A 227,146-nucleotide genomic window follows, 5' to 3' on the forward strand; every position below is an offset into this window, starting at 1 on the left:
TTTCCCAACTATTGCAGTAGCTTCCTAATTAATTCCTCTGCCCTTGGGCCTTCAGGCTCTTAGCCTCCTCAGAGCTGCACAGATCTAGATGCAAATTTGAACAGATCTTTCTTGGGTCACTATCACCAATTGGGTAAATTGAAACTTCTTAACCTAGAGCACCGACTTGATGACTTGACTTTGACAGCAGTGGGTTTTGGTTTTGGTAACCTAGAGCACACCTAGCTGGATTTGGCTACTGTCTTACCTCCTGCTATCCCCTTAAGGCCCCCTCCTCCCTCACCTCACACACTACCCTTTGCCCAGCATTCTAGGCTACTCGCAGTTCCCAAAATATCCCTATGCTTTTTTACGCTGCTGAACTTTTTGCTTTTGTTGTTCCCTCTGCTAGAACACCAGGATTCTGGGTGGCGCAAATGGTTTGCACTCAAATACTAATCTGAAGGTTGGTGGTTCAAACTCACGCTGCAGCACCACAGAAGAAAGGCCTAGCCATCTGCTTCTGTAAAGGTTACAGCCAAGTAAATCTCATGGAGCAGTTCTATTCTGTCACATATGGTGTCACCATGAGTCAGAATTGTTTGTTTTTCTGCTTGGAACACCCCCTGGTTAACCAAAAACCAAACCAAACCCACTGCCATTGAGTCAATTCCAACTCATAGCAACCCTATAGGACAGGGTAGAACTGCCCCATAGGGTTTCCAAGGAGTAGCTAGTGGATTTGAACTGCTGACCTTTTGGTTAGCAGCCATAGCTCTTAACCACTGCGCCACCAGGGCTCCTGGTTAACCTTACTCATCCTCAAAACACAACTCAGGGTTTACTTCTTCTAAGAAGCCCTCCCAGATCCCGTCGCCCACCCCTAGGCCAGTACTTCTCATTAATGTGCATACAAATCACTAGGGATCCTGTTAAAAATTAAAACTCAGATTCTCATTCAGTCAGTCAGGGGTGAGGCCCAAGAGTCTGCTTTTGAAACACACTCCCAGGAGATGCTGCAGCTTCTGCTGGAACCACATTAGCAGTCGTAAAGCCCTGGGCTCCATTAGAAGCTCCTCCTCTGAGTTCCCTGGGCTAACCTCTGTCATAGCACATCCTCCCATGCCTTAAGTACTGTTTGGCTTTACGTCTCCCCACATTAAACTGTGAGCTCTTTGAGATAAGAACCATCTCTGCCTTGTATCCTAAGTGCCAAGCGCACATTAGGCACTCAGTAAATGTTTACCAGGTGAAACTGAACTGAGCTCTCACTGACGCTTTTTACTTACCCCACTCCCCCATCATTTTTTCCTCAATTTACCTTGGCGAAGGAATGATTTTGTAACCTACGGTCTTCAGTTCTTGGCACGACTAGAAGGAGGTAAATATAGAGTCACTGATCATGTGGCTGTGGGCCCACACACATACTTCCTTCCTCATCAGGAAGAAAACTACCAGACAAGACACTTCAAACCCCAGAAGAAACCTGGCCTCTGCACAAATGCATGGAGAGCCAGAATAAACACGTCTCTTCTTTCTTTCCTCTTAAAGAGACATGTGCCATACTCCCAGAAAACTAAAACCAAGCTAGTTGTCATGGAGTTGATCCCAACTCATAAGGCCCCCACGCGTTTCAGAGTAGAACTGTGCTCCCAGGGTTTTTGATAGCTATGATCTTTCAGAAGTAGATCACCAGGCCTTTTTTTTTATGGCACTGCTGGGTGGATTTGAACTGCCTACCTTTCCATTAATAGCCAAGTGCAAACTGTTTGCTTCATTCAGGGACCTTTCATATCCCAGAAAAACCCATTTCTGTCAATTCTGACTCATAGCGACTCTGTAGGACAGAGTAGAACTGCCCCATACAGTTTCCAAGGAGCTACTGGTGGATTTGAACAGCTGACCTTTTGGTTAGCAGCCAAGCTGTTAACCAATGTACCACCAGGGCTCCTCCTACCCCTCACCAGATATACCCCAAAATACCTGAAAGTCTTTCAAGCTTTCTCTTAATTCATTTATTTAGCAAATATTTATTGACCAGCAACTATGAGCCAGGCACTGTTTTCTCACTTCATTGTTATCTCTCTGTCACCACACAGCAATCTAGCCAGGCTACCTAACATAATTTCTACTTTGTTAGGCTCGGATTTCCACCCAAAGGGGACAATGCATTATACAGGTTCTAATACCATTTCGACGGCACTGGGTAATACCATTTCATCTATATTTTGTGACAGGGGAGATTAGTAAATGCCAGACCATCGACATCTATTGGAAAAGAAAAGAGAAAGAGGCTTTTTACGTGCAAAGATAAAAAGGATGTGACGGCTGAGACCAGAGAAGACTGCAGAGAGAAGGAGGAAATGAGGGGTTACAACTAGGACCTGATCCTGAGGGAGTTGTCAGAGAAGCTGCCACCATCCCACTCCCTGGGACCTAAGAAGAGCTAAGTAAGCGGACTCCCCGAGGACCCAGGAACCTTTGTTCCTCATCTCCTAACTCTTCGCCTACAGATCTTCTGTTCCAACAACACAGGAACCATCTGCTGTTTCCAAACAAGGCTTCTATTTCCACATTTCCGTGCCTCGGCACTTGTTGTTCTCTCTGCTTCTATTGTGTCTCCTTTGCCTCTATCATTCTTCAAGGCTCAATGTAAATGTCACCTCTTTTTGAACCTCCCCATAAACTCCTATTCAGAATCCTCTTCCCTCTGTGTAATTTTATTTAGCAGTTATTATAGGTAGATGCTTAGTTTGGTCAGTTAGTTGGCTAGGTAGGTAAGTAGGTAGGCCTTGCTCCTCGTGCATACTCTTTGGGCCTGGGAACCCTTCTGTGTTTACCTTTATATGGCCTGTGGATAAAGCATTGTCACTGTATGTAAAGGGAGAAGAGCATTAGCCAGAATCACCCCTGAAAAAGAAGACTGAGACTGAAATTGGGTGCCCATACTTCATCTGCACAAACCTACAACATCCTTTAATTGTATTGGACAGTAAGTGGATAGTGAGGTTGAAAATGGGAGTCCTGATTTCACAATGCTTTTTTAATTTGCTTCCAAATAATCTTCCTCCCATATTTTTTAGGGTATTGATAAACAGAGAGGGAAATCAAGAATTAAAAAATTGCTATCTTATAGCAAAGCAGCCACACTTAACATTAAAGTAATTCCTACAAGGGAGAGTTGGTTACAAGGCCGCAACAATAGAAAACTGCTAAAACAACTGGTGAGACAGCAGTGAATGAATGTGTGGTGCGAAGGATGACTTTTGTGTGGCCTCTCTAGCCATTGTCTTGTAACTCCCACCCATATGATTGGGCAGGACTGTGTGATACGGTAATTGTGGCCCACCAAAGAGATCGATCAGTTTAGTCATCCCACTGTGCTTGAAATGAGCCCCCCCAGAGGTGGGAAACAGAAGATCTGACCACCACCAAGGAAGAACACCCAGGAGCCAGCACGTCCTTTGGACCTGGGATCTCTGAGCTGAGAAGCTCCTAGAACCAGGAGACAGAGAGAGAGAAGTGGCGACAGAGACCTGGCAGCAAGAGACAGTGTGGTGGGCTTCCCAGCCCACGGAAAGAGACAGCTGAATGCCTTTGGGCAGAGGCCCAGAGCCAGGGAGAGGTAGACCTGCAAGCACAGCTGAAAAGAGGCTGTCCTAATGGAAGAACTGTATTCTGAGTGTTCCTGAGCCTGAATTGTAACCTGTTACTTCCCTAATAAACCCCATAATCCTGAGTATGGTCTGTGCGTTCTGAGTGGCCATTGCAATGAATTTTCAAACCCAGGAGAGAAGCAGAGAGTGCTGTGAGAGGGCCGGTTGGTGTCAGAATTGGTAAAGATGGCAGAGAGAGGAGGCATGTCTCACCCCTACCTCATAGGAACCAGCCTTGGGCTGTTTTGATTCTCATTCTCCCTTGTGAAGTTAAAGGAGGTAGGACACCACCCGCATGCCATTATTACAACATGGGAAGAAGTCTCTCCCTGATTTTAGTACAGAGCTTCAAAAAGATACAGATATCTCCAAAATCAGAAAGGAAGAGCAATTACAATAACAACATTTACTAAGCCGTCTATGTTAGTAAATGTTCCAAAACACTTTACATTTATTAATTCATTTTAATCTTCCCAAGAATTCTATGATGTAGGTACTATTATCATCCACATTTTACTGATGAGGAAGCTGAGACCCAGAGAGGTAAATTTACTTGCCCAAGGTCACACAGTCAACAAAGGGTAGAGCCAAGATTTCGAAGCCCTAGCGTTCATCTCTGTCATTTTGAACAACCTACTTTGTCCTACTTGGCAGCTATTGTGTGCCAAGAATTTCAATAAACACTTTACATGCCTTATTTCTAATTTTTGCAACAAGGAAGTTATACCCTTTTCCAAATGAGAAAAACTGAAGAGAAATTAAGTTATTTGCCCAAGGCCACACAACCAGTAATTCCTGGCTTCACTTTCATGATAAATATATAGTCATGCTCAGGTCTGTTGGTGTATGGAGCCAACCGTGTAGATCCAACATCATTAACATCCTCAGGTTAAAAAAAAGGACTTTGCTAATGTATAGACCATCTTGCATAATGGTGCATAATATGGTCAAAAAGAACTGCGTCCTAATAGAAGTGATCAGGTATGGTTTAGAGATTCCCACTTCATCCTGTACTCCAGGCCATCCTCAAATTAGAAAAACTACACTAGTTTCATATGCATTTCCTTTCCAAGAAAGTAAGGTACGATTCCAAACCCAAGAATGCTTTCAAAATGTAGTATGTCCAGGACATGTTTTATGAACTAGGATGTTGTATGATTTGGACCTTGTGCAAACACTGTATTAGAGTTCACCTCGGCATTTGGCTGGTGGGCTCGATCTTTGGTCCAGGTGGGTAGGGAGCACATCCTGCACACTGAGCGTGTGTCTCAGACTGTTCTCTGTGGAAGTTGGTTGAACCCCAAAGGCGAGGCCAAGATCTTGATATTTGGGTGTCCTTAATATGAAGCCCTGGTTGTGCGGTGGTTAAGAGATCAGCTGCTACCCAAAAGGTTCTGCAGTTCAAATCCAGCAGCCACTCCTTGGAAACACTATAGGGCAGTTCTATTCTGTCCTATAGGGTCACTATGAGTTGGAATTAACTCAGAGGCGGTGGGTTTAGTATTACCAGAAAGACCTATCCAAGGTTATCATGAACTTGGCTGAATATCACCACCAAAGCCAACCACAAAGTTCAGAGAAGGACTCTGCCCCAGAGGCCGGCACCTTGCAGGCTCTAGATGCTGCAAAGGTGTGGGTTACCAAGCTTTGAAGGTAGTGCGTGCCCTCTGGTACGAGGAGCCATGAGGAGGTTAAAGTGGAAGCCCTGTCTTGCACCCTGTTCTTATACGTCCTCCTTCTACCTCCGGGGTTGAGAATGATGGGATGGTTTTTTTTTCTTATCTTGTGTTAAATGTTTACAAACAAGAATTTAAAGAATTCTCATAAATAATCGAATTTTTAAAAAATACCACCAAGGACATATATGCAGTTGGAAGTTACCAAAGGGAGGTTTATACAGCACTTAACTGTAGTTATCTTTATTCCTTGGATACATATTACATAAAGCATACATTTCTGGAAAATAAACTTTATTCCATTACAGGAGCTCAATAAAACTCTGAATTATTGCCATTCACTTTCTTATTAATATAGTAGTCTCGTTTTTAAGTGCCGTGAGTAGGTTCCTACTCATAGCAACCCTGTGTACAACAGAAAGAAACACTGCCCGGTCCTGAGCCATCCTCACAATCATTGTTACGCTCGAGCCCATTGTTGCAGCCACTGTGTCAATCTATCTCATTGAGGGTCTTCCTTTTTTTCACTGACTCTCTACTTTACCAAGCATGATGTCCTTCTCTAGGAACTGACCTCTCCTGATAATATGTCCGGAGTATGTGAGACAAAGTCTTTCCATCCTTGCTTCTAAGGAGGATTCTTGCTGTACTTCTTCCAAGACAGATTTTTTTCATTCTTTTGGCAGTCCATGGTATAGTCAATATTCGTCCCCGACACCATATTTCAAAAGTGTCACTTCTTCTTCGATCTTCTTTATTCATTGCCCAGCTTTCACTTGCATGTGAGGCAACTGAAAACAACATGGCTCAGGTCAGGCACATCTTAGTCTTCAAGGTGACATCTTTACTTTTTAACACTTTAAAGAGGTCTTTTTGCAGCAGATTTGCCCAATGGAATGCATCTTTTGATTTCTTGGCTGCTTCTTCCATGGGTGTTAATTCTGGATCAAGTAAAATGAAATCCTTGACAACTTGACTCTCTTCTCCATTTATCATGATGTTGCTTAGTGGTCTAGTTGTGAGGATTTTTGGTTTCTTTATGTTAAGGTGTAACCCATACTGAAGGCTGTGGTCTTTGATCTTCATCAGTAAGTGCTTCAGCCCTCTTCACTTTCAGCAAGCAAGGTTGTGTCATCTGCATAACGCAGGTTATTAATGAGTCTTCCTCCAATCCTGATGCTCCGTTCTTCTTCAGATAGCCCAGCTTCTGGGATTATTTGCTCAGCATACAGATTAAATAAGTTTGGTGAAAGGATACACCCCTAACACATACATTTCCTGACTTGAAACCATGCAGTATCCTCTAGTTCTGTTTGAATGACTACCTCTTGATCTATGTACAGGTTCCTCATGAACACAATTAAGTGTTCTAGAATTCTCATTCTTTGCAATGTTCCCCGTAATTTGTTATGACCCACACAGTCGATTGCCTTCACAAAGTCAATAAAACCCAAGTAAACATCTTTCTGGTATTCTCTGCTTTCAGCTAGGATCCATCTGACTTCAGCAATATCCCTCACTCCAAGTCCTCTTCTGAATCCAGCTTGAATTTCTGATGGTTCCCTGTTGGTGTATTGCTGCAGCTGATTTTGAATGATCTTCAGCAAAATTTTACTTGTGTGTGATATTAATGATATTGCTTGACAATTTCTGCGTTTGATGGAATCAGCTTTATTTGGAATAGGCATAAATATAGATCTCTTTCAGTCGGTTGGCCAGGTAGCTGTCTTCCAAATTTCTTGGCATAGATAAGTGAGCACTTCCAGTGCTGCATCCATTTGTTGAAACATCTCAGTTGGTATTCCGTCAGTTCCTGGAGTCTTGTTTTTTACCAATGCCTTCAGCGCAGCTTGGACCTCTTCCTGTATGGTATAGTCTATCATAAATTTTAATTTACTAAGTACTCTGTTGAGAGCAAGCTGGCAGCAGCATCTGTGAACCCCACTGAGTGCCAGAATTGATTTGGCGGAACGCCTTGCTTGGAAGGTGTCTCCTCTCTTCCTGCCTCTGCCACATGTGTCTCTCCCACAGTCACAGGCTTCATTGGAGAAAATGATGATTATCTTAGATAGAGGAGGGCAAGGGCCTACAAGGAGTTAAATTCTCCTGCTGAAACATCTAATGCTTGTTAAGTAGGTTACCCCACCAGGCTGGGCCTCTCCATTGGATAATGAGTCACTTGGGGGTAGAGATTTCATTTTTATGTCTCCAACCTACTAGCACCATACCTGGAAAATGGTTGCCGTTGTAAGTTGCCATCAAGTTTGCTTGGACTCGTGGTGACCACATGTATAACAGAACAAAACATTGTCCGGTGCTGCACCATCTTCATGATCGTTGGTATGTCTGAGTTCATTGTTGCGGCTGTTGAGTCAATTCATCTCATTGAGGGCTTCCCTCATTTTTGTTGGCCCTCTCCTTTGCCAACCATGATGTCCTTTGTAGTGATTGGTACTCTTTAAAATGTTTGTTAAATGAATACAAAGGAAGTAGACCCACATCTAGCTTCTGTATTTATATAGCTTCAACACTATAAGGTAATACCTAGAAATAAACAAAAAGACAAAAACTTCAAACATACATGTATGCAGTCTCAGTCCCCTTCTTTACAGTTCTCACCCACCAGTTTACAAATAGAAAAAAAAAGAAAAGCACAGTCCTAGAAGAGGCAGTAGAGGGCACCACACGCCAAACATAGTCAAGATTCCGCTTCTGAAATACAGCACGTGTTCTATCTAGTTCCTGCTGGTTTGAAGAGTTCTGAGTGGACGCTGGGCAGAGACTACTCCTGTCGGCCTGTGTTTGCAGATACGTGTATTTCTATTTCTGTTCAATCGTAGATATAAATTTTTCTGTTTGCCTCATGTCCTAGAAAGTATAAAATCACTAGATTTCATGTTTAGAGATGACTTTAAAAATATGAAACAATGGGAAATGGTTATTATAATGGTAAATTTGAAAAGCAAGACACACATTTTTATATGCAGTTTGATAACAGGTGTGTTAATAAATTTTAAAAATGCATAGAAATTAAATGGACAGAAAAATTGCAAAATATGAAAGGTGATTCTTTTTGTGATGAATTTTTATATACACATAAAAACCAAACCAAACCCACTGCCATTGAGTCGATTCTGACTCATAACAACCCTATAGGACAGAGTAGAACTGCCCCATAGGGTTTCCAAGGAGCACCTGGTGGATTTGAACTGCCAACCTTTTAGTTAGCAGCCATAGCTCTTTGCTATGCCCACCAGAATTTCCTATATGCACATACACACATGTATTTAGTCTTCTATAGTCACCAAATTTCTTGAGCACTTTCATAAAGTAAAATATATATTTGATGCAAAATGAGATGTAAATATTTACTAATTATTAATTGCTTATAAAAAGTTCTCCTGAGCCAAGTATATTTCATTCTCTTTGGAGATACAATTATTCATGGGGAGAAAAGAGAGCCTCTACTGGAGTCCCCAGGTGGAGCAAAAGGTTAAGCGCTCCACTATTAACTGAAAGGTTCATGGTTCAAACCCACTTATGGGTGCCTCAGAAGAAAGGGCTGGTGATCTGCTTCTGAGAGGTCACAGCCTTGAAAACCCTATGGAGCAGTTCTACTCTAACACATATGGGTCACCATGAGTTAGTATTGACTCAACGACAACTGGTTTGGTTTTATTTGCTTGTTTTATTGACTGTTGAAGTCAGCGATTCTCAATTCTTGCTCTAGTCTAGAATCACCCAGGGCACGTTTAATAACGATGATGTCACCAATATTTAATTATTTTCAAGACCATTAAAAGAGATAATATTGGAATAAGCTCTCTTCTGCTTCAGCAGCTTGAACTCCTTGGGAAGATGTCAGGTCTAGAAAACGGACTTTAGATATCGAATAACCACACATTAACTGATCGATCCGTGTATGGAAAATGGTGAAGCAACTAGGCTCTGATTCAGGGCTGGTACGGATACACATCTTACAGCTCTAAGAGCTGGCTCAGCTCCAGTATTCCCTCTAACTACCCTGCAGCCTATGGGAGGTAATTAGCTAATGACAGTAAAGAGCTTTTAAACTTGAAACATGTTGCATAAATGCTAAACACAGGAAACACACAGAGGATTTCCACTGACTGCCAGCAAGTACTTTTCAACCAGACACTTGATGCATCTTTCAGCCAATTTCTCTTTTACAGCTGAAATCTTCCTAATCTTTAATCCAAGAAAAACAAAATGAATTGTTTATTTTTAAATGCCTTTCCTACAAGTCAAAGACCCAAGAAGATTGTCCTCTTATTCTCTATCTCAGAAGTGAGATTCCTGCCCCAACAAAACACCACATTGTAATACGGTTTGTGTGACCGAATTTAGGCTGTTGGCTGGTTTGCTTGGATAATTGTAAGCCGATGCTATACAAAAGTGGGGTCATATGAGGTAGTCCAGTATGAGTCCTGTTACTGCCCTACCCATCATCTTGTGTTTTAAAGCAAATAATTCATGCACATGGTAATCAAATAGTTCAAAGAACTTCAGGTGAAAAGCTGCAGCCTTTCCTTACTTGCCTGCTCAGCTCCCGTCCCCTCTAGAGAGGTAAACTCTTGTTTCTTCTGGTTTGCGATCATTTGGTGTTCACTTCCACTGCACTTTTAACTTCTCTTCTTGATTAATCAACTTTAGTCAATATCAGTTGATTCCCCGGAATAAAAATGAACATGTATCTCATACTACCCTCTTCCTCTCAGCGTTTGGTATCAATGATATTTTATTTCTTCTACTGGAACTAAATTTTCTATCTTTTAATAAGTACTCAGCTTTCTATTTCTTTTTAGTAGAGTATCTCTGGACTTTCCGTACTATAAAATGAGGGTGTTAACGCCCCTCCTCATTCTTCCACTTTTCTCTTCCTTCCATTTTTGTCAGCTACACTTTATCAGTAACAAAATTGTTAATATTTGCAACCACAAAAAATTCCTCCCTACTTTGTCCATTGGTTAACTTCAGAAGTTAAAAACCGATATACTTCCTTCCAAAGAGTACAGTATGGAAAGGGGGGCACTGTACAGTAGAGAAACCAGACAAACCCTACTGCAACCAGGTATCCAATGTCACCTGATATATACCCCAAATATGTATCCTTGATTTGATGTGATAAAAATGGCAGTTTACCTCTGTGGTCTTCCTCCCAAAAATCTATAACTCTGGTCTCATCATGAGAAAAAAAAACAGACAAATCCCACTTGAGGGGCATTCCACAAAATACCTGACCAGAACTCCTCAAAACTATCAAGATCATCAAAAACAAGGAAAGCCTGAGAAACCGTCACAGCCAGGAGGAGCCTAAGGAGACATGACTGCTAACTATAATGTGGTATCCTGGATAGGATCCTGGAAGAGAAAAGGGGCATTAGGTTAAAACTAAAGAAATTTGAATAAAGTATGGACTTTAGTTAATTAGTATCAGTACAGGTTCATTAATCGCAACAAATATACCATACTAATGTAAGATAGTAATAGTATGGGAAACTAGGAACTCTTTGTACTATTTTTGTACATTTTCTATAAATCTTAAACCTGTTCTAAAAAATAAAGTTTATTAAAAATTTAAAATGAAAGCAAACCAATACACTGCATCTATTTTACTGTGATCAGTATAAACATTGTTCAATGCTAATATGCGAGGATGACATTTTCTTTCCCGTGGCCCTAATGTTATAACCCCTGGGTCTCTCAGATGAGGCTATCTATAACATCAAGCTCAACGGATTCCCTTAAACTCCATTAACTGCTTACATTCTTGACTAGTTTGTTTCATGTATGGTCTGTGACTTTATTGTTCAGAATTTTTTCTTGAGTTTTTAATTATCTTTGCATCTTGTATTTTCTAGGCCGTGGCATTTTCTGCCCATTTCAACCATGAATTCTCCCTCTTTGCTTTCTATCTCTTAGAAATATGTCAAAATATCCAGCTCATTGGTTTCGCCACTATATACTTTTTTTACTTTTGTTTCAGTGGAGTCACAGGAGGGAAGCAGGTATACACAGGCTCAATCTCCTGTCTTGAAAGCGAAGCTTACCTCACTTTTTCCTGCAGAGTTTCATCATCATTTCTTAGAGCATACTAGCTGAGCGCATACTAACTCAAAGAATGAAAAGCATATGGGGTTTTATTCTTGGGTATATCTAGTCCTTACAGAGAAATAAATAGTGCATTTGATCAATCAGTAGCTGTCTTAGTCATCTCATGCTGCCATACATAACAAAAAACATCACAAGGGGTTGGCTTTAAAGAACACATTTATTTTCTCACAATTCAGGAGGCTAGAAGTCTGAATTCAGGGCATGGCTCCAGGGGAAGGTCCTTTTTTGTCTATTTCATTTTCTTGTAGCAGGTAATCCTTGGAGCTCCTGGACGTGTAGATGCATCTGTTGTGCATGTCTGTCTTCATATAGCATCTTCCCCTGAGTATGTCTCCGTGTCTATTCTGCTTTTTTTTTTTCATATAACTCAAAAGTGATTAGATTTAGTACCTACCCTACTCTGGTATGGCCTCATTGGCATAACAACAGAAAACCCTTGTTTCCAAACAGGATCACATTCATTGGTAGAGTGACATACATATTCAATATCTATTTTGAAGGGACACAATCCAGTCCGTAACACTTGCTTTCCTATCACCAGATAGTTTTAGAAGTAGGTTATTCTGATCAATCCAAGCCTCTTATATGTTTTTAAAGAAGCACATGATTGTAGGAAAGTGAGTTGTTCTAAAAGAAACATTCCTGAATGTTTAACAGCCCCTTACAAAAAGCACGTGTTGTTTTATATAGTCTGATGGCTTTCAGCATTGTCTTGGATGAGGCAAGCAGTATGAAACGAATCACAGAAGAGACAGTTAAATCTGAAACAGTATTGAGAGACCACGTAGCTATAATCCAAAGCCCTGATTTTTCAGATGAGAATGTAAGGGCTTGTGAAATGAAGGTGCTTACCCAAAGTCACTCAGGTAATTAGTGGAAGCATTAAGAATAGAAAGCAAGTAAGGAGCTTTCTGACACACACCCCACCACTGAGTTTTAAAAAGTAATTCTCTTTATAAAGAAAATATTCTACGTCCTACTTTGGTGAGTAATGTCTGGGGTCTTAAATTTTGTGAGCAGCTGTCTAAGATACTCATCTGGTCCCACTTGTCTGGAGCAAGGGAGAATGAAGAAAACCAAAGACACGAGGGAAAGATTAGTCCAAAGGACTAATGAACCGCAGCTATCACAGCCTCCACCAGACTGAGTCCAGCACAGCTAGATGGTACCCAGGTACCACCACCAACTACTCTGACAGGGATCACAATACAGGGTCCGGGACAGAGCTGGAGAAAAATGTAGAACAAAATTCTAACTCACAAAAAAAGACCAGACTTACTGGTCTGACAGAGACTGGAGAAACCCTGAGAGTAGCCCCTGGACACCATTTTAACTCAGTAATGAAGTCACTCCTGAGGTGCACCCTTCAGCCAAAGATTAGACAGACCCATTAAAAAAAAAAAAAAAAAGACTAAATGGGCACACCGGCTCAGGGGCAAGGACGAGAAGTCAGGAGGGGACAGGAAAGCTGGTAATGGGGAACCCAAGGTCAAGAAAGGGAGAATGTTGACAAGTCCTGGGCTTGGCAACCAGTGTCACAAAATAACATGTTACTCTACGCACATGGCATTTCCCCCAGGGCAACTGTTAGAGCAGTCTCTGGAGGATGCAACTGGACAGCCCAATACAAAGCCATATTTTAACGGCAGAAATCATGACACTCAGGTTCTAGAGCTGTCCCTCTGAATCCTGTGTTGAAAAATTTCTGGGAGCCAGCTCTGTGATGCACTGGGAGCTCCCCTCTGAGTGCTTCCACTGATTCTCATTAACCTATCTGAAAATGAAGGATAGCTGTGACTCAGCAAAATTTCCTATTTATGAGGGACTGCCCTCGTCTCCCTTAACAACTTCTCTCCATTCTCCCAGATTCTTGCCTCTTGAGCTGTACTTTCCCAGAGAGTTAGAAGGTTCAATACTAGGATCTTCTCATTTTTTACTTGAAAATTTTGGCGAATGTGAGCTTAGAAATAAAGTCTCCACAGTGAGAAAATTCTTCTTGAAGCTGAAATGAAGTGTTCAAAAATCTCAAAATGGTTTACCCTCAAAACCAATGAAGACTTAAATAAGAATGAAAAGGCATTCACATAAAAACTCCTTAAAGGTATGTAGGTGGGGTAAGTCAAAAAGTGTTGCTACAAAATCATAGACACTTTTATTAAACAAAAATATCAAAATGTAAAGTTATTGTTTCTCCACATATTCTCCATCTAGACCTATACACTTCTGAAGGCGCTGTTTCCATCTCTCTAACTGTTCCCTGAAAATTTCTGCACGCTTCGATTTACACCACATCAAAACAGCAGTTTTGGCATCCTCGAGGGACTCAAACTGTGTTCCTTTTAAATGTTCTTTGAGATTTGGAAACAAAAAAGAAGTCTGAGGGGGCAAGATCAGGGCTGTAGGGTGGATGGTGTAAGGTTTCCCATCAAAATTCTCGTAGGACAGCCTGGGCTACCGTCGAAGAAGGAGCAGATATATTGTTGTGATGGAAAAAAATTCCTTGGCACATATTTCCTGGCCTTTTTCTCACCAATACAGTTTTCAGTTTTCTTAAAAATTCTTCATAATAAACCTCCATGATCATCCTGTATCCTTCAAAAAAATCTGTCAAGATTACCCCTTCAGAATCCCAAAAAACAGTTGCCATAACCTTCTGAGCCGTCTTCCCTCTCTTGGCTCATCTTTGAGGTCTTCCTGACTTTCCTTAAAATGCTTGATCCAACTAAAAAAAACTGTTGTTTTATGTGGGGCAACATTCCCATAAACTTGTTGCAAAGCTTCTATGATTCGGGAAGATGTCCTCTTGAGTTTTGATAAAAATTTGATATTAGCCCTGACCTCAAAGTCGTTTTTTCCATGGCACAAAAATATCCTTTTTTTAAAAAAAATTTTTAAGACAAGTGTATTACTAAGACAACTTGTCTGTAGCCATCCGCTGATCGCGGAGACAGGTTTAAACACGTTTTGTTTGGAATAAGCCTGAGCATCTATGAACTGGAACCCTAGTAGCAACACTTTGTGACTTACCCTTGTATAAAAAAAAAAACAAACTTGTATAGTTGAGATGAAATCACTGCATATTATAGACTTATTAATAGCATGGAATTTTGGTGCTAAAAATATTTGGGAACAACTTGGGAAATCTGAATATGGATTGGGTATAAGGTGATCTTAAAAGATCTTAGTGTGTAACAATTTAGCTATGCCCATTTCTAGCTTCCTTGTATCATTGATATATAATACATCTCTCTTACTGAACCAAAGGAGTCCTTGGGTAGTACAAACAGTTAATGTACCTGGCTGGTAACTGAAATGTTGGAGCTTCAAGTTCACCAAACATGCCTTGGAAGAAAGGCCTGGCAATCTACTTCTGAAAAACCAACGCTTGAAAACCCTATGGAGCACAGTTCTACTCTGACACACATGGGTTCACCATGAGTTGGAATCAGCTGGATGACAACCGGTTTAATGCATCGAAGTAAACCCACAGAACAGATGGAGTGTGGATGGTGGTTAAAGCACGGAGGTACATGTACGGCTGGGGTTTGGACCCTAGCTCTGCCACAAACTGAGTGAACTTGGACAAGTTTCACTCTAAGACAGTTTCTTGGTCTGTAAAGTGGGGATAACCACAGTTATCCACTTCATATGGTCATCGTTGTGAGGATTAAATGAAATAATCCATTTAGTACAGTGTCTGACACGTAGTAAGCACTCAATAAATATTGTCGTCATCATTCTTATAACCCTCGACAAACGTCTTGCCCCCTCCCCAGGAGTCTCAACATCAGTATTACGTGGAGTATTGCACATGACTGATGTGCACGTGTGCACGGGTGAGCACACATGGGTATGCTCTTTCTGAAAGAACTGTTCTTACTCTTGGCAGACTTTTGTAGATTACTCATTTAGAGGAAAAAAATATTTGGATATAAACGATCAGTAGATTTCTGATAGATTGTTTTTCCTCTAAATTTCCCAATTAAATCACTTTTTTTTTAAAAAAAAGAAAGTTTAGGACAATGTTTAAATTTAAGAGTCACTGCATAAGGACACATAAATACAGCAAATGCTGTTTACTAAGGCAATAAAAAGAGGCATATTGATTAATCCAATCCTTTAATTAATACACAGTTAATAATTATCAAAGAATTGAAAGGTCATATGCACTGAACACTAAAACTAAACTGAACACTATTTAATTTTTTTAATATTTCAAAAATAATTTATGGACTTCATTAAAACGAAAAGCTTTTGCTCTTTGAAAAACACCATTAAGAAAATAAAAAGTCAAGCCATCTATTGGGAGAAAATATTTGCAATATATATATCTGACAAAGAACTTGTGTACTACAACACAGTAGTAAGAAAACAACCAATTTTTTAAAATGGGCATAAGATTTGAACCGAAGCATCATAAAATAAGATTTACAAATGGCCAAAAGCTCACAAAAAGATGTTCAACATCACTAAATACATCACATAAAATGCATATAAAGCCAAAATGATACACTACTACATACTCATCACAGTGGCTAAATATTTAAAAAGACTAACAATGTCAAGTATTGGAAAGAACATAGAGAACTGGAAGTCTAATACGCTGTTGGTAGAAATGTAAAATGGTAGAAGCACTTTGGAAAACAATTTGACGGTTTCCTATAAAGTTCATACCCAAGAGAAGTGGAAACACATGTCTACACAAAGACTTCAGCACTTTGTTCATAATAGCTGAAAACTGGGAACAAGTCACATGTCCATCAACAAGTGAATGGGTAAACAAGTTGTGGTGTGTCTCTACCGTGGAATAAAAAGAAATGGACTACTGATACAGGCAGGTACATGGATGAAGCTCAATAACATTATGCAAAGTGAAAGAAACCAGACTCAAAAAAGTACATACTATATGATTAAATTTATATGAAACTCTAGAGAATATAAACTAATCTATAGTAACAGATTCGACAGCACTGGGTGTACTGGGTATAGTAACAGAAAGCAGAGCAATAGTTGCCTGGTGCCAGAGGTAGGGATGGATGTTGATTGCATGAGGATTGAGGTGAGAGGAATGTTCTATAGTTTGATTTGCACTAGCTGTTATATGGGTGGATACATTGGTCAAAACTCATTGAACTGTATACTTTTAATGGGTACAGTTTATTGTATATAAATTATATTTCAAAAAAGTTAATTAAAAAAGAATACTAGAGGTTTTAAAAAAAAAGATCTGCTAAAATGTCATTACAGAAAATATTTTAACATCAAAGAATAGGAATCAACCTAAATATTCACTAATAGATGCTTCGATAAATCAATTATGATGAAACTATACCATAGCATACTGTACAACCATTTAAAAGATAGCTCTGTATGTTTGATAGGAGTCCCTGGGTGGTGCAAATAGTTAAGTGTTTGACTACTTGCCAAAAGATTGGTGGTTCAAACTCATCCTGAGGTAATGCGGAAGATAGACCTTGTGATCTGTTTCCGAAAGGTCACAGCCTTGAAAATCCTATGAAGCAGATTTCTATTCTGCAACACATGGGGTCGCCATGAGTTGGAATCAACTCAACAGCAACTAACAACAACAACATATGTTTTGATATGGATGTTTAGGATATAGAAAGTGAAAAAGCAGGTTACTCAACAGTATGATCTCGTTTGCATGAATATATATAGATATGCATATTTACGTGCATGGAAGGATCTACACTAGTCTATTGAGTGGATAACCAGGGGTTGGGAGGATTACCTATAGAGTGAGACATTTACAAAGAAATATTTCACTTTCCACATTTTCCGATCTCAAAGTTTTTACAATACATTAGTTTTATATGTACAATACGTACAGTCCTCCATGTGTCTGTCAGTTTGTCATGCTGTGGGGGCTTGTGTGTTGCAGTGATGCTGAAAGCTACGCTACCAGTACTCAAATATCAGCAGGGTCGCCCATGGCAAACAGGTTTCAGCCGAGCTTCCAGGCTAAGAGAAACTAGAAAGAAGGACCCGGCAGTCTGCTTCTGAAAAGAATTAGCCGGTGAAAACCTTATGAAGAGCAGCAGAACATTGCCTGATATAGTGACGGAAGATGACCCCCTCAGGCTGGGAAGGCACTCAAAATATGACTGGGGAAGAGCTGCCTCCTCAAAGTAGAGTTGACCTTAAAGACATGATTGGAGTCAAACTTTCGGGACCTTCATTTGCTGATGTGGCAAGACTCAAAATGAGAAGAAACAGCTGCAAATATCCATTAATAATCAGAACCTGGAATGTACAAAGTATGGATCTAGGAAAATTGGAAATCATCAAAAATGAAATGGAATGCATAAACATCGATATCCTAGGCATTAGTGAGCTGAAATGGACTGGTATTGGCCATTTTGAATTGGACAATCTTGTGGCCTACTATGCTGGGAATGACAACTTGAAGAGGAATGGCGCTGCATTCTTCGTCAAAAAGAGCATTTTAAGATCTATCCTGAAGTACAATACTGTCAGTGATAGGATAATATCCATATACCTACAAGGAAGACCAGTTAATATGAAATGACTATTATTCAAATTTACACACCAATCACTAAGGCCAAAAATGAAGAAATTGAAGATTTTTACCAACTTCTGCAGTCTGAAATTGATCGAACACGCAATCAGGATGCACGGATAATTACTGGTGATTGGAATGCGAAAGTTGGAAACAAAGAAGAAGGGTCAATACTTGGAAAATATAGCCTTGGTGATAGAAATGATGCCAAAGATTGCCTGATTAAATTTTGCAAGACCAACGACTTCTTTATTACAAATACCTTTTTTCACCATCATAAATGGCAATTATACACATGGACCTCATCAGATGGAATACACAGAAATCAAATCTACTACCTCTGTGGAAAGAGACAATGGAAAAGCTCAATATCATCATTCAGAACAAGGCCAGGGGCTGACTGCCGATCAGACCATCAATTACTCATATTCGAGTTCAAGCAGAAACTGAAGAAAATTAGAACAAGTCCACAAGAACCAAAGTACAACCTTGAGTATATCCCACCTGAATTTAGAGACCATCTCAAGAATAGATTTGATGCTTTGAACACTAAAGACCAGATGAGTTGATGAGTTGCGGAATGACATCAAGGACGTCATACATGAAGAAAACAAAAGGCCATTAGAAAGAGAGGAGAGAAAGAGAAGACCTAAATGGATGTCAGAAGAGACTCTGTAACTTGTTCTTGAAGGTCGATCAAGTAGCTAAAGCAAAAGGAAAAAAATGATGAAGTAAAAGAGCTGAACAGAAGATTTCAAAGGGCAGCTTGAGAAGACAAAGTATTATAATGACATGTGCAAAGAGCTGGAGATAGAAAACCAAAAGGGAAGAACAAGCTCAGTGTTTCTCAAGCTGAAAGAACGGTTGAAAAAATTCAAGCCTTGAGTTGCAATAGTGAAGGATTCTATGGGGAAAATATTAAATGATGCAGGAAGCACCAAAAGAAGATGGAAGGAATACACAGTCATTATACCAAAAAGAATCGGTGGAAGAAAGAAGTCCAAGTTGCACTGAACGCATTGGCAAAAAACAAGACTCCAGGAATCGACGGAATACCAATTGAGATGTTTCAACAAACCAATGCAGTGCTGGAAGTGCTCACTTATCATGCCAAGAAATTTGGAAGAGAGCTACCTGGCCAAATAACTAGAAGAGATCCATATTCACACCTATTCCCAAGAAAGGTGATCCAACAGAATGTGGAAATTATCAAACAATATCATTAATATCACACGCAAGCAAAATTTTGCTGAAGATCATTCAAAAGCAGCTGCAGCAGTTTATCGACAGGGAACTGCCAGAAATTCAGGCCAGATTCAGAAGAGGATGTGGAACCAGAGATATCGCTGATGTCAGATGGACTGTGGCTGAAAGCAGAGAATACCGGAAAGATGTTTACCTGTGTTTCATTGACTATGCAAAGGTATTAGACTGTGTGGACCGTAACAAATTATGGATAACATTGCAGAGAATGGAAATTCCGGAACACTTAATTGTGCTCATGAGAAATCTATACATGGATCAAGAAGCAGTTGTTTGAACAGAACAAGGGCATACTGCATGGTTTAAAGTCAGGACAGGTGTGCATCTGGGTTGTATCCTTTCACCATACCTGTTCAATTTGTATGCTGAGCAAATAATCAGAGAAGCTGGACTATATGAAGAAAAACAGGGCATCAGGATTGAAGGAAGACTCATTAACAACCTGTGTTATGCAGATGACACAGCCTTACTTGCTGAAAGTGAAAAGGACTTGAAACACTTACTCATGAAGATCAAAGACCACAGCCTTCAGTGTGGATTACACCTCAAAATAAAGAAACCAAAAATCCTCACAACTGGACCATAAGCAACATCATGATAAATGGAGAAAAGATTGAGGTTGTCAAGGATTTCATTTTACTCAGATCCACGGCTAACACTCATGGAAGCAGCAATCAAGAAATCAAAAGATCCATTGCCTTGGGCAAATCTGCTGCAAAAGACCTCTTTAAAGTGTTGAAAAGAAAAGATTCACCTTGAGGACTAAGGAGAGCCTGACCCAAGCCATGGTGTTTTCAATCGCCTCATATGCATTCAGAAACTGGACAATGAATAAGGAAGACGGAAGAAGAATTGATGCCTTTGAATATACCATGGACTGCCCAAAGAACGAACAAATCTGCCTTTGAAGAAGTACAGCAAGAATGCTCCTTAGAAGCAAGGATGGCGAGACTTCATCTCACATACTTTGAACGTCTTAGTAGGAGGGATCAGTCCCTGGACAGGTAAAGTGGCAAAGTGGAGGGTCAGTGAAAAAGAGGAAGACCCTCAAAGAGATGGATTGACACAGTGGCTGCTACAATGGACTCAAGCATAGCAACAGTTGTGAGGATGGCGCAGGACCAGGCAGTGTTTCATTCTGTTGTGCATGGGTGGCTATGAGGTGGAACTGACTACGGCACCTAAGAACAACAACAACAACATAGGTGCAATCAGCAGAAACAACAGCAATACTTCCATTTGGTGAAAGTAAGGGACAATTGGGGATGGCCTGACATCTTCCAGGCATCATTATGAACACCAATCTGTATGTCCTCTCCAAGTGGGAAAACGATGATAAATGTGGATTTCTGGTTAACTGGTTACCAATAAGCAAGGGTTTACTGTATGTTGGAAAGGAAAAAGCTATGTCATTGAATTGTGGAGTGGAAAATAACCCTCCAACCCCCAAACTTGGCAAGGTAGGAAAGCTTTTCCTCCTTCTCCAAAAGAATCAGTAAATATCTTGTAACCTGGGCAAGCAACTCTGAGAGCATCTGGCCCTGCCTCCTTTTATAATGCACATTCTGAGTGTAAAACTGATAAAGATCCGACCACTACAGCACAGCTTTCTCTGCAGATCCCTGAAATCTTGTTGAGGGCATGAGAATTTTGACAACTCTAAATGATCAGATGAAACACCCAAGATTTCCCTTACATAACAGCCAATGTCAGGGCAATCCCAAGGAACACAGCTCAGTATAAGCATTGTTCTCAAGAGAGCCTTTTAAAATCCTGTCATCTTTGTACGTCTTCTCAGCTCTGCAATTAAATATTCCCTCATGCCTCCTGTAGTTCCCCTCATCTAGAACAAAAAAACCCCAAAAAACAAAAAACGCTGAACCTGTTGCTGTTGAGCTGATAGCGACCGTAGAGGACAGAGTAGAACTTCCCCGACAGAGTTTCCAAGGCTGGAATCCTTATGGAAACAGACTACCACATCTTTCTCTTGCTGAGCAGCTGGTAGATTTGACCCTACAATGTTTGTGTTAGCAGCCTAGCACTTAACCGCTGCTCTACCAGGGCTCCTCCTGCCTCATCTACACATTCTAATTATCATGACAGTTTCTCCAATGTCCTAATTAACAGAGAAAGATAAGCCCTGAAAAAGAAAGCCAAGACCCCAGGGCTTGGACTCAACAGTTATATCTGGTAATACCAATGAGGAAATTAACCAAATATAGAGGAGAATGATTCATCTACTAAGCATTTCCCTATCTCGCCTTACTTGCCCTTCCTTTATTCTTCTCTAAGGGACATATCAAACGTTTGCTTCTAGTTTTCCTGCTCCCCTATTTAATCTTCCTATCCCACATGGCTGTGCATGGGCCCAACTCAGTCATCAGAATTCAGTAGATGTTGTGTAGAAATTCTGTGCTGAGCTAAGAAAAAAAATTGCAGTCAGTTGATTCCAACACATAGTGACCCTATACGACAGAGTAGAACTGCCCCATAGGGTTTCCAAGGCTGTAATCATTACAGAAGCTGACTGCCACATCTTTCTCCTGAGGAGTTGCTGCTGGGTTTGAACCGCCAACCTTTCAGTTAGCAGCTGAGTACTATTACCACTGTGCCACCAGGGCTCCTTTGTGTGTGCTTTGAAAACTTTGTTTTGCCTATAAGTTATGAATTTCTGTAGTATGTTTCAGTATAATTTTACATGACACCCTAAAAGTGAGCAGCCTGAGTCCACTCAAATAGGGTCTAGGTTTCAGACTGGGGGCAGAAGTCCTGTTAAGGAAGTGTCTACCCACCCACTCTTCCCCCTCCTCCCCTTTGTACTGTAATGAGGGACCTGGTAACCTTAAGAGCAAAGCACTGTAAGAGCAAAGCCCAGTGCCCCACCCCATTTAGCTAGCTAAGCAGTGAGTTAGGGGGTTCCAAAGGTACCCAGATGCAGTTCTGCCTGAAGTCCAGGCCGCCTTTCACACAAAGGGCTTGATACTTATTGGCAGCTGTAGAATGGTTAGTTATGGGCCGAAATTCCCCAGCAGTTCAGTTATGTGGGCTGCCCAGCCCTTCTGGGAACTCACACCCAATATCTTACTTCTGCCTATTCACTGGCATCTCTCTCTTTTCAACTCTCATGTTCTTACTTCCTGTTTTTCTCTTTGTCTTTAAAGAACTTTGGAGGGGGTCAGTAAAGGGGAGGAGAGGCTCTGAACAGAGAGAGGAAGAAGGTCTCTCCACTCTTCTGTCACACACACACACACACACCCACAGAGGCCGAGGCTCCTGGTGCCTTGTGAGACCCTGAGAAGCAGGAGTCCTGGCTAGATACCCCTGGACACCACTTAACTTAGGATAACAGGAGACTCCTCCTCCCCATGCACTCCCCACCCCTTACTCATTTCCTCTTGATGTTTCCTTTCTTTTTTTAAATTTTGTTTTATTGTTCTTTAGGTGAAAGTTTACAGCTCAAGTTAATTTCTCATACAAAAATTTATACACATATTGTTATGTGACACTAGTTGCAATCCCCAAAATGTGACACCACACCCCCCTTTCTCACCCCAGGTTTCCCAGCTCCTGTCCCTTCCTACCTTCTCATCCTGCCTCCCGACAGGAGCCACCCATTTGGTCTCACGTATCTCTTTGAACTAAGAAGCACACTCTTCACGAGTATTATCTTATGTTTTATAGTCCAGTCTAATCTTTGTCTGAAGAGTGGGCTTCAAGAATGGTTTTAGTTTTGGGTTAACAGAACATCAGGACCCATGGCTTTAAGCATTCCTCCATGCTCAGTCAGACCATTAAGTCTGGTCTTTTTATGTGAGTTTGAGTTCTGCTCCACACTTTTCTCCTGCTTAGTCAGGACTCTTTGGTGTGTTCCCGGTCAGGGCGATCATTGGTGGTAGCCAGGTGCCATCTAGCTCTTCTGGTCTCAGGCTGATGGTGTCTCTGGTTTATGTGGCCATTTTGTCTCATGGGCTAATATTTTCCTTGTGTCTTTGGTGTTCTTCATTTTCCTTTGCTCCAGGTGGGTTGGGACCAATTGATACATCTTAGATGGCTGCTGGAAGACTAAGACTCCAGACACCACTCACCAAAGTGGAATGCAGAGCATTTTCTTAATAAATTGTTATGCCAATTGACCTAGCTGTCCCCTGAAACCATGGTCCCCACACCCTAGCCCCTGCTACTCTGTCCCTTGAAGTGTTTGATTGTATTCAGGAAACTTCTTAGCTTTTGGTTTAGTACAGTTGTGCTGACTTTCCCTGTATTGTGTGTTATCCTTCCCTTCACCTAAGATGATGCTTGTCTACTATCTAGTTAGTGATTTCCCCTCTCCCTCCCTCCCACCCTTGTAACCATCAAAGAATGTTTTCTTCTGTGTTTAAACCTTTTCTTGAGTTCTTATAATAATGGTCTTATACAATATTTGTCCTTTTGTGGCTGAATTTCACTTAGCATAACGCATTCCAGATTAATCTATGCTGTGAGATGTTTCGCCAAGATGTTTTGCCAATTGATCATTGTTCTTTATCATTGCATAGTATTCCATTGTGTATATGCACCATAATTTAACCATTCATCTCTTTATGGGCAGCTAGGTTGTTTCCATCTTTTTGCTGTTGTGAACAGTGCTGCAATGAACATGGGTGTGTATTATCTATTCGTGTGACAGCTCTTATTTCTCTAGGATATATGCCAAGGAGTAGGATTGCTGGATCCTATGGTACTTCTATTTCTAGCTTTCTAAAAAAGGAAGCGCCAAATTGATTTCCAAAACGATTATACCATTTTACATTCCCACCAGCAGTGCATAAGTGTTCCAGTCTCTCCACAACTCTCCAACATTTATTATTTTTTTGGATTAGTTCTAGCCTTGTTGGGGTAAGATGGTATCTCACTGTAGTTTTGGTTTGCATTTTTCTAATGGCTAACGATTGTGAGCATTTCCTTACATATCTGTTAGCTGCCCTAATGTCTTCTTTAGTGAAGTGTCTGTTAAAATCCTTTGCCCACTTTTTAATTGGGTTATTTGTCTTTTTGTTGTTGAGATGTTGCAGTATCTTATAGATTTTAGAGGTTAGACCATTATCCCCAGTCTGTAGGTTGTCTTTTTAACCTTTTGGTGAAGTCTTTTGATGAGCCTAAGTGTTTGATTTTTAGGAGCTCCCAGTTATATAGTTTCTCTTCTGGGATGTTTCCTTTCCTGATGAATGGCTACCCTTTCTCAGCAGCCAAATGAGTCAAAATGCTTTAAGAGGTCCAGATGAACTAGATGGTGCCCAGCTACTACTACCAACCATTCTAATCAGGGCTACAATGGATGGACTTTGATAGAATGGGAGAAAAACATGGAACTGAACTCAAATTCTTAAAAAGTACAGACTTACTGGACCAGTTGAGACTAGAGGACTCCCTGAGACTATTGCCCTGAGATACTCTTTAAACCTTGAATTGAAACTATCCCCTGAGGTCACCTTTTAGCAAAATAACAGATTGGCACACAAAACAAAGGATATTATCCTTGAGTACAGTGCCACTCACTTACAAAAAGAATCACCTCTATGGGACCAAAACGTCAACAATTACTCTAAAGCAAAGATAAGAGGGCAGGGAAACTAGAGTACTGGAAATGGAACAACTTGAAAGCAGTTAAAGAGAAGGTCAACACATTGTGAAGGCTATAACTAATGTCACTGAACAATTTGTGTTCCATTACCCATTGCCGTTGAGTCGATTCCAACTAATAACGACTCTATAGGACAGGGTAGAACTGCCCCATATGGTTTCCAAGAAGCACCTGGTGGATTTGAACTGCTGACCTTTTGGTTACCAGCCCTAGCTCTTAACTACTACACCACCAGGATTTCCTAACAATTTGTGTAGAAATTGTCAAATGGGAACCTAATTTGCTGTGTGAACTTTCATCGAAAACACAATATTATTTTTAAAAAGTCTTAAGAGGTTATCTTTTTCTGATAATATCATTAGTATAATATTTAACAGTTTACAAAGCCCTTTCACTATACATTTTCCTATTTAAAACTCACACTACCCTATGAAATAAGTTTTATTATTGTCCCCTGTTTACAGATAGGAGCCCTGGTGGGACACTCATTAAAAGCTACAGCTGCTAACCAAAAGGTCAGTAGTTCAAATCCACCAGCTGCTCCTTGGAAACCCTGTGGGGCAGTTCTACTCCATCCTATAGATAGGGTCGCCATAAGTCTGCACCAACTCAAGGGCACCTAACAACAACAGCAACATTTATAGTTAAGGAAACTTGAGTGCTGACAGGGCCAGCACGTTAAACAGGTGATAGTATCAGGACTCAGCCTAGATGTAAGATCCAGGAATTGTCGAATCCAAAAGTTGTTTCTAGTAGAAACTACCCCACCCATAGCCCCCTGGACCAGGGAAGTCTCATAAGGTCGGTGTCTGTGTCAGTGGCCAATCAGTGGACCAGAGGTAGGCACCTAGCCTGAAGGCATCCTGTCTATCAGGAAGTTGCCTTGGACAAAGACCTCCACTCAAAGGGGCAATGCCAACGAGCAAGGTCATGGGACTAGCTCTCTCTGGCATCTGGACTGAGGAATTGGCCTGTTGGTAAAGCGAGGACAATAGAACAGACACATAGGGGAGAAAAAGAAAAGAAATCACAAGAGGGAGAGGGGCTGACCATAAGAGAGACGAAAGGGGGACGGGGTTCTCTAGGAGGCCCTGGGAGTCCCTGGGTGGTGCAAACAGTTAAATGCTTGACTCCTAAGCAAAAGTTTGGTGGTTTGAACCCACCTAGAGGTGCCTCAAAAGATAGGCCTGGCAATTGGTTTCTGGAAGGTCACAGCTTTGAAATCCCTATGCAGCAGTTCTACTCTGCACACAGGAGGTTGCCATGAGTCGGAATCAACTCAACAGCAACTGGTTTGGTAGTTTCGGTTTAAGAGTCCCTGGGTGGTGCAGTTAATGCACTCAGCTGCTAACCAAAAGATTGGAGGTTTGAGTCTATCCAGAGGCACCTCAGAAGAAAGGCCAGGTGACCTACTTCCAAAAAATCAGCCAATGAAAACTCTACGGAGCACAGTTCTACTCTGATACATATGGGGTCACCATGAGTTGGAACTGATTGGATGGCAACTAGTAGAGCTGCCTCATCCACCAACAGCTTTCTGGTTGCAATTTGTACATCTATGATAAACCCTCTCTTTTCTAGATGGCCTCAGTGTTTCTCTGCTCCTTTTTTTTGAAACCAAGAGAGTCTGTCTTTCCACTTTCTACCGGGCATTAGTCTTTGCTGACTTATCCCAAAACAGTCACCCCTGTCAGGTACCCAGGAAGAAGATACATGGGGCAAGCAAAAAAAAAAAAAAACCTGTTGTCATCGAGTTGATTCCAACTCATATCGATCCTATACAGCAGAGTAGAACTGCCCCAAAGAGTTTCCAAAGAGCAGCTGGTGGATTCAAACTGCTGACCTTTTGGTTAGCAGCTGAGCTCTTAACCACTGTGCCACCAGGGATCCTAGGGGAAAGAGGATCTCTCAGATCTCACTGTGGGTGGTGGTTGGTCCTATTCCTAGATTTTCTGCTGTGCTGCTTTGCCCATTACCCACGAAGAGAGCATCTGGCCAGCCAATACACTCAGTTCTCCCCAGCTCAACTGGTGAGGCAGACAACACGCAGAACACAGGTGGCTGCTGTGGCTCTTTGAGGATCAGTTTAAATACATCATATTTCTGAATCAGAGAAAGTAATCTATGATAAGATAAACATGAAGTTTTGATTTATAGACTCCAAGATTGTGTGCCAAGGAGAAAATTTCTTACAAATGAAAGGGCAGGTTTTTCGTTTTAAGTAGGAAAAAACAAAAAGAAAAAAAACCGTTACCGTCAAGTTGATTCCAACCCACAGCGACCCTATAAACACCTCTGAAATTACACTGAAGGGCAATGCGCTTCCCTTACAAAATTTGGGTAGTAAGTAAGTGTTCAGCAATATGTGTTTATGACTAAAAGATAAAATATTTGGGAGATGGGAGACATCTGGAAGAATTTTCTCTCTCAGGAAGGATATCTTTTCCCACGCTTCTAGATCTTACAGAAGGAAGTATAATCTGACAGATCCCCTAAAACTGCTTTTGTGCTTTTGTCTTTTTTTTTCCACTTCACTTTTTTCTTTTCCATTTTTCCTTCAGCTATGTGTATGTATATATATATATTTTTTTTTCTTAAATTAACCTGCATCATTTTTATGTTCAGACTTTGGAGAGGAGCCACTTCCCTGAACACTTTTTACCTATTTTAAGAAGAAACGTTGGAACACAAGAGCCCCAGGTGTTTAAATCAGGACACTTCAAGAGGCAGCTGGCTTTGCCGCCCCAAGTAGAACAATCCAAACAGTATGATTCAGCTTGAGTTGGTGGTAATGCCTAGAGCTTTCCAGCCAGGAATATCCTGACATAAAACAGAATATAGAAAGTATCTGCAACCTTTCAAAACTAAGATATAATAATTCACGCCCCTGTTTTCTGTTGCCAGGGTGGTAGTAGGGTAATGAATGAATCAGTTAGGGATGTGTTTAGTTGCAAATAAAAACAGTACAAAAACAAAGAAAACAAAACACTGAAGCGTGGCTCAATCTCCAAAAGGAAATCAGTGACTCAGGTGAAAGACGAGAAATAAACAATTTTGACTCAAAAGATGTTAATGGAAAGAGCAGAGTAATGATTGGCTTAGGAGTAATGATAACTAACATTTATTTGACATCTACTATGTGCTGAGGGAGCCGTGGTGACACCATGGAAAAGTGTTTGCCTGCTAATCGAAAGGATGGTGGTTTGAACCCTCCAGCGGCTCTGTGGGAGAAAAGACCTGCTGCTCTCCTCCCATGAAGATTACAGGCTAGGAAACCCTATGGGGCAACTCTACTCTGTCTTATAGGGTCACTATGAGTTGGCACACAACACTATGTGCTGTGCTAAGAATAAGGACATCAGCCCATTTATTTATTCCTCATATTGACTCTATCAGGCGGATATGTTATTAGCATCCTCATTTGTGGTGGAGGAAGCTGAGGCACAGAATGGTTAGATGAGAGAAAGCATTCGAGCCCAAGTCTGTCTGAGGTCAGAGCCCACGCTTCTAGACTGGGGGCAGTTTTCATGGTGAGGACCCGGGGAACATGAGAGTAGGAGTGTCAAAGGAGGTAGAAGGGCAACAAAAACAAACTTCTGCTCTGCAACTTTTCTGGAAAAAATTCCATGTGTCAATTAGGACATGTGTACCAGAAGCTGCCAGCACAAAGAATACAGATGCCATATGCCCTGTGCTCTACCTTCTTCCCAGCTCGCCTCAGGAGTCTAGTTTCACAGGTGCAAATCTTATCTCTGCAGGAAGAGCTCAGCTCAGCCCTGGGCCTTCCCCATATGGGGAAGCCTGTGGAAACAGATCCTATTCTTCAGCCACTCAATGAGCCAGGCTTTCTCTAGGACAGCAATTCTCGACCCCATCAGACTCAATGTCCCTTTCTTACAATACACATTTGCCATTATTAAATTAAACTCTCAGATACTATAACCTACCTATACATACTTTCAGGACTGGGGGAGGGGGAGGAAACTAGGGTGACCAACCGTCTGTATTTGCCTGGGACTGAGGGATTTCTGGAGTCCCTGGGTGGTGCTGACGGTTAATGTGCTGTTTAACATGCTCGGCTGCTAACGTTTGGAGGTTTAGGTGATGCAAATGGTTAGTGTGTTGGCTAACACACTCAGCTGCTAACCTTTGGAGGTTTGAGTCCACCCAGAAGTGCCTTGGAAGAAAGGCCTGATGATCTATATCCAAAAAATTAGCCCTTGAAAACCCTTTGGAGCATAGTTCTACTCCGACACACATAAGGTCACCACGAGTCAGAAGTGACTTGATGGCAACTGGTTTTTTGGAAGGGGCTCCAAGGTCATGGGACTTGCAGTGCTAAACCTTAAGTAAAACATAAAGAAGAAATAAAAGGAGAGTAATGCAAAATAAATTAATATGTGTGGGAAGCATTTGCTTGGGCCTGGTTACATCAGAAGACACACTGAAGTAGTCAGTTGCTTATACTTACTTACAATGAATGAGTTAGGATATAAGAGAAGTAAGAGTACCAAAAGCCAATCTATACAAAAACAAAAAAAACTGAAGCACGAGGGTGTAGGTTACATTAGAATAAAATCTAATGTTTAGTGAAGTAATAATAGACTAGATCTATTTATGGACAATAAAGAAAGAAGTAAATAAACTTAGCTGGAATAAGGATAATATGCAAAATGAATTACATACTGTCAAAGTTGAGAACACGAGGAATCTGATATTCTTGAAGATGGGCTGTGTCTTGTCATAAACACACGGTCCCTATATGATTATGTGTATGCTAGGACAAGATAGTGTCTCTTTTCTTGCAACCCCCCTGCACTTTGAGGCACATATTTAGGCTCCAGTTCTTAAAGAGACTTTAGGGACCATGTACATCAATAGACACAGAGATAGAAGATGGCCTGGGAAAAGAACCAGTAACAGAGGAGTTATAGAGAAGTCTTGTAGTGGAGCTCTGGAGAGCATCCGAATAACCCCCAAATAAATAAAAATCTTTTCATTTTATAATTTTCACATTATATGTTTCTTATCAAAGTGATACCTTAAAAAATGCAGGATACTAATAATGTGTTTTTAAAACAATTTAACTTTTATTCATAAAATTCAATATGATCTCTGAAGGGAAGGACAACACACGATACAGGGAAGTCAGCACAACTGGACCAAAACAAAAGCTAAGAAGTTTCCTAGACACATCCAAACACTTTGAGGGACAGAGTAGCTGGGGCTGGGGTCTGGGGACCATAGTTTCAGAGGACATCTAGGGTAATGTCCTACATCTCACTTTGGTGAGTGGTGGCTGGGGTCTTAAAGGCTTCCAACTGGCCATCTAAGATACATCAATTTGTCTCATCCCACTTGGAACAAAGGAGAATGAAGAACACCAAAGACACAAGGAAAATATTAGCCCAAAGGACTAAGGGACCACATGAATCACAGACTTCACCAGCCTGAAACCAGAAGAACTAGATGGTGCCTGGCTACCACCAATGACCGCCTTGACAGGGAACACAACAGAGTCCCAGACAGAGCAGGAAAAAAATGTAGAGCTTAACTCAAATTCACGTAAAAAGGCCAGCTTTAGTGGTCTGACAGAGGCTGAAACTATGGCCCCCTGGTCGCACTATTAACCCAGAACTGAAACCATTCCTGAAGCCTACTCTTCAGACAAAGATTAGACAGGAGTGTAAAACAAAAATAATACACGTGAGAAATGTGCTTCTTAGTTTAATCAAATATAAGAGACCAAATGGGCAGCTTCTGTCCAAAAGCGGAATGAGAAGGCAGGAAAAGACAGGAACTGGTGAATGGACACAGGGAAACTGGGGTGGAAAGGGGGAGTGTGCAGTTACATTGTGGAGGTTGTAGCTAATGTCACAAAACAATATGTGTATGACTTTTTGTATGAGAAATTAACTTCAGCTGTGAACTTCTCACCTAAAGCACACACACACACAAAAAAAATTCAATGTGATCTCTGTATTTCCTACATCTCTGCCAAATTAGTAATGCTGGGTGAAAGGAGTGTTGAATTTCCTGTGTTTCATATTTGCACATGACAGCTACAAATGCAGGCTAACACAGGTGTGCTATTCTCATGACTCAAATACCACAAGCAGCACTGCAGTAGGCGATGTGATTTTCTGAAATGGTGAACATTTCTTGATAATGTTCCAACCAATGGAGAGTGCCATCTTCCCTCAGTTTAGCTGGTGGTTACATTCCTAAATACTTCATATTTGTATATAAAATGGAATTAGGTCCCAGGTTTGGAAACTATAAACAAGTTTTTCACCAACATGAACCTCCATCTGGAGGCATATTCATGCATGACAGGGGAGAGTTCTTTGTTGTGCAGATCATCCCACTTATCACAATGTGTCTCTCCTCCCTGGCTCCTCCCTGGTCCCTGCCCACTAAACACTAGTAGGGTCCCCTTACAAATTTCCAAATGGCCCCAGTTGAGTTCTACTTCTTTAGGGTGCCATGACAGAGTTTAGGGAACCCCGAGTACTAACAGAACTGAAGGCTTACTTTAGGTTTGATTCCTAGCCAGTGCACCTCGGCACAGCAACCCCTTGTCAGTGGAGGCTTGCATGTTGCTATGATGTTGAACAGGTTTCAGAGCTTCCACATTAAGACAGGCTAGGAAGAAAGTTTTGACCATCTACTTCTAAAAATCAACCAGTGAAAACTCTGTGAGTCACAACAGCCCAATCCCATTGTGCATGGGGTTGCCCTGAGTTGGGGGCCAACTCCATGGCAGCTAACAACGACAACAATCTTGTTGTTATTTATTGTGAGAATCAAAGTAAGACAAAATATGTAAGCACATAGAACAATGTCTGGCTCATAGTAACCACTTAACGAATGGTAATCATCTCAACTTTTTTCCACTGGTTGAATATCCCAAGCTTACTCCAGTCTGAGAGTCTTAGAACTCTCTACACCCTCTGCTTGAAATGCCCTTGCCCCTGTCTGGCTTGTTATCACTTAAGTCTTAGTGCAGATGGCCCCTCCTCAGAAAAGCCTTCCAGGACCACCTACCTAAAGTAACAATTGTACCCCTCCTGACCCTCTAGCACATGACATTGCTTATTTTCTTCACAGCACTTTTCACAATCGGAAATTATCATGTTTATTTGTTTACTTGTTTATTTAAGTCTCTTTCTGCCCGATGGAATGCAAATTTGGTTAGAGCAGGGACCTTGCCTGCCTTGCTCACTGCTCTGTCACCAGCATCTCTGAAGTGTCAGGCACACAGGCCCTCAGTAAATATTGGTTAAGTGATTAGTGTTGCTGTCAAACCAACATAGACCTAGCTTCACCTTGAAATAGATCTAGTTTAAACTGGAAGGCCTCTTATGAGATCTTCTGGTCTAGCCCTGGGATCTCCTCCTATTACAGAAAAGGTAAGAGAAGGAGAACCCTTCCTAACACCATAACATGGACAATTACAGACCTGACCTCATCAATTCGACCACTGGGCATCTGGGCACATGAGGCGGGGTGAATAACTATTCACATAGCCCTAAATACCCAGGAACTTTACACCATCTCATTCCTAGAGCAACCCGAGCAATTAATTTACACAGAAGTGAAACAAGGAGCGCAGCTGGAGCCAAGAGCTAAGAAGCTGGTACCTAGACAGTGTAGTGCAAAGTAGAGTTAATTGGCTACCAGGATATGCAGAGCCCAGAAACGCCCACCTGGGAGGGTCTGTCAGACACCTGTGGCTGCCTTGGAGCCGGGAGCTGTGCAGGCCTTGTTTGTCTGCTGCAGGCTCTGCCAAGCCCGTGCAGAACTGGAATCTCTGAACAAACACATATTGGGCACTTTCTATAGGTAAAACAAAGGGTGGAAATTAAACAGCCATTTGCAGCTCTGACTCCTGGGTGTAGCCTGAGGAACTTGGAAGGTCCTGTCTCTTCATGATTATTGGACTTCTGGGTCTCTGAAGAATCAGGGCTGCCAAAAGGCCAGTTCTTGTAACAACAACAACAGAAAAGCCCAACAACCAGGCTGCAGGGCTCCTTAAAAACAAACCAGTTGCTCTCAGGTTGATTCCTACTCGTTGTGATCCCATTGATGTCAGAGTAGAACTGTGTTCCATAGGTTTTTCATGGCTGATATTTTGGACGCAGATCACCAGGTCTTTCTTCCGAGGCACCTCTGGATGAACACGAACCTCCAGCTTTTCGTTTAGCTGCTGAGTGCTTTAAGCATTTGCACTACCCAAGGTCTCCACAGCGTTCCTTAATCCTCTCCAACTCTTTTTTTTTGTTTTGTTTTTGTCTGTTTTGTATTGTTCCTCCTTGAATGATGAAGACACAGTTAATATCACGGTGGGAAGAGGCAATGGGAAAAGCAAGGAGTTTGGAGTCAGGTGGGCATAGGTTTGAACTCCAATTACCAACAATTATATTATTATTATTGTGCTTTAAGTGAAAGTTTACAGTTCAAGTTAGTTTCTCATACAAAAATTTATACACACACTGTTTTGTGGCCCTAGTTGCTCTCCCTATAATGTGACAGCACACTCCTCCTTTCCACCCCAGGTTTCCTGTGTCCATTCAACCAGCTCCTCTCCCTTCTGCCTTCTCATCTCACCTCTGGACAGGAGCTGCCCATTTAGTCTCATGTATCTACTTGAGCTAGGAAGCACTCTCTTCACAAGTATCATTTTATGTCTTCTAGTCCAGTCTAATCTTTGTCTGAGGAGACCAACAATTATTAAGACCTTAGATGAGTTACATAACCTGCCTGTGCTCGGTTCCCTACTTTTAAAAATAGGACTAATAATGCTTTCGGTACAGGGTTCATGTAAGGACTAAGTAAGATTGTAATGTATATAAAATGCTTAGCACCCTTTTCAGGGGACTGCATGCCAAGTATTTATTTCCTCACCATTAAGTAGGAGGGTGACAATTACCTTTAAGTGGAGGAACATGGTAAGAAAAAGCCTCCCACACCTCAGGTTCTTAGAGAAAATAGAAAACGGAGAGACAAGGAGAGGGGTAGAAAAGTGAATATTCTCAGAAGAGGTCACAGCTGAGTTATCAGGCAGATGAAATTACCTTGGATCATAATCAGTAATAGGAGCCTTGGTGCAGCAGAGTGAGTCTTCTGGGGTTTCATTGTTGGAAAGCCTAGCATCCCATCCCAGTTCTGCTGCTTGCAAGTGAGCTGGAGCCAGCCACCTCACTTCTCAGGTTCCTTCTAGGTAAAATGGGTTTAATAATACCTGTCTTCCAGGGTTGTTGTCTGAGAGTGAACTGAGTTGTGGTTTGGAAGGCGTCTGGCTCCCAGCAAGCCTCTTATCATGAACCAGTTGTTACTGAGTCAACTCATGATGACACCATGTGTGTGTTAGACTAGAACTGTGCTCCTTAAGGTTTTCAGTGACTGATTTTTCAGAAGTAGACTGCCAGGCCTTTCTTCTGAGGTGCCTGTGGGTGGATTTGAACCACCAACCTTTCAGTTAGTAGCCAAGTATGTTAACTATTTGTGCCACCCAGGAACTCTAAGTCTCTTATATAGTAGCTTTTCCTAACCAGCTGAAAGCTACTGGGTCAGCATCTGAAGAGGCAAGGCTGATGAACATGAACGTCAGGTATTTCTTAGTATTTTAGCCAGGAGAGGTTAGGTTATGCTGTGGTTAAAAGTAACCTCAAAATTTGAGTGACTTAATTTTTTTTTTTACTTGGTGAAAATATACATAACAAAACATACACCATCTCAACAATATCTACACATACAATTCAGCAACATTGATTACATTCTTCAAATTAGGCAACCATTCTTACTATGTTTTTCCAAATCTTTCCACTACAATTAACATAAACTCAATGTCCCCTAAGCAAAAACTCCCACCTACCCCTCTCTCCCACACCTGGTAACTACCGATAATCTTTGGCTTCTATGTATTTTCTTATTTCATGTAAGTGAGGTCATACAGTATTTATCCTTTTATGACTGACTGATTTCCCTCAGCATGATGTTTTCAAGGTTCGTCCATGTTCTGGCATGGATCAGGATTTCATTTCTCTTTATTGCTGAGTATTCCATTATGTCTATATACCACATTTTATTTACCCATATATCTGTTGATGGACATTTTGTCTTATTTACACCCTTTGACTATTGTGAAAAGTGCTTCAATGAACACTGGTGTACAGGTTTCTGTTTGTGTTCCAGCCTTTGCTTATTCTGGGTATATACCTAGGACTGGGATTGCTGGGTCACATGGCACTTCTATGTTCAACTTTTTGAGGAGCCACCAAACTGTCTTCCACAGTGGCTGTACCATTTCCACCAGCAAGGGATGAGGGTTCCATTTGCTCCACAACCTTGTTTTCCTTTTTTTTTTTTTTTAATCACTGCCGTTCTAATGGGGATGGGGTGGTATCTCACTGTAATTATGATGTGCATCTCTCTAATGGCTAATGACATGGAGCATATTTGCATGTACTTGTCGGCCATGTGAGTGTCCTCTTTAGTGAAAAGTCCTTCTCCTATTTTTTGATTGGGTTGTTTGTCTTTTTGTTAAGTTGTAGAAATTTGATATATTTTTTGGATATTAGACCCTTATCAGACATAAGGTTTCTGAAAATTTTCTCCTTTTCATTTTGTTGATAAAGTCCTTTGATGAACAAAATTATTTAATTTTTATGAGGTCCCATGTATTTATTTTGTCTTTGCTCCTTGTGCTTTTGTTGTCATACCTGACAATCCATCATTAAAACTGGGTCCTGCAGCCATATCCCTGTATTTTCTTCCAAGATTTTTATGGGTTTAGTTTTCACAATTAGGTCCTAGATCCACTTTGAACTGGTTTTTGTGTATGGTGTGAGACATGGATCCTGATTCATTCTTCTGCATATGGCTTATGCACCATTTATTGAAGAAATTCTTTCTTCCCCACTGAGTGGACTTAGCACCATTGTCGAAAATCAACTGACCGTGGATATGCGTATGAATTTATTTCTAGACTTTCAATTCTATTCCATTGGTTTATATGTCTGTTATTAGACCAGTACCCAGATTAAAAAAACCAAACTCACTGCTGTCAAGTCGATTCCGACTTATAGCAACCTTACGTGATAGAGTAGTACTAACTTCCCCATAGGGTTTCCAAAGAGCAGATGGTGGATTCAAACTGCCAACCTTTTGGTTAGCAGCTGAGCTCTTAACCACTGTGCCACCTGGACATACCAGTACCGGGCTGTTTTAATTACTGTGGATTTATAGTATGTTTTGAAATCAGGAAGTGTGATTCCTCTTACTTTATTCTCCTTCTTCAAGATTGCTTTAGCTATTTGAGGTCCCTTGATCATTTATACAAATTTGAGGACTGGCTTTTCTATTTCTGTAAAGAAAGCTGTTGGGATTTTGGTAGGCATTGCATTGAATCTATAGACTGCTTTGGGGAGTATTGACATTTCAACTATTAACCCTTCTAATCCACGAACACAGAATGTTCTTCCATTTATTTAGGTTTTCTTTAATTTCTTTTAGCAATGTTTTGTATTTTTCTGTGTACTAGTCTTTCAGCTTCCTGGTTAAATTTATTCCTAGGTACTTTATTCTTTTAGGTGCTATTGTAAATGATAATGTTTCATTAATTTCCTTTTCCCTTGCTCTTTGCTGATGTATAGAAACCCAACTGATTTTCGTGTGTTGACCTCATACCCTGTGTCCATGCTGAAGTCATTTATTAGTTCTAATAGCTTTCTTGTGGATCCTTTGGGGTTTTCTATGTATGGTAGCACGTCTTTGGTGAAAGGAATAATTTTACTTCCACCTTCCTGATTTGGATATGTTTTATTTATTTTTTTTCTAGCCTAATTGCTCTGCCTCAGTGACTTAAATTTAATGATTTATTTCTTATTCACACTACTGTCTATTCATGGTCAGCTGGGGCTCTATTCCAGACCATCATCATCCTCACTAAGGCCCCAGACTGACAGAACAGCTGCCTTCAGGAACAAAGCTGGTTGCCATGACAGGAAAAAGATAAGATGGTAAAGCATCCTGACCTTTAAAGCTTTCAGTCACATTTCATTGGCGAAAGCAAGTCACATGGCCGTTCCTTTGAGTCTGTGAGGAAGTACACTCCACCATATGTCAGGAAGGAAAGAGAACAAGAATATTTGTGAACAGCCCTAATGACTACCATAGTTAGGGAGCAAAGACTTCAAAAGGTTTAATTATCTCTTTTCCCAGAGAAAAATTTGCCACGAATTAGCTTGCTGAGAACTGGCATGTTACCAAGGATATGTTTTTCTTTTCCTGATGAAAATAATTTATTAGCAGATAGTCTTGCTGCGTTGTTTCACTTTTTGCAACCTTTTCTGTTGCCATGCCCACAGCTGAGTTTAACCACCCTGAGTTAATTTGTGTAGCCCTCTTTATTATAGCCCTTTCTTTACCTGTGGATCCCTTCCTTTCTCTCATGCAATAAAGGTGCCCCCCTTTATGCTTTTCTTACCCAGGTTTTGAACCCCCACATTTCTGTCAGCATGGCAAACATGGAAAACTATATCAGAAACTATGGTTTGGAATGGCAAATGTTGTATGTACGTTCCCCACTAAGAGTTGGTTCTCTTTTCTTGTATCCCTGAAGTGCAGGAAAATGCTGCTTCCTGTCTTAGTTGCCTAGTGCTGCCATAAAAGAAATACCACAGATCGGCTTTCGAGAACAGAAATTTATTTTCTCACAGTTCTAGAAGCTAAAAGTCAAATCATGGCTTTGGCTGTGTCAGTTCCTTCTATGGGCCTCTTTCCTTGTTACTGGTGACTGCCAGAAATCCTTGGGATTCCTTGGTGTTTCTAGGTGTCTGTCTTCCCCCTCTGTGTGTCTCTGTGTCTATTCTGCTCTTTTTATAACTCAGAAGTGACTAGGTTTAGACCCCTCCTAAAGTTTTAAAAAGCAAAGATGTCACTTTGAAGACTAAGAAGCATGTGACCCAAGCCATGGTATTTTCAATTGCCTCATAAATGCGTCCGAAAGGGATAATGAAAATGGAAGACTGAAGAAGAATTGATACATTCTAACTGCGGTGTAGGTGAAGATTATTGAATATACCAGAGACTGCCGGAAGAACAAACAAGTCTGTCTTGGAGGAAGTAAAACCAAAATGTTCCTTAGATGTGAGGATGCCAAGACTTCATCTCACTTACTTTAAACATGTCATCAGGAGGGACGAATTGCCAGAGAAAAACATCAAGGCGGAGGATCAGTGAAAGAGAGGAAAACCCTCAAGGAGATGGATTGACGCAGTGGCTGCTGCACCAATGGACTCAAACATAGCAATGATTGTGAGAACAGTGCAGGAGCGAGCAATGTTTCATCCTGCTTTACGTAAGGTCTCTATGAGTCAAAGCATCTAACGACACTCAGGTGTGACCTAATTAACATAACAAAGAAAGCCATACTTCCAATCAGGGTCACATCCACAGGTACAGGGGCTGGGGCTTCAATATATATTTTTGGAGAATATAATTCAATCTATAATATGTCCTTTCCAATTTTAAATATACAGGTACTTCCCAGAATTTTCTACTGAAGGGAGCCCTCCTAAGACTGAGGGAATTTATCCATTATCTACTGCTGCAGAGCAAATTGTCCTAAAACTTAGTGATGTAAAAAGAATAATACACATGATTATTTCGCACAGTTCCTGTGGATAAGGTATTCTGGAGGAGCTTATCTGGTGGTTTTGGCTAGGGCTCTAATGAGGTTGCAGTCAAGATGTTAGCCAGTGCTGCAGTCATCTGAAAGCTTGACAGAAGCTGGAAGGTTACTTCCAAGTTGACTCACTCACATGGCTGGAAAGCTGGTGCTGGCTTTTGGCAGCAGGCCTCCATTCCTTCCACCTAAGTCCTCTTCACAGGGTTGTTTGAGGGTCCCCTTCCCTGAGTAAGTGATCCTACAGAGGTCAAGGCATAAGCTGCAATGTTTTTATGACCCAAACTCAAAATTGTAGTTGCTTCCACAGTATTCTATTGCTCATACAAGCCAGACATGATTTAGCTTCAGAAGGCATCATATGGAGGTGGGAATACCAGGAGGCAAAGATCACTGGAGGCCATTGTGGAGGCTGGTTGCCATAGGAAGGAAGACAAGAATTCTCCCTCTCAATTCTAATTGAAGTCTACCCCAAATATAAAAATAAGAGCAAGAAGTTAAGTTCTATGAAGGCAAGGATTTTTTTTTTTTTTCCTGTTTGTTCACTGATCAGTACTTAGGACATTAGGTAGCACAGAATAACTTCTCGATAAATGTATGTGTAATAAACAGACAAGAATAAATACCAGAAAAACTTAAAAAATAATTAGTCTGTCAGTAAAATAGATACTATACTTTATTCACCTTTAAATAAGGCAGACAAATGCATTGGGTATGTAACACATAGTCCCTCACCACATTGTAGATACCCAACAAACATTGAGAAAACAGCCTACGAAGTCTCCTGCAAGTTATCTCAACCTCATTAGTTTTCAGAAGCACAATTTTACCAGGAAAGCAGTGTAGCACAGTGAATGGACTCTGGGTTAAATTCAGGAAAACAGAGATCTTGTCTCCGTTAGACAACCAATTTGGACCTCACTCTCCTCACTTATAAAGCTAGAAGTTTGGATTACAGAATATCAAAGGCACTTCTAGTGTTAATATCAAATATTTTGATATTAAATATATTTGACCTCAACTTGAATTTCACCATATACTTAACACAAGGCCTATGAGAAACTATTTCTGATCAACTTTATCTATTAGGTAATTCTTCCATATGCATCAGATTTGAGGCTGAAATGCATGCACAGGTCTGGTTTGTGAAAGGTCTGTGGGATAAATCTCTAGTGTCTATTTGTATGAAGATTCCAGAAGCCTTCTGGAAAAGAATTTACTGTAGTAGGAGTGAGAATTTGGTTCAAAAACAATACCTCAAGTATTGGGAGGGAAAGGCAATTTTAATATAGTCCCACGTCCACTCATCAGATTATTCAATTTCCTACCCCCATTTGCTCATGTCTGAGTACCCAAGAGATGTGGCCACTAAATAAAATGGGTGCATTAAAATCTGTGGCAGTTTGACACAGAGAGTTTTTCATGTGTCACCTGGAGCTGAACCCAGTCCTCCAAGAGTCCTCTGACTGTAGAGAAAGAAAATGCAAACACTCTCTCATTTGGGACACTAAGAAGTTAGAATTGTCCTGCCGGGTGGGGATAGAGGAGAGTTGCATCATGTCAAGTCTTGCTTCATAACGAGTTGACACTAATTGGAATTTCACATAGTGTTGTAGTAACTACATCTACACCTGGACTTGTAATCAAACATCATTTAGTTAGGGTCATTCCATTGTTCTTCTCAATCCAGGCCCCTTCAGATCCTGCTTCATGTCACTTATGCAATATTGTTGCTGTTGTTAGCTGCCTTAGAATTGGTTCCGATTCATAGTGACCCCATGTACAACAGAACGAAACACTGCTCAGTCCTGCACCATCCTCATAATTGTTGCTAAGTTTGAGCCCATTGTTGCAGCCACTGTGTCGATCCATTTCGTTGAGGGTCTTCCACTTTATCACTGATCCTCTACTTTACCAAACATCATGACCTCCGGGACTGGTCCCTCCTGATGACATGTCCAAAGTGAGTGAGATGAAGTCTCACCATCCTCACTTCTAAGGAGCATTCTGGTTGTACTTCTTCCAAGACAGAATTGTTCATTCTTCTGGCAACCCATGAAACATTCAATATTCTTCACCAACACTGTAATTCAAAGGCATCAATTCTTCTTTGGTCTTCCTTATTTATTGTCTAGCTTTCCCACGCATATGTGGTGTTGAAATCAGTGTCCCAACAGGAAACTGACAAGGTTATAGGAACCCACAAGGAATGGTACAGAGCTAGTAACTTCAGAGAAGCCTGAACAAAAGAGCAGTGATAAAGGCAAAGCAGCCTTCTGGTCTCCCTTGATGAGGGAGTCAACTGCTGTCCTGCAGGGAGGGGGCCAATAGTGCTCCCCTTTGGCCAAACCCAACTATAAATAAGCCACAGGAGCCCATTGGAGTAGTTCATACGAGTCAGCCTCCCTACAGAGAGCAGGGTGGAGGATGGAGAGTGGACCTGGAGGAATAAGTGGAAGATTATTTTTTTTTTTATTCAGCACATGTGGTCTTCTTTGAGTCGTTAGTTAAAATGTAGAACATCCAGAACCGTGAATGGAAACCTTTTGACACAGGCATTAGAAACTCTTTGTTTGACATTGATCCATTAATCAGAAACTTGCAGTCCATATGAGATACCTTAACCAGGGAAATTTCTCTGTATTCTCTTCCTTCAATTTTGTTTTTTAAAAACAGCTTTGTTGAGATGTCATTCACACACCATACAATTCATCCACGAAAAGTGTACAAATCAATGGCTTTTATGATATTCGCAGGGTCATGCAACCATCACCACAATCAATTTTAGAACATTTTTATCACCTGAAAAGGAGCTTCTCATTACCCTCAAAACTCCCAGCCCCTGGCAACCATTAATCTACTTTCTGTCTCTGTAGATTTACCTATTCTGGATATTTCATATAAATTTGTACTTTTGACAATATTGCTGTTTAGGCTTCCACTTCATTTTTTTTTTTTAAGTAAGTGAGATCAGAATTATCCAGCAGGAGCCCACAAGCTTTTTCCCCCACACTTTAACCCTTTCTCGTTGCATCCAATTGCCTATCAAACGACTTCATAAACGTTGCCCAGGTATTTCACCGAGCATAATATTTTTAAAGTTCATCCATGTTGTAGCATGTATCAGTGCTTCATTTCTTTGTATTGCTGAATAACATTCCATTGAATGGATATACCACATTTTCTTTATACAGTCATCCGTCGAAGGACATTTGGGTTGTTTCCACTTTTGGCTATTAAGTGTAAGATTGCTACAAACATCTGTATACAAGTTTTCGTGTGAACACGTTTTCATTTCTTTTGGGTATATTCTTAGGTGTGAAATTGCTAGGTCATATGGTAACTCTATATTTAACATTCTGAGGAATCACCAAACTGCTTTCCAAAGTGGCTGCACCATTTTCATTCTCCTCAGAAATACAGGAGGGTTTCAATTTCTCCACATTCTATCAATACTTGTTATTACCTGTCTTTTTTTATTTTAGCCATCCTGGTGGGTATGAAGTAGTATCTCATTTTGATTTGCTATCTCTAATGACTAATGATGTTGTTAAGCATCTTTTCATGTGTTTATTGGGCATTTATATATCTTCTTTGGAGAAATGTCTGTTAAAATCTTTGCCCATATTTAAATTGGGTTATTTGTCTTATTATCATTGAGTTGTAAAAGCTCTTTATGTGTTTTAGATACAAGTCCCTTCCAAGACATAAGATTTGCAAAAATTTTCCCCCATTTTGTGGTTGTCTTCTGACTTTCTTCGTTGTGTCCTCTGAAGCACAAATTTTTTTATTCTGATGATGTCCAATTTCTCTGTTTTTTTTTTTTTTCTTTTGTACTTGTGTTTTGTCTTGTCTTGGAAATTATTGAACAATATCATTAATATCACATGCAAATAAAAGTTTGCTGAAGCTAATTCAAAAACAGTTGCAGTAGTACCTCGACAGGGAACTGCCAGAAATTCAAGCTCGATTCAGAAGAGGACATGCAACAAGGGATATCATTGCTGATATCAGATGGATCATGGCTGAAAGCAGAGAATACCAGAAAGATGTTTACCTGTGTTTTAATGATGACTGTGCAAAAAAAATTTTTTCTTTTTTTTTATGCAAAGGCATTCGACTGTGTGGATCATAACAAATTATGGATAACATCGCAAAGAATGGGAATTCCGGAACACTCAGTTGTGCTCATATAGAATGTGTACACAGAACAAGAGGCAGTCATTTGAACAGAACAAGGGAATATTGTGTGTTTTAAAATCAGGAAAGGTGTGCATCAGGGTTATATCCTTTCACCATACTTATTCAATCTGTATGCTGAGCAAATAATCTGAGAAGCTGAACTCTATGAAGAGTGCACCCTCAGGATTGGAGGAAGACTCATTAACAACCTGTGATATGCAGATGACACAACCTTGCTTGCTGAAAGGGAAGAGGACTTGAAACACTTGCTGATGAAGATCAAAGAATACAGCCTTCAATATGGATTACACCTCAATATAAAAGAAACAGAAATCCTCACAATTTGACCAAAAACAACATCATGATAAATGGAGACAGTATTGAAGTTGTGAAGGATTTCATTTTACTTGGGTCCTCAATCAACATTCATGGAAGCAGCAGTCAGGAAACAAAGTGACACATTGCATTGAGCAAACCTGTTGCAAAAGACCTCTTGAAAGTGTTAAAAAGCAAAGATGTCACTTTAAAGACTAAGGTGCACCTGACACAACTGATGGTTATTTTCAATCGCCTTATATACATGTGGAAGCTGGACAATGTATAAGGGAGAATAAAGATGAATTGATGCCTTGGAATTACAGTGTTGGTGAAGAATATTGAATATACCATGGACTACCAGAAGAATGAACAAAACTGTCTTGGAACAAGTACAGCCAGAATGCTTCTTAAAAGCAAGCATGATAAGACTTTGTCTTACATACTTCAGACTTGTTATCAGGAGGATCAGTCCCTGGAGAAGGACATCATGCTTAGTAGAGAGTCAGCAACAAAATGGATTGACGCAGTGGCTACAATGATGGGCTCAAGCATAACAACGACTGTGAGAATGGCACAGGACCAGGCAGTGTTTCCTTCTGCTGTACAAAGGGTCGCCATGAGTCAGAACTGACCTAAGGCTCGACAGCACCTAACAGCAACAACAATTTGTGCTTTTGACATCATATTCTAGTGCGGCTTCAAAAGTTATGTTTCCCTAACTTCCTGAAGAGGATAAAAAATAATTCTGGTTTCCCTTTCCTGCCCCAAATTATTTAGAACAGTAAAAGCTAATATTTACTGAGGACTCACTATGTGCCAGACTCTCACTAAGAGTTCAGAGAGCTTCAGTAAATTGCTTAGGATCTCAGGGCTGGTAGAGATTAACCCAGCCAATCCTATTCAGAATCCCATACTCCCAACCAGTTCACTGTTCCACTACAGCCAGCTGAATGTATCTTCCTCATGTTGACATTTGTTCCATTTTTGCAAGAGAAAATGGTGTATCTGCTGTTGGTGTTGGAAAAATTACTCTGTCCATGTTCTTTGTTCCCTTGCCTTCCCTGAGGTGAGCTCTCCTGCTCCACCCTTTCTAGGACTGCCAGAATCTACAAACTCTCCAAGACTCCAACACATACACAGACTGGTCCAAAAAGGCAAAACAATGCTCTCGTTCATGACACAGACCACTGGAAACCCTGATGCCATGACTGCGGTCTCCTCCTGCTCCTTGCTCCATTCCAACTAGAGTTTGACATCCTGGGACAGCTTTGCCACGCCCTGGAGGTAACTCTCACTCTGCAGCCTGCCTTGGTTCTCAAGTTAAATTCCTAGATTTAAAATAGCTCAGCTGTTGATTCAGTGAAGTAAAATTAGGTGGAGCAGTATAGGAGCAAAGAAAAACTACAGCAGCTTCTCAGTTCTACATTTCAGTTTGACAATATTGATGTTCAGACTTCCACTTCATTATTTTTTTTTAATAAATGGGGATAATTTTTTAATAAATTATTCAATTCCTCCCACACTACACCCCCTTTCCCAATGCATCCATTTGCCTATCAAAAATCTGTTTGAATCTATTTCAGAAAAGTCTCTCGGACTCAGCCTCTCCCTTCTATTTCATCCTTCCTACTGCTGCATTTGTTCAGATCCTTGTCATTTCTTAGGTGGAAGAATTCGTCTCATTTCTCAGTCTTCTCTTCAATCTAATTGAATTGAACTGAGTTATCTCTTCATGGTTGTCTTCCCCAGTAGATTATGAGATCCATAAGGTCAGAGACCAAAAATAATTCATTTCTCCAGGACCTAGCTCAGAATTCCCCATCTTAAGGCAGTTAATGAACGTGTGTGAAAGGGACTTTTAGGGTAAGCACTTGGCTGCTAACCGAAAGGTCAGCACTTCAAACTCACCAGTGGCTCCATGGGAGAAAAGACCTGGAAACCCGCTCCCATAAAGACTACAGCCTTGGAAGCCCTATGGGGCAGTTCTATTCTGTCCCACAGGGTTGCTGTGAGTTGGAATCAACTCAACAGCACACAACAACCAAGTGTCCTGTGCCTACAAATTCTTAATGAAAGACCTTGTAATAAACATATCGAATGTCATGTTACCCATACACGTAAAGGTCCCCTTTTCTGTCCTGCTAGGAGGGATGGGCTTTGGTAGCTCCTGAGAGAGGAACAATGCAAAGCAGGCATCTGGTCTCCCATGATTAAGGAATCATCTCCTGGCCTGTAAACCTCTCTTTGTCTTAGTTATGGAGGAGAGCCTGGCCTGTTTCCCTCTCAGACCTATCTCCACCAGGGCCTGCCCTGTGATCAGGAAGTGGACTCATTATCTTTCTCCAACACAACCACATCCATTTTCCTGAGTCCAAACACCCACAGAACACTGACGAAGAAGAAACCAATTTTTTTTTTTTCCAAAAAAATTAGGTAAGCATTGCAAAATTGTTCAGAATAGGAGGACCAGCAGTGATGACCCTATTTGAGTAAACTGGCCCCTACTCCCATATGGGGAACTGTGGAGCAGAGCAGACAGGACAAGGGCTTACGATTTAGGCCTTCAGAAGATATCTCAAATGGATGCCACCTGCTCTCTAATTCTATCTCCTCCAGGCCTCTGCTGTCCTCCTCTTTGTTCCTCCTTAAAAGGTCCCTATCTATTATTCCCATCCCTTTCCTGCAAAGATTAATGCCTTAGGCTTCAGCTGGATGTTTATGGAAGATTTCCTCTGCCCAGCCTTCAGCTAGCTCTGAAGTGGGAAGGAGTGTGCTCTGGTCCTGTGGTGGAAGGAACACAACCAAACCAGTTGCCGTCAACTCCAACTCATGATGACCCCATGTGTGTCAGGGTAGAATTGTGATCGATTAGGTTTTCAGTGGTTGACTTTTCAGAGATAGATTGCCAAGCTTTTTTTCTGAAATGCCTCTGGGCGGACTTGAACCTATAACCTTTCTGTTGGCAACCGAGTGTGCTACACTTTGCACTACCCAGGGACTCCAGAGAGAACACAGTGTGCACTTAAAATGCGTTTCACTCTCCATCAGTGAAGGCTGTTGGCTGGGGCAAGTTTCCTCCTGAATTACCTAAGGACAAACATCTCCTATGGTCAGTATTACTTTTATTCCAAAGATAACACAGGCCAGTAGCACAAGAGCAAAGTATTTTTTAGCCTATTTTAACGTGTTCTGCACCTGACCCTATTATGAAAACTCTTGCAAAGGGGTTTTTGCTTCCTTCCTGGGCCTATTGCATTACAAAGGTCCGCAGTTGAGAATGTTTGTTTACTTCCTCAAATAGAGTAATTTGGTCACCAATGTCTCCCCTGATAGAGGGAGGATGGGGGATCTCCTCTATCCTCCCACAGCAGTAAATAGAAGTTTGCATGTAGAACTAGCAAGATAACTGCAAAGGAATAGTTTATGAATTCAGGGCCTTGATTTATAGAGTCCTTAAGAAACTCATGTCTTCACTTTCAAAGGAAAGAGTGAGATTCCTAATTAATATGTGTCCTTTTACCCAGGAGCTAAAGAGTCTCAACTCCTCTACCTCTTCTTCCAGCTTACTATCTGCAAGATGAAAGGAACTAATCTAAGATTTCTAGAAGATTCTTGGAATTCAATGCAATTAATCTAACATCTACTGAGTGTCTGCTATGAGCAGTGCTAGGTGGTGAAAGTGCAATTTTGTATCATTCAGGGAGAAATTCCCATAGTTTCCACAAACTTGTTTTGAGAAACGACATACTAGAACAAAGGTTAATACAAAGAGTATTATTTCTTTTGCCCTGTCAACCTAACAGAGACAGAAGAAAACATTTTTTCCAAAATGATTCCTAAAAACCCTACTGTGGAGTCTCCTGGGATAGGTCATCGGGGTTCAGAAGTTTACAGAAAAGCATCCCAAATTCTTTCTTCTCTCTTTCAGTAGTGACTTCACTTAACCTCGACAGTGACAAAGAAACTTCTTCAAGAAAAAACAAATTTGAAAGGAAAAAAAGGAAACTGAACACTAATTCAATCCTGAAATAACCATCCTTTCAACGGGAAATGTGAATGTTAATGGTGCTACAAAAACGCTTTAGAAGCACAGCTGAAAAAAAAATGTAAGTTTTTTCTTAAAACCTTTCAAATGACAGAAATCTTTCACGGAAATGCAAAACTGAAAAATCTCCGAGAAACACCATTTTTCTGCTACTGGGTCTGCAGAAATACCCTAATTTTCCATCCAACCCTATTCTAAGAAATCTAATTCCATTAGAAAATCCAGACTTAGATAAAAGAGTCATTTAACAGGCATTATAACGTAGAACATCATTTGCCAGAGAACTTTGATCACTTATCAGGGTAGCCTTTTTTTTTTTTTTTTATGACACATTATTACCAAATGTATTCTGAATTCTCAGATGTATTTGCCCCTCTTCCTTCATTCTAATGCCAGATTCTAAATGAAATTTGCAACAGCACATACAAAACAAATGCTTTAGAAGTTACTTGAGTCATTCTTGATGAATGATGTTCCCTTTTCCACTTATGAAAAATACAAGGGTTTTTGTTCAGTTTTGGCTTTACATTTCAAGAAATGGTCTCACCTTTCAAATTGTTGATTGAAACATAAATCTAGTTGACATATTGAGTTCTCTTTCCCACCTCCCCTATATCTAATCCATCCATTTGTCCTGTTGGCTTTGCTAACTAACACCAAAACCAAACCCTTTGCCATCCAGTCAGTGCCAACTCATAGTGACCCTATCGGACAGAACAGAACTGCCCCACAGGGTTTCCAAGGAGAGGTTAGTGAATTCAAGCTGCTGGCCTTTTGGTTAGCAGTCAAGCTCTTAACCACTACACCACCAGGGCTCCTTGGCTCTGCTACTAAATCATGATTCAAGTCTTTCGCTTCTTTCTATCCCATTACTACTACTGTCCTGGTCCAAGCCACCAGCATCTTGCACAGTCTACTACCGGAGTTTCCTAAATTCTATTCTCCTTCTACTTTTGCTTCCCTAAAGTGCATTCATTCTTCCCATAGCTGCCAGGTTGATCACGAAGAGCTTAAATTCAATCATGTTACTTCTATCCCTTTAAAATCTTCCACTATCTTCCAACACACTAAAATAAAATTCAGCTTCATGTAATTTGGCCTACTTCTTTGACCATATTCCTCATCCCCCCCTCACCACTGCCAACATCTCTACAATTCTGTTTCTCTAACCCAAGAATCAAGTTTTTTCCCACCTCAGCACGTATACAATTGCGTTTCCTCTTGCTGGAAACCTCTTCTCTAGATTCTTCTCATCATCCTTTTTACTCAACATGAGGTCCATGGACTGGCAGCATCAGCATCACCTGGGAACTCTCCAGGCTGACTCCTGACATACCGAATCATAATCTGCATTTTAGCAAGATCCTCAGGTGGCTACTATGCAAGTTGTAGCTTTAGAAAATCTGGCTTATGTCTCAACTCAGTTGTTACCGCCTTAGAAAGGCTTAGCAGACCCCCAATCTTAATTAACTTCCTAACCATTTCTTTGGTTTTTCTCATGGCAATTAATTTAAATGAAAATGCCTTATTTGTTGACTAACATGTTTATTGTTTTTCCCCACTAGAATGTAAGCTCCGTGAAAGCAGAGGTTTTCCTCTATTATTTCATCATGCAGCTGTCTCATCAATAAACACTTGGTGGGTAAATGAATATTCAAATACATATTTAATTTTAATGATCAAAGAGATGGTGGAATAAAACAAGTTTGTGATTCCTCTTTACATGGCTCTACCCAACCTAATTATCAGTCAGGAAAATTATTAGTCAAATCAGCTGTTTCGGCATAAATCTCTTGCACTACCCTAACTGAATTCAAGGAAGGAAGGAAAAAAGGCTGGCCTTGGAAGACAAGATGGTGATAAAAGGGTGACATTGCAACTGCCAAGGTCAAGACCGCAGAGGCAAGTAAAATAAGATCAAACCAACTCCCCGATAGGATATAAATTATGCTAATTTCTCACTGTCCAGAGTTGGTAAACACTGATGATTGAAGATTTGCATCTCTGATTGTACTGCACGGAAAACATTGTCAATTATTAGCCATTATGAAGGGAAAAGTATGCTAACAGTATTCAACTAAGAAAGTTAATTATGTGACAACTTAATGTAGTACAGGATCCTTGATTGGATCCTGAACCAGAAAAATGAAGAACATTTTGGGGTCATTTGGGGGACGTATGAATACGAATCGTGTATTCAGTGGTGGTTCACTGGTAGAATTCTTGCCTTCCAAGCAGGAGACCCAGGTTTGATTTTCAGCTGATGTAAGTCATGGACAGCCACCGCTCCTTTGCCAGTGGAGGCTTGTATGTTGCTACGATGCTAAACAGGTTTCAGTGGAGTTTGCAGACTAAGATGGATTAGGAAGAAATGCCTGGTGATCTACTTTCCAAAACCAGGCAATGAAAACTCTATAGGTTGCAACGGTCCAATCTGCAACCAATCATGGGAGTGGTGCAGAACTGGGCAGTATGTTATTCCATTGAGCATGGGGCTGTCATGAGCCACAGGGCTGACTATACAGCAGCTAACAACAACAGTATTAACTATCTATCGTTTTGCAGCAAATAATTCCAAACCGTGGTGGCTGTCTTAGTTATCTGGTGCACCTATAACAGAGACAACACAAGTGGATGGCGTTAGCAAAGAGAAATTTATTCTCTAACAGTCTAGGAGGCTAGAAGTCCGAATTCAGGGTGCCGGCTCCAGGGGAAGGCTTGCTCTCTCTGTCGGCTCTGGGGAAAAGCCCTTGTCATCAACCTTCCCCTGGTCTAGGAGTTTCTCAGTGCAAGGATCCCAGGTCCAAAGGACACACTATGCTCCTGGCTCTTGTTTCTTGGTGATATGAGGTCCCCATGTCTCTCTGCTCGCTTCTCTCTTTTATATCTCAAAAGAGATTGACTCAAGATACAACCTAATTTTGTAGATTGAGTCCTGCCTCATTAACATAAAAAACATTAACATAACTGCCTCTAAATCAGCCTTATTAACATCATAGAGGTACAATTTATAACACAAAGGAAAATCACATCAGATGACAAAATGGTGCTTAATCACACAATACTGGGAAACATGGCCTAGCCAAGTTGACCCACATTTTTGGGGAACACAAATCAATCCATAACAGTGGCTTAAAACAGTAATAATCATTTATTATCTCTTTTCATTTCTTTGGTCAGGAATTTGGGAGTGGCTAGATTGAGCAGTTCTGGCTCAAGGTCTCTTATGAGTTTGCACTCAGATCTTGGCTGTGGCTACAGGATTCACTTCCAAGGTGATTTACTTAAAAGTCGTAAGTTAATGCTTGCAGGTTGGCGCCTCTCCATGTGGCAGTTTGAGTACCCTCAGAACGTGGCAGCTGGCTTCCCCCAGAATGAGCAATCCGAGACCAAGGTGGAAGCTGCAATGCCCCCTATAACCTACACTCAGAACAGGGGAGGATTAACCAGTAAACAAGGTACACACAGGCTTACTTGTGTTTACTTACTAATCTGTAACGAACAATTTCACATGGGTTTTACCATATCTTCAATCTTGTAGGCTGGCTGGTGCACATTTTATATTAGATATCATATTATATTAATACTAAATTTCCTGTACGTGATCATTGTACTATGGATATATAGGAAAATGTTCTTAACAGAAACGTACCAAGGATTTTAGGGTGAAATAGCACAATGTCTGCAATTCACTCTCAAATGGTTGAGCAAACAATAACCATAAACAAAAACCTGAAAACACTAAAAAAACAAACAAACAAACAAAAAACACTACCAAGCCAAAAAACAAACTTGCTGCTGTCAGGTCAATTCTGGCCTATACCCACCCTATAAAAAAAAAAAAATTTTTTTTTTTTTTTAGTAAAACTGCCCCATAGGGTTTCCAAAGGTGTAATTTTTACAGAAGCAAACTGTTACATTTTGGCTGGTGGGTTCTAACTGCTGACCTTTTGGTTAGCAGCTGAGAGCTTAACAACTGTGCCACCCACACACAAATATATTTTCTAATTCTAAAAAACCAAACCAGTTGCCATCGAGTTGATTTTGACTCATGGTGACCCCATATGTTTCAAAGTAGAACTGTGCTCCATAGGGTTTTCAATGGCTGATTTTTCAGAAGTAGATCTCCAAGCCTTTCTTTCAAGGAGCTTCTGGGTGGATTCAAATCACCAACATGCTGGTTAGTAGCCAATCGTTTAACCATTTGCAGCACCCAGGGATTCCTTTTATAATTATGCAGACATATTTTCTATATATATATATATATACACATACGTATACATAACTACTATACAGGCATGCATCACATAACATCCATTTGGCAATGTCTGACCCCCATATATTTATGGTCCCATAAGGTTATAATGGAGTCCAGAAATCCAGCTGGAGAACAGGATATAACAGACTTAACTCAACATACAGATTACATATTTGCCTATGTATACAGTAGTGTATATTTACAATAGACCTATCAGTGGGCAGCTTACCAGGTCTTTCCCCCTGAGAGAGTGGCTGGGTGGGTCCAAACTACCCACCCTTTGGTTGAGCTGAGCACCTAACAATTAGCCACAAGGGTTTACATATATATATAGAGAGAGAAAGAAAGCCAATGAGGCAAAAATGTTAACAACCTGGCAACCTCGGTGAAGAATATATGCAACTTTTCTATAGATTTGAAATTTTTCAAATAAAAAGTTGGGGAAAATAAAATGTAGTCAGTGAACATGGGTAGAAGTATATTACAAATGAAAAAATATTGGCTATGAGTTGATAAATGTTGTTGGGTGAAGTGATCATGGTGGTTTATTATAATATCCTTTCTGCTGTTGTTGTCGTTGTTAGGTGCTATTGACTCTATTCCAACTTCTAGTGAACCCATATGTATGGGGTAGAGACTGCCCCATAGAGTTCTCTTGGTTGTAATCTTTACAAAAGCAGAATGCTAAGCCTTTCTCCTATAGAGCTGCTGGGTGGGTTTGAACTGGTAACCTTTTGGTTAGTAGCCAAGTGCTTAAATGTTTGCACCATCAAGTCTCCTACTTTGCTGTATTTTTGAGATTTCCCATTTTAAAAGTTAACACAAAAATAAATTTATAAAGAAAGCTAATCAAACAGAAACACATTGTTGAAATATGACAAATGCTAAGGACAAAAATTTTTATAGAAATTTATCAAGTATGCTCAAGCCAAGCTATACCTGGCATACCTTGGAGATCAGACACCTTCAAAGGACAAGTATTTACAAGATAATCAGAGCTTTCACTAACCGTATTAGACACCAAACCAAAAACCAAACCCATTGCCATCAAGTTGATTCTGACTTTTAGCGACCTTATTTTATAGGACAGAGTAGAACTGCCCCATAGGGTTTCCAAGGCTGTAGATCTATAGGGAAGCAGAGTACCACATCTTTCTCCTGAGGAGCGGCTGGTGGGCTTGAACCACTGACCTTGACCTTTCGGTTAGCAGCCATGCACTTAACCACTGCACCGCCATGGCTGCTTATACTAGGGATAAGGTTGCCTTTATTTTTATGAGGTCTGAGCTGGTAAAACTTCAGGTTTTATTGAGAATCAGGTTGGATCATTAAACATCAGGGAATTTATGCTTTGCACACAGTAGGCAGTCAATACCTATGTATTGAATGAATTAAGAAAAGAATTTTCCTTTTCCTGATCTCTCTCAAGATAGGTAATTTCACAATCATTAACACTCTCTTGCAAAAAAATTTCTTTTTTTTGCCCAAAATAGAGACCGTGTGATGAGCAAACGATGGAGTGCACCATGGGCAGGGTGTGTATTACAGCTGTGGAAGCCAACTGTCCTTCCCTTTGGAGTAGAGAGCAAGGAGAAGGCCAAGTTTATGGATGTGCACCCTCATAGCACTTGGTTTAATACTTTGCTGCTGTCGTTGTCTTAAAATTCTTCATAATTTTATCTTTGAACTTAGATATTGTAAATCAGGCTGATGGGACAATGCAGCACGTGTGTGAGCAGAGGAGATAGGTGTGATATGTGTGTCCTCCCTTCTATGTGGCCACATTTGCATAAGACATTTGTTATATCCCATGAGCATGGGAGTTCATTGAGACTCAAAGCAAATACATGGTAAGTGTGTTCCATCTACCACTCAGGGGGGCACTGACAGTCCTGAGAGGCCACACTTCCTGTTCTAAACAGAACTTGATTTAAAGGCAGAAAGAAAGCAATGGCATTCAAAGAAATACCAGTGACCAAAAAACCCAATCATATGTTTCTTACTCAGCTTACTTTGCTGAATTAGCCAAACCACTTACGCTGAAAATGATGACGGAGAAGGAAAGGGAAGACGGGGCAAACCATAGTTCCTTTTCCTTCAAGTCCTTCCTTACTCATCAAAAGTCAAAGGCAGAAGGCATTGGTAAAACATACATATATTAAGAGGTGAAATAAAAACAGTTAAGTTAGTTATAAGAAGGCTTGGTGGCGTAGTGGTTAAGCTCTCGGCTGCTAACTGAAAGGTGGGAGGTTCAAACCCACCAGCTACCCTGGGGGAGAAAAATGTGGCAGTCTGCTTCCAGAAAGATTTACAGCCTTGGAAACCATATGGGACAGTTCTACTCTGTCCTATGGGGTGGCTATGATTGGGTTTAATGGGTAAGTTAGTTTTGTGCAGCTTTTCAAATGTTTGAAATACAAATCACAAGTTGTACAATTTCAGTGATCCTGCATATGGGTTAAATGTTCTTATATTTCATTTAAAATGGGTATTTAACAGTAAAGTTTATGCTTACAGTTTTTCTTCACTTAAAATGACACTAAATAAAAAAAGCAAGTAAAAAACACCATGACAAGGATAAAGCTTTATATTTTAGTGTCCTTACCAGTCCTTTTTCCCTCCTTTTTGAACAGCAGGTGCCACATTTTCATTCAGTACTACTGTTGCTGTCAGGTGCCGTCGAGTCGATTCTGACTCATGGCGACCCCATAGGGTTTCCTAGGCTGTAATCTTTACAGAAGCAGATTGCCACTCGTTTAGTACTGGGACCTGCAACTACGCAGCCAGCCCCGGCAAAGAAGATCACAATTTTTGTGAAGAGGTATTTCTTTTTAATTTCACAATGCTAGAGTACCCTGGACAGGCTGGCAATAGGTCAACAAGAATGGGTTCCTCTTTATGCTCACAATTGCAAAGTGTCTCCTAGATCTCTCTTTTGGTGCTTTGAATGTGACCTAAAGACCAAAGAACCACCTGGAGCCACAGGGGCAGACTTTAGAGTCCTGCCTATGTTTTCTCCCAACTCTGACTTTTGGGTCTTCTTCCCCCTCCCAACTCTGAAGCTCAGCTCTCTAGGCCTTGAAGTTCAGTCCCTAATTCTTTTTTGATAAATAGCTAAATAGCGGAGAAAATGAGTTCTTTATCCTCTAACCTGCTTCTAGCTATGTCTGTAAGCTGTCGCTCAAGGGGCTTTTTTTTTTTATGGGCTGAGGCTTCCTTACCACTCCCTAAAACATCGAAACACGTTTTGAATGTACAGAGCTGTGTACTTTCTCACATCTGGTATCATTTCCTTCTATTTTCTCCTTAATCAAACCTTCATGGAGTAGAACAGCAGCTCAGAGCTTGAGAGGAGATTGTCCTCTACTCCCTACAGGCTCAGATCAAGGCTTCTCCAACCCAGAGCAACCTGGCAACCACAGGTTATACACACACTGCTTTAAAGTTTAACTTTACACAAACAGCGCAGTGCAGTCCAAGGGCAAGGTCCGGAAGAAACAGTCTTGACACCCTTAACTTTTACTGTCTTGGATGACTGTGGGTCATGAAGACCGTTACGTTTTGGCCTTTGTAGGGAGATATCAGAGGAATAAATGCTTCTCTTCTTGGCCCCATGGCACGCAGCCAGTTGGCTAATCAAAACTACTCTACAGAGCTTCCCAAGCACAAAGCCCTGGGAAGGGAAACATTATGATGGAGGGCACATTTCATCAGGGAGGATGCATGATGCCTGGTAGAAAGCCTGGGACTGAAGTCAGAAGCTCTCTTTTTAACCGCTGTGTGACCTTGGGCATGTCACTCAGCCTGTCTACGACTCAGTGTCTTCATCTATAAAGTGGGAGTAATGTGAGACTTCAGCTTACTTACTTACTTTGGACACATCATCAGGAAAGACTAGTCATTAGAAAAGCACACCACATTTGGTAGAAGGTCATCGAAAATGAGGGAAACCCTCAATGAGATAGACTGACACAACGGCCACACAATACACTGAAACATACCAATGATAGGGGAGATGGTGGGGGCCCGAGCAACATTTCATTCTGTTATACATAATGTCACCGTGAGTAGGAGCCTACTCGCCAGCAACTAACAACAACAGCAAATGGTACTTGTCCTGCCAGCCTAGTGAGTTTGTTGTGAAAAATAAAATGAGATAATTTTACGTGAAAGTGTTTTTTGCCAGTAAAAGCACGCCCAAAGTTATAATATTATTTAAGATGAAGGCTTCTGGAGAACATTTTCAGATTAATGTATTCAGTCATTTAACAAAGATTTATTTATTAAGCACCAACTGTATGCCAAGTTCCATTCCAGGTGGTAGAGATAAATCAGTGAACAAAAACAGATAAATAGCTCTATCCCCATAGGGTCACTATGAATTGGAATTGACTTGACAGCAATGGGTTTTTTAATGTCATACAGTTTATAGTTTATTAGCCAAGAATAATAACTATGAAAACAAGTAACAGTGAGGTTGCAATTTTAAATAGGAGGGTGTGGCAGATTGTTACAATCGTGGCTCCCAATGAAATCAGACCTCCCTGTGTCCACACCCCCTTACGATGGGCTTTGTTATTCCTGACTTGCCAATAGAACGTGGCAAAACTGAAGCTGTGTGAACTCTGGGGCCTAGGCCCTGAGAGGCTTGAAGCTTCTACTCTCACCCTTTTGGAACATTACTGCCATTGTGTAAGGAAGCCCATATTGGACTATAAAAAATGAGATACCACATGGAGAGGCCATGCCCACAGAAGCCCCAGCCACGTGAGTGAGGCCACCTTATCCCCTTAAGCCCCAGTTGAGCTGCCAGATGACTGCAGCTTCATGGACGAACCCAGTGAGCCCAACTGATGCACAGAATTGTGATAAATAACAAATTGTTGCTGTCTTTAAAAAGTGGCTAGCAAAGGCTTTTCTGAGGTTGTATTTCTTTCTAAATTTTCTTTATTTTGTTTGAGGTTATATTTAAACAATGACTTGAAGAGGGTGAAGGAAGGAGCCATGCAGATATCTGGGGGAGAGCATTCCAGGGAGCAGGAACAGCTGGTGTAAAGGCCTGAAGTGCAGTTAAGCTGGAATGTTGTGATACTGGAGTAGAGTGAACTAAGGGAATAATTGTAGTAGGTCAGAGGGGTACGGGGTGTGTGCAAATCAGTAGGTCATTTAAGGACTTCGCCTTTTAGTCTGTTGAAAGAAAGTTAGTGCAACACAATACAGGAGAGGTCAGCGCAACTGGACTAAACCAAAAGCAAAGAAGTTTCCTGAATAAACCGAACACTTCGAAGCCCAGAGTAGCAGGGGCAGGGGCTTGGGGACCATGGTTTCAGGGTACATCTAGGTCAATTGGCATAATAAAATCTATTAAGAAAACATTTGGCATCCCACTTTGGTGAGTGGCATCTGGGGTCTTAAACACTAGCCAGCGCTCATCTAACATGCATCAATTGGTCTCAACCCACCTGGAGCAAAGGAGAATGAAGAGCACTAAAGACACAAGGTAATTATGAGCCCAAGAGACAGGGCCACATATTTCAGAGACTACATCAGCCTGAACCAGAAGAACTAGACGGTGCCTGGCTACAACCGATGACTGCCCTGACAGGGAACACAACAGAGAACCCCTGAGGGAGCAGGAGAGCACTGGGATGCAGACCCCGAATTATCATAAAAAGACCAGACTTAATTGTCTGACTGAGACTAGAAGGACCCCAGAGGTCCTGGTCCCCAGACCTACTGATAGCCCAAGACTAGAGCCATTCCCAAAGCCAACTCTTCAGACAGGGATTGGAATGGACTGTAAGATAGAAAATGATACTGGTGAGGAGCGAGCTTCTTGGCTCAAGTAGACACATGAGACTATGTGGGCAGCTCCTGTCTGGAGGCAAGATGAGAAGGCAGGGGGGGACAGAAGCTGGCTGAATTGTCATGGGAATACGGGGTGAGAGAGAAGGAGTATGCTGTCTCATTAGGAGGAGAGCAACTAAGAGTATATAGCACAGTGTATATAATTTTTGTATGAGAGACTGACTTGATTTGTAAACTTTCACTTAAAGCACAATAAAAATTTTCAAAAATGTCAGTGCAGAGTTTTGAGGGGTAGAGTGGCATGGTTTCAAAGGGCATGCATTTCTGTAATATTTGACTTGTGTAATGATGAATATGTGTTCCTTTTGCAATCAGAAAAAAGACAATCAGAACACTCAGAAAGCTACATAAGAATAAGCAAACACGTATAAGCCATGCCCTTTAATGCCAACACGTGGGTATAGAAGAGCGGGGGGACAGGGAGAAAGAAATAGGAAAAGAGGGATGGGGGAGGAAGAAAAGGGTACAGGGGAGAAATTGCAGCTGATTAGAAGTGCAAGTCTCAGCTAGCACCACCACTGGATTCTCTGTGAATTTGGAGAGCTACTCGTCATTTACTTTGTACTGTTCTCCCACTCTTAATTGCGTCTCTGTAGAAATAGTGCCTGGCAAGAGATTGAGGGCAGTGAGCAGAGGGTGGGGCAAGAACAGAAAACAAAGCATGAATTGAATCCTTCCTTGCTGGGAGTCAAAGCACTAGTGGTGCAGTGGTTAAGAGCTACAGCAGCTAACCAAAAGGTCGCAGTTCAAACGTACCTGCCACTCCTTGGAAACCTTATGGCGCAGTGCTACCCTGTCCTATAGGGTCACTATGAATCAGCAGCAGCTCAATGGCAATGGGTGGTTTTGGTTGCTAGGAATCATGTAGAATTTATTAACCCCAGGACGTAGCATGTTTGCCTGGCTTATATGAGGTAGGTGCTTAATTAATATTTCTTGAAGAAATGAATGAATTGGTCTGACCAGTCTCTCTAAATTACTCTGCCCTCGACTTTCTTTGTTGGTATAACTAAATTCTAAAGGTGGAGGGCTGATATTTGGTATAATAAAACAGTAAAAGTCTACTCTATTTGAGCCCTGCTTACATCCTGGTCTGTTTGTAGTATTAAAAATGTAACACATTGAGCTCCACATTCAAGCCTAATTGAGATCTCACAGGTTCTAAGATCACCCTTTACATCTCGTAATCATTTAAATCTAAGTGTTATTGACATTGTCAGATTTAAAAGCACAATGAAAAGGTTGTATGAGTTGTTGTCTTATAAAAGTGCTATTCACTTAGTTTTTCTTCTTTGGTAGGCAAAGGGTTGGAGAAATAGACAAAGGCACTCAAACAAGTGTGGATAGAGAGTACCCTTTTTAATGAATGTTCTGTCTTAAGTGCAAGTGTGCTTTGCTGTAACCAACAGACACATTTCCAAGAAATATTGTATAAACCCCTTATTTCTGAGTTCCTGAGGAGCTCACCATAATGAATAGAACAAAAGATTCTTTTTTTCTTTTGCAAAAACCATCCATTTAGTCATTCGTTCTGTAAATTTGGTTCTTTTACAGGTCGAGTGTTTTTAAAAATAGGGTACACATATATATTTGAAACGAATTCTTCAGAGGAAGCAAAAGACCACCAATCTATGGTCATGGAGGTGATTTTTCATCTTTTGAATACATTAGAAAAGATTGAACACTTTCCACCCTCATGACCATCTTAGTACAAGTTTCCAGTTAACCAAAAAGAAATACAAAATACTGACCAGCACAGCCACCAATTCCTTATCCCCTGTACAACTAAAACCGTCAACATTCCTTATTGAGGACCTGAAAAATTAGCCCAAAAGAGAGTTCCTTCCCGATAACCTTTGGAAATCTGCCTGCAGGCCTTTGGCCAGATGGGTCATTGGGTCTGACTCAAGTTCAGAGAACTACTTAGAAACAGTCAAAACCAGTCAAAGGGGGTTCTTAGCAATACAATGTCTGGTTATTCCAATTTGCTAAATAAGATAAACTAATAAAAGTAGGAAAAGCTTCTTGCGAGATTTATGTCACTAATGATTTGTCTTTGCTGTCTTTTGAAAGGAGAGAGAGGACGTATAGTTAGTTCTTACTTGGGCCATGTCAATTTCCTTACCTCTAGTATTTTTTTTGAGTATGGTTTTTTTTTTATAGTCTCAGAGCCCAGGTGGTGTGTGATAAAGTGCTTGGCTGTTAACTGAAACATTGGTGGTTCGAACCCACTAGCAGCATTGTGAGAGAAAGATGTGGCAGTTTACTTCTGTAAAGATTTACAGTCTTGGAAACTCTGTGGTCACTGTGAGTTGGAATTGGCTTGACAGCAATATTTTGTTTTGTTTTAGTATAGTCTTGGTGGCACAAATGATTTGAACTTGTCTACTAACTGAGTTTTACTAACTGAAAGGAAACTGTTTCAGTGGTTAAGTGCTACAGCTGCTAACCAAAAGGTCAGCAGTTTGAATTCACCAGGCACTCCTTGGAAACACTACAGGGCAATTCTACTCTGTCCTATAGGTCGCTATGAGTCGGAATCTCTTGTTGGCAATGGTTTTTTGTTTTTTTTTTTACTAAGTGAAAGCTTGGAAGTTTGAACCTACCCAGTGCTGTTGTAGAAGAAAGCGCTAGTGATCTGCTTCCATAAATGTCAAAGCCAATAAAACTCTATAGAGCTTAGTTCTATTCTGTCATACATGGGGTTACCATGAGTTGAAATTGACTCGATGGCAATGGACTTGGTTTTTTTTTATTTGTTTAGTATAATCTTTCATCGTTACTATCTAGTCAATTTTGACTTTTAGCAACCCTGTAGGACAGAGTAGATGCACTGCAGTGAAGTACTTAATATGGCCCTTCTAGCCGTGCACGGAGCCCTGGTGGCACAGTGGTTAAAAGCTCAGCTGCTAAACCAAAAGGTCGACACTTTGAATCCACCAGTCAGTCACTCCTTGGAAACCATATGGGGCAGTTCTACTCTATCATATATGGTCACTATGAGTTGGAATGGATGTGATGGCAACTGGTTTGGTTTTTTGTTCTTCGTTTTTTTTTACGGAGCCATACATGGTCTTGTGTCTCCCACAAAATGATTGGGTTGTTTTTGTCAGGTGCTGTTGAGTTGGTTTCAATTCATAGCGACCGTATGCACAACAGAATGAAACACTGCACCAGCCTTACGATTGTTGTTTTGCTTGAGCCCATTGTTGCAGCCATTATATTAATCCATCTCGTTAAGGGTCTCCCTCTTTTTCACTTATGCTCTATTTTACCATGCATTATGAACTTCTCTAAGGACTGATCCCTCCTGATAACATGTCCAAAGTAAGTGAGATGAAATCTCTCCATCCTTGCTTCCAAGGAGCACTTTGGCTGTCCTTTCAAGAGAGATTTGTTCATTCTTCTGGCAGTCGAACATCATAATTCAAAGGCATCTTCTTCCGTCTTCCTTATTCATTGTCCAGCATTCACACACACATGAGGCAATTGAAAACACCATGGCTTGGATCAGGCACCTTAGTCCTCAAAAGTGACATCTTTGCTTTTTAACACTTTTAAGAGGTCTTTTGCAACAGACTTGCCTAACGCTATGCGTTGTTTGTTTGATTTCTTGACTGCTGCTTCCATGTGTGTTGATTGGGGATTCAAATAAAATGAAATCCTTGACAACTTCAATCTTTGCTCCATTTATCATAATGTTTATTGGTCCAGTTGTGAGGATTTTGTTTTCTTTATGTTGAGGTGTAATCCACAGTTAAGGCTGTGGTCTTTGATCATCAGTAAGTGCCTCAAGTCCTCTTCATTTTCAGCAAGCAAGGTTGTGTCATCTGCATAATGCAAGTTAATTAGTCTTCGTCCAATCCTGATGCCCTGTTCTTCTTCATATAGCCCAGCTTCTGGGATTATTTGCTCAGCATACAGATTGAATAAGTATGGTGAAAGGATACAACTCTGATGCACACCTTTCTTAATTTTAAACCATGCAGTAACACTTGTTCTATTCAAATGACTGCTTTTTGGTCTTCATGAGCACAATTAAGTGTTCTAGAATTCCCATTCTTCACAATGTTATCCATAATTTGCTATGATCCACACAGTCAAATTCCTTTGCATAATCAATAAAGCCAGGTAAACATCTTTCTGGTATTCTTTGCTTTCAGCCATGATCCATCTGACATCAGCAATGATATCCCTCGTTCCAAGTCCTCTTCTGAATCCAGCTTGAATTTCTGGCAGTTTCGTGTTGATGTACTGCTTTTGAATGACCTTCATCAAAATTTTACTTTTGTGTGATATTAATGATATTGTTCCATAATTTCCATGTTCTATTGGATCACTTTTCTTTGGAATGGGTACAAATATGGATCTCTTCCAGTCAGTTGGCCAGGGAGCTGTCTTCCAAATTTCTTGGCACAGGCGAGCAATCACTTCCAGTGCTGTATCCCTTTGTTGAAACATCTCAATTGGTATTCCGTCGATTCCTGGAGCCTTGTTTTTTGCCAATGTCTTCAGTGCAGCGTGGACTTCTTCCTTTAGTAACATTGGCTCTTGATCATATACTACCTCCTGAAGTGGTTGAATGTCAACCAATTCCTTTTGGTACAGTGACTGTGTGTATTCCTTCCATCTTCTTTTGATGCTTCCTGTGTCATTTAATGTTTTCCCCATAGAATTTTTCAATATTGCAACTTGAGTCTTGAATTTTTTCTTCATTTCTTTCAGTTTGAGAAATGCTGAGTGCGTTTTTTTATCTCCAGGTCTTTGAACATGTCATTATAATACTTCTCGAGCTGTCTTTTGAAATCTTCTGTTCAGCTTTTTTTGGGGCAGGGGGGCTATCAAATGATCTTTTATTGAAATATCTCCTTTTGTAGTTGTTAGCTACCTGGGCATTCCACAGCACCACTGTTGATGTCATCTATGATGTCATGAAGGTGGTGGCCATCAACATTGCAGCCCACAGACTGAACAGTCCCCAGGATCTCTTTAATAGTTCCAGAGAGCTCTCTGGCTAAAGATCGGTGTCGCATCTGATGGGCAATGCTGACAATCTCATCAAAAGGGATATTTCCACTGTGCTTAACATTTTTCTGCTTCTTTCTGTCTCTGGGTGGTTCCTTGAGGGCTTTGATGATCAGGGCAGAGGCAAAAGGCACCACTTCAATCTGGGCCTGTCTGCTCTGAATGGTCAGTTTCACTGTAATCCTTAGTCCCTTCCTTGGCAATGTCATCACCAATCTTTTTTGGAGACAGACCCAGGGGGCCAATCCTGGGGGCTAGAGCAGACATGGCACCGACTTCGCCACCAGTGCACCTCAGGTACACGACTTTGATCTCGTTGGGGTCAAACTTTGGCAGCATGGCAGAGGCAGCTGGTGTCAGATGAACCCAGATGTGGGACGACCAAAGAAAGTTGCACCTAGGCCTCCTCTGAGCTGAAAGCCGAGAGCTTCTGGTCAGCTCTTTTACTTCATCATTTCTTCCATTTGCTTTAGCTCCTTGATATTCAAGAGCATCTCTCAGAGTCTCTTCTGACATCCATTTTGGTCTTTTCTTCCCTGCCTTTTTAATGACCTCTTGCTTTCTTCATGTATGATGTTCTTGATGTCATTGCACAACTTGTCTGGTCTTTAGTCATTAGCGTCAAATCTATGGGGTGGGGCTATGCAGATAAGGTGCTTGTGGCCCACCAAGGGGATTGAATAGCTTGCTAACAATGCAAATAAGCTGTGTGGAGCTCTAACAAGGACATCGGTCAGTTCTGTCATCCTGCCAGGCTTATAATGAATCGTCCCTGAGGGAGGAAAGAGGGACCTCACTACCATTAAGAAAGAAGAGCCAGGAGTAGACTGTGTCTTTTGGACTCAGAGTCCCTGAGCTGAGAACCTCCTAGATCCAGGAAATAGAGCAGTAACACTGGAGACGGCAAGAAGTGACTGTAAGCACAGCAGAGTCTAGTAGCAGAGAAACGGTTGTAGCAGGACCAGTAGACTGACAAAAGATGGCTATGGTGAGCTTCCTGGCCCACCCAGTGAGGCAGTGACAGAGGGCATGTCAGCCCACAGAGTGAGAGAGCCAAGTGTCTTCAGGCAGGAGGCTTGCTGGTGGAGTGCAGTGCCTCTGGGCACTTATTGGCAGAGCTAAAAGAGCTTTGTAACACTTACCCAAGCACGGCAGAGGCCAGGCAGAGGGCTGATGGCTAACAGAGGAGGTCTGTCCTCAGGGGACTGAGAGGAGTCCTGCACGGCCAAGAGGAGCTGAGAGAGCTGTCCTGCCCTTAAGAAGGGAAACTTTCCCTGCATGCTTCCTAATCCCAGTCCTGAGTTGTAACCTGCTACTTCCCTAATTAATCCCATAATCATGAGTATTGTCTGTGAGTTCTGTGTGGCCATTGCAACAAATTAACAAACCCACCAGAGAAGTAAAGAGTGCTGTGGGAGGGATGGTGTCAGAATTGTTAAAAAGTTTGGAATTGTTAAAAATTTTCTGACTTCGACCTCATAGGAATCAGACTTGGGCTGATGCTGATCTTGATCCTCTCTCCTCCCCCTTGTGAAGTTAGAAGAGATCAGATGCCACCACCCCATTTTTACAGTACAAGGGCCCCACAGGGTTTCCAGGGTTGTAAATCTTTATGGAAACAGACCACCACATCTTCCTCCTGTGGAGCAGCTGGTGTGTTCAAACTACTGTCCTTGCAGTTAGGAGCTGAGTTCTTAACCACAACTGGACTAATAAGCAACATGGTGATAAACAGAGAAAATACTGAAGTTGTCAAGGATTTCATTTTACTTGATGTGATCGTTAAGGTTATGTGTCAGATTGGCTAGGCCATGATTCTCATGGTTTGGCAGTTATGTAATGATATAATTTGTCAGACATTGGACGGATTGCTCTTCCATAATGTAATCACCTCCAGAGATCTGATATAATGTGATCACCTCCATGATGAGATCTGCTATGAGCAGCCAATCAGTTATAAGTGTAGTTTCCCTAGGAGTGTGGCCTGCATCCAATATATACGGACATTCTGGCAAAGCTTGATGGCTTTTGCTCAATCTGGATCCTGCATCTGGCTCATCATTATCTGACCTCCTGTTCTTGGGACTTGAGCCAGCAGCCTGCCATATTGTTTGCCGATCTTGGGATTCATCTGCATCTGCAGCCCGTGAGCCAGCAGCCTATTGTCTTACCTGCTGATTTTAGATTTGTCAGCCCCTGCAGTTATATGAGTCAGAAAAAGCCTCCACCCTGATGCCTGACCCACAGACTTGGGACTTGCCAGCCTCTACGTGGACCATTTCCTCGGGATAAAGTTCTCTCTCTATGTATGTGTATATATATATATATATATATACACACACACACACACACACACACACACGCTTCACTGGTTTTGCTTCTCTAGAGAACCCAGGCTAAGACACTTGGGTCCATAATCAACGCCCATGGAAGCAACAGTCAAGAAATCAAACAACATACTGCATCGGGCTTCAGTATGGATTGCACCTCAACATGAAAAAAAACAAAAACCCTCACAACTGGACAATAAGCAACATCATGATAAATGAGGAAAAGATTGAAGTTGTCAAGGACCTCATTTTACTTGGATCCACAATCAACAGTCATGGAAGTAGCAGTCAAGAAATCAAACAACACATCACGTTGGGTAAATCTGCTGCAAAGGACCTCTTTAAAGTGTTGAAAAGCAACAATGTCACCTTGAAGACTAAGGTGCGCCTGACCCAAACCATGGTATTTTCAATCACATCATATGCATGTGAAAGCTAGACAATGAATAAGGAAGACCGAAGAATTGATGCCTTTGAATTGTGGTGTTGGCAAAGAATATTGAATATACCATGGACTGCCAAAAGAACAAATAAATCTGTCTTGGAAGAACTGCAACCAGAATGCTCCTTAGAGGCAAGAATGGCGTGACTGTGTCCTACATACTTTGGACATGTTGTGAGGAGGGATCAGTCCCTGGAGAAGGACATCATGCTTGGCGAAGTACAGGGTCAGCAGAAAAGAGGAAGAGCCTCAATGAGGTGGATTGACACAGTGGCTGCAACGATAAGCTCAAGCATAATAACAATTGTGAGGCTGGCACAGGACCAGGCGGTGTTTCGTTCTGTTGTGTGTGGGGTCGCTATGAGTCGGAACCAACTCGAGGGCACCTAACAACAACAACTAAGTTGCTACCTCTTGTAGTCTTCTCTGAAGCAACTGCAATACGTACAAACGGATTGAGATTGAACCCACGTTATTTGCTGTCTTTAGCTTTGATGGTGGAAGAAAGGAGACCATACTTAGAACGTGTCATTGGGCTTATTTTATTCTGTAAATAATAAAATAACTGTTTATAATATTTTAAAACATCGCCACCCCTTTCCATGCCTCCTATGAGCTCCTTTTTATTGCTCCATCTACAGACTTTCTCAGTCACTACTGACTCTAATTTCAGTTCTCATGAATTAGAAACTCTCATATATTGACTGTATATGAGTTGTGTTATAAAAGCTCTATTCATTTTTACAAGGAGTTAAAGATATAAAACTCACACAAGTGTTTTTCAAATGACAATTCACTTTTTGGTTAAAATTTACCCTGACAAACTGAGCTCATTTGAGGAAAAGTATTAGAACAATTGCAATGCATTAGGGAGAAAGAAAGGCCAAAAAGTGGGGGGAGGGGGTGTCAAAACATTCTGGAGATTTCGAAGTGCAAATTTGGAGAGGGGGGTGGGGTACATACATATCAGCAGGGGTGGGAATGTCTGTTTCCTCAATTTTCTTCATTCTTTCTCTTCCAAGCAGTTTCTCCCACATGGAACTGGGTCTTTCCTCCCCACAGATGACAAATATTTGATTCTTGTCCTAGCCCAGATGGTAAGAGTACAGTGACCGTCAACAGAAGAAGGAGATCCAGTAAAAATAAAGGTCAGGACAATGCAGGCGCCTAAGTGCCGCCTGGATTGGCAACAGCCTGAGAATCCGTGTCTGAAATGCCATGCTGAAAAGTCACATTTGCCCAGAGGCCCAGCAAATGTTACAGTGTTTTCCTGCACCCACCTTTCTGAACCTGAATGTCACTTATCACCACATTTACTGCATCAAGTAGCTGAAACAGAGCGTTCTCATTGCTGAGTAAGTGACCATGAGTAAAGATGGTCATGCCTTTAACATTCAGTGAGGGGAAATAATTGCATTACGTTGGGTGGATTGCCCTCTCATGACTGTCAACAGCCCAGCAGAGGAAACAACTGGTAAAGCTACGGGTAGATGCTAAGACACATCAAAAACTTCTGTGTAATACTCAAGAATGAAGGAAAATCCTAGCTTGGGGCACATTTATGTAACCGGATGTCAACACAGATTTCAAAACATCACTTTGAATTGCTGACAGAGCATCTGCTGTGTAGTTTGGTGGAAAGAGCATAAACTCGGGCATGCCTGGGTTTGAGACTAGTATCTACCACTTATAATGTGGCACCAGAGAGGCTGGCCTCTCTGAATCACAGTTTGTTCATCTCTTAATTGTGGATAATCCTCTTGTGAGGATTAAATGAGATAAAATAGGCATATTGCCTATTTAGCAGTGCCTGTGTCTCCTGCTGGCTGTGTGACCTTGGGCAGACTAACCTCACAGTTTCTTCATCTGTACAACGGGGGTAATCCATACCTCTCCGGTCTGTTGTGATAAGTGAGTCAAGTGCCCGCCTAGTATAGTTAGAGGTGTTACTATAGCTCCTTACATTGTCCCATCCACTTCTTAATGTCTTCTTCCACCTTCAGAAATGGGATCATGAAAACACATAGCCCCATAAGGAATAGCAGTTATATAGACTTGATAAGGAGCCCTGGTGGTGTGGTGGTTAAATGTTTGGCTGGTAACCAAAAAGGTCGACAGTTCAAATTCACCAGCCGCTCCTTGGAAACCCTATAGGGCAGTTCTACTCTGTCCTAAGGGTTGCTATGAGTGGGAATTGACTCAACAGCAATGAGTATGGGTAGACTCGAAAAGTATAGGCTTGAATATGTGTCAACTTCTTCTCAGAGATGAAAATGCTGTCTTCAACTGAATTTCCTGCCTGACGTGAGGATGAATTAAAGCAACCAGTATTTATGTACCATTCATCTCCAGGGAGCATTAGGCACTGTGCTGACATTATCTTCACAGCATCCTGGGGAAGAGAAGATGATGCGTGATTTAATCACCATCTTCAAGAAGATGTAGCCATTGCCACCAGGATGGTGACCAGTTGTTTCTATTGCAATCAGACAAATTGCCAGCAGGCCTAACCTGCAGGTAAGATTGGGGTTTAGCCTGTAGAGGCACATCTTGAAGAGGTTTCTACCCAGGCAGTGCCTCATTTCAAAGTACTGAATTATGTGGCTAATATTTACTGTTGTCCAATGGCAAGTTAAAACAAATACATCTCTTTACAGTATCTTAAGCAGTTGGCTTAACACCTGGGTGATCCCTTTGGGCAGGTCTTCCCCTGAAACTACTCCAGCCAATTTTCATGCTGGGTTATTTGCCAGTTTCCTAGGGGCATTCTGAAAAGGCTCAAAACAGGCATGTTATCCCATGGCTGACTGAGCTTTGGGTGACTAAGCCAGACCTAGCCTGAAGGTTAAATAATGGAATGGGGTTGTTTAGCTCCCTAGGCATGTGAGGGGTGTCCATGGGCTTAGCACGAGTTCACATGCCCTTGGGGCAGTTATAAGACCTTCAAAACTTTGTACTCCTGGGATGATGGCATATATTGCCACCCCCTCTTCAAGCAGTCACCAGTGGCAGTCTACCACCCCTCTTCCCTGTGGTTGCCATGGTGATACGAATGTCATGCTTGCCAGCAGGAGCAAATGGGGGTATGTATGGAAGTTGGCATAAGCCATAAGTTGCAGCAATCCCCCAAGTTCCTCTCCAACTAGAGTCTAGAAGGAGGCTGATTGAGAGGCAGAACCCAGTGGTGGTAAAAACACTAATCACCTTCCAAGCTCCTGAGTATGACCAGCTGATTTCCTCTTAACAGCTGTATTTTTTAGGACAATGATTCTTAAACTTTAATATGTATATGAATCTCCTGGCTATCTTCTTAAAACACGCTTTTGATTCCTGGGGGAGGATCTGAGATTCTGCATTTCTAAAAGCCCCCAAGTGATGCTGCTGCTTCTGTGTCCATGGATGGCGCTCTGAATAGCAAGGTCTTTAGGGCTGGATGCTTGTATCAGAGCTTGTAATTAGTAGTGGCTTAAACCAAACACAGGTTTATTTTTCCTTCAAGTAACCTTACCCAGGGGCACGGGATCCTTCCATCGTGTTGCTGTGCCATGTCTGATTTGCTACCCTGGTCTGCACAGTCTGTGCTAGACTCATTTCTGTATCTGCAGTTTAACCTGCAGGAATGGGGGAAGGGGATGGAATGTCCTGATGCAGATACCGCACCTTTCACTTCCATTCCCATTCCTTTGCCTAGAACTTAGTCACATGGCCACATTCTAGCCCCAAGCCAGGCTGAAAAATGTATTTTGTTCTGTGTTCCCAAGTGCCCAACTAAAAATCCTATTACTAAGGAGAGAATGGCTATGGGAGAAGGCTGTCTCGGTCACAGATGGGGATAAAAATTATAGTGAATGTTATACAGTGCTTAGTATCTACCAGGCACTCTACCTTAAGTGGATTACCTCATTCAATCTTCACAAAAAACAAGTTGTAGGCACTACTATTATTCCCATTTATGGATAAAGAAACTGAGACTTAGAGAGGTTAAGTCCCTTGGTCATGGCCACACAGCTGAGGTAGAGGCAGGATTCAAATCCAGGCATTCTGACTCCAGTCTGGAATCTTAGGAGCAAAGGAAGGACCTTCTGATAACAGCAGGTGGAACCGGGGCAGTCTCAACGGTGAGGGGTCCCACAGCAGTGGGAGGGAGGCCATGAGTCTAAGCCCTGAAACTCCTCAGGATTGATTCCAAGCAAAGAATTCCGTGGTTCCCAGAGAAAAGGTGATGCTTACCTAGAACAGTTTATGCACTGTACTTGCCGGGGCAGAAGGATGAAGGCAGAACAGTTACTCTTCTTCCAGTTTTGAGCTTTGTGACCTCAGGGGCTTATTCTGCTGATTTCAGCCATGTGATTCTGGTTCCAGGCTAGTCCAGACTTGAGAGGCGGATGGTTTGTGGCCTGCTGCTTTTCTGCCCCCTCAGGCTCAGCACTTCCTCTTACAGACACCACCCTATCTGGTACACTTATCCTAGGAGAGCCACAGCTGGCCAGAACCGGACGGGGCCATTTCTTTGTGTCACGGTCACAAGTCAGAGGACATTTGAAAACGGTTTTCCAGGGGTTTGTTCTTTTTTTCCCCTTTTCCTTTTCATGAAAGGGGCTTTTTGTTAGTACAGTCTTTGGGGATTCAGTTGATAAAGGGACCATTTTATTAGAATGAATTACTGACGCAAGTGCTGCCAGAAATCTTCGTCAGGCCAGCACTCCGGCTTTCACTCAGCAAGGTGAATGGGAACAACTCCCAGGAGGCAGTCTCAAGGGCACTTTGGAGTTTGCTGCCATCAGCAACTTGGATTGTTTGGTTACTGGTTGATGCAGAGACCACGGGAACTAGTCAGGGAAAGTACTAGAGATAACCTTAATAAAACATAACCTCTCTCTTCATATATGAAATATATCAAACAGTTACACTGGTCCAGGAGTTACGTAGAGTGAACTCTTTCTACATGAAACCCCAAACCCGCTGCCATTGAGTGGATTCTGACTCATGGCGACCTCTTATGTTAGAGTAGAATTGCTCCGTAGAGTTTTCTTGGCCGTAATTTTCATGGAAGCAGATTGCCAGGTCATTCTTCTGTGGTGCCACTGGAGGTTGGTTTGAACCATCAACCTTTAGGTTAGTAGCAAGAGCAAACCATTTGGGACCACCCAGGGACCTGAGATCTTCCTACTTACTATTAAATTACTAAATTTCCACGGCTTAGAATGAGGTCCCTGAAATGATTTTAATTCATCCTTCTGAACTCCTGAAAACAAAGCCAAAAGGTCAAAAGTAAACCAGGTTCTCTCAGACTTTGTGGGACTTACCCAGATGTGGAATAATAAAGATACTTTTAAATTGGAATAATTTTCTTCAGATGAGTGCTCAAGGGGCTTTGGAGAAAGCTCTGAAGATATTAGTAAGCCAAAACTCATACACTGAAACTAGTTGGTTTGTTTTCCCTCATGTCTTGTGTGTGCAATGCTAGCATAAATTCACGGGCCCACATGGGCCGAGCACCTGTGGGCCACAACTCTCATCTGTTGTTTCCTTGAGGCTCCAAGACTCACTATATTCAAAGTCTGCTAAATGAACTAGCATTTCTTAGGAAACTTCTTTTAAAATATTAAACTGCTATTTGCAAACAGTGGCATAAAAATTGGCATTTAAAACAATTGACGGTGAACTATTCAGAGTTCAAGGAAATCATTAAGGGCTGATGAAGTCAATAGTAATATGGGTTAGAGAAAAGGTACCCGTTGACACTGCTTGAAGGCCTCTAACACCAGTGGGTTTTATGTGATCGAACCCCAAGTACTGCATAGGAAACGGGTGCCTATGGGCAGCACTCCTTGAGCAGGGCTGCAGTGGTCAAGCTTTGAGATTGCCCCAGGCTCCAGCTCCTACAGAGCAGCTCTGCTCTGAACACCACAGTAACCAGTGGGAGTCCTGCTACTTCTGCCCATCACAAACAATACACATCTGTTTTAAGAAACGAAGACAAGTTTCCTTGTCCAAAAAGCAACGATCCTAAGATCTGCCCAGTTTACCACACAAATACACAGGAAGGCCCTCTAAAAATGGTGTACGAATTTCAGGTGGTGGCTTTCCTATGCAGGGAGAACAGGGCCCTATGTGGCTGGTGGGAGGGAAGTATTCAGGAGGGATTACAGACAGCGTTCATAAAACTTCCCTGAGCCTCCTCTTTGACTAAGCTTGCTCCCACCCTCAATACTGTTCACTCACAGAGAACCTTGTCCACCTTCTTTACTACGACTGTAATTATTTGTGTAATTACTTATCTCCCCCACTTTCTATAAAGCCTCCCCAATGGAGGCAGGGACTGTGACTTATTCCAATAGTGACTCCCCAGTTCCTAGCACTGGCTGGCCATGAAGTAGGCGCGTAATCAGTGTTAGCGAACAGGTGAATGAAAGCAGAGAGGAATGGAAGATGTGTATGTGGGAGGACATTTGCTTGTACCAAAATTTCACGATTGTCCTGTCTGATTTTCCAAATCAGGAGGAGGGAAGAAGGCCAGGATGCTGGAGCTGGGGTCAGTTCTTAATTCAGCCACAGTGGCTCTAGCCTTTTCTATCAGTGATAATACTTCTTGGAGTATTACAGGCTCTACTGCAGACAGAGATTCACCTCCGCTTTTCACGTCCCAGACCCTCCAGGGTTTAGTATTTGTGAGCAAGGCAAGGATGTGAGTCCATCCTCCCACGTTCTCTGCACAATCCTTCTAGCCATGTTAAGGAGTGACAAGAGTGTTCCACTAAGCAAGTCCAATCTTATACAGATAGGATACTACCTCATGATCCAGAATGCTAAATACCTCTTTTCTCTTGGAAAAACAAACTAGAAACTTCAGCAGAAGGTCTATGAAATACCTGCCAACTGATACCTAACCAGGTGGCAGGGAATTTTTTAATTTCTGAGATGGATTTAGACACATTCTAAAAGGTCAGCAGTTCGAACTCACCAGTCGCTCCTTGGAAACCCTATGGGACAGTTCTACTCTGTCCAATAGGGTCACTATGAGTCGGAATCGACTTGAAGGCAATGAGTTTGGTTTAAGTTAGATAAAAAACAAAGATGGTATCTATACAGTGCATTCTGTCAGCATTTCCCTGGACATGATCCACCCAGACGTAGATAAACACTGGAAATGTAGCCTGTCAGTGAAATGAACAAGGAAGGTCAGAGTTTTCCACCTGGATGAACTGTGGGTCCTATTTCTTCCCATCACTACAGCACCAGTGAAAAGGGTAAGAAATGATGACACCTGCTTTGATTTGTATGCGCTCTTCCAAATGGTGATACCGGAAAGTTTCTAACCATTAAGTCATTAAAAATTTTGTTATAATTAAGATAAATGTATTTAAAAAATTTCCTATTTATTGTCAACCCTGTATTATTGATAGAAAAATGTACCACATAATCAGGACTCCAGATTACATACAATGGTCATTATTAAGGAATGTTATTTCCTTTGGTTTTTCCTTGTTACTATTTATCCTTAACAAATAAGTCAAAAGTCTCAACAATCGACACAGCTTTACTGCATTCCATGCCTTCAAGACTACCCACCACTACCACGTGGCCACAGTCGACTCTGACTCATGGCGACCCCACGTGCGTCAGAGTAAAACTGTGCTCCATGGGGTTTCCAATGGCTAATGTTTCGGAAGTAGACTGCCAGCCTTTCTTCAAAGATGCCTCTGGGTAGACCTGAACCTCCAACCTTTTAGTTAGCAGCCTAGTGTGTTAACTGTTTGGCTCACCCAGGGACTCCATTTTAAGAGTACAAAAGCTATTTTCAGCAGCAGAAGCAGCAGCAGCAGCAGCAGCAACACTTCCAGGCCAGTGTTTTAAGATGTGCTTATTTGAGGTGTTTTAAATCAAAAAGGAAAGAAATCCATATTTCAGCAAATTTAAATTTACAAGTTCCAACCTGGTGTGTCTTTAGTAGTCCGAGTTAAAGGAATATCACACCAATTAGCCCAAGCAAATCAAGACACCCCCAAAACAGGTGATATAGTAAGAAAATGTCGATTTAATCATTTACTGTAGCAGGCAAGCAATCTGTAAACATTCAGCAGCGGCAGCATCCAAGTTACAAACAATTTAAAAAGAAACCAAGATTAGTGATTATAATTTTTCCTTCCCCTTCCCCAAAAGAAAAACAAAAAAAAGATTTGGAAATGAATGACTTAAAACACTACAAACACTGAACATTCAGTTATGTCTCCTATCAGCCTTCTATGCATCCTCTCGGGGTTTTAGTTTTAAAGATGTATCTATTCCTAAAATGCATTATCTTGCAATAACTTGTACGTGAGCATTTGCAATCTAGGAAGTGGTTCCTGCACATGGGTATGCACATATTATCTCAGTTTAAATCCCATTTGCAAAGGGAACATTTATGTCTTGATTCAATGCTTCTTTGACTTCAAGTGGCAGGGTGTCAAAAAGGTGATCTTCCACAACAAGCCCGCTTTTCTTGAGCAGTCGACACTGGCCCAGCTGGGCTGGCAGGCGGTCCAGGCAGTTGCCTTTCAGCTCCAGCTGAGTGAGCTGGGAGAGCTGGCCAATTTTTTCAGGGAGGGAGGTGATGCAGTTTTGCCCCAGATTCAAAGTCCTCAACTTCACGCACTTAAACAACTGTTTTGGCAGGATGTCCACTTTGTTCCCAGTGATATGCAAATGCTGCAGGTTCTGAAGCAATCCTATTTCTACTGGAATCAGTGAAATGTTGTTGTAGCTTACATCTAAGCATCGGAGTTTCTGTAAACTAAACACTGCCACTGGTAAGGATTCGAGCTTGTTGTTAGAGAAGTAAAGTGACTCCAAGTTTTTGACATGGGTAATGGAGGGCGGAATGGTAACAATTTTGTTATGCCATAATTTTAAACAAGTCAGTCTTTTTAAATGCTGGAAACTGATGATTTCCTCAATTGTGCGTATGCTATTGGATTTTAAATCCAGTTCCTGTAAATTAGAGAGGCTGAAAATAGCATGTGGGATTCTCTCTAGCTCACAGTTCTGGAGTTCTAGCTCGGCGACATTCATCATTTTCTTAAGGCTGTTCAGTACCAAGAGTTTAGTGCCGTCATTATGAATGACTAACTTTGTGAGATGTGGTGCCACATCTGTAATGTTGGAGGGGACTTTGGTCAAATTGCTCTTCACGTGGAGAATCTTAAGATGCCTCAACTCTCGGAGAGATTCAAGCCCTATCATCTTATTGTTTTCAGAGTTCAAATTGCCAACCAAGTACAACTCTCGAAGGTTTTTGAGCAAATACACCCAGGCAGGAATTTCAGCCACATCAGTGAACTTCACATGAAGGCATCTCAAGTGATCGCGGAGAAAGCTAAAAGCAGTCTGTTCAACTTTTGCAGGGCAGTGGCAGAGGTGAAGCTCTTGGAGATTGGTCATCTGAGAGATCTTAGCAGGAATTTTAGCTTCTGGAATCAGTTCAAGTTTTAGCACATCCAGGTCTGTGAGGTCAAAGACAGCGTCGGGCACACCCGACAGCATAAACAGGTGTAACTCCTGCTTGTCTTGGGCATTGCGGGATACGTGCTGCCTCAGCTTCTCAAATGTCCACTCATGGTTCAAACTAATTTCCCTAAGTTTATTTTCACTGACTTCTGACAAGAACACACCAAAACGCTTGGAGTATAGCTGGTCATATTGGTCTACCATGTGCAGAAGGAATGCAAAATCGTTTTTGACATCTGGAATGTCACTGAAACTGCTCTCTTCTCTGACTTTTTCAAAAGAATATTCTTTCAAAGGTATCCTGAATAACCAGAAGAGAGTGTAGAGGCAGATAAAACCATACACACAAATAATGGAGATGTAACTAATGAGAAGCTTTTTCAACATGTAAGCCATATTATGGGTGCACTCAAATACCTCATACCCAGTCAGATGCTCAACTTTTGGCTTGCAGACATGTTCAAAGCTGATTGCGTTGACAAAGTTTGCAGTGTAGCAGAGGATAAAAATGAACTTGGCTGTTTTGATAACTGTTTGGACCACATAGAGTTTATAGATCAAGTCACTGTCTTCCACATGGGCTCGGAACTTCCTCACTTTCTCAAACAGGGCTTTGGCCTGTTCCCCATCTTTTTTATCCAGGATGGTCATGCTGGGGACTTCAATCACTGGCTTCTCAGCTGAAAATTTGAAGCCAGTTTTGTTGATCATTGGGGTGCTGGCACTGGGGCTCCCTTCGTCACTGCTGGTAGACACATGCTTTGGTAGAGTCTGGGCACCTGTTATTCTCTGTTTGTTTTCCTCTGAGTCTTCACACGCCGTCTCAGACAACGCTTTAGTAGTCCAAGGAGATTCAAAGCACTTTCCTAGTATTGAAACAAAATGTTCTACTTTTGAGCATGTTTTGGGATATTTGAACCAAAAGTTGCTGCTAACCATGAGAATAATAGTATGTATAAGAGCAAGGTATGGAAAGTACTTAGAATACCACGGAAGGGCCAGATGGTAACACATCTGATTAATAAATACATATTGCTGAAAATCTAAGTTTGTTTTTCGGCCTGTTGGGTCTTTCTTCTCTTTCCTTGCTTCCTGACTGGGAACTGTGGGATCTGTACGAGGATATGTGGCTCTGAGAGGTATGTCAGGTGTCACAGCAGATGTGCCAAAGGAAATGCCATTTGCTGCCTGCCCATCTCGGTCTCGGTCAGTGGCTGCTTCTATCTTCGGGATGTCGGTGGTGACGTCAGCGTTTCCTGGTGACGTGTGTGCCTTTGAATTTACAGGAGATGGCAACACTGGCAAGCAGACCACCTGATCTTTGGTAAGTTGCATGGTTCCTGCAAAGATGGCTACCATCAACATAACGACAGCCAGGTAATCCATAAACACGTCCCACCATGGCTTCAGGATTCGGTAAGTTGGCTGGATGTCATTAAGTGAAGCAACTTCTGCAAGGGTAAACATTCCTAGAAAACAAGCAAACAAAAGACATTATTACAAAGGTGCAAGTGAAAACACTAAATGAGAAAAACCTTTGACTTGCTCCAAACTAATTAAAGCTGGCTCATCCAGGTCCTATCTTTGTACCTAAGATAGGTATAGTAGTAAAAAAACTAAAGGGAGATGGTAGTTTTCCTCTTCTATCCAAGAAAGAAAATAGCAAGGTGGGGAGTAAGGACTACATTCTAGGTAAGAAATAATGATAGCTTGCACAAAGTCTATTAATGGTTAGGCTAGAATGGAAGGGAAAGATTTGAGAGCTATTTAGGAAACAGAATTGATAGAATTTGTAACTTACTGGACCCTGAAGGAGGATATGAGACCAAAATGGCATTTGTTGTGGACTGGAGTTTGGGGTAGGGGGACAGGATGACTTCAATTTTGTATAAGCTAAAACTGAGGTGTCCGGAGATACTATTAAACTATAGACAGCCTGTGTCCAGACTCAGTTCTACTACTTACTAATGGTGTGATTCTCCAAGCCTTTTGTTTCCTACCTGCACAATGGGGATGATGACTTCTCAGGGTTGTTTGAAAGGTTCAATTAAGTTATGCTTGGAAAGCTCTCACATACTCCCTGCCCCCAAGAAAGCACTTATTTATGTTAACTCTTATTACCCAAAGGAGTAAGGAGGGTAACGGACGCCCAGGGGCAACCTCTAAGTTTGCCCCACCTCATCGACAGGGGTAGGGGGCAGGGATGGTGATTCAACAGCCACCCTTATCTGCCATCCCCTTGGACTTGCTCCCAGGGGCAAATGCCCCCTCTACCCACCCTCCCCAAGCCTCTGTTATCACCCTGGTAGAAACATCCCTTGGACAGTTAAAACTAAGGGTCTAGAGTTTGAGAGGAGTCTGAGAATACATACTTGGGATCTATCAATAAATGTAGCTGAAATTCTGGCCTGTGATGCAGCGTCCATGAACAATGTGTGAGATGAGAAGAGGGCCAAAGCTACACGTGGGTGTGAAATCATCAGTAATGCTGATTTTGAGTAAGTCAAGACCAATAAGGCCTTTGATGTCTAGAAAAGCAGATGACCCAGGCAGCACTGAAAGAAGCCATGGTGCCAGGACACTCGAAAATGTGGTCAACATTCACTATTGCTTTAGAGTATTGTAACTAGTTTATATGAATAACAAAGTACAAGGACGATCATGCTGGATGTGACCAAGGAGCAAGTAATGGCATGAGCTTTTGTAATCATGTACTTGAACCAAATGTTTATCTTCCTGAGTTTAGGAGTTTCAACTTCTCTATTTGAAAAGTAACCTTACCACATTCTGCTTTCTCAGGAAGTTCTACGGTTCTAATAGTCACGTGTAAAATGATTTACTTCTTAAAAAAAAAAAAACTAGTAAAACACTTAAAAACTAAAAAGTCTAGGCAAGTACTCAAGGTACTGGGAATGCATTTATGTTTTAAAGAAAGGATAGCAGATAGCTTTTTATTTATCTGTGTAAATTTGCCTGGAGTGCTTTCTTGCAAAAGATCCTGGGCTGACCCTGGGCTCAATAGAAAACAGTATCTCCCTTGGATGACAAAATAGAGAGTGGTGGCATTAGTACTGTGATTCCGCTATCTCTGTTTTAAATTAAGGCCCTTGACTGAACTGCTGGGCTGAGGGCTGTGGCAACCATGGTCTCAGGGAACATGTAGCTCAACTGACATAATATAATTTATAAAGAAAATGTTCTACATTCTACTTTGGTGAGTAGCGCCTAGGGTCTTAAAAGCCTGTGAGCGACCACCTAAGATACTCCACTGGTCTCTCCCCTTCAAGAGCAAAGAATAATGAAGAAAAATTAACATATAAGGGTAAGATTAGTCCAAAGGACTAATGGGCCACATCTACCATGGCCTCCACCATACTAGTCCAGTACAGCTATATGCTGCCTGGCTACCACCACTGAGAGCTCTGATACAGAGATCACAATAAAGGGTCCCAGACAGAGCTAGGGAAAAATGTAGACACGACTCTAACTCATAAAAAAAAAAAAAAAAGACCAGACTTACTGGCCTGACAGAGACTGGAGAAACCCTCAGAGTATGGCTCCAGATACCTTTTCAGCTTCGTAATGAAGTCACTCCTGAGGTTCACTCTTTGGCCAAAGATTAGACAGGCCCATAAAACAAAACGAGACCAAAGGGGCACATCAGCCCAGAGGCAAGGCCTAGAAGGCATGAGGGTACAGGAAAGCTCGTAATAGGGAACCCAAGGTAGAGAAGGGAGAGTGTTGACATGTCGTGGGGTTGGTAATCAATGTCATAAACAATATGTGTGCTGTTTAATGAGAAACTAGTTTGTTGTGTAAACCTTCATCTAAAGATTTAAAAAAAAAAAAAAATTAAGTCCCTGAAGGCAAGGCTCACATCTTATTTTTCCTGAAACCCTTCTCTGTACCTAGTATAGTACAGATCAGGTGTAAAATATTTCTTAATAACATACAAATATCTTTTCAATTGTAATAGCAATTCTCAAATCTGTAGTGTTTTTTTTTTTAAGTGAAACATCTCTTATGTAATCAGGAAAACATAAGCCTAAAAACTCTATAACATATTTAAACTATTGAGTTGTACTTAATATTTTGTGAAAATTGCTAGAAACCACACTCCCAGATTTCAGTGGTTAAGTATGAAATGACTGGCAACGAGTCTTTGTAGAAATTACCAAGGAAGTGAGGAAAAAGAAACATTTGTAGCTCAGTAGGCAAAGTGGGGAAACCCTGGTGTCGTAGTGGTTAAGTGCTACGGCTGCTAACCAAAAGGTCAGCAGTTTGAATCCGCCAGGCGTTCCTTGGAAACTCTACCAGGCAGTTCTGCTCTGTCCTATAGGGTCACTATGAGTCGAAACCGACTTGACAGCAGTGGGTTCGGTTTTTGGGTTAGGCAAAGTGAGAAATACCCTGTCCACTCCAACCCCTTTTATTCTGAGCTCCTGTGTCCTGTATACGTTTTGTTTTCATGAGTCGCTTGGGGATTTAAGCAGGAAGAAAGGCTTTTAGAATATACAGTAAGCCAGACTAAATGAGAACAGCTCAACCATATGCCACATGTCATTTGAGCTCTTCAGTCCCTATCGAGAATGCACAAAAGACAGCACCAAGTCACAGGTTACAGAGCACATATTACTTCATGCATAGAGACTGGAGGAATATGCCTTGCATGGGGTAATTCCTGGCAAAAAACTCTGTATGATCATACCTACGGACCACGGTTTTAAAGGGCCATCTGCAGGGGTAATGGATAGAATTCTTCCACATAACACTTCTTTCCAATCAAATTTTTCTTTACTCTTCATACAGCTGCAGCGGGCTCTAGAGAAGCCAGGATATTTGGATTGGAGGATTGAGGGAGAATTTTAAAAAGTTACCGTACTGAAAAAGCCTATGGGGCAGCTCTCCTCTGTCCTATAGGGTTGCTATGAGTTGATATCAAATAGAAGGCAATGGGTTTGGGTTTTTTTTTGGGTACTGAGAATGCTGGTTGCTTTTCTGTTAAGCCTTATCACACTGGTCTCCTTACCTCCAGCCTTAACCTTCTCTAATCCATGTTCCACCCTGCAGCCCTTAAGATGGAAGTTCACCATTCTCAACGTGGTTTAGATCAGTGTGTCTCAAATGTTAACATGTACACGCATTGCCTGGGGAATCCTGCGAGAATGTGGATTCTGATCCGGTAGGTCTGGGATGGCTCAGACTGCCCTTGAGTTACAAAGGTTTATTCACCACGGTGGTTCTCAAACTTCAGCATGCATCAGAATCACTTGGAGGGTTTGCTAAAACACAGATTGCTGCTAGCTCATCCCCAGAGTTTCTAATTCAGTAGGCCTGGGGTAGGGCTCTTATTTTTTAACAAGTTACCAGGTGATGCCAATGATATAGGGATCAGACTTTGAGAGCCACGCTTTTAGAAGATCCTTCTAAAGTACTCATCTGCCCTGCCCCTATCTCTCCTCTCCAGACTTCCTATGGTCTAGGTTGATAACTTCTTTTAGTTCCTCCAACAAGTCATACTCACCCTTACGTTCAGCCTCCCTTCCCTACCCCCCTGCGTTCCTCTGCCTGGAATACTTTTTCCCCATCCCCCTTCAGTTTAGATGTCACCTTTCCAGGAAGCCTTCTCTGTCTGGGTGAAAGGCTTCTCTGTACTCCCACAGCACTCTGTACCTCCCCCTATCATAGCTCTTACCACACTGTAACAGAATTGACTGTTTACTGGTCTGATCCCACACTACAGAATACATTAAAGGAGGGCAGAGATTATGTCTACCTTGCTTGTTGTTATATATACAATGCTTGACACTTAGTAGGTGCTCAATCAGTTAAAGAATGTGTAACATCTTGACCATCTTTGGCATCATCACCATCATCATCAAATTCCTCAAGAACATTTATTAACTGTCTACATATGGTATTGGGCAGAAAAGCACTTTAGTAAATTTAATTTCTACCACTAAGTAACCTGGGCCTATGCAAGAATGAAAAATCTAAGCCAGGCCTCAGTATAAAAATAAATAGCTAAAGGACCACAGCAGAGCAATTGTGGGATCCTGGTAACTCGTAATATCTTGCAGCTGTTAAGCTTCAACAGTGGTTTTCAGGCACCTTTTACTTGGTACAGACGTTGTTCCCGGAGAGAGGAGAAGGGGCTGAACACTTTCCCAGTGGCGGAAAAAGAAACTCAAAAGGTGGTGGCAGAGAATAGAGTGATGGAGAACAGACCTTCACACAAATGTCAAATGGTTGCCAGCTCAGGCCCCCAAGTTCCCTGCAAGAGCAACAGTGCCGGAACCACCAAGAACAGCATGCCGCCAACCCCACCCTCAAGTGAGCTCTTCTTCGGCTCACTGTCTACTCTGCTACCCCCACCCCAAGGGTTCTGTGTCCCTGCCATCTCCTCTAGCCCATTTGCCTTTTTTCTTTCTGTTGAACTCTGACTTATTCTTCAAGACCCAGCTCAAGCACTACATTCTTTCCCTAACTCCTATCACACTGCTTAGTAATCTGTTTTCCAAGTTGGTTTTTTCAACTAGATATGGAGCTCCTGGTGGGCAGAGACTGTGTCTTATTCACCTTTGTATCCACCACATTACTCTTCTCCCTGCCCCCAAAAATACAGAAGGCATTTAGTGATAATAATACCTAATAATGATAGCTATCATTGGTCATCTGCCTTCCACATAGCAAGGACTATACTAGGCACTTTACATCTGATATAATCTCCCTTTTGTATAGAGTACATTCCTTATAGTAACTGCATGAAAGTTTAGAATTTCAGGTATTGGGGGTTGGAGGAATGGTTTCATTTCCCAAATGTTACAAAATATCACAAAATCCACCAGAATACCTAAAATTAAAAAGACTGATAATATCAAATGCTGATGAGAGTAGCAATTGGAACTCTTAAACACTACTAGCGAGAGTGAACTGGCATAACCATGTTGGGAAACTTTTAGGTAGTATCTACAAAACCAAATGTATGTATGGTCTACAATTTAGCAATTTCACTCCTAAGTATATACTCAAGAGAAATACATATATTCATCAAAAGACATGTACAAGAATGTTCACAGCAGCACTACTTGTAATAACCCTAAATTAGAAGCTATCCAAATGCTCAAAAGTAGGTAGAGAAAAATGAAATGTGGTGTATTCATAGAATGGACTGTTAGAGGCAGCAATGAGAATGAATGTTCTAGCTAAATGGGTGTTTTAGTTCATAAAATGTGATGTCTACATTTAGGCTAAAACACCCATATAACCAGGTCATTCATTCTCATTGCTGCCTCTAACGGTCTGGTTACATGGGTGTTTTAGTTCATAAACTATGATGTCTATATTTAGTCTCTAACAACAACCAGTCTGTCATACTGTGGGGGCTTGCATGTTGCTGTGACACTGGAAGATATGCCACTGGTATTCAAATACCATCAGGGTCACTCATGGTGGACAGGTTTCAGCTGAGCTTCCAGACTAAGACAGACTAGGAAGAAGGACCCAGTGGTCTACTTCTAAAAAGAATCAGCCAGTGAAAACCTTATGAGTAGCAGCAGAATATTGTCTGATACAGCGCTGGAAGATGAGCCTCTCAGGATGGAAGGCATTCAAAAGATGACTGGGGAAGAGAAGCCTCCTCAAAGTAGAGTCAACATTAATGACGCAGATGGAGTCAAGCTCTCGGGACCTTCACGTGCTGATGTGGCATGACTCAAAATGAGAAGAAACAGCTACAGACATCCGTCAGAAGGTGGACTGTATGAAGAATGAATCTAGGAAAATTGGAAATCGTCAAAAATGAAATGGAATGCATAAACATCGATATCCTAGGCATTAGTGTGCTGAAATGGACCGGTATTGGCCATTTTGAATTGGACAATCATATGGTCTACTACGCTGGGAATGACAACTTGAAGAGGAATGGTGTTGCATTAATCATCAAAAAGAACATTTCAAGGTCTATCCTGAAGTACAACACTCTTGGTGATAGGAAAATATCCATATACCTACAAGGAAAAAGACCAGTTGATACTATTATTCAAATTTACGCATCAGCCATTAAGGCAAAAGATGAAGAAATTGGAGATTTTTACTAACTTCTTCAGTCTGAAATTGATCAACCATGCAATCAGGATGTATTGATAATTACTGGAGATTGGAATGTGAAAGTTGGAAACAAAGAAGGATTGGTAGTTGGAAAATATGACGTTCGTGACATAAACGATGCTAGACATCTCAAAGTCAGTGACTTCTTCGTCGTAAATACCTTTTTTCACCAACATAAACGGTGACTATACAAGTGGACCTCATCAGAATGAATGCATAGGAATCAAATCGACTACATCTGTGGAAAGAGACAATGAAAAAGCTCAATATCATCAGTCAGAACAAGGCCAGAGGCTGACTGCGGAACAGACAGACCACCAATTGCTCATACTCAAGTTCAAGTTGAAACTGAAGAAAATTAGAACAAGTCCACAATAGCCAAAGTATGACCTTGAGTATATTCCACCTGAATTTAAAGACCATCTCAAGACTAGTTTAGACGCATTTAACACTAATGACCGAAGACCAGATGAGTTGTGGAATGACATCAAGGACATCATATATGAAGAAAGCAAGAGGTCATTAAAAAGACTGGAATGAAAGAAGAGAGTCAGAAGAGACTCTGAAACCTGCTCTTGAACATTGAGTAGCTAAAGCAAAAGGAAGAAATGATGACGTAAAAGAGCAGAAAAGAAGGTATCAAAGGGCAGCTCAAGAAGACAAAGTATTATAAAGGCATGTGCAAAGGCCTAGAGATAGAAAACCAAAAGAAAAGAATACACTCTGCATTTCTCAAGCTGAAAGAACTGAAAAAAAAAATATTCAAGCCTCAAATTGCAATATTGAAGGATTCTATGGGGAAAATATTAAATGACATAGGAAGCATCAAAAGAAGATGGAAAGAATATACACAGCCACTATACCACTATACAAAATGGTCGATGGTTCAACCATTTCAGGAGGTAGCATATGATCAGGAACTGATGGCACTGAAGAAAGAAGTCCAAGCTGCAATGAAGGCACTGGTGAAAAACAAGGCTCCAGGAATTGACAGAATACCAATTGAGATGTTTCAACAAACGGATGCGGTGCTGAAGTGCTCACTCGCCTATGCCAAGAAATTTGAATGACTGACTGGAAGAGATCCATATTTATGCCTATTCCCAAGAAAGGTGGTCCAACCAAATGCAAAAATTATCAAACAAAATAATACCAAACACAAGTAAAATTTTGCTGAAGATCATTCAAAAACGGCTGCAGCAGTATATCGACACGGAACTGCCAGAAATTCAAGCCAGATTTAGGAGAGGGCATGGAAAGAGGGATATCATTGTTGATTTCAGAAGGATTCTGGCTGAAAGTAGAGAATACCAGAAAGATGTGTTTACCTGTGTGTTATTGACTATGCTAAGGCATTCGGCTGTGTGGATCGTAACAAATTATGGATAACATTTCGAAGAATGGGAATTCCAGACCACTTAACTGTGCTCATGAGGAACCTATACATAGATCAAGAGGCAATCATTTGAACAGAGCTGGGGGTATTGTGTGGTTTAAAGTCAGGAAAGGAGTGTGTCAGGGTTGTATCCTTTTACCATACCTATTCAATATGTATGCTGAGCACTTAATCAGAGAAGCTGGACTATATGAAGAAGAACATGGCATCAGGATTGGAGGAAGGCTCATTAACAACCTGTGTTATACAGATGACACAACCTTGATTGCTGCAAGTGAAGAGGACTTGCTGCACTTACTGATAAAGATCAACTACTACAGCCTTCCATATTGATTATACCTCAACATAAAGAATCCAAAAATTCTCACAACTGGACCAATAAGCAACATCATGATAAACAGACAGAACACTGAAGTTGTCAAGGATTTCACTTTACTCAGATCCACAATCAACACCCATGGAAACAGCAGTCAAGAAATCAAACCACATACTGCATTAGGTAAATCTACTGCAAAAGTCCTCTTTAAAGTGTTGAAAAACAAAGACGTCACCTTGAAGACTAAGGTGCGCCTGACCCAAGCCATGGTGTTTTCAATCGTCTCCTATGTATGTGAAAGCTGGATGATGAATAAGGAAGGGCAAAGAAGAACCGACGTCTTTGAATTGTGGTGTTGGTGAAGAATATTGAGTATACCATGGACTGCCTAAAGAAATGAACAAATTTGTCTTGGAAGAAGTACAACCAGAATGCTCCTTAGAAGCAAAGATGGCAAGACTACGTCTCACATACTTTGGACATATCATCAGGAGGGATCAGTCCCTGGAGAAGGACATCATGCTTGATAAAGTAGATGATCAGCGATAAAGAGGAAGACCCTGAATGAGATGGATTGACACAGTGGCTTCAACATGGGCTCAAGCATACCAGCGATTGTGAGGATGGTGCAGGACCGGGCAATGTTTTGTTCTGTTGTACACAGGGACAATATGAGTCGGAACCACCTCAACAGCACCTAACAACAGCACAGTTAGGCTATGTGCTTTTTTTTTGGTATGTATGTTTTACTCCACTAAAGTTTCAAAAAGAAATGGGGATGAGAAGCTGCAGCAGAGAGAGCTGCACTAGAAATGCATCGTGATACCAGACTGAGGCTGTGTCCCTGTCCCAATGCATGGCCAGGCTGGTTGGGGGCACAGGCCAGGGGAGCCTGTCCTTTCCTCAGGCAGCCTCCTCTTCCTGGGGTACAGATGGCAGAGAGTGTGGAAATATGAATATACAATGTGTAAAAGCTGTCTGGTAACAGTTGAACATAAATAGACGGAACAAAGTGAAACATTGCCTGAATCCCATTTAACCTTCACAACATTACTTAATCTGGCAAAGTGTTATTGTTTGCATTTGGCAGGTAAAGAACTAGGCTAGGGGACATTAAGTGGTGAAAGGTAAGTCAATTAGTGACGGAGCCAGGATTTAAAATCCTTGTAAGGCCAAAGTACATGTTCTTTCTACTAGCTACCATGCCTCTTTCTTCTTTATTTCTCCTGTTTGCAGTTCGCAAACTACTTTCTGATAAAGATCTCAATCAATTCTCACAATAACCCAGTGAGTTAGACTCTGCTATTGCCTGAAAGTATGAGGAAACATGAGGCATAAAAAACTTAAACAACCTCCGGAAGCCAGTAAGTGAGAAAGCTAACACAATCTTTCATCTCCAAATCTTTTCTTCTCCATCATGAGGTTTTCCAGTGACTGTGCTGTTGGCTTAGGGTTGGGAGTTGAAGGAGAGAACTTCTCACCGGTGTCCTTGGCTCTGAGGAGAAAGAGCAATAACATAACGTAATCACCACCTTCCCTACTACAACCTTTCAGGGCATACACTCAGAGGTCATGTGCCAGGCATCATGGAGGAACATCCAGAGATGACATGAAATAGTCCTTGCCCTCGAGGAGCTCCCAGTTTAGTGGGGACACCAAACAAATAAAAGTGCAATTACAACACAGATAATTGCTCTGACCTTCTGACCACGTAAGAGAGGCACAGGACAGGGCAAGACCAACCTGCATGCGGTAATTTGGGATGGCTTGACAGAAGAGGTGATTTTTAAGTTGAGGCTAGAAAAAGTAGACTATGGGGGTAGGAAGGGTAGGGAAAACATTTTTTGGCAGAAGGAATAGCAAATGCAAAGGTAGAGAGACATGAGAGAAATTATGTGCTACGGAAACTACAAATAATTCTAATGTTAGTCCATTATGAGTCTAGAATGCCTCAGTATGGATATCGCATCTTGTGGGTAAGCCACGGAATAGAAACGAAGGCATGAGATGGTAGATACAGTCTGTAGAAGGTTTCTGGGCCGGGGATGAGTATTTTCCTTCAATGTCAGCCACTGGTTTAGGGCTTTTTTCTCAAGCACAAGCCTTGAATTCATGTATTTGTTATCATTTTGTCCCTGGGAGGTGCAAACAGTTAATGTGCTTGGCTGCTAATCCAGATGTTCCTCAGAAGAAAGTCCTGGCAATCTACTTCCAAAAAATCAGCCCTTTGATGGTTAATACTGTGTGTCAACGTGGCTGGGCCATGAGTCTCAGTATTTGTATGTGATCACTCTCATGATGGAATCTGCTGTGACCAGCCAATCAGTTGAAAGGGAGTTTCCTTGGGGGTGTGGCCTGCATCCAAATATAAGCAGACGTTCTGGCTTTTTGCTCACTCTGGGTCCTGAGGCTGCCTCCTGTTCATCTGACCCTCCGGCTCTTGAGACTTGAGCTATCAGCTTATCTGCAGATCTTGGGATTCGTAGGTCTTCATAGCCTGAGAGCAGGGATCCTGCTCTCCAACCTGTTGATCTTGGGCTCGCCAGGCCCTGTGACTACGTGAATCAAGAGGAGCCTCTATTCTGATCCACGGACTTGAGGCATTCCAGTCTCTACAATGGTGTGTGCTGTTTCTTTGATATAAATCTCTCCATGAGTCGAATCAACTCTACGGCAACTAGTTTCGTTTTTTTGTTTGTTTATATATATTTATATACTTTACTGGTTTTGCTTCTCTAGAGAACACAGCCCAAGACAGCCCTTGAAAGCCCTACAGAACAGAGATCTACTCTGACACACACAGGGTTGCTATGAGTTGGAACTGACTTGAAGGCAACAGGTGGTGGCACCCTGTTTTATCCTCAAAACCTGGAATGACACATGCCCTTCCCACCTCCCTGGGGTATTGGATCCATTAACTGCAACAGCACTCTGAAAACAAAAGCTGTTTTTCATAAACAAAGGGTGTGTGTTTAAATATGTTAAATACGTATACATATAATATAGTATATTAAGTTCCTAATGATTGCAAGCCAAGTCAGTGAGAGAGGAGGTCAGTACCCAGCTTCCTGGATCCCAAATCTTGAGTTTTAACCACATCTGTGAATCAGGACACAAAAATGGCTGTAAATGGTTATTAGGGGATTTTTCTTTTATTTTCTTTCCATTTATTACCAGAAGAAGGTACATTTAGAAGGTATTACTTGCATAGATTCTTTTTTCTTTAAATTGCGCTTTAGGTAAAAGTTTACAGCTCAAGTTAGTTTCTCATACAAAAATTTATACACACATTTTTATGTGACCCTAGAGTTGCTATTCCTATAAATGTGACTGTATATTCCTCCTTTCCACCCCGAACTTCCCATGTCCATTCAACCAGCTCCTATCCCTTTCTGCCTTCTCATCTCGCCTCTGGACAGGAGCTGCCTGTTTAGTCTCACGTATGTACTTGAGCTAAGAAGCACACTCTTCACCAGTATCATTTTATGTCTTATAGTCCAGTCTATTTTTTGTCTGAAGAGTTGGCTTTGGGAATGGTTTTAGTTCTGGGTTAAGACAGAGTCTGGGAGTCATGTCTTCTGGGGTTCCTTCAGTCTCAGATCATTAAGTCTGGTCTTTTTACTAGAATTTGAGTTCTGCACCCCACTTTTCTCCTGCTCCGTCAGGGACTCTCTGTTGTGTTCCCTGCTGTGGCGGTCCTTGGTGGTACCTGGGTACCATCTAGTTCTTCTGGGCTCAGGCTGATGCAGTCCCTGGTTTATGTAGCCCCTTTTGTCTCCTGGGCTAATATTTTCCTTGTGTCTTTCACGTTCTTCATTCTTCTTTGTTCCAGGTGGGTTGGGACCAATTGATGCATGTTATTAGATGGCTGCTCGCTAGCTTTTTATGACCCCAGATGCCACTCACCAAAGTGGGATGTAGAACATCTTCTGAATAAACTTTACTTGTACACACTCTTTGGGTTCTCCTTTACAACATCTCTGATGCAGAGGACTTAGAAAACTACATTAAGAGGAAGTGGACTTCACATTCCAAGGTTTCTCTTTGTCCATGACATATATAAAAATCAGCTTAACATTTCTGTAAGCAAACACTTCTCATGGAAGAGAGCTTTTTGTACTAGAACTGATAGGGGAAGTTTTTGAACTCTGGATGGACAAAGTTGGATCAGAAAATAACAAGGACTGAATCTAAATTCTTTTATGATCATGAGCCTGTGTCTTCTTACCTAAAAGTATTATCAGTAATGACAGACTAAAGCAATAACCAGATTAAAAAATTAGAAGCTATGATTGTTATACAACTCTGTGAATATACTAAAAAACATTGAATTATATACTTTATATTCTAGGTACAAAAATATGTTTAAATGATTGCTATCATGTTATATGACTACTGTGCATTGAACTGATTCCGAAGATAAACACTTTAGTATTCTTCTTATCCTCTCTGAGCACATCTACCTCATAGGCCCATAAACTAGAAATATCCAGCACAGGGTCTGGCAAAAAGTAAGCCCCTCTGTCATGGATTGAATTATGTCCCCCCAAAAATGTGTGTATCAGTTTGGCTGGGCCATGATTCCCAGTATTGTGTGATTTTCCTGTATGTTGTAAATCTATGATGTTAATGAGGGAGGATGGGCAGCAGTTGTGTTAGTGAGGCAGGACTCAGTCTACAAGATTGGATTGTGTCTCGAGATATAAAAGAGAAGGGAAAAGAAGGACAGGGAGACCTTATATCACCAAGAGAGCAGTGTCGGGAGCAGAGTAAGTCCTTTGGACCTGGGGTTCCTGTGCAGAGAAGCTCCTAGTCTGGCGGAACACTGATGAGAAGGCCGACAGAGAGAAAAGCTATCCCCTGGAGCCGACACCCTGAATTTAGTCTTGTAACCTACTAGACTGTGAAAGAATAAATTTTTCTTTGTTAAAGCCGTCCATTTGTGGTATTTCTGTTATAGCAACACTAGATGACTAAGACACCCTCCAAAGATGTTTGAATCTGAATGCAGAAAAATGAATCACTGAGGTGAAAAGCAAGCCCATCATCACTGGTCTTTAACTGAAGATGATTAGGACAATTTCTTGAATGTTGAGCTATCATGCAGTCTTAAGTCTCAGGGTGGTGAAAATACTTAACATGCTAGGCTGCTAACAGGAAGGTTGGAGGTTCAAGTCCACCTTGAGGTGCTTTGGAAGAAAGGCTTTGGTAATTCACTTCCAAAAAATCAGCTACAGAAAACTGGAGGGAGCACAGCTCTACTCTGACACACATGGGGTCACCATGAGTCAGAATCGCCTCGTCGACAACGGCCATTTTTTGATTTTTTAAAATGTAGCCCTATGTACATAGAGTAATCCCGACATAAACGACTGACTGACAGTAAAACTTTTCCAATTTTATTAGTTCTTTCAAAAACATTCAAATTAAAATTACTTATATAAGAAAGCAGCAAGTACTACAAACTTCGTAACTTCAATGCCAAAGAGACCTGGATTCAAATCCTCTTCTTTGTTCAAATTCATATTAGCAGTGTAAAAATAGGTAACTTAGTGTTCCTTGGAAATCATTATAATAACAGTATTAATGATAGAGCAAAATTCTAGCACCAAAGACAAAAATCTACCTAAACTAAAACTGTAATAAAAATTAGCTCCATATGCATTATTAAGTCTTCAATACCCCTATTAAAAATAAAGACAGCAGATGACTTTGAAATATTATTTAATGAGAAGGGTTTAAAGTATGAACAAGCAAACAGCTTGATTTAGCAAATTCTTAATTTTGAACACAGGCACGTGGCCCCTACCCAGTCAAATGCCAACTTTCTTTCTTTCTATAGTATTCTGCAGAAAAAAAGAATCAGCCCTCTTGGCCGAACTGGGCAAAAGGGAGACCATCCAAGAGAAAGGTGAGGGACAAATTTTCAAATCCTTCATTGAAAGATAAACAATATGATCAATACAAACTCTCCTCCAACACTAAATATACACATGAACACATATACACATGAACATGTATACACATACCACATTCAAATCAGGTATCAAAAATTCAGATGGCTAAAGAAATTGCCTGGCTGTCTGGTAAGTCAATGTTTCAGTTGCAAAATGGGAAAAAAAGACTAATTAGTTTTTTCCAACAGACCTCTGTACTACTGGCATTATGTAGGTATTAACAGTTATGGGTATTGTAAATATGCAAGATACTCTGGCTGATGCAACTCTACAAATTAAAAAAATATAATTCACTAGTGTCACTCCCCCTTTAAAGATTGTGATAAGAAATACACTTTTTTAAAAAAGGTGAACTAGGACAGATCCCCCTGACACCCTAAGCAGCTTTCCATACCCCTAGGAAGTTTGCCACATTCTCTTTCAGCTGTCTTTTGGGACAGTAACTCACTGCGGCTGTGACAATTCTGACTCATAGCAACCCTACAGGACGGAACAGACTGCCTCATAGGGTTTCCAGGTTTGTAAATCTTTGCAGAAGCAGACTGCCAAGTCTTTCTCCTGCGGAGCAGCTTGTGGGTTCAAACTGTTGACCTTTCTGCTAGCGGCTGAGTGCTTTAACCACTGTGCCACCAGGACTCCTTTCTTGGACAGAAAGCCCCTCAATCCTAAACTCATGGATGTCTGCTCTGGATATGCTGATCCTTATTCCTGGCTTGGTAAAGAATGCTGGAAAACAGTCTCCCCTGAGTACCTCTCCTTAGTGCTAATTAATGTTAAAAAACTTCTCAAAGTTAGTAAGAAAGAAAGATGCTCAGATACTGATAAAAATTTTAATTCTTTGATATGCACCTCATTTAGTTAAAAAGGCTACTTGGCAGTTTTTTTTTTTTTTTTTTTTTAGGAAACCTTAGACATTGGGGCTACGGGGAGGAATGCAAAGTCAAACAATGGTTGCTCAAGGCACTTGCTGAACTCTGTCTTGTAGGTCTCTCTTTCTCCTCCCACCTGGGTTTGAATTCCTTCCTTAATGGGAGGATGATTTCTTTTATCCCTGTGTCCCCAGGGCATGGCACAGGAGAGGAACTTAATAAAAGTTTGTTAACAGAATGATTCACCCAGACCAATAACAGCATTCCAGGAGAGGGCTGAGGAGGCACCGAAGCTGTGAGTCAAAGACTGCCAATGAGAAAAGGTCACTATTAATTATGCCAAAGGCAAAATGATCAGCTCTGACATGCATTCTTCAACGTCCAGATGGATAACACTACACAGCTCTTTGTAACAGGTTATTCTGAAGCTAACTCATTTTGATAGACCATCTGCATGCAGCTTGGCTCATCATCAAACATTCTCCAGAAAGACAAAAAGATGAAGGGAAGCTTGGGCACACCCTCACCCGGAGACAAGGCCAAGATCTGATGATTCCTGATGCCGGGCAAGTTGTAAGTCAGTGTGAACGCTGGGGCAGAGGTGAACAAGCACCATCCTTGCACATACCCAGGTGACATAAAAGGCCAGGGAGGAAGGAATTATAGAAAGGGAGGCTCGGTGAGAAGATGAAGCTGCCAGAGCCTCAGACCTTCCTTCTCTTTGTCCTGCAAGGAGTTTTCTGCCCTTTCACGCAGACAATAAATGCAGAAGTTCTTATTAACCCTTGAGTTAGTGGTGAATGCCCTATCTGTGTGTCAGTAACACTTATATCAGAATACTGTGCTAACCAAAAAACTCACTGCCATTGAGTCGGTTTCGACTCATAGTGAGCCTATGGGGCAGAAGAGAACTGCCCCATAGGGTTTCCAAGGAGCAGCTGGTGGATTTGAACTGCCGATCTTTTGGTTGGCAGCTCAGCTCCTAACCATTAAGCCACCAGGGCTGACCAAATACACGGCACACAATAAGAGTTCAATAAAAGTTAGATGCTGTTATTATTCACTGTGTTGAATGAGGTGTTTTATATGTAAAGAACCCTATAAACATTCTTAAGGAGCCCTGGTGGTGCAACAGCTAAGCACGCAGCTGCTCATCGAAAAGCTGGCAGCTTGAACCCACCCAGCGGCTCTGTAGGAGAAAGACCTGACAATCTGCTCCTTTAAAGATTACAGTCTAGAAAACCCTGTGGGGAAGTTCTACTCTGTCACATGGGGTCGCTATGAGTCAAAAAGAATTTGATGGCACCTAACAACAGAGCCATGGAATTTCCAAGCTAGTTGAATATACCCAGAGACCCAGTGCCGAATATATATATATCAAATGCCAACTGAGAAGAGCAACCAGATAGAGGAACAGGCAGAGGCAGGTTCACCAGGCAGTGAGAGGACCCCTGGCTTCCACAGGCCCCTTCCGAAGCCCTACGTACTTTTGTATTTCTAATTTCGTGTTCTTTTTCTTAACAAGGGCCCCCAAACTACATAAATTTCAGATTCCAGAAAACCTGGGCCTTCCCTTGGTTGTATGAAAGTAGTTAATAGGGGGTTTCACCCAGTCAGCAAGATCATGAAAGAAATTTCTGAGGAAGTCACGACTAAACTGAGGTGCGAAGAAAGTGTTAAAGTGAATGTGTAAGCTGGACCAGAATGCGTAAAGGTCCTCTGTAGAGAAGGAGCAAAGGATGGCTGAGGTACTGAAAGGAGGTTAATAGTTGGGAGTGCGCAGCGTGAGACGAGACAAGGCCCTGTAATCTATGTTAAATTTTGATTTCATGAAACTAAAAGCAGTGGGAAGCCACGATGTGTTTTCAGCTGGGGTTGGGAGGTGAGTAAAAATCAGATTCGTTGTCTCTTAAGAGGTCACTCTGGACCTACCGTCCACATTAGTGAGGGATGATGGGAGGAGCTCAAGAATGCAGCTATTGTGTTATTCTGGGCAAAGGATGTAGGTAGTCAAGCCTAGGCTGGAAGTGGTGAAGAAGGAAGTTAAGGGGATGCGTTTATGAACTAATTAGGCCAAATAAATAAATAGAACAAATAGAACTTAAAAATAGACCACCTGGGAAGGGCAAAGGAGATAGAGATGGTAAGGATGACTCTCAGATTTAATTTTCCACTTCATTGTTTACCCTTGTTCTTTTTTTATCATTTTAAATGGTTTTAATAGAACTCTCTCTTTTTAATAAACTCTCCGGTCCTTTTTAAAAGTAGACTGCTGTTATTAGCTGCCATCGAGTTGGCCCCCGACTCATGGTGACCTCATGCAAAACGGAAAAAAAATGCCGTCTGGTCCTGTACCATTGCCATGATTATCTGCGGATCGAACTGAGTTTTGGAAACAGATCGCCAGACCTTTCTTCCTAGTCTGCCTTGGTTTGGAAGCTTTGCTCAAACCTCTTTAGCACCACAGCAACATGCAAGATTCCACTGACAGATGGGTGGTGGCTTTGTATGAGGTGCACTGGCTAGGAACAGAACCCAGGTCTCTCACACGGAAGGTGAGAATTCTACTGAATTCCACTGTGCCTTAAAAGTAGGCAGATTACATACAGTAAAGGAAAAAAATATAAGCCCTCGCATGCTTGGGCATGAAATACACCACAAAATCTGTAAGTTTAGATAGTTTGAAAAACTTATGTCCCCTGAAAAATGTGTCTGTCAATTACAGAACATGGAGCCCTGGTGGCAAAGCAGTTAAGAGCCCAGGCTGCTAACCAAAAAGTTGGCAGTTGGAATCTACCAGCTACTCCCTGGAAACCCTATGGGGCAGTTCTACTCTGTCCCATAGAGCTGCTATGAGTCAATCAACTCGATGGCATACAACAACAACATACATACAACACACATATACACATACAGAGTGTGCCATTATGCACAGTATCATCAGAATGGAGCCAGCTTCTAATACCTTAAGAATCCTACAGGCAAAACCTGCAATTATTCATGTTAGTAGAATCTGGTTTCCAGAATAAACTAAAATAGATACTGGTTAAAAAAAAAAAAAGAAAAAAATATCCTTCAGAACATCTTTTAGGGAGATAGGGAAGGAAGCATAGTTTCATTCCTTATTGTATTTTCTTTAGATCAATATTAAAATTTGCTTGTATTTTTGAAGTAAACAATAACAGGGTAACAATGGCGGGGGGCAAAGATGTAAGTTGGTAAGAGTGTAAGAACAAAACCACATACTTTAAACCTGTACAAAGATAATCAACAAATGGTGTAATTTATGCACAAATAATCTACAGTCTCTGTCATTGAGCTAATAATTTAAAATAGAATTTCGATTTGTAACAACCTAGCAGCATAACGGATATTAAGAGCATCGTTTAAGGAGTTAGGAGTTAGTCTGCCTGAGTTGGCATCTCATCTCCAACCCTTACCAACACATCTGTAAAATGGGAACAAAAATAATGCCCCATATTACCAGCTGTGTAAACTTGGGCAACTACTGTTCAACTTATCAGTGAAATGGGGATAAAACACCACTGTGACAATGCACACATACCACTTCATATAAGTGTGAACACATGGTAGGTTTGTTCGTTGCATATTCCCACTCAAATCATTCCCTGACCTTTGCCTGAGATGTCCAGAAAGATTTCAAGAGGTAGAGATCCCTAAGGGAAAACCAGGATTTGGAATGTAGTGGTGACAGAGAGGAACAAAAAGGACCTGGGAAATTTTGAGGGAAGAAAAGTCAATGAAGAAGAAAATAGAATAAAGAAAACCATGAGATGAATAGGGAAGGGCACTTCAAGAGAGTAAAGATACAACTCAGTCAAATACTAAAGAGATTAAGGACAACCAAGATTGTAAAAATCATTAATAATCTTTGACAATATAATTTCTATTATAGTGGAATACATTACTGAAGAACATCTTAGAGGTAACTAAAAATTCCCCCAAAGTGTTGGCCTTTTAAAGTAATACATATGAAGCCTTATTTTAGAATTTGTGAGTAATTCGTAAACCTGAGTGAATATTATTATTTTTGTCCTATTTCAAAGGATTTGCTAAAAACAAAGGAATGCTTTATTCATATTTGATTTCCTTAATTTTGTTTCTAAGTACTTAGCATCTACTTGTGCAGTGCTTGTGAAAATTAAAATGATCTTTTTACTTAGAAAAGCAGGTCTGACAGGGCTTTCAACTGGAAGCCCTTCCTTCCCTAGTTCAGGTGTGCTTAGAATTAATGGTCTTTCCCCTTACTCCCAATTACAAAGAAACACTGGAGTTTTAATAGAGAATCACAGTTATGATATTATAGTATTATAAGTTATAACACTCCCCCAATTATAAAGGATTGTTGTTAGGTGCCATCGAGTTGATTCTGACTCATAGGGATCCCATGTGATGGAGCAGAACTGCCCCATAGGGTTTTCTTGGCTGTAATCTTTACGGAAGCAGATTGCCAAGCCTTTCTCCCCCAGAGTGGCTACTGGGTGTGTTTAAACCACCAACCTTTTAGTTTGCAGTCCAGTGCTTAACCGTTTGTACCAACAGGGCTCCTTTATACAGAATTAGTGGTGTGTTAATACTGAGCCACAACTGAGCAGCCAGCCCATGGTTTGTAAAAACTCCTAAGCTTTCCCGCATTGAGAAGTACAAAATATCAATAAGCATACTTTCTTATTCAGTATATAACACTGCTTCTCAACCCATTTTATGTCATAGCTAGGGGAGAAAATGACAAAATTTATACACACTCAGGTAAACTGAAGACATTGAACCAATGAGACCTAGGGCATGAGGCCTCACTCACCTGAACTGTTATCTCAGTCATCTGGTGCCCATTTCTGGCACAGACATTGGGGATTCAAGCCTAAAATATCAGAGATTGGGTGTAAACCAAGGCCTAAATCTTATAAAAGAATTTATCCATCTGAGATGTTGTGATAATTTTCGGAGTGGTAAAATGTTACCTTCCTTCGTCTTCATGAGACAGATGGGAACATAAAATAGTAAAAGTATCAATATAACCAAGAAAGAATCTGCTTATTTTTGTAACTTTACATAGAACACAGAAATATAATCACAACAATGTTTAATAACTTGCTGTCGTGTGCCGTTGAGTCGATTCTGACTCATAGTGATCCTATATAAGAAAGTACAACTGGCCCATAGGGTTTCCTAGGCTATAATCTTTACGGGAGCAGATTGCCAGGTCTTTTCTTCCATGGAGCTATGGGTGGGTTTGAACTGCTGATCTTTTGGTTAGCAGCCTAGAGCTTAACCACCAGGGCTCTAATGATTCGATGAACCAATATCATTATACAGATGTTGCTATTAATGTTTTTTTGGATTACTAAGAAATATGTAGAACAGAGGCGACTGTTCAATCATTCATCAATTCAGCTCAAACACCATGTATTGTGTTTGGTATTAGAGATTTGTTGCATAATTGGGGCTAAATTATGGTGCCATTATGTAAGGTTGATGTATAATACAAGCACACATCTAGATTTTCTTAGGCAAACAATCTTAGATGTTTCTAAGATCCTATCTTAGATATTTCATAACTATAGTTGATTTGAAGTGGCTGACATCTTGGGATGGGGACTGACGGTTTAACACAGTAAAAAAAACCCACAAAAAAGTGTGTATGTTGCATATTACAACCATGTTCTAATAAGAAGTCTAGACTAAAATAGGAGATGGACTGGATATAATATCATCTAAACAATGTTTCCCGAATTTTTTCACATCAGGGTATATGTGAATGATAATATTTTTATAGCAAAGTGGGAAAGAGCTGAGGCTGCTCACAGGTGGGAGGCTGTCCTATGGGCTGAGAGGATCTGTATTTTGACAAACACGTGCTATTGTATTACTTCTATGCCATGGCATACCAGCTGAGAAATTGATCCAAATTATGCAACAAATGGATAAACCCAAAAAACTGAACCTACTGCCACTGAGTTGATTCGTACTCATAGTGACCCCACAGGGTTTCCAAGGCTGTAAATATCTACCGAAGCAGACTGCCACAACTTTCTCTAGTGGAGTCACTGGTGGTTTTGAACCACCGACCTTTCAGTTAGCAGCCGATCGCTTTAACCACTGTACCACCAGGACTCCTTAACAAATGGAGAGATGATTTTTATTTATAAATCATCAGAGAGTAAAGAATCAAAGAAAGCAGAAAACGAGTGCTACTTCTTCCACCTAGAGAGAGAAGGGTTTTAACAAATAAGGCAATGAAATCAGGGTTCCAAATTAGATAATTCTAGCCAGAGTATGGAAGTGGGACTAAAATCAAAAACCAACCCCAGCGCTGTCAAGTCGATTCTGACTCATAGTGACCCTATAGGACAGAGTAGAACTGCCCCATAGAGTTTCCAAGGAGCGCCTGGCAGATCTGAACTGCTGACCCTTTGGTTAGCAGCCGTAGCACTTAACCACTACGCCACCAGGGTTTCCGGAAGTGGGAATAGAGAGAGGAAAAAATGGAGGCAGGAAAATGAACGAGTTATTCCAGTTATCCAGATGAGGGTGATAAGGACACTCAACTAAGAGGGGAGAGGAAGGGCAACCTAGAGTAACTGCGACATGGAATTAACAGAGCCTAACCAGCCTTTGTCTTTTCTTTCTCTTTAACCAGCCTTTGTAGTGGGCAGTCGGCAGAGGATATACCTGTATCTACTTCCAAGTGAGTTCAGTTTTTCAGTATGAATATCTAGGATTGGTGTAGTTAATTTAGGTAGAGATGTCCAGTAGTCAGTTGACCTGTGTCTTAGTTAACTAGTGCTGTTATAATAGAAATATGATAGAAATGTCACAAGTAGATGGCTTTAACAAAGAAAAATTTATTTTCTCAAGTTTGCCCAGGAAGCTAGAAATCCAAATTCAGGGTGCCCGCTCTAAGTGAAGGCTTTCTCTATCGGTTCTGGCAAAATCAGTCTTCCCCTGGTGCAAAGGACGTGCTCTGCTCCTGGTGCTGCTTTCTTGGTGGTATGAGGGTCCCCCAAAATATGTATCAACTTGGCTAGGCCATGATGCCCATTACAGTATGACTGTCCACCATTTTGTCATCGGATGTGACTTTCCTATGCATTATAAATTACGCCTCTATTATGTTAATGAGGGAGGATTACCCACTAAAAACCCACTGCCGCCGAGTCGATTCTGACTCATAGCGACCCTATAGGACAGAGTAGAACTGCCCCATAAGAGTTTCCAAGGAGCGCCTGGCAGGTTCGAACTGCCAACCTCTTGGTTAGCAGCCGTAGCACTTAACCACTATGCCACCAGGGTTTCCGAGGGAGGATTAGAGGCAGCTATATTAGTGAGGCTGGACTCCATCTACAAGGTTAGGTTGTATCTTTAGTCAACCTCTTTTGAGACATAAAAGAGAGAAGTAAGCAGAGACACAGGGGACCTCATACCACCAAGAAAGCAGTGCTGGGAGCAGAGTGTGCCCTTTGGACCTAGGGTCCCTGTGTTGAGAAGCTCCTAGACCAGGGGAAGACTGATGACAAGGACCTTCTCCCAGAACCAACAGAAAGAGAAAGCCTTCCCCTGGAGCTGGCAGCCTGAATTTGGGCTTCTAGACTCCTAAACTGTGAGACAATAAATTCGTCTTTGTTAAAGCCATCCACTTGTGGTATTTTTATTATAGCAGCACTAGATGACTAAGACAATCTGTATCTCCAGAGGGATCTGATATGAAATCATAGATTTGTGACTCATTAGTAATATGATGAGATAGCCCAAGGAGAGCATATGAAGAAAAAAGGGCAAAGGCAAAATTCTGGAGATCACTAACATCTAGGGAACAGGTGGGAAAAACAACAACAAAAGGAGACTGAGCAAAGGAGACTAAGAAGGAAGGGTCAGAGAAGGAGGAAGAGAACTATGAAGAAAACTTTGGCCTGGACAACAAAGGAGGCAAATGCTCCAAGAAGAGAGTGGTAAACGGTACTGCACACCACAAACTAGTCAAGGAAGTTAAGGAGTAAAAAGTGACTGCTGGATTTCACAGCTGAGAAGTCTCTTGAGTCTTTTGACCTAGCATTTTCAGTAAAGAAGTCTGCCTCATTGTGGGCAAGGAGTAAGGAAGAAAGTGAATGTATGCTTCTTGAAACCCGGATAGGGTAGAAAAGAAAAAGCTGGGACAAAGCTAGAAGAGGACGCAGGTTTAGTGAAGGGCATATTTTTTAGGATAATAAAGGAGTAGGAAGGTAGGAGCCCTAGTGGTGCAGTGGTTAAGCTTTCAGCTGCTAACCAAAAGGCTGCGCAATTTGAATCCACCAGCCACTCCTTGGGATCCCTATGGGGCAGCAGTTCTACTCTGTCCTACAGGGTCACTATGAGTCAAAATCCACTCAACGGTAACGAGTTTCGTTTTTTTCCACGTATTTGTTTTGTGTGTGTGTGCTTTAAGCAAAAGTTTACAAATCGAGTCAGTCTCTCATATAAAAACTTATATATACCTTGCTATATATATATTTTTTTTTATATACTCCTAGCTGCTCTCCCTCTAATAAGCAGCACAGTCCTCCTCTCCACCCTGTATTCCTGGTGTCCATTCGACTAGCTACTGTCCCCATCTGCCTTCTCATCTCGCCTCCAGACAGGAGCTGCCCACATAGGCTCATGTGTCTACTTAAGCCAAGAAGCTCACTCCTCACCAGTATCATTTTATGTCTTACAGTCCAGTCCAATGCCTTTCTTAAGAGTTGGCTTTGGGAATGGTTCCAGTCTTGGGCTAACAGAAGGTCCAGGGACCATGATCTCCAGGGTCCCTCCAGTCTCAGTCAGACCATTGAGTCTAGTCTATTTACAAGAATTTGAGGTCTACATCCCACTGCTCTCCTGTTCCCTCAGGGGTTCTCTGTTGTGTTCCCTGTCAGGGCAGTCATTGGTTGTAGCCGGGCACCATTTAGTTCTTCTGGTCTCACACTGACGTAGTCTCTGGTTTATGTGCCCCCCTCTTTCTTTTAGGAAGGTAGAAGCTGAAAGGAGTGAGAAGAGAAAGTACAGAGATGTTTTTCATATGTTTACCAGTTTTTTGGAGTCCCTGGGTGATGCAAACTGTTAATGTGCACAGCTGCTAACCCGAAAGACAGAAGGTGTGAGTTCACCCAGAGGTGCCTCAGGAGAAAGGGCTGGACATCTACTTCCAAAAAAAGGCCATTTAAAACCCTATGGAGCACAGTTGTACTCTGGGGGGTTGCCAGGAGTTGGAGTCAACTAGATGACAGCTGGTACAACTGGTACCTGTTTTTTTCTTCCCAATATAAAGTCAAATCATATACTGTAAACACATTTCTACCAGGAGCTATAATGCAAGTATGTAACCTGCTGTTGTGACTTGATAAAAGGCATAAAGGTTAAAGATTTCATAATTCTATGGAAATTCTGAAAGAGAGCTTGGTAGTAAATATTAACCTTGCTAACCATCATATTACTTCTCCGGTCATAAAGATGTAGAGTCCTTTTCGGGAAAAGTCTGAAGAGAAAAAAAAAAAAGTGCCTTGCAAAAATAATTCCATAACCCATATAACTTTGAAAAAAAAAAACCACCATATGGACATAAGTATGAGTAGTTCTGTGTATGTTCAAGTAATCCAAACAGTGGCTGGCTTTCGCGCCCGCTGAAACTCTCTGTGAAGGTCAAGCATTAAAACAACTCAAGTTAGATTCTACCGAAAGGGAGGAGGTGGGAAAAGAAATATTTATTATTCCCAGAGGAGAGTGTTAGTGACCTAAATCAGCTTAATTTACTTCTCACTTCCTTGGCCACAGCATGGAGGAAAGAAGAAAGACAGTTTCCTCAGTAGGGTGGGAAGGTGAAGTGCTGTGCCTTGCTGGCATCTGTAAGTGACAATCTCAGTCTGTATCTTATACGCAACGTGGAGGCTGCTGCAAATACACAGGGAAGACAGCAAGAAAACTACCCTTATTGAGTAACCAAGCACCTCACATAGTTGAGCTCATTAAATTGTCACATCTCACATCTACCCTGAACAGGTAGTGTTACTGTCCCAGCTTTACAGAGGAGAAAACTGAGTTTTAGAAAGTGGGAGTAATTTGTCCAAGATCACACAGCTAACACATGGTAGATGACCAGGATTCAAACCCAGATCTGACTGACCGACCCTACAAAACCCATGCCGCCTGCCTCCTTCAGCTTGCTTTAAATTAGCAATTTTTTTTCCCTCAAAATTTATAAACTATTTGGAGATTTGAACCCTTAAGTGAAAGAGAAAAAATCCTGGTGTTCAGAGGCTGCCTCAGGAGTAAAGAAGCCAAGTCTGAAAAATGAAATTACAACAGACAATCCAACTGTAACTTATTAACAGTATTATCTAACATCTTTGTCGTCATCTTGGGTTTTTAAAAGCACTTCTGTGGATTCCAACTAATCTGATCTTTACAAATTGCTGTACAACAAAGAAATAATGTCAGTTTCATTTTATAGCCAAGAAACCTGTTGCTAAGATTGCTTCAGGGACATGCCTAAGGTCATGCAATGAGAAAATGGCAGAGCTGAGATTAGATCTGAGATTTCTGTGGTATCATGTGCATCCTCTCAAAATTTTACTTATCTTCAGAAGGGATCATTAAAGAAGTCAGACCGAATCTTCAGTATAAGTTCTTCTTTAAATAAAAAGATTTCCTTGTTATTTCTGAATTCATTTAATATAAATTATAACCATAAATTTTATCTTAAAGAGTAAATAACTCACTTAGGCCAGACAGTTCTTAAGTGTACAGTATGTACTAATTACCGATTGTGAAAGCTTTCGTTCTAATTTTAAGAATCTTAAATAATTTAAAAAATTATTGATTAATGGTAATCATTTATTAAATAATTAATAATTCTTAAACCTTAACTTTAAGGATCTTAAAATCGGAGCTAAGAGCCTTACCAAGTGAGGGGATTGGCTATAGTCTTATAATCCTACTTTAAGTTAAATTTTGACTTTTAATTTCTAAATTACCCTTAGCGCTTCTGAAAAGGTACACTATTAGCACTCCACTGACATTCTCTATGTCTCTGAAATTAGGAAATGGAACTAGTAACATTAGAGAAACTGCTCTATGTATTACTTTTAGTTATGGAGTTACACAATCAAACCTATCAACCTGCATCCTAGTAATCTGTACCTAACAGCTACATTCAGTAAACTATGGTATGCAAAGAGGTAGGGTGCTTCTTAAATGGCTCAGGACTTGATTTACTAATGACTAAATCATAAACAGAAGAAACTGCACATGTATAGCCTGAAAGATAACAATACTACCAATATAATTAGGGGCTTCCTCTAAACCATATACTGTCATAAATCTCATATAGAGCTTTCTGTCCAGTAAAATGTGCTTTAATTGGTTTTCATTCCTGCTGTTGTTGTTGTTGCCTTCGAGAAAAGACAGCAAGGCAGCCAGCCCAGGCAGCATCATGGGAATTTCAGACACATACACATACAAACACACATACCCTTTAAAGACCAAGTGAATACATCGAGTTTTAAAGAAAATACTAACAAGAAACAGGTTGAGAGTATTTTCCACTAGTTTAAAAATAAAGCATTCTACCCTTCCAAAAAAATAAATAAATAAAGCTCAGAATTATAGAAACAGGAAGCAGCAGCTGGACTTATCATCCCTCATTTCCTCTGAGAGTCGCAGTAAGGAACTCCCTGTCAAGGCAAAAGCATTGGCGAGGTTAGCCTCCTCCTGCCAGGACCCCACACAACCCACATGCTGTGGCTGTTTGTTATGGCAGCGGATGCTGGTTGGCCGCTTCAAAAATCAAAGTGCTCAACAACAAAAATAAAATAAATTATAAATTAAAAAAAACCCAAACTGCTCACTTTATAAAGCTTTCTATGTCTAAGCCCTGCATTTTGCTAACATGGGAACCTTCGGTACTCTAAAAGTAGATTTTAAACACACATGTGTAATTGCCCAGCTCACAGAAGAGCTTAGTTCTGTTCTCTCATGAAGGTGACTCTCCTGGGCTCACTCTGGAAGGCGTCAGGAGCCTGACTCCACAATAGAAGGCAAAGACATAACCTAGGGGGCTGCACAGCCTTGTTCTGGAGAGTGCGATGGAAAGAAGCAAGAGAGCTAGGTTTCTGTCTTCCTTCAGCCACTTGTGACCTTGGCTGAGTACTTCATGACACTCAGCCTCAGTTTTCTTACCTGTGAAATGGCCTCGAGGCCACCTATGTCACAGGGGTGTAAGGAGAAGTAAATGGGATGATAAACGTTAAAAATACTTTGTAAATCATAACTCCTGTGAAAATGTTTATAAACGACATGTGAATAACAACAGACTAGAGTAATAGCAATATAAATACCTGCATAAGGGGCTTTCCCAATTCCAAAACTTTCACAAATATTATAATTTTGTTTGATCGTCAAAATAACACAGGAGGATAACTGGAAATGGTGTCATCATCATCTTCATCCTCATTATTATTTTATAAATGAGCTAGCCTGGAGGGGCACATAAGGGAAACTGTGTCGTAAATCCTTAGCAAGAGTTCAAATCATCTGAAAGCCTTTCTGGCAGTATGTGAGTGCTAAGTAGCAGACTGAGAGTTATGAAAGTTGTTCACATTCCAGGTCTGCTACTCTGGGCAAGTCCCTGAACCTCTCCGGGCAACATGATTCATCCATTTGTCACCAGGTTGGTGGGAGACAAAAATAAATTAGACCTGACATTCCAGCTCTTGAAAAACTCGTTGGAGGCAAGGGTGGGGGGATGGAAAGAAGTGACATATGAACAGATTAATTACTAAGCAGTAGTTGCTTAAAATATAGAGTATGGACAAAACACGACAGGGATCAAAAAGCAGGAAGTGACTAAGTTAGTCTGGGGAACTCATGGAAGAATTCCTCTAATTTGTAAACTGGGAAAAGAAGGAAAGAAACCAGACTAACATAGCTGTCAAAGTCTCTTTTGAGGCTAACACTCTTGAGAAAACTTGGGCTTAGAGACAGCCAGCAATTTCAATATACAGTATAATTCCTCTTGTATATTTGCTCATAAATTCATAGCCGATTTAAATACATTCTACATCTTAAGCACTAGATATTAAAACAAAAAAAATCCAGAATATTACTCAAATACAAATCATACTCTTTAATCTGCAGAAGCTGGGTCTATAGTTAGCTCTGTGTGTAGTAACTATGAGACTAGTGCCTAGAACCAGACTGGGTTCAACTCTTGACTTTGCTAGTTACTAGCTGTGTGAACTCGGGCAAGTCACTTGATCTCTCTGTGTTTCAGTTTCCTCCCCCATGAGATAGTGGTGGTAGTAGTAGTAGTAGTAGTAGTAGTAGTGGCAATAAAAATAACGCCACCAATCTCACAGGGTGTTGTGAAGGCTAGATGAGCTAATATACACAGGCACTAAGCACAGTCCCTCACACAAAATAATGTTGGCTGCTGTTGTTATTTGCAAAAGTGTAATAATTAGCATTTTAGCTTGCTATTCTAAAATACGAAGCCCTGGTGGTACAGTGTGTTTAAGAGCTCAACTGCTAACCAAACGGTCAGCAGCTTGAATCTACCAGCCGCTTCTCAGAAACCCTATGGGGAAGTTCTACTCTGTCCTATAGAGCCGCTATGAGTTGGAATTGACTCAACACGATGGATTTTTTTTTCTTGGTTATTCTAAAATAGTCTCTTAATGCTGAAAGTTTCAAATTTGGCCTCAAACCAGAATTTTAATCTTTTAGAACTTCAACTGCCTTACTCTGGTCATCAGGAAAGACCATCACTAGAAAAGGACATCATATTTGGCAAAGTATAGGGCCAATGAAAATAGGGGAAACCCTCAATGAGATGGTTTGACACAGCCGCAACAATGGAATCAAACACACCATCGACGATGAAGATGCCACAGGACCTCATACATAAGGTCACAATGAGTCAGAGTCAACTCGATGGAACTAACAGCAACAACAACAAGAAATTTATGCAAAGTTCAATTAATCAATGATGAAATATAGGTTGTTTGCTTCGGAAATACACTTAAGCAAAATTTGGGGGAACATAACACATTAAGTATGATTTTTAAAACTTATCTCCAGTGGGAGATACGAAGCTAACACAACCAATACTGGGTTTAAGGTGATAAAATCAGAAATGTTTGTATTTCAGAAAATCATATGCCCTTAAAGTGACTATGCCAGGGTTTTGAATGATATTTTGGAAATTACCAAAAAAAAAAAAAAAAAGGAAAATGGGGGGGAAGGGATGCTGTAATTCCTACAAAATTTCATATCCTCTCTTTTTAAAAAAGTTTCTCTTTAAAAAGTAGTTTACAGTATTTGTTTTCAATAGTTTAAACTGTAAGAACTAAACATAACATTAAGGATGCAAATTTGGCCACCTTTCTCTCCGCCACCAAAAATAATAAGCATTTAAACAACAAAGTTATTTTCATTTTAGTCACACAAATTTTAGGGAATCATTTAGGCTGTTAACAGTGCTTTAATATTATTATATAGAAACTGTCAGGTGAAATGGACTGTATCCAGACAAAATTAAACTTCTGTAACTCGAGCTGGATGTTTTAATTGGCAGCCTTAGTGGCACTCACCAAACCCAAAAGATCCTGCATTTAATATTTCATATATTAAACATCATTCATCCATGTGGCTCTAAACTAACATCAATATTTACTGACTCGTGGGGCCTGTGGTTTTTATCTTAGTCAATAATGCTTTGGTTCAGGCTTCAAAATTCATCACTGAAACCTACTGCTGCAAAAATATCTACCAGAACCCCAAAGAATAAAGAGAAGGGGTGGGGGGGGGGGGGTGGAATATTTACTATATTCTTCTGTTCTAGAAAAAAAGGGAAACCTTTTTCAATACAAAACAGATGTGCTTTATGACTCCTTGGTGTTTTGTAACATATCCAGAGATAGACAATGAAGCAAAATAATTCAAGCTCTAATTTACTGAGATCCAAGTACATGCCAAGCAGTGGGAGAGGAGTTTTACAAACGTCATTCATTTAATTGGTAAAACTCCTTGATGTAGGATACTCTCTCAATTTTACACGTAAAAAAAAAAATGGAAGCTCAGAAATGGAAAGTAACATGCTCATAAAGTCATAAGGCTAAAAAACTGATGGACCAGGAGGCAAAACTAAAATAAATATACACCTATGTATAAAGAGAGCACCTATTTTAGATCAATTCATTTCAGGTATCAGGAAAGGTAGCTAGCCTAGAACAAATTTTATAAAAACTAAACAAAACAAAAAAACAGGCATTAAACTTAAAAAACAATTATCTTCCCAAACAACTATCCTATTTTGTTTTTAAACATCCATTATTTTGCAAGTTGTCTAGGTAATCTTTTTACAGAAAAATAAAGACAGAGGTATTCAAATGTTTCTTGATGAGGGTATTAGATTAGCCTACTTAATTCTGCTAATCAGAAATTACAAATAGGATAAAATAAATTTATAAGTGCATTGTGAGCATATCGGAAAAATTTAGGAATAAACTTACAGAAACAGAATTTTTAGGAATCCTTATAAAATCAAAAGGTCACAGTAACTCTCATCTACTCAATCCTAACAATCAGAATTAATTAAAAACAAAAAGTATAGTGACATTTATTATATTTTATAGAAATCAAGGACATGGTTCAACATTCAAATAATTCAATGATATTTAAGTTTCTATTATGTACCAGGAGAGCTATGTTCAGAAAACAGATAAGATTTTTTTCTTCCTTTCTTTTACCCACTTAATTTTATCATGTGACATTGTGGTATATTTGATACAATGATTTATAGCTCCTGGATTACCTGGGGGCCACAAACTAGTCCAATTAACAGGTTTCCAGACTGTCCTGCCTTTTGTTGTTTTTGTAATGAAATCTTAAAACGACACGGCTAGCCCAAGTACCATGAGAACTGTTCTTTAGGAGCCTACTAAAGAGAATTTAATAGGTAACCAGTCCTTCTAAGATAACCTGTTGCTGTCGAGTTGATTCTGACTCATAACAACCCTACAGGACAGAGTAGATCTGCGCCATAGGATTTCCAAGGAGTGGCTGGTAGATTCACACTGATAACCTTTTGGTTAGCAGACTAAGTCATAACCACTGTACCACCAGGGTCTGCCCTTCTAAGACAGGTTTATGATAAAGGTAACTTTAAAAAAAAAAAAAAAAAAAGGATTTATTGCATTTTTGGTGAAAGTTTACACAGGAAATTAGGTTCTCATTTAATAATTTCTATACTTATTTTTCAGTGACATTGGTTACATTCTTCACAATATATCAGCATTCTTGTTATTTTATTATTTGGTTGTTCTGTTTCCACTATCTAGCTTCCTTGTCCCCCGCAGCTTCTCTATCTTTGGTCTAGGGTAAATGTTAACCATTTGGCTTCATCTAGATGATTATTTTGAGAAGCACAGTACTCACGGGTGACATTACTTATTTTATGGGCCAATCTGTCGTTTGGCTGAAAGGTAACCTCTAGGAATGGTTTGAGTTCCAAGTTTAAAGGGTATCTCAGGGTGACCATCTCAGGGATTCATCTAGTCTCTAACAGTCCATTAAGTCTGGGATAAAGGCAACCCCGGTGGTATAGTGGTTAAAGCGCTTGGCTGCTAACCAAAAGGTTGGTGGTTCAAACCCACCAGCTGCTCCACAGGAGAAAGATGTGTTAGTTCTACTCTGTCCTATAAGGTTGCGAGTCAGAACTCACTCAACGGCTGTGGGTTTTTGGTTTTATAAACACCAGCACGCCACTTGTCTGTTTGTTGTACTATGGTGGCTTCATGTTGCTAGGATGCTGGAAGCTGTATCACAGGTATTTCAAATATCAGCAGGGTCACCCATGGTGGACAGGTTTCACTGGAACTTACAGACTAAGATAGACTAGGAAGAAAGGCTTGGTGATCTGCTTCCAAAAATTAGCCAATAAAAACCCAGTGGATCACAACAGAATATTGTCTGGTAGAGTGCTGGAAGACGTGCCTCCTAAGCTGGAGGCACTCAAAATACACAATAGCCCCATCAATGGACTCAAGCACACTAATGATGCGTGAAGATGGTGCAGGGCCAGGCAACATTTCATTCTGTTGTGCATGGGGTCACCATGAGTCAGAGCCGACTAGATGGTGACTAACAACAACAATAATAAACAGCAGGCTATTTCTTGAGAAACTATATTCAGAGTTGATCCCATTTCACCAAAACAATTATTTCTATGGGAAGAAAACAGGGTGGCCCAAGTTCTATTTCTAGTTCTGCCACTGATTAGCTGCTGGATCCTGGCAATGGCAGTTGCCATCTCTAGGTCTCAGGTTCCTGATCTGTAAAGTGAGAAGACTATATTAGATTCTCTTTTAGGTCCCTTCCTGATCTAAAATTCTAAAGATTTACTTCATGCTTAAAGTCCAGACTCAAATGTGTCTTTCAACTAAAGCCATCTGCTTCTCCAGCCCCAACCGAAGACAAAGTTAGCTGAACCTCTGAGTTCCCACACTTCTTTATTCACAGTTCATTAGGGTAATCACTAGGATATAATTATTTGTTTACCCAACAGACTGTAAATTATTCCAGAAAAAAAAAAAAAAAGGAAAGATAATGTCTTATTGATCTTTGTTTATTTGTCATCCAACAGTTAGATTCTAACTCCCTGGTATACAAAAAATATGCAACAAATGTTTGTGAAATAAATTCTTCAAACTGAACTATCACGCATCCATGAGGCACCTTCTCTGTTTGGGGCACTAGGCTACATTCTAGAGTGATACCAAGCTTCCCACCTGCAAAACAGTTACAATTTGGAAAAAGGCAATCAGGGGTGACCGTGAAAAGTAATGTTTAGTACATTTTAGGAGTCCTAGGATGATGCAACAATGAGCTCAAGCATAACAACGTTTGTAAGGATGGCTCAGGACCAGGCAGTGTTTCGTTCTGTTGTGCATAGGGTTGCTATGAGTTGGAACCAACTCGACGGCACCTAACAACAACAACAACAGGATGATGCAAAGGTTAGGTGTTTGGCTGTTAACAAAAAGATTGGAGGTTTGAGTTCACCCAGAAGCAACTTGGAAGAAAGACCAAAAACTCAGCTTCCAAAAAAATCAGCCATTGAAAACACCACAGAGCACAGTTCTACTCTAACACACATGAGTCACTATGAGTTGGAATCGAGTCTATAGCAACTGGTTAGTCCATTTTAAATATCAAGTTTAAGTAAGTTCTACAGGAGTTTAAGATCTCTGAGATCCTTTTATGTTCTATTTTCTGATTGACTTTGCAGAGCCTTATCATTTCTCCTCCTCTGATTTATGGGCATGAACGTCTGTCATGCTTATTTTTAATGATTTGACAGTTCAGAATAAGAAGTGACCTCATAAAGATAGAAATGGATTCAGAGCTGGAAAATACTAACACTTGATGGTTGAGAAAATAAAAAGCAATTTAGGAAAGGTTAATAAAAAATTTTAACCAGGTGGTGTAAGAGTGAGGTTACATAAGGCCAGGGCAGGGAAAAGAAAAGAAGATGTATGTTTTTTGACCTGAAAAGTGTTTAGTTTCCAGGTTCCAAAACAAAATCTCATGCTGTACTTGTCTGTTCTTTGGTATTTATTTTTCTTGTTCATGCACATTCCTGGCAGCTATGAACAAAAAGGGAGTGAAGTTTGCTGGCACTCATGCATAAAGACCCAGGGGAAGACAGGAAGTCTAGTACCTGAAAGATGAGCACAAAGCCTTTTGGGACCCTTTGGTGTTTTGAACGTGACAGATCACAATAGCCTTCCCGCATGAGTAAATGCTGATAGGTCTGAAAGAGCATGAGTTACCCAGTTTTTTGTGTTTCTTATGAAGTCTGAGTCAAGATCAGCTGAAGTACATATTACAGATTCAGATTCCTAGGCTGCACCCAGACCTACTCATCCAGAACCTCTGAGGGCAGGCCTGAGTCTGAAACACTCACTTTCTACAAGAGCTCCTTCTTTGCAGAGGAGCTGTGGACAGGCTGGAATGCAAACTCAAACTCAGCAGTTGGGGAGCTTCGCCAGCCAGGCTCAGCTGAGATGACTCAGCAGGTTAGAGCTATGATCCCTAACTTCGGGAGTCATTATTTCGGTTCTTATTCAGTGCCTACTACAAATGCATGCGCACAGACTGGTCTTACTCCAGAGCCCATCTGAGAATAAAGGCACGGCTAACACAACTTGGCACCATACTCAGGCAGGTTTTTCTGAAGACAGCAAGCTCCAGGTCCTGGTTGACAACCAGCTCTACAGAGTTTGGCTGAGAACACCAACAGAAAGGTCAGGGTCACCATGATCGGGCAGAAACTTGGCCAATGGCGGTCTGCGTTAAGTCAGTCTTTTGCAAAGCGCTGTTCCTTAGAAAGGGCACAGAAGTTGGGGAAATTAGAAAAGAAGACGTGGAGATAGGATTGTCAGTTAATTATTACAAATCAATTTCCAAAGCTATGAAAATAGTTAATAAATTCCCATCAGTGATGACAGTGGCTCTATCTTTTTCTCTTCTTTAGCAGCTGCGATGTATAGTTGCTTTTGTTTAAGCTGCCTACGTCCATGTTACCCCTAGTTACATTTAGGGTGAAACTCACCTCTGGACTAAGTTGTACAAACCGCCAGATGTTTGGCAGGCAGAAGCATCTGGCCCTTTATGAGGAGGAATCATTCTGCTCTTCACTTTTTAGTCAAATAAGTTTTAATTTCTTAAAGCCTAAAAGTAATGTTTGAAAGAAGCTTCCAATTTAGGAAGGGGGAGAGAATTGAAAAGGGCTGGGATTACTTTGAAAAACAAGGAATATTGTAGCTGCCACAAAAAATGTGCTCCCAACACCATATCTTTAAAAGCCTTAACCAAAGCCTTAAAGAGTAATTTTGCATTCAATCATAGTTGCATAGGTACCCTTTCTTCCCTCCTTACTGAATGTGCCTGGTGGTCTGGGACCATGTCTAACTTCATTTGAAGACCTCACAGTAGGTGCTGAGAGAGGATATTTACTCATTCTCCTCGTATTACCACCTGGAGAGAATTCCCTAGAATAATACTCCTGGCCTCTTACTACCCCTTTACTAATTAACCCTCCTTCCTTTCTTCTCTTTGGGATCTACCTGCCTGAAAAAAAGAGTCTGTGAATTCTTGACTTCTGCTGTGTGGTAGGTGGCTCCACCTTGCTGGCTGCCACCTTCTGTTATCCTGCTGTGCCAGGGAAAAGGTGGTTAAGTCTATCTAATTCAGGGATGAAATTTTAGGAGGCCTGCTTGGCTGCAGACCCAAAGCCACAGTCTCCAAAAAGCATTATCAGCAATAAAGACGATATTTTGTCATCCGTCAGCCTGACTCTTTTGTCCCTCTCAAACAGTTTTGAACTTGGCCACAGAAGAGGGTTATTCACTGGGCTACCTCAAACCTCAAGAGTGGGCAGCCCGTTGCCTTGTATATCTTACAATTTTCAGTGAATATTTACTGAAGACCTAAGTGCAAAACTGTGGTAAGAAAAACATTAAAAATTTTTCTTTCGTCTTGTTCGTTCATGGGTGGAGACTTGACCGTATCACATCTCACCAAATTCTTGAGAAGGCAGTTCAAAACATGGTATCCAATTTTTGTGTAAATTCTTAGAGGGAAACAACTAATCTAAATATCTGATTAGCACATGAGAAGGAAGTTTTTGACACATCAAGAGCGCTAACCACATGAAATATTTCTCCCAAAGGCTTTATAAACCAAATGACACAGGTGAAAACGTAACCCTTGGGATGACTTCTTTGTATGCGCTGAAATTAACCAAGTGACTTCGAAAGTTCTTTACAAGTGCTTCCCTATTTTTACAGCCAAATATTTTAAACTATCAATCATTTATTTTAAAAAGGTTATTAAAAAACCTTCAAAATGAGATGCTTCAAGGTAAAAATTCATGCAGCTAGCCACCTGCCTAAGACTGGGTAGAACTATAACAATGACAGTAGACAGCTTACAAAGTGACTTTAACATGTGTCATCATTTGAATTCAGCCTCATGACCTTAGAAGAATCCATTGAAATAAATGTTATTTTAACCTCAAGTTAGGGGAGAAAACTCTTGTTTAAAAAGTCAACTCTTTGCCCAAGATTATTCAGGTAATTAACAGTGGTGACACTAGGACTCAAACTCAGTCTTCTGATAATGAAATTTATGCTGTTTCCATTAAGTCATGATTCTAGGTTTGGGATTCTAAGGTGTCCACATCCCTCCCTGGTCCCGAGATCTGGGCATGGCAGGGTTGGCAAACAGAACCACTGAAGAGCGTGCCAGCAAACACCAAACGAAACAACCTGGAGTAGAGAGAGCAGTTTAATTCACTGAGCTCAGATTCCCCTGATCCTTCTCCTCATATATTTCTGCAAAGTCCTTTAAAGGAAGAAAAGTGAATGAACACATTTCATTTCCCCTGGCCTGACCCAAAAAGGCACAGGTCAGGGAATGACCAGTGGACAGCTGAGATCTCTAAGAACTGTTTCACATCTGTGGTCAGGGAATGACCAGTGGACAGCTGAGATCTCTAAGAACTGTTTCACATCTGTTAAACCATAGGATGCTCCATTAATTCCAAAAAGAACCTGAAGGTCTGACTTTTTTGAATTCCCCAGTGGTCAGATGGTCACTTACAGCTGCAGTGAAAACTGCAGCTGAGCCAGAGAAACTCTAGAAGGAACCAAGCTAAGGATGAAATGCTTTTGGCTTTACCAGAAGTACTAGAGGCGGGGTGTGGTGGCAGGGGGCAGGGGCTGCCAGAGTACTCAGAAAGATCTCTCCACTATTAGTGTTCATGCTGCCCTACCCATTTTGATTCTTTAGGCCCCCACCCTCTCTGGTTTCTCCTTGGAGTCACAGGGACACACTTGAATCCTGAATAGGGGGAAATCTGGTGGTCTCAGACTAGGCTGGGAACTCTATGATGATAATTATTACTAAGGACAAGAACAATGTTCAACAGGAGCCTCCCAAACCCCATTAGAATCATTCAGTAAAACACCATAAAAAAAAAAAAACAAAAAAAACTGCTGCCACCACAGTTATGAACATAAGAAAACACCTCAAAAAGTAAATGGGGTAAAACAGCAGACAAAATGTTTGACTTTCTGAAGGAAACCTTCCTTCTTACAACAAACCAATCCTGTTTGTTTCCTGAATCCTTTTCTGAATCCTGAAAAGACAAAATCCAATGGCTGTAACCACGCCTGCTGGCAGAAGGGAGATAAATTGGCCATCACCACCTTTTCTAGTTAACTTGCTGTTTCTCTCAGTGGTGAGAATGGTGTCACGAGTGGAAATTACACACGGCAATTTTAACTGTACCTCACTGAAAAGGCACCCACAACACACAACTTTTATTTTGATCAACAAAAGGTTAAAAAAAAAAAAAAATAAGTGAACAGATTACCAACTTCTTAAAATGAAGAAAAGAGAAAAGACAGCATTAAAAAGAAAAGATATCACCTAATATATTTAAAAAGAAGCACTTTCTGGAATTTCCTCTTGTCAACAATTCAAATAACTTTCATGGCGATGGAAAGAAACTCAAAACCAGTTCATCTCCTTAAACACAAAGTGCTACTGTTTTTCCCAAACTCTATGCAGCCCACTATCCTGCCCCTCAGGTCCTCGTCTTCTGAACAAGTAGTGCAGTGTAATGGTTAAGAGCAAAGGCTCAGGAATCACACTGCCACGGGAGGAATCCTGGCTGTCATTTATTAGCTGTGTGACCTTAAGCAGGTTACTTAACATCTCTGTGCTTTCCTGTCCTTGTCAATAAACCAAAAACCCATTGCCTTCGAGTTGATTCTGAATCATAAGAGGGATAAAACAGCACTCACCTCAGAGGCTGCAATGAGGATTTAATGAGTCCATATACTGCCTAGCACACAATAAGCACTCAATATGTTTAACTTTGCTGCTGCTGCTGAGAATGATGATTACATAGGCCTAAACAGACTGTGGTGAAAATAAGGAACTAGGGGCTACCCAGGGCCTATGCAAAAGCCAAATGGCCCCTTGGCAACCACCCAGACAGGGCCCATTAGGAAAAGGCCCCTTTATTTTGCGGGCTTAGGAGTTTTAACTTGGGTCATTCACAGTAGCTACAGCAGCTTATCAGAAGGGGCAGGCTCAAAGAACCAAAACAAGGGCAGAGGAGATATGGAAAAAAAGAGAAAGAATGCCTAAGTCTGGGAGAAACCGGTTTGGGGCAGCTCTGAGAATGGGTAGCAGCCAACAGTCCACAATCATGGGATTTCAAGCTCAGAAATAAAGTAACAGCCCATTCAGATACGCACGTTTTGCTAAGAGGGTAAAACTCTCCACCACCTTTCCTTCAAGGTCCCTTCTGCAGGCAGCATCTTCCAGAGACTGCTTTGCCTCCAAATTCCTACAGTGCTCCTTCAAATATTTATGGCTACTTGGGGGCATTCAATTGTGCTGGGGAGTAACTCCTGCCTCAACTCGAATGTAAACTCTTTGAGGGTGATGAGTGTGCCTCACACTCCTGGGCCTCTCCCTCCAGCCTGCCTGCCCCAGAGCCAAGCACCCCATGTGGAGTTGTTCACCTGGAGTGTGCACAACAGAAGACTTGAGTGAGCCGTGCTATGGAGATATACATTACTGCTGTAAAATAAGCACACGCTTGGCTGCCAGGACACAGTTACAGAGCAAGGTGGCATGCCTGCCCCTACCGCTGGGAGGCTTTGGTGGACAAGCTCTGTGTCCAAAAAGTTCAGGAGGAAGAGGATTAAGACTTTCAGAGGCTGGAAGTACAAAAAGATTAAATCCCAAATAGAAATTAATTAAAATAATAAACATAAAGTAAGTATAAAAAAGTCCATCGAGGTGTGCCTCTTTTCCCATGATGACTGCTTTGATTTTTTTTAAGCACCAAGTATCAAATTCTTTTAAAAACATTGTATCCTGGTACCTCTGCTCCACAGGTGCCCTAAACATGTTTAGTCTATCTAGTAATCTAGCCCTGCCTGGGCTCCAAAGAGTTCCCTCCAGATACAGAGAAGCGGGCCTAAAAGAATGGGGCAGGGCAGGTGGACAGGGAAGTATGACCGAGATAGTGGGAAAGAAAGGAGGGGCAGAGATGGGGACAGTTGAGGAGGAGCAATGATTAAGTTGAAGGTTAGCAACTGATTTCTGCCAGCTTAAATCTAGAAGAACTCCAGAGAGGATCTAAACCCAGTCTTCTCCTTTTACAGGACAGAAACTAAAGCCCACTGAGGATGACTTAGCCAAGGTCAAGCTGCCAGTTACAGGCAGCGCTGGAACTGAAATCCAGTCTCCTGTCTGCCACTTTAGAGCTCACCTCTCTTTACGCTTACAGGGCCCAGGGCTCAGAAGAATAGCTCAGAGCTCAAGCAGCCATGAAAAAGCCCTGTAGGCTCCCCCACCTCAATGCTGCATGTTGACAGAGTCAACAGAAAAGAGAGCACCAGCCCCTAGTTATCACACTGCTTTAGGTGAAGCCATTTGGTCTTGTGCTAGGATTCCACGCACAGTACTAGAAAAGTGTGGGGCACAGTCTGTTGTCCTCCTGGCTGGTACCAGGGTACTGTAGAGCATGTTGACAATGGATGGCATGAGAATTATGCCATAATTAATGATTATTAATTATCCTTATATTCTCTGTCCCCCTGCTGCCTGTTTGCCATTGCAGAGGAAGTGAAGTCACCAACTGAATAACTGGCTTTGTGATTCCCGAGACAGTGTGATTGTGAAGGATACAGGGTGAGGATAAATAAGAAATGTAAAATAACAGAGGCAGCTGCATATTAAGGCAACTTCTGAAGGGATGCTGCTGTGGGCTTGTTGGCTGGAAAATCGGGACAGACACAGCAAATTATTGTGAGGCTCAACAGAACCTCCAGCTTACTGCTCTGTATGGTTTGGGGACCATTTCTCAGTTTAATTACAATCCAGACCTCCTAAGCTACAAAGGTTTTCTTTATAAAGACCAGCCTCCTTCCTCTGAGCGATTAAATGATTTAAATTTCTATAAGCACCATATGCTTCAATGCCCACCTCAAGTGTTCAACATGTACTACACCTGACCTGCACAAAGAACTCTCTTTAATCATGAGTTTTTGATGATGTACATAAATCATTCAATCTTGGTCCTGTTCCATTTCCCAAACACCTGCACAAAATCATGCAAATGAAGAAGAGAACAGATGAAGAGGGTTTTAACCTGTATCTTTCACCTTCTCTTCTCCCTTGCAATCTCTTCAATGCATAAAAACAAACCCACTGCCATTGAGCGGATTCTGACTCATAGCAACCCTATAGGACAGAGTAGAACTGCCCCATAGGCTTTCCAAGGAGCAGTTGGTGGGTTCAAATTGCCAACCTTTGGTTACCAGCCGAGTGCTTAACCACTGCACCACCAAGGCTCCATGAGTCAGCTGCAAAAAGACAAATATTGTATGATCTCATTTACATATAGAAATAAGCAAATATATAGAAACCAAATATCAGGGGTTACCAGGAGTTGAGGGGAGGGGAAAAGGGGGAAATTTTTGCTTAGGAGGCATGGAGTTTGTTTTAATGGTGGTGGATTGATTTGGAAAAGGATAGCAAGGATGTTTGCACAACTTAAACAATGTATTCTGTGTTACCGAATTGGACATGTACAAATTGTTGAGGTAGTGTATGTTTTGTTATGGGTATTTTCACCCCCCCCCCCCAAAAAAGCAGACACACAAAGCTTTCAAATAAGGATAAAATAATCATTCTTCCAGCAAGAGCACTGATCAGATACAGAGATGGAGTTTATATTAATTCTTTTCTCAAGGGCCTTTCCAGTCCTAAAACTGTGCTGAAATATCTCGTGGACATGAATTAGATACAAACAAAACTTTATCTGGTTATGAGGTCATGAAACTAATTACCTCTGGTTAAGTGCCAACACCCTCCTCAGACATTTTGAAAGGGCTGAAGGTGGGACAGCTGCACCAGTTGCCAAACGAGGGGACTGATTCACCATTATGGCCCAGAGAAGCTACAGCAGGCAGGAACTAGGGGCCGCTGGCAGAGCGGGGTTGGTTTGGGTCTTTGACCTTCCATGACCCTTCAGAGCACTTGAGTGCTTCCTCAGCTGTGGTTTCAGCACAACTGTGCAAGCAGTTTGTGAATGGCTTCGAACCTATAAGGTTGGCAGTTCAAACTCACCCAGTGGGGCCATGGACGAAAGGCCTGGCAACCTGCTTCTGTAAAGATTACAGTCAAGAAAATCCTATGGGGCAGTTATACTCTGTAACACACGGGGTCACCATGAGTTGGGATCGACCGGACTGTACACACTAGGATAACATGTGCACACTAGGATAATGTGGGTAAACCCCTAAAAAGAATGCAATGCTAGGTCCCACCTGCAAAGGAGCTGATTTAGTTGAACTGGGGTGTGGTTCCTGTAACTGTATCTGAATTGTTTAAAAGCTCCTCTGTGAATCTAGTGTGAATCTCCAGTAGCCTACCTTAGAACTACTGGTCTGGGTATTTTCAAAGCTGAACAGCTCATCTGACTGATCCAAATTCTAGGTGGCAAGCACAACTGGAATACCTTCTGGTCCCTTCCTTTTCCTGGTGTCTATCAAAGCTTAAAACACTTAACTGAATGGTTACTCACACACTCATGGTGTTGAAATTGTTTCTGAGTTACGTGAATCAAATTTCAGAGATAGAACCAACCTTAGGAGTAGAACATTCCTCTACAATTTCCTTGATGGAGAGATTTTCTCGTCATCTCTACTCAAACATTTCCAATGACTAGAAATGTGTTATCTTAAAAAAAAAAAAAAACCAAAACCCAAACCAAACCTGCTGCCTTCGAGTCGATTTCGAATCATAGTGACCCTATAGGAAAGAGAACTGCCCCACAGAGTTTCCAAGGAGGGCTTGGTGGATTCAAACTGCCAACCTCTTAGTTAGCAGCCATAGCACTTAACCACTATACCACCAGGGTTTCCACTATCTTTAAAGGCACTTCAGAATTGCACGCTTAAAACAGGTCAATTTCATTAGGGTATTTAAATTATATTTCAGTAAATTTGTTTTTAAAAAAGGTACTTCGTTTCATTTTGGGAACACTGCTTATCATAAGAAATAGCTTTTGGATCAAGGTGCAAAATCAGCCTCGCTGTACTTTATACCTACTGCTCCTAGTTGTGCTGCTGACACCACTCAGATTTAAGTCTACTTCCTCTTGCATTTGACTCTGAATTCTGACATGCTTGGGTTTGAACCCATTTACTTAGCTATGTGGGTCTCTAAAATCAACTCCCTGATCCACAGGAAGAGAAAGTATTTCCTTTGTAGGGTGTTGTGAGGATTGCAGAGCACCTAATACCTCAAGCATTTTAAGATGTTCAATGAATAATATGTCCCCCTTCCCTTCCACTTAAAAGTGGAGGACAAGTCTTTCCCCAAAGGGTCTCCTTTTTCATGCTAAATATCCACAGATGTTTAGTGATCCATAGATATGTACTGGTTCCTCATTAGGTCATGGTTTCTCCATTCTTTGCCAGTCCGGTTCTCCTCCATGAACTGTTTTTAGATTTCATAAATGTCTGTGGTGGCCTTACTTCCACAGCATCAGTGGACTGTGATATGGTGACAATGCTATAACACTAACCACTTACTGGCTCACAGTAAATGTTTTAGGAGCCCAAGATGGCCCCTTGAGTATCAGTTGCCTGTGGGCATTAAACCATATACAGAGATTTCAGAGACAATGAGTCACCTCTTTGTTCAGTCCCTCAGGAGTAAGTAGGGGAATTAGGAGTGGCATTTGTTTTATTACTTGCTGTGCCACCACAGGCAAGCCTGAGGCAGAAGAAAACCACACCAAACAAAAAACAAACCAGTTGCTATCAAATCCATCCCAACTCACTCATCAACCCCATGTGTGTCAGAGAAGAACTGTCCTCCAAAGAGTTTTCAAGGCCGTGGCCTTTCAGAAGCCCTTCTTCCAAGGTTCCTCTGGGTAGGTTCAAGCCACCAACCTTTTAGCTCAGCTGGGTGCTTAACAGTTTGCATCACCCAGGGGCTTCAGCCCATTCTTACACCATGGCAATGCTCTCCCTTTGCTGTAGGCCTCCAGGAACCAGGCACCCACTGCACTGCACCATTACCTAACAACTCTGACCTCTGTTGCATCTGCCTTGTCCTTTTATTTGTGATCAGTGGTGTATCATCCAATGGGCAAGGTAAGCATAGTGCTTACCTTGCTTGCCAAATCATCTGTAGTGAACAATTTCATCTCTGATATGGTGAAACCCCGTGAAATTGTTCACTACAGATTAGTAAGTAAGCACAAGTAAGTCTGTGCTTACCTTGCTTATTGGATCATCTGCCCCTGTCAAGGACTATAAATTTGCAAAGAAGCTTTGATTCAATAGGAAGGTGCTGTGGGGTTGGGAGAGAGACAGATGCCAGCCATACCTAGAAGGAGAATCTCCGATGTGGTGAAAAAATGTGAAATTTTTCACTCCAGATGATCTGACAAGCAAGGTAAGCACTACACTTATCTTGCCTATCGGATAATCTGCCCCGTCTGTCATTTAACTTGGCAACATAAAGTTGCAGAAATCAATCGAGATTTGACTCAGGCAGACAGGTTCAAATCATGGCTCTTTTCTCTGTCAGAACAAGCTACGTGGCTTTCAGGAAGTCATTTAACTCTCCGAATATCAGCATCCTCATCTCCAAGAATGGAAATGCCACACCCTTCTAAAGGGGTGACTATGAAAATTAAATGACATATTGCAACAAAAAGCTTAGCACAAGGTCTACTATATAATATGTATCCAGTGAGTAGTAACAGTAACTGTTATCACTACAGTGGGGTGGCAATCCTCCATTCTTACACTGGACTCTGATCTGAGCTCTAATCTATTTGGCTAAAGTACTGACCTCTCTGCTTAGTTCTTGCCATCTCTGTCCTCCATGAGAGGTAAAACCTGATCCTCACACAGGAGCTTCCCCCATCCCCTTCCTGGAGTCCCCTTCACTTGCCATTCCTTACAGCCTCCATAGCTCCAAACTCTAGGTCTGTACTTCTCAGCTCCTACCAGCACTTATCTGTGTATAAAGTGTGCTGGAAATCAGGAGGCCTGGATTCTAGGTCCTAGCTCTTTTCACTAGCTGTGTGATCTTGGGCCAACCATAGAAACGTTTTGCTTCCCCTTTTGTAAGATGATGGCATTAGACCACATGATCCCTAGTATCTCCTAGACCACAGTATCAAAATTTCATGACCGTTCCCTACCTCCTGGCTTCTTGTTGCTAGTTGCTGTCATTCAATCGATTCCAATTCACGGTGACCCCATGTGTGCAGAGTAGAACTGCCCATAGGGTTTTCAAGGCTATGACCTTTTGTAAGCAGATCACCAGGCCTCTTTTCCGAGGCACCTCTGGGTGAGTTTGAACCACCATCCTTTTAGCTGAAAAATCACTGAAATCATTAAAAAAAAAAAAAATTAGGAGTAATTTTCACTTTCTAAGAGCTTTATTAGAACATCTAAAAATAATTGGGCTTACAAAAGTTCAAGGTCTCAACAGCTTTTCAGGAGCTCAATTGCTGTATAAAATAAAATACTTATATATGAATAGAAACCTGTAGATATGAAGATACTTTACACGTGTATACACAGAAAATACACAGAAAAATATTTCATTATACATATATTTACATTTCATTTTCTGAGCTTGCTCTGGGCTAACTCATGTTGCCTCTGAAATTAAGTAGAATTTAGGATAAAATGACGTAGCTGGGAATTTTTCTAAGTTGTTTGCTCGTTTACAGTGATAGCTTGAAGAAAACATAGTCTGACAAGTTTGTAAATACATAAGGTATAAACTCTTGTCAAATAAGAAAAACAAATTTAAACACCATCTGACAGATTTCATGGAGCCCTGATAGCACCGCTAACCAAAAGGTCGCCAATTCGAATCCATCAGCCATTCCTTGGAAACCCTATGGGGTAGTTCTGCTCTGTCTTGTAGGGTCATTATGAGTTGGATATGACTCATCGGCAATGGATTTTGTTTTTTGGTTTTAACAGATTTCACAATATATTCCACAGATACACTAGGTTTATCCTTTCTTTGTTAGTAAGCTAAAAGTCCTGCATGTACTTCCAGTATATTCTTACAAACCCATTGAACAAACCAGTTGCCATCAAGTAGATTCCGACTCATAGCGACCCTATAGAACAGAATAGAACTGCCCCCATAGAGTTTCCAAGGAGCGCCTGGTGGATCTGAACTGCCAACCTTTTGGTTAGCAGCTGTAGCACTTAACCACTATGCCACCAGGGTTTCCGGTATATTCTTAGGAACATGTAATAATAATTTTACTTCTCCAAAATGTTCATCATACAATCATACACGTATTATTAATTATTCAGCACCTATATCTGTCCTCAGACAAGCAAGTATGGAAGTGTTGTTCATCGCAGCCACTGCAGCAACAGACTATTTGCTAACTGAATGATGGGTAGGAGCAGGGGACCTTAATTTATAGAAACATTTGAGTCCTGGAGCTAACACTGAGAAGAACATGAATAAGTTGCAGGGAACGCAGCTTTTTCCTCTTTCAATTGCCTGGTTCTTTGCAAATTAGATGGCTTTCCATACTAGTTAAGCCAATTTTCTTCTCTGCTATAATATATGGGACAGTTTGTATCCTAAGGAAAGGAAAGAGACAACTATTTGAGTGGTTACTTACAGTGCCTTTGTGGAAATATACTTAATGTCATTCACATCCAAATGGTGATAAGCATAAATTATTTTTTCTATAATTCAGCTTAATTAACATTACCAGTCTTGATTACATTCACTACCTCTGAACTCAAAAGAATGTGATTTTGTCCAATATACTAAAGGATTTAAGCTTGACTTAATCAAACCAAAACCAAACTCATCGAGTCGATTCTGACTCACAGCGGCCCTGCAGGACAGAACAGAACTTCCCCCGTAGGGTTTCCAAGGCTGTAAATCTTTACTGAAGCAGACTGCCACATCTGTCTCCCATGGCACAGCTGGTGAGTTCAAACTGCTGACCATTCAGTTAACAGCCGAGTGCTTAACCACTATACCACCAGGGATCCTAAGTTCAACTTACCTCTCTCTAAATTACTATTTAAAAGAATGTTTAAGATAAAAAAACCATCTGAATTTCCTATATTCTGTAAGTTGACACTCAGAGATACACAAGAACCAAAGGCTTCTACCATCCATTCCAGTCATCTTCCATTTCCTTTTATATCCTTGCTACCGATGCCAAGAATGCTATTCACTTGGCCTACTCTAAGACAAACAATAGAAAAATGAGAGATGACAAGGAGATATGGAGCCCTCTGCTTTCAGCATATACTGCCTCCAATGGGAGTTATGAGGGAAGAGTTTAGTATATTTTAATCTTCAGTTCACTCAGCAAAAATCAGTAAAAAATAAAAATAAGTTAAAAAAAAAAAAAACACAATTACTTGCAAATATCAAAACAGAGAAGTCCAAACTAATAACTAAATTACTCCAGATATAATGGAGCCCTGGTGGTGAGGTGGTTATCAGCCTGGCTGCTAACCAAGAGGTCGGCAGTTTGAATCCACCAGCTGCTCCTTGAAAACCCTATGGGGCAGCTCTACTCTGTCCATAGGATCTCTATGAGTCAGAATAGACTTTATACACCTAATGGAACTTTTATTTACCACCATGCTCCACTGAAAAAGACTTAAAAGAAAAAAAAAGGGCAACTTACATCATCTGATTTTACTCCCACCCCTCACTTACCAACATGGTTAAGTTCCAAAACCATGTTGTTATGCGAAAATTGGCACTATGCAAACATGGAGGATGACCACATCAGATCGCAAAAATGGAGAATGACTACACATCATTACACAACTGCCAAGTTACATCATTACATAACTGTCAAACTACTGAGAATCATGGCCAGCCAAGTTAACACACAACCTTACCTATCACAGCCAGTGTCACTTTCACCTTGCACGTTGGTGTTTGTTACTGCCAGACGTATGTCGTTAACGCACAAGATAGTATATTTTATACTATCGTCATAAATGTGAAATGTTGGATAACAAGAGAGTCAATAAGTGAGGAGTAAAACCAAACCCGCTGCCATCAAGTCAATTCTGACTCATAGAGACCATACAGGACAGAGTAGAACTACCCTGCAGAGTTTCTAAGGAGTGCCTGGTGGATTCGAACTGCCATCATTTTTGGTTAGCAGCCGTAGTTCTTAATCACTATACCACCAGGGTTTCCATGTGAGGAGTAGGTGTACTAATTCTACAATCATCAAATGTCCTCATGAGGTGTAAAAACCAAGTGCATTTCTCAAGGCAGTATTATACTCTGGATATTAATACATCCAAAGACAAGTAAAGATGGGTTTTCTAGTTATGAAGTACTACTGTATCTACTCTAGGGAAAAAATGCATACTTAGGAAGATCAGAGCATTCTTCCTATCCTTGACAGTCCATAACTGTCAGTGTTTTGTTTTTGATTTTAGATGATACTTTGTTGCTGGAGAAACGTGGTAATTCTCTTCTTGGAGTTATGGCCGACCTTTTTTCTAGCTATCTTTCACCTGAGCAAACAAAGTCAAAGCACGCTGTTGTCCACTGACCACCTTTCTGGTCTTTGAGCATAGCACGCCTGTAAATCTTCCAAGGCTGTAAATCTTTACTGAAGCAGACTGCCACATCTGTCTCCCATGGCATGGCTGATGGGTTCAAACTGCTGACCGTTCAGTTAACAGCTGAGTGTCTTTGGGGCAGTTCTACTCTGTCCCTAGGATCTCTCAGGGCCTTTGCGCATGCTCTTGCTTCATGACTGTTCCTCCCCCAGGTCTTTTCATGGCTCCTTTCTTCTCATCATTCAGTCCTAACTCAAATGTCACTTCTTCACCAAAGCCTTTCCTGATTAGTTGCCACCCCATTTTACTGTCTTCATAGCTCTCATAACTATTTGAAATTATATTGTTGCTGTTTTTGTTTGTTTATCCATAAGAGGAGGGACCTCATTCTTAGCACCTAGAACAGTGCCTGCCACGTAGGTAGGCGTTCAATAACTATATGTTTAATGAAGGGATGAATGAGCACATGAAAAAACAAATTAACCAGAAGTCAACAAAACGTCACGAAGAACACAAAACTTCAAATGAACTTTATCATACTGAACCTTACCTTTTTGTGCTGCAGTGAAAAACACTAGAGACAGTATATCTTAATTTCAGGAAAGTATTTAAGAAAGACCAATATAATAATGTTGTGAATTTGATGGAGAAGTATCAATCTAGTGACACTTCTGTAGAATGCTTACAGATTGCGCCACAGCACCTAAAGAGCGTGGAATAAAGATAGGTGCTCTCTCTGTGTACCTGGTCCTGCTTTATTCTACCATGTTATTAGTCATTTGGAAGGAGAAAAATTTTTAGATTGTAGAAAGGTGAAAAGGATAGCAAATGCACTGGAGAGGAGAATTAGGTAGTAAAAAGATCTCTGCAGGTTGAAAAGATAGCCCAAAACAAACAACTTGATATTAAAAGAGATCAGTCGGAAGCCCCATACTTAATTAAAAAACTCAAGAGTAGACAGAGCGCAGACACTGGGCTGAACAAGCAGCAGCACCTAAGAAAAAGGCTCAGTGTTTTTATCGATTGTGAGCTTCATGTGAGGCAAAAAGGTGGCTTAGCTACCAAAGAACCATTGTAAGAGTGTGAAACTGGACAATGTAGCAAGTCAGGGAGGGTAAACTAGGGTTCAGAAGGGTCTGGAAACAAATTACTTCATTCAATACACACTTTCTAAGCACCTATGATGTGACAGGCATTATACATGGAACCAGGGATGCAGGGATAAGAGACCAACAGTGTACTGTGGGAGACAAACAGAAAACCCTGAGTTGTCATAGAGCACAGTGTTGTAGACTGAATTGTGTCCCTCCAAAACACATACTGGAGTACTGGCCCCTGTACCTGTGCATGTGATCCTACAGCCATTCCCTGAATTTAGACTTCTAGCCTCCTGGACTGTGAGAAAATAAATTTCTGTTCTTCAAAGCCACCCACTTGTAGTATTTTTTTGTTATGACAGTACCAGGTAGCTAAGGCAGGAAGGGAGGACCAAGGTAGACGAGCAAACTGTTTAAAGTTATAGGAGCAAAGAGAGTCATCCAATCTACACAGACAGGCTGGCGAAGATTCTCCAGAAAAGATGACTACTGAGGACAGATGATCTAATTCAAAGGGTGCTGTGAAAAGTAAGAGAAATCAACACTCAGCACAGTGCTACATTTAATAATAATGTTGGCTACTAGTATTATTACTAGTATAATCAATATTGTTGTTGTTGTTATTACAAATGGACGTACCTTGACAGATCATCCTTAGAGTAGAATTCCATTTAATACATGAGAAGGAATGATGAAGGCAGAAAAATCACCATTATGTAAACATGACAGTAATAACTGCTGCAGGCAAGAATCATAGACGGGATGTTAAAATCAGTGGGCAAACATGTGATGAGAAACAGGCTATGTGCATAGTCTCAAAGTCTCTCCCCACAAGATACTGATTCAACAAAGGGACAAAAGTAACTTCACAGTGAAGCCTGGCAGGGACCACCTGGATCAACAGATCAAGGTTAACATCACCAGTGATGAGACATCAATGTCATGTACCTCTTGGTATGATGAACTGACAAAAGTGCATCGCTTCTGTGGTAATCTTGCCCAAATGCATAACCTCAACCTAATCATGAGAAAATACCAGCAAACTCAAACGGAAAGACACTGTACAAAATAACTGGCCAGGATGCTTCGAAATCATGCAAGACAAATAAAAACTGAGAACTATCATAGACTAGAGGAAACGACATGCTGTGTGGGATCCCGGACCTAAAAAAGGACATTAGCAGGAAAACTGGCAAAATTGGAAGGTCTACAGATTAGTAACAGTACTGTACCAATGTTAATTTCCTGGTTTCCATAACTGCTTTACGGTAGTAACTAAGAGTTTACATTAAGGGAAGAAAAAGGGTATTTGAGAACTCTCTATATGGATGCACCTGAGGCAAGAAGAACCAGAGATTCTGTCAGATTAGAGGAATGAGGGGAGGCACAGTCTCTTAATAACTACTATATTTAACAAGCATGTACCTTACTGGAAGAAGCCCTGGTGGCGCAGGGGTTAAGTGCTTGGCTTTGGTCTGTGGTTGGAACCTGCCAGCTGTTTCATGGGAGAACCATGTGGCAGTCTGCTTCTACACAGATTTACAGCCTTTGATACCCTATGGGACAGTTCTACTCTGTCCTATAGTGTCACTATGAGTCAGAATTAACATGATAGGTAATGAGTTTGGTTTTGGTTTCTACCTTATTGGATAAGGAGAAATTTTACTGAGTGAGCTAGACTACAAGGGCTACCACATCATTCTTCCACTACTTAAACCCCTATGAAGGAAGCTGGGAAGAAAAAGGAAATCCTAAATGCAACTGCTATCTCTTGTTGTCGTTGTGTGCTGTAGAGTCGATTCCAACTCATAGCGACTTTTGAGACAGAGTAGAACTGCCCCATAGGGCTTCCTAGGTTGTAATCTTTACAGGAGCAGACTGCCCGTGGAGTTGCTGGTGTTTGAACCTCCAGCCTTTTGGTTAGCAGTCCAGTGCTTAATCATTGCACCACCTATGCCGCCTGGCCTTCTTTGCTGACTCTTAAAAACCAAACCAAACCCACTGCTGTTGAATTAATTTCGACTCACAGAGACCCTTTACTACCCTCTCTGGGCCTCTTGAGAAAAGCATCTCTCTATTTTAAGGTAGTCTCTCCTACTCTTCAGAGATTCAATGAATCCGCAAAAAGAGAAATCTTGTGATATTTACGTTCCTATTAACTGTCATGGGTGTGGCATTATACTCTAATAAATGGGAGAGGGAATTTCAAAGATGAATGAAATTCATCATGGATGATACATGACTAAGGAACAGATTCTCACACCTTCCCTCCTTCCCCACCTCTTAACTCTTCCTCACGGAGATAAAGGGATAGAAGTAAACTGAAAATCGGTGAGGTAAAGTATCTCAACCAATCAGAATAATTTTAACTTGTGAAGACCACGGAAAACGGCATTTGTCTACATGTCCAAGAAACACCTAGTTACATCTTAAGAAAACTGGCAAACAAAAGTAAAGGAACTGTGCTGTGTAAACTTTCACTGAAAACACAGTAAAATACTATTTAAAGGAAAGAAAAAGATAAAGAAACCTGGGCAGTGGTCTTAAAATAACGTTCTGCTTACTCTCCTGCCTCCACAGCCTGCGGTTTGAAGCCACAGTTTGAGGAACTGTGGCACCTGTCCGAGACAGCTGGGCACTGTTTCCTGTACACAGGAAGGCCACACACCGGGTCTTCACTAACGCCTGGCATGGCAGGTGAGGGCGCTAAGGCAATCATTGCTAGGCTCCTAAGCACAACGTGTTCAATCCATCTACGCACACGAGGTTAAGGAAAGACAGTAAATACTAGCAGTAGTAAAATACGGATTCTCTGAAGGATCTAGAAAAGCATTTCTTAGTGTACATAAATAGAAAAGTTATTATTGCCTTCTCGCACTTTCCAAATACCCTAACTCAAAAACATCTTCCTCTGGACAGTATAATTCCCTGGCTCTATTATTATTATTTTTTAAATAATTTTTATTGTGCTTTAAGTGAAAGTTTACAAATCAAGTCAGTCTCTCACATAAAAACTTATATACACCTTACTGCATACTCCCAATTACTCTCCCCCCAATGAGACAGCCCGTTCCCTCCTTCCACCTGGCTCTATTCTTATCAGGATGTATTGACGGATTAGGAAGACAATGCTTTCCAACACTGTTAGAAACAATTATCAGAGGCAAAAATAAAATGGAAGGCAGAGTGATATGTGTCAAGACACACCTCTTCTTATAATTTTTTGGAAAAAAAGATGTGATTCTAGGCCTTCATGTTTCTTTCATGACTAACAATACTTTATACATACCTACATGTGTGTATGTAAATACATCGTATGCCGCATTTTCGTCAGGAGGAATGGCATGAGCGAAGGCACAGAAATAGGACTGAGTTCACTGTGTGTTGAAGAGTTAAGATGTCTGGTATGACTGACACAAAGAATTCATCCTGAGTCATCATAAGAAATAAAATCAGAAGGGTAGGTTTAGCCAGATTTCAGAGGACACTGAAATCCAAACTGAGTTTGGTTTTACTAAGCAGGCAACAAAGACAGTGCAAATTCATAACATCAAACAGAGCATTAGAAAGTATAATCACATCATGATATATGATATACATGGTGGAGGCAGGGGAGATGGGAGAAGGGGAGACAGGTGACTGGCTGGGAGGTTGCTGCCACAATTTAGCTGGAGGTGAAGTCAAGCACGGCGTACCAACAGGACTGAGGAAGAAAGAACAAATACAATGTCGCAAAAGGAGAAATGCAGGTGGGACTTGTTATATTCTGGATATGAGAGACAACAGTGCGGAAAGTTCAAAGATGAAGCCAAGCTCAAACAGCATAACATCTAAGAACAGTGACTGTTACTACTAATTCTCAGTTACCGTGCCCATCCCTGGTTCAGGACGCATCTGAGAAGTTTTCTAAATCTAATTTCTCTACGTTGTCACACCACCTCTGAGGGGAATGAGCATTCTACTTCACACATTAGGAAACTGGGACTTAGAGACATTAAGTAGCTTGCGGAAGGTTACAAAGCTGAACAAGGTGGGATTTGAACCCATGCTCTTCTCCACTGCTGCCTCCCAGTATCACAGCTTGAAAGAACAGAAACAGCTGCTCTTCACCACAAATCTTTACCTAAATAAAGGCAGTTCCCTTTACACCCAATACCTATCTTTGCATTCATTAGAATATAACATCACATACGTATTTCTGATATCTGGATGTGAATATACATGGCACTTGGGAGTTCTGAAGTACTGAACAGATGTTAGGTATTATTTTTGTTATTATGTGGGCGTTTTCCTTCGGTGACTAATGTTGGGAAATATAAAGGCTCCATTACGCACAGCAGAGTCTACCTCATCCACAGCCCACCCTAAAGATGAACCTATTAAAGCTCACTGTGAGATGGTTTCCCTTTATTCCAAGATATATAGGACAAATGAAGAATCTGTGTTCACACATTAGGAATCCTTGCAGAAGGGCCCATCTGCAATTTTAGGTACAGGCTGTAGCGTGACCAGACGCTGTTCAAACAACATGCCCTACTTTCCTCAGCGATGAGAAGGGAAAAAAAGGTTAACATGAAACATCTCTAAACTAGCTAGTTTGTTTTCCTGTAAACTTTACCTACAAAGTATTAGTAATAATGAGTAAGCAAGAAAAGGATGAAAGTACCCACACGCTGCCGTCCTCACTTGAGCTGCACGCTGGCAGAGGCGGCTGTCTGGGCTTTTAGAGGGCACCCAGTTTTTCTGAAGTCTCTTATGCCTCCACTGAAAGATTCGCAGAAGGCTAATGCTGAACAGGATCTGAGGGATTATTTCACAAAGGAGGCAATTAAGGCCCCAAGAGATGAACACTCAGAGTTCTGCATTTTCTGCCCACTTGTCAATATTCCAATTACACCACTCGTACCACATGTTAGGTGCTGTGGATCTATCATTAGCCTCTTCTGGTTTCCCTTTCTTCCCCTACCCCACCCCACCACCACCCAACCAGAGCCCCGTAATTAGCCATTTTAACAGCAGCCTCAAAGGCCCGGAAACCGCAGCCCAGGCGAGCTCCACCAGGAGCACAGCTGTCCAGTGGGGCACTGCTGAGCGTCCTGCACCTGTCCTGACCAGGCCCCCCAAAGGTCTGCTGCTCACCTCATTCTCTCTTACCATCTAGGGGTGACCTTGCTCCATCAGAAAACCTTCCTTCTGGTCCCTTTCCCTAAACCTCCAGTCTTGCTTGGGTCTCTCCCCCTTTCTAAAAAATAAAACCCTCTTTTGATCCTACAGTCCCTCCACTCTACCCATCATACCACCATCAAAGGTGGTTTCTGAAAGTACACCCTGGAACACCCCCTTGAAGTCCCCAATGTCTGTTGAATAAAGTCTGAACCCACTTGGCTGGTAGTTGAAGCCCCTTCATTATCTGCCCCCATCCTTTCTTCTCGCTCCACATTTCCCTATATGCCCTGCACTCCTTACCAAATAGAGCCCCATGCTGTTTCCTGGGCTTAATGAGTAGCTCATGACTTTTCTGATCTTGGAATGCCTCGGGGCTGCTCTAGTTTTCTCACTGCCACCTCTTTTCCCAGGCTCAAGTGTCGCTCTTTCTACACAACTCTTTTCTAGTACAGCAAAATGCCACTTTCTGTCTTGCAATACAAAGTTAATTATTCATTAATTCAACCAACATTAAAATTTAGTACTTTGGCACCAGGTGGAAACCCTGGTAGTATAGTGGTTAAGAGCTACAGTTGCTAACGAAAAGATCGGCAGTTCGAAACCACCAAGCGCTCCTTGGAAACTGTACAGGGCAATTCTGCTCTGCCCTATACGGTCACTATAAGTTAGAATTGACTTGATGGCAATGAGTTTGGTTTGGTTTGGCACCAGGTACTCTACTGGAAATACATTATCATATGGTGAAAAATTTAAACAGCAGTATGTGTGCTTCAGCGTTATGTCCCTGGATGGTACAAATGGTTTGCGATCAACTGCTAACCCAAGGGTTCGTGGTTCAAGCTCACCCAGTGGCACCACAGAAGAAAGACCCGGCGATTTGCTTCTGTAAAAATGACAGTCAAGAAAACTCTATGGAGCAGTTCTACTCTGTAACACGTGATGTCGCCATTAGTTGGAATCAACTCGAATGTTTGGGATGTGTACTTCAAGAGGTACTATAATAGACAGTAAACTCTCTGAAGATGGGGAATGAGCCTTTTTCTTCAGCATTTCCCACAGCATTTATTATTATCTATGGACTCAGAACTCTTAGGTGTCTCAACTATAAAATAAACATACCAAAAAAACCTGTTACCATCGAGTTGATTCCGACTCATAGCAACCCTATAGGACAGAGTAGAACTGCCCCACGGAGTTTCCAAGGAGCACCTGGTGGATTCAAACTGCCAACCTTTTTGGTTAACAGCTGTAGCACTTAACCACTATGCCACCAGGGTTTCCAGAATAAACTTAAGTATATTTGTAATTTCTCTGTTTATCCTGGAGTGGACTGACATAAATTGATTTTTTCAAAAATTCCCAACAGTCAAGGAAGCAAGGAACAAACTCTCAGGACAGCTGGGATATGTCCTCCTTGTTCATCTTGGTGTTCCCAGGTCCCAGCACAGGACCTGGCACATAATGGGAAGATAAACATTTGCTAAATAATCATTCACTGCCCTTAAGGAATGTGTCTTAACCAACTGCCAAGGCTTCCAGTCTCCTCTCCCAGAGCTTGTAGAAAAGAAGCTGTGTGGGTAGCACCTTAGTACTCCTAATCCCTCCAAGGCATTATCCCACCACGTAGGCAAGGACATGTATGAACAGTTCTATGAACACCTCACAGAAATGTTTAAAGTTACAAGGCCCAACTCCATCTCTTAATTCATGGCCAGGTATACCTTCAGTGTGGCCTTGCTGCTCTGGGCCAAGGGTCATCAGGCCAATGATCACTTCACTCAGCAATCAATTTGAAATGAAAGGCAGAAGTTAAAACTAACCTTCAGTGAAACTGTTCAAGGTGAACGGAATGGCAACCACCAAGAATTCACGCCAAAGAGCAAGACCCAGGGCTCTGGGAGATGGCACATACTCAGCACCATGCTGGTCAGGCCTTCTTCTCTCATAAGCCCCTTCTCACAGCTCCTCTGTGTCTGTGGCTTGGACAACACAGCTCAGTACTTCGTTTACGTCCACCTCACAATACTCATATGGCTTCAGATATTTTCTTGAATCAGGTAAGGTACAGATGCAATTTCATGCATAAATCTAATTTATCTGGCAGATGTAATGTTCTCAGGAACTGAAAACCCCGTTTCCTCTTACCTCCGATGGCACCATAATTACTGCCTCACCACCCTGGGCAGGGGTGCTTTCTGTATTCTCTCTCCACTCCTAATATTTTGCTTCTTCCTCTTTACTCTGTAAACCTAATCCCTCAAACCTCTGCCCTACTAAAAAATATAACCCTGTAGTTACCATCCTCTCTCTCCTTCCTGGCCCATCTGAATCTCTTAAAAGATTTGTCTGTACCCATTGCTTCTATTTCCGAATATCCCAGTCACATCTCAACACACCCCAATCTGTCTTTTGCCCTAAGAACACAAAAATCCTCCTGGTTGCCATATCTAAAGGACATCTTTAGGTCTTTATCTTTGCCGAATTTTCAGATATGAGAAACTGTTAGTATCTGGTTCCTGGTGTCCATGACACCACTCTCCCAACTCTTCTACCTCACTGTCTGTTCCTTGTCAATTCTTTTCTCAATGGTGTACCACAGGATTCCATTCTACTCGCTCTTCTTTACATTATATAACTCTGTCTTCCAATGACAGTATCCATTTTCAGTTTATTTATTCATAATTTATATACTTATATATATGAACCCATGACTACTAAATCTGTATTTCCCTGTCAATCAAAACTTTTCATTGTTGTCATCGTAACAGTGGCACCTATTTACTGTGCACTTAGCATGAATATATTCACTATTTCTATAGAGGTATCTTATGTAGTACTGCAGAATTATCTATTCATTCATCTGCAGGGCATTTCTATCTGGATTTCCAGGAGGCACCTCAAACTCGACATGACAAACAGAACCAACTATCTTGCTGTTAAGTCTTTTCTTCTTCTTATAGTGCCTTATAGTTAGCAGCCATCTTTGATCTATCTCAAAGAAGGAAAAGTGGTGATCAGGAGGTGAAATACAACTTGTCATTGTATTTAGTTTAAAAAAGAAAAAAGGAATGGAGATGCTACATTTATAAACTGGGAGACTGCACATTAAAATCCTGATTTCTCCCTATTCTTGGAAATGGAAATCGAGCCGCCCATGACCCACATACCTCACAGTAACAATGACTAGAGCTGAGCTGCATCCCGTCAGGAGATCCTGTACCTGCCAGTTCAACACAGTCCTTACTCATTCTTTATTTTCTGATACTCTCACCTGCCTGGCCCTGTGAAAAGTTGAGTTTGGAATCCTATTTATCTAGTCAACCCAAGCTAAAGTCTGAGCAACATTCCTGACTTCAACCTTTCTCTCACAATCATTCAATCAGTTAGAAAGTTTTATTTATGCTTTAAACATTTCTGAAAACTTTTAGCTTTCCAATTCGCTCTCTGTTATTCAGTCTAATAATCTGTTAATCCTGAAACACACGTGCGCACACACACACACACACTAGCTGCTATCAAGTCTATTCCAACTCATGGCGACCCCATGTGTGTCAGGGTAGAACTGTGCTCCATGAGGTTTTCAATGATTTTTTTTTTGTAGACTGCCAGGCCTTTCTTCCAAGGCACCTCTCAGTAGACTCGAACCTCCAACCTTTTGATTAGCAGCAGAGCATGTTTTTTGCAATCTGATTTTAATATTTTCAGTTTCATTTAGATTCTGGTTAATATGCACTTGTCTATTTCCCCAGTTACAATGCAAAAGCAGTACCTCATTTATATTTTTACTCCTTGTGAGGCTAGCATAGTGTGATGGGTATTTAGTAGGTCCCAAATAAACAACTGTGGATTCATTCATGTATATACCGATCAGCAAATCAGTAATTTTAAAGTGAAATGTAGAGAGAATATGATTATATAACACATACCACTAGATCAAATATATCTACTAAAGTGCCACATTTTGTAAGTTAGCCTCACTCACCTATGATTTAGGAAAAAAGAAACAGTTTCTTGTACATGATGTTATATATCACAAATTGAACAACTTTTTAATATTTTTGTTGTACTATTTTAAAAGCATACAATATCACAGCATACAAGACCATCTCACCCAGCTTCCTATCCATTTCATCATCCCTAACAAAATCGTCACTATAAATCGGAACCGACTCGACGTGCAACAGGCTTGGTTTTTTGGTTTTAACAGAATTGTCTGCTTGAGCATGTCAAAGGTTTGTTAATAGGAAGTAGACTGCTAGTTCTTAATATGTTTCCTATGCTGAGCTTAAGTCAGTCTTCTCATAAACTTCTACACATTAATTCTAGCCCTGCAATTTATATTAATAAGTGTTCTACCCCAAGGAAATTTATACTTAGAAACAGTCTTCTAAATGCAAGCTGCACCCTGTCTCGACAAGTCCAAACAAAATGAGTGAAAGAATATTGGATTTGTAAGAAAAAAGATTTTATTCCTTACTCTCTGTCAGCTGAATGGGTGTCAATGGGCTGCAGGTAAGTGTGCTAGAAGGACAGTAGATAAAGGCTAGCAGGTGAATGCAGTGGTGAGATACCAAGCAGGGAGGTACATGCAAAAATAAAGCCTCTAGCCAGACAGCTAGCTGTGCTTGCTGGACAACCTACCCCTCATGGGCCACATCACATCGGAGACTTCGATCCTTCCCTATCCTCCTTCCTTAAGACAACCATTTCAGGCTCTACTTGGTTTCCAGCTAGGGGACATTAACAGTTGACCATTTTCTCGTTCTTCCTACTCCATGTAAAATGAGCCCATGAAAACTCTTAGCAGGTTCAATGCATTTCAGATACATTCAAACACAAACTAGAATTAGAGAACAAAAAAACAGAACACGATGGTCTAAAGGATGGATCACTACTTGCCTAATAAACAGTCCCCGCCACCTGAGCAAGGCTTTCTTCGTATATTATTTGCTTATCAAGGAATGTTGCGACACAGTCCCACAGATCAAAAAGGCAGCCTTGGAGAGTCACTGTGGGCACACAGTATCTGCTGAACACTCTGTTGTTCTAGCCTTGGAGGACAGCTCTAAAGACTAAAAAGCATTGTCACATCATTGTTGCTTCAGATAATCTAAGTAGGTTTCCAAGAGGTTGTGTTCATTGGTTTCCAGGCAGTCTTTAAAAACGATATTGTTTAGCCATGGCGAGTATACAGTACCAGGTTCCTAGTAGGTAACACCGAAGATGAGAAAGTTAACCATCATTCAATTTAAAAAAATCCATAGTGATATGATTCTGCATGTTTTTTTTTCCTTTTTGGATTTCTACTATCATTGTTATCATTTACTCAAACAATTGCAACTCCCACCTCCCAACATTCCTGCCTGCCCTGCTCATGCTTCTATAAAAGATGTTAAGCTTACTCATTTTAGGAGATACCGACTTGTCTTAAGATAAAATAGAAACACACTTCCTTTCTAATATTACTATTGTTTCTTCTGCTGAGAAACAAGGCTAATACTCAGAAATGTTTTGCTTCTCATTAAACATGCCTACTTTATTTGTAAAGAGTTTCTGCAAAATAATCTGACCAGGTATCAGTGTCTACAGTGACCATCAATAAAATCCAGACAATACTGCAGATATCCTATGCTAGACACACCCAGGCTTATTGTAAGGAGTCCAAATGGAAAAACTCTAAACACTGCTGGTCTCCAATCCTAGAGCCTACATTAGCCAGGTTAGTGTACAAATTATCTTGGAAGGTAGAATCCACTCCCTCCCCCAGTCCCCCCAAAAAGGTAAATATGTAAGGATTACATTCCTAGATTAGGCTACCAAAAACACACAAAAAAGTATAAAATAATCATAACGACAATAAGAGCAGCAAACACTTAGAAAACACTTTTTAAGCACTTATACTTAAACTCGTAACAATCTTATAAGGTAGGTACTGTTACTATCCCTGTTTTATGGATGAGGAAATTAAAGCGGAGAGAGACTAAGCAACTTGATCAAGGTCACAAAGCTGAACAGTGGCAGAGCTGGTTCCTACATGGGTAATTCTTAACTACACTAGATAACATGAGAATTGTTTTTAAAGCTCTTCTAAAATGCCTCCCTTCTGGATGTTCCTTTCCCTAGTCTCCCTCTTTCCAGCAGCCTGAAGTAGACATTAGTCTATATTTACTTGACACCCTACAGTGAACCCCAACCTGAAACTGCTGCTCTATTTCTGTGCTATTCAATATGGTAGCAACTACCCAAATGTGGCTACTTAAATTTCAATTAATTTTTACAGTTAAATTAATTAAAAGTAAATATAATGAAAAACTCAGTTCCTCAGTCACATTACGTATACCTCAAAGGCCCAAAAGCCACATGTGGCCAGAGGCTACTATACTGGAGGGAGTAGACAGAAACATTTCCATCTTCACAGAAAGTTCTATTCAATTGTTCTGTTGTCTGACAAACTTCCCTGCAAAGGGCCAGACAGGAAATATTTTAGGCTTTTTTATGGGTCATAGCCATACAGTCTTTGTTGCAATTAAGCAGCCATAAACAACACGTAAACAAATAAACATAGCTATGTTCCCCCAAAAATTTGATTTACAAAATCAGTCAACTGTCCCACAGCCTGTGGTTTCCTGAGCCCCGTTCTAGATGGCTCTGGATTTTTCACTTGGATTTCCCCTTAATTTTTGATCTCCCATTCCTCTGTAATCTTTTCCTCAACCAACAGAGAAAAGAATTGCAGTAGAACTACAGGCTCACTGTGCTCCCTGTTGAGAGAAATGTGTTTCATGTAACTCTCTTTTCTTTTTCTCATCTTTTTCCCTTCGCAAGGGCAACTGCACATCCTCTAACCCAGTAGTTCTTAGGAAGCTTAAAATATAGATTTTTGGACACCATCCCCAAAAATGATTTAGTGGGTCTGAGGTAGAGCCCAGGAATCTGCATGTTAAATGAACCTCTTGGTGATGCTAATCCTGGTGGGCCATGGACCACAGTATGAAAAACACCAGTAGCCTTTTAAAAGGCTAGGTGGGGGAAGGAATGGAGAGTTAGGTGGTAAGTTCACCTCTAGTGGCTGTAATCCCCAAACCACAGAGAGAAAGTTCTTGCTTGGCCTCAGCAGCCCCAGGAAAGTTCAAGCGACAAAGGACAGAGGAGGGTGCAGCTGAAGCCTCAAGTGGGTACAGCAGAAAAGAACTCTGGGTAGAAGGAAGCCTCAGGGAACGGTGTCTGCTTGGCCTGGAAGGCAGACCAGAAATAAAAGCGGCTTTTCAAAAGGACCTCAGGAACTGACATGCTATCTCTCATGTCTCCCTTACTCCTGGCATGCAGAACTGGTATCACTGGAGCCCAGAGGCACCACAAGGAATACTCAAGGATCATTCTTTCTTTGCATTCTTTTTTTTTCTATCCTTTATAAATTTATTCATTCATTACTAGCTGTGATGTTGTACAACTTCTTAGTGCCTCGGTTTCCTCATAAAATGAAACAGCATACAAACAGTTCATGTGAAAATCTAATGAACTAATATTTGCAAAGCACTCAGAACACTGTTGGTACAGAGTAAGTGTCGCATAAGAGTTTTTTAATAAATAATACTATCACTTGACATTTAATAAGCACCTCCTTCCTATGTGCCAGGCACAGTGTTAGATGCTAACGATACAGAAATAAACAGAACTTCAAAGGACATGGAAATTAAAATATTGTGGTACATGCTGTAAAAGAAAAAAAGAATAGGAAAGGAATGATGTGCTATACAGACAAAGAGAAAGGAATAACTGCCTGGGAGGCTAACGCCTCCTTTTAAACCATTGACTAGCTTCCCATTTTACTTAAATGTAGAGTCTGTGCTATAGTTCGTAAGGTCCTACCAAATCTGCCCACCCTCCAATCCCCTCCTTCTCTGAACTCATCTCTTTCCTCCTGTCCCCATCACTCACTCCACTAAGACCACACTGGCCTTTCTCAACCACACAGCAGCCATAACGCATCTGCCTTATTGAATCCTTTGGCCAGATGCTTCTTCTGATATCCCATGTGACTTGCCCCCTCACTTCCTTCGAATGTCTCTGCTCAAGTGTCACCTCATCAGAAAGGCCTTCCTTGACCACCTAACACCCTCTATTCCCATTTCTTCTCCTTATCATACCTTATTTTTTCTTATTAACATTACAGGACATTTAATAGGTATCCATAGACTGTATGGTTATTATCAGTACCCATTCACTAAGATATACCAAATGATTAATAACTATTCGTGAAATGAAGCAATAAAGGAACATTTAATGGCTCTATTGTATTATGATAGTAAACGTCATGTAACCAAATATTTTACTAGATAGATTCTGTCGCTTTTAATCATGTGCATATTTTAAAACTGTTGTTGTTAGGTGCCAACGAGTTGATTCGGACTCACAGCGACCTTATTATGTACAAGAGAATGAAATGCTGTCTGGTCCTGTGCCATCCTCACAATCGTTGCTATGTTTCAGTTCACTGTTGCATCCACTGTGTCAATCTATCTCATTAAGGGTCTTCCTCTTTTTCACCGATTGTCTACTTTACAAGCATAATGTCCTTCTCCAGGGATTGGTCCCTCCTGATGTTGTTGTTGTTGTCAGGTGCCGTCGAGTCAGTTCTGAATCATAGTGACCCCATGCACAACAGAATGAAACACTGCCCGGTCCTGCGCCATCCTTACAATCGCTGTCATGCTTGAGCTCATTGTTGCAGCCACTGTGTCAATCCACTTCGTTGAGGGTTTTCCTCTTTTCCAATGACCCTGTACTCTGCCAAGCATGATGTCCTTTTCCAGGGACTGATCCCTCCTGACAACATGTCCAAAGTATGTAACACGCAGTCTCGTCATCCTTGCCTTCAAGGAGCGTTGTGGTTGTACTTTTCCAAGAGAGATTTGTTTGTTCTTTTGGCAGTCCATGGTATGTTCAATATTCTTCGCCAACACCACAATTCAAAGGCGTCAATTCTTCTTTGATCTTCCTTATTCATTGTCCAGCTTTCACATGCATATGATGCAATTGAAAATACCATGGCTTGGGTCAGGCGTACCTTAGTCTTCAAGGTGACATCTTTGTTCTTCATCACTTTAAAGAGGACCTTTGCAGCAGATATACCCAATGCAATGTGTCTTTTGATTTCTTCACTGCTGCTTCCATGGCTGTTGATTGTGGATCCAAGTAAAATGAAATCCTTGACAACTTCAGTCTTTTCTCCGTTTATCACGATGTTGCTTATTGGTCCAGTGGTGAGGATTTTGTTTTCTTTATGTTGAGGTGTAATCCATACTGAACGCTGTGGTCCTTGATTTTCATTAGTAAGTGCTTCAAGTCCTCTTCACTTTCAGCAAGCAAGGTTGTGTCATCTGCATAATGCAGGTTGTTAATGAGTCTTCCTCCAATCCTGATGCCCCATTCTTCGTATAGTCCAGCTCATCGGATTATTTGCTGAGCATACAGATTGAATAGGTATGGTGAAAGAATACAACCCTGACACACACCCTTCCTGACTTTAAACCAATCAGTATCCCCTTGTTCTGTCTGAACAACTGCCTCCTGGTCTATGTAAAGGTTCCTCATGAACACAATTAAGTGTTCTGGAATTCCCATTGTTCGCAATGTTATCCATAATTCGTTATGATCCACACAGTCAAATGCCTTTGCATAGTCAATAAAACACAGGTAAACATCCTTCTGGTATTTTCTGCTTAAGCCAGGATCCATCTGACATCAGCAATGATATCCCTGGCTCCACATTCTCTTCTGAAACCAGCCTGAATTTCTGACAGTTCCCTGTCAACATACTGCTGCAGCCGTCTTTGAATGATCTTCAGCAAAATTTTGCTTGTGTGTGATATTAATGATATTGTTCTATAATTTGCACATTCGGTTGGATCACCTTCTTGGGAATAGGCATAAATATGGATCTCTTCCTCTCAGTTGGCCAGGAAGCTGTCTTCCATATTTCTTGGCATAGACAAATGAGCACCTCCAGTGCTGCATCTGTTTGTTGAAACAGCTCAATTGATATTCCATCAATTTCTGGAGCCTTGTTTTTCGCCAATGCCTTCAGAGTAGCTTGGACTTCTTCCTTCAGTACCAACAGTTTCTGATCATATGCCACCTCTTGAAATGGTTAAACATCGACTAATTCTTTTTGGTATAATGACTCTGTGTATTCCTTCCATCTTCTTTTGATGCTTCCTGCACCGTTTAATATCTTCCCCATAGAATCCCTCACTATTACAACTCGAGGTTTGAATTTTTTCTTCAGTTCTTCAGCTTGAGGAACACCAAGCATGTTCTTCCCTTTTGGCTTTCCATCTCCAGCTCTTTGCATGTCATTATAATACTTTACTATGTCTTCTCGAGACGCCCTTTGAAATCTTCTGTTCAGTCTTTTATTTCATCAATTCTTCCTTTTATTTTAGCTGCTGAACATTCGAGAGCAAGTTTCAGAGTCTCCTCTGACATCCATCTTCGTCTTTTCTTTCTTTCCTGTCTTTTCAATGACCTCTTGCTTTCTTCATGTATGATGTCCCTGATGTCATTCCACAACTCATCTGGTCTTTGGTCACTAGTGTTCAATGCATCAAATCTATTCTTGAGATGGTCTCTAAATTCAGGTGAGATGTATTCAAGGTCATATTTTGGCTCTCGTGGACCTGCTCTGATTTTCTTCAGTTTCAGCTTGAACTTGCATATGAGCAATTGATGGTCTGTTCCACAGTTGGCCCCTGGCCTTGTTCTGACTGGTGATATTGAGCTTTTCCATCGTCTCTTTCCACAGATGTAGTCAATTTGATTTCTGTGCGTTCCATCTGGCGAGGTCCATGTGTATACTCGCCGTTTATGTCGGTGAAAGAAGGTATTTGCAATGACGAAGCCGTTGGTCTTGCAAAATTCTATCATGTCTGTCAGTTTGTTGTACTGTGGGGCCTTGTGTGTTGCGTGATGCTGGAAGCTATGCCACCAGTATTCAGATACCAGCAGGGTCTTCCACTGAGGACAGGTTTCAGCTGAACTTCCAGACTAAGACAGACTGGGAAGAAGGACCCGATAGTCTACTTCTGAAAAGCACTAGCCAGTGAAAACCTTATGAATAGCAGTGGAACACTGTCTGATATAGTGTTGGAAGATGAGTCCCCCAGGTGGGAAGGCACTCAAAAGATGACTGGGGAAGAGCTGCCTCCTCAAAGTAGAGCGGACTTAATGAAGTGGATGGAGTAAAGCTCTCGGGACCTTCATTTGCTGACGTGGCATGACTCAAAATGAGACGGAACAGCTGCAAACATCCATTAATAATCGGAACATGGAATGTACGAACTATGAATCTAGGAAAACTGGATATCGTCAAAAATGAAATGGAACCCATAAACATCGATATCCTAGGCATTAGTGAGCTGAAATGGACTGGTATTGGCCATTTTGAATTGGACAATCATAGTCTACTATGCTGAGAATGACAACTTGAGGGATAGTGTTGCATTCATGGTCAAAAAGAACATTTCGAGATCTATCCTGAAATACAATGCTGTCAGTGATAGGATAATATCCATACACCTACGAGGAAGACCAGTTAATATGACTATTATTCAAATTTACGCACCAAGTACTAGGGCCAAAGATGAAGAAATAGAGGAGTTTTACCAGCTGCTACAGTCTGAAATTGATCAAACATGCAATCAAGACGCGTTGATAATTACTGGCGATTGGAATGTGAAAGTTGGAAACAAAGAAGAAGGATCAGTAGCTGGAAAATATGGCCTTGGTGATAGAAACAATACCGGAGATCGAATGATCCCTCCTGATATCACGTCCAGAATAAGTGAGACAGAGTCCTGCTATCCTCGCTTTTAAGGAGAGTTCTGGCTGTACTTCTTTCAAGACAGATTTGTTTGTTCTTCTGGGAGTCTATGGTATATTCACTATTCTTTGCCAACACCACAATTCAAATGCATCAATTCTTTGGTCTTCCTTATTCATTGGTCAGTTTTTGTAACCACGAGGCAATGGACAATATCATGGCTTGGGTCAGGAATTTTCAAACTAGTATCTAGTAAATTCTTCCCATGTTAGAAAAAAACCTACAGCAATATCTGAATGTCAAAAGGCATTTGTATTTTGTATCAAATGCAAAAGATTCTAACAAGTTACTTAACTTATAGGAAATGACACTGATATCCAACTTCATTTAGGTATGTTACTTATCCTCATAATATTCTTGAGGAGTAAGGATGGGATAGGCATTTCTCCCACAATATTATAAGAAAAAAGGCCCAGAGTTGGAAATACGAACATCTTTGCCCTCTCACAAGCTCTGCTGAATCATTAGGGCCCGGTCAAATTGCACTTATGGGATATTTCTATTACAGAAACTCCTGAAATGATAATCACCCCTTTACTAGGACAAAGTCTTTTTAGAACTAAGAATTAAATGGATACAGGAATAAACATGTTTACCAAGCAATTCATCTAGCCTCTCCTACCAACTCCTTACCATCTTATGTCTACTGCTTAAGGCGTTATTTGCACTTTCATCTATGAATAGCAATTACACCCTTTAAATGCTACCTTTGGGCTACAAGTCAAATTAAACATCTACAATTCATTTTATCTGTACGCTTCGTCCTGCTAAATATAACACTGACATCATGTGTCAATACATGCTGAGTGGAGCAGACGGCAGGATCAATAGACAAATGGTAACATGTGCCCCCAATCATCACCAAGCACAGGATTTTTTTTTAGGTGATAAAGTATGCTGAAGTATAGTAATAATCCTCATTACTCTTGATATAATCAGACACAACCAAGTATAACAACCCTCTCAATAAAGAAAAAATAGTTTACTTCTGAGGGCAAACAAATTCATAGAAACTTAGAGTTTAAAGATTAGATAGTCCAAGTTCATCTCATTACAGATGGGAAAACTGAGGCCCAAAGAAGTTCAAAGCCCAAAGGCACACAAGGCAGTGTCTGGCAGAGTCTAAGCTAAAACCCAAATCTCTTGTCTCCCAATCCAACTTGACAAAGGACAACATGTGGGCTCTACATCTATGAGCTTAATAATCCATACATTGTTGTTAGATGCAGTAAAGTCGATTTTGACTCACAGTGACCCCATGCGACAGAGCAGAGCTGCCTCACAGGGTTTTCGTGGCCATAATCTTTACGGAGCAGATTGCCAGGTCCTTCTTGCGTGGAGCCACTGGATGGGTTTGAATAGCCAATCTTTTAGTTAGCAGCTGAGCGCTTAACCATTTGTGCCACCAGAGGTCCTTTATAATCCATATAAAGGATTAAAAAAAAAAAAGGAAAAGGTCCCAGGCTTTTCCTCCTCCTTTCTCCCTTGAGTGATTGTGGTGTGACGGATCACTTTCATGTGGTCCTTCTCATCATGGTCTTGTAACTCCCATACAGGTGATTAGGTGGAACTGCGCAAATAATGTATTTGTGGCCCACAAAGGGGACTGGTTGGTTTTGCCATCCCACTAGGCTTAAAATGAGCCAAACCAGAGGGAGGAAAGAAAAGATATCACCACCACCAAAGAGCAAGAGCCAGGAGCGGAACATATTCTTTGGATCCAGGATCCCTGTGCTGAGAAGCTCCTGGAACCAGGAGACAGACACAGACAAAGGCAGAGAGAGAGACAGCTCTGTAATGTAACACTGAGGACGGCGAAGAGGGGACAGAGAAACACCAGCAAAATCAGAAGATGGGTAGGAGACGGTGCAGTGGGCTCCCCGGCCCACAGAGTGAGAAAGCAGAGCATGTTAGGGCAGGACGCTTCCTGAAGGAGTAGGGTGCCTCTGTGCACTTGGTGGAGCTAGGTTTGCTGACCCACGAAGCTAGAGCTGGGCGCATTCAGCCAGAGGGTTACTGGCAGAGTGGGGTGCCTTGGGGCACTTATCTACAGAGCTACAAGAGCTTTGTAACACTTGCCTGAGCAGTACAGAGGCTGAGGGGCCAGAGAGAGGTGTGCCTGGGCATGGCTGGGAAGAGACTATCCTGGTGGAAGAACTGTATCTTATCTTGATTGTTCCTGAACCTGAATTGTGATCTGTTACTTCCCCAATAAACCCCATAGTTATGAGTATTGTCTGTGAATTCTGCGAGGCCACTGCAACAAATTTTCAAACCTATCACAGAAGTAGAGAGTGCCAGGGGAAGGACGGCTGGTGTCAGAATTGGTAAAGATGGTGGAAATAGGAGGCAAGTCCAATCTCTGCCTTATAGGAATCAGTCTTGGGCTATGGATCTTCATCCTCCTCCCCCTCTTGTGAAGTTAGATGAGGTCAGACGTCACCCCCACATCATTTTTACAGTAATCTTTGCAGTTTTATGTACAAGACACTCAGTCATTAAACAAAGTACCCCCAGGATTTTTCAAAGTAAGTGCTCCATAAATATTCACATGAACTGAAATCTGGATATGACTTATCCCTGTAAGAAGCAGAATGCTTAATAATACTCAAGACTATCCCATTTGTGATTTGGGGTTTCCATAGTGATAAATAGCAGTTACTGCTACATGTGGTCTGGCTTACATCTATGAGCAATCATTTCCTGATGAATGGCAGCTACCACAAGATATAATTTTCCAAGTATTTCAGACAGCTGATGAGGAAAAAAAAAATCCCCACAGAAAAGATTAATAACTGATTAGGTCATTCAGCATTGAAAGGTACTCCAAATAAAGGTACTCCAAATCCACTATATCTGATCCTCTGCCCTTATAAATCTGTTTTAGGAACATCAGAGAAAACATCTGGGCTCAATTAACAAAATTAACAGACAGGATTACAAAGATTTGGATTGTGAGAATCGTGCCATGATTTAATAGTCTAAATCCAGTTAGTTTTCAACCCTATACAACGACAACAAAGATACATTTCATATTCTACTTCTTCATCTGCAAAAGGGTCCTGTTTTATACGTATGATAGTAACAACCCTTCTTTACTGTGTCTTTTATCTGTTCCACAGCATATTTGGAATTTAAAATACTGTCAAGTCCATTCTGGATGTAAACATAGAGCTGTATATGAAGAAGGGGCCACAAAAAGGAAGCCATGAGAGTCAATAAATCACCTTGTCTCTCACTGTCTCCAGCTGACTTTTGTGTGGGGTAGGTTTAGTGTTTCTGTTAAGAGCCGAACTTTTTAAAAAAATGTTCAAGGTAGGCAGGTCATTAAAAGTACAAGAGGAACTTAAAAAGGGTATATATTTAACTATACATTTAGAAATATTTTTTCCGAAGCATCCTCTTCCCTAAAGACTGACTCAGAAATTGATTTTGATCTTTCCTATTTTGCAACTTTGTGTTGACAGTTTTGAGGAGTTGCTGAATTACAAGAGTTCAAATATGTTTCAAAGAGGACAGGCTGACTCATTAGTATCTTGATGTTCCCTGATCTCCATGATCTCTCCCCTGTACAATTACAGAAGCCTGTATAAACTGTTTCTAAGAACATTTCAATAAAATTGCCTTTGTGAGAACAAGACAACTGTTCACAGTCTGGAGAGAATAAGTAAATCTTTTGCACTAGAAACCTGTTGTGAAATAGTTTAAAAATCAATCTCTACTTACTAGATGAACCCAGAGACTATTGTTCTGAGATACTCTTTAAACTTGGCACTCAAAACCTCCCCGAGGTCACCTTTCAGCCACACGACAGATTTGCCCATAAAATAAATAATATCACCTGTGAGTACTATGCTTCTCAAAATAACCATCTAGATGAGACCAAATGGTTAACATTTACCCTAGACCAAAGATGAGAAAAAGCTAGGGGGGACAGGGAAGCTAGATTAATGGAAACAGAACAACCGAAACGGAAATAATGAGAATGCTGATATATTGTGAAGAATGTAACCAATATCACTGAATACTATGTATAACCAAATCAAACCACTGGTGTTGAGTTGATTCTGACTTATAGCGACCCCATAGGGCTTCCAAAGCTGTAACTCTCTGTGGAAACAGACTGCCACATTTTTCTCCCCCAGAGCTGCTGGCAGTTTCAAGCTGCTGAAGTCTCAATTAGCACTCAATCGCTTTAACCACTGTGCAACCAGGGCTCCTTGAACAACTTGTATAGAGATTGTTAAATGAGAACCTAATTTCCTATGTAAACTTTCCACTAAAAACACAATATTTAAAAAAAAAAAAACAACTTTATTCATCTTTGTTCACAAACTATTGCCACTTATAATTCCCAACATTCCATCCCAATTTTAACTCCACACTGATCTTCTAGCAAACTTGTTGAAATTAAACAAAACACTGTCAGTTAAAAGTTAACCCTCCTAAAATATTCATTCACGCAAGTATTAAATAAGCATCATTAAGCACTTACGGTTCCTGGGAGCTCCAAACGGTTTATGCTTAACTACTAATTAAAAGGTTGGAGGTTTGAATCCACCCAGCAGTGCCTTAGAAGACCAGGCGATCTGCTTCTTTAAAGATTTATAGCCAAGAAAACCCTATGGAGCTCAGTTCTACTTTGTAACACATGGGGTCACCATGAGTCAGAATCTTCTCGACAGCATGGTGTTGGGTTTGGTTTTAGCTTTTTATTAAGCACTTATATACCTGACATGTTATCAAGAGGGATCAATCCCTAGAGAAGGACATCATGCTTGGTAAAGCAGAGGATCAGCAAAAAAGAGAAAGACCCTCAACAAAATGGATTAACACAGTGGCTGCAACAATGGACTGAACCATAACAACAATTGTGAGGATGGCGCAGGACCAGACAGTGTTTCAAGTTAGGAAGAGAAATAGAAACACATCAGTATTCACATTAGGGAAAGGTAGTTGTATTAAGTAAACAGAACTCGGAGGAAAGTTAAATTGCTAAGTATAGGAACTGTTTGGTTTCTCTAAAGGACAGCACAGAGGTAGATCTTTAACCTAAGGAACAGATATACTTCTGAAAATATGGCTATCCTTAAGGAAATTCTCTTGAAGATATGGAATGGAGAATGCAAAGCTAGGGAAAGCAAAAGAGGCAGGAGGTCACAGACCACTAATGGTTTGGTAAACAACAGAGCAAAGTCCTGTTCACTGCAGTTAAAGGACTCCCACAAAGTGTCAACATCAACAGTTAACTGCCTGTAGTCTCTACCGCACTGGGCAGTTTTAGGCCTTATGCCTTGGCAATGAGTGGTTGGAAGTGGATATGCAACATCTCTGAAGACAACTAGCAAATACTCTCTATATTCTGTTTTCAGAAAAGAAAGCTGTCCATCATGTACCCAGGGCAACTCAATTCAAGGAGCACTCACTGAGAAAGCACCATGTGACAGGCTATCAGCCAATAACTTATATTTAAACTATGGTGTTTGTCCCCTCCAAAAACTTGGATTTACTCTGGAAACAGGCTATACTCTCCCGAAAGTGATTCTCTGTGGAACCAAGTCATCTCCCAAATTATTAATATAAATTTGAAATTCTGCAAAAGATTACAAGGTATTGAGGATGAGAGTACTCAAGGAACACACAGAAATATAATGGTTGAATGCCAACCTAGGGCGAAAGCTATAGATGTTCGAAAGCAAAACTGGAGAAATATGAGGTAGCATTTCAAACCAAGCAAGCAAAAACAAAACAAATGAACAAACAAAAAAAGACAAAACAAAACAAAACAAAAAAGCCTGCTCATACTCTATTAAATGGACTTTTATCACAGGAAAGAGCCACTGAGGATATTGAAATAAATCTATTCAACATGTACCAAACCTTAGGTAACCAGGAAATACAGATGACCAACATTTTGCAACCTCAGATCGCTAAAAAATTTTATAACAAAGCTAATAGAAATCATTAACTCTTGAAATGCTAGTATTCCCGTAAGCGGCAGAAACTGGAGTGATAATGAATGAAATTGAACAGTATCGTTATCAGAGACCTAAGAGTAATTATATCTTGTGTAAATTGATGTAAATGTAAACAGTGTAAGAACTCTAAGCTTAGAATTCTACTCAAATTTTTTTAAGAGTAAATATATATTTTTAGGAGAAGTAAGGGGATGGCTCTTGAATATTTACACCCCAAGGGGCCACTCGGTACAGGCACTTGTAAGAAAAGTACTTCTGTGTGTTTTAATTAATCATTAATGAGACTGTTCACCAATTCAACCTCATGCAATCATCCACTCACTTCCTTTTAACAAAGTACAGAATAGAAACTTTGTAACCTTATATTACCCATGAGGCTGTGACATTTAACCCTAGATATACATAAGACAATTTGCTTCTGTAAACCTAAGACAGCTGTATGAAAAGACCAAAGATAGTCATCACACTGAATTCTTGGGGTCTGTACCTTCTAGCAGTGGCAAATGAACTTTTCTTCAGTAGTATTTTATCTGTAAACAACTTACATAACTTCACAACCTTGAGGCATGAATGAAACAACACTGGAAGTTACTTCACCATCTACCACTTCAGTACAACACTCAGTACCTATCTCAGAAACAGATTTTGAAGTGGAATTATTAAGGTTCAAGTGTATGTGCTAGGTTGAGGTACAGTAGATGGAGTGTCTTAACAGAAACTATCCGAAAATTAAACCTTCCAAGAGGAATTAAACGCCCAGGATACTACTAGTTCACTTGTGAACTACCAAATTTAATACACGTTCAAACTGCTGAATTGGGAAGGGTACCCAGTTCCAGGCTATCTTTGCTCCCAGGGTTAGTTTCCCTTTAAATTAAAGCTCAATCTTGGGAATCTCGCTGGGACTGGACAACTGTGAATGCAACTGTGTGAACGGATTGAATTCCTTTGCTGGGGTTGAGGACAAGTGTAAAATGTCTCTCACTTCTCAGTGACAAAATGTTGTTTCTTGGGTTTCCCTTAAATAAAATAGAATTGCTCAAAAATATAGGAAGACTGGTAAAAGTATTAATAGCTTAACTAAACCATTCTCTTGCATTAGAAAGCTGCTTGAGGCCAGGAGAAACTTCAGTGTTCATCAACTTTTTAGAAAAACTGAAAGGCAGGCAAATGCAATTTAACTTCTTTTATCTTAAAATTAAGTTGACTGAAGCACCAAAGATCAAGAAAATCACAAAAGGTTCTCAGGCCACCAAAGTAGAGCCTTGGAAATACATCCACCACCGGCTTTTACATTCCGCATTCTAACAAGTAAACCAGTTGCCACTGAGTTGACTCCAACTCATGGCAACTCCCTGTGTGTAAAAGTATAGAACTATGCTCCATAGGGTTTTCAATGCTTAATTTTTCAGAAGTAGATGGTCAGGCCTTTCTTCCAAGGTGCCTCTGGGTGGACTCAAACCTCCAACCTTTTGGTTAGCAGCTGAGTACATTAACCACCTGCATCACCAGATCACGCCATCCCTCCCCAAAACTCTGCAACTCTGCATTAGTGATGTTCCCGTTTCCGTGTCTCCCACGCTAGGATTCTTGAAGTCATCCCCAAGTCCTAAGGAACAGATATACTTCTGAAAATATGGCTATCGACTCTCACATCCAGAAGGTTACACAAAGTCCTAATGGCACCTCCTTAGAAATCTTTCAAACTGCCTAAATCCAGGCCTTAATCACCCCCAAAATGAAGTCCCTACTACCCATGCCTACCTACTCCCCTCCCATCCATCCTCCACAATCCCACAGGGTATGTTTCTTAAGAAAAAAAAATCCTCATCATGACTCTCCCAGGTTAACATCCTCTGCTGGGAACTGAAGCCACTCTTGAAGCACACTTTTCAAACAAAGGTCAGACAGGCCTATAAAATAAATAATAGCACACGTGAAGAACGTGCTTCTTAAAGTTCAGTCAAGTATAGGAGACCAAATGGGCAACTCCTGCCCAAAAGCAAGACAAGAAGGCAGGAAGGGACAGGAAAAGTGGACAAACGGACACAGGGAACCCGGGGTGGAAAGGAGGAGAGTGTTGTCACATTGTGTTACGATGTCACAAAACAACACATGCATAAATTTTTGAATGAGGAACTAACTTGAGCTGTAAACTTTCAACTAAAGCACAGCAATAAAAAGAAATCCTCTGCTGGCTCACCACTGGCTCCAGGATAAAGTTCAACCTTCACCAGGTATGCGTGAGGTTGCACTATCACTTCAGGTCACCTGCGGCCACACACCCTAGGAGATTCCTGTCATACTCAACTGCACTTGGAGTCAGCAGGCCAAGGCAGCAATCACAAAATCTCAGTCAATGTATATACACAGAAAGTTCTCATTCTACATCTTCCAAACTCCCACAACACAGAATCAGAGGCCTAAGAAACAGTATTTTTGTACTGAGTACAGTGGTTTAAAGCATTGGCTGAAGGCCTAGAAGCCTCCCAATACTGCCTCTTTATAGCTTGTATGATACTGGGAAAGTTACTTAATCATCTTCCAGGTGCTGTCAAGTCGATTACAATTCATAGTGACCCCGTGTGTGTCAGAGTAGAACCATGCTCCATAAGGTTTTCAATGGCTCAATTTCAGAAGACTGCCATGCCTTTCTTCTAAGGCACCTCAGGGTGGACTCAAACTTCCAACCTTTTAGTTAGCGGCCGAGAGTGTTATCCATTTGTACCACCCAAGGACTCCCACTTAACCATGCTGAGCCTAAATTTTCTTGTTTGTAACACAGGAATAAGAGTAGGACTGTCCTTGCTGAGTTATTGTATCAATTAAATGACACAATGACTGTGTGCTGCCTAGCAGTGTCTGGCATAAAGTTAGAGCTCAATAATGGACGCTTCACTATTACAGGAAATCATTTGCCTTACTTTTAAGGGAATCAAAAAAACGGAAAAAACAAAAACAAAACAAACCTGTTGCTATCGAGTCAATTCTGACTCATAGCAACCCTACACGACAGAGTAAGAACTGCCCATAGGGTTTCCAAGGAGCGTCTGGTGGATTTGAACTGCCAGCTTTTTTGTTAGCAGCCATAGCTCTTAACCACTGTACCAAACATAAATAAATCTCATTGGCATACCTTCTGCATGTATGTGATGGTAGTGGTGGGAAAGATTAGATAGATATTTTAGAAGAAATCAGCATAATATAACGGGATCTGGTAGCTTCTAAAAATTTAATCCAGGGATGCTTAATTTTGCAACCGTTTTTTATATAATTTACAGTTCCCTATAGGAAGCATTAGCTTCTAATTATATTTTAAGGTACTAAACTCTTGGTTTTTCTACTGTATTCAAAACTTAGTTTCTTCAAAACTAAGAATACTTTGTGCCAAAGACAAAACAAGGTACTGGGGAATACAAAGACGGCTTTTGTATTTTCCCATTCATTGGCTTGGTTGAGCTGGTAACTTAGCACCTTGAAAGGGAATCTCTTAAATTTGGGCCCATCTTCTACCTCGTCTTCCTTCCTTTGCTTATTATAGACAAGGGCTCCATTTAGTAGCTTCCTGAAAATGACAGATTGTTAAACTTCTTCTACCTGAATTCTGACCTGCCAATAATTAGTCCGTACAATAAGCTCAGTCATTTTCTCTCAGTCTTCCAATCCTTGAAATCATAGTAATTTGGGTCATAATTTCTATCCTCCCAAGAATTCCCAAAGGATATGTTTCCTTCTTAGGTTGTAACCCTGAGAGTCTAGAAAAACTTCATTTTAAGGAAAGAAAAAAACTGTTTTAATTAAATGTCTTCTCATGAAAAGATACTAACTAGCTGCTTTGGAAGAACAGAATTCCAGAACACTTAATTGTGATCATAAGGAACCTTTACATAGATCAAGAGGCAGTCGTTCGGACAGAACAAGGGGATACTGACTGGTTTAAAGTCAAGAAAGGTGTGCGTCAGGGTTGTATTCTTTCACCATACCTATTCAATCCGCATGCTGAGCAAATAATCCGAGAACCTGGGCTATATGAAGAAGAACGGGGCATCAGGATTGGAGGAAGACTCATTAACAACCTGCGTTATGCAGATGACACAACCTTGCTTGCTGAAAGTGAAGAGGACTTGAAGCACTTACTAACAAAGATCAAAGACCACAGCCTTCAGTATGGATTACACCTCAACATAAAGAGAACAAAAATCCTCACCACTGGACCAATAAGCTACATCGTGATAAACGGAGAAAAGACTGAAGTTGTCAAGGATTTCATTTTACTTGGATCCACAATCAACAGCCATGGAAGCAGCAGTCAAGAAATCAAGACACATTGCATTGGGCAAATCTGCTGCAAAGGACCTCTTCAAAGTGTTGAAGAGCAAAGATGTCACCCTGGAGACTAAGGTACGCCTGACCCAAGCCATGGTATTTTCAGTCACATCATATGCATGTGAAAGCTGGACAACGAATAAGGAAGACTGAAGAAGAGTTGACGCCTTTGAACTGTGGTGTTGGCGAAGAATATTGAATATATCATGGACTGCCAGAAGAACAAACAAATCTGTCTTGGAAGAAGTGCGGCCAGAATGCTCCTTAGAGGCAATGATGGCGAGACTGTGTCTTACATACTTTGGACATGTTGTCAGGAGGGATCAGTCCCTGCAGAAGGACATCATGCTTGGCAGAGTACAGGGTCAGCGGAAAAGAGGAAGACCCTCAACGAGGTGGATCAACACAGTGGCTGCAACAATGAGCTCAAGCATAACAGCAACTGTAAGGATGGCACAGGACTGGGTAGTGTTTCGTTCTGTTGTGCATAGGGTTGCTACGAGTCGGAACTGACTCGACGGCACCTAACAACAACAACAGCTGCTTTGGAAAACAGTCTAGCGGTTCCATAAAATGTTAAACATACAGTTACCATAAAAAACAAACAAACTTATTGCCATTGAGTCAATTCTGGCTCATAGCAACCCTATAGGACAGAGTAGAACTGCCCCATAGAGTTTCTAAGGAGCACCTGGTAGATGTGAACTGCCAACCTTTTGGTTAGCAGCCAAGCTCTTAAACTCTGTGCCACAAGGGCTCCAACAATTACCAAAAAAAAAAAGGACCTAGCAATTCTACTCCATGCAAAAAACTTGTACACAAATGTTCATGGCAGCATTACATATAATAGACAACAAGTGGAAACAACCCACATGTCCACCAACCCATGAATGGAAGACTGAAATGTGCTATATCCATACACAAATCTGTCCTGGAAGAAGTACAGCCAGATTGCTCCTCAGAAGGATGGATGGCGAGACTTTGTCTCACACACTTTGGACTTGTTATCAGGAGGGATCAGTCCCTGGAAAAGGACATCATGCTTGGTAGAAAAGAGCCAGTGAAAAAGAGGAAGACCTTCAACGACATGGACTGATACAGTGGCTGCAACAATGGGCTCAAGCACAACAATGACTGTGAGGACGGTGCAGGACTGGGCAGAGTTTCTTTCGGTGGTGCACAGTCAGCTAGGAGTGCCATAAAGCAAGTGTTCTCAAGCTGAGGTCTAAGGACTCCTGACCACAGACACACTCAAGAGGCTGTGAATTCTCCTAAAGGATCTTTCAATTTTATGTCTTCATTTCAGTGTTAATCTGAAAGAAAATGAATATAAATACACACTAGATCATCTGAATGACACCCTTACCAAGTACTGCCACTCCTTATCAGTGCCCACATTTGTACAGTGACTGCAGTGGCACCAAGTGATCTTCATCAGTGATATCCTGGTAAACACATGTGGCACCTGAAAGTGCACCTGAAAGACACTTTCGCTGAATAAGACTCTGGTTTCGTTATATCATCAAAATGACAGGCAGTGAAGCAGTGCACATACGTTGGAACACAGTATATTAATTGTTACAGGCTAATGAAGAGAGAACAGAGGCAGACTTGGTTCATAATCAATGCAGTCATATTACGTGAAGGTCAAATGACATTAAAGTATATGCTACGCATGAAGGTAGTGCAGAACAAAGGTTTTGTTTCAGTGGTTCAAAAGTTACGAACAGGAGGAAAAAAAAAGAAAAAGTAATGTTCGAGTTGTTTTCAAAATAGTGTGGATCATTCTTATTACCTATTGACTTCCTTCAACAGTCCAACACTTAGATGCATGCTGAAGTTTAAAAAATCTTCCACATCTTTGAAAACTAAAATGTATAAGCATTACATTCCTGTCCCTGATTATAGCAATAATTGAATGAGATATATATTTGATGTTGATTTCATAAACTCTGCAATGCTAACCTTATCTGTGAGGGAATAAGACAGATTTATGGCACTAGTAAAAACAAATTAAACCCATTGCCACTGAGTCGATTCTGACTCACAGTGATCCTACAGAACAGCGGGGAGCTGCCCCATAGGGTTTTCAGAGTGGCTGGTGGATTCCAACTGCCGTCTTTTTGCTTAGCAGCTGATCTCTTAACCACTGCACTACTAGGACTCCAAAAACAAATCAGAAGTCATTAAAATCACTAAAATTGTAACTCAGGGACTGTTCACTGGTAGAGTTGTGGTTAAGGTGTCTGACGGTTCTGAGCTTGCAAGCAAGGCCTTTATAAATCCATAAATATGAGTAAGATTTATGCAAGCAAGTATTTCTTCATATTACTATTCCCAAAGTGAAAAGATTCATATGCATTAAATATACATTTGGACCCAAGGCAACTACTTTACATTATTAAAAAAATCAACATAGGTGATGCAGCTTCGGGAAAGCAGCATTTGTCACATTCATACTATTAATTTAAATTTTAATGGTTTCAAAGTATTGTTTGCATTTACTTGAGCTTTTTCAAGGTTTTAATAGTTGCAAAAAAGTTGTAAGCAATGAGTATATATCTTAATCCATGTTTGTATATATTTAAGTACAACTAAGCACTCTGTCCTATAGGGTCGCTATGAGTCGGAATCGACTCGACGGCCCTGGGTTTGGCTTTTTTGGTTTTAAGCACAGCTAAATCACGTCAGTGGAAGGGGTCTGCTGAAAACCCCTTTTAAAGGAAATAAATTCATGCATAGGCTGTTTGATAAATACTACTATAAGTAATACGGGAGTGATTTGAAACATGTGCATTCATTTAACAAACATCTGCAATCGTACTGTGTGCTAGGCTGTAGGACACAGTAGGGAACAAGACAGATATATGAGTCCTCATGGGGCTTGGAATCTACTGGAAAAGACAATTAATATTAAAAGTATAATGCTGTATAGCAAAAAGATGGAAGCAACCCAGGTGCCCATCAACAGACGAATGGATAAATAAATTATGGTATATTCACACAGTGGAATACTACACATCGATAAAGAACAGTGATGAATTCCGTGAAACATTTCCTAACATGGAGGAACCTGGAAGGCATTATGCTGGGTGAAATTAGTCAGTTGCAAAAGGACAAATATTGTATGAGACCATTATTATAGGAACTCAAGAAATAGTTTAAACAGAGAAGAAAATACTCTTTGATGGTTATAAGACCGGGGAGGGAGGGAGAGGGGTATTCACTAACTACATAGTAGACAAGAACTATTTTAGGTGAAGAGAAAGACAACACACAATACGGGAGAGGTCAGCACAACTGGGCTAAACCAAAAGCAAAGAAGTTTCCTGAATAAACCGAATGCTTCAAAGGCCAGCATAGCAGGGGCGGGGGCTTGGGGACCACGGTTTCAGGGGACAACTAAGTCATTTGGCATAATAAAATCTATTAAGAAAACATTCTGCATCCCACTTTGCAGAGTGGCATCTGGGGTCTTAAACGCTAGCAAGTGCCCATCTAAGATGCATCAATTGGTCTAAACCCACCTGGAGCAAAGGAGAATGAAGAACACCAAAGATACAAGCTAATTATGAGCCTAAGAGACAGAAAGGGGCTACATAAACCACAGACTACATCGACCTGAGACCAGAAGAACTAGATGGTGCCTAGCTACAACCAATGACTGCCCTGACAGGGAACACAACAGAGAACCCCTGAGGGAGCAGGAGAACACTGGGATGCAGACCTCAAATTCTCATAAAAAAAAAACAGACTTAATGGTCTGACTGACACTAGAAGGACCCTGGAGGTCATGGGCCCCAGACCTTCTATTAGGGGCTCAGAAGCTGGTCGAATGGGCACAAAAATAGAGAGTGGAAAGGAGTGTGCTGTCTCATTAGACGGAGAGGAACTAGGAGTATATCCAAAAAAAGCCAAACCCGTTGCTGTTGAGTCGATTCCGACTCGTAGTTTGGTAGGAGTATACAGCAAGGTGTATATAAATTTTTGTATGAGAGACTGACTTGATTTGTAAACTTTTACTTAAAGCACAATAAAAATTTAAAAAACTGAAAAAAAAAGTGCAAGACACAACGGGAACACTCAGCAGGAGAACCTAATCTAATCTAGTCTAGTCTAATCTCCGGTTTTGAGAGGGTCTCTTGAAGGAATTGACACAACCCATGACAAAATAAAGAAACAGGAGTTACCTAGACAAATGTGAAATGAAAAGAGAGTTCTCCTTATCAGGTATACCCGGTGCCAAGGTCTACTGTTGTTATGGATGGAATTGTGTTCCCAAAAAATATGTGTTGTAAATCCTAACCTCTCTACCTGTGGTTACAATCCCATTTGGGAATGAGTTGTCTTTGTTATGTTAATGAGACAGGATTAGTGTAGGGTGTACCTTTTGAGACATAAAAGAAATTAAACAAGCAAGCAAAGAAGCAGAGATGGGGAAAGAGAGCTGTCAAGTCACATGAAGATTTCCCAGGGGCAGCAGCTCAGAAGAGAAAAGGACCTTCTTCCACAGTCAAGAGAGGGACAAAGGCTTCCCCTAGAGCTGGCAACATAAATTCAAACTTCTAGCCTCCTAAACTGTGAGAAGGGCTATGAGAATTTCCTGGAGAGTCTTAAGCCAAGTCACTGACATCATGCATTCTGGTTTTATAAAAACCCCTCAGGCGTTGGTATGTAGCAAGCACTGGGGGTCTGAGCAGGGAAGGAAGCTGAAAGCAGCAGCAGTAGTCCAGGAAGCCATAATAGCAGCCACAATCTTGTGGTGGAAGACAGAGCAGCATATTGGAGAGATTCATGAGACGCCAGAAATGTATAAGGTAGAACTGGCAAGACTTGGTGACCCATAAAAAAAAACAAGAACAGAAACACGAACCAGTTGCCATTGAGCTGGTTCTGACTCATGGAGACCCATGTGTGTCAGAGTAGAACTGTGCTCCACAGGGTTTTCAATGGCTGATATTTTGGGTGTAGACTGCTAGACCTTTCTTCCCAGGTGCCTCTGAGTAGACTCAAATTTCCAGCCTTTCGGTTAGCAGCCAAGTGCATTAACTGTCTGGACCACCCAGGGACTCCCTTGAGGACTCACAGGAAGTGGGAATTAAATGAGAAAAATGTTATGGATAATACCCAAGCTCCTGCCTTGGGTAACTGAGTGTCTGGTGGTGTCTTCCACTAGATGGAGGAAGAATTCCAAACCCTTGTAAGATGAAGACCACAGCACTCATAGACTGCTTTGCACAAATTTTTTGAAAAAGCATTTTTATTTTCCTTGCAATTTCATACCTCTGCATCTATCATGGACAGTTTTATAAAACAAAAATACTAGAGACTTGCATAATCACTCAACACCCAGAGGCGGCAATATTCAAAACAAGTTTATGTTCTTTTTGCAAAGTCTTGGTTCAAAGACAAAAAACCAGAAAACAGACAGATCTTTTGATCTTACTATTGACATGGTGACCTAACGCAAACCCAAGGATAATTTAAGACCCTTCTTCGATGGGACAATGCGCAATGGCTTAACATAGCAAGCATTGAGGTCTAAGGGGCTCCCACTCTGTGCTTTATACAGAAGAAACGAGGATATAAAATATCAAAAGGACTGGGAATTCAAGTTCAAGTGACCGATGCACCTGGCAGAATTTAACCCAGCATAAACCCTCATCCATGCAAATTCCAAATTTTCACAGAATAAACAACTCTGGGAAATTTTTCCCATGGCCCACCCCTGCATGAACATTTTTAATATGTCAAAAATGCTTAAAAAACAGAACAAAGCAACTTAAAAATCTCAAAGGGTCAGAGCAACTGGAATTAGTTTAAGAATGCTTTATACATGAAAGACACCAAGGCTTTATAAACAGGGCATCTTCTTCACACCAAAGCACAAGAAAACAAAGGAAGAACTAAACTAACACAGACCACAGAAAATGTCACATGAAAGGAAATACATGTCTGGCTGACCCCCCAGCTGAAAATCTCAAATACACTGGCTTGGTTGCCCTAAAACCAAGGAGTAGAAAAAGAAAAATTACAATTGTTTTTAGCATATGGAAAGTGAATAAATTAGGACCTGATTCATATTCTAGGTTATTAGGGGTATTAAGGAGGCATATAGAAGCAGAGGGTCTGGGGCCACCCTCCCCTGCCTGTTTTCCATACAGTTCAGCCCAACATCGACTTACCACACAGCATGATGTGAATTCTGGGTCTGCTTCTACCTCTCCCTCCAGGGGCCACAGATGGGAAGACTATTTACAAGTGTTAACTCAGTATACGTGGGTAACCATTCCATTAAATCAACACGTGTATTATGCTTGGAAACCCTGGTGGCTTAATGGTTAAGAGCTATGGTTGCTAACTAAGAGGTAAAAAAAAAAGAGGTAGGCAGTTCAAATTCACCAGGTGCTCCTTGGAAACCATATGGGGCCGTTCTACTCTGTCCTATAAGGTCACTTTGAGTTGGAACCGACTCAATGGCACCGGGTTTGCTTTTGGTATTATCCTTATTATGGGCTAGGCACTGCTCTAAATACTTTATGAATAAGAATTATTATTCCTGCATTGTTGTTGTAAGAAGCCCTGGTGACACAGTGGTTAAAGTGCTCAGACACTAACCAAAAGGTTAGCAATTTGAACCCACCAGCCGTTCCACAGGAGAAAGATGTGGCAGTCTGCTTCCCTAAAGATTACAGCCTTGGAAACCCTTTGGCGCAGTTCTACTCTGTCCCATAGGGTCACTATGAGTTGGAATCTACTTAGAGACAATGGGCTTTTTTTTTTTTTTTTTTTGGTTTAGTTTTGTTATCGTTAGTTGTTAAATCAATTTCGACTCATGGCAACTCCATGTGTGCAGAGTAGAGTTTTCAAGGCTGTGACCTTTTGGAAGCAGACTGCCAGGCCTCTGGGTGGATTCAAACTGCCAACTATTCAGCTATTCATATCAAATCTACCATGTTCAAAAACAAACTCATGATGTTCCCCCACAAAACCTGTGCATCTCTCGGTTTTCTCCATCTCAGTAAATGGCAACTTCGTCCTTTCACTTGTTTGGGCTAAAAGTTCTGGAGTCACCCTGGTTATACATATGGGGAACTGAAGCACGGAAAGACTATAAAACTTGTCCAAGGTTAAACAGCATGTAAGCGATATAGCTGAGATTTGAATCCACTCTTAACCATCTGACTGTAGAGCTATAAAGGTTATTTTCATTTTCTCTTTTATTTAAATGAGGATTTGTGACTTTTATAATAATGAAAACTAAAAGGTCATTTTTACTTTGAAATAACAAAATGAATAAATAAAAACAAAGCACCAGATGCCTTATTTATGAAATCCTAGGAAAAAACACCTTCTCTGCTAGAAACCAAGGGGCTGAGCCTGACAATCACTGTTAGACCATTTGTAACCAAGAGATTTTCAATTCCATGACCTGTTCCCACTTTACACAGGTCAGAAGGAGGAGCAGAGAACCTTGAGTAGGGCAGCAATTACAAAAAGGTGCTCTGGAGAACCAACCTGGATTCTAGTTCCAGCTTACAAACTGTATAACCTGAAACACCTAGCCCTGTCCTCAGTTTTCCCACTGACAAATGGGTATAGTTATACCCGTTCTCCTAGTGTTAATTCATGTAAGGCACAAGAACAGAAGAATGCCTGGCAGAGAGTGAGATGTAAAAAAATGTTACTATTGTTATTGTTGTTATTATTATTACACAGGAGAACTAAACCATCTGAATATGTGCTTATTTAGATTATTCCTGGGCCAGAGCTAGCCAAATAAACCAAAACTTTCATAAAATCATCAAACATGGACAAAGGGAAGAATGTGAGTTTAAAAAAAAAAAAAAATTAAATTGGGTGATCCCCTATGGTTTCTTCCAGCTCTAACAATTTGTGTTTCTCTAAAGGTATTACCACGTTTTTTAGTCATAAATTATATTCCTATGAGATTCTACCACATCTCTAAGTAACATCTCTCTGCCAAGCAAATACGTCTTCAAATAGTTACAGAATAAATTCTTCATGTTCCCTTTCTGTGCTCATAAGAAGCCCTGGTAGCACAGTGGTTAAAGCACTCAGCTGCTAAAGGTTGGTGGTTTGAACCCACCAGCTGCTCCATGGGAAAAAGATGTGACAGTCTGCTCCTGTAAACCCAAGGCAGCCTGCCTTGGAAACCCTATGCGGCAGTTCTACTCTGTCCTATAGGGTCGTTATGAATTGGAATTGACTCCGCGGCAATGGGTTTGGTTTTTTCGTTTAGTACTCAGAGCCACTCCTCAAAGTTATGTTTCATTTTCTTCCTAAAGAGAATGCTTTTGGCAGTTCTGTTCCTGATACTATTCTCTCTCAAATATAACATTTGCAATTAGGAACCCAGCTCCAAAACAGAAACTGAAATAGAGAAAAAATTAAAATGCTATCAATGTAGATTTCTACGTCCATAACCACTGTATGGAGCCCTGGTGGTGCTCGTACTGCTAACCAGAACGTCTGCAGTTTGAATGCACGAGCCACTACTTGGGAATTCTATGGGGCAGTTCTAGTCTGTCCCATAGGACTGCTGAGTTGGAATCAACTCAATGGCGATGGTTTATATGTTTTTTAACCATTGTATAAAAAGATTTCTATCTATATACAACTTCTATCTGACACTTTCAAGACCATCAACCATTGAGCAGGAAGTGTTTGAGTAAAAGCTCACAGAAGGCTAACATAGCAATGGATCTTGACTTTACCCCACATGCCAAACCAGAGAACACAGAGGATCAATACCTATTCATTGGCTTCCCTGGAGCATGGCAGCATGGCTGGCCCAGGGATCAGACACCGATGGTAATGCTATCATAGGAACTCTGGGCATCCCTAGGCACACCTGGTAGACCTTAAGTCACAAGTACAGAAGAATAAAAGGAGAGAAAATAATTAGTAGCTCTAAACAAATAAATGGGAAGGCAGAAGAATAAGGAATTTAGAGAAAGGAAAGGGGGCACAGAGTGAAAAACTACAGAATCACAAACTCAGTAGAAGGAATAACTGCAACAAGAGTTTTACACACATTAAACTCACACAGTAACTCTCACATCATTTCATCTTCATTTTAAAGCCGTGGAAACTGAGGCTTAGAAAATTTAGCTTTCTTTCCTAGGACCACACAGCTAGTTATGTGCAGGGGTGATATTTGAATATAGGTTTTTCTAGTACAAAGCTAGAGACTAAATGTATGTATATACTTTGTGACCTTATAGAGTCTCTCAGGCTCATGGGAAGTTTCAAATCTCTCTAACCCTTAGCCAAGAAAGGACAGCCTCTATAGGGAGCCCCCTCTGCCGGGGCCCGGGACAGCGCTAAATAGCTCACTGCAGTTCTGCATGGATTTGAAGGAGGTCTATTCCTTGTACTAAATCAAAGCCTGTCTCCGTGCACCTTTCACCTACCTTTACCCCAGGAGATCATCAAAGTACATGTACTCCTCACTTATGACTGACTATCTTGTTATCTGCCATTTTGCATTCACAACAATAGTAAAAAAAAACAAAAAACTACTATCCAACAATTTTGTGCGTTAATGACACCTGGGAGTAACACTGAGGTAGGAGGCAAGAGTAACTCTGTGACAGTTAAAGTTATGTGTCAACTTGGCTAGACCATGATTCTCAGTGGTTTGGGAATTATATAATGATGTAATTTGGAAGTTGTGTAATGATATAGTCATCCTCCATTTTGTGATCTGATGTGGTCATCCTCCATTTTCCCATAACGTAGATTTTCACATAACAACCTGGTTGATTTTCACATAATGACCTGGTCTTTGGAACCGAACCATGTTGATAAGTGAGGAGTGGGTGTATCGATCCCTTTGATGTATGCAGGAAGTGAGGCCTCCTGTCAAAGCCCACATTAGTAACTTTAATAAGGGACAATGGAGAATCGAACTCAGTAGAAGGAATAACTACGCTAAATGTTTTACATACATTAAACTCACACACTAATCCTCACGTCACTTCATCTCCATCTTAAAACTGAGGAAACTGAGGCTTAGAGAATTTAGATTTTTTTCCTAGGGCCACACAGCTAGTATGTGCATGGCTGATATTTGAACATGGGTTTTTCTATAACAAAGCTAGAGAATGTACGGTATATACACACTTTGTGACCTCAGAAAGTCTCTCAGGTTCACGGAAGGTTTCAAATCTTTCTAACCCTCAGCCAAGGAAAAAGGGTAGCCTTTCCAGGGCGGGCCCCCTGCCAAGGCCCTAGACAGCTCCAGACAGCTCAGTGCAGCTCTGCATGGCTTTGGGAAGCCCTGGTAGCACAGTGGTTAAAGTCCTTGGCTACTAACCAAAAGGCTGGCAGTTTGAACCCACCAGCCAATCCGCACAGGAGACAGATGTGGCATTCTCCTTCCATAAAGATTCATAGCCTTTACGGAACTCGATGGGGCAGTTCTATTTTGTCCTACAGGGTCGCTATGGGTCAGAATTGACTCGACAGCAGTGTGTTTGGTTTTTTTGTTTGTTCGTTTGGTTGTTTTGGAGAATGTTAGAAAGATTTCAAGGAAATTCTGGAAAACTATGATATTAAAAAAAAAAAAAAATGAGGTCTTCCAAAGCAAGGGTTAAAAGCCCTGGAATTAAAAACTTATTAGGGAGAAGGTGGGCCTGCCTTTGGTTAATTATTTCATGGAGAACATCTATTTGTTAAGAAAGGAATCAGAGTTTCCTTAACGTTTAGCATAAAAGATTTCATTTAAAATATTCATTTGAGAGAGATGACAGAGTACAGAAGCTTTTATTTCCTTCAGAGAAGCTTAAATTGTACAATTTATCTTGGAATGGTTCAAATCAGAAGGTGATCTGAAAGCTTTCTCTCCCAACACTGATGAAAACTTACTTACAAATGAGAAGAGTTCATCTAATGTGTAGTCTTCAATTTTAACTATTTGGCTATTAGGTTCCATCCATCGAGTGGGAATACTACTACATAAATAATATTTTAAGATTATGTTAATGTTGCTTCTTTTTTTGGTCTTACTGTTACTGTCTCTCAAAATATACTAATTGTTCACCTAGAATTAAACACTGAAGAGGCAGGGAAAACTATAAATTACATAAATATATGAAATATTTAATACATTATTTTATTCATTATATGCAAATAATTACACATATTAATTTATCAAATATGTAAACATGACTTTCGGGCTTGATGTTTTTACAGGAATACTGCCAAAATAATTTTTTATAATTTTCCACTTCACTGTTTACAATCATCTCTGAAAGCACAAAATGAGACTTGGCCTCTTTGTCAATGTGCTGTTCCAACAGCTCGATCTCATACTGGGCATTTGTGACAGGACTAACTATAAGCTCTAACTTCTCTCAAAGAGCAAATGACTAGAAAACACGTAGATGAATTGTTATGAAATAAATGGATGAAAACACAAGTCAAATTTGGTGCCTACCAACCTTTTCCTAAGAGCAGTCATTACAACATTATGGTTTCCATTTATAAAAGCCAAGACAAGCTATTATACTCTGTTCTTTGAGGGTAAAAGCGCTCAGGGGTGCAGATAATCCTCTTTCCCTATATTTAAAATAATGAGAAGACTATTTCTTTTCTCCATTCACAGTTCTTGCCCCAAAATATTTTTCAAATAATTTTTATGGCCATACTTGAGGAACAAAAACTCAGAGAGAGGTTACAATGTAGACTTTGACAAGCTAAAACCAGACAGAATGGACCAATGTTGGTACGTCAAAGGCACCAAGGCCAACACAGATAATGCTTAGACAAATAGGCTAATATAGTGAGAACCTCTAGAATTTTCCTCATTGTTCCTTCACTAATAACTCCTTGTATCAAAAGTCTCTCATTCAGAAATGAGTAAAAAAAAATTCAAATTGCCTACCCTTACTTCCCATACCTACTCAACAGTCTAATGATTTATGCTGCAAATACTAAAAATTCAATAATATTCCAAGCTTACCCAATAAGTATTCCAGAAACTTGGTCTCTGAACTATTTTTTGTAAAATATTTAAAATCAAAATAATAAAAGAAAATCTATCAAATTATACTCATAATTCCTACAACAGCAAATTACTTATAGTTTTGCGGTCCCTTCAAAAATTTTACACACTTTAACTTAGTTGAAACAATCACTGTGTTGCACATGAATCTTTTTTACACTTATTTCATAATTTCTCTAATTGTTTCATTTATATGTCAATGTTTAATTCTTTTAAACAGAATAACTACCATTTCATTTCTTACCTTGAAATTTTTTACTCTAAAAATTAGATATATTAAAATGGAGATCTATAATTTTCAACAGAAAGTCTTATTTCAGAAACTCTGAAAACTTCACTTATCATTTGTGTATTTGAACGCATCAGGTAAGCAGCAAAAGATTGTTGTTGTGTGCTGCTGAGCCAACTCCAACTCATTGTGACCCTATAGGACAGAGTGGAACTGCTCCATAGGGATTCCCAGGCTATAAGCAGATCACTAGGTGTTTTCTCCCATGGAATGGCTGGTGTGTTCCAACTGCCAACCTTTTGGTTGGCAGCAGAAAAGTTAACCACTGTGCCACTAGGCAACAAAAGATAATGGTCTGAATTTTATAGGCTAATAAACTGCTATTATAAAGTGTGTAACTCTCTTGAAAACACCCGAGGTTAAAAAAAAGAAAAAAAAATTTTTTTTAAAAAAGAGAGGTTAAAAAATTAGTATTAAATCATTTTTGAGAAAAAAATATACATTTCGTTTCTTTGCACTAAGCAATGCCACCTTAATTTGGGTTTAGCTTATGTGTAAACCCAAATAAATTTAGAAGACATAATCAACATTTCAAGAGCAGTAACAGTAGTCTTCACAAGCTCCCTGAAATCCAGACAAACCAAGAGCCTTACATTAGTTAGAATCTCTTCACCTATTACTTACAGATACCACCACTGACACCCCTTTCCCCACACCCACCCTCCCAAAAGCTGAGGTTTCATACCACAAGCCAACCAACTCTTAGAAATTTTGTTTGTAAAGTTGTACTTTAAACTAGTTTTTAAATGCTCTTTTTCTGTTCATTATATTTTGAAAAATAGTTTAAAAGCATGAAGATAATCCATGTACAACAAAAAACCACAATTATGCAGAAACAGAAGGGGGTCTGGTTCATTCTGTGTTAAGTGGAAACCTTTTTATGTCAAACCACCACCCCTGGAGGGATTCCAAATAATTGTCAAGACAGTATAAGATAAGGGTCAACACAACACAAAATAGAAGGGAAGTCAGCACAACTGGACTAAACCATGGGTTAAGAAGCTTCCTGAATACAACCATACACTTCAAGGGACAGAGCAGCAGGGGTAGGGGTCTGGGGACCATGGTTTCAGGGGACATCTAGGTCAACTGGTATAACAAAGTTCATTAAGAAAATGTCCCACATCCCACTTTAGTGAGTGGTATCTGGGGTCTTAAAACCTAGCGAGCGGCCATCTAAGATGCATCAATTGGTCCCAACCTACCTGGAGCAAAGGAGAATGAAGAACACCAAAGACACAAGGATAATGTGAGCCCAAGAGACAGAAAGGGCCACATAAACCAGAAACTCCATCAGCCTGAGACCAGAAGAACTAGATGGTGCCCGGCTACCACCAATGACTGCCCAAACAGGGAACACAACAGAGAGTCCCTGACGGAGCAGGAAAAACGTGGGGTGCAGAACTCAAAGTCTAGTGAAAAGACCAGACTAAATGATCTGATTGAGACTGGAGGGACCCCAGAAGATGTGGCCCCTGGACTCTTTGTTAGCCCAAAACTAAAACCATTCCTGAAGCCCACTCTTCAGACAAAGATTAGACTATAAGACATAAAATGATACTTGTGAAGAGTATGCTTCTTAGCTCAAGTAGATACATGAGACTAAATGGGTAGCTCCTGTCAGGAGGCGAGATGAGAAGGCAGAAGGGACTGAAGCTGGTTGAATGAACATGGGAAATACAGAGTAGAAAGGAGGAGCATGCTGTCACATTACAGGGAGAATTAGAGTCACGTAACAACGTGTGTATAAATTTTTGTATGAGAAACTGACTTGAACTATAAACTTTCACTTAAAGCATAATTAAAAAAAAAAAGCTAAGGGTCAACAACCTTCCCAATGCAAGGCGAGAAGAGACCAACTCCTTTGCTTTTTCCTACCTGTGCAAGTGCAGGTGGTTGTGGAACAATGTGCTTATCTCAGGCTGAAAGCAGAGAGAGTGCAAATTATAAATACCTGAGGAGATTTTAGCTTGTTTTGCTGTGATTTGCACTTCTTAGCTCATCAAAATGAAAAGAGCTTTGTTGCTTCTGATTATAAATTAATAGATGCTTCTCATTAAAAACAACAAGCAATACAGAAAGCTATATAAATAAGCAAGTAAAAATCATCTATAACCCCACCACCCAGAGATAACTACTCTTAAGGTTTTGGTGTATATTATTCTAAAAAACTTTTTCTAGGTATACACACAAATATGTTTTTGTTTATTTAGAAACTGAGATCAACAGTGAACTCTAGGGCAACTACTAAAAATTCTCTGAAAAGGAGTATAATCAATATGCTAAGAGAGGAAATAAAATGAAGCCATATAAAAGGCTCAGTTAAAACCAGAGTCAGCAAAATAAGAGGGGAATGAAAAGAAAGAACAAATGCCACAAATGGAAAACAATTACAAACATGGTAGATATTACTCCAGCTATATTAATAATGGAGCCCTGGTGGTGTGATGGTTAAGCTTTCGGCTGCTAACCAAAAGGTCAGCAGTTCGAATCCACCAGCTGCTCCTTGGAAACCCCACAGGGCAGTTCTACTCTGTCCTATAGGGTCACTCACTATGAGTTGTAATCAACTTGATGAGATGGCAATGGGTTTGGTTTTTGTTTATATCAATAATTACTTTAAATGTGAATGATCTAAATACACCAATTAAAAGACAGGTTGTCAGAATAGATTAAAAAACAAGACCCAAATAAAGGTTTTCTATGAGAAACTCACTTTAAATGTTATGACTTAGATTAAAAGTAAAGCAATGAAGAAAAAAAAAAACCCTGACATCATCAGCTCCATATTACTTCAAAATCTACTTTTCTTGGAAGGCAAATGGAGTAAAAAAAAAAAATCTAGTTCAACAAAGTTCTTAGTGTATATAATTTTCCCAATACAAACACTGTCCAATATTTCAAAATGTTGACCTATTTTATACTCCTTGGGGAATACAGTATTTTGTACTATTTGAGCCCCCAAATTGATGATAATGGATACAAAATACACCCATTTCTCCCTAATCTTGCTTGTATTCTACCAGAGCTTCGAATCAGTTTGTTCCAGTTTGACCCTGAGAATTTGCCTTTCTACAGCAGATGTACTGAATCAGAATCTACATTTTAACAAAGAGCCCCACCTGAAGAATCACTGGGGGCTCTTGCTAAAATGTAGATTCTAATTCAGTATATATGGGATGAAAAGGTAAATCCTCAGCAGGGCGTTGAACCAGAACAAACCGGTTCCAAGCTCTGTACCCTACGAACAAAAATTTGCCCACCCAGTTTATTTCCTTTTTTTTTTAAAGAAGCTCTAACCCTTTGTTTCTGGAAGTGGTAGAAATATTACCACAGTGAAACCTGTGAGAGCCAGAATTCAAGGGAAATGCCTTGTCTGAGTCTTGAAAGTTTCGCACCTTATACGGGGCGCAATCTTAATCACTTTCCTATGGCTCATTTTAGTGGAAAATATTTGAGTTTTCCTTCTCTGACAGGTTTCCACCTTACACAGGCTCCAACTTTTGCAGGTTTTACAAATACTGTACCATAGCAGATTCCTTCTTCAGTGTGGTTTCAGGCTCAACATGAACTACTTAACTTTTCTTACTAGCACAGTTATGAAATAATTTACAGATCTAACAAGTTTAAGTTCATGATTAGGTGCTTACATGGGTGCAGAAAGTCAGTGGTTTTTCTCTATTACTAAATTTAATTCCCAAGACTGGGCCGGGTTTCCCAATAAGCAAGGTATGCACGAGCCCAGTTGTGCCTTCCCACCAATCTGCGGTGCACAATTTCACCCATCCCTTTCAGCTGCCTTATACGCATGTGAAAGCTGGACACTGAATAAGGAAGACTGAAGAAGAACTGAAGCCTTTGAACTGTGGTGCTGGTGAACCATGTTGAATATACATACCATGGACTGCCAAAAGAACAAACAAGTCTGTCTTGGAAGAAATACAACCAGGATGCTCCTTAGAAGCAAGGAAGGCAAGGCTATGTCTTACATATTTTTGGACGTGTTATCAGGAGAGATCAGTCCCTGGAGAAGGACATCATGCTTGGTAAAGTAGGGGGTCAGCAAAAAAGAGAAAGACCCTCAATGAGATGGACTGACGCAGTGTCAGCAACAATGGGCTCAAGCATACCAATGACTGTGAGGATGGCACAGGACCGGGCAGTATTTTGTTCAGTTGTGTATAGGGTCGCTATGAGGAGGAATCAACTCGATAGCACCTAACAACAACAACCCACATCAACGATGCGGTGAAACTCATGTGAAATTGCTCACCACAGATGAGTAAGTAAATACAGTTAAGCCCATGTGTACCTTCCTCAGTGCAAACGGTACATACCATGCTTACTAGTTAATCGCCCCTGCCCCAAACCCACTGCCATTGAGTCGATTCCGACTCAACAGCGACCCTACAGGACAGAGTAGAACTGCCCCATAGAGTTTCTAAGAAGCACCTGGTGGATTTGAACTGCCGACCTCTTGGTTAGCAGCTGTAGCACTTAACTGCTATGCCACCAGGGTTTTCCCACCCCTGCCCAAGAAGGATATATTCATTGTTGGCATGTCTAGCGCACCCATACTGATCAAATACATCTTGGAAATGAAGTCTCACAAACATACTAGGTAGTGAACATGCAGGCTAAGGCATGCATTTAGGCTAAGACATTACGGCACATTCACATATGCCAAAGATGTGTTTCTGAATTATACATACATCTTCTGGTGCCTGGCACGCACACCCACGCACACAAGTATTAGTCTTGATTTACCGAGGTTAGAAAAGTGCCTGAAAGTTTCCCATGGTGTGAGGATGCTAGAATCTTTGGTCTCTACGGCTTTGAGTTCATCTTTAGGCTATTTATTTTGAGAAATCAAATCCTTCCTGTTGTTTCTCAGGAAATGGAAGAACACGTTTACGGACTATGTTTTAACTTCAAGTTTCAACGGTTTTAATTTTTTAACGATGTTTCACTTCGAAGAATATTTAATTACGTGGAGAAATTAAGACTTTCAGAAGGAAACTAGAGCAGTGGAGTGGAGAGAGAATGGAATTGTCAGACTAGCTTAAAGGGTGAATATTTAAGAATGTCTTATAAAAACTGTTACACCCTGTTTCTTCCTGTGAAGAATTGTCCAAGCATTAAATTGTGTAATAGCTTAGCGGGGAAGAAAAGGAAATGCCCAGGTTTCTTTTAAATCTGTAATAGCACAGAGAAAGTGTAGTGACTTAATTTTTAAAAGAGTGTCCTATTACCTGTTGAGGCCTGTTAAATTATTACAATACTCTTTGGAGCCACTTTTCTGACCTGGATTCACCTTTCATTGCTAGCTACTTTTCGGGCCTTTAAGGCATCATTCCTTGTTCTTAAAAAAAAGAAATAAAATGACTTTGAAATGTAAAAATTCCAGGAGAAGAACATACCCAACTGGGAAGAGTAAGGACATGCTTCAAACTCTTTCTGATTTCTCTAGGACAAAGAAAATCAAGGAGTGGTGAAGGAGGTGGGAAAGAAAAAGGACTCTTTTAGGGTAAGATGCAGTAAATATTCTTAGCTTTCTCCACCTGTTGGATTCTCCTCTACAATGCCGCTCTTAAAAGTGGAAAAAACAAGCCTGGTAAAACAAAAACGCAACCAGAGAGGCAAAGAAATATCACAGAGCAACAACATACGTGATGAATGCAAAGACCACCCAGCACCTTACCTAAACGAACATACCATCTGCCTCCTATGATTTCTCAGGGAGCCAGGGCACACAGCAGGAGGGGCAAATGGCACACGGAGCCTGTCTACCTCTTGCCCAGCTCCCATCCCAGTCTCATGTGCCTGTTCTTCCCCTCATTTAACCTGCTGCTACACTCAGTCACAACAGCAGACACTTGCAGCTGGTTATCTGACAGCTGTCCTGGTCCCGTATTATTGATTTTCCAAAGATACTGCATTAGAATTGCTATCAGAAGACCCATAAATACGGACAGGAACCTAGCTAATCCTATTCTCTTATCCACTCATGTTTGTCTAAAGGCATACAATGAGTCTCATTAAAGTTCTCAGAGGTAAAAGGGACCTGAGAGAATATTAAGTGTAAATTCCTCGATTGAAAGACGAGGAAACTGAGGCCCAGAAAGATTAACTGCCTTCCCTAAGGCCATCCTGGTTAATGGATGAACTAGGTCTAGAACTCGAGTTCCCTAATGCTCAATCCAGTGCTTTTTCTAGGCCCCTTTTCTGCCTTTCCCCATAGATCCTTAAGCTTCCTTAAATTACCATCCAAATGTTTCAGCCAAGGCCACATGTACTATTTTAAAAGGTCATTCATGTTATTCATATTACTTTAAACCTGAAAAATCTACCATCAGTACCTAATTCTCACTGACAAAACCCCAAATGGGCCTTCAATGATGTACAACTATTAGTCACTCCAAATCAGTGAGCTCCTTTTTCCAAGGTGATTGTTACAAACTTTCAACTGTCTCCTTAAGGCCCCCTCATTCTCAGCAGATTACATCTTTTGTTTTACTAAGAAAATTGAAGCTATCAGGAATGAACTTTCTCAACTTCCTTCCTCTCCACTGGCACACTCGTCTCTAGTCACACATATCTTTTTCTCCTCCCTTCCTGTGTCAAAGGAATGCATGCCCCTACTCCCAAGACAACCCTATTCAATTATAATTTTTAAAATTATATGCAAAGTAATTTTATGGGAAGAAAGCAATTTAACTTCAAACCACCTGTGTCCCTTACCTTTTCCGGAACCTTACTCCAGTAGTTATTCTCTATTTGCCTTTAGTCACTTCCCCTCCACTATTCTCAACCAAAATATAGGCACCAATCACCATCACTCACAAGAAATACTCCTTCATCGACAAATGCATAAAAACACACACATCACTCAAGTGTCCCCAAATGCTCAACTTCTACTCTTTCCTCACCATGGCAATCTGGGTTTAAACACGAGAAGTCCTACTTTCAGTCTTCACTGTACCTGCCCCCTCCCTGTAGCCTCTGACAGATCTGACAGCTTTTTCCTATTAACTACCTGGACGACTTGGCAAGTTGCTTACCTGAGTTTTAGACACCTTTTTTTTATTTGTACAACAAAATAACAGTAATTGTTTCAGGTGTTGTTATAAGGATTACATGACATAATGTGTGAAAACAAACACAAAAAAAGCACCTGGTGCTCAATATTATTACCACTTTTCTTTATAAATGTTCCCGATTCTTATCTCCCTTCTTTTGTCTGCTTACTGTTTATCTTTTGACTTCCCTGGGGGTATATTCATGACTGCAACAATCAATTCCAATGACTTCCCAACACATCTTCTGCTCTGGCTTCTCTCCAGGGCCCAAACCTCTTACAACCAGCTGACTATCCCACAGACATCCTGACTTCACTCCAACTGCCTAGCTGTGCTCTTGAAATGTGCTCCTCCTAGGTGTTCCATCCCAAATAACAACACCCTCAGCCAGTGAATCTTCACAACCAGAAAAATGCAGAGCCATCTTTCTTCATATACCCTCCTCCTTGCTCCCCTCTCACTTACCACCTAGTCACTAAACACTTTTTTCTTTTGTGTTTCAAAATCCTCCTCTCCTCTTCTTTCCCATTACCATCACATTAGCTTCAGGCCCTTATGATCTCTTCTGCTTGGATTATTGTAATAACCTAGGGACTTCTCCTGCTTTCTTTTCACGTATCTTAAGACACTGGTTTGAGCATTTACTTCACAGTGATGACTCCACAATGTTTTTAGGATAAAGTCCAAACCTCCAGTAATGGCTTACACAGCCCTTTGCTGAATGGACCAAGACTTACCTCTAGCCTCTCCTCTGCTCCACACCACGGTCTCTCTGCTCCAGTCACTCACACTCCATGTGCCTCACAGACCAAGCACTTCAGAGCTCTGAACCTGCACTGTTTCCTCTGTCTGGATTGCTTTTCCCTTGCTCAACCTGGTAAATAATCTTACCCCCTCCAAGATTCGGCACCACAATCAGCCTCTTCATGAATTCTCTCAGAATCAAGAAAGAACAAGTGGCTCTCTCCTTTGTATCCCACTCTCTAGTACCATTTAACACAATGTATCACTGTAGGTGCTTTGAATTCTAAATCCATGTTCAAGGGTTTATGCGCCTATCTTCTGAGGTCAGGCCCTGGGTCATATTCACACTGTATCCTCAGAATTTAGCACAATGACTGGGACATAGCAAGTAGGAGGAAGACAGAGAACCAATATTTAAAGTTTGGAGGTTCAGTAAATGTCTGTCAAATGGATGCAGTGGCCTGGCTGTCAATTAGAATAATAGAATAAGAGAGGGGGCTGGCAGGACAGGTGGATGTGACAGCTGGCGAGGTGAGCATAGAAGACTCTGAATGAGAAGTGGCAAACATCTGTACCGATGAAGTCCTCTAATGAGTATCTTAGTTCAGTCAGGTCAGTAGCTGGGGCTGTTACGATCAAGCTCACGTGGATACCTAATAAATCCTGCTTAAAGCGCTACAGAACAATTTCAACAGTCCAAGGACATTAGTCTTAAAACTAAGCAGGGTTTAGATTCTGGAATGCTCTAACATCATTATCTTATCAAACTTTGTGTAAGCTTAGTACATTTCAGTCTAGCTAAAAAGACTGCAACCTTCTTCTGTATCTATAAAATACCTTAAGAACTACAGACAAAAGAAAAAAATAATAAAATACAGCCTATCACTCATATAATCCTAGTACTGATGGCCCAGGGTAACATCTTTAGCCTAGACTGTGTCTTATCTGTCTTGAGAACATGATTTGTCCCCCACAAAAATTTCAAAATGATTTATGATGATAAGCATGTTACACGCAACATAGCTTCATCATATTTTATAAACTAAGGAAAAAGTACACTGTACACTGCCTAGGCATGCAAATAGTTGCTTATCAAACAAATGACCTAGCATTCAAGTGTGACATAAATCGGATACGGAAGAAGGAATGAGACCCAGTGAACTGAGAACAGAGCAGAGGAACGTAAACTTGGAGAAAACCAGACTGCAACTAAACAATGATTGTTATGAAATGAATTATGGCCCCCAAAATATGTACTGTAATTCCTAACCTCTATGCCTGTGGTTATAATCCCATTTGGGAATGACTATCTTTGTCATGTTAAATGAGGCAGGATTAGTGTAGTGTGTGTCCTGGGTCAGTCCCTTACAAGACATAAAATGAGCAGATGAAGCGAGCAGAGGTAGAGGGGAAATTGATGCCAAGCCACAAAAAGGTACCTAAGGAAGCAGGAAACAGAAGCTGGAGAGACAAGAGCTGACAGAAAAATCCTTCACCTAGAGCCAGCACCCTAAATTCAGACTTTTAGCCTCCTAAACTGTGAGAAAATAAATTTCTGTTTGTTAAAGCCCTCCGCTTGTGGTATTTCTATTACAGCAGCACTAGATAACTAAGACAGTGATGTTTTCCAAAGAATAAAGAGACATCTATAATTAACAGGTTTTCAAGAGTATTCATCCATGTTATGGCATCATATCTTATAAAACATTCACTCAAAAGCCGTACCAGGAATGCACATCACAGCTTTGTACGCACATGCAGGGGACTGAAGACAAAAGGGAAGCCTTTGAAGTGAGATACCCACTGTCTACAGGGATGGCCAGGTGTGAGGGGGAGCCATAACTGCCTTAAAAAAAAAAAACTGAGAAGGAAATTAATGTTAGGAATGTTAAAATGAAATTATTTTACAAAGGAAGAAAATTAAAGAATATTCCCGGGTAAGTAAGTGTCTTAGTCATCTAGTGCTGCTGTAACAGAAATACCTCAAGTGGATAGCTTTAACAAAGACAAGGTTATTCTCTCACAGTCTAGTAGGCTACAAGTCTGAATTCAGGGCTCTGGCTCCAGGGGAAGGCTTTCTCTCACTGTCAGCTCTGAACGAAGGTCCTTGCGATGCATCAGTCTTCCCTTGGTCTGGGAGCATCTCAGCGAAGGAACCTCAGGTCCAAAGGATATGCTCTGCTCCCAGCACTGCTTTTCTTGGTCATATGAGGTCCCCCACCTCTCTACTTGCTTCCCTTTCAACTCTTGTAAGATAAAAGGTGGTGCAGGCCACACCCCAGGGAAACTCCCTTTACAATGGATCAGGGATGTGGCCTTAGTAAGGATGTTACAATCCCACAGGAATCCTCTTTAACATAAAATTACAATCACAAACTGGAGGACAACCATACAATACTGGAAATCATGGCCCAACCAAATTGACACATTTTTCGGGGGGTGGGGGGGTACATAATGCAATCCATGACAGTAAGTATATTTCTATAAAACACATTTGCAAGTGTAAAGAGTTAACACACGAACAAATAAGTGCAATAAACTTGCCTAAAAATAATTTAAACATGTTTGGAGATTTGAATATATATTACTGTATCAATCATACTAATAAGATCAAGTTACATAAATGTATATGTAAGAAGGTATTTTTCAAAGCCATGATAATTAAAACTGTGTTAGTAGCCCAAACCAAAACCAAACCCTTTGTCATAGAGTTGATTCTGACTCATAGCAACCCTGTATGACAGAGTAGAATTGCCCTATAGGGTTTCCAAGGCTGTAATCTTTATGGAAGCAGACTGCCACATCTTTCTCCCGCAGAGCTGCTGGTGGTTTCGAACCACTGACCTTTCCACTTAACCACTGCGCCACCAGGGCTCCTTTTTTGCTAATAGCCCAGGATAGACAAATAAGCCAACTAAATAAAACAGAGGTCTCAGAAAGACAAAAAAACACACACACTTTAATGTGCTAGAGGTGACATCAAAAATCTGTGGAAAAAGACTGAATTATTTGGTAGTGTTGGAAAAACTGGCTCACAATACAATCAGTTTTTTAAAAATAAAAATTGAATTTATACCTCATATCTCTAATTCCAAATAGTTTAAAAACCAAAACTGTAAGTGCAAATCTATAAAGCTAACAGAAGAAAGCGAGGGGAGTGCATCTGTGATCCCAGAACAGGAAACGATTTCTTAAATGATTTAAAAGGTACAAACCGTAACAATAATAAAAACTGATGAGCCAAAAAAATCTGTTAATTATTCTTTAGTTAATGAAAGGCACCACAAAGTTATCAGAGAAGTGACATACAGGGAGAAGGCAGTCACACTATCTAAATCCACCATGGGATTAAATTCTAGGATATACAAGGAACTATGTAAAAACTCCTTCAAAGAACTTCTTGCAAAAAAAGGTAAGAGACCGAACAGAAAAAAAATAGGCTAAAGATAGCAACAGACAATTAACACAAATGGGAAATAAGATGAAGTAGATGAAGAAATGTTTGGCCTCACTAGAAATCAGAAAAATGCAAAATAAAACTATAAGGTAAAAGTAACATCTATCAAATTGGCATAATAAAAAAGAAATTTCCATGCAGTATTGATGAGGGTATAAACTTGACAATACGTACAATTCTTAGTAAAATTAGCATGCCCACTTCTTATAATCCAGTAATATTGCTTGTGGGCAATATTGCCTCAAGAAACTCTAACAAAGGCCAATAAATTCCATATACCTAGGCTCCTTAGGAGCCCTGGTGGCACAGTGGTTAAGAGCTCTGCTAAGCAAAAGGTTGGCAGTTCGAATCCACCAGCCACTCCTTGGAAACGTTATGGGACAGTTCTACTCTGTCCTGTAGGGTCACTATGAGTTGGAATCAACTCGACAGCAATGGGTTAGGTTTTAGGCTCCTTAGGAAAAAAAGAAATACTGTGTGAAAACCAAAAACGTTTATAAAATGTTGATCCTCTTACGTCCCTGTTCCTAATTTCTATATATTCTCTATGACTTTAACTTTTGCTGAAAAGGTAGGTAAGACTAAACAAAATGTTATTATTTCTCTTCATAGGTTAGGTTAAAGATGGAGAAACAGCAGATGATGGGAGGGAAATGTTTTAACAATGGAGACTGCACAAACCTGGATTCTAGGGCCTTAGCTTGTCCATGTGACTTGGATAATCTCTGCCTGCCTTAGTTTCTTCACCTAGAGAACAGGCGTAATACCTACCCTGCACAATACCAGGAGGATTGAAGACAATCCATGTGTGGCGTCTGACGCGTACGAGGTGTTCAATAAATAAAACCAGTTGCTGTTGAGTTAATTCCGACTCAGTGGTGCGGTATGAGAAAAACAGTGCTCCACAGGGTTTTCAATGGCTGATTTTCTGAAGTAGATCCCAGGTCTTTTTTCCGAGGCTTCTCTGGGTAGACTTGAACCGCCAACCTTTTGGTTAGCAGCTGAGTGCTTAACCATTTGCACCACCTGGGGACTCCATTTAATAAATAGGAAGCGATTATTTTATGGGAAAGAACTTCATGCACCAATCCTAATGGATGTAAATGTCCTGCCTAACGCTTCTTGGGGAAACCCTGGTGGCATAGTGGTTAAGTGTTACTGCTGCTAACCAAACGGTCGGCAGTTCAAATCCACCAGGCACTCCTTGGAAACCCTATGGGGCAGTTCTACTGTGTCCTTTAGGGCCGCTGAGTAGGGATCGACTGCACGGCAAAGGGTTTTTTTTTAAACCCCTCTTGAGCAGAATACCAGAGCAATACTGACATGGATTGAATTGTGTCTCCCAAAACTTTGTGTCAACATGGTTAGGCCGTATAATCCCAGATATATGGGGTGTCCTCCATTTGGTGATTGTAATTTTATGTTAAAGCAGATCAGGATGGGATTGTAACACCCTTACTAAGGTCACATCCCTGATCCAGTGTAAAGGGAGTTTCCCTGAGGTGTGACCTGCACCATCTTTTATCTTACAAGAGATAAAAGGAAAGGGAAGCAAGCAGAGAGGCAGGACCTCATACCACTACGAAAGCAGCTTGGTGCATTCTTTAGACCCAGGGTTCCTGCTCGGAAAAACTCCCAGTCCAGTGGAAGACCGATATCAAGGACTTCCAGAGCTAACAGAGAGAAAGCCTTCTAGTGGAGCTGACACCCTGAATTTGGACTTCTAGCCTACTAAACCCACTGCCGTCGAGTCGATTCCAACTCATGGCGATCCTATAGGACAGAGTAGAACTGCTCCATAGAGTTTTCAAGGAGCCCCTGGCAGATTTGAACTGCCAGCCTCTTGGTTAACAGCTGTAGCACTTAACCACTACGCCACCAGGGTTTCCTCTAGCCACTAGACTGTGAGAAAATAAATTTCTCTTTGTTAAAGCCATCCACTTTTGGTATTTCTGTTATAGCAGCACCAGATAACTAAGACACACACTAACAGGCAATGAAATAAGACAGCCTGCCTTAGTATGAATTTATATGTCAGCTTTTCCCACTGCAGAAGAAAAAAAAATTAATAATTCCTCCCCTTTCACAAACTTAACACAAATGGTGAAGTTTAAAGTTGGGAGGCTTCATTTAGCTTCTGAGAACTGAATATAAGACTGCTGCTGGTGGTGGTCATGGACAGTGGTGATTCTGTAATTGGTATCAGAGCCCAGACTCTACAAATGCAAGGAAGGGATTGTCACAGAAGTACCAAGGAGAAAATGCTCTTACAAGAAATCTAGTTATCCATGACTGCATAACAGCAAAGACCTCAAAGCTTACCATGAAAAACAATTAACCCAGAAACAAGACCAGATCCAAAGTTCAAACTTTACACATTCTCCTATCTAATGCAAAACAAAGAGGAAAAATTCCACCTTTATAAACTGATGGCTGACATAATGTACATTTTGGGTATTTCAGTTTGGAGTAGTTTTTTTACTTTGGGCCTGATTTCCAGCCTATGTACTAGGAGGGGCTCAGCAGACAGAATCCCTACCTCACACATACATGTACTATTTTACAAAAGTAGCAAGATGCTGTGGTAATTATTTACAATACATATTCATGTGAGTGCTATTAAATAGTAACTTTGTCACTAAATATTTTGCCATCAGAGACAAAAAGTAAAACTCTGAAGATCTTTGAAACTGTTGAGTGTTAAATAAAAGCTTCCTGGGTTTTGTAAGGGTTGAGAACCAATGCTTTAAAGTTAACATGTTGTTTCTGACTGAGAAGATAATTTTCATTTTATAACACTCATGAAGGAAAAAAGAGATGGTTTTTAAAAACAGAAAATCTACTCCCATCTATCTGCACTCCTAGTCCTCCCTTGGCCATTAGCTTTTCCTTGGCATTTAACATCAAAGCTAGTTACCCTTTTACTCTTAGCCTTTCTGTTAGAAAACACATGGCTAGTTCACAAGTCACTGCAACTCACCAGCACAGACAGAAATAGCAGTGCATTGTGTATTAGGAAAATATGCATATATCACTTCATTCCTCACTGATGAAAGAAAGAGCACTCATTTTATCTCCACCCCCACAACTTCTCTCCCCCGTGCTTGACAGAATTCTATAGCAGAGAAGTTATAGACCACCACAGACACTCCAAGTACTGAAGAGAAAATGCAGTACTTCCCAATGAAAATATACTCCAAATTTTAATTTACATTTTTCTCAATGCAACATCAACCCTAGCTGAAGGGAGCCTTAACTTTAAGCACTGCAAAAATAAAAATAATTAAAAATAAACTTATTTCCATCTGGGGAATATTATATAATTTAAAGTATATATGTGTTTACCATTTTTCCATAATGTGAGCTTTTCAGTGGGATATCCTGAACTGGGGTGGGGTGAGCAGTTATGTGTGGTCTAGGGAGAGTCAAATATATCATTTATTAACTTATTTATTTATTTTCTGGGATGTAAACTACTCTAGGGGCAAACCAGAAGTGGTGTTTTTTTAAGTCTAAGAAGGTAAAATATGCTAATTCGAGTCTTGAAAAGATACCCACTAAGACCTGACAAAGGACAACTAAAAATCAAAATATACCGTTAGAATTTTAGCAGAATACAAATCACATTGATGCAAACACAGCTAAATCTAGTCACTGACACAGAGGAAGTGTAAATTTCAAACATACTGGAGGGGAGGAAAAAAGCCCCCAAACTGGGCTTTGGGCAGAGTTCAGGTGGAGGGAAGCAGGAGACACCTGGAAACGTAGGTACGGCTAGTCTAGAGTCAGTGTTTATCGGCTCTCTTTGGGAATGGCTGAGGACCACCTGCATCAGCATTGCCACCTCTTCCTTAGGCGGCAAGTATCCAGATTACAAATGAGCCAACAATTATAAATCAAAAGGCCCTACTTCAAGTCTCAACAGCTCCATTTACTAATTTGACCACTGATTGACAAGGCACATCTTACCAGCCTCAGTTTCCTCTCTTCAACAACAATAAATGAATTACATTTTGCCAGCCTGCTGAAAGGACCAACAAATTGTAATGAGATATAGAAAAAACGCTCTGTAAAATATAAAGTGGCAATATGTTGTTGTTAGTTGCCATCAAGTTGATTCTGATTCATGGCCACCCCCTGTGTGCAGAGTAGAACTACTCCACGGGGTTTTCAAGGCTGTGACCCTGCGGAAGCAAATCACCAGGCCTGTCTTCCAAGGCACCTTTGGGTGGGTTAGAATCGCCAACGTTTTGGCACCTGGGTAAGTGCTTAACCACTTGAAATGGTACTATAAAGTACTATAGAGGCCAGTTATTATTCCTGGGTTTAAATTCCACTAGGGTGGGTATAAATCCTGTTCCTAGATAGGTGACAGGATTAGAGAGTCACTAAGATCATTCTGTTGTATCTTGGAGCAGAATGACAAATGTGTAAGAAAATCCCCAAATAAACTAATGAACCAAAAGACAAGGAGTATAAACGGGTGTAAAAATAGAGGTAAAACACAGACATTGTACAGGTCTTGACTTGTTTTCACTTTTAATCTTGTGATGTATTTTGGCAAACTCAAACCCACTGCCGTCAAGTCGATTCCGATTCACAGCAACCTTATAGGACAGTGTAGAACTGCCCCGTAGAGTTTCCAAGGAGCACCTGGCAGATTCAAATTGCCAACCTTTTGGTTAGCACCCATAGGGCTTAACCATTACACCACCAGGGTTTCCATCTATCTAGTAAAGATGAAATTAATTGCTCACTTCTTACAGTGTATCTTAGTAAAAAAAAAAAAAAAACTGCTATCGTTGAGTCAGTGAGTATCTTACTACTAATTCAACTACACAAATTACAGATACTATCACAATGCTCAAAGCCAATGCATAAGAGATTAAGGTTCTAAAGGACAATTGGAATAAGATCTTATAATTCAAATTACTTCCCTACAGCTGATATGAAAGAGGGGGCAGAAGGGTGGATTAGTACAATTTACCAGGCAGCCTGGCTTCCAAAGATTTTCCTTTCAAAGCAAAATTATATAGTAAATACATTTTATTATAAAATTTTCAACATTTAGAATGTTTTAGTCAACATCCCCCATCATGAATTGAAATTCTATCACTATCCCTGCCTGCTTTGGAAACTTGGCCACCCAATAAATTGAAGGCGCTAAGTGCACCACACAGTAACGTGATTATACATTTTTTTCTCTGTCCTACAGAAGAGACCCTTCTTTGGCAAGTCTCGCTCTTCTCCCTGCCAGTCATTTGCTCAATTTATATCCTACAAAGTAAAGAGTAAGATGCTACTACTGGCTTCAACACTGTTTGGACATTTCATTTGAAGCCATACAGTCTTCCCATCAAGCAGATTCTTCTCAACCATCCCACCTCCCTTAGTGTCACTCCAAGACTCGAGTTTCCCCAGGTAAATATAGGCAGTGAAACAAAGCCCGGCTTTCACTGGGGGAGAAGTCAATCTGATCTAGAGCCTGCTGAGAGAAGAGCAACCAGAGAAATGAAAAAGCAAAAAGTCTGTAGCATAAAACCACTCTTTGCCTGGTGTTCTGTTCTCTGCTGTGAACATTTAAGATGGAGCAAAGCCTGCATGTGAAATCTGTGATCTACCTGGTAAATTTTAGAAGTGTCTTCCTCAATTTTACCTTGATGACAAATGGAGCTTAGTAAAGGAAGATGCCTGGCTCATACATTTTAAAGTACCTTCTGTCTCAGCAAGGCGAACCCAGCCAAGAAACCACACTGGAATTAACAAGCCAGACACCAGACTAAACACCTCAGAGCTCCCCGTCCCTCATTCCTGGTGGCTACCTTTCCTGTGCCTGTTAAGTAGTGAGGGAATCACGAATTCCCTCAGTTTGTGATGGTCTGGCTCTCCCAAAATAGAAAGCAAAGAGCAGGGTTACTCTTTCATCAGATGAAGATGAGAGATTGCTGAGCCTGGATGCCAAGACTCTTGCTCTCCTTTCCACCTTACACCTCCCCACGCACCACTCATCCTCTCCGTCTCTCTCTCGCCACCCCTCACACTCACACCATCCTTAATAAGACCTCATTGTCTCAAGCTTCCCAGAACATTTATGTACATAACTCCAGGCCAGAGAGTGAGGAACAAAGAGCTGCTGCTTCAGGCAGCAGCGGGAGAAGGAGGAGGAGGAGGTGAGGGCGGAGAGGGCGGCTGCAGACTCCGGGAAGCCGGAGGCAGAGGCAGCCCCGGGAGCAGCTGGGGGCAGCTCAGCCTGGAAAGCGCTCGGTCGCCAGGGGAGAGCCCTGGGGAGCCCAAAGGTGCCCGCCCGAGTTGAACACAGCCCGAGCGGTGGCAGCAACAGTTCTGCAGAGACCCTTGAGAAAGAAAGCAGTGAGAGGGGCAGGCGACATAGAACATAACACCCCAGTGAGGTTGCAGCGTGGAGCTGGAGATCCGGCTTAGCGGCACACGCGGGCGGTGTCCAGTGACAGCCCCGCGCCCGGCCCCGCGGGCTCCCCGACCCGGCCCCACGCACCTGGACCAGGCGGCCACCCTGCTCCCTCAGGGCGCTCTCCGGGGACTCAGCTTCGGGCGGGTTCCGGGGGCTGGAACCGGCAGCGACGGGAAGACTTCACTCCTCCATTCTGGGACCCGGCAGCACGTTACAGACAGCCGAGCACTTCCTGTTTGAAAACACAGGGGAGAGAAGAGCGAGAGATCCGAGTGTTGGCAGAGTGGAGGGAGGGGCGCAGACCAGCGGGAAGGGAGGACTAGGGGGCTGCGGGCTGCATCACCGCCGGCCGCCTCGCCATTGTCGCCACCAGGAGCTCTCCCCAGCGAGCGGCGACCCCGCGCACCGGCTACCCCTCAGGCGGCACGGCCTCGGCCGGGACCTCCCCCTGCCGGCCGCCTCGCCTCCAGCGAGCGAGCGCCTCGCAGCCCTTCCGTTTCCAGCCCAGCCTGGGTTCGCTCTCTCCCCACATGTACCTACAATCAATGGACTCCGAGCTTCTTCCCAGCGCCCTTGGTCTGCCTTTTTCCTCCTTTCCTCTCCCTCTTCCACCCCCACCTCTGAAAAAAATAAAATCACCTCGGGGAAGCAGTAAAGACGAGACAAAACCACTGCCAGGGGAGTGGAGGCTGGATTTATGCAAATTTTAAAAGTTAACAGCCACATCCCAGTAAATTCACGATAGTCCTGCAGCTGAAAGAGCTTCAGGATGGGAATATAGTTGTTTTGTGCCTGGCTGATTCAAAAGAAAAAACGTGCTTGCTGCCACAAACTGAGCAACTGAGTTGCTACTAAGAGAAAGAGAGAGAGAGAAGAAAGCTAACTACAAAGTATTCTGATTCCTAGAGTCTCCCTATCCAGACCCACTTCACCTCATGGTCCCCGAATATTTACATATAGTAAAATTCCAGTGATACATAATCTAGTGAGTTCTTCCAGAAAACTATTCCATATTTCTCTGCATATGAATCACTGTATAGTTCCAAAATTCTGGGCTTACTGTTGGTTTCGTTGACCTCTGACTTAGGTGAACTTCAGGGTAGTGTTAAACAGTGATCAGATGGCTTAAGAATCTGCTATACACAGAGTGTGGCAGCTCTAGTTCACATCTGTATTCAGTGGCAGGCTCCTGGGCTGCCAGGTGTGGACTGCTGCATCTGTAAGGCTGCCTGTCCTTGCACACAGAATCAGGTTATGAGGCACTTACAGCCCATCTCTGATAAACAGCTCCTCCTATCATCAAGCTGCTCACTTAAATAAAAGTTATTCATGTTTCAAACTCAGACTGGGGGACAGAATATAAAGGACAGTTATTCTACATAAAAAGCTGGATTTTGAGTGAAGGAGAAAAAATTGATGCGTACTGAACTTTTTTTTTTTTTTAAGTTCCTACTCAGTGCTAGAGAGGCTCTCATTTTAATGTCCTCTTGGTCTTAACATTTCACAACAAATCTGCAAGAGAGGGAGTCCTAATCACATATTCCCAAATGAGGAAACAAGGTCAGAGAAGTTAAAGTAACTGGCCCAATGTCTCAGCTAGAATGTGGCCAAATGGAGTGTTGAACCTGTACAGGTCTTTCTTAAGTATAAAATCTGGGCCATTGCCTCCATACTCTGCTAACTCTCAAAACAGTAATACATTCTGGGAGGAAAATCAAGTCCAGCAACCATCTATGATCCATCCCTTCATCTCTAAATCATCCTGCAAGTTACAGGCTATCACTCTGTTGAATGGGTTGGATTCTTGGCACACCTGAATAGTATCTACCTTGATTACTCAAGCAGAGGACACTGTGCTCTTTCCTATTATCTACTACTGGCTCTGTCAGCCTTGTCAGAATTACTCGGTGGCAAAAGTTCAGTAAGTTCTAGGACAGCCACTCATATGCCAAGGTACAAAGTCTGTCCAGATCAGAAGCGAGTCAGCAGACTAATATTTGTTCTCTGAATTATTTTTCTCTAATGGGGCTTTTTAAAGCAAACACTGTTCACAAAAACTCATATGTGGCCTCAACTTTTAGCAAAACTGTTAAAATCCTCTCATTTTCTGTTTCCTTCTGCGTTATCATTCAGTTCTCTCACCTGTCAGTAGCATGCTGCTATTAGCCTTCTGACAGAGGCCAAGAAACACAGCACATATTAAAAAGCGATCAAGAATCCCGGCAATGGGGAGACCTCCCAGACACTTCCTGAGAAGTGAATGCTTTCATCCCCAGATCCCACCTGCCTTTGCGCACCACTCCACTAGAACAGCAGCATCTGTGGTTGTAGAGCTGACAGATGAAATGCAAAGGCAGCAGCCTACAAGTGTGAGGACAGGGGCTGGGCAGAGGGGCTACAAGGACCAGCAAGGTACACTTCTATTCTTTAGGTGCTTATACCAGTTGCTGTTGATTTTGACTCATGGTGACTGTCATGTATTGAATTATGTCCCCACAAATATGTGTCAATTTGGTTAGGCTAGGATTCCCAGTGTTGTGTGGCTGTTCTCCATTTTGTGATTGTAATTTTATGTTAAAAAGGATTAAGATGGGGTTGTAACACCCTTTCCAGATTACATCCCTGATCGGATGTAAAGGAAGTTTCCCTGGGGTGTGGCCTGCACCACCTTTTATCTCTCAAGACATAAAAAGGAAAGCCAAGCAAGCAGAGAGGGGTACCTCATACCACCAAGAAAGCAGTGCCGGGAGCAGAGCGCGTGCGCGTCCTTTGAATCTGGGGCTCCTAGGCAGAGAAGCTCTTAGTCTGGGGGAAGACTGATGAGAAGGCCGACAGAGAGAGAAAGCCTTCTCCCAGAGCTGATGCCCTGAATCCGGACTTTTAGCCTATTTTACTGGGAGGAAATAAATTTCTCTTTGTTAAAGCCATCAACTTGTGGTGTTTCTGTTATAGCACCAGTACACGAATAAGACAATGACCTTATGTGTTCAAGAGTAGAACTATGCTCCATAGGGTTTTTGGTGGCTGTGACCTTGCAGAAGGAAATTGCCAGGCCTTTCTTCCAAGGCACCTCTGAGTGGATTTGAATTGTCAACCTTTCAGTTAGCAGCTGAACACTTAACCATATGCGCCAACCAGGGACTCCTTAGGTTCTCAGAGTCTAAACTTATTAGCTTATTGTAGTAAAAAGTTCCTGAGGGGTCTTAGTATCCTTTTAGGGTCCAGCTCTGTCTCTACTGCAACTTTTTTTCTTTTCTCAGTCCCTTGCTTACCCTGGAGCTGCTCTTTGTCTCTTTTCACAAACTTAATGCTTCTTCCCCAAAAAGTTACATTTTCTTTTCCACAAAGAACCTGGTAGGAGGGAAAGCAGGAAGGAGGGCATTTAGCTCAAAATCTCTCTCACCTAGCTCAATTGGCATAACGTAGTTTATAAAGAAAATGTCCTACATTCTACTTTGGTAAGTACCATATGGGGTCTTAAAATCTTGTCAGTGGCCATCTAAGATACTCCACTGGTCTTACCCCATTGGGAGCAAGAGAGAATGAAGAAAACCAAAGACAGAAGGGAAAGATCAGTCCAAAGGACTAACGGACCACAACTACCACAGCCTCCACCAAACTGAGCTCAGCACAACTAGGTGGTACCTAGCTACCACCACTGACTGCTTGACAGGGATTACAATAGAGGGTCCTGGACAGAGCTGGAGAAAAATGTAGAACAAAATTCTAACTCACAAAAAAAGGCCAGACTTACTGGCCTGACAGAGACTGGAGAAACCCTGAGAGTATGACCCCCAGACACTCTTTTAGCTCAGTAATGAAGTCATTCCTGAGGTTCACCCTTCACCCAAAGATTAGACAGGCCCATAAAATAAAACGAGACTAAAAGGGCACACCAGCCTAGCGGCAAGGACTAGAAGGCAGGAGGGGACAGGAAAGCTGTTAATAGGGAACCGAAGGTCGAAAAGGGGAGTGTTGACACGTTGGTAACCAACGTCACAAAACAATATGTGTACTGTTTAACGAGAAGCTAGTTTGTTCTGTAAACCTTCATGTAAAGTACAATAATAATAAAAAAAAAATTTATTAACATTTTTCTATATATGGATCCTAAAGTTTATAGTTTGGAGAATACAAAACTTCTAAGATGGCATCATTCTCTAAGATGTTTCCTAATAACCACAACTCCTGAGCATCATGTCACGCTTTCCTATAGTTCAGCTATTCTCCTCCTCCTTCTGTGTTTCACGGAGAAGTGTTTCTTTCTCACCACTGCCGAGTAGAAAAAGAAAGTATGAAAACCACCACCTCATAAGAAGAGAAAAAATTATTCCTAGGTATGCACAAGTGATGCCACAAAAGATACAACTGATTCTGGAAGACTTTTGGGGGTTCATTTTGAAAGTCTCCACTCCCTAAGTACCACAGTGCATGGATGACGGCAGCAACATTGCAAACACCATTTTAGAGGCTCCAAATTAAGTTCTAAGAGAGAGCTTTTCTACGTGGTGTGGAGGAGGAGATAGGTGATAAAGTCATATCCAAAATGATGCTGCTTGCCTTTCTTCATCTTAAAAGACAAAGAAATCACTTTGGTGCTTAAAAAAATGCTTGGTACAAGATTTCTCTATGTGAGTATCAGGATTCTTGATGATTATTATAGATGGTTTTTGCAAACAAGGAAAAAAAATGAAAACCATGCCAGGCTGTATAGTTACCTACTAGTTTTCCTCTCTGACTAGGAGCCTTCACGGCCGAGTGTCCCTGTTAACCTGCAGTCTGCCTTCACTTCCAAGGTAGCACCTGCAACAGGATTTTCTGGGAAGGTCTGTGGTACTCACACGCGCACCCCTCCTCCTCCTGGTCTCTGTGAAAGCTGGGCCATGGCTTTCCAGGAAGCCTTTCTCAGAGCCAGCTGGCTGGCTTGATTGGTATTTACCCACAGAGTGTCATTAGCCATCTTCAAGAAGCTAGAGTTAAATGTCAGCTCCCAAAGCAAAATGCAGCAAGGGGCTGCAAATAAACTTGAAAAAAAAAAAAAAATCTACCTGCAGACTGTAGAGACCAAAGTTTATCAGTGGTTACCACAGGCGAAGAGGAGGGGAAAAGGAAGAGGCTTTGCTTAGGGGGCACTGTGTTTCTGTTAATGGACAGAAATGGACAGTGGTGATGGTTGCACAACACAAGAATGTAACCTATTGCTGAATTGAGCCTGTAAAAAAATGCTGAATTGGCATATGTTTTGTTTTATACGGAGCCCTGGTGGCACAGTGGTCAAGATCTCAACTGCAAACCAAAAGGCTGTCAGTTCAAATCTACCAGCTGCTCCTCAGAAACCATATAGGGCAGTTCTACTATAAGCTCGCTGTGAGTCGGAAACAACTCAATGGCAACGGGTTTTTATATTTTATATATACTCACAATAAAACAATTTAAAAAAGAAAACTACCTGCGAAATTGTTTGCGTTACTTTTGGGCACAAAGTTTCTTGGTTTTGAGCCAGTTGGGAAGAAAGCATTACTTAGAGGACACCACCACAGGACATGGAAGGGAGAAAGTCAAGGCCAGCGTGGCTACTGAACTGAGCCAGTCTCTCCCTCAGCTTAGTGCCTCAGTTTTTTTAGCTTCCAAATGTACACATCATAAACCCACACACCCTGTACAGAATTATTGACATTTTACATAGGACCATCACACACCCTCTCTCACTGAATTTTCAGAACTCCCTTCCAAGGAAGGAATCATTATCAGTGTGTTACAGTTAAGAAGTGGAGCTCAGAGATGTTAAGTGATTTTCCCAAAGCATTAACTACAGGAGTTAAAACTCTTCATGAATTTGTCCTTCCTCTTTTTAATTGAAGAGAATGAACAGCTTCATTTTGGCTGTGGATTTATTATTCCATGCTACAATCTTTTACTCAGAAAAATCTCACTTTTAAAACACAAATTGTAAGGGTAAGACAGTACACAATCCTGGGACAGCCAGCGTAACTTGACCAAGGCAACATCACGGAAGCTCCACAGACACACCCAAATTCCCTGAGGGACCAAATTACTGGGTTGAGAGCTCTGGGGACCACGGTCTTAGTGAACATCTAGCTCAACTGACATAACATAGTTTATAAAGAAAATGTCGTACATTCTACTTTGGTGACTAGCACCTGGAATCTTAAAAGCTTGTGGGCAGCCATCTAAGATACTCCACTGATCTCACCCCGTCGGAAGCAAGGGAGAATGAAAAAAAAATCAAAGACACAAGAGAAAAGATTAGTCCAAAGGACTAATGGACTACAACTACCACAGCCTCCACCAGACTGAGCTCACACAACTAGATGGTGCCTGGCAACCACCACAGACTGCTCTGACAGGGTTCACAACGGAGGGTCCTGGACAGAGCCGGAGAAAAACATAGAACAAAATTCTAACTCACAAAAAAAAAAAAAAGACCAGACTCACTAGCCTGACAGAGACTAGAGAAACCCCAAGAGTATGGCCCCCGGACACGCTTATAGTTCAGTGCTGAAGTCACTCCTGAGGTTCACCCTTCAGCCAAAGATTAGACAGGCTCATAAAACAAAACAAGACTAAATGGACACACCAGCTCAGGGGCAAGGATGAGAAGGCAGGGGACAGGAAAGCTGGTAATGGGGAACACAAAGTTGAGAAGGGGAGAATGTTGACATGTCGTAGGGTTGGCAACCAATGTCACAAAACGATATGTGTATTAAATGTTTAATGAGAAACTTGTTTGCTCTGTAAACCTTCTTCCAAAGTACAATAAATAAATAAAAAAAGAAAAAAGAAAAACCCACAACTTGTAATGTTCTCTCACAACAGCATCATGCTTCTTTGCCGAATATTGAAAAAGTTTAATCAATAAACATGTATTTTTGCAACAGGTCAGCTGATTTTAAGCCCTAGCAATATAACTAGATATAAGTTGGATTAAATATGCTCTTGAACCAAAGCTGCTGCTTCACTTCACCCAGAGTCCTGGAGTTCTTGGGGTGTAGTCCCACAGATACGGCAGGAAAAAAAAAAAAAGGAATGGAATGAAAGACTGTCCTTTTTGCATCAAAAATGTAAATAAGCCAGATCCACTGGCCAACGAAATTGAGATAGATAAAATCTTTATACATTTTTTCCAAGTTTCCCCGCTTTCATTCTTCAGCTAGTATGTAAATATGTATGTTAAGTGGGTCATGCTGACTGTTGTACTACGATTTAGTGAGCACAATATAAAAAAACAAAAGAATAGCAGGATGCCACAAAAATTCAACTAAATGCAAATACCTGGACATAAGTTGAAGAGTATTCAAAACGTTCCTGGCACAGACCGCAGCAATGAACAGCCACGGGTTATTTACTGACTGTTGGTCACGATGTGTTTTATGTAGACTAAACATGATCCTATAAGACATTTTTTCTTTAGAAGGCATGTTTCGTCTGTTCATTTTCTGTCTTATTTCTGCTTTTTTACTAAAAAAAAAAAAAAAAATTTTTAGTTCTTCTTGGGCATTCTTATTTAAAATAAATAAATAAAACCCCAACAATTTAAAAGGACTTGTCCCAACGAGTCAAATAAATATAATGCTCATTACTAAGAAAAAAAATATTCTTAGACTTGATCTTAAAAATATGTAAACATCTGAAAGATCACACATCTGGAAGTAGCAAAATATATCAGCTGATAGGGAATAAGTCACACACATCACTGACTGTCTTTTGAATATGCCAATTTTCAATTGCCCATTTTAACAGAGTTTAAGAGGAGGAAAATAATTCACAAATAATTTAAGGTTGCAAAATTGATACTTTGATTTTCATCTCCTTATCTTTGTCTGTGGTGGAACGGCCAAGGCAAACAGCATGAAAGAAAAGCAAAGTGCCTGAAAAACCCACAAACTTTATTATCGACTTGTGAAAGATTATTTGTCTTTTTTTTTTTAAGCTAACCTTAGCTCACCAAATTCTAACAGCAGTACTTAAAGAGTCTGGCTGCTAACCAAAAGGATGGCAGTTCAAATCCACCAGCTGCTCCTTGGAAACCCTATGGGGCAGTTATACTCTGATCACTATCTCCCTATTGTTGTTGTTGTTGCTGGGTGCCACTGACTCAATTTCAACTCACGGCAACCCCATGTTACAGAGTAGGACTGCCCCATATGGTTCTCTTGGCTATAATCTTTACGGAAGCAGATCACCAGATCTTTCCCCTATGGAGCCACTAGGTGAGTTGGAACCACTAACATTTCAGATAGCAGCTGAGCGCTTAACCATTGCCCCACCAGGGCTCTTTCATCTCCCTATTACCTATCAGGAAATAAGCAGAGAGGTGTTAAGTAAATTGCCCAAAGTCACACTGCCAGTAAATAACAGAACTTGGACAGCCTGGCTGGCCACAGAGTGTACTTTTGCCTAATGCACTTTACTCACAATAGAGCACAAATGGATTGGGCTGCTTTTTCCAGTGTGAAAAAGTTCACAGGGGGTACCCTCATCCCACAAAAAAAAACCAAACCTGCTGCCATCAAGTCGATTCTGACTCATAGGGACCCTATAGGACAGAGTAGAACTGCCCCAGAGCTTCCAAGGAACGCCTGGTGGATTCGAACTACTGACCTTTTGGTTAGGAGTCGTACCTCTTAATCACTATACCACCAATACAGTCCCATGGATATGGCAGAAGAAAAGGAATGGGGTCAAAGGTTCAGAGGTTTTCCTTTTTGTATCAAGAATGTTACCACTGGTTGTAGGACCACTAGGCTAAAAGTTTCTACAGGTCAGGGGTGTGAAGCCTGGTACGTGCTGCTGAATAAAGGAATACCGAATAGAAGGGAACGATTTTCGCTGAAGAAGCCAGGAACAAACCCACAGGAAGTCAAGAAGATTGGCTGCTTCCTCACCTTGCCCCAAAACCAAAAACTAAACCCACTGCTGTCAAGTTGATTCTGACTCATAGTGACCCTACAGGACAGAGCAGAACTGCCCCACAGGGTTTCCAAAGCTGTAATCTTTACAGAAGCAGGCTGCCACATCTTTCTTCCATTGAGCAGCTGGTAGGTTCAAACCACCCACCTTTCGATTAGCAGCCAAGCACTTTACCACTGTGCCAACAAGGCTCCTCACCTTGTCCAGAACCTTGGATTTCAGGGCTCCAGGACTGCCTAGCTACCACACAACTGAATTAGCAGAAGGAAATGCAATGAACCCCATGTACTGTGATCTTGGTGAATCATTCAAAACCGTGTCTTGAAAGCAGGATAGCTAAAGCAACTGAAACTTACTTGGCAATAAGAACCACACAGTGGTTAAGCTGGCTAGAAAGAAAGCACTGGATATGTCTGTAAGTATGATTAGAAAAGGAGCTGTAAGAAATAGTATTCAACCTGTATTCAAAAGTAACTTAGAAATAATTCACACTGTTAAAATCAAATTTGCACGTAACATTAATTTGGGAGATGCGAAAAGGGCAAATGAGGGCAAACCAATTGACTTAGTTAAATTAACAGAGGGGTGAGGAAAAACAAGCAGTTCAGTTTCATTTTTGTGCTCCTTTTCATTTGCAGGGGAGGGCTGAGGATCTCCAAAGGGTAGTAACCGCCTCTAGACATGAAATGCCAAGATACTCAGCTAAGTAAAATAAGCAATAACAAACTGGAAATGTTTAAAATTTTAGGACCTCAGGTCTGAACTTCACAAAATGTGATCCTGTTATTCCACACACTGTCCATCAAGTTCCCTGGGAAATAATATTCCTTTCAACAGATGACTTTGTTAGTAAAACCCAAAGAAATGAAGGGGCTCAAAGGCTGAATTTAGGAGGTCAGATGAAAAAGTCTGGTGGATGTATAATCTGGCCCCACTACAAATATGCCTCACAGACAGAAGGTCATGAGAATGGTTTGCAAACGCACGGCAGGATAAAGAACAGCAGAGGAAGGGGAGAGTGGGAGGCTAAAACTTGGACTAACATTATTTTTCTAAGCATAAATTATAATTTCTAATTTATTTAATGTTGAGAAATCTCTTCTCCCTTGATAGAACTGTTTGTCTTCCCAGCAAAAATTATACTTTGAAAGTTAGCAGCTGATTTAGAATTCAAGAAATAGGAGTCAGAGAAGTCTGTAACGTTTGAAAAAAAAATGGCCCAAATTCAGGCTGGGTCCCAGGAAATGTACACGTGAGCATCCTTTCATGCAACTCCTAAGAGACTGAAGAACAGAACTACTATAACTTGCCAACATGCAAGGAAAGTTTCTTTCCCAGATGTGGGCTCTAAGGAAATCCTAGCAGGCTTTTTATTGGAGGAAAACATATGTTTTTTAGGAAATAAAAAGCCCTCAAAGAGAGAACACTGCATGATTCAAACTTCCTAATACGTCACCCTTACTACTCTCAATGACAATTTGTACTGTTATTTTTAAAACGAAGCTCTCTATCTACGGGAAACTAGGGAAAGGAATACCTTCGGGTATCTGCAGAATTAATGACAACAATTAACAGCAACAACAGCCTAAGATCCGAGTGTTAACTATGTCTCAGAAATGTTCTAAGCCTTTTCCAGAAACTGTTTAATCCTCACAATTAATCCTAACAGGAAAATACTGTTATATCTCCATTTTATTGAAAGGTAAGTAGCTTTTCCATGGTCCTATGGTTAGTAAATGGCAGAGTCTGGTTAAATCCCAGACAGTAGGCTCCACAGCTCATATTCTAGGACAGGCTGCCAATGAAGAGAGCAGGCACCAATGAAATCCTACATATTCTACTTCCTTTTTTTTTAACTGTGCTTTAGGTGAAGGTTTACAGAGCAAATTAGTTTCTCATTTAACAATTAATACACATATTGTTTTGTGACATTGGTTGCTTTTATGAACTGAATTATGTCCCCCCCAAAAATGTGTGTATCAATTTGGCTGGGCTTTGATTTCCAGTACTGTGCAGTTGTCCTCCATTTTGTGATTATAATTTTATGTGCAAGAGGATTAAGGTGGGATTGTAACACTCTCACCAAGGTCACATCCCTGATCCAACGTAAAGGGGGTTTCCCTGGTGCGTAGCCTACACCACCTTTCATCTTACAAGAGATAAAAGGAAAGAGAAGCAAGCAGAGAGTTGGGGACCTCACACGACCAAGAAAGCAGTGCCAGGAACAGAGTGAGTCCTTTGGGCCCTGGGGGTTCCTGCGCAAAGAAGCTCCTAGTCCAGGGAAAAATTGATGAGAAGGCCGACAGAGAGCAAAAGCCTTTTCCCTGGGGCTAATGCTCTGAATTTGGACTTTTAGCCTACTTTACTGTGAGGAAACAAATTTCTCTTTGTTAAAGCCATCCACTTGTGGTATTTGTTACAGCAGCACTAGATGACTAAGACAGCTGCCAACCCTGTGATGTGTCAATACTCTCTCTTCTCAACCTTAGGTTCCCCATTTCCACTACTCCAACTTTCCTGTCCCCTCCTGCCTTCTTGTCCTTGCCCTTGGGCTGATGTGCCTGTTTAGTCTCCTATACATGGCTGAGTTCCTCTACTTCATTCTGAGTAAAGAAAAGAGAAAAGGAAATTTAGCACAAAGGTATAAAGATAAGAGCCATACTACATTCTACACAGGAATGGGAAAAATGTCAAATGCTAATGACTGGACATTATTATTTAATATTCACAGAAAAATAAAGGAAAACCATAAAACCCTCTTTGCCTGTATACAGAAATATTCCCCAAGGTTTGATGATTTGGCCTTCTCCCATGGTTTAACGATCATTCACACAATGATAAACCCAAGTTTAGCCTCAAGTCCTAATGCCCACAGGAAATGATCCCTCACTTAACTACACTCACAATGACCTGCAAGGCCTTTTAACATAACCTCCCAGGACCTGGTAGGCCTGCTGTAGCAGAATCTGGCGGTGGGGGGGGGGGGGGGGGGGACACTGAAGCTCCCAGGTGACCTTCAGGTGCAGCTTTTCTGGGGGATGTCTGCTGCAAACATTCTACTCCTTTCTTGTTCTACCACCAGAATCACTGAGGTCACTGACTACAGCAAATTATTTCCCTTCTCAAGAACCTTCAATGAAATAACCTTCCAAGCCTATCGTGTGAAGTCCGAACTCCTTAGCGGGACAATGTAGGTCTGCCATACTCTGTCCCAAATGATTTTTCTGGCCTCCTTTCCTACTACATACCTCTGCACTCCATCACCACACCATTACCCAAGCTCACTATGTACTTGGCAGGTCTCCATACTTTGCTGCTCCAATGTTCCTCAGCTCCCCCACCTATTTTTCTACCCATTGCCATCCTTCACATCCTTCAATATCCTGCTCAAGTTATTCTTCTTTATGAAACCTTCCCTGGTCTTTCCAGTCAAAACCAGTCCCTCCTTCCTCTGAGCAAATGCCCACAAAATTTAGCTCCTGTAGGAACTACAGCATATTCTGAATGCTGACCTGAATGACACTAAATTGCTTACATGCCTGTCTCTCCCTTGAAAAAAAACCATTGCCATCGAATCAATTCCAACTCATAGCAACCCTGCAGGACAGCACAGAACTGTCCCGTAGGGTTTCCAAGGAGTGGCTAGTAGTTTTGAACCACCAATCTTTTGGTTAGCAGATGAGCTCCCAACACTACGCTACGACATATCCTGCTTTTCCTATTGCGGATAAGTGACAGACCTAGGTCCATAATTTAGTTCTTATAGTTATTTACTGGCAATTTAACTGAGCAGGTTACTTAACCACATTGAACTTCCATTTTTTAATCTTTGAAGTGGGACACCATTGGTACCTGCCTTCACAGCTAATGTGAGGATAAAACATGACAAGTATTTGGCCAAATGCAGACCACCTAAAATGATGGCCATTGTTGTTATTTATTATTATCCCTATTTCCTATTCTACTAAAGTGTACTGCAGACATATTAATAGTTCAAAAAGTATTTGCTCTCAAAGTAATAAGGAGTGGCTTCTCAGAGCCCTTTCTCCTTACCCAATTTTGTTCTGTTATGAAGGGCATTTCATAATCTCTCCATTGAGAAGTTATCTCTTACTCCCCTTTCTTTCCTTCAAAAATCCATGTATACAATTCTAATGAACAAGCCCTGTCAGTGTCCCTCCTACTCGAGCTTAGCTTTTTGCTTTCAACTACAGTAACTGCCTGCAGCCACAGTGTCGCTGCCCAGAGAATCGACTGCTTCACCCTTACAACAAACAGCACTTTGTAGGCAAACTGGAGGCGAGCCCAAAAGTAGGAGGGGGGAAAAAACCAAGGAAAAGGAATTTGGGCCAGAAACTGAGTCGACACCCACACTATCATTCACACTGTAACAGGTAAAGAGAGAACAGGAAAGGAAAGGAGTTTGTAGTAACACAAACCTTCTTCCACTGCTCCCAAGCATCTACCTCAACATCCACCCATGGAAGACTTCCAAGACTCGGAAAGGACATGTTGGTCAACTCACTGCCTAACACACATGGCTACTGTTGTTAATAAAATACTGTCTCATATACTAGCTCTTCTTTACCAAATCAATCCTACTGCCACTATTGTTCCCTTTCCCATTTTACAGATGATGAAATCCAAGTCTTGAGAAATCCAACATCAGACAACAAATCAGCAGAAGTGTGCCTGGACCAGGATCTAAGCTCAAGATCCTAGATCCTTCCCACTGCCTATTTTTTTAGTTATGAAAAGAATTTTTACAAATGCTCTTAGAAGCTCACCAAATCCACTAAATGTAAAGGTAAAATAGATGGGTTTTGTGCTCTTAATAATCCTGGTGCCCAGGGTCAGAGCTGTCACAGCAACAAGGCTCCAACTACATACAGCCTTTTTAATGATCAGTCTAGCATTTCAGTAGTTCCAGGAATATCCTTTAGTCAGCTTTCCTGTTCCCGGATGGGAATTGTCTCCTGATGATTCTGTTTGTACATTTGGTTTGAGGAACAGGTAATAGGGGAGAAATAGAATTTTCTTTCCTTTTTTGATCCTGAGTTTTAAGACTGAGGTGATGTGCAAAGCAAAAGTTTTCTAAAGCAAATTCGTTATGGTTTTTGTTGTGAGAGAGAGTACAGGAGGCAATGCCGCAGTCCTCAAGAAAACAAATCTCGAAGACAGGACTGCTTGGACTGGTCAAATCGTAGCTCTGCCACTTACCAGTGTGACCCTGAATTTTTGGCTGCTCAAGGTGATTGGGAGGTGCAGCCAGAACTGGGGAGCTGGGCCTCGGTTTCCTCTGCTACAAAATGGGGCTATTGTGAGGAGTAAATGAATTAATATATGTTAAAGTGCTCGACAGTGCCTGGCACAGAGTGAATGCTTCAAAAGTGTTTCCTATAAATATTTTCAGAATGCACTGGCCGCTAGGATGGGCTTTTTTTCCTAAACATATCTTGTACGAAGGTTAAAGATGACTTCTTATACAACTTGTTAATCTATAATGCTCAAAACCAGCACAAATATTATTTACAAATTTCACTTCCAGATAGGATCTTCCAGGATTTCCATCTGTAGACTAAAGTCCCCAGAAGAGTAATCAGTGGAATATGAAGAATTTTCTCTCTTCACAGCAACAGTACAAGGAAACCTGTGTCCATTCTCTCAACACTACAAACCAGTTGCCATAATGAGAAAAAAAACAAGACTCTCAACTAATTAATGCAAAGACATTTTAAAAATGCATTCTTTATTTTCATGTAAAGGCAACCAAAAGCGTCAGCAAATTTAAAGTTATACTAATTGGGGAGACATGGTTCACATCATACAGGGATGAGTGTCCTAAGGACTGGAATAAAATGTGCTGATGAATCAAAAGGTTTCCTTCCCAGAAAATGCTGAAATTCCAGGAACAATGCACTATACTTGGGATGATTAAGAGAAAAATCCCCTCTCAGGCTAGTATTCTAGGCTCAGCTAGTAATGGGGGGTCTGTTAAAATATTACCATTTTCTCCTCTTTCAAAGAGGGAGTTATTGTTAGGTGCCATCAGAGTCAGTTCCACCTCACAGGCATCATGCACAACACTGCCCAGTCCTGCACCATCCTCACAAGCATTATGTTTGAGCACATTCTTGCACCAGCTGTGTCAAACCATCTGTTGAGGGTCCTCCTCTTTTTTTGCTGACCTTCTACCCAACATGATGTCCTTCCCAGGGACTGGTCCCCCCGATAACATGCCCAAAGTACGTGAGATGAAGTCTCACCATCCTCGCTTTCAAGGAGCATTCTGGCTGTATTTCTTCCAAAACAGATTGGTTTGTTCTTTTTGCAGGCCATTGTATATTCAATATTTTTCACCAACACCATATTCCAAGTGCATCCATTCTTCTTCAGGCTTCCTTATTCATCATCCAGCTTCTGAATGCATATGAGGCAATGGAAAATACCACGGCTTGGGTCGGGGGCAACTTAGCCCTCAAGGTCGACATCTTTGCTTTTTAACACTTTGAAGAGGTCTTTTGCAGCAGATCGGCCCAATGCAATACGTCCTTTGATTTCTTGACTGCTGCTTCCATGGGCATTGATTGTGGATCCAAGTAAAATAAAATCTTTTACAGCTTCAATCTTTTCTCCATTTTATCATGATGTTACTTCTTGGTCCAGTTGTGAGGATTTTTGTTTTACGCTGAGGTGTGCTCCATACTGAAAACTGTAGACTTTGATCTTCATTAGTAGTTCTCCGAGTGCTCCTGGCTTTCAGCAAGCAAGGCTGTGTCATTTGAATGTCGCAGGTTGTAAATGAGTCTTTCTCCAATCCTGATGCCATGTTCTTCATATAGTCCAGCTTTTCGGATTATTTGGTCAACTTAGATGGTGAAAGGATGCCAACCTGTTGCATACCTTTCCTGACCTTAAATCGTGCAGTATCCCTTTGTTTTGTTCATACAACTGCCTCTTGGTCAATGCAGAGGTTCTTCATGAGATTAAGTGTTCTAGAATTCTCTTCCTTCACAATGTTATCTACAATTTGTCATGATCCACAGTCAAAAGCCTTTGCATAGTCAACAAAACATAAGTAAACAGCTTTTGGGTATTCTCTGTTTTCAGCCAAGATCCACCTGACATCAGCAATGATCTCTCTCGTTCCACGTCCTCTTCTGAATCTGCTTGAATTTTCAGTTGATGTACTGCTGCAACTGTTCTTGAATTATCTTCTGCATAATTTTACGTGCATGTGACAGTAATGATATTATTGGATAATTTCCACATTCCATTGGTTCACCTTTCTTTGGAATTGGCACAAAGCTGGAGTTATTACAATCAGTTCACCACGTAGTTGTCTACCAAATTTCTTGCCATAGACAAGTGAGTGCTTCCAGCACTGCATTCATTTGTTGAGACATTTCAACTGGTATTCTGTCAATTCCTGGACGTGTGTTTTTTGCCACTGCTTTCAATGCAGCTTGGGCTTCTTCCTTCAGTACCATTGGTTTTTGATCACATGCTATCTCCTGAAATGGCTGAATGTTGACCAATTCTTTTTGGTACAATGACTCTGTGTATTCCTTCTTCTTTTGATGCTTTCTGCATCATTCAGTATTTTGCCCATGAAACAAAAAAAAAAAACCAAATTCGTTGCAGTAGAGTGGATTCTGATTCATAGACTCCTTCAGTATTGCAACTCGAGGCTTGAATTTTTTCTTCAGTTCTTTTAGCTTGAAAAATGATGCTGAGCATGTTCTTCCCTCAAAGAGGAAGTGTATACAATTACACAAACTACAGAAGCATTTTACGCAGAACAGCACATAAAACTAAAGACCAGGTCACAGTACAGTCAGGCTGTTTCCTGTGGGACATGTAGCCCAGGGAGAGGGGACTAAAACCCAACCAATACTTTTCTCCCAAAGGAACCCTGGGGCCAGTCCAAGCAGTGCTGAGCACAGGCCTTCCACAAGCAAAGCAAGCTGGTGCCGGGAGTCTTCTCTTCTCTCAGGTCTGTCACACATACCCCCTAGACAATCTTGTGGTTTGGGGGAAAAAAAAGAATGTTGGTTCTTACTCTAGCATAGCCAGCTTTCCGCAATGCCTGTATTTTGCAGCTTTCCTGGGTCACTTTTTTATATTTGATGTTCTGTGGACCCCTCTGCTTTTTCTCACTATTTCTCGCTAACATGAGCCCTTCTCCCTTCCCTTTGCCTCTAAACCCCCTGTAGCAAAATCCACAACATAAGTTAATGTGATCATACTAAGAATGGCAAAATAATAGCACTCTTTATCCACCCACACAGATTCTGCAATATTTCTAAATATTCAATTTTCCCTTTCTCTTGTAAGGACTCTTTTTTTCTCCCTCCCTTCCCCACTTATTCTCAATCAATGTTATATTTTATGGCACTGGAGAGTGGGGTGCTGCCTTAAATACCTAAAATGTAGAAGTGGTTTTGGAATTGGATAATGGGTAGAAGCTGGAGGAATTTTGAGGTGCTTCACAGTAAGTCCCTAGATTGTGTTGAAGGGGCAGTTTATAGAATTATGGCCATCACAGGAAATTCTTGTGAGAGCTCAGAAGTGAGGAGAGCCATACAGAAAATCTCTTATCTTAGAAAATACGTGATGAACATGTGATCGGACAATGGAGGAAGGGTGCTTTTTATGTAGTAGCAAAAAAACTCATCTGTATTATGTTCAAATGGTTGGTGGAAGGTAGAACTTGTAAGTGATGAACTCGGGTATTTGGCTGAGATTTCTAAGCAAGATCTTAAAGGGGCCACATGGTTTCACCTTGGAGCTTATAGTAATACGTGAGCGGAAGGAGATGGACTTAAATGAACAACGCAAAATGAAAACAGAACTTAAAGATTTGGAAACTTCTGTTACACAAACTAAGGACATATGCCCTAAAATTTTCACCAAGGACATGGCTATACAATTTTCTTTTTAAAGAGATTAAACCTGCGACTGATGGATCTAATCAACTATCATGGCAAAAAAAACATCAGCTTAGACTGAAGGGGAAAGAGACAGAACAAAAGGAAAGAAAGCTATCTGCCTCTTGGAATTCTACAAGCAGAAAACAGGCCAAAGGAGATACATCTGTTGTCCTCCAAGAAAAGAAAAGGACTATCCCTGGAGAAGTTTTGCAGATTAGAGGAATTGTTCTAAGGAGCATGGAAAGCAGGGCTGTCTAAGTTTCAAAGGGTTGAACCCTAGCCTTCTGGGTTTCAAAGAGTCAGATCTTCATCAGCTCTAGAGTGTAGGGCTGCCATTTACGTATGTCAAGAGGATGGGGCCTCTGCTCAAAGCTGAAGGGGCAGGACCGGTGTACCCAAAAGGCAGAAGAATGGCGCCTTGTGGGGCCGAGGGTGTGGGGCTGCCACTCAGAGAATAGGGCCACCCAAAGCCGAGGGAGCAGAGTTGCCATCCCAGTAGGCCTGGAAGGCAAGGTGGAAGCCCAGGGTCAAGGGGCCTCTATCTAGAATCCAAAGATTATAGCCAACACCCAGAGTATGTAAGGCAGAGTCATTGCCCAGATGGTCCTGGGTAACAGATTATTTTCAAGCCTTGAGAGTTAATGTAATTTGTTCTGCTGGCTTTTGCATTTGCTTGGTGCCTGTCATCCCTTCTTTCCCTCTAATTTCTTCCATTTGTAATGGAAATGTCTACCTTGCACCTGATCCACCATTATACTTTGGAAGCAGATAACTTGTATTCTAGATTTCACAGGATAACAGACGAAGAATTTTGCACCAGGATGGAATATGCCTAAAATCTCACCCAGATTTGATTTTGGTCTTAGAGTTGAGATTTTGGTCTTGGAGTTAAGACTTTGGGGATGATCTGATAGGGTGAATGTGTTTTGCATGTGGGAAAGACATGAATTTTGGAGGGGCCAAAGGGTAGAATGTTCTGGATTTAACTGTGTACCCCAAAATATGTATTATAAATCCTAACACACATAGCTGTGGTTATAACCCCATTTGGAAATGGGTTTTTCTCTACTGTGTTAAGAGGCCGTATCAATACAGGCTGTGTTTTAAGTCAATCACCTTTGAGATATAAAAGCATAGGTTAGGGCAGAGCAAGGAAGCACAGTTGGGAAGACAGATGTCATGCCACATGAAGAACAACAAGAAGCCAAGGAACAGAGCCAAGAAAGAGAGAAAGCCTTTCCCTAGAGCAGGCACCCTAATTTCAGACTTCCAGCCTCCTGTGAGAAAGTAAATTTCTGTTTGTTAAAGTCACCCACCTGTGGTATTTCTGTTATAGCAGCACTAGATAACTAAGAAGGAGCCCAGGTAGTGCAGTGGTTAAGCATTCCACTGTTAGCTGAATGGTCGGCAGTTCCAACCCACCAGCTGCTCCACAGGAGAAAGATGTGGCAGTCTGCTTCTGTAAAGATTAAACCGGCTTCCGTCTCATCCATTCTGATTTATGACAACCTTTAGGACAGAGCAGAACTGCCCCATACAGTTCCCATGCAGCAGCTCGTGGATTTGAACTGCTGATCTTTTGGTTAGCATCCGAGCTCTTAACCACTGGGCCACCAGGGCTACTCCTAAGGATTACAGCTTTGGAAACCCTAGGGGGCAGCTCTACTCTGTCCTACAGGATTGGTAGGAGTCAGAATCGACTCTACAGCAATGGGTTTGATTTTTTTGGTTTTAGATAACTAAGACAATAAACAAATCTCCTTCCATTATCTTCTGTGATACATGATCTCTTTCTCCAACTACAAGTGGCGCTTACCCCTCACTCTCTACCACTAACACTGGGCCCACCTGCCCTCTCATACCTCCCTCCTACCCCAATATACCACATCACCTTCTACTGGCTGCTCCATTCCCATAGTCTATGTATTTCTCTCTGAACCTATTACTCCCTGGCATGACAACTCACCTTAAATGCATCCACTCCAGACATAATACACCAAAATTTAAAGAGCAGAAATTGTTTCCTCAACGAGTATGGGGTTTTGAGTTTATTTTGTTCTGCTTTACATATATGTGGGGGGGGGGGCACAAAAAGATGAAATCAAGTTTTTATTTGCTTCAAGTTAAATTGATTTTTACAAGTGTATTGTGGTCTTTATTCCAATCTTATATTTCCATTTATTGGGCCACCTCTAAGGATCTAGCTCACAAGCTGTATTCAGTCCACAAAGCTATTTTTTTGGCCTGCAGCAGACTCTTATTTAAAATTTTGAATCAGTCAAGCTTTTAAACCAGATTTTACATAATAATCCAGACTTCTGCATTACAGTGAAAAATCAGAAGATCTGGCGACCTCAGCCCACATTCCCACCTGGCAACAGTGGGCTGCTAAATGGCAGTGACCCCCTCTAGACAAAGACTTGCATTTTCTAGTTCAGCCCATGCCCATCCCTGCCTTCCCATCTCCACTTCCCTGAGGCCAAGTACCAGATGGCATAAGCCACCTTCTAGGAGGCCCACTTCAGGCACTGACTGGTTGGTATTTGCCTGAGACCTCCAGGCGAGAGCTGGAATTCCACTCTCATTCTCTCTGTCTCTCTCCCTGGTGAGTGAAGAAATTACAGTTGTAATTATAAAGTGTTTGCCTACTGCAAAATTTGCTAGATCCAAATAATTTATAAGGAAAAGAACTTAGCGCAAAGTGAGAGAGAGAAATTTTTCCCCTAATAGGAAAATATTTTATAAGAACTAAGTTAAAGAGAAAATGTGTTATGTGTGTGTATAGGGAAGAAGGTATTTGTGAAAGCTGTGTAATACTGCATACCATTTACCAGCTTGCACTTATTATTGGCTAAATGTTTACATGAAAAATAAAGCAGCTGAAGTAGAAACTTTCGCAGAATAAACTCACTCCACTGAAATGACTGCACACGAGCATAATAAATGTATAAACAAAACAGATTATAATATGGCAGATACATCAATATTTATTCATGGAGGATATGGATAATGATGACTTGTTTTCAAGTGCATGTTATAGCATTTATTCAGCAAGAATTTGAACATACCACCTTAGCAAACATTACATAATATGCTTACCTGAAAAAAAAACCTTTTATGTAATTATTATAGGGTCAGCTCTACTTAAGAAGGTACTTAATATGTACTATTACAAGTGACACTCTATCACCAATACTGCCCGTAATATAAAATAGAGCAAAGGAAAACACCAAAACAATTAACCAAAAAAAAAAACAAACCTACTGTCGTCGAGTTGATTCCGACTCCTAGCGACCCTATAGGACAGAGTAGAACTGCCCGGTGAGTTTCCAAGGAGCGCCTGGTGGATTCAAACTGCCAACATTTTGGTTAGCAGCTGTACCACTTAACCACCAGGGTTTCCAAAACAATTAGGTGATTTTAAATTAACCTCTCAATTCTAGGATACATTTTCACTCAGCTGCTTTTACCTAAGAACCTGGGTGCCACGGCAGCTCTACTTAACCAGCTGTGTTAGCAGGATTCGGACCCTAACCCACAGAAGGAGGGGCGTGGCTTTTTCCCTTTCTCTGCAATCGTGGTGAGAGCGGCCGCAGTCCAGCCGCATCATGTCTTCTCATAAGGCTTTCAGATTCAAGAGCTTCCTGGCCAAGAAACAAAAGCAGAATCGCTTCATTCCCCAATGGATTCGAGTGAAAACTGGTAATAAAATCAGGTACAACTCCAAGAGGGGACACTGGAGACAAATCAGGCTGGATCTATGAGGAGTCACGCATGGGATGGCACACAGATTTACTCTTTCAGGTTCACTAGCATTCCACCATACCGAGTTGAAATTTCACTACAATCTGTACAACTGAACATGTATTGGGAAAATTTGGGTTTCTTTATTTTTATGTTTCTGCATTAAGAAATTGATTCCGCTAATAAATGAGGCCTTTGCTTTGAAAAAAATAATAGGGCATAAACTAGATGAGTTGTAAAGTCCCCTTATATCTCAAAATCTGATTCTCTTTTTTGTCTTTTAGCAGAAATATTAATAGGCATTATAAAATAAATACAAAGAACTCTAAGTAGAGAAATATAAGTAGATAAGAGAATGGGCTTTGAAAGAAAACAAGGCTGATTTCAAATTCCCGCTCTACCACTTGTGTGTGACTTTTGGCAAATCACTTAACCTCTCTCTAAGCTTCATTTACTTCTCTGTAAGGGAGGCTGAATCCACCTTCCACTCAGCATAATTTTGAGGATTAATGAGATGTATGTAAATTCCAGAGCCCACGTTTGATTAATAAATGCTCAACAAATAGTAGTTAAAGCTGAATTGACAAACCTTTTAAAACCAAGAGATTTTAAATAACTCAGGCTTCTAGAATATAGTAAAAATTCAGGAGGTCTAGCACACCTGGCCAGCTAAGTTCAAAAACTAGTTATATCCGACAACTGATTTTAAAAAATTCAGTAGAGTGCCATTCTCCAAAAAAATCTGAATTTTCAGTCATTTCTTGGAACTGGGTTGGGTACAATCTACAAAGAGAATTTTGACTGATGGCATTTTGTACTCAGCCATTAGATCTGTCTTGTCTCTCTCTACCATATGACATGTACAGAAGCACCTTTTTGGTGGCCAACATCCTTCAGGGAGAAGGGTTGTCTTGTACACCCTTCCTTCTTCTCCCTGCCCTCTAGAATTCATTGCTGTGTTGACGCTAAGATTTAACAATGGGATTTATGCATTGCTGGGGAAGTGAATCGTTCTCTGGCAATGTTCCTAACAATTACCAGCAAGAAGGGGAGGAAAGAAAAGTTTTTAAGAAAAGAAACATGTGTAAGAGAATCTAACTAACATCAATATTTGTGAGACTTCCCCAATAGCAGGTGTTAAGAGGAAGCTACCGACATAATGAAAACCTCAGAGCACTAATGGTTCTCAGATCTTTGAATTCATAGACCAGTAAAATTTCAAAAAGAGGACTGTCACAATATTACCAGGTTTTATGTTATTAAGAAACTGACACCAAACAGCAAACTACCACCAAGAACTCTACCATAAAAATAATGTAACCTCTCAAACACCCTTTAAGTTGAATAAACTTAGTACAAAAATTAAAACTGGAACACTTGCTACACTGTCGTGGTTCTTATTTTTTCCTGGGTGAGTGAAAGCGTCACCAGGGACTCACATCTGGAAGCCACTGCTCAAGAACGGACTGAGTTGGCCCCATCATGCTATCCAGTCCAGGATGCAAGATCTCATAGAGGCACTGAGGCCCCACTGTGGAAATGTTATCTTGGTCAACACTTTCTAAGGAGAAAGATGTATCTTAAAGCTCCTTATTTGTCTTAATAACTAATTTGGGCCAGTTACATGAACGTTTCAAAATTTTTGGAAGGTATCTTCAGTCAGTATCCCACCTTTGTGTTCAACTAAGTATGACGGTAGTTCTCAGGTGTGGCTGTACATCAGAATCATCCGAGGGAAGGGCTTTTTTCAAAACTGTCATGCCTAAGTCTCCCCACCAGAGATTTTGATTCAATAGGTAGGGGACAGGGCCTGAGCATGTGTATTTTTAAAACGCTCCTTTGATTATGTCCATCCTGAATTTCTGGCATATAAAACTTTAAGGTGTACCTCTTCATTCCTTCCTTGGGCAACAAACACTAATGGTGAGCTTGCCATAAACAAGGTACTAGGGCAACAACGGTGAACAAGACAAATTCACCTCTTCCATACTAAGGGAGTACTGGAGGATGAAGACAGGTGAGCAGGCAATTAAAATACCACAGGGAGCTTTACTTGGATTAGGTGTCCCTATCCTAGTGGTTTCATGGGCTTCAATAACATCTCCTCCCAGTTGTCTTTTTTCCAGACACTTTTATAAGCCCTAATATTTTATCAGAGAAACAGATGGGCAAGGTCCCTGTGCTCATGGAACTTACACTCTAATGGAAAGTTCCAAACTTTCTAGGCACCGTTATGTCAGTCAATGCAACTCCAGTGTCTTTCTTAAGGATAGGTACCCCGTGACTTTGAACAAAGCACAATGGGAACTCATTTAAGACTGTTTTCTGTTTTGTTTCCAAAATCTTTGGATGAAGCTTAGCATTTCCTCTCCTTTTTATCTATAACAGCAAGTTGAGACAACATTGTGAAAGTATTTCCCCCTTCCTGGGTTTCCCCAACAAAACATTATCCTATACAAAAAACAAACAAACAAATGCCATCTAGTTGATTCCAACCCCTAGCGACCCTACGGGAAAGAGCAGAACTGCCCCCATAGGGTTTCCAAGGAGCGGCTGGTATATCTGAACTGCCAATCTTTTGGTCAGCCAAGCTCTTAACTACCGCACCACCAGGGCTCCTATCCTATGATAGTTCTGTAATTTCCCTGTTAATACCTGACCTTGTAGTTGGCCCACATAGAAACTCACCTGCAAATCTTCTGATGACTAACACATTCAAGTGTAGTTTCCCTGGATTAAATCCCCATTGGTTAAATATTTCATAATTCATAAGAGTTTACTGTTACATGTAACCCTAGAAATTCCACTGTGGGCTCCTCCTTTTGGATCGATTATGTAAATAAGACCTGAGGGACCCCACTGTTTACACACTAACCAGAGATAAATCTTTATCCTTAGCCTATATTTGTGTTCTTTAAGGCAGTTAAGATTCTAGTGCCTGCTCGGTCACTACATGTGTAAGCTTAAGTTACTCCCATCACTTCCCTGTGCCTTGATTTTCTCATCTATAAAATTCAATGATTGATTCATTTCAGCTATAAAATTCTTCCTACTCAAAACGCTACGGTTCTATCTTTAATTCCAAGGTGACTTCAACTTTGGCATAGCCTTTGAAAATATAAGAGGATGATATTTAAGGATTTTCAATTATTTCCCCCCCCCCAAGAAATTTCATATATTCACAAAATATCCCTTCTTCCCAAAGGAATAGCCTTCATCTCCAGAGTCTGGAGACGGATTTCTCCTGTGGACCAGCAGAGAACTAAGACCATAGGGACTGCACCCTCTGGACAGACAACACACCAACAAGGGAACAGGACACAATGGACATTTTTAACAAAGAGGTCACACATGGTGGCTATGAGTTCTAGAACTTCACTCTAGAAACCCTTTGATACTGATGGATGGCTACCACCCAAACCAAACCAAAAACCAAACCAAACCTGTTGCTGTTGTGTCGATTCTGACTCATAGGGACTCTATGGGACAGAGTAGAACTGCCCCACAGAGTTTTCAAGGAGCATGTGGTAAATATGAACTGCCAACCTCTTGGTTAGCAGCCCTAGCACTTAACCATTACGCCCCCAGGGTTTCACCCATAACAAGCAATTACTTAAATCTAGTTTGTTAGACAGATCCAGAACAGTCTGAGAATTTGGCATTAATTTATCTAGGCTTTGTGACCCACCTGCTTCAGAAGTTATCTGGGAACGGTAATCTCCCTAATGTCCTCTCAGTGAAGACGTGTGACATCTGAGTTAAATATAAAATTATATCAATGACAAGCTAAAGCTTGCTTTTGGGAAAATGGTTTGTTTCTAAGCCCCAATCTTCTCTCCATAACTAAACATAAAGCTGTATGCTAGCCAAAAAAAAAAAGGAAAGAGAAAAAAAAAAAAAAGCAGCTTAGCCCAGGGACCAAGTTCATATGTGGTTTTTGCTAGTACTGGTTATCCCACATGCCTCTTCACGAATTTCAAAAGTAACTCTGATCTGGCAAGCTGCAGATTTGCATAAAACATTAGAAATGCTCTTCCAGATGTCTAAACATTTACAAAGACCCCAGAGGATGGTGTACAGATTTTAGAAGCTTGCAACAGACTCAGAGCAATTTTGAAAGGGTACAAACATTGCAAGAGCCGAAGGCAATGTGGCTTGGCCACAAACACAGATTCCTCAGAAGCCCCTAAACTAAGGACTGACTAATCAGCTCCTGAAACTCGTCTCCATCAGTCAGAAGCCCCAGCTCTCAACAGCACCAGCAATGCAAGCTACCGGATTTTGTGTAGTCCTGATATAAATGCCTACAGAGCTTTCGGCATCCTCTATTCCTCTCTAACATTAGAAAAGGCAGAATCAAGATTTAAAAGTCTCAACGGGCTAGTATTCTGGACCAAAATAAAAGAGTATAAAACTGAACAGGAATAGAAAAAAAAATTTTTTTAACCTTTCAAATCTCTAAAATCTTCGAGATACTGCAAAACCTCAACAACAAAAAGACAAATAACCCAATTAAAAAGTGGGCAAAGGATATGAGCAGGCACTTCAACAAGGAAGACATTCAGGCAGCTAACAAATACATGAGGAAATGCTCACCATCATTAGCCATTAGAGAAATGCAAATCAAAACTATAATGAGATACCATCTCACCCCAACAAGGCTAGCATTAATCCAAAAAACACAAAATAATAAATGTCAGAGAGGTTGTGGAGAGACTGAACACTTATACACTGCCGATGGGAATGTAAAATGGTACAACCACTTTGGAAATCGATTTGGCGCTTCCTTAAAAAGCTAGAAATATAAGTACCATACGATCCAGCAATCCCACTCCTTGGAATATACCCTAGAGAAATAAGAGCCCTCACATGAATAGATACACGCACACCCATTTTCACTGAAGCACTGTTTACAATAGCAAAAAGATAGAAACAATCTAGGCGTCCACCAGCGGATGAATGGATAAACAAATCATGGTACATTCACACAATGGAATGCTACACAATGAATCTACGAAGCATCTCATAACGTGGATGAATCTGGAAGGCATTATGCTGAGTGAAATTAGTCAGTCACAAAAGGATAAACACTGTATGAGGCCACTATTATAAGAACTCAAGAAAAGGTTTAAACACAGAAGAAAACATTCATTGATGGTTAGGAGGGTGGGGAGGGAGCAAAAAGGGGTATTCACTAACTAGATGGTAGACGTGAATTATTTTAGGTGAAGAGAAAGACAACACACAATACAGGGGAAGTCAGCACAATGGGACTAAACCAAAAGCTAAGAAGTTTCCTGAATACAACCAAACACTCCAAGGGACAGAGTAGTAGGGGTGGGTGTCTGGGGGGGCCATGGTTTCAGGGGACATCTAGGTCAACGATATAACAAAGTTTATTAAGGAAACATCCTGCATCCCACTTTGGTGAGTGGTATCTGGGGTCTTAAAAGCTAGCAAGCAGCCATCTAACATGCGTCAATTGGTCCCAACCTACCTGGAGCAAAGGAGAATGAAGAACACTACAAAGATACAAGGAAAATATGAGCCCAAGAGACAGAAAGGGCCACATAAACCAGAGACTCCATCAGCCTAAGATCAGAAGAACTAGATGGTACCCGGCTACCACCAATGACTGCCCTAACAGGGAACACAACAGAGAGTCCCTGATGGAGGAGAAAAGTGGGGTGCAGAACTCAAATTCTAGTAAAAAAAAAAAAAAAAAAGACCAGAATTAATGGTCTGAGGCTAGAAGGACTCCAAAGGACACGGCCCCCAGACTATGAGCCCAAAGCTAAAACCATTTCCGAAGCCAACTCTTCAGACAAAGATTAGACTGGACTATAAGACATAAAATGATACTGGTGAGAAGTGTGGTTCTTAGCTCAAGTAGACACGAGACTAAGCAGGCAGCTCCTGTCCAGGGCTGAGATGAGAAGGCAGAGGGGGCAGGACCTGGTTGAAAGGACACAGAAAATACAGGGTGGAGAGGAGGAACGTGCTATCACATTATATGGAGTGCAACTATGGTCACGTAACCATGTGTGTATAAGTTTTAGTATGAGAAAGTGCCGTGAATTATAAACTTTCACTTCAAGTACAATTTAAAAAAAAAAACTTCCACTGCACAAAAAGTTTTTTTTTTTGCCCAATAATTACGGATGCAGCACCTCATATGACAAATATCTGGGAGTTTTAACCATCCTATGTATACATGAGCCTGTGTCAGGGGCTGCTTTAAAAACAAACAAAAAAGGCAGTTGTAAGCTCAAGCTGCAGTAAATAGTTATGTGTCTCAGGAAACAGCTGTCCTACTGCACTATTTGTCAGCCAGACCACATTTCAAATACCATATTCAAATCCGGTTACTCTCCATGAGAAATGTTAACAATGAAGACATCTAGAAACCATGTCCCATGCAGGACGATGAAAAGAAACGGGACTATTTTATACTGACAAAAGTATGGGGATGATGTGGGTCATCACACTGTCTTTGTGCATTCCGAGGGCTGTCCCATGTGGAAGTGGGTAGTTCCAGAGGAACAGAATCAATGGAAGAAAGTTTCAAGGCAGAAGTCTTTAGCTAAAAATGAGGAAGACTCTTCTAGTAATATAAACAGTCTAAATTTATAACACACTGCCTTGGTAAGTAGAGAATTCCCTGTTCCTGGGGGCATTTAAAGAGAGGCTGGTAGGAAATGTAAGAATTTACTAGTAAATAGTAAAGTTAGGTGAAGAAGTTAGACCAGGTCTCAGGGGACAATTCGGTGCATTGGCATAATACAGTTCTTAAAGTTTATGTTCTACATCCTAATTTGGAGTAAAAAAAAAAAAACCAGTTGCCATCAAGTTGATTCTGAGTCATAGGGACCCTAAAGGAAAGGGGAAAACTGCCCCATAGGGTTTCCAAGGAGTGACTGGTGGATTCGAATCTTTTCGTTAGCAGCCCAAGCTCTTAACTACTGCACCACCAGGGTCTTAAAAGCTTATGAACAGCCATTTACGATACAACTATTGGTCTCTATTCATCTGGTGCAAAAGAGAAAGAAGGAAACCCAAGAATCAGAGAAGGAACCAGACTATAAGACTAATTGTTTCCAAGAATCACTGTTTCCTCTATCTTGACACCAGAAGAACTAGATGGTACCTGGCTACCACTACCAATCATTCTGATCAGAGACACAATGGATGGATCCCGATAGAAGGGGAGAAAAATGTGGAATAGAACCTTAAATTCTTAAAGAATCCACACTTACCAGACCCACTGAGACTGGTGGAATCTCCGAGACTACTGCCCTGAGATACTTTTTAAACACTGAAGCGAAACTATTTCCTAAAGTCACCTATTAACTAAACAGTAGGTTAACTCAAAAAGTAAAGAATGTCACCTTGAGTACTATTTTAAAAAATCATCTATATGAGACCAAGTGGACAACAGTTACTCTCAAGTATAGATGAGAAGTTTGGGGGGCAGTGAGACTAAGTTAACAGTAGTGAAACAACTAGAACAGAAATAATGAGAATCTTGACACAATGTGAAAAATATAACCAATGTCACCAAACATTATGTGTACAAACTGTTGAATAGGAGCATGTTTTGCTAAGTATATTTCCACCAAAAATACAGTATTTTTTTTTTAAAAAGAAATTAGACCAGCGCTTCTCTAAAACCCTTTCCAAATCTATGACTAGACACTTATCCCAGTATTATACTGTCCTGATAGCTCATCTGCCACAATCTTTCTTAAAAACACCCCTTTCTTCCCAAGATTTGCCAGACCCTAATGACTTCAGGCCTGACACAGCAGAAGACTCATAGGTGCGCTTCGTAACCTCAGTGTTATTCCTCAAGTGTCAAGAACTGCCTCCCTCGAGGCTTAATCTGTCATGGAATCCCACTTCTCAGAAGGCCACAGCCGTGTTCTAAGTCAGGATTTCTCAACCACAGGACTACCGATATTTTGGACATGATCATTCTTTGTTGTGGGGGCTGTCTTGCACACTGTAAGATTTTGAGGTACAAGGGGATTCTGAGGTACAAGTTTCCCGCTAACTAGTTGTACTCTAACTTCCTTCACCAGTCTTGTCCTTTGCTCCAGCCAGACAAACAAACCTATTTACTGTTTCTGACCCGTGATTACCATATGCTATTTCCTTAATATGGGTTCCTCCCCACCACTTCCTTTGAGACAACCACAACCCCGACCATTGTCAAAAGTCAATCAGGCTGATGAGGAGTAAGCTACTTGCATCAGGTGGACACTTGAGACTATGCTGGCATCTCCTGCCTGGAGGGGGCAGGGGAGGGCAAAGGGGGTTAGACACTGGCAAAACGGAGAGACTGGAGGGAGGAAGCGAGCGGACTCATTGGGGGGAGAAAAAGTGGGAGTATGTAGTAAGGTGATTAAGTTTATATGTGAGAGACTGAATTGATTTGTAAAATTTCACTTAAAGCACAATAAAAATTAAAAAAAAAAAAAAGTCAATCAGTTCACATTTATTATCCCCCCCCCCCCCACAACGCCCGCAACACACTCATACACACACACCATTTCCACTTGGCTCCAAACACCCTTCCCATTTCAGCGTTCCCTGACCTCTTACACAACTGCAATTCTGTGCTTCAGATGGCATTCTCACATGTACACTGTCTTATCTACCCTCTGTGATTAGTGTAAGAACCTTCTTCCTTGTTAAGATCTCACAGCACCCACTTTGGTTCTCTACTTACTGCTAGTAACCAATAAATATTGACTGGTATTTCTTACAATGTCAAACACCAGCTCCAATTACAAATACTGAAAATCCCTTACCATTTCAAGAACATATGTGATCATGAGTAAATAGCTTTGATAAAATTTCAGCTTTTTCATAGCTAGTGCCAATTTACCTACAGTGCTGAGATTGAACCAAAACTAATTTCCAAAATACAGCTACCAAAACAATTTAACTATTTAGATAAGACAAACATATCAGAATTCCCTAAATTTAATCAAAAACAGCTCTGCACAAAAAGTAAGGAAAAAAGGTCAAATTTTGGCCAAGTTTTTAAAATGCTGGACTATCTAGCAGGGAGAAAAGAGCTACAAATATGGCTCAATAATTTAACTGTTGCATCATACACTACACAACATGGTAGTGGAAGAGGCTGGGGGGATGGGTGAGGAGACTGGGTTATTTAAGGACAGCTTCCTCTCAGACCTTCTAATCTGTTGAGATATAATCAACAAAGCATGCATATACCCTCAATAAAAAGAAGGCAAACCTAAGATGAAAAAGTTCAAATACAAAAATAAACAACATTAATTCAAGAGTTGGGAATTTTTTTTTTCCAGCTCCTTGGATTGCCTAATCATTTTATGGGAAGCTCCCTAAATAACCTACAGAAACCAAACACTACAGATCAACTTTCCGCAATCCTTAGTTTAGCCGCCTAATTTTTAATGTCAGGATCTTTGTTATTTTGTTCTTGGATTTTAACAGGATTTTAGTCAGTGTCAAAAAACAGGAGAACCCACAACTCTAAACCCAACCTAGCTGACAGTAGGTATTTGGTCAGCACTTATGGACCATAAAAATGAATGCTGTCTGAAGACCCCATTTCCCGGTTATGTGTAAGAGTCTTTCCATAAAAAATAGGTCTCTAAAAATGAGAAGCCCCAGAAGCTTTCGTGGGGAAGGTGTGAATCACTGTCATTCTTGGCATTTGAACAGGCCTTTTGGTTGCTTATGAGGTAAACAGCTGTTTAGCACTACTAAACACAGGAATTCCGTCCCTGTCTGGACTCTTTCTATGGTTCAGCAAAGACAACATAATAGGTGCTCAATAAATGCTACCTGGTGGTGCAGTGGTTAAGAGCACAGGCTGCTAACCAAAAGGTCAGCAGTTCGAATCCACCAGCAGCTCCTTGGAAACCCTATGGGTGGTTTTACTCTGTCCTATAGGATCACTGGTGATGAGCTGGCAACGGGTTTTTTTGTTTTTGTTTTTTTTAACTGCACTTTATTATTAAAGCTAATAAGAAAACTTTAGAGTCAGCTCTCTCTTCAGTCCTATGTCCTTTTCAAATATTTCCTATCTTTCCTTGACCCAAAGAAAATATTTTTCAAAGTCATGGAGAAGGAGGAAATCTCAGAAGCAACAGTAACCATATATGGGCCCAAGTGCTTCAAGCTGGGCCCCACATTAGGCTAAGAGTCCCCAATACCTATTCCCCATCTCTCTGCCTACCTCCTCAGTCCTCCCTCCCTCTTCATTTATTCGGTTTTCTTTCCCAAAACCCTACCTCCCCACTTTTATGCCACACATTCCCCCAATTGCATACATGCTGGGACCTCAACTTCCACCTCTTCCTCTTCAGCAGAGACCTACCTCTCCTCTCATGGACTTGTAGCAGCTCTTCTTCGCTGCCGCTGGCTCTTTAAGAAACCAAAAAACTCATTTCTTTATCCCAAAGGGATGCTCCAAATAAAGGGGGCATAAAGAAGAAGGCCCCTATCAACCCTTCAGGACCTGGAGTTGATGGTCCTTTTGGCAAACACCCCCAATTTTCTTTCTCCTTTCCAAGCCCCCGTGCAGTATCCTAGCAGAAGTCCCGCTCCCGAGCGCCCACGCGCCCAAACAAGCTAGAAGCGGATTATACCGGTACCCAACCCGGAGATGGCCCGCGGGCGGGCTGGGTGCACCTGCGGGCCCCCGTGGCCCCCCCTCTGAGCGAGGGGCGGGGCGCGGCACCCAGCCCACCCCAGCCCAGCCCGGCCCACCCAGCGCGGGAAGGAGGCGGAGAGGAGGCGTTTCTGGAGAAGTTAAAGGGCTCACCTTATGGGCATCCAGCCAGCAAGGCCAGGCACGAAACACCCACCTCTGGGGAAGAATCAGGGGAGCTGTACCCCGGGCTGTCAGCCCTAGCGATCAGGGCGGAAAGAGGAGAGAGAAGGGAGACTGCGCGAGCCAGGGCAGGAGCGAGACAGACCGCACTCGCCTCTGGCAGGGCCCTCCGCGGACGAACCAGGCGCCCGCCCCTTAAATTGCCAAAAGCGGAACAATCTTGCAGGCCCAGGCAGTCGAAAGCGGGAACGCGGCCCCACTCGCCTTCAGTGCTCCGAAGCGAGTTCCCGGCAGCAGCCTCCGCTCGGGCCGCGGCGGGGCGCGCAGCAGGGCACGACGCCTGCGCCCGTGTTGCGCGCTCCAGCTCCGGTGCAGCTCTCACCTGCGCGGCGCCGTCCCTCTCAGGCCCCAACCCCTGCCCCGGAGAGGTGCACACCAACCTGGGGGGGGAGTCCCGGCAGTCTGGGCGCCGAACTAGGGCTTATGCCGAAGCGGGAGGTGGCGGCATCACCTGCGGCGGGCGGTGGCGCTGCGGCGGCTGCACCGGGACGCGCCGGGGCGGCGAAGGCGCGCTGCGCCCTGGGGCCTGTTTCCGCGGCCCCGCCCGCGGCTGCCACCTCGAAGCGCGGCGGAGGAGCCGGGGCACCACGGGCGGCGGCAGCGGCAGCGGCAGCGGCAGCGGCGGCGATGGGAGCAGCAGCACATGACTCTGTAAGGAAGGGAATTAGACAAAGCGTAACATGGACTCCGGGCCCGTGCAGGCGCTGCAGCTCCGGGACCAACCGCAGCCAGCGAGCTCCACGACTGGCCCGGCCGCAGCCAATGGGGCGGGCCCGGGCGTCCATGTGATTGCCGGCGCTGTCTCCTTGTAGTCCTGCCTCGCCTGCCGAGGGTCCGGGCGCTTCCGCAGCCGGGGCTGGCTGGCTGACTGCAGGTCGGCTGTGTGGCGAAATAGGTGGCCCCGGGTAGGGGACTAGTGGCGAGAAACTGTTAAATGGTGAGCAGATGCATGGGGCAGAGAAGAACAGCAGCGGTATAACGCAGTGGCGGTAATACCTACCGAACGCCCACCTGGGCACGGCGCGGTGCCCGGCAGGCGCTGCCCAGCTGGGAGCGAGGCATGGTCCTGTCGACTAAAATTCTGACATTAAGACTTGGGGGCAAATTGCACTAAAAGCCATTTAAGCAGCTTCCAACCCTAAGGAGAAGGTACTTACCTGGGATTTGTGGCACACCCAACTTTATCTTGGCACAGTTCCCCAGCCTGATTTGTTCTGCCTCTGCTATTAAAGATATACTGGAAAGTCAGTTATTTGTTTTAATTTGAGTCTGTTCTTTTCCCCCCTCACGTTCCTTTTCACCAAAAACTTCCATCTGAAGCAAGCACAGACGTCCAGCATGAAAAGGTGGTCCTCTGCTAAGAGGTGTTATCCAACCTGATAATTTTCACTGTGTTTTCAATCGTAAGATTGAAGTTTCTTTGCAGCCTTTTTCGTGGGTGCTGAGAGGCAGGAGTCAAAAAATAAAGTCAGGAGGGATGTTTGGAATTGTTGGCTTTTAACAGGGTAAATGGCTCCAGTACAGTAAATCAGTGTCTCCATTTGTCTGAATCCATCCTTCTCTGTGAACAATGGGAAATCTCATCTCACATCTACCCAGATCACTCCACCTCAGCGAATGTTCAGTCAACATTTACCCAGGGTCTGTGATGTTAATAAATATCAATATGTGCAATATGTTACAAGCATGCTGCAAAAAACCTCTTTAAAGTGTTAAAAAGCAAAGCAAAGATGTCACTTTGAGGACTAAGGTGCGCCTGACTCAAGCCATGATATTTTCAGTTGCCTCGTATGTGTGCAAGAGCTGGACAATGAAAAAGAAAGACTGAAGAATTGATGCGTTTGAATTATGGTGTTGGCAAAGAATATTGAATATACCATGGGCTGCCAGAAGAAGGAACAAATCTGTCCTGGAAGAAGTACAGCCAGAATGCTCCTTAGAAGTGAGGATGGTGAGACTTCGTCTCATGCACTTTGGACATGGTATCAGGAAGGACCAGTCCCTGATGAAGGACATTATGCTTGGTAAAATAGAGTGATAGCCAAAAAGAGGAAGACCCTCAATGAGATGGATTGGCACAGAGGCTGCAACAATGGTTTCAAGCATAGCAACAATTATGAGGATGGCACAGGACCAAGCAATGTTTCATTATGTTGTACATAGGGTCACAATGGGTTAGAACCCACTCAATGGTGCCTAACAACCACATTCAGTTCTGTCACAAAGTTCTATATGGTTGAATTGTTTATACAGTAAGTATATATTTGATAATTGGAAAAATAAGCAAAAAAAAAAAAAAAGCTAAAATTAGTAAGCTCTACAAATGGTCTAGGATGTAAAAAAAAAAAAAACTATCAGCTTCCTCTTCTCCCCTAAGGAAACAAATACGAAGCGGGCAGCAAAGGGTAATAGCTGGCTTGACATTGGATTCAGAATTAAGAAATAGGATAGAAAAGGAGCCTGAAGGTACTCTAGACATGTCTACAGCAGTGAGGCGGGGACAACAAAATAAGGCTGTGAGGAAATTTTATTCAGCAACAGCTTACAGAGCATGTACTGCCCTTTGCTGAGTTGTTATAATCAGGAATCAGCAACTGGCCCAGCACATAGTAAATCACTATCATAATAATAATAACAATAGCTAATACTTTGCTGTTATTTTGTTAGTTGTGTTGAGTCAACTCCGAAATATGACAATCCTACACGTATAACAGAACAAAATGCTGCCTGGTCCTGTACCATGTCCATAATCATTGGTATGCTCAAGTCCATTATTGTGGTCACTGTATTTTGAGTGGCTTCCAACCTAGGGGGCTCATCTCCCAGCACAATATTGGACAAAATATTCTGTTGTAATCCATAGGGTTTCATTAACTAATTTTCAGAGTTACATTTCCAGGCTTTTTTTCTTAGTCTGTCTTAGTTTGGGAGCTCTGCTGAAACCTGTCCACCGTGAGTGACCTGCTGGTATTTGGAAAACCGGTGGCATGGCTTCTAGCATCATAGCAACACACAAGCCAACACAGTATGACAGTATGGCGGAGCTAATACTTACACAGTGCTTATGATGTACCAGGCACTGCTCTAAGTACTTGACATGTATTCACATTTAATCCTCAAAGCAACCCTATGAGATTGTTGTTGTTAGTAGCCATCAGTTCAGCTCTGACTCACGGCGATCTTACGTGTAACAGAAGGAAACATCGTCCAGTCCTGCGCCATCTTCATGATCCTTGATATGCTTGTGTCTGTTGTTACAGCTATTATATCGATCCGTCTTATTGAGGGTTTCTGTCCTTTTTGTTGGCCCTCCACATTACTAAACATGATGTTTCCAGCGATTGGTCTTTCCCGATGACATGTCCAAAATAAGCTAACCAAAATCTTGCCATCTTCACTTGCAAGGAGCATTCTGGATGTACTTCTAAGACTAATTTGTTCATTCTTCTGGCAATGGTTGGTATGTTCAGTACTCTTTGCCAACACCACAACTTGAATCCATCAGTTTTTCTGTCTTTGTTTTTCATTGTCCACCTTTAGTATGCGTATGAGGTAATTGAAAAGAGGTAAATATTATTATTTCCATTTTATAGATGAGGAAACAAAGGCCTACAGAGGTTACTTAACTAGCTCAAGATCACGCAGTAGCAAATCTAGACTTTCAAATCAGGCAGCTTGGCTCCAGAGGTTCAAGCATTTAATCACAATACTGTCTAAAGGATAGTAAGAGAAAGGCCATTATATGTGCATTTCTCCTTTTACAAAGTAAATCCAAAGTGATTTGTGCTTTCCTAAACAATACAACCTAGCATGCTGTAAGGCACTCTGATATTTGTGGAATGAGTGAATAATTGACTTTCTTACTAGGGAAAAATTTGTGATCCTTGATTTTGCATTCTTCCTCTTCTATAGTAGAGAGATGCCTAAAATGTAAGGAACCAAGTTTCAATCATCTCTAAACATGTTCCTGAAAAGCTGTACAGAAATCAAGCTTTGTAAATTGATCCCAAATGCACTGGTGCTGTTTATGAAGAGTATCATGATGTATTCCTTTGTAAAGTGAAAAAATAGCCCTGGGAGAAGGGACAAACTCTGGATACACCTGCATAACCATACACAAATACATAGAATATATTTACTGGCAAAGTGGTAGTAATGTTGAAAAAATGCAGTTTCAAATTAGTTGAGCAACTTTCTGTTTTTGCTTGTTTTTACCTTGTTTGGTTTTCTCACCTCTGAAATGGAGAAAATATGTATCTCAGGTTATTGTGAGGTCAAGGATTAAATGGGATAATATATGCGGAGTACCCGGAACATAGGTACTTCTCATAATGTTACCTACCATGATTGTAGCTACAGAATATAAGTTTGACCAAATCTCCTATTTCCTAACCTCTTTATCCTGGCTCTTTTAATGCCACAGCCAAAATAATATGCAGTATCTACAGCATATTTAAAAAAAATAGGAACTCATATGTGTATATATATATGTGTATGTATGTATATATATATCTTACCTGTACCTGTTATCGTCAAGTCAATTCTGACTCATAGTGACCCTATAGGACAGAGTGGAACTGCCCCATAGGGTTTCCAAGGAATGCCTGGTGGATTTGAACTGCCAGCCTTTTGGTTAGCAGCCATAGCATTTAACCACTATGCCACCAGAGTTTATAAATATGTATATATATCGCTTTGAATTGATACAGTAGGGGCTCAGCCTAAGGAAATGGTAAAGCTTACCTTCTCATCTTTCCTTTCACTGCTCCCCTGCAATACCTCCTACTTGCCTCTTCTTTCTATTCTTCCCATACGTTCAAACCATTTCACTTGTTAGACTGATTTAAGCTCTCAGCCTTGGAGTTAGGAAGCAAATTGTCTCTCTTCTTAACAGCTGAGGAAATTGAAATGATTGAAATTGAAATCCATTTGGAGACTGGCCTAGAAATCATCCTGTTGAGAGAGGAAAAGCAGGGTGGAGGAAATGGAACAGGGTGGAATGTACAGGGTAACTCTCCATGAGGACAGAAGTAACATGAAGTCCAAAGAGGAAGGGAAATTGCCAGACTACTATAGTTAGAAATAATATGATGAAATTGAAGCTAGAAAAATTAAGGATATGTGTCTTAACCACAGTGAGAAGAAAGAAGTGGATCTACTTCTTCTAAAATGGATTCATAGAGAAGTAAAATTAGAGTTGCCTACAGGGTCACCATAAACCGTGGTGGCGTAGTGATTAAGAACTGTGTCTGCTAACCAAAAAGTCAGCAGTTCAAATCCACTGTACACTCCTTGGAAACCCTGTGGGACACTTCTACTCTGTCCTATAGGGTTGCTATAAGTCACAATTGACTCATTGTCAACGGGCTTGGGTTTTTGTTTTTTTTTTTTACAGGGTCATTGTGGGCTGGAATCGATTCAGTGGCAATGTTTTTTGTTTTATCTAGGTAATTGGGTGTTTCTTAATCTGTAGCCCTATACTGTAATCCCTTCACTGGGGAAATTTAAAAAAAAAAAAAAAAAAGGAAGCAGAAACACCAAATTCAACCACCAGCAGGTCTGCACTGAAAAAGCAAAGCTTAAAACTGGGGCTGCTTGGCATGATTGAAATGGTTAATCCTAACTTGAAATTCTGTTTTAAATTAAGCTGCAACTAGGCTTAAAGCCTGCCTCTGCCTTCTGCAAAAGACAAGTTGGCTTCCTGTGAAAGTTTTAATTGCTTGTGACATAAAGAGTGTAGAGATCCAGGCCTTAGTTGACATAATATCTTGCTATCTTAACTGCTCTCAGTAAATGCCTAGGCCCTAACTCACCCCCTCTTAGCTGGATGGGCAATCTTTACATTTCAAAAGGTTTCAAGTTGGAGCTGATCTAATCTTCTTCCTAACCAAATGGTCAACTTTCACAGTTCAAGGACTCCAACTAGGGTTAATCTGGTCTACAATCAATCACTAAACCCCCACATCAGGAATGTTTACATGCTTGCATTAGAATTTTTGCCTTAGTCAATTGGTATCAAGAAATAAGAGATTGATGTCACCCTAGAAATTGATGTTAGGAAAGTTTGCAGCTTGACAGCCACTTATAAATTGTCCTTCCTTCTCCTGCACCACCCCCCCTTGATGTGAAACCACTTTGCCTTTGCTGCTGTGCCTGATAAATACCTCACTGCTCTCCCTGCAAAGGAGGGCAGATGTTGTAGCCTCTTGTTTGAGTGCCTGAGTGTTTCTCCATTTTGCGTAATGATTTTAATTGTCTTTTTCTTGCAATAAAACTCATTTTATTTTCTAGTGGAGCATCAGTCTAGTGTTTTCACTAGGACAGTACCCATATATTCTGCCTGCCTGCCTGACACCTCTGTGGATGAAATATCCATGCTCTTATCTAAAAGCTGATCCCTTCATTTTGCACTAAATCTCATCCAGTTTCGAATGATAACTCCAGCAATTGTTCCCTCTCTTCTACATTGTTCATTTTTCCCTCTCTACTGAATTACTGCCATCATCATTTTTTAAACTGCTATTATTTCTCCCATCTTAAAGAATAAAATTTCTCTTGGCCCCGCTACCCTGCCAGCCATTATCCCATTTCTCTTCTCTCCTTTGCATCAAAATTTCTCAAAACAGTTGAGTATAGACTCATTGTCTATACTTTCTTCTGTTGTCCGTTAAACCCACTCTAATCAGGTTTATCTCTGTAGTCACTGAAAGTGATCTTGCCAAGGTAACTGATGACTTGTACATTGCTAAATACAGTGATCAGCTTTTGGTCCTTAATTGATGTTTCAGCTGCATTTGACACCACTGGCTACTCTTGACTCTTTGTAGTCTCTTAACTTCCATGACACCACACTCACTCCCTCGGTGAGCTCATCCAGTCACGTATCTTTTTTGAATTACTGCTCTATACCAACAACACGAAATTTGTCTCTCTAGCACGGTCCTCTCTTCTGAGTTCCTATTTGTGTTTCTAACTGCCTACTTGGAATTTCCATTCAGATGTTTAATGGTTGTTGTTGGTGAGTCGATTCCAACTCATGGTGACCCCATGTGTGTCAGAGTAGAACTGTACTCCATAGGGTTTTCAAGGCTGTGACCTTTTCAGAGTACATCACCAGGCCTGTCTCTGAAAAAGTCTCTGAGGTGCCTCTAAATGTGTTCGAACAGCCAACCTTCTGGCTAGTAGTTGAGTACTTATATCAAATTTACCATGTTCAAAATCAGACTCATGATTTCTCCCCACAAAACCTGTACCTCCCACAGCTTTCTCCATCTCAGTAAATGGCAACTCTGTCTTTCCAGCTGCTTGGGCTACAAGTTCTAGTCATCCTTGACTCTTTCTAGCATAACCTATATCCAGATTGTCAGGAAATCTTGTTGGCTCTGCCTTCAGAATATGTATCTCCATTTCTACTACCTTGGGCCGATCCGCCATCTTCTTTCTCTTGGATTAACTCATTAGCCACTCACCCAAACTGTTTGCTTGTTAACTCATCTGTGCTTGCTAGTCTCCTGGAAGAGAAGACAATCTGAATTAACAAGCAAACAAAATTATAGAATAATAATCCCAAAGTTCTAAATTATATTCTTATTAAATAAAATATTTTTTAAAAGTAACACAATAGTGCAAAGAAAAAAAGTAGAGCAGATTAAATGTTTGTTTTGCCTTACACATTACTTATTTAACACCGTTGTGTAGTCAGATTGCCATGTATTCTAATCTGGAAAAAATAAAAAGTTAAAGTGAAACAGCAAGGACACAGATGTGACATGCAAAGTAGCAAGTGAGAATATTATAGTTTTGCCAATTGAAAGTTGAAATGACACAAAAATCCTGAGAAAAAGTACCATAAAAAGGAACTGGGGAATTCTTAAGAGGAAAAAAAAAAAAGCCCCCAAGACAAACTGATTCGTATGGTCGTTTGAAAAGAGGAAGGGTAATTGTTGTTTCCAAACGATGAACTGAATGCTTCAAAATCCATACAGCACTGACTGTGTTGGGATGTTTCCTCAAAGCTCCTGCCTGTGGGAAGAGAAGATGAGCACAGCCGGAAGCCTTAAATGTCAAGATGAAGCTGAGCAGTGTTTGAGTTGGAGAGAGGAATGTGGGGGACAGGAAGAGAGAAACCAGCCTGTGGGGTTTTCTTACTCATGGGTGAAATTCTAGCATTCTGGGTTTGAAAGATTATTATGTCTGAGTACTGTCTGAAACTTCGTCCGACAGCTCCTCAAAGCAGGGAGACCTGGAAACACTCTGAAAATACAATTCAGACCAACAAATGTAGTCATGGAACTAAAGTCACCCTTGTCCCAATGTGAGCTGCTCCTGAGGCAATGAAGACTTATAAGAAGAGGTAGCAGTCCCAGCTCCTATTCCTGATCATTCTCCAAAGTGATGCCCTTGCTCTGCTTGGACAGTGAGTCTGAGCCAAAGAGGTGCAGAGACCAAGTGGTTAAACCATCCATACATGAGTCTAGATGACAGGTACCTTCCATTCCTAAGAACCTCTGATAGCCTCTGGAAGTTTATCTCCAGCATGCCTATAGATATCTCCTTTTGCTACTTTCCTCACTAATGCTTGTCCTACCTCCTAAGAACTGTACTCTTTTCTCTCTTTCTCATGGGGTAAAGTTTTGTGAGTTAACTATGTTCATCATCCTTCTCTTTTTGTGTGATAGCTGGGTGACAACCTGTAGACTCAAAGCCTACAGGTGTGTTTTAACTGCACAGTGTTTTAAAAACTTGTTTAAATTAATGGCCAATACTTATTATTCAGGAAATTACACATACACACACACGCACACACACACACACACACACACAAGCAGATTTCTGTCCTTTTTAACAACCAGAACGTCTGGCAAACCTGGAGTAATTGCTGTACAGCAAAGCCTTGCTGGGGCTGAGTACGTGCTGCCCCTTTTATCCGAGATTCAGCTCTGCAAGGAGTCCCTGGGTGGTGCAAATGGTTAGTATGCTGAATTGCTAACTGAAAGGTTGGAGGTTGGAGGTTGGAGTCCACCCAGAGACCCCTAGGAAGAAAGGGTTGGCAATCTACTTTGAAAAATTAGCCATTGAAAACCCTATGGAGCACAGTTCTACTCTGACTCACATGGAGTTGCCATGAGTCAAAATTGACTGGATAGCAACGGACCAACTGGTTTCAGACCTGCAGTTTATAAGAACCTCTGCTTCTCCTTATCATACCTGACTCTAAGGCAGGGGCCAGTTGCCCTTTTTCATTTTGTGTACACTGTTGTTTTTCTATAACCAAGAAATATTTCTTTGTACCCATGTCTTAATATTTCCTACACCCAACCCACGTTAAAACTACTTACCTGAAGCCCTGGTGGTGTAGTGGTTAAGAGCTTGGCTGCTAACCAAAAGTTCAGCAGTTCAGATCCACCAGCTGCTCCTTGGAACCTCTACAGTGCAGATCCACCCTGTCCTACAGGATTGCTATGAGTTGGAATCAACTTGATGGCAATGGGTTTTGGGTTTTTTTTTTTTTTTTTAAATCGGGCAACTCTAGGCAATTGAGATTGTGATCCATCGTTTATATTATCTGGTTGACCTCCCCTGTTTTCAGCAAGGAAATATCTAAATAGAATTCAAAAATAAGGCGGTGGAATGCCTTATGTGAAATATATAATCGTTGTCAGGTGATTAGACTGAGGAGGCACTTCTAACTAGGATTCTAATACTCCGTCTTATAAGTCATTATAATAACTGTCACCAAAATTTAGTGCTTAAGCAATCCTATGAGGTATGTATCACTATCTCTACTTTTTACAAATGCAAAACCTGAGTCACAAAGAAGTTAAGTGACCTGCCTATGGCCACCCAGCTAATACGCTCTGAGCCCAGATTTTTGAAGCCAAGTCCAGTGCTCATTATGCCTCACCATATTATCCTTGAAAGCCCACCTGCTGTGTTGGAAATCTTCAGAATTTTCTCAGCCATCAACTCTTCTAGTGAGGAAGAACCATGGAATTATCTTTGACTTCTTCCCCGCCAGCCCCCATATCTAAACAGATGAATGGTCCTGTCTAATTTTCCTATCCTAAAATAAATATCCCAAATGTTCCTCTCCTTTACCTCTACCACCATCCCAATCCCAACCTCCTCAACTCACACTTGAATTAGTGCTATTGTCTACAGCTGAGGTTCTTATACAGCAGCCTCTGCCCCCTCCAACCTACACCACAAAGCCTACAAAGTGGATGGTCTTGTAATACAGCTTCATGGCCCTATTGCTTGTCTCAGAAACTTATGGTGGTTTTCTAATGCATCAGATATAAACTCCTGAGTTGAAGTTCAGGGTCCTCATGGTGGCTGTGACATTGTCCCAGTCTTTGTTATCTTCCTGTCCTGGAGGATAATACTTTTCCACTCCAGTGACCTTGGGCTTGGCCAATGAAATGTGAGTGAAATTGACAAGTAACACTTTCTGAGGAAAAGCTTTAAGAGACACTCTGGATTCTTGCCACCTCTCTTTTCCCTGAGTGCTGAGAATGGCAATGTGGTGGATAAGGGCTGCTCCTCTGGCCTAGATCCTGGAATAAAGAAAATGTGGAGTTATAGCCAACATAGGAGCTGATCCTAGGGCCATGCAGACTTACTGCAGCAGTCCCACTTCTTGTTCAAATGACATATAACATGAGAAAGAAACCTTTGCTATTGTCGGCCACTGAGAGTTTAGAGTTGTTTGTTGATCACAGGTAACCCAGAGAAAGTTGACTGATACGGCCTCCATAAACAGCCCGTTTCTATGATTCTCCAGAGTCAGCTGTTTGCCCAGTGCTCAGTACTGAGGTATGTACTGTCCATAGCTTTTCTAATCCTCACTGAATTAGAACCAATTCAGTTGGACTGACCATTTTTCTTATTAATTTAATGGCAAAAGCTGTGCCCAAATTAGATAGCTAGCTTTACCCAAGTTCTCTAGGCTATGGCAAAAGGAAATCTAGAAACTTGTAGATATTTTGTTTGTACATACAATAGGGATATACAATCTGACCTTTAAAGCCAGTTTGTATACTAATCAAATATAGTTCTTGGGTAAGTTTGAGTCAATTCCTACTCGTAGTGGCCATATAAGACAGAGTAGAACTGTGCACATACGGTTTCCTAGGCTATAAATATTTATGGGAGCATATTGCCAGGTCTTTTCTCCCACAGAACAGCTGGTGGGTTCGAACTGCCAACTTTTCTGTTAGCAGCCGAGCACTTAACCAATGCACCACTGGGGCTCCTTTCAAACATAGTCGTTCCCTTAAATAACAAGCCATTCAAGATAACATATGGGATTGCAAACTTTGGAATCAAAAACTGTTTTCTTAGAGATGTATAAACAAAGTGACTAGCAGTTCACCCAAAGTCAGATGGATTCTGCAACTTATTTCCTGAACTCTCACTACTGCCATGGTGGCTCTTTTGGGTACTCTGGAGTCCTTAAGTTGGGTAGCAAAATCAGCAGTGGCTGCCCAAGGAAAAGGATCCCCCCACAGTATAAAAGCCTCATAAATTGATCTAATGGTCCCCATCTCATGAAGAACCTGTTTTCTTCATGCCTGTTTTCTGTTATTCTCACCACCTGATAGACTTTCCCAACCACTCTTCTGGTTTGGACCCAGTCTTTAAGACCTGGCTTTCTCATGAAGCCTCTCATTTTTTATGGTGTCTGGATAGGTGGTGGGGAAGTGCTCAGTGGAAATATAACAGGGCAATGGATACCAGAGACCTAGTTAAACCCCAAGACAATTGTTACATGAGTGCTCTAGGGAACAACTGCATCCAAGAAGCAAGGGGAGATTCAGAAGGTCCCAGAGGCAAGTTAGGATCAGAAGCTGGGGAAATTGGATGGGCATCAGACCAAAAGTCAACACAGGTGTAAAACTGTAGATAGAAAACAGGGTCCTTGTCCAGGACAGGATAAAAGAATGGTGAGAGCAAGGTAGGAAGTGGGTGAGGTTTGTTGTTGAAGCAGAATATTCTCTGTGTGAAGCTTAGAGGGTGTGGCAGGCTGAGGCAGCTTCTCCTTCAAGGGTCTTACGTAACTACTTGGATTTCACTGAAAACTCTCTAGTACCAGGGACAAGGGTAAGCACCAGGCCACTGGGCCAAAGCTTAAGGTCATGCCAGGGAAGGCACATGCTGGGTATCAGTTTGAGACAGGGCTGCTAGAAAAGAAGTGAGAAGTCGAATGGTAGGAAGTACCAAAAGGGGGTCAGGAGCAAGCAATCCAAAGGCAAAAGCAGGAAGAAG

General features: G+C 41.2%; 2 protein-coding genes and 1 pseudogene across 9 annotated transcripts; 1 reads left to right on the forward strand and 2 right to left on the reverse strand.

Annotated features, from left to right (window-relative positions):
- Positions 1 to 62,066: 62,066 nt before the first annotated feature.
- LOC126071749 (60S ribosomal protein L12-like) lies at positions 62,067 to 62,623 on the reverse strand (annotated as a pseudogene).
- Positions 62,624 to 73,046: 10,423 nt separating this feature from the next.
- LRRC8D (leucine rich repeat containing 8 VRAC subunit D) lies at positions 73,047 to 215,612 on the reverse strand. Of its 8 annotated transcripts, none has more exons than XM_049879848.1 (4): positions 215,260 to 215,606; positions 182,468 to 182,615; positions 85,691 to 85,833; positions 73,047 to 75,986 (listed from the first exon to the last, which is right to left on the reverse strand). In XM_049879848.1, the coding sequence occupies exon 4, from the start codon at positions 75,982 to 75,984 to the stop codon at positions 73,408 to 73,410; it is 2,577 nt and encodes an 858-aa protein (XP_049735805.1). In that variant the 5' UTR covers positions 75,985 to 75,986; positions 85,691 to 85,833; positions 182,468 to 182,615; positions 215,260 to 215,606; the 3' UTR covers positions 73,047 to 73,407. The 8 variants fall into 8 exon arrangements, 7 of the variants coding, with proteins under 7 accessions (XP_049735805.1, XP_049735802.1, XP_049735800.1 ...); XM_049879845.1 differs by lacking the exons at positions 85,691 to 85,833; positions 215,260 to 215,606 and adding exons at positions 189,677 to 189,862; positions 214,364 to 215,248; XM_049879843.1 differs by lacking the exon at positions 85,691 to 85,833.
- Positions 203,856 to 204,011, forward strand: LOC126073313 (60S ribosomal protein L39-like). The gene has a single exon (XM_049879863.1). It carries the CDS (start codon positions 203,856 to 203,858, stop codon positions 204,009 to 204,011), a length of 156 nt encoding a protein of 51 aa, XP_049735820.1.
- Positions 215,613 to 227,146: the final 11,534 nt, after the last annotated feature.

This window comes from Elephas maximus, chromosome 3, assembly GCF_024166365.1.
Source record: "Elephas maximus indicus isolate mEleMax1 chromosome 3, mEleMax1 primary haplotype, whole genome shotgun sequence".
NCBI classification, from domain to species: Eukaryota; Metazoa; Chordata; class Mammalia; order Proboscidea; family Elephantidae; genus Elephas; species Elephas maximus.

Bases quoted from the DNA above. Each gene is read 5' to 3' on its own strand.
- LRRC8D (XM_049879849.1), bottom strand. From the start codon at position 75,984: ATGTTTACCCTTGCAGAAGTTGCTTCACTTAATGACATCCAGCCAACT.
- LOC126073313 (XM_049879863.1), top strand. From the start codon at position 203,856: ATGTCTTCTCATAAGGCTTTCAGATTCAAGAGCTTCCTGGCCAAGAAA.